Here is a 260874-nt window from a genome sequence, read left to right as displayed (position 1 = left end):
AAGCCAAGAGTCGAGGGTCTCGCGGTCCTTCGGGACATATGTATTCCTTGGAACATGTGTGATGTCTTTTGAGACACATACTTGATCATTTGTATTTGTATATGATTCTTAAGGAATTTTCTACGTGGTCCTTAGGGACATTTTATACGGTACTTCGGTGCAATTCTACGCAGCACTTCGGTGCATTTATACGAGCTGTGGTGACAGTATTAGTGCACAACCTCAATAGACTCACATATTTATAGTTCTAAAAAGTGTACATGGGCTAAACAAAGAGATAACCATAAAGATAGTACTATTGTTTTTGTGATATGAATTGTATTATATGATTGTTATAATTATGTTTGTATGGTTTGAATGATTCATATGTTGATGAAAAGTATGATTAAAGGATATAAATGATAATAATGTGGATAATATAATAAGATTAATGATGGAAATATGTGATGATGTGTATATTTGTACATATATTATAATTGATTGTGTACCTCATGAAGTAATATTCATACATGTTTAAGCATTTAGAGTTTCCTTTATAAATTTAATGCCTCACTAAGTCATAGACTTAGCGTGTGATTGTTTCACACGTAGGTTAAAGAAGCGAGAAGAGAAGCGAAGAAGAGCAAGATAGGTGTAACATCCCAAATTATGGATTAGTGACCAAATTGTAAAGTTTCAGAATTTGATGACTAAAGTAAAGAAGAAAATAGTTCAATGATTATTGGATATATATGATGAAGGTTATTTAGTAATTATTAAAGGAAATAAAGGGTAAAATGGTCATTTGATCATTTAAGGAAAAAAAAGGGAATTATATACACGTGGAAAGGGAGAGAATTCTCCAGAATTCTCTTCTCCTTTCTTCTTATTCTTCTTCACGTGAAAGCCAAGAGCAAAGGTAAGTTTGATTTAGCTTTTGATTTCTTGAAGTTTTAAGTTGGATTTGAGTCTTTGAGGTTATAAGCTTAAGGAAAGCTTATATAAGTTTAAAACACCAAAGAGATTAGAAAAGAATTTCTATTAAGGGTTTATAAATGAAACTTTTGTTATAGAAAGGTTTTTGAAGTTCTAAAGTTGGATTTGACTTGCCATCAGCTTAATTAAGAAGTATTAAGTGTTAGATTTGGATTTGAAACATGTGGAAATAGGGCATGATTCTTGAAATTCCTAAAGAGGAGGATATTAAGGTTAAAGATGAGATAAATGATATTAATGAGTTTAATTATGTATATGAAAGTTAGGAATATGAAAGGGTTGGAAATATGAAGGATTTAATCCAAAAAAAGGATTTTTCGGGTTCAAAAAGAGGTTCTGGGTAGAGTGCATCGATGCATATTCATAGTGCACCGATGCATCAATGTAAAACCCAAATTGTTTGAAGGTGCATCGATGCATTGGTAGTGCATCGATGCACTCTTTTAAATAAAATACATAGAATGCAATTTGTGCATCGATGCATATAGTGCATCGATGCATCCCATTAATAAGGAAAATCGAATGCAATTAGTGCATCGATGCATAAGGCATGCATCGATGCATCCCCGTAATAATACAACATCGAATACATTTTATGCACGATGCATCATAGTGCATCGATGCATACCTTCATTAAAAGAAAATTGACTTTTCCCTTGGTCTAAAGAGTGAACAATTAGAGTATATTAGTTATAATACTAATATAGATCTATGTATGTGTGATGTAGAACGTGATCCCGTTCCGGATCAATTGAAGGATTATAATCAAATCAAAGCAAAGCTAAGGTGAGTGCACATTCTCTAGTATATGAGGTTCAAGGGAAATAAGACTTGTGATAAGTCTATTTCCAATAGTGAAAAATATGAATTCATAGAAGTATGTATTTGTTATGATTTATATGTGTGCATGGGTATATGTGTTTGATATGAATATGGTAAGTAAAGGGATTAATGGTGATGATAATAATAATAAGGATAATGAAGTGATAGGTATATGTGAATATAGGTATTGATATGTTTTGTATGTATTGTAAGATGATATGTCTATGTGGTAACATGATAAGATGACAATGAGTTACATGTCATATGAACACATGAGAAATGTTATGAGCCATGAAAGAGAAAGTATATGTGATACATGAGGGTGAATCCTATGTGACATATGAATATGAATTCATATGAAAAGTGACATGAATTACATGAAAGAAACTACGCGATTACATGTATATTTGAATGAAATCATGAGCTTATATGAATATATGATATGGTTACATGAATATGTAAAGGATATAAAAGATAATGCCCATGTTATGTGTCATGAGCTAGGGGTATAGTTGGCATGCCAAGAGTCGAGGGTCTATGTGGTCCTTCGGATATATATGTATTCTTTTGGAACATGTGTAAAGTCTGGTGAGACACATACTTGATCCCTAGTATATGGATATGATTCTTAAGGAGTGATATGTGGTCCTTCGGGATATATGTATTCTTTGGAACATGTGTGAAGTCTGGTGAGACACATACTTGATCCCTAGTATATGTATATGATTCTAAGGATGATAGTGGTCCTTCGGGACATTATTATATGGCACTACGGTGCAATTCTACGCGGCACTCCGGTGCAATTCTACGTGGCACTTCGGTGCAATTATATGAGCTGTGGTGACAGCATTAGTGCACAACCTCTATGTACTCGCATATCTTTAGTTCTCACATGAGTATCATGGGCTATTAAATAGACTATTAATAAGTGATAGGATAATATGTTTGTTCCCTTGTGGAATTTCATGTGTGATATTGATTGTACAAATGGTAACTTATAAGACTATGATGAAAGGAATCAATGATGTGATAAAATAAGAAAGAAATGAAGATGATAATATAATTGATTGAGTGTACGTGTTTTATGATAATATATATATATGGTTTACATGACATGGTATGTGTATGTGCAATTGGTTATGGTATATGTTATATGATATGGACATAAGAGATCATAGGAACATGAGATAATATATATGAATGATAAGGACATATATGTATGCATATATTCGTTACATGTAAAAGTATGAGTGGTATGAAATGATAGTAAGAATTGTTTAGGTATGATTATTAGTACCGTTTACCTTATAAGTTTTTATGCCTCACTAAGTCTTCGACTTAGCGTGTGATTGTTTCACACGTAGGTTTCGAGAAGAGTAAAGAGTAATGCGGAGCAAGACAGGTCAGATCTCCTTACCAAATGTCAGATCAGAAAATATATGTACTGGTTATAGAGTGTAGTTGGCATGTAGTCTAAAGATATAATTGTATGAACTCTGATATATTTTGTAAACGTTTTAAATGAGTTAACTGTTATCAAAGTTTTTAAATTACTCACTATTTTATACGAATAAATGTTTGAAAAGTCAATGTGACACTTCAGACTCGTATCCGGGTCGGATACGCGGATACGGGTTGAGGGTGTTACATTTAATGGTATCAGAGCTACGGTTTAGCCGATTCTAGGCTTAAATCGAAGTCATAAGTGTTTTAAAAAGTGTACATGCCAACTCAAAGTGAAAATTCTGATCTGATAGTGTAAGGAGTATGCTGTCTTGCTAATAAAAAAAGAGATATGCGATAATAGAAGTATGATAATAAGAGCTTCGAAGAAGTGAAAGGTAATAAACTGAAGGTAATAGCATTCACCTGCCCTGGCCAGGCAGGGAGAAGAGCGAACACCTCAGGAAATGCCTGTATAAAATTTGGAAAATTATTCTTCATGATTGAAGAATGTTCTGATGTGTTTTCAATTTATACTTCTTTAACTCATAGAATGAATGTATCAATTAGTTGATAAAGTTGCGAGCACCCAAGTTCAAGGGGATTTGAGGAAGGTTCTATTGTTAGACCTTTGGTTGAATGATATGATAGAAGGTTTTCATTTCTTCAAAGTGGAGATGTTGAATGAGTATTTTTGTTACTACTTTGGTAAGTTAGAGTATGGTGGACAATTGTCACCATAAGAACGTTAAAAGATTAAATGTGATTAGAATTGTATAAGAGTTCAAGAATAAGTGCATTGATGACCAGTTTATAAAACAGATGAAACTGGAATACACGAGCTTGAAACAAGGGAATTACACCTTGTATGATGATTATAAGTTTATTAAGCTAAGCAGAATTGCTGCTAAGTTAATTCCGACTGAAAATGATACATGTGATATTTTGTTAGGACTTGCGCCTTAAATTAAAAGAGTGTTACTAGTTTGAATTTGTTATCGTTTCAAGAAATGTTTAATTGGTTAAAGCTTTAAAGGGAAAAGCTCAGAAAGAAAAGTTTGGAGAAAAAATCTTAGATGATTAAGAGAATTAGTGCTTCATAGAATTTTCGCACCGTCAAAGAAAGGTAGAGATTCTGGTTCAACTTTAAACCAGACATGAATTAGTTGTATTCTCCGTCAGAGAATCAAATCAGATGAGAGTTCGACAGACTCTAGTAGGGTTGATCTTGAAAGATTAAACAAAGAGTTAATTGAGGATAAGTCAGGGTTAAAGACAACCCTTGTGAATTGGGTTAAAAGCTCTTTAGAAGTTATGTAAATCGAAGCAGAAAAAGTATTGAAATTTGGTGATTTTTTTTAAACAAGTGGAGAAACATAATATAAGAATGGTAAAGAATAAGGTTTTGTGCGAGTAAGTTGACTATCAAAGTAATGAAAATGTGATAAGGAATGATGGTTATGGATAAATATATGTGATATAAAAGAGCATGGGATTATGAAGAACATGATATGGTTTAGTTATGTATAAGACAATGAGGATTATAAAAGGATAAATGGATAAAGATCAAGGAATGGATTAAGTGTTTTGCTAGAAATTAAATAATGTGAAGGATAAGAAGTATTTTAAATGTAAGTGAGGTAGATACTGTTTTTGTATTTAAGATGGAAAGAGTTAGCGTGGGCTAACAAGATTATGGGACGGAATGTATTAAATTACAAGATTTCAAGATATGGTAGGTTATGATAACCAAATATGAAGTGAATCTGGATACAGTTGTATACTGTGATTATAGTAAAGTGATAGAGTGAAGGAAGTGAGGATTCAAATGTTTGAGTAAAACTAAGGATTGATAAGAAGAGTTTAAGTATGGGTACATCAATGATCAGTTTATAAATAAAGGAAGTTAGAATGTTAAGCTTGAATAATGGAAGTGAAATGGTGTATGAGATTGAATGTTTATTTGATTAGTTGAGTAAACTAATGTTGAAATAATTCCGACTGCAAAGAATGTATATGAATGGTTCGATGAAGGTAATAAAGGAGACAAGGCATAATACTGTATATGAATGAGAGTATAGGTTCAATAAGTGAATTACACTGGGTTGTTTTTAACTGAAATAATGTGTAAGATTAATTTGATCAGGGCTTACGCCCTAGATTGAAAAGTTGCTATTAATTAGCTGTAATGGCATGGATGTTAGAATTATCCGATTTGAAGAAAACATAAAGTAAGTTAATCAAATGAGATACAAATCTGGATGTGGTTGTGTATTTTGATCATATAAATATGATATAGGCTAGGAGATAAATATTTATTTGTTTTAAAGAAAATTTTGAAGGAAGAAAATACAAGAAAGATATGATAAGGTTTTTTGTATAAGTGAAGTTGATTAGTAAAATTATAAGATATAATAAAGACTGGTAATCAGAGATAAGTTTAAGTGATAGGAAAAGAGTATGTGAACATGAAAAAGATATGATTGGCGTATAGAATATTTTGAGTTAGGAAGAAAATGAAAGGATGAAGTTTAAAGAATTAGATGTGATAAGATTATGTTGAGATATAGGTTATAAGTTTAACCAGAAGTAAGAAAGGTATGTCAGGTAATATGAGAAATTGTTTAGTTATGCAAAGTGTATGTTTAATCAGTTATGATGAAGATTTAAGGTTATGTTTCTTGGTCAAGTGGATGTAGTCAGAGAAATGAATAAAGATTTATATGTATTAAGAAAGTTTTGGAGTCAGTCAAGTAAGGATGAAATAAAAGTTTGGTGATTCTTGAAAGACAATTGAAGATTGGCAAGGAATTTGATTGATTTATGAGTTGTATTAAGAATTAATGTTATTGTCTATCTGATAAGTGACATGATAGGAGATATAAAGTAAAAAGATAGTCGAATAATTGAAAAGATAAGAACCAAGTTATTAAAGATGATACAAAAGATTAAGTTCAGAAAGCAGCATGAGAACGTTAGAAGATATGTCCTTTTCAGGATGTGCAGTGAAAATTCGAGGACGAATTTTTTTAAAAGGAGGGGAGATTTGTAACATCCCAAATTATGGATTAGTGACCAAATTGTAAAGTTTCAGAATTTGATGACTAAAGTAGAAGAATAAAATAGTTCAATGATTATTGGATATATGATGAAGGTTATTAGTAATTATTAAAGGAAATAAAGGGTAAAATGGTCATTTGATCATTTAAGGAAAAAAAAGGAATTATATACACGTGGAAAGGGAGATAATTCTCCAGAATTCTCTTCTCCTTTCTTCTTCTTCTTCTTCACGTGGAAGCCAAGAGCAAAGGTAAGTTTGATTTAGCTTTTGATTTCTTGAAAGTTTTAAGTTGGATTTGAGTCTTTGAGGGTTATATAAGCTTCAGGAAAGCTTATATAAGTTTAAAACACCAAAGAGATAGAATTAGAAAGGAATTTCTATTAAGGGTTTATAAATGAACTTTTGTTATAGAAAGGTTTTTGAAGTTCTAAAGTTGGATTTGACTTGCCATCAGCTTAATTAAGAAGTATTAAGTGTTAGAATTGGATTTGAAACATGTGGAAAATAGGGTATGATTCTTGAAATTCCTAAAGATGAGAGGATATTAAGGTTAAAGATGAGATAAATGAATATTAATGAGTTTAATTATGTATATAAAAGTTAGGAATATGAAAGGGGTGGAAATATGAAGGATTTAATCCAAAAAGAAGGATTTTTTGGGTTCAAAAAGAGGTTCTGGGTAGAGTGCATCGATGCATATTCATAGTGCACCGATGCATCAATGTTAAAACCCAGAAATTGTTTGAAGGTGCATCGATGCATTGGTAGTGCATCGATGCACTCTTTTAAAATAAATACATCGAATGCAATTTGTGCATCGATGCATAAGTAGTGCATCGATGCATCCCATTAATAAGGAAACATCGAATGCAATTAGTGCATCGATGCATAAGGCATGCATCGATGCATCCCAGTAATACAACATCGAATACATTTTATGCACCGATGCATCAGTAGTGCATCGATGCATACCTTCATTAAAAGATGAAATTGACTTTTCTCTTGGTCTAAAGAGTGAACCAGAGTATATTAGTTATAATACTAATATAGATCTATGTATGATGATGTAGATGTAGAACGTGATCCCATTCCGGATCAATTGAAGGATTATAATCGAATCAAAGCAAAGCTAAAGTGAGTGCACATTCTCTAGTATATGAGGTTCAAGGGAAAATAAGACTTGTGATAAGTCTATTTCTAATAGTGAAAAACATGAATTCATAGAAGTATGTATTTGTTATGATTATGTGTGCATGTGTATATGTTATGATATGAATATGGTAAGTAAAGGGGATTAATGGTGATGATAAGAATAATAATAAGGATAATGAAGTGATAGGTATATGTGAATATAGGTATTGATATGTTTTGTATGTATTGTAAGATGATATGTCTATGTGGTAACATGATAAGATGACAATGAGTTACATGTCATATGAACACATGAGAAATGTTATGAGCCATATGAAAGAGAAAGTATATGTGATACATGAGGGTGAATCCTATGTGACATATGAATATGAATTCATATGAAAGTGACATGAATTACATGAAAGAAACTACGTGATTACATGTATATTTGAATGAAACCATGAGCTTATATGAATATATGATATGGTTACATGAATATGTAAAAGGATATAAAAGATAATGCCCATGTTATGTGTCATGAGAGCTAGGGGTATAGTTGGCATGCCAAGAGTCGAGGGTCTATGTGGTCCTTCGGGATATATATGTATTCTTTGGAACATGTGTGAAGTCTGGTGAGACACATACTTGATCCCTAGTATATGTATATGATTCTTAAGGAGTGATATGTGGTCCTTCGGGATATATATGTATTCTTTGGAACATGTGTGAAGTCTGGTGAGACACATACTTGATCCCTAGTATATGTATATGATTCTTAAGGAGTGATATGTGGTCCTTCGGGACATTATTATATGGCACTATGGTGCAATTCTACGCGGCACTCCGGTGCAATTCTACGTGGCACTCCGGTGCAATTATATGAGCTGTGGTGACAGCATTAGTGCACAACCTCTATGTACTCGCATATATTTAGTTCTCACATGAGTATCATGGGCTATTAATAGATACTATTAATAAAGTGATAGGATAATATGTTTGTTCCCTTGTGGAATTTCATGTGTGATATTGATTGTACAAATGGTAACTTATAAGACTATATGATGAAAGGAATCAATGATAGTGATAAAATAAGAAAGAAATGAAGATGATAATATAATTGATTGAGTGTACGTGTTTATGATAATATATATATGGTTTACATGACATGGTATGTATGTGCAATTGGTTATGGTATATGTTATATGATATGGACATAAGAGATCATAGGAACATGAGATAAGATATATGAATGATAAGGACATATATGTATGCATATTCGTTACATGTAAAAGTATGAGTGGTATGAAATGATAGTAAGAATGTTTAGGTATGATTATTAGTACCGTTTACCTTATAAGTTTTTATGCCTCACTAAGTCTTCGACTTAGCGTGTGATTGTTTCACACGTAGGTTTCGAGAAGAGTAAAGAGTAATGCGGAGCAAGACAGGTCAGTTCTCCTTACCAAATGTCAGATCAGAAAATATGTACTGGTTATAGAGTGTAGTTGGCATGTAGTCTAAAGATATAAATTGTATGAACTCTGATATATTTTGTAAACGTTTTAAATGAGTTAACTGTTATCAAAGTTTTTAAATTACTCACTATTTTATACGAATAAATGTTTGAAAAGTCAATGTGACACTTCGGACTCGTATCCGGGTCTGATACGGGTTGGGGGTGTTACAATAGGTCAGCATCTCCCTTACAAAATTTCAGATCAGAAAATAAATGATTTAAATGTGTTTGGTTAATTTGAATATAGTTGACATGTACTAATTGATTGAGTTGAATATGCTCTAATCGATTTTGATTATTTTAGTCAATTTATGTAAATAAACCGCTTTTATTTTAATGAAAGTTTTAAATTTTCTTTGAATTTTGTCAAGAGTCAAAGTTTGAAAAATCAATGTGACACCTCAGACTCGTATTCGGGTCGGATACAGGTTAGTGGTGTTACAAATCACAAACGGGCAGAGGGGGCAAAAGAAAAGGCGAAAAATAAGGTTAAAACAATACGAATACCACGTAATCGGCTAATGCCCAACTTTGTTCCTTTTTCTCTCTCTCATCTTAGAGAGTTTGGAGTTTCCAACCGTCTCTATCACTTACCTAAATCCACGGTTACCTCTCCAAAAACAAGAGGAATGTTAATGCAACGTTGTAGAAGTTTAACAACCATGTACCCTTTTAACATAGGTGATATATATCCAATAATTATTATATCTATTATTGTTGTCAGATGGAATAATAAAAAATTCAACATATTTTTTATATAATCTAAGGTAGGTATATGATAATATATGTTCAAAATCTTTTTAATAATTTAAAATGTGTACACACTCTACATATGCAATTACTTGAACTCGAATTCCTCTAAAAATAACATCATTATGTTTTAATGTTGAGGCTACTCAATAAATTTTAAATATTTATATTATATAAATCAAAATGATCTCCATAAAGCTCATTAGCCATATGCACAAATAAATTTATGAGCCACCTGCATTCCAAGCAATACAAGTTCCAAGTTTAAACATTGTGAAATATCAACAACAAAAAAGTATTCAGAAATCTCCACATGGCTCTATTAAATCATACCATTTCCATGCAAATCAAAATTAAGATATCAATTCACCATCGAATTATATTTGTGATATTCTTACTATATATGAACGAATGGTGATGCAAGAGAGTGATTCTTCCATTCCTTAATTATAACCTCATATGACATAAAAATTAAACCCTTGTATGGACTATGGATAAGCTGAACTTAAATATGACATAAATGAAGATTACAATTATCAAAAATAAAATAAAATAGAGCCAATGGATGTTTAGGTCCACTGACACTACATTAAATCCCGTATGGATTATGGATAAGCTAGACTTAAATATTTCATTTGAAACTATCTGTGAATGTATTACAATTGGCAAGCAGTTTATCTGTGAAAAAAAACCTTGAAGAAAAACAACTCAGTACTACCTGGAATCTTGAATGCAGTGCCAAAACCGCCCGCTAATAACCGCACCTCTCAATCAAAAAGCATTTCTTTCGATTATTTTCAGTTTTCCTCCCCTTTTTGCAAGCGTTATATTTCAAACTTTACGACCGACTACATACATATACATGTCATGCTAGAGAGTACGGGCCAACCAGGGTTAGATACTTGCCAAATCCATGCTCAGATGCGTTAGCCCCACACCGCATTCAACACCGGCCCTCTCAACTCATTCATCCCCCTTTGTATATAAGTTCTATAAGTTGAAAATCTCCATATAAACGATCCCTTTTGCACCCTGATTTTCTTCCTCCCCCTTCCCCTACTCGTTTCATTCATTGCTTTACACAGCTTACAGCCATGGTTTCTCACCTACTCAACACTATCCGTAATGTAGTTGTGGTCACAGGTATGTTGGTTTACCATACAACGATGTTTCCTTAAAACCCGCCTGAAAAGTAAACTATTGTGGGTTTTGTTCTACTTCTTCACAGGGAACGTTATATCACTCTTCCTCTTCTTGTCTCCTGTGTAAGCTTCGCTTGACTTTTTTTTCCCTGTGTTTAGTTGATTCCATTATCTTTAATCTCTTTTTGATTGCAGGCCAACTTTTTCTCAAATTTGGAAGAAAAATTCAGTGGAGCAGTTCTCGCTAGCCCCGTATCTAGCAACCTTAATAAACTGCATGGTTTGGGTCATTTACGGGCTGCCTATGGTTCACCCCAACAGCACTCTGGTTGTTACCATTAATGGCACAGGAATCGCCATTGAACTCGAGTATCTAACTTTCTTCTTGATCTTTTGCAATGAGAAGAAAAAGAGACTCAGAGTGCTGTTAATCATGCTGGTTTTCATGGCCATTCTTACTGCACTGGTCCTCACCGTAGCTCACACCACAGGACGCCGGTCCATGGTCGTCGGAATTGTAGCAATTTTGTGCAATATCATGATGTATGCTTCGCCTTTATCCGTCATGGTTAGTATCATAAAAAAGAAAAATTATACCCTTATCTAACAGGAGAATGCAGCATTATAACGCGTAAGATGGTAGTGCAGAAACTGGTGATCTCGACGAAAAGTGTGGATTACATGCCATTTTTCCTCTCACTGGCTTCTTTTACCAACGGCGTTGCTTGGACTACTTACGCTTTCCTCCATTTTGATCCTTTCATTGCCGTAAGTTACATACTCAACACTTTTTTACCTTTTGATCACTTCATTTCAACTAAACGATGAATAGAAAAAGAAGAAAAAGAAAACAGATGTGGCGTCACTCTCAAGTAAGAAGTTAATTTGGCCTACGAAACCAACCACGTTGGTGGTATAAATCATATAATTAATGGAATGTTTTCATGCACTATTGGCAAATATGATTAAAGTGATTGATTTTCTCTGTTATATTTGTATAATTCAAATTAAGCAAAACAACAAAAACTGTGGACCGGGAGTTTTGTACCCTTTTGGTAGGTTAGTCTGTCACCTCTCTTTCCACGTGCATGCCTTTTATGGTTTGTATCATAGAAGGCAAGGAAGTAAGTACTTTTTCTATGGGTTTTGATTTTGCAATCAGGTTCCAAATGGACTGGGGACATTGTTTAGCTTAGCGCAGCTATTGTTGTACGCCGCATATTATGAGTCCACAAAGAGAATAATAGCTGCAAGGAAAGAAACGAAGATGGAGATGGATATGTCTGAGGTGGTCGTCAATGATCCCAAGAAGAACGCCAGAGCTTCATAAGCGACTTATCCATTTAACTATGTCTCTCTGTATATAAATATTAACGAGAGATTATGTTTGTTTTGATAATTGTCATCTACATGATACTAACTGCAGCAGCTTGTTACCAAGTAATTTGCCTTTTCAACCAATGTTTCCCCTTCTATGTATCGGGTTCTGAATTCAGATCAAAAGTTGATGATTTCCATTGGTGCAATTCATTGTTCATCATTCTGATATATGTGTTATCCAGTTGCATTAATGGAGGAGAGTGAAAAAGGAAAGGCTGAGGAAGTCTATTGGCAAATGGCAATTGTTATGTCAACTGTTTAATCAGTTCCATTATAGCAATCTTAAAGAGATCCGAACTCTAATTATATCTTCTCTATAAGCATCCTTAATGCTCACATTCTTCATTAGATACTTCGTGTCTATTTGTTCATAATCTTTCTAAACTATTGACAATATACATACACACTGCAGATGTATTTCCTCGACTTTAAAACTTAGATAAAAAAAATATTCCATCTTACCACTCAAACCACTAGATAAGTTTGAGATTGAAAATATTTGATATATTGCATATGATAAAAAAATAAACCAATGGGATGGATAACAAAAACCTGATAATAACCCAGTGAATAAGCACAAGCCCACCCAACCAAATACAGCGTAGGCGCGCACTGTCCCCTTCCTCATGATCCAAATCTCCTTATCTCTTTCCTTTTCTTCTCTCGGTTATCACTGAACCTCAGCATCGACAGAGCTCACATCAAAGAATAAGATGTAAACATTTACAACTCCCTAGCTTTTCAAAGGCTAAGCTAGAACGAATCCCCTTTTACAAAATATAAGATGTAAACAAGAAAACCCTCTCAAAAAGGTGTTTACAAAGATTTAAGCTCACAAGAAAACAATTAAAAGATTTGCAATGAGCTTAAAACAAAAATATGTACAAGAGAAAGGAAAGTAAGAATAAAAAAATATTTTCTTGTGTTTGATTGCTTGTATAGGTGTTGTGTTACCTTATTAAAGTGTCCTCAATTTATTTTTATATGTTGGAATGAGTTTGTGACCGTTTCTAGCCGTTGGAGATTAATTTTATGCAAAATAAAATTGTCCAGGACATGAAGTATCGGTACTCCTTTAATGAGTATCGATAATACCTTTGTAATATTTAGATAAACTAGCCGTTAAAGACCGTTGGGCTTGACCAATATCGATACTATGATTCATGGTATCGATACTACTATGTAAAGTAATATCGTTACCCTCTTGAGTATTGATACCTATTTTGCATTATGAAATTTGAGCAATTTGGAAAATAATTGGTAGCATCGATATTACCTAGAGAGTATTGATACTTCTCTTACCTTTGGTATCAGTACCACATGAACAATATCGATATTGTTCATGTAGTATCGATACTGTAAGAACAGTATCGGTACAACGTACTCAGAAAACAGTTTTGTGCTCAAATTATAGTTTAATGAACTTTGAATTATTTTTGAAAAATTTAAACAAATTCAATCAAGTCCAAAAACAATTTACCATAATTTATTATATCAAAACATTATAAAATATGGTTCAACAATTACTTCTTCAATTCATTTTTTTGTGGTTGAAAATGATTTGCATTTTTTAATGTTTTCTTTTTCCTATCTTGACCAGACAAAATCTTCATCCTCCTCACAATAATGACATAACAAATTATTTATTTATCAATTCATTTGGACAAAGAAAAAAATATAATATTTATTATTATTATTATTATATTTTTGTACATTTATAGTTTATACCCTCTTTGAATAAAAGAATTAAAGTCACTATTTTAGGACCGACACAAAATTAATTTTTTTATTTATATACAACTCTTTTAACACTTCACTATAATTATTTATTAAAAAAATATTTATAATATATTGTTTATATAAAATATTTTTTACTCATATTATAAGTATGGTATATAGGAAAAATAACTTCTCTTGGTGAATAGACTTTTTTATTTATAGTTTAACTTGCTTATATTTAATTATACCTATTAATTTTTCAACAATTATATTCATCAAAGGTCGAGTCTCTTCATCAAATGGTCTTAACCTTTCAATTCATTTTCTCTCCACTTTATAAAGGCTAGATGAGACAAAATTTATGCATCTTACTTTGCACTTCATTTTATTTTAGCCACCAATATTACTTGTGGTTTATTTATTTCCAGCATCTACTTTTTTTATTTATATTTTAAGCCTTCTTCATTTCGTTTTTTTTTTGTTTTTTTGTTTCATGCTTTAAATTCTTGTCATAAACTCGCAAAATGTTCATGTTAGTCCCTCATTTATACCATTAGAGAACAAAAATTGGATTTATATTTTAGTCATATTAAACATGTGTGTTCTCTCTAGAAAAATTAAACGCATATTATCTTGTACGGGAAATTTATGCAAACACACCTTAACTAACAAGGAATGTGTTTTCAAGAATTAACAACGCAAAATAACATTTTTTTCTACTCCATTGATTTCATTTCATTCACTCTTTTACATATATATTAAATATAATTAAAAAAAACATGCTAGGATCATAACTTAAATGTATATTCAAATTTGCCAATTTCAATATTCAGATGATGTATAATCGCTTAGATACCGATTTTGGGCGCTATGGGGGTGTTAATCCTTCCCCACGCGTAATCGAATCCTAAACCATTTTCAAAACGAGTTTATGGTTAAACACATATCACTTTTTATCTTTTAAAAATTATTTTTCTTAAAATTATTTTAAAAGATATATTTTTAGGTATTCAACCTACCTAACCCAAATGTCGATGGTGACTCTGAATATATTTATTTTTTCTTTATTTTAAAACCCAATATTTAAAAAAAATTAAGTTGGATCGTTCCCCGCTATAGCCCCAAAAAAGCTTAAGGAATGTTCCGACAGCTTGGCGACTCCGTTGGGGACATTAGAGAGTCAGACCGTAATCGATTATACGTCATCTTTGTAGTTGAGAATGGTAAATTTGAATGATATTTAAATTTTTATCCTTATATTTTGTTTGCATCACATCATGTCACACACCTTTTTTACTATTATTTGTATTAATGTGTGGTTTCCATTGTTTCAGATTCTAACATTTTTTTAGTTTGTTTGTTTTCAGATCGAGGCAAAGGATTGTGATTTTCCTCTCACACACACTAAAACCATGAACATTTAGAGCTTTCTAACTGTGCTCTATCACGTTAGGTAGGGGTGAACGCTACGCTTACGTGAGAAATATTATTTTTCTCCACATGGACTTTATCAAGTAGCCTCTAAGGTACATATGTCTTGTGTTTATGAGTGGAACATTGAGTTTCCTCTTATGGACATAGGGAAATGCATCATCTTGAATTGAACTTGACCCGTTTAAGCCTATAATGGGTGAGGATCAAGGGTCTGGCAGGCCCAATGAGGCACCAGCAAAGGATAATTCGAGGACCATTTTAGTAGTACTGAAACTCTACCCATTTTGTACTGAAATTTTGGTTGTGGTTCTTCAAAAATCACAAAGGGGAAACTCACTCTAACATTTCCTCAGATTTATTTATTTATTTTGTAAAAAGCATGAGAATTAGAAAGTATACGGTTAGGTTTTATATTTCTACACGAAGCCTGCGAAGTAGATATCATATGGTTAGGATTTTTTTTGTGAATAACAAAACATGTGGGTAGAAAGCATGTTTGGGTAGGATTCATCATACCATGTATAGGTAGTCAACCTGTGAGGGTAGATTGTATTAGATACTTACAATATTTACTATCTTATTGTTTATCTTATATGTACGGACCCATTTTGTTATGTGTTTATTTTATTTTGATTTTATTTTCTTGCATTTATATCTTCATGTCATCCAAAGGTGTTAATTCGTAAGTGATTGACTAAATAAGAATATTGTTCATAATGAGACAAGAAATTCTTAGTCATGTAGTCAAAATCAGGTGATCCCAAGATGTTCTATTAATCCATGAAGAAAGACATCTAATGAATGAAGAAATTTGAAGTTGATTGAAGACTTCCTTTGAAGGCGCAAAAGCCAAGATGTTTACCCAAAAGATAAATGTAGTCATACCAAGGACGAGAAGACCATTCACAAAGACATGAATACCAATTCGGATTGGAAGTAAAAATAGAGATCTCAAAATTCAACCATAAATAATTTAAAGATTTCAGGCGTCATCAAATGTGAAAAAGTACAATAATTGTTTACGCAATATTAGACTCTATGAAGAATATGGCTCAAGGAAATGAAGAAATGAAGAATCACAATTTTATTTTAACTACCTGGTGTAATGAAACCTTGTTGCTTGAATGAATGTTGTTCTATGGTGGTCACTTATGGAATTAACACCTGTTACATTTTAATTTGGCATCTACATTTGCATCTCATTTGTTTATTTAAGCATTTTTACATACATCAATCATGAAAACGTGAGAGTAACTTGTGAAGGATACTGTGACAGAAGTTCTGAAAGCAAATTGAAGTTACCCAGAGCGTATCTATAAAAAGATCGAAAGCGATGAATAAGATATTAACACGTGTTACTAAGATCGAGAGGATCCAGGAATAACTCGTAAGGATCCAACAAGAAATGATTGATGAAGCAAGGAAGTTCCAAGTTGAATTCAGATGTCAGATGTCCAAGTTGATAAGCATGATGGTTACAGTGATATATGGGGAGAAATCGTTAAAATACTCTATTATACAAGAAAAGATGAAGACTTCGAGTTAAAATCTGAATGTTGGTTGTGCAACCAATGTGATGACAACAGATGATCAAGAACCTGTTGGGGAGTATGGTAATCTAAGTCAACTTTAACAATCAGGTATGATTCCAGAAATTGTGATAGAGATTATGCTGGGAAAAGTGAAAATTGAGGTTGAAACTTCCAACACGAAGGTTGAGTCTCACCCAAAGAAGAGAGGCATAGAGGAAGTTCAAATGCCAATAAAGAAGGATAAAAATAATAAGAAGAAAAAGAATACGATACATCTCGTTCTGATTCCAGGGTCATATTCTGACTTGTTACCCTTTCTCTTCGAAAGTGGCCTTCTAGCATATATTCCTCCAAGGTCTAATACTTATTTACGTCTAGATTTGCATTGTGCCAAAAATTCATGCAGCTATAATTCTTGAGATTTTAGCCACTCTACGGAAAGTTGTGAGGTTATGAGAATGAAGGTTCAAAACCTCATCACGGAAAGGTTGTTATACTTTGAAGATAGAAAACCTAAGGTCCCCAGAAGCTCAGAACTTATCAATAAGGGGAGGTCTGCAAGCCAGTGTCTCCCACAAGATGTTAGCCAAGAGTTGAACCTTTAAAACAAATATCTTAATGATCATTCACTAGGTCTTCAAGATGATCAGAATAGCGGTAAAGAGAAAATGAAGTCAAAGGATTCTACTCAATTTTCCTTCATTTTCATACAGCAAATAAAGAGAAAATGAAGTCAGCCCCCATAATGGAGTTGATGGGGTCAAAACAAATAAAGTACATATGGAAAAAGACGTGAAGAAATAAAAGAGCAAAATCAAGAAAAGTGAGGTATGTAAGGCATAGTTAAAGGATTCAACTCTCGAGACTTCTCTGATGCTAAAAAAGGAAATGGGAAATGACAATAAGGAAATTAAAGGAGAAGTAATCCAAGAATGGTCGCAAAAGATGTCTTGGAAAAATATGACCCTCAAGGTTTTTTAAGTGCTCATTTCTGACTTGTTATCCCCTTTAATCAAGAGTCAATACCTCACCCCCAAGGCCCTTGAGAATGAGGACTAGCCCATCTACTTATGACTATGACCCGAATCGTGCTTGCGATTTTCATCTGGGGGCATTGGGTCAGCCCACTGACAAGTGCCTACCATTGATGGAAGAAATAGAAAAGCTCGTTGACGAGGGAGTACTAACGCGAGAAATGATCGAGAGATAGGGAGAAAATGAGGCTAAAGACCCTAAGCCAATTAGACGTCCAATATTCTAGGAGTAATTAGACATTCTATATGAACAAGTGGAGGACGTTATCCACCTCAGTTTCACCTTACGTTGAAAGCATCTTGTTTGAATTTGTTTTTTGTCATTTCTCAGCTTTCTTGTAAGGATATTTAAATGAACTTATGTTATTTTAAATATTGTGAGCATTGAATCAAATTTGTAATCTTGAATTCTTTAAATATCAATTGGATTAAGGGTTCTCTAAATAATTAGAGTTATAAAACTTTGACTAAGTGACAAGACTGAACCCGTATAAAACAAGAACCCTTGACCTTACCCCAGAAGATACACCAGTATACCATACCCTTCTTTTGTAGGGATCAAGCTAGGCTTCTCCTCACATGAAGAGACAATTAAAGGTTTGCATTCAGGTATGTATAGGAGTAGATGAAATAGGGCATATTATATATGAGGTTACAAAGTTGATTGGGTTCTACTTCTATTGATGGCGTTCTATGATGATTCTAATATATTTAGATGGAATAATCGAGTAGATAAATTTAGTTTAGGTCAGTTGTTTGGGAATTTAGCCCTAAAGATGAGATTTATTGACCTTCAACAACGCCTAGACTATAATAGGTTCTCCTCGACGTGAAACATCCCAAAAACCGGACTATTGACTAAAGAGTAAGATCTTAAAAACTTCGTGATCAAATTTGATAAATTAAAAAGTTCAAGGATTTATTTGGAATTTCTTGGTGCAAAATTGACTAGAAAAGATTGAAAGAGGAAAGGGTATAATGGCCATTAGACAATAAATGAATATAAAATTTCTTAGTAGAGTATTATATACACATAGAAAAGAAAATAAAGAGTTATAGAGAAATCTAGAATTATTTCTTCATTTTCTCTTTCTCAACGTAAGTCTATGGGCTAAGGTAAGAAATCTTTCAGTTGATTATTTCTTGTAATTTATGAGTGGTTTTGATTCCTGGGGTATTATAAAAGCTTAAAGATAATAGAAACTAAAAGATTTACAAGTTATGGGTGATTGAATAAAATGGGTTTTTGAGTGAATTGATGAAAAAAAAGTTAGTAAATGGATTTTGAAGTGAAATTTGACTTGTCATAAGTTGGAACAAGAAATATAAGGTATTGGAATAGGATTTGGGGCATGTTGATAAATCGGTATGATTTTTAGTTTCAAGTGATTATGTGGGATTTTGTATCTTTAAGTATATTAAAGTGATATAAGTTAGTCCTGATAAGTATATTTGAGTTTAATAGCATGAAAGAAGTTACAAGAGTGGGGTTTAAGTAAGTTTTGGTAAATTTTTGAATTGAAATAGGTAAATTATGGGTAAGTGTATTGGTACTGGATGAACAATATCCATACTTAAAAGCAAAAAATGGGTTTGGGTATCGATACTAGAAGAACAATATCGATACCATAAGGTAAAATTTTATGAATCCTTAAAACAATATCGATACCAAAAGAGTAGCATCGATACCAAGGGTATCGATACTAATAGACAAGTATCAGTACTATTTTTAGAAGTCGAATTCCAGAATGTAGATTGGGTATCGATACTGAAGTATAGTATCGATACCATAGTGAGGAAGTATCGGTACTGGTCCTAGGGTATCAATACTATTAAGACTGAAATTGTGATTAATTGTTTCGTTTAAGCTTAAGTTATTGAGGATTGATTAATAGTAATATAAACTCTGATATTCATTTTTGATTGTATTATTGTGTAGATATCGAACGAAGGCAAGTTCCGGACGATTCGAAGTTATAAGAGTGATCAAGAGTGACAAGTGTTTTGCTTTGACTAAGTGAGGCCAATGTGAGTGCATACTATTATATATATTGTTTTATGGAAAGAAGACTTGCGATGAATCTATTTCCAATTTTTTGATTGAAACAATGTTTTGAAAGTTTATTAAATGTTTTAGATATATGTTTACATGAGTACATAATATGATTTTGATTCCATTACTACATGAAAATGAACTGTTTATATTTCATAATATATGATATATTGAACTACGTGATTATATGAATATATGATATAAGCTATGTGAAATGCATAAATAGTAAAGCCCAAAAGTATGATATATGAGAGCTAAATGTATAATTGGCATGCCAAGAGTTAAGGGTTCTACGCAGTCCTTCGGGATAATTCTACATGGTCCTTCGGGACATTTCTACTCGGTCCTTCGGGACAATACTATGTGGTCCTTTGGGACATTTTTTGTGTGGCACTTCTGTAATACCCCAAATAGTAGGTCAGTGATTATTTTAAAAGGAATTAAAATTTTGAAAACTAAATTGAATAAATAGTAAAGTATAAGAAATGATTTAAGTAAGACCAATTAGTATGAAATGGAATAATAAAAGGGCATTTTGGTCTTTTAGAGTGAAATGAATTTAAAACCAATTTAAATTTAGGGATTTAAGAAAAGATGGAAAGTGAAAAACTATGTTAAGTTATTTTACTCTTCTTCTTCTTCTTCCTGTGGTTGAGTGTTCTCCTTCATAGCTGATAACTGTCGTTTTGCTATCAAAATAATTCTTGGCTTCTTAATAAATAAAAATGAAAATGTAGCATAGAGAAGCAGGGTCGATCCACAGGAACCGTGGTGTTTCTGATTTAATAAAACTCTTTCTTGATTTTAGGAAACGATAGAATTCCAGATGAAGTTGAAAAGATATATTAAAAAAATAAAATAAAATAAAATAATAATAAATATTAATAGTAATAAATATAAAAGGGGATTTTTTTTAAAAAGATATGGTTAAAATAAAAAATAAGAATTAAATAAAAGAAAAAATAATTAAATAAACAAGTTAAAGAGATTAAGATAAAGAGAAACTTATTGTGAAAGGAGCCTCAGACTTCAGCTTCGCCTCAAATTCTTCGGATCATCGAAACAAATTTTTACTTCAAGATTCATGTAAGCTTACAAGAACAATTCTTCGCTGCCAACTCAGATTGTGTCGTTTCAACAACTGATTCCGATCTCAGTTTCCTCTTAGCAAACAATTTTGCTAAGTGTGTTCTCGGGAAGTTGAATATGCTTCAATAAGCAAATCCTTCTTCAAACATTAACCATAACAATATCCGGACCAATGTCGAAATAGTTTTGATTTGAAAAGTAAGTTTCAGAAAACAGAGAGAAAATCCTAAGCAATTTAAGTATCTTACAATTCTCATGTTTGGAATTGAGCCTTCGCTTTAGTCTTCGGCTTGAAAGAAAATTAGCTAAGCATAACCAAAGTCATACTTAGCATAATAGAAAAGTATGTGAAAAATAGAGAGAAAGCTAGAGAGAAAAAGAAGATTTTATTCTCAAATGAGATATATATGTTTCTAGGCTCACCCTTAGAGGGTATTTATAGCCTTCAAAATCCTAAAAACAAGCTAAAACATCTTAAATCCTAATTAAAATACTTAAACTATTTAAACTAAAATACCTAAAAAATAATATAATATTCTAAATCCTAATTAAAATACTAAAACCTATTTAAACTAAAATACAAAGATAAAGATAAAATATAAAAATAATATCCTAAAACTTAATTAAAATACTAAAAACCTATTTAAACTAAAATACAAAGATAAAATATAATGTTTAAAATATTATCCTAAATTTGAGTTTAATCCAAATCCGAATTCCAGCCAGCTTTGATTCTGAAAATAAGAAATCTGTAGAATTGTGTCCTTTTTGTGCAATTTCCATAATCATACGTCCTGTACAGAAAATGAATTAAAATGAACAAATAAGCCACAAAAATCAATGATTAAAGAGGAATTTAAAAGTAAATATTAACTAAATTAAGCACTTATCAAATTCCCCCTCACTTATTCAATGGTTGTCCTCAAGCATTCTTCAATTAACATATCAAAATCATAAGTTGTCATCTTCAATTTCAATTTATTCCTCAAACTTCCAATCGAATTAAGTCCATGACATTTGTCGAATTCAAGTTACAATCAAGCAAAGACATAACCAAGAAAATTTAAAGTAGGCAATATATCTCAATTAATTGCCAACTTCAATGAAACATGACTCAATACCTCACAAAGATTCACACATATCCGCTCAAAGTGTTTGCGGGTAAATGGAACCGCTCAAACCGAAACTAACCAAAATATTACCATAGGCTTGGAATCCAATCAAGTCTCCACCACGAAAAATGAACAGAATGCAATAATCAAGGGGTTTTTAAACAAGGTGTAAAGGGGCTTAGGTTAGGGTAGGGAAAGGCCGAAAAGAAAGATTTAAAATACTGAAACAAGAGATCAAAATAATTAAGAACAATCCACGAATTAACATGAAGCGCAATGAAGAACAAAACAATGAAAAAGAATAGATGAAAGACAATTGAAGCGATCGATTTTTTTTCTTTCTTTTTTTTCGAACAAAGGGTCTTTTTTTGTTCGATATAGTGAACAACTTTTTTTTTAAACATTAAATTTTTTTTTCTGGAACAATAATGATACAAGATCTCAAGTCTCGGTAAGGGTGTGAAAAGAGAGGAAAAAAAGGCTTGGGGTTTAATTATGAGGTGTAAAAATAAAGAAAGGGAAATAGGCTCAAATGTGGTTCACTAGTGGATATATAAATGGGTAGGTTTTTTGGGAAAATTGGGTTTATCCTAGGTGCCCCTATCACATTAAAACATTACGTTCAACATGTAGTCTCGATATGCATTGTGATTACAAGTTCTAGAATATCCTAATTAGTTCGGCACACACAAGTCAAACAATGAGCAAGAAATAAAATGTATGCTCGTTAGGCTCAAATCTCACAAGAAAAGTTTATATGCATTGAGTCAAGTTCATCTCTATTGACAAAAGCATGAAATATCAACACTCAACAAAAAATTCACTAGTTATATCAATCCCCAATCATGCAAATTAAATTCGATAAAAAACATGGTCATAATCCAAAAGGAAGCAAGAGTATAAAGCGAAATTCAAGACTAGAAACCAACGATTACAATATATCAATATCAGAATAACTCAATTTCAAACGATTAAACAAGTCAAGAAAAATTTGACACATGCTTATCCTTACCCCCTCACTTATTCCGTTTTGTCCCAAAACGTATATCAAATTTAAAAACAAAGAGAGGAAAAAAAAAAGAATACTCCCCAATCTATTGGCGATCATGGCCACGTCGAGACGAGCTGTTGTAGAGTAGATTGTCCGATGATGCACTGTTCTGTTCGAACTTTTCTGCACAGTTCGAACCAAATATGTTTTTTTGCACTGCATTGTTTGAATCTACTGTTTATTTTTCTGCACTGTTCGAACAAAATCAGTTTTTTCTGCATTGTTCTGTTCGAATTTTTCTGCACAGATCGAACCAAGTCAGTTTTTCTACACTGTTTTTTTTCGTTAAATATTCTATCGAAATTCAGATTTGTTCAGAAAAAAATAAAATTAATCAAAATAAAATAAATAGAATGAAATAAAGTTCACTAAAAAATAAAAAAATAAAACGAAAATAAAAAAATAAAAAAATATAACGAAATGGGTTGCCTCCCTCAAGCGCTTTTGTTTAACGTTGTTAGCTCGACGACCTGATTTTTCAAAGGGTGGGTTCCTCTAAATTGATTTCTTCGATTAGATCAACCGGAGCATTTTCATAATATGGCTTCAATCTTTGACCATTAACTTTAAATCGTACTCCTGAGTTATCTTCAATTTCAACAGCACCGTGAGGAAATACTTGAGTAACTGTAAACGGTCCGAGCCATTTTGATTTGAGTTTTCCTGCAAAAAGTTTAAATTTTGAGTTAAATAATAAAACATTTTTACCGACAAAAAAAGTTTTAAAAGAGATTCTACTATCGTGAAATTCTTTTATTTTTTCTTTAAATATCCGAGCATTATCATAGCCATTTCTTCGGATTTCCTCAAGTTCTTGAATGTGTAATTTCCGAGCTTCACCAATTGCATCCATGTCCATGTTACATTGTTTAACGACCCAATAAGCCTGATGTTCTAACTCAATCGGTAAATGGCATGGTTTACCGAAAACAAGCCGGTATGGTGACATCCCAATGGGACCTTTATAAGCAGTTCGATATGCCCAAAGTGCATCGGTTAATTTTAAACTCCAATCCTTTCAGTCCGGTTTAACAATTTTCTCAAGAATTGTTTTAATTTCTTGATTTGATACTTCTGCCTGTCCATTTGTTTGTGGATGGTAAGCGGTAGCAATTCTTTGAGTTACTCCAAATTTCTTCATTAGCGACTCGATTACTCGGTTGATGAAATGTGTTCCTCCGTCTCTTATTATATCCCGTGGCGTGCCAAACCTGGAAAAAATATTTTTCAAAAAATTAACTGTAGTTTTAGCATCATTATTCTGAGTGGCTTTAGCTTTCACCCATTTAGAAACATAATCCACAGCTAAAATAATATAAGTATTTCCAAATGACGAAGTAAAAGGACCCATATAGTCGATTCCCCAAACATAAAAAATTTCACAAACTTGTATAGAATTAAGTGGCATTTCATTCCTACGGCTGAAATTACCTGTACATTGACATCTTTCACAAGTTTTACAAAATAGATAAGAATCCTGAAAGATGTTAGGCCAATAGAAACCGCATTCAAGAATTTTATGAGCTGTACGTTTTATCCTAAAATGATCACTGCAAGAGTAAGAATGACAAAATTGTAAAATTGAGTTTACCTCACTTTCGGCAATACATCGTCGAATTACCTGATCTGAGCAATGCTTCCATAGATAAGGATCGTCCCAAATATAGTATCAGGATTCTCGCTTAATTCGATTAATTTCAGCTCTCGTAAAATCTAATGGTAACTTACCTGTGGCCAAATAATTAACCATGTCTGCAAACCATGGAGTTATGCTTTGTGCCACCATCATTTCATTTTTTCTTCAGGAAATTCTTCTCTAATTGGTGGTTCAGATGTGGAAAGGGGAAATAGACTCAAGTGATCTGTTACCAGATTTTCGCATCCCTTTTTGTCTTTAATTTCCAAGTTAAATTCCTGTCAAAGCAGGATCCACCGGATAAGCCTTGGTTTTGCTTCCTTTTTTACTCATCAAATACCTTATAGCTGCATGATAAAAAAAACATTAATTTTAGTACTAAGAAAATATGATCTAAATTTTTCTAAAGCAAAAATTATAGCAAAATTATAGCAAAAAGTTCTTTTTCTGTTGTCGAATAATTTTTCTGAGCCGAGTCCAAAGTTCGGGACGCGTAGGCTATGACATGTGGCTCTTTCCCTATTTTTTGGCCGAGAACGACTCCAATGCTAGTGTCCGATGCGTCACACATAAGTTCAATGGGATGATTCCAATCTGGCAGCTGAACAATTGGAGTTGAAATAAGCTTTTCCTTTAATGAATTGAAAGACTCTTTGCATTTTGAATTAAAGTCAAAGTCTTGATCCTTTTGAAGTAGATTGTATAAAGGTTGTGTTATCTTCGAAAAGTCCTTAATAAACTTGCGGTAAAATCCTGCATGGCCAAGAAAATAACGATTTTTCCTCACAGTTGTGCGGTAAGGAAGTGAGCGTATAACATCTGTTTTAGCTTTATCAACCGCAATCCCTTTTGAGGAAATAATATAACCTAAAATTAACCCTTTATCAACCATTAAATAAAATTTTTCATAATTCAAAACAAGGTTATATTCTAAGTATCTTTTAAGAACATTAGTTAAATTATCAAGACATTCATTAAAAGAGTTACCATAAACCGTGAAGTCATCCATAAAGACTTCGATGCCCTTCTCCACATAGTCGGAAAATATACTTAGCATGCATCTTTGGAAGGTGGTTGGTGCGTTACAAAGACCAAAGGGCATTAGTCTATATGCAAATGTACCGAAGGGACAAGTAAAATTCATTTTTTCTTGATCCTCTGGCGCCACTGGGATTTGGAAAAAACCTGAAAAACCATCAATACAACAATAATGAGTTTTCCCAGCTAATCTTTCAATCATTTGATCTATAAAAGGAAGAGGAAAATGATCTTTTTGAGTAGGAGAGTTCAACTTCCTGTAATCAATACAAACTCACCATCTATTTTGAACTCTTGTTAGCACTAACTCCTCTTCTTGATTTTCGACCACTGTGACTCCCGTTTTCTTAGGAACCATATGAATCGGACTTACCCAATTACTATATGAAATTTGATAGATTACGTCAGCGTCAAGGAGTTTCTGAATTTCTTTCTTTACTACTTCCATCATCAGTGGATTTAATCGACGTTGTCCTTCACGTGATGGCTTTGCTTCTTCTTCGACTTTGATCTTATGCATGCAAGTCGAGGGACTTAATCCTTTAATGTCGGTAATGGTCCATCCTATGGCTTCTTTGTGAGAGCGCAATATCGCTACCAAAGCTTCCTCTTCTCCTTTGGATAATTTACTTGAGATGATCACTGGAAAAGTTTCATTTTCGCCCAAAAAGACATATTTCAAATGCTCCAGTAATTGCTTCAATTCTACCTCAGGTGCCTGCAAAACAGAAGGTAAAATTTTAGTTTTAGAGAAATATAAAGATAAATCAGAATTGATTGAATTAATATTTTCAAACTCCCTTTCTTCATCTTCGTGGCAAAGTTCAGGATCCTTAAAAAGATCATAAGAAAAATTAGATTCAATATATTCATCAATTAAAGGATCTATAATATCAACAAAATTAATTCTTTCAACATGATCAGGACATTTCATTGCTTTGTAAACATCAAATCCAACGATCTCACCATCAAATTCCATTGTTAGTATACCACTTCTAACATCGATCTTTGTATGTGTTGTGCTTAGGAAGGGTCGACCTAAGAGTACCTCAGAATAAGAATCCGACCTATCATGTTCCATTTCAATGACATAGAAATCTAAAAGAAAGAATAATACATCGACCTTTACCAAGATGTTTTCTGTTACTCCCACTGGATAGATCACAGATCGATCAGCCAACTGTGTGGTTATTCATGTTTCCTTCAAAGGCTCGTTCGTAATCATTTTATATAAAGAAAATGGCATAACATTAATTGAAGCTCCTAAGTCACACATTGCACGTTTAATTTTGAAATTACCTATTTTGCAAGATATAGCGAACATACCTTGATCATTCATCTTTGGTGGGAGTTTTCATTGAAAAATTGCAGAAACATGTTCTCTAAAATTTACTTTTTCGTGTCCCATTAATTTCCTCTTTGTAATGCAATGTTCTTTTAAAAATCGAACATACCTTGGTACTTATCGAATTACTTCAAGAAGAGGTATGTTGACTTGAACTTTTTGGAAAATCTCTAAGATCTCCCTTTCTTCAACTCTTTTATCACGCTTCATCAACCTTGATGAGAAGGGTGGTGGCGTGATTTCATGAGAAGAAAGAGAAGGATGTGAGTCAGATGTACCTTGTATTTCTGGAGGTGGCGTTTCCTCTTGTTCTTCCCGATGTGCATCTTTTTCTGCTGGAACTTCGGGTGATATAACTTTTCCACTTCTGAGTGTAATGGCACTAATATTCTCTCTCGGATTTAACTCCGTTTGAGAAGGTAGTTTTCATTGTGATTCTAATTTTCCCATAGTTTGAGCTAGTCGGCTTACTTGATTATCTAACTCTTGAAGATGTGTTTCGGTTCGGTTTTGGAATTTTTCTTGGGATGCAATGAACTTTTCTTGTGAAATTGCTAACTTTTCTATGAGTTCCTCCAATGATGAGTTTTGCGTTGGTTGTTGAGGAGGAGGCCTTTGTTGATAAGTTGGTCTCTGATTTGCCGCATAGTTGAAGTTTGGGTGGTCTCGCCATCCTGGATTGTAAGTATTGTTGTATGGGTTGTATTGATTTCTGTATTGCCTCTTTCTTGTATCAGCGGGCAACAATCCGTCAGATGGTCTAGCTTTGTGCATATCCCACATGCTCTTGTTGCTCCAGATTTTCCTGCAACAAGTGAATTGACTACTTTAGTTAATTTATCTAACTTATTTTCAAGGGAAAATGTACTTATCTCGTGAACCTGTCGGCTGGGTTCACTCGAAAACTGTTGAGAGTTGGCTGCCATGGTTGAAATCAATTCCCTTGCTGTTGTTGGGGTCATGTTAACTAATGCTCCTCCACTGGCGGCATCCACCATTTTCATCTCCATTGGTAAAAGACCTTTATAAAAGTATTGAAGTAACGTTTGCTCACTTAATCCGGGTTGCAGAAAATGTGCGCAAAGCTTTTTAAATTGTTCCCAATAGTCATAAAAACTTTCTTCACTCTTTTGCTGAATGGAAAGAATGCTCCTTTGCAACTCGCTTGCTTTAGCCGCTGGAAAGAACCTGTCAAGAAAAATTCGATTCATGTCATCCCATGAATTAACTAAATTTAGAGGTAAATAAAATAACCAATCTTTAGCCAAGTCAGATAAAGAGAAAGGGAAAGCTCTCAATTTAATTTGATCATCGGTAACTCCCTGTGGTTTCATGCTAGTGCAAACCATGTGGAATTTCAACAAGTATTTGTACGGATCTTCAGTGGGAAAGCCGTGGGAAGTGGGAAGAAGATGAATGAGTCTTGTCTTTAATTGAAACGGAGTCCCGCAACTAGGAAAATTAATGCATAATGTCGTCTGAGTGACAGGAGCTGTGGCTAGCTCTCGTATCATTTGTTCTTCTTCTGCCATCGGGATGTTGTATGCGTCTGCTTTAGAGTCTGTCTCTGGAATTGATTCTTCTTCTGAACTTTGCTCTTGTTCTTCTTATCTTTTTCTCTTTTCTCGAAGCGTTTGTGCGTGGATTCTTCGTGCTCGTGCTTCGATCTCTGGATCTAGATCTACTAATTCACCTATGTTACTTCTGGTCATAAATCAAAAACTAGAAAAATAAATCTGTATTTGCCGTTAGTCCCCGGTAACGGTGCCAATTTGATAACCGTCGTTTTGCTATCAAAATAATTCATGGCTTCTTAATAAATAAAAATGAAAATGTAGTATAGAGAAGCAGGGTCGATCCACAGGGACTGTGGTGTTTCTGATTTAATAAAACTCTTTCTTGATTTTAGAAAAAGATAGAATTCCAGATGAAGTTGAAAAGATATATTAAAATAAAAGAAAAGAAAAAGAAAAAAAATATAATAATAAATATTAATAGTAATAAATATAAAAGGGGGATTTTTTTAAAAAGTTGTTGTTAAAATAAAAAATAAGAATTAAATAAAAGAAAAAAATAATTAAATAAACAAATTAAAGAGATTAAGATAAAGAGAGTTATTGTGAAAGCACCCTCAGACTTCAGCTTCGCCTCAAATTCCTCGGGTCATCGAAACAAATTTTTACTTCAAGATTCACGTAATCTTACAAGAATAATTCTTCGCTGCCAACTCGGATTGTGTTGTTTCAACAACAGCTGATTCCGATCTCAGTTTCCTTTTAGCAAACAATTTTGTTAAATGTGTTCTTGGGAAGTTGAATATGCTTCAATAAGCAAATCCTTCTTCAAACATTAACCATAACAATATCCGGACCAATGTCAAAATAGTTTTGATTTGAAAAGTAAGTTTCAGAAAACAGAGAGAAAATCCTAAGCAATTTAAGTATCTTACAATTCTCATGTTTGGAATTGAGCCTTCGCTTTAGTCTTCGGCTTGAAAGAAAATTAGCTAAGCATAACCAAAGTCATACTTAGCATAATAGAAAAGTATGTGAAAAATAGAGAGAAAGCTAGAGAGAAAAAGAAGATTTTATTCTCAAATGAGATAGATATGTTTCTAGGCTCACCCTTAGAGGGTATTTATAGCCTTCAAAATCCTAAAAAACAAGCTAAAACATCTTAAATCCTAATTAAAATACTTAAACTATTTAAACTAAAATACCTAAAAAAATAATATAATATTCTAAATCCTAATTAAAATACTAAAACCTATTTAAACTAAAATATAAAGATAAAGATAAAATATAAAAATAATATCCTAAAACTTAATTAAAATACTAAAAACCTATTTAAACTAAAATACAAAGATAAAATATAATGTTTAAAATATTATCCTAAATTTGAGTTTAATCCAAATCCGAATTCCATCCAGCTTTGATTCCGAAAATAAAAAATCTGCAGAATTGTGTCCTTTTTGTGCAATTTCCATAATCATACGTCTTGTACAGAAAATGAATTAAAATGAACAAATAAGCCACAAAAATCAATGATTAAAGAGGAATTTAAAAGTAAATATTAACTAAATTAAGCACTTATCAAATTCCCCCTCACTTATTCAATGCTTGTCCTCAAGCATTCTTCAATTAACATATCAAAATCATAAGTTGTCATCTTCAATTTCAATTTATTCCTCAAACTTCCAATCGAATTAAGTCCATGACATTTGCCGAATTCAAGTTACAATCAAGCAAAGACATAACCAAGAAAATTTAAAGTAGGCAAGATATCTTAATTAATTGCCAACTTCAATGAAACATGACTCAATACCTCACAAAGATTCACACATATCCGCTCAAAGTGTTTGCGGGTAAATGGAACCCCTCAAACCGAAACTAACCAAAATATTACCATAGGCTTGGAATCCAATCAAGTCTCCACCATGAAAAATGAACAGAATGCAATAATCAAGGGGTTTTTAAACAAGGTGTAACGGGGCTTAGGTTAGAGTAGGGAAAGGCCAAAAAGAAAGATTTAAAATACCGAAACAAGAGATCAAAATAATTAAGAACAATCCACGAATTAACATGAAGCGCAATGAAGAACAAAACAATGAAAAATAATAGATGAAAGACAATTGAAGTGATCGATTTTTTTTCTTTCTTTTTTTTTCGAACAAAGGGTCTTTTTTTGTTCGATATAGTGAACAACTTTTTTTTTAAACATTGAATTTTTTTTTCTGGAACAATAATGATACAAGATCTCAAGTCTCGGTAAGGGTGTGAAAAGAGAGGAAAAAAAGGCTTGGGGTTTAATTATGAGGTGTAAAAATAAAGAAAGGGAAATATGCTCAAATGTGGTTCACTAGTGGATATATAAATGGGTAGGTTTTTTGGGAAAAGTGGGTTTATCCTAGGTGCCCCTATCACATTAAAACATTACGTTCAACATGTAGTCTCGATATGCATTGTGATTACAAGTTCTAGAATATCCTAATTAGTTCGGCACACACAAGTCAAACAATGAGCAAGAAATAAAATGTATGCTCGTTAGGCTCAAATCTCACAAGAAAAGTTTATATGCATTGAGTCAAGTTCATCTCTATTGACAAAAGCATGAAATATCAATACTCAACAAAAAATTCACTAGCTATATCAATCCCCAATCATGCAAATTAAATTCGATAAAAAACATGGTCATAATCCAAAAGGAAGCAAGAGTATAAAGCGAAATTCAAGACTAGAAACCAACGATTACAATATATCAATATCAGAATAACTCAATTTCAAACGATTAAACAAGTCAAGAAAAATTTGACACATGCTTATCCTTACCCCCTCACTTATTCCGTTTTGTCCCAAAACGTATATCAAATTTAAAAACAAAGAGAGGGAAAAAAAAAGAATACTCCCCAATCTATTGGCGATCATGGCCACGTCGAGACGAGCTGTTGTAGAGTAGATTGTCCGATGATGCACTGTTCTGTTCGAACTTTTCTGCACAGTTCGAACCAAATATGTTTTTTTGCACTGCATTGTTTGAATCTACTGTGTATTTTTCTGCACTGTTCGAACAAAATCAGTTTTTTCTGCATTGTTCTGTTTGAATTTTTCTGCACAGATCGAACCAAGTCAGTTTTTCTGCACTGTTTTTTTTTCGTTAAATATTCTATCAGAATTTAGATCTGTTCAGAAAAAAATAAAATTAATCAAAATAAAATAAATAGAATGAAATAAAGTTCACTAAAAAAATAAAAAAATAAAACGAAAATAAAAAAATAAAACCAAAAATATAACGAAATGGGTTGCCTCCCTCAAGCGCTTTTGTTTAACGTCGTTAGCTCGACGACCTGATTTTTCAAAGCGTGGGTTCATCTAAATTGATTTTTTCGATTAGATCAACCGGAGCATTTTCATAATATGGCTTCAATCTTTGACCATTAACTTTAAATCGTACTCCTGAGTTATCTTCAATTTCAACAGCACCGTGAGGAAATACTTGAGTAACTGTAAACGGTCCGAGCCATTTTGATTTGAGTTTTCCTGCAAAAAGTTTAAATTTTGAGTTAAATAATAAAACATTTTTACCGACAAAAAAAGTTTTAAAAGAGATTTTACTATCGTGAAATTCTTTTATTTTTTTCTTTAAATATCCGAGCATTATCATAGGCATTTCTTCGGATTTCCTCAAGTTCTTGAATGTGTAATTTCCGAACTTCACCAATTGCATCCATGTCCATGTTACTTTGTTTAACGACCCAATAAGCCTGATGTTCTAACTCAACCGGTAAATGGCATGGTTTACCGAAAACAAGCCGGTATTGTGAAAGCAGCCTCAGACTTCAGCTTCGCCTCAAATTCCTCGGATCATCGAAACAAATTTTTACTTCAAGATTCACGTAATCTTACAAGAATAATTCTTCGCTGCCAACTCGGATTGTGTTGTTTCAACAACAGCTGATTCCGATCTCAGTTTCCTTTTAGCAAACAATTTTGCTAAATGTGTTCTCGGGAAGTTGAATATACTTCAATAAGCAAATCCTTCTTCAAACATTAACCATAACAATATCCGGACCAATGTCAAAATAGTTTTGATTTGAAAAGTAAGCTTCAGAAAATAGAGAGAAAATCCGAAGCGATTTAAGTACCTTACAATTATCACGTTTGGAATTGAGCCTTCGCTTTAGTCTTCGGCTTGAAAGAAAATTTGCTAAGCATAACCAAAGTCATACTTAGTATAATAGAAAAGTATGCGAAAAATAGAGAGAAAGCTAGAGAGAAAAAGAAGATTTTATTCTCAAATGAGAGAGATATGTTTCTAGGCTCACCCTTAGAGGGTATTTATAGCCTTCAAAATCCTAAAAACAAGCTAAAACATCTTAAATCCTAATTAAAATACTTAAAACTATTTAAACTAAAATACCTAAAAAAATAATATAATATTTTAAATCCTAATTAAAATACTAAAACCTATTTAAACTAAAATACAAAGATAAAGATAAAATATAAAAATAATATCCTAAAACTTAATTAAAATACTAAAAACCTATTTAAACTAAAATACAAAGATAAAATATAATGTTTAAAATATTATCCTAAATTTGAGTTTAATCCAAATCCGAATTCCAGCCAGCTTTGATTCCGAAAATAAAAATCTGCAGAATTGTGTCCTTTTTGTGCAATTTCCATAATCTTACGTCCTGTATAGAAAATGAATTAAAATGAACAAATAAGCCACAAAAATCAATGATTAAAGAGTAATTTAAAAGTAAAATATTAACTAAATTAAGCACTTATCAATAGCTTAAGGTAAGCTTCATCTAGCTAGTGTTTCCTTTCGATTCTGGTTGGTTCTTGCAACCTTAAGTGATATGTAAGCTTAAGAAAATATTATATAAGATTAAAACTATGAGATGGAGGAAATATTAGATTATTAAGAAAATGGGTTTTGAAATGATATGTTAAGATATGAGTGTTTATTGATGTTTACTAGTATATTTAACTTGTCAAAGTAGTAAAGGAGAGGTTAGAAGCATTGGATGAGTTTAAAATCAAGTTAGAAAAAGTGGTGTGATTCTTAGATTTGAATGCTCTTAGGAGATTTTAGATGTTTTAAGAAGCTAAATTAATGAAAGTTAGTAGAGATAAGTAAAGAAGAGTTTAATAGTATTGCTGGGTGAAAACATAAGGAAATTTAACCAAATTTGGGTAAGAATCAGGCTGAAAAATAGAAAATATGGGTACCAGTATCGGTACTGATAGAACAGTACCAATACTATAGGCTTGAATTTGGAAGAATCAGCTGGGAAATATCGATACAGATGCAAGCAGTATCGATACTGAAAGGGGGGTATCGATACTATGAAGAAGGTATCGATACCATTGATAACATAATGCAAAAATGATATCGATATCGTAATAGAGTATCAGTACCATAGTATAGTAGTATCGATACCATGGTAGGGATATCAATATTATTGAGCCATAAATTTTAAGATAGGCTGATATTGTTATAGAAAATTAAATAATATGTACTCTTGAGTGATGTTTAAGTATAATTGTTAGGAATTATACTAACAATTGATATTGTATGTGTCTTTAATGGATTCTTGAGTAGATCGAAATCAAGCTCCTGAATCAAGCAAAACAAAAGGCAAAGGCAAAGTACTGGAGTAATCAGTTTTTCGTTGTAGATACAATAGTGAGGCAAGCAAGGTGAGTGCATTTATTAAGTACCTACATGTTACGATAGTCATAGATGTATGATTGATTGATATATGTATGGTGATTACCAAATGTCACTGAGTGTGAAAAATGTTAAGAAATTCATAATTAGTTTATGAATTTCTGTATGGCCACTTTGTGTGCAAAAAGTTAAGAAATTCATAATAAGTTTATGAATTTCCGTATGGGCACTTTGTGTGCAAAAAAGTTAAGAAATTCATAATAAGTTTATAAATTTCCGTATGGGCACTTTGTGTGCAAAAAGTTAAGAAATTCATAATAAGTTTATGAATTTCCGTATAGGCACTTTGTGTGCAAAAAGTTAAGAAATTCATAATAAGTTTATGAATTTCCGTATGGGCACTTTGTGTGCAAAAAGTTAAGAAATTCATAATAAGTTTATGAATTTCAGTATGGGCAATTTGTGTGCAAAAAGTTAAGAAATTCATAATTAGTTTATGAATTTCCGTATAGGTATTTTATGTGTAAAAACTAAGAAATTATATGAATTTCTGTATTGGTATTGTGTGTGCAAACCACATGAATTATAGGAATGGTTGAGAAATGAATGTATTGGTACTATAAGTGTGAACTATAGAGTGTTTAAAAAATTTGAAACAATTAATGAACATCAAAATGGACACGATATACTTGTGTTTAGAATTTTGCCTATGATTATTTATGTCTAACTAAGAAATTTATTAGTGTGTGTTATTTTCATGCGTAGGTTCTAATACAAGCAGAGTAAGGAGATTAGAGGATATCAAAGCTAGTGTCACCTCGTCAGTAACAGTATGACACCCATGTCTACTTTTGATGTATTTAGTTGGCATGTAATATATTTAGTAAAATCGCTCTGAAAATATTTGATTTACCGTGATGTCAAATGATGAAATGTTTGAACATTACTTTTTGGTTTATCTACTTAAGTTTAATGCATGTTTTATTTTTAGTAAATTAAAATGTTTATAAAAAGAAACAAAATTTTACGAATTTTCAAATGAGGAACTATTTTAAAAGTGATGTGACATATGTATCTCATGTACGTAAAGCTATACAGGAGATGGGTGTTACAACTTCAGTACATATTCTACGTGGCACTTCAGTGCAATTCTATGTGACAATTTCGACTGCAAACCAGTGCACAAACTCAATACACTCACATACCTTAAGTTCTCAGTAATGTATCATGGGTTATTAAAAGAGATAACATGAATGAACAATGCATGATGTTATATTTGGGACCTTTTCACTTAAGTTATTGACTGTCTTAAAGCCCATTTAGGATCATATAGATGCATTTAGGAGCATATAGTTGCATGTGGTGGAATTTTGTTTGCCGCGACATTTTATTTTATAATCAGTGCTGCTTTATGAGGAAGGTGTTTTGTTTGATGATGTACAGGATTTGGGAGCAAGGATAAGCAAAAGGGAATCGTCATGACATGATGAGACTACTGAGCAGAATGCGATTGCCGCGACAACTCGGACTACATTTCTGGGCAGAAAAAGTCAAAAAAGATATTTTTAGTAAGAGCCAGCTGTCATTGACTATGCGTGATTTCTACAATTAGCCATAAAGGAGGGGCCAATCACCATCTTTGCACCAACTCTCACATAAAAGGAATGAACTTTAGGGTACTAGTGTAATTTTAACACAAAACCCTAGGTTCATTCTCCCCTATAAATAAGAGATGAAGCCTGACTTTTTTAGGAGACATTGAACTTTTGACAAGCCTCCAAGAGCCTAAAAATTCAGAGAAAAGTTCTCCACCAATCCTATTTACCGCGGTATTCCTCCGTTGACAAGCTAGAGGGAGTGGCGTTCTAGGCGTCCGAGAGGAGTTAGTTCACTAGGACAGTTCGTGGTGGCCGAGGGAAGCTCTGGCAGTGCACCTCGAAGGCTTTTCCTCCTTCCCTTTGCTCTTTGCTTTCATATTTTATCATTTGTTTTGTAAGGAACAAATTAACTTGCTTTGTGCTTGCTTATTTTGAACCCCACCATGAACTAATCCTATTTGGTGGGAGTTTATTTTGGATATTTAAGATTTGTTTTAATGAATGGTTGTATTTCTATGTTATAATCTGTTTTGTTTATGGATCTTAATGCCTTAAGGTTCTAGGAGCTATGAGAGTAACCATTCCTTAGGTGATTACTTAGTGTTCGAGAGAATGCCTAAGTAACACATCCTTAGTGTTCGAAAGAAACTATGGAGGAACAACATAAGCAAAGGGTTCTAGATAGTAACTAGGCCTAATCCACCTTAGAGATAAGGCTAGAATTTCATTCGACTAAAAGAAGTTGTGCATGAGCGATAGGTTAGATGTTAATGCTGCCGTAAAAAGGTATTGCCGAGACATATCATATTATCTGGACCAATAGGATCATTGCAGGGGTTTACGCTAACCGGTTTTGCCAATTCATCTTTAATCTGTCGAGTCCCTTACTAGAGATAGCATAGGGCACCCTAGTAGACTCTGTCGGGCAGATAAGGCATAGAAGTAAGATCATTCTGAGAAGTAGACTTAGATTTTCTAAGTGACTCCTATCACTCATTCCCATAGTAGATTATCGTGTGAGGAGTTTGTTGAGTTAATCGATCGACGGAATTAGCCAAAAGGGGGGTGAATTGGCAAAAAATTCGGTGGAAGCTTTTGCAGAAAATTGAAAAGATTTGCACAGCGATTTAGAGTGGTTCGACTTTCTCAAACAAAGTCTACGTCCACTACCTTAGCTATCCACACTAAGGATTTTCCAACAAATTCACTAATTTGTTCTTTCTTTTGAGGACAAAGAGATAACCTTACAACAACCTCAAGAATATACCCCAATTCTTGAGAACACTCTTTTTCCCAAAGAGAAGATTACAAATTTGCAAACTTACAAGAAAACCTCACAAGGTAAGATGTTTGCACAATTCTAGAACAAGAAAAGAACACTCAAAGATAATTACAAATGAGCACAAATGGTGTTCTTGAAAGCAAAATGAATATTGAAAGGAAAATTGGCTTGATTTGCACAAACTTGGTGTTTGATACTTTCTTTCTTGTTTCTCTATGATTTCTTGTTGATCAAGGGCTTCAGAACTTGTTTAAATACACCTTGAATCACTTCTGAATGTTGGGGATGATTAGTGAAGTCAATAGAGCCGTTTAAGTGTGAAAACAATTAATTTTTCTAGGTGGAGCGTCTCATGCATCGATGCATGATCAATTATGCATCGGTGCATTCGTGTAAAATTCAAATATTTTGACCGTTGGAACACTTGATGCATCGGTGCACCAAGTGTGCATCAATGCATGAAATGCATTCGATGTTTGAAAAATAGCCTGGTGCATCGATGCATGGCTTGTGCATCGATGCATCAAATGCATTCGATGTTTTGAAAATATTCAGAGTGCATCGATGCATGGAATGCATTCGATGTTCAATTAATTCATCGATGCATGGACTGATGCATCGGTGCATGCCTTTGAATAATTGATTTAAGGCTTGTTTTTGGTTCAAAATACATTGTGAAAATTGTTTCAAAAATAGTTTAAGTACAAATCACAATTTTACACATTTAGTAAGGATTAAAATTGATCTTGAAAAACTTGGAGTAATAATTTGATATTCGGTTAATTGAATCGAATATAAATTTGTAAAATCATTTGTAAAATCTTAAAATTCATTTAACTTAATTTGTTATATCGAAATATCAAAAATGTTTTCAACAATCTCCCCCTTTTTGATATAACAAAACATTTGAATAATTTTAAGATTTGTTTAAGAAATTATTTTTGAAATCGATTTTGAAAAACTTACTCCCCCTTACTATAGCACATCTTAAATTTTCTCCCACTTTTTGTTAAATCAAAAAGACTCTATAAAAACGTTTTAAACAAGAATTTTGAAAAACATTAGCCAATTGATTTATTAATAATAGGCTGCTAAGATCACAATCAAAAGAGAGATTAGCCATTAGTTTTCATAAACAATATTCATAATAAAATGTGAAATGGCATAATTTGGTCATAAATTTCTAATGATGCAAAATTAATAAACAGAAAGCGTTAAAATGTCAAACCAAATATATATAATAAGTTCAAGCATCCTCAAACAAACATCCAACAACTAATCAAGTTCAAAGTATCAATCAAACCACAAAAATCAAATCCAAGTTTTAAGAACAAGAAAGCATGGCAAGTAAGTCTACTCCATCGGAGGATCGGGAGGAGGATGTTGAGGAACGGGGAGGACGGTTTTGGTGAGACCGACTAGAGGATGTCCTAGGGCGTTTAGGATTAGTCATGGTAAGGAAAATCGGAAAAGGAATATCACCTGCAATTTTAAAACACATGTATGCACAACAATTAATCCCAAAACTCAAATGAGTCCTCAATAATTCAAGGTTCTCTAACATAATCCTAATGGGCAAAGTTTTGAAAAATATTTTAAAATAATATCATAATATGTATAGTTTTCATGAAAACAACACAATTAAATCAAAACTATCACTTAATTTTAATTTTTTTTAATTCGAAATTTTAATTTTGAAAAATTATGTGTTTTTGATGAAATTCGTTGTAGAAACTAGTTTAAAATCATCATATAACCAATGCCCGATAATTATTTCAAACTAGAACTAATCTAAACGAGTCCTAAGTTCAAAAATTAATAAAAATAGAGTTTTTGAAAAATTACCTTGAAAAATTCGGATTGAGGGGAATGTGGAGATGTTTTGAGCGATTTAATGATTGTAGCAGGTTTGTAGGATAAAAATCTTGAAGAATCCGATGATTTCCCGAAAATTTTGAGCAAAAATAGAGATTTGAGGGAGAGGGGGATGAACGGCCTTGTGTTTAGTGTTTTAGGTTTTGAGAAAATGAAGAAGAACTAGGGTTTTTGACTTAAAACCCGACGGATGCATCGGTGCATGGCCTCATGCATCGATACACATTCAAAGGGATGCATCGATGCATTGTTAAATGCATCGGTGCATAAAGCACAAAAATGTCAAAAATCCATTTTAAACACTTAAAATGCTAAATAATTTGGCTCTAATGGTATTGGAAACTCATATATCACAAATTAATTATGTTCAATCAATCAAATTAATCTTCAAACTTTATTTGAACATAAAATTAATTTTAACAGAGAATCACTAACTCCCCCTAACTAATAGCAAGAATGCAATCAAAAATTATTATTATAAGCATTTTTCAATATTATTTAAAAGTGCTAAAATATTTTAAACACTAAGTGAAGATAGGTCAGTTAAACCTAATTCTCTCCTAAGTGTCCAAAATCTTTCTTTATCTAAGGGTTTTGTAAAAATATCCGCTAATTGGTGCAAAGTATCAACAAATTCTAGAACTACATCTTCCTTAGTGACATGGTCCCTAATGAAGTGATGTCTTATTTCATTATGCTTAGTTCTAGAGTGTTGGATGGGATTTTTAGTGAGACAAATAGCACTAGTATTGTCACATTTGATAGGAATAGCACTACCGGCTGAAATGTATTCCGCTTCAGTGGTAGATAATGCAACACAATTTTGTTTCTTTGAAAACCAAGAAATCAGCATATTTCCAAGGAATTGGCAAGTATCGGAGGTGCTTTTCCTATCTAATTTGCATCCTCCATAATCCGCATCAGAAAAGGCATGCAAGCTAAAGCTAGAGTCTCTAGGATACCAAAGTCCTAAACTAGGAGTGTCCTTAAGGTATCTAAAGATTCTCTTAACTGCTAGTAAATGTGATTCCTTAGGACATGATTGAAATCTAGCACATAAGCAAACACTAAACATAATGTCCGGTCTACTTGCAGTTAGATAAAGCAAAGAGCCAATCATTGACCTATATAATTTAACATCTACACATTTACCTCCTCCATCTAAGTCAAGCTTTGTTGAAGAGCTCATTGGAGTGTCATGAGGTTTCCCATTTTCCAGTCCAAACTTCTTGAGCATATCTTTGACGTACTTAGCTTGATTAATGAAGATGCCATCTTTTCTTTGCTTGATTTGGAGTCCCAAGAAAATGAGAGCTCCCCCATCATGCTCATCTCAAACTCACTTTGCATTAGCTTAGAAAATTCTTGGCAAAGAACATCATTAGTAGAACCAAATATTATATCATCAACATAAATTTGAACTACTAATAAATCTTTACCTTTATGCTTTTAAAAACAATGTAGTGTCAACCTTTCCTTTTGAAAAACCTTTTTCAATTAAAAAATTTGACAATCTTTCATACCAAGCTCTAGGAGCTTGTTTTAAACCATAAAGAGCTTTTGTCAATTTAAGAACATGATCTGGAAATTTTTGAATCTTCAAAACCTGGAGGTTGTTCCACATACACTTCTTCTTTTATAAAACCATTTAAAAAATGCACTTTTAACATCCATTTGATATAATTTAAATTCATTGAAACATGCAAATTCTAATAACATTCTAATTGCTTCCATCCTAGCTACGGGAGCGTATGTTTCATCATAGTCTATGCCCTCTTCTTGAGTATACCCTTGAGCAACAAGTCTAGCCTTGTTTCTCACTATATTACCACTCTCATCAAGCTTATTCCTAAATACCCATCTAGTACCTACAGTAGATTTATTACTAGGCTTTTCAACTAATGTCCATACTTTACTTCTCTCAAATTGATTTAACTCTTCTTGCATAGCCATAATCCAATGTTCATCATTTAATGCTTCTTTAATATTCTTAGGCTCTATGCATGAGATAAATGCAACATAATTACAAATATTTCTAAGAGAAGATCGAGTTGTTACCCCTTTTGATGGATCACCTATAATTTCACCATCCTTGACATAGTTGTACTCTCTTGGATAAGATACTTCTCTTTCTTCAATGGTTGGATTCTCAAGAGGATCATGAGTTTCCTCATTTTTTTTTCGTTTCTTCCTTTGATGATGGTTCTCCAACGTCATGTCTAACGTCATTTGTATTTATAACACCTACATCATCATTCACACAAGAATCCTTCCTCGAAAGCGGATTATCATCGAAAACAACATGTATAGACTCTTCTACAACTAAAGTTCTTTTATTAAATACACGACAGGCTTTAGAATTTAAGGAATAACCCAGAAAAATTCCTTCATCACTTTTAGCATCAAATTTGCCAAGGTTTGCTTTACCGTTGTTTAAAACAAAACATTTACATCCAAAAGGATGAAAATAGCTAATGTTAGGCTTTTTATTTTTGAAAATTTCATATGGAGTTTTATTTATAATTGGCCTAATCATTACTCGATTTACAACATAACAAGCGGTATTTGTGGCTTCCGCCCAAAAATATTTTGGCAAATTATTTTCACAAAGCATGGTTCTAGCCATTTCTTCTAAAGTTCGATTTTTCCTCTCAACAACTCCATTTTGTTGAGGGGTTCTAGGTGCTAAAAAATTATGGCTAATACCATTAGAATTATAAAACTCAATAAATCCAAGATTTTCAAATTCAGTACCATGATCACTTCTAACAATAGTGATAGAGTAACCATTTTCGTTTTGGATTATTTTTGAAAATGTGATGAAATGTTCTAATGCTTCATCTTTAGTACTTAAAAATAGAACCCAATTATATCTAGAATAGTCATCTACCAAGACAAATGCATATTGTTTTCCACCCAAGCTAGTAGTTCTAGTTGGCCCAAAAAGATCTAAATGGATCAATTGTAATACTCTACTAGTTGATACATCATTAATAGATTTAAAAGAAACTCGCTTTTGTTTTCCTTTAGCACAAGCATCACATATTTTATCATTATCAAATTTAAGCTTAGGCAACCCTCTTACTAGGTCTCCTTGAATTAACCGTTGCAAAACACTCATACTAGCATGTCCTAGTCTCGTATGCCATAACCAACTATCATGCTCATTCTTAGCAACTAGGCATAAATTAGTCATATCAATAGAGTCTAAATGCACCATGTAAATGTTTCCTATTTTATGACCAACAAGCATAATCCGATTAGATGCAATGCCAATGACTTTACAACCATTAATTTCAAACAAGACATTGAATCCCTTATCGCATAATTGACTAATACTCAATAGATTATGCTTTAATCCATTCACATATAAAACATTATGCAATGTTGATTATCAAAATTAAGAGCATATGCATAAAGTTTTACAAAGATGTTATGCATTAAAGATTGATATCGATTTAGAGAGATATCATTAAAACTTTGAAATTACTTGCATAAACATTAGAACAAAATTTAAGGTCAAAAATCAAATTGTTTGAAAATTGATATCAATGGTTTAAAATGAATATCAATTACGTTAAAATTTTGACCAAGTTTTATTATGATGAACTAAAATTCTAAAAAAAAATATAACTTTAAAATGTTCATCATAACCATATTTTCAACATACATGAGAATAAAACAATTATGCAAAATCAAAAATTATTCAACATTTAAAACCTTATGTATGCACAAACTAAATGAGCAACCAAATAAAATAATAACATTAAGTTTAGAGGTTACCCATTCCCTTTTCATGTGTGGCTAGAGCATCTTGAATATCATCATCTTCATCACCATTGCTCCCACACATCTACAAGAGACATTTAAGTGTATTTTGGTATCCAAATTGCTTTGGATCCTTGAACATTAGTTTCAATGCCTCTTGTTCCTTTTGGAATACTTGTCTAATTTTAAATCGTTTTCCTTTCTTTAAAGGAAAAGTATGTTCCTTATGACCATGATAATGACAATGTGAGCATATTGTCATTATTGAACTAGATGAATTATTTAAAATGATCTCTTTTTCTTTTGTTAAACATTCAAGCTTAACTTCTAAATCAAAAATTTCCTTTTCCATACTTTCAAATTTTATCTTTGAAAGCTCTAAATTCTTCTTCGAAATTTCATTTTGTTTTTCAAAATCCATTTTAGTTTCTAGAAGAAGTTTGTTTAATTTGAAAATTTCTTTTTCAAAGTTTTCCGATTTTATTTTTGAAAGCTCTAACTCATTTTTCAACATTTCATTTTTATTTTCCAAGTCCTTTTTAGCTTTCAAAATAAGATCATTTTTAATAATAAATTTAGAAATTAATTTATTGTATTTGGAGTTCATGGTCTCAAACTCCGAAAATAATTCATCATAAGCATCTTGTAACTCACTAAAAGATTTTGAATTTAATCTATTTGAGTTAGAAGATACCTTTGGCTCTGTGAGAGCTAATAGAGACATCACTTTTATTGGTTCTTCTTTTTCCTTGTCTCCATAGATCTCCTCAAGCTTATCCCACATTTCCTTAGCACTTTAACAAGAAGAAACTCCTTTATATACATTAGGATCAATTGCACAACACAACATATGCATAGCCTTTGTGTTTTGTTGAGCTTTCTTCCGTTCTTGATTACTCCACTTCTTTACCTTCTTCGTAGGAAAAGAATATCCGTTCTCGATTATCATCCAAGCTTCCATATCATGTGCTTGAATAAACATCATCATGAACCTCTTCCAATGACGATAATTTGTTCCATTGAAGTGTGGAGGCACGCCAATTGGTCTGGATTCTTCCATGGAGAATGAACCGGAAGTGGACGCCATCTTTATCGATTTAACTCTTCCCGGATATACTCAAGAGGTGATTAAACCTTCAAATAAGTGAGGCTCTGATACCAATTGTTGATTTAATCGATCGACGGAATTAGCCAAGAGGGGGGTGAATTGGCAAAAAATTCGGTGGAAGCTTTTGCAGAAAATTGAAAAGATTTGCACAGCGATTTAGAGTTGTTCGACTTTCTCAAACAAAGTCTACGTCTACTACCTTAGCTATCCACACTAAGGATTTTCCAAAAAATTCACTAATTTGTTCTTTCTTTTGAGGCCAAAGAGATAACCTTACAACAACCTCAAGAATATACCCCAATTCTTGAGAACACTCTTTTTCCCAAAGAGAAGATTACAAATTTGCAAACTTACAAGAAAACCTCACCAGGTAAGATGTTTTCACAATTCTAGAACAAGAAAAGAACACTCAAAGATAATTACAAATGAGCACAAATGGTGTTCTTGAAAGCAAAATGAATATTGAAAGGAAAATTGGCTTGATTTGCACAAACTTGGTGTTTGATGCTTTCTCTCTTGTTTCTCTATGATTTCTTGTTGATCAAGGGCTTCAGAACTTGTTTAAATACACCTTGAATCACTTCTGAATGTTGGGGATGATTAGTGAAGTCAATAGAGCCGTTTAAGTGTGAAAACAATTAATTTTTCTAGGTGGAGTGTCTCATGCATCGATGCATGATCAAGGATGCATCGGTGTATTCGTGTAAAATTCAAATATTTTGACCGTTGGAACACTTGATGCATCGGTGCACCAAGTGTGCATCGATGCATGAAATGCATTCGATGTTTGAAAAATAGCCTGGTGCATCGATGCATGGCTTGTGCATCGATGCATCAAATGCATTCAATGTTTTGAAAATATTCAGAGTGCATCGATGCATGGAGAGTGCATCGGTGCATGGAATGCATTCGATGTTCAATTAATTCATCGATGCATCGATGCATGGACTGATGCATCGGTGCATGCATTTGAATAATTGATTTAAGGCTTGTTTTTGGTTCAAAATACTTTGTGAAAATTGTTTCAAAAATAGTTTTAGTACAAATCACAATTTTACACATTTAGTAAGGATTAAAATTGATCTTGAAAAACTTGGAGTAATAATTTGATATTCGGTTAATTGAATCGAATATAAATTTGTAAAATCATTTGTAAAATCTTAAAATTCATTTAACTTAATTTGTTATATCGAAATTACAAAAATGTTTTCAACAGAGTTTAAAGTCCTGAAAATCAAATCCAATATTTACATTTTATTTTACCTTTACATTTTTAATTGATTTCACTACACTCAATTTACTTTTGCCAAGATATTTTTATCCATTTTGCCAAAACATCTCTATTTGTTGCCACATTACATTATACCATCATTCCATTCCCACCTACATCTATTTCATTTTTCCATAGCATTCTCATTTGTAAATATCATTAACTATACTTAGTTACTTTAGAATAGTGCATAAACTTTACTCAAGATCTCTCCAATCCCTTTGGATACAATACTCACTCATCACTGTATTACTTGTTTGATTGTATATACTTACACATATTCTACACCCATATATAGTAGTCACAAATCGCGGATAAGTTTTTGGCGCCGTTACCGAGGATTGGCAATTAAGGATGTTGAGTTTAGTTGGTGCACCAGTTTATTTCTTTTCTTTGTACATAGTTACTTGTTTTTGTGTTTACCTTTCTCAGGTGTTACATTGTCGCATTACTCGTAAAAGACCCAAAGAACCATTATTTCATATTAAACCTGAGGCTCATATTGTTCAAAATTAGGTGAAGGATCCTGTAGTTCTAAATGCCACGAAAATTCCAAATGCTGGGAATGCTGCTTGACCACGAACTATTAGAGATCACTTAGCTCCCACCTTGGATGACCTAAAACTTGCTATTGTAGCTCCCAAGATTCAGGCAACCCAATTTGAGCTCACACCGGTTATGTTCAACATGTTGGACTTGATTGGACAATTTGGTGGTGCTCCTCATGAGGATGCAAGGCAACATGTTCGGGCATATTTAGAGGTACGTGACTCCTTTCGACAACAAAGTGTGCATGAAGATGTGCTGAAATTGAAGTTATTTCCATATTCTTTGAAAGATCACGCCAGGGCATGGCTCAAAAGATTACCTTCTGGCTCGATAAGGTCCTGGACTGACTTGTGCAAAAAAAATTTGCTACGACATAATCAACCCAATATGAACAACAATCTTAGAAATGTCATAGCATCTTTTCACCAAGGCGATGAAGAGTCTATGTATGAGTGTTGGGATCGATACAAAAGTTTGCTTCGCAAGTGCCCCAATCATGGATTCCACTATTGGACTCAAGTTGTGATGTTCTACAATGGAGTCAATGCACCTACGAGGATTATGCTAGATGCCTTGACAAATGGGACATTGCTCGATAAATCACCTGAAGAGGCTTTTAAAATTCTTGATCGAATTGCTAACCATGATTACCAATTTCCCTATTCAAGGTCAATGAAGTAACATCCCAAACTATGGGTTAGTGACTTAATTATAAAGTTTCAGAATTTGATGATTAAAGTAGAAGAATGAATTAGTTCAATGATTTATCTGAAAAATAAATCCTAAAAGTTATTAGTAATTATTAAAGGATTTTAAGGGCAAAGTGGTCATTTGACTTGGAAAGGATAAGATAATGATATATATGGGATAAGATTGAGAGATTTCTCCAGAAACTCTCTTTTCTTATTCTTCGTCCCCTCCTCCCGTATCTCCAAGCTCAAAGGTGAGTCTTCTACTTAGTTAATTATTTGTTAAGTTTAAGATTGGGTTTTGATCATTAGATGATAACTAAGCTTATGGAAAGCTTATTTTGTTCTAAAATCAAAAGATAAAGGAGATAGAGAAGATTAAAGATTAGTGGTTCTTGAATGAAATCTTGAAATATAGTTTATAATAAGAATTGAAAGTTGGATTTGACTTGTCATCAATCTAAGTAAGAGATATGAAGTAATATAATTGGATTTGAAACATGTTGCAAAATTGATGTAATTATTGAATTACATATGGAATATAAGATTTTGAGGTTTAAGATGAAATAAATGAGTATAGATTGGTTTAAGTATGTGTACTAGAGTTAAGAATGAAAAAGGGGATGAAACATGAAGGATTTAAGTCAAAATGAATGATTTTCGGGTTCAAAAAGAGGATTCTGGGCAGAGTGCATCGATGCATATTCATTGTGCATCGATGCATCAAGCTTAAAACCCAGAAATTTGTTTGAAGGTGTATCGATGAATAGGTAGTGCATCGATGCACTCTTTTAAAATAGAAACATCAAATGCAATTAGTGCATCGATTCATAAGGCATGCATCGATGCATCCCAATAATAATATAACTTCGAATGTATTTTATGCACTGATGCATCAGTAGTGCATCGATGCATACCCTTATTGAAAGAAGAAATTGACATTTATCTTAATCTAAAGAGTGGACCATTAGAGTATATTAGTTATAATACTAATATAGATCTATGTATGATTATGTAGATATAGAACGTGATCCCGTTCTGAATCAATTGAAGGATTAGAATCGAATCAAAGCAAAGCTAAGGTGAGTGCACATTATTTAGTATATGATGTTAAATGGAAAATAAGACTTATGATAAGTCTATTTCTAATAGTAAAATGCATGAATTCATAGAGGTATGTGTTTGTTATGATTTATATGTGTGCATGAGTATATGTGTTATTGATATGATTCTATGATCATAGGATGTAAACTATGTGATAAGTGAAAAGTTACATATAGGTGATAAATGAATGATATGAAAAGTGAGATAAACAAAGTATGGTTGATATACGGTAATATAAGAATAGCTCATAGGTTATATGATAAAGATGGAACCATATAGGAACATTAGTTGAGTACTTGATAATAAGTCATAAGGTTATATGCATAGGTAATATAAGTTATAAGATGAGAATATATATGAATATCAAATAAGTTATGAGATAAGTTATATGAAATTGATATATAGGCTAAATGAAAGTATACACATGAATAAATATATAAGTTTATATGTTATTTTATATGCTATGGGATATAACCATGAACATATGTGATGTGATATATGTTATGAGAAATGACCCATGTGACTAAGTGTGAATTGATATAAGTATGTGATATGAAGTTATGGGTATATGTATCATATGTTATTATAGGTGATATAATATATATGAGTTTATGCGATATAAAAGTGTATATGTGAAATAACATGATAGGTGATAAAACCATGAGCCTATATGATTATGTGTTATATGTTACATGATATGACATGCAAGTTACATGAACAAATGAGAAATGATATAAGTCATATGAAACGATCTACGTGAATACATGCACTTGTGATACATGTGATATGATATGAGATATATGGTTACACATACATGTGGTATGTGACAGAAGAGAAATAACAAGTGATATGAAATGTTATAAATGATAATGCCCATATTTTGTGATATGAGAGCTAGGGGTATAGTTGGCATGCAAAGAGTCGAGGGTATACCTATGTTCTACGGAACATATGAACAGAATTACCTATGTCTTTCGAGACATATGGACAATATACCTATGTTCTAAGGAACATATAGACAGTTTACCTAGGTTCTTCGGAACCTATGGATAGTTGCCAAGGATCTTTATGACCTCTGGATAGTTACCGAGGATCTTTATGAACTCTGGATAGGTCCTTCGGGACATATATGTATTCTTTGGAACATGTTTGAAGTCTGGTGAGACACATACTTGATCCTTGGCATATGTATATGATTCTTAAGGAATGATATGTGGTTCTTCGGGACATTTATATGAGCTTTGGTGACAGCATATGTGTGCACAACCTCAATGTACTCACATACCTTAAGTTCTCACTAGTGTACATGGGCTAATAAAGAGATTAAACAAACATACTGAATGTGATATGTATACGATGGATTTATAAATGGTTATCAAAAGTAAGTGGTTTGAAATGTGTTACATGAACCATATGATGTTATATGTGTTTCTTAATGATAATGATAGATATTATGATAATGATGGTATATGTTTATGTATGATTTATGTTATATGAAATATTATATGTTTTATATGCCTCACTAAGTCATCGACTTAGCGTGTGATTGTTTCACACGTAGGTTTGGAAAGCAAAAAGAGAAGTAAAGAGGAACAAGACAAGTCAGTTCTCCTTACCTAATGTCAGATCAGAAGAGAGGTGAATAATATGTATATTTGTTTTTATATAAAGTTCTAGTTGGCATGTAATAAAAAGAATATATTGAATAAGCTCTTAATAGTTTTGTAAATGTTTTGAATAAGTTAAATGTTATAACAGTTTTTAAAATTACTCACTATTTTATACGAATAAAGGTTTGAAAAGTCAATGCGACACTTCGGACTCGTATCCGGGTTGGATACGGGTTGGGGTGTTACATTTAATGGTATCAGAGCTACGGTTTAGCCGATTCTAGGCTAAAAACGAAATCAAAAGTGTTTAAAAAATGTACATGCCAACACAATGTGAAAAAAAAATCTGATATGATAGGGTAAGGAGTGTGATATCTTGTTAATAGAGTTAAATTGTTATGTTATATAAGATAAGTGAATACTGAGAATGATTTATGAGATATATATATATATATATATGTTTATATGATATGATAGGTGATATGTGAACATATGCAAATGACATGTTATATGATATGAATTGGATGAACATATGCACACGTGATATGTGATAGAAGAAATGATATGAGAGTTTCTAAAGTGAAATACAAGACGATAGACCTGAAGGTAATAGCATTCACCTACCCTGGCCAGGCAGGGAGAAGAGCGAAAACCTCAGGGAATGTCTATATAAGATTAGAGAATGATTCAGGATGTTGAATGATATTCCGATGTGTTTTCAATTGTATACTTCGTTAACTCATAGAATGAATGTATCGAAATAGTTAAAAGAGTTATGAGCACCCGAGCTCAAGGGTGAATTTGAGGAAGGCTCTGTTGTTACAGACCTTTGGATAAATGATATGAAGATAATGCTAGAAGATGTTCATTTCTCCATAGTGGAGAAATTAAATTGAGAAGTTTGTTATTATGTGGATAAGATGGAATATGGTGAACGAGTGTCACCATAAGAACGTTAAAAGATTAAATGAATTAGTGAGAATTTGTAAAAGAGTTCAAGGATAAGTGCATCAGTGATAAGTGTATAAGGTATATGAAGCCAAAGCTTATGAGTTTGAAACGAAGGGATAATATTGGGTATAAGCAAGAGTGTGGATATGATTAAGAGAATTGGTGCTTCATAGAGTTCAGTACCATCAAAGAGAGTCAGACAGACTCAATTAGTATGGTCTGGTACTAAAAGATTAAACAATGATTTAATTGATAATAAACCAAGGTTAAAGACAACCTTTGTGAATTAGATTAAAAGTTCTGTTAGAGTTATGAAAATTGAAGCGGGAAAAATATTATAAAGGGGTGAGATGAGTATTGAGATTTGGTAATTGTTGAAATAATTCCAATTGCAAAGAATGTATATGAATGGTTAGATGAAGGTTTTTGCTTTAGATTAGAAGAATCGATGTTGATTAACAGAGTTATGAAGTTGGAGTATATTAAGTTAAAGGATTAGAAGTTGATGAAGGAAAATACAATTATAAGAGATAGTAAAGAATGAGGTTATGTATAAGTGAAGTTGGTTATTAACGTTATAAAGAGGTGATAAAGATATGATATGTATATAAGAAGATTTTGATAATAAAAGGATAAATGGATAAAGAAATGAAAAGATGGTGTTTAAATGATTAAATATGATAAAGGGTTATAAGGAAGTGCAGATTGTAAGTTTGATTAGAAGTAAGAAAAGTATGTAAGGTTATATGAAGAGATTATGTGTATCGTAATACAGACAAGGATGAAAGAATGAGTAAAAGTTTGGATTGTGGTGAATTAATTAGAAAATGAGGAAAGAAATCAATTGATTGATTTTTGATTTTGAGTGATAAGAATTGATGTTACTGTCTACAGGATAAGTAACATTATATGAATTTTAGAAAGGTCAAAGAAAAAATGCATAATCGAATGAGAGAAAAGACAACAATGGATTGATATTACTGGTTATTGTTTATATGATAAGCAACAAAAGATGAATGTATAACGAAAAAGATAGTTGGAAAACTAAAGGATTGAAAAGTAAGTGTCCGATGATGACAAGAAAGAATAAGTCAGGGAAGCAACATAAGAACATTAGAAGATATGTTCTTATCAAGATGTGCAGTGAAAATTCGAGGACGAATTTTCTTATAAGGAGGGGAGAGTTGTAACATCCCAAACTATGGGTTAGTGACTTAATTGTAAAGTTTCAGAATTTGATGATTAAAGTAGAAGAATGAATTAGTTCAATGATTTATCTGAAAATAAATACTAAAAGTTGTTAGTAATTATTAAAGGATTTTAAGGGCAAAGTGGTCATTTAACTTGGAAAGGATAAGATAATGATATATATGGGATAAGATTGAGATATTTCTCCATAAACTCTCTTTTCTTCTTCTTCTTCTTCCTCTCCTCCCATATCTCCAAGCTCAAAGGTGAGTCTTCTACTTAGTTAATTATTTGTTAAGTTTAAGATTGGGTTTTGATCATTAGATGATAACTAAGCTTATAGAAAGATTATGTTGTCCTAAAATCAAAAGATAAAGGAGATAGAGAATATTAAAGATTAGTGGTTCTTGAATGAAATCTTGAAATAGAGTTTATAATAAGAATTGAAAGTTGTATTTGACTTGTCATCAATCTAAGTAAGAGATATGAAGTAATATAATTGGATTTGAAACATGTTGCAAAATTGATGTAATTGTTGAATTACATATGGAATATAGGATTTTAAGGTTTAAGATGAAATAAATGAGTATAGATTGGTTTAAGTATGTGTACTAGAGTTAAGAATGAAAAAGGGGATGAAACATGAAGGATTTAAACCAAAATGAATGATTTTCGGGTTCAAAAAGAGGATTCTGGGCAGAGTGCATCGATGCATATTCATTGTGCATCGATGCATCAAGGTTAAAACCCAGAAATTTGTTTGAAGGTGCATCGATGCACAGGTAGTGCATCGATGCACTCTTTTAAAATAAAAACATCGAATGCAATTAGTGCATCGATGCATAAGGCATGCATCGATGCATCCCAATAATAATACAACTTCGAATGTATTTTATGCACCGATGCATCAGTAGTGCATCGATGCATACCCTTATTGAAAGAAGAAATTGACATTTATCTTAATCTAAAGAGTGGACCATTAGAGTATATTAGTTATAATACTAATATAGATCTATGTATGATTATGTAGATATAGAACGTGATCCCGTTCTGAATCAATTGAAGGATTAGAATCGAATCAAAGCAAAGCTAAGGTGAGTGCATATTATTTAGTATATGATGTTAAATGGAAAATAAGACTTATGATAAGTCTATTTCCAATAGTAAAATGCATGAATTCATAGAGGTATGTGTTTGTTATGATTTATATGTGTGCATGAGTATATGTGTTATTGATATGATTCTATGATCGTAGGATATAAACTATGTGATAAGTGAAAAGTGACATATAGGTGATAAATGAATGATATGAAAAGTGAGATAAACAAAGTATGGTTGATATAGGGTAATATAAGAATAGCTCATAGGTTATATGATAAAGATGGAACCATATAGGAACATTAGTTGAGTACTTGATAATAAGTCATAAGGTTATATGCATAGGTAATATAAGTTATAAGATGAGAATATATATGAATATCAAATAAGTTATGAGATAAGTTATATGAAATTGATATATAGGCTAAATGAAAGTATACACATGAATAAATATATAAGTTTATATGTTATTTATATGCTATGGGATATAACCATGAACATATGTGATGTGATATATGTTATGAGAAATGACCCATGTGACTAAGTGTGAATTGATATAAGTATGTGATATGAAGTTATGGGTATATGTATCATATGTTATTATAGGTGATATAATATATATGAGTTTATGCGATATAAAAGTGTATATGTGAAATAACATGATAGGTGATAAAACCGCGAGCCTATATGATTGTGTTATATGTTACATGATATGACATGCAAGTTACATGAACAAATGAGAAATGATATAAGTCATATGAAACAATCTACGTGAATACATGCACTTGTGATACATGTGATATGATATGAGATATATGGTTACACATACATGTGGTATGTGACAGAAGAGAAATAACAAGTGATATGAAATGTTATAAATGATAATGCCCATGTTATGTGATATGAGAGCTAGGGGTATAGTTGGCATGCCAAGAGTCGAGGGTATACCTATGTTCTACGGAACATATGGACATAATTACCTATGTCTTTCGAGACATATGGACAACATACCTATGTTCTAAGGAACATATGGACAGTTTACCTAGGTTCTTTGGAACCTATGGACAGTTGCCAAGGATCTTTATGACCTATGGATAGTTACCGAGGATCTTTATGACCTCTAGATAGGTCCTTCGGGACATATATGTATTCTTTGGAAAATGTGTGAAGTCTGGTGAGACACATACTTGATCCTTGGCATATGTATATGATTCTTAAGGAATGATATGTGGTCCTTCGGGACATTTATATGAGCTGTGGTGACAGCATATGTGTGCACAACCTCAATGTACTCACATACCTTAAGTTCTCACTATTGTACATGGGCTAATAAAGAGATTAAACAAACATTTATAAATGGTTATCAAAAGTAAGTGGTTTGAAATGTGTTACATGAACCATATGATGTTATATGTGTTTCTTAATGATAATGATAGAGATTATGATAATGATGGTATATGTTTATGTATGATTTATGTTATATGAAATATTATATGTTTTATATGCCTCACTAAGTCATCAACTTAGCGTGTGATTGTTTCACACGTAGGTTTGGAAAGTGAAAAAAGAAGTAAAGGGAAACAAGGCAGGTCAGTTCTCCTTACCGAATGTCAGATCAGAAGAGATGTGAATAATATGTATATTTTTTATATAAAGTTCTAGTTGGCATGTAATCAAAAGAATATATTGAATAAGCTCTGAATAGTTTTGTAAATGTTTTGAATAAGTTGAATGTTATAAAAGTTTTTAAAATTACTCACTATTTTATACGAATAAATGTTTGAAAAGTCAATGCGACACTTCGAACTCGTATCCGGGTTGGATACGGGTTGGGGGTGTTTCAAATGATGATGCTAGATGCCTCGACAAATGCATCCAACTCAGCATGTCTATTATGCCATGGAAATCACAATGAGAGCGAGTGTTCGACCAATCTAGAGTCCATCAACTATGTAGAGAACTATAATCTAGGCAACAACAATCTATATTCTAACAATCCTGGATGATGTCAGCGTCCAAACTTCTCTTGGGGAAATCAAGGAACCAGTAATGCTAGTCAGCAGAACTTTAGTGACTCCAAGGGTTTAAAAACGAATATGTCATGGCATAATTCTAACATGGGAGTGTCATCTTCATCCAACACATGTTCTTTGGAGGCCACAATACAAGATTTTATAGAAACCACGAAGACCATGCTACATATACGACCTCTATAAAAAGCCAAGAAGCTTTGCTTCAAAGTCGCTGCTCGTCTTTAAGGGCCTTGGAGGGTCAGGTTGGTCAAATTGTCACGACATTACAGTCTCGCCCACATGACAGTCTTCCTAGTGATACTGAAGTGACTAGGGCTCAAGACAGCGAGCATTATGGTATATTCACCTTAAGTAGTGGCATCAAAATCTACAAAGATGCTAAGTTTGGGGGGACACTCGAAGAGCCCGATCACGAGATTGTGTACGAAGATCAGAAGGTGCAAGAAGATTCTCATTCATTGGAAACCAAGGATGAGGGTTCTAAGAGTGCAACCAATGAAGATAAGAAAAATTTTGCCACGGCAAAAGAAAAGCCCCTATCAGTAGGAGTTGATGACCAAAGGAAAACTACAGAATTTTGCCTCAACAAATTTTTATGCACTGATAATCACTTAAAGCTTGATGAAGAAGACGAAGAGGAGCTCGATGATATTCAAAAGGAGATGAGTCAGTCTAGCTCACCCATAGCTAGACCAGGTATGAAATTTGAACCTTTGGATTCTATTGAATTTACTCATCCCAAACCCCAAGTAACTGCCCATCTGTCTAGACTAGAAATTATAAAAGAATTAAGGAATGGAATAGAGATTAAGGAAAAATTCCCTAATGAGAAATTATTATTTGCCGTGACAATATTGTGGTATGCTAACATTGTCAATTTTCTCATTAGTGTTGTTTTGCTTCCTTACTTGAATAGCATAGGAAAGAACAAGGGCATACATGATGGTGGTTACTGTCATAGGGATAACTTTGACCTCTTCAACAAATTTGCTTCCCAAATGATTACAAGTTGCCATGGGCAAAAAGGAACAAAAAGAGATCTCACTCTACTACCATTCAGCTTCAGGCAAAGAGCACTTTGAAGAAGAGATGACCACTGAAAAGGTCCTACAATTCAGATGTAAAAGACACAAAATGCCAGGGCAAAATACTTTGAAGGTGGAACTGTTATATATGTGGGGTATTTTGGTCTATACTGGTGCTCCGATCGAACGCGACAAATTTGCACTCCTCTTGCACGATATCGAGACTTGCCAAGCATCTTGAAGATGCTATTACATTTTGGATTTACTCCTGTGCATAAATAAATGTTTATTTTGTTACTGTTTTTATTCAGTTTCCTTTTAATTGAATATTTTATTTTTTTTTTTTGCAAGGTTAGGGTCCATCCAAATTTCAATCGTACCAGCATCAGATTCTGAACACTCCATCCCCACACAATTTCAAAAGCGCACACGTCGCATGACCGCCGCACCACCACAAGCATGAAGTCAATGTACCTTGCATTGCATTGAATTTCATAGCATGTAATTTAGATTTTCCTTAGTTTTTATTTAGCATTCAGGATAATGCTTCTCTCAAGTTTGGGGGAAGTAGGGTTCTTAAATCATTGGATGATAGTATTAGTAGAATGAATATGCCATGACATTAGTAAGTGGTTGAATTGGTTTTCTGGAATAAATTAAGGATGCCCGATGATGATGAATTCTTGATGGCTAGGATTGAATGTATGTGATTGTTGAGGATGATAGAACCAACTCTAGGAGTTGCTTCTTTGAAACCTTTGAATACACGATTGTGTGTTTTTCATGCTTAAGGAACTTAGAAATTTTTTATAAGAGCACTCTTGCATGTCTTGTCATAAACGATGAAAACCCACTTTGTAAAAAAAATAAAAAAAAAATGAAGTTGTAAATAAATGTTTCAGCATATCTGTACAGGGACACCCTGCTATGCCATGGCATTGCCTGGAAACTGCATTTAAATAAATGGAAACTATGGTATATGAGTGAATGAAAGTAGTCACAAGATGACTCTACTTGACTAGCTCGCGGTGGAAGGTATGCTCCCTTTCACCTAGAGTGTGAGATGGTAGGTGTGATGGGCTGAATCCCCTCGTAGCAGTGTTAAGAAAAAGGAAAAGAAAACAATGTGGGAATAAAAATTGTAAATGTTGTGGCAAAACAAGAAAATTTGCTTAGAAAATTTTTAGGTTTGTTAAGTATGGACTGGATACAAACACGCACACACCCACACAAAGAATCTTGCCCTAGGGGACAATACTTGATTTCTCAAACTAGTCTAGCATATTACAGCGAATTGTGCTGAGGGCTGAAATTTTATCCCATACAACTATTCTTCTTCTGAACTTGCCATGGTATTTTTATTTTGCTTAATGTTATCAATTGCTTGAGGACAAGCAATAGCTTAGTTTGGGGGTGTGATAACTCCGTAAAAAGGTCATATTTGAGACATTTTCACTTAAGTTATTAACTGTCTAAAAGCCCATTTATGATCATATAGATGCATTTAGGAGCATATAGTTGCATGTGGTGGAATGTTGTTTGCCGCAGTATTTTATTTTATAATCAATGTTGTTTTATGGGGAAGGTGTTTTGTTTAATGATATGCATGATTTGGGAGCAAGGATAAGCAAAAGGGAATTACCATGACATGATAAGACTACTGAGCAAAATGTGATTGCCGCGACAACTCAGATGGCATTTCTGGGAAGAAAAAGTCAAAGAATATATTTTTAGTAAGAGTCAACTGTCATTGACTATGCGTGATTTCTGCAATCAGCCATAAATGAGGGGCCAATTACCATCTTTGCACCGACTCTCACATAAAATGAATGAACTTTAGGGTACTAGTGTAATTTTAACACAAAACCCTAGGTTCATTCTCCCCTATAAATAAGAGATGAAGCCTGACTTTTTTAGGAGACTTTGAACTTTTGACAAGCCGCAAAGAGCCTAAAAATTTGGAGAAAAAGTTTTCCACCAATCCTATTTGTTGCGGAATTCCTCTTTCGACAATCTAGAGGGAGTGGCGTTCTAGGCGTTCGAGAGGAGCTGGTTCGCTGGCACAGTTCGTGGTGACCGAGGGAAGCTCTGGCAGTGCACGTCGAAGGTTTTTCCTCCTTCCCTTTGCTCTTTGCTTTTATATTTTATCATTTGGGTTGTAAGGAACACGTTAACTTGCTTTGTGCTTGCTTATTTTGAACCCCACCATGAACTAATCCTATTTGGTGGGAGTTTATTTTGGATATTTAAGATTTGCTTTAATGAATGGTTGTTTTTCTATGTTATAATCTGTTTTGTTTATGGATCTTAATGCCTTAAGGTTGTAGGAGCTATGAGAGTAGCCATTCCTTAGGTGATTACTTAGTGTTCGATAGAATGTCTAAGTAGCACATCCTTAGTGTTCAAGAGAAACTAGGGAGGAACCACATAAGCAAAGGGTTCTAGATAGTAACTAGGCCTAATCTACCTTAGAGATAAGGCTAGGATTTCATTCGACTAAAAAGAGTTATGCATGAGTGATAGGTTAGATGTTAATGCTGCCGTAAAAAAATATTGTCGAGATATATCATGTTATCTGGACCAATAAGATCATTGCAGGGGTTTACGCCAACTTATTTTGCCAAGGCATCTTTAATCTGTCGAGTCCCTTACTAGAGATAGCATAGGGCACCCTAGTAGACTTGTCGGGAAGATAAGGCATAGAAGTAAGATCATTCTGAGAAGTAGAATTAGATTTTCCTAAGTGACTCCTATCACTCAGTCCCATAGTAGCTTGTCGTGTGAGGAGTTTAAAGTCCTGAAAATCAAATCCAGTATTTACATTTTGTTTTGCCTTTACATTTTCAATTGATTTCACTACACTCAATCTACTTTTGCCAAGACATTTTTATCCATTTTGCCACAACGTCTCCATTTGCTGCCACATTACATTATACCATCATTTCATTCCCACCTACATCTATTTCATTTTGCCATAGCATTCTCATTTGTAAATATCATTAACTATACTTAGTTACTTTAGAATAGTGCATAAACTTTACTCAAGATCTCTCCAATCCATGTGGATACGATACTCACTCATCACTGTATTACTTGTTCGATTGTGTATACTTGCACATATTCTGACAACAATGCATGATGTTATATGTTTTTTCTTTGTGAAATATATTATGGTATTTGTATTTATATGATGTTTTACAAAAGTTAAGTGTAAGATTATATGTTTTAAATGGTTTAAATATTTTATTACGCACTTTATTGCCTCACTAAGTCAAAGACTAATTCAACATTTTTTATTACACGTTGGTTCAGAGAAGCTGGAAGAACACAGCTAGGACAAGTGAAGACAACATACCTCTACCAAAGATCATATCAGAAACGATTTAAGTTGTATGCTATTTTGTTGTATTGAATTTTTTTGGCATGTAATTAGATGTTTAAATCCCATATGCTCTGATTAGATTTTTTTAAAATACTTGATTGTATTTATGTAAATTATTAAGTTTTTTTAATTTGAGTTTGAATTTCTGTAACTATTTTTATTTAAGGGTCCACTATTTTGATATAAATAAATGATTAAATTTTCAACTACTTTTTAAAATATCAATGATTTGAAAAGTCAATGTGACACATTGGATTCGGATCCGGGTCAGATACGGGTTGGGGGTGTTACACGACAAGCTTAAGAAATTGAACTGACATACCCATGAACATAATTATAATATGTATCATTGAGTTGTTCCTCTAAATCAATTGGTTAAATGCCCCGGATTTATAAATAGATTTAGCTATCCAGTTAAAGGCAATTATAATATATATATACACACACACACACAATAAAGCTGAATTCAGCTAGCCAAACAATGACAAATTAAATCAAATTTATTAAATAAGGGGTTTTAATAAAATGGACTAAAAAAGTCGAGGAACACCTGTTATAGTCGACCTCACACAAGCACTCAAGAATTTTATAGTTAGATTGATATTTTCAACATTGCCTCTACTAAAGGAGTTTGCAAAACTTAAACAAATGATAGATTTCAGAGAACTGAAATGGGAAGTGTTCCAAAAAGTCTAGCAGTTGAGGGTACTAATTGCTTTATTTTTTCTGCTTCCAGTTAATATGTTAAGTCGAGAAACAGGGGCATGTCCCAAGATTCACATGGGAATATAAACAAATAAGGATATCTCGATAATTGAAACCTTAGAAAATATGAAGCCAACCTGAAGTTAACCCACCAATTCTGACACTTGTCAAAGGAGTATAATTGTGAAAATTTAAATAATGATTGCTTTTTTTTATATTATGTGAACTCATGTTTATGACTTGCTTCAATTGTGAGTCTGAATTAAGGGGTAATACTTTACAAAATTCTTTTATTCTTTTACTTCTAAAATAAAAGAAAGGAGAAAAATATTTTGAAACAGGACAATCACAAGTGAACAAGATCCTTGAAGCTAGTGAGTCTTATTCTGCCTCTATTGGAGAAAGAATAAATGATGCCAGAATAATGAAGCATTCCATAATCCATAGCAAATAGTCCGAGAAATCAAAAAGACTGAGGGATAGGACTTGTAACACTTCCTTGTGACATCATCAATAACCGAACAAGAAGCAGACGACCGCATTAATAAAAAGAGAGCAAGTATTGTTTTGAGATTTTTCAGTATCTCAAGTCATAAAAAATGTTCAGGGCATTCATGTACTAAATATATTGATCACTTGTTTGAGCAAGTTTAAAATAAGAAGTTTTGATAATGATGTCTCAAAAGCTTCATGAGTACCCATATTGGGGGCATAACCAAACACCTAGATAATTTTGAGATGATAATTTTCGATTCTAGAAGACATCTGAAGCTAAGGGAGGATTCAAGTTGAAAACCTGAAAGGGTAACTCAAATATTAAATTAAGCAACTACGACATAAGTGACGATCTTACGAATCTCTTGATGAAGTATCCCACATCCCCAAATGTGCTCCCAATAGTTTAGAACTGGTGAGTATCTCTAGAAAATGAACATAACAATCACTTCCTCAAGTCAGTGGTCACTAAAAAACCAGATGAGCTATAATAAAAGGTCAACCTAAGAGACCCTACCTTTCTAAAATCAACTCACACCTTAAATTTGTCACTAATATTGACACTTGTCAAAGGGTTATAATGCTTGAAGAGTCAAAAGAGCAATTGATTTGTTTGATACTCAAAGAAATCTTGTTTTATAATTTGTTTCAATTGCGAGTCATTGCATGGGGCACCAGTTTTCAAAAATTCTTCATCAAACGTTTTCATATTTTGAAAAATTGAAAGAGAAAGAAAAACTTTCTCAAACAGGACAATCTCTCGAGAATGAAGGAGATCTTTGAAGAAGTTGAGATTTGTTCTACCTCAAGAGCCAAGGCGAGAAAAATAAAAGGCATAGGAAAAATGAAGACATTCTTCGTTTTCTTTTGAAGCAATGAAGTTTGAAATTGTTGAAAACATTTTGATGTTTCGATATAACAAATTAAGTTTAAATGAATTTTAATATTTTACAAATGATTTTCTAAGTACATTCGCTTTAATTAATCGACTATCAGATTATTACTCAAAGTCTTTCAAGTTCAAATTCAAACCTTACTAAATGTGTAAAATTGTGTTTTATACTTAAACTATTTTTGAAACAATTTTCACAAAGTATTTTGAACCAAAATCAAGCCTAAAATCAAATTTCCAAAATGATGCACCGATGCACCAATCCATGCATCGATGCACCAATTAATTTTTCAAACATCAAATGCATTTTATACATCGATGCACATACCATGCATCGATGCACTTAGGCTTTTTCAAAACATCGAATGCATTTTATGCATCGATGCACTCTTAGTGCATCGATGCACTGAGAGTCCAACGGTCAAAATATTTGAATTTTACACTGATGCACCTAGGGTATGCATCGATGCACTGACGCTCCCAACTGCTTTAATTAATTGTTTTCACACTTAAACGGCTCTATTGACTCCACTAATCATCCCAACGTTTAGAATCATCCCCAACGTTCAGAATCATTTGAAGGTGTATTTAAACAAGCTTAGAAGCCATTGATCAATAACAAGAAACAACAAGCAACTAGAATCAAGAGAGAATCAAAGAGAAAGCATCAAACCTCAAGTTTGAGCATTTCAAGTCTATTTTTCATTCAATATTCATTTTGCTTTCAAGAACAGTACTTGTACTCAATTGTATTCATTTTTTAGTGTTCTTTATTTGTTCTAGAATTGTGCAAACAATCTACCTTGTGAGGATTTCCTTGTAAGTTTGCAAATTTGTAATCTTCTCTTTGAGAAAGAGTGTTCTCAAGAATTGGGGTATATTCTTGAGGGAGTTGTAAGGTTATCTCTTTGGCCTCAAAAGAAAGAACAAATTAGTGAATTTGTTGGAAAATCCTTAGTGTGGATAGCTAAGGTAGTGGACTTAGACTTTGGTTGATAAAGTCGAACCACTCTAAATCGTTGTGCAATTTCTTTCAATTTTCTGCAAAAGCTTTCACCAAAATTTTAATTGCTAATTCACCACCCTCTTGGCCGATTCCATCGATCGATTAACTCAAAAATTGGTATCAGAGCCTTACTCATTTGAAGGTTTAATCACCTCTTGAGTCGATTCAGGAAGAGTTACATCGATTATCAAGTCATCAATGGCCTCTACTTCAAATGTCGACTCCAGTCTCGATTCGATGCCCGTCAACAAGCCTCCTTTCTTCAATGGAGCTAACTATTCCTATTGGAAGAATAGGATAATGTATTTCATTCAAGCAAGTGACATGAGAGCATGGAATGTTGTAGAAGACAGATATATCAAGCCTCTCACTCATCCAAGATTGTGGAGTGAATGAGAGACAAGAATGTTCCAGCTCAACTTCAAAGCAATCCATATCATATTTTATGCTCTTAGACCAGATGAATATGGAAGAGTTTCATCTTGTACAACCGTCAAAGAAATATGGGATAAACTACAAGTCACTCATGAAGGCACCGACGAGGTAAAAAATCTAAAATTAGTCTTCTAACACATAGCTATGAAAATTTCAGGATGAAACCAAATGAAGATATCAAAGCTATGACGGATAGATTCTCAACAATTGTCAATGGTCTCAAATCATATGGAGAGATCATTCCAAACGAAAAGCTTGTGAGGAAGTTAGTTTACTCACTTCCAAAATCATGACAATCCAAGAAGACTACAATCATCGAGGCTAAGAACCTAAAGTCCTTAACTCTTGAAGAGCTAATCGGTTCCCTCCTCACTCATGAAATGATGCTTGAATATGAGGTGGACCTCGATAAGATTGACGAGACACCAAAGGATAAGGAGAAGAAGAAAAACATTGGTGTTGCTCTCAAATCCACAAAAGATGAGAGTGATTCGGATGAAGATGACGATGACGAGGAAATGGCATTGTTTGTCAAACGGTTCAGAAAAATGATGAGACCTTACCGAGGAAGAAAATTCAAACGAAATGAAGGCCTCAAAAATGAGCCAAAAGAGAAGGACCCTATCATTTACTATGAATGCAAAAAGCCAGGGCATGTCAAATATGATTGCCCACAATTAAAAAGAAAGGGTCAATCAAATAATAAGGCTCATGTGGCTATATGGAGCGATGAAGAGGGTTCCGATGAAGAGGAACAAGAAGTAGCAAACTTGTGCTTGATGGCATTTAGGGAAGATTCTAAGGTAACCTCTAACTCATCTGAATTTGATGATTTATCTTATGATGAGCTATTAGAGGAATATAATGGGTTGACTTCGGATTATGAGAAATTATTTTTAAAATATAAAAATGTTGTTTCAAAATTGAAAAATGAAAATAAACTCATATCCAAAACCAACAACGATCTTGAAAGTAAAATCAAAGATTTGCGAACAAAACGTTTTGAAAATGGAGAAAATTCAAAATCCAACTTTGTTATAAAAAGTTTTAAAAACTACAATCATAGAGGTCCCCGAAGAACCTCTAATGGAAAAATCATTAGAAGTATATGGGTTCCTAAAGGACTCATTACTACTAAAGATAAAGATATCATACACAAATGGATACCTAAGGGGACTAGGATTTTGGAAACTAACGAATATGGACCCAGAAGAATTTGGGTACCAAAAATTAGAAATTAATCTATGTTTGTAGGAAAATGAGCATTGCTACAAGGCACGGGAAACAAATTCAAATTCATGATACCTTGATAGTGGATGCTCAAGACACATGACCGGAGACAAAAATCGGTTCACAGAGCTTAACGCCAAAAATGGAGGAGAAGTGACTTTTGGTGATAATTAAAAAGGTCACATCGAAGGTATAGGTACTATAGGTAATACCTCTTCTATACAAATTAAAAATGTTTTATATGTGAATGGATTAAAGTATAATCTCTTAAGTATTAGTCAATTATGTGATAAAGGATTCAATGTCATATTTGAAACAAATAGTTGTAAAGTTATTGACATTGCATCTAATCGAATTATGCTTGTTGGTCATAGAATAGGAAACATATACATGGTGCATTTAGACTCTATTGATATGACTAATTTATTCCTAGTTGCTAAGGATGAGCATGATAGTTGGTTATGGCATAGAAGACTAGGACATGCTAGTATGAGTGTTTTGCAACGGCTAATTCAAGGTGATTTAGTTCGAGAGTTGCCTAAACTAAAATTTGATAATGATAAAATCTGTGATGCTTGTGCTAAAGGAAAACAAAAGCGAGTTTCTTTTAAATCTATTAATGATGTATCAACTAGTAGAGTATTACAATTGATCCATATAGATCTTTTTGGGCCAACTAGGACTATTAGCTTGGGTGGAAAACAATATGCATTTTTCTTGGTAGATGACTGTTCTAGATATACTTGGGTTCTATTCTTAAGTACTAAAGATGAAGCATTAGAAAAATTCATCACGTTTTCAAAAGTAATCCAAAACGAAAAATGTTACTCTATGACTAGTGTTTGGAGTGATCATGGAACTGAATTTGAAAATCTTGGATTTACTGAATTTTGTAATTCTAATGGTATTAGCCATAATTTTTCAGCACCTAGAACCCCTCAACAAAATGGAGTTGTTGAGAGGAAAAATCGAACTTTAGAAGAAATGGCTAGAACCATGCTTTGTGAAAACAATTTGCTAAAATATTTTTGGGCAGAAGTCACAAATATCGCTTGTTATGTTATTAATCGAGTAATGATTAGGCCTATTTTAAAGAAAACTCCATATGAACTTTTCAAAAATAAAAAGCCTAACATTAGCTATTTTCATCCTTTTGGATATACATGTTTTGTTTTAAACAACGGTAAGGATAATCTTGGCAAATTTGATGCTAAAAGTGATGAAGGAATTTTTCTGGGTTATTCCTTAAATTCTAAAGCTTATCGAGTATTTAATAAAAGAACTTTAGTTGTAGAAGAGTTTATACATGTTGTTTTCGATGATAACCTCCTTCCGAAGAAGGATTCTTGTGTGAATGATGATGTAGGTATTATAAATACAAATGACGTTAGACATGATGATGGAGAACCATAATCAAAGGAAGAAATGAAAAATGAGGAAACTCATGATCCTCTCGAGAATCCAACCATTGAAGAAAGAGAAGTCTCTTACCTAAGGGAATATAACTATGTCAAGGATGGTGAGATTATAGGTGATCCATCCAAAGGGGTAACAACTCGATCCTCACTTAGAAATATTTGTAATTATGTGGCATTTATCTCATGCATTGAACCTAAGAATATTAAAGAAGCATTAAAAGATGAACATTGGATTATGGCTATGCAAGAAGAGTTAAATCAATTTCAGAGAAGTAAAGTATGGACATTAGTTGAAAGGTCTAGTAATAAATCTACTGTAGGTACTAGATGGGTGTTTAGGAATAAGCTTGATGAAAGTGGTAATATAGTGAGAAACAAGGCTAGACTTGTTTCTCAAGGCTATACTCAAGAAGAGGGCATAGATTATGATGAAACATACACTCCCGTAGCTAGGATGGAAGCAATTAGAATGTTATTAGCATTTGCATGTTTTCATGAATTTAAATTATATCAAATGGATGTTAAAAGTGCATTTTTAAATGGTTTTATAAAGGAAGTGTATGTGGAACAACCTCCAGGTTTTGAAGATTTAAAATTTCCAAATCATATTCTTAAATTAAGAAAATCTCTTTATGGTTTAAAATAAGCTCCTAGAGCTTGGTATGAAAGATTGTCAAATTTTTAATTGAAAAAGGTTTTTCAAAAAGGAAGGTTGACACTACATTGTTTTTAAAGCATAAAGGTAAAGATTTATTAGTAGTTCAAATTTATGTTGATGATATAATATTTGGTTCTACTAATGATGTTCTTTGCCAAGAATTTTCTAAGCTAATGCAAAGTGAATTCGAGATGAGCATGATGGGGGAGCTCTCATTTTTCTTGGGACTCCAAATCAAGCAAAGAAAAGATGGCATCTTCATCAATCAAGCTAAGTACGTCAAAGATATGCTCAAGAAGTTTGGACTGGAAAATGGGAAGCCACATAACACTCCAATGAGCTCATCGACAAAGCTTGACATAGATGAACGAGGTAAATATGTGGATTTTAAATTATATAGGTCAATGATTAGTTCTTTGCTTTATCTAACTGCAAGTAGACCAGACATTATGTTTAGTGTTTGCTTATGTGCTAGATTTCAATCATGCCCCTAAGTAATCACATTTACTAGCTGTTAAGAGGATCTTTAGATACCTTAAGGACACTCCTAGTTTAGGACTTTGGTATCCTAGAGACTCTAGCTTTAGCTTGCATGCCTTCTCTGATACGGATTATGAATGATACTGTAACAACCCGATTTTCAAAATAAAATTTAATTAAAATTGGAGGGTTTAATTGTGAAAATTTGGCGAAAATTTGGGACTGAATTGAAAGATTTTAAAACTTGGAGCTTGTTTTAAAGTTAAAGAAAATTCAGGGACCAAGCCCTGAATTTAACCATGGAGTGTCGACAGACAATTGTTATATGCTTGATTTCTGTTTTGAAAAACAGAAATCAATTTCACAAATCCTTCCTCACGCACACAACTTCCAAACTCGATTCCGACGCCGTCTGAATTCCAATCGTTGTTTTGAAACCACCGTTGTGTTCATCATCGAGCGAGGAGCAAACCCTTCAAATTAATTGAAGCGAAACGCGGCCAAACGTCGGGAATTTCCAGTCAAAGTAGCGACGGTTTTGTTAGCTCTATCGCCGAGAAAATCTTAAATTCACCGCTGATCGTTGCTCTGTTTACGACACCTCCCGCACCATCGTGTTCCTTGTGCCGTTCCGAGTTCACCGGTGTCAATCTTGTCCGCCGTAGACGGCGGCGCGTGAGGAGGTGGTGCAGTCAAAGATTCGGCCGATTTGAAATCGAGCTCTCCGCCGTTCAAAAATTTGAACCGATCGTTGTAAGTATCTCGAAATCGCTCAAAATAATTTTTAGAAATTTATTCGGGATTTTTAGGGCCCCGGAGGACGCCTCACGCGCCACACGCGCCGCCGCAGGGCGAGTGGCTGCTGGAAACCGGTTTAACCGGTTCTGACCGGTTTGATCGGTCTGAACCGGTTTGACCGGTCTGAGCCGGTTTGACCGGTCTGACCCGACCCGACCGTTGACCCGACCCGACCCGACCGTTGACCCGACCCGACCGTTGATCGTTGACCGTTGACTTTCTTTGACCAAAACTTAAAATGGCTTTGACCGAGCATTAAACGACCGTTAATCTTTTCCGAGTATACCTATCCTGATAGTTTTCGACGTGCCAAATCCGTTTCCGTGGTCCGTTTTGTCAAATTCGAATCCGAAGGTCTCCAAATCTATGGTCAAAGTGGTTGACTTTGACTTTGACCAAGAATCTGAATTTTCAAAAAGTCATACTTTATGTTTTTCGACGTCCTGATTCCGATTCCGCAATCCGTTTGGCCAAATTCAGACTCGAAATACCCCAAAATGATAGTCAAACCCAAAAAATGCTTATATACTTAAGAATTCTAGCTTTGAACAATTAAGTAAGATTTGGGGCTGATTAATTATTATTGTTTGAAGGTACAAGAGACTCTCCGGATCGTTCGATAGCTCGACCCAACTCTTCTAGATCAGTTAAACCACGTATACCAGTATTCACTCGTAAGACTCGTAAATTTTATGATTTTAGAGATTTATTTATGTTACCCATTAGTAATATAGTGATATTATAAATTAGGTTCGAAAACTGTAGCAGAGCGTGGTGAAACCAGCAATCAGTAGATCCACGATTTGAACATATTATCGAGGTGTGTTCCCTATTTATTACTGAACTGTTTTATTTGTTTTAATATGTGGTACACTGAATTCTTTGGTTTTCGTATTGTTGATGCACCGATTGAATGTGATGATTTATGGATTATGACTGTTATCTGATAATTGTTTTGAAATGGTATATGATTACCATGTTTATGGATTTATGGAATTTATAACACGGTGCAATTGAATTTTTGGAATACGAATTTATAAAGTACAGCTCTGATCAAGCTGGAAAATTTTACAGACCTAATGTGACTCTTAGGTAGGCTCTGCGGCCCTGAGATTATTCTCGGGTAGGCCCTGCGGCCCTAAGATGTGTTCTTAGATAGGCCCCACGGCCCCGAAATCTATCTTGGGTAGGCTCTCAGGCCCTAAGATGTTCCCTTAGGGTAACGTTTTTTTTTAAAGAGATTTACTGCAGTATAATTTTATGAGACTTATTGGACTATGATTTGTTTAGTGTACCTATAGTGATTTTATGGTAATATTGGGACACACTGAGCCTAGCTCATTTTTCGAAAATATTTTTCCCCTTTCAGATACTGTTGGTTAGATACCCTGGATTGAGCACTTGGAGGATCAACATATCTCTTGAAGTATATCTGATTGTAATGTTTTTACCTTGCAAGTTGACTTTATTTTGTTGACATGGACCTTATTTTAAAGTATGGGATTTTAATATGATGACACTTTTGCTATTACTATTCGGGTTATCGTGATTTGATTTTTTTTTTTAAGATATGTTTTAAATTAATTTATTACTTATTGATATTATATTTACAAGTTGGGTTTTGATAGTATGATTTATTATAATTTCATGTCATTTATAATGTGATTTTACATTGATTTAATAACGGTTTCGGAAAAATGTCTTTAAGAATCATAATGTGATCCACTAGACTTAGTCGAACGCATAGGCCTGGTCTAGGGGGTTACATTTATTGGTATCAGAGCTTTTGGTTTTTAACCCTCGGACTGTGTATGAGTCCACATGGAAGATACGATTTTGAAATATTTTACAAAACAAGATACAAAGGTCATGTCACAAAGTTATTAAAATTTTTAACTGTGTTCGAGACTCCAAGTGCTTATCTAACCCTAAGTTTTATCTTCTGTAGTAAACTTGAGATCCATAAAAATGAGTGCTAGACGTGGTCGTCGAACTAGCCGTGGACGAGGTCGAGTGGCTAGATTTGCAGATCCGATCGATGAGATACGAGTAGATCCCCCACCTCCGATAGGTGATCCTGCTCCTACGACCCCAACGAATCTGCCTCCTACCGATGGTATTGGCATGACTACACCGATCATAGGAGCGAAAGATATTGAGTCAGAATCTACCGGAGTTGCTTTGGATGAGACTTTTGGTAGACAATTTCTGGAGTTGATACAGGGAGCAATCAGAGCTGCTGGTGTTGTATCTGAGGTTCCTATTTCACAGACTCTAATTGCTAATGGGGTCAGGACTTTTGGAGGACAGCTTGGAGGAATTCCTACTGAAGCAGAAGATTGGCTACAGGATACAGAAAGACGCATGGATCAGTTGGGTTTGGACTCAGCAAAGAGATATTTGGGGGCAGTAGCGATGTTAGATGGAAATGCCCACACATGGTGGGAGTCAGTGACCAGTAGTGTTTCTACTGATCGTTTGACATGGGATTTCTTCAAGGAGCGCTTTCGGAGCCGATTCTTGGGTGAGCGCTACTTAGTCTAGAGACGACAGCAGTTTCAGGACTTGGTTCAGGATGACATGACTGTTTCAGAGTATGAGATAGAGTTCTTGAAATTGTTAAAGTATGGAATCAGTCTGGTGTCTACCGAAAGAGATCGATGTCGTAAATTTGCCTTTGGACTCAGATACGAGCTACGTAGGCAGGTGGTAGCCCTTCAAGATGAGATTTTTGATGTGCTGGTAAGCAGAGCCAAGGATGCTGAGGAGATGGAGGCGTTAGCTTCTGGTAGAGAGCGTGTTGATCAGGAGCGATCTAGGAAATCTTTTGGCCCTACTGAATCATCCGCACATTCCGGTAAGAGGACTCGTACTTCAGCCCCTCAGAGGAGCAATACACGCTTCAGGCCTACTGTATCATCACCTTCAGCTGTTAGTAGAGGTGGTTCTTCGGTTCCGATTCTAGTGCCTCAGTGTGACTTTTGTGGGAAACGGCACACGGGAGAGTGTTATAGGAAGACCGGAGCATGTTTTCATTGTGAATCTAGTGGACATTTTCGGAGGGATTGTCCTCAGCTAGCTTTGTCTGAGCGGATCGCTACCCAGACTCCTGTGCGTTCTCAGACTACAGTACATACTCCAATTAGAGATCGTAGCTAAGTAAAGGCTCGTGGTTCAGCGTCCAGGACAGACAGTAGAGCTCGACCTCAGCAAAATAGAGGGCCAACAGTTTCTGAGGCTAGACAGCCAGCCTTGGTTTATGCCACTAGACGTCGGGATGACAGAGATGAGCCTGAGGTTATTGCAGGTACATTTACTATTTATTCTATCCCATACTTTGCATTACTGGACAATGGCTCCACTCACTCCTATGTATCGAGCTCAGTATCTCGAAACCTTCAGATTCCGATAGAGAACGCTGAAAATACTGTTACAGTTACGAGTCCAGTAGGACAAGCGGTATTAGTGAATAAAGTATTTCGGCGTTGCCCTCTCGAGGTTCAGGGAGAAATTTTTCTCGCTGATCTTATGGAGCTTCCTTTAGAGGAGTTCGATCTAATTCTTGGAATGGATTGGTTGAATAAACACAAGGTAAAGCTGGATTGTGAATACAAGCGGGCTACTCTGAAGACTTCAGATGGTTGGACTGTCGTGTTAATTGGTGAACGGCGTGGCTATCTCTCCAATATAGTTTCAGCGATGGAAATTGATCGTATGATCCGGAAGGGATATGAGACCTTCATTGCTTGTATTTTGAACACCAAAGGTGCATTGTCCACGATCGAGGAGATTCGTACAGTTAGCGAGTTTCCTGATGTTTTTCCGGAGGAGTTGCCTGGGTTACCTCCTGATAGAGAGGTAGAGTTCGAGATTGAGACTTATCTGGGATCTTCACCTATTTCTATGGCACCTTATCGTATGGCTCCAAAGGAACTTAAGGAGTTGAAAGTCCAATTGCAAGAATTATTCGATCGAGGATTTATCCGACATAGTACTTCACCATGGGGAGCTCCAGTTCTATTCGTGAAAAAGAAGGATGGGTCGCTAAGATTATGTATTGACTATCGGAAATTGAACAAGATGACGGTCAAGAATAAATACCCATTACCCAGGATTGATGACTTATTTGATCAATTGCGAGGAGCTACTGTATTCTCTAAGATTGATCTTCGTTCGGGGTATTATCAATTGAAAGTTAAAGGATCTGATGTTGCAAAAACGGGCATTCGCACTAGATATGGTCATTATGAATTTTTAGTGATGCCTTTTGGTTTGACGAACGCTCCTGCAGCTTTTATGGATTTGATGAATCGGGTGTTCCGACCATATTTGGATCAATTTGTGGTGGTCTTCATTGACGATATTCTGATCTATTCTCGTACTGAGGCAGAGCATGACGAGCATTTGAAGATCGTTCTGCGGACTTTGAGAGAGCATCGTCTATATGCCAAACTAAGCAAGTGTGAGTTTTGGCTTCAAGAAGTGTCATTTCTGGGGCATATTATTTCTGCGCGAGGTGTTCAGGTTGATCCCAGCAAGATAGAGGCTATTATGAATTGGAAACGACCTAAGAACGTATCTGAAATCCGTAGTTTCTTGGGCTTGGCTGGTTATAATCGACGTTTTGTTGAGGGCTTCTCGATCATTGCTTCTCCTTTGACAAAGTTGTTAAGGAAGAATGTGTTGTTTGACTGGGGCGAGGCACAACAGGAGAGCTTTGAGAAATTAAAGGCGGTTTTGACTCAAGCACCGGTGTTGATTCAACCGGAGTCCGGGAAGGATTTTACAGTGTATAGTGATGCTTCACATTCAGGACTTGTTGTGTTTTAATGCAGGAAAGTAAGGTGGTGGCTTATGCATCCCGTCAGCTGCGGCCGCATGAGAGTAATTATCCTACTCACGATTTAGAGTTGGCAGCAGTAATTTTTGCCTTGAAGATTTGGAGACACTATCTTTATGGAGAGAAGTGTTACATTTTCACAGATCATAAGAGCTTAAAGTATCTTCTGACCCAGAAGGAACTTAATTTGAGACAGCGTCGCTGGTTAGAGCTTCTAAAGGATTATGATTGCGTGATTGATTACCACCCTGGTAAAGCTAACATTGTAGCAGATGCTTTGAGTCGAAAGACGGTATCGGAGTTGAGGTCTTTAATGGCCAAGATGAATTTATATGACGATGGCACTTTGTTAGCAGAATTGCAAGTTAAGCCGACCTTGGTTGATGAGATCAAAGCTAAGCAGCCCCTTGATAGCTCCTTGCTTTCCATCTTTGAGCAAGTAGAGCAGGGGACAAACACAGATTACGCAATTGATCAGGATGAAGTTTTATGCTTTAAAGGTAGATATTGTGTGCCTGATGATGCTGAATTGAGGCAGACTATCCTTACTGAGGCTCATAGTAGTCCATATGCTATGCACCCCGGAGGAGATAAGATGTACCAGAATTTGAGAGAGAGGTATTATTGGATTGGTATGAAGAAAGACATATCTGACTTTGTGGCTAGGTGTTTGACTTGTCAGCAAGTTAAGGCAGAACATCAACATCCATCAGGTTTGTTACAGCCTATCAAGATTCCTGAATGGAAATGGGAGCGTATTACTATGGATTTTGTTACTGGCTTGCCTATGACTCCTTTGAAAAAAGATTCAGTTTGGGTGATTGTTGACAGACTTACAAAGTCAGCTCACTTCATTCCTGTGCGAGTAAATTATACTTTGGATAAGCTGGCAAGATTGTATATTTCAGAGATTGTCAGATTGCATGGTGTTCCATTGTCTATTATTTCTGATCGAGATCTGAGATTTACTTCGAGATTTTGGAAGGCGTTACATACGGCTTTGGGAACAAGATTGGATTATAGTACATCCTTTCATCCATAAACTGATGGTCAATCTGAGAGAGTAATTCAGATTCTATAGTATATGTTGCGGGGTTGCGTAATCGATTTTCATGGTAGTTGGGAGAACTTTTTGCCGTTGGCTGAATTTGCTTACAATAACAGTTATCAGACCAGTATTCGTATGGAACCCTATGAAGCGCTCTATGGGCGTAAATGTCGCACTCCGATCTGTTGGACTGAGTTGCGTGATAGGAAAACGTTGGGACTTGAGTTAGTGCGAGAGACGGAGGACACAGTCAGATTAATCCGTGACCGTCTGAAAGAGGCATTTGATAGGCAGAAATCATATGCAGATCAAAGAAGGAAGGATATACAGTTTGAAGTGGGAGATCGGGTCTTTTTGAAAGTTTCACCCTGGAAGAAAGTATTAAGATTCGGGCGTAAGGGTAAATTGAGTCCAAGATTTATTGGACCATTTCGTATCTTGAAGAGGGTAGGACCTGTTGCATATCAGCTTGAGTTGCCTTCTGAGCTAAGTCGTATTCATGATGTCTTTCATTTATCAATGTTGAGGAGATACCGTCCAGATCCAGGTCACACTATTCAGGTTGAAGAAGTAGAGCTGAGACCTGATTTGTCATATGAAGAGGAGCCCATTCAGATCTTGGAGAGAGATGAACGAGTTCTTCGGAATAGACGAATTCCAATGGTCAAAGTTCAGTGGAGGAATCAAGGCCCCTCAGAAGCTACTTGGGAGACATTGGAGTCAATGGAGGCTCAGTTTCCTCAACTATTCTCATAAGGTAAATTTCGAGGACGAAATTTCTTGTAGAGGGGGAGAATTGTAACAACCCGATTTTCAAAATAATATTTAATTAAAATTGGAGGGTTTAATTGTGAAAATTTGGCGAAAATTTGGGACTGAATTGAAAGATTTTAAAACTTGGAGCTTGTTTTAAAGTTAAAGAAAATTCAGGGACCAAGCCCTGAATTTAACCATGGAGTGTCGGCAGACAATTGTTATATGCGTGATTTCTGTTTTGAAAAACAGAAATCAATTTCACAAATCCTTCCTCACGCACACAACTTCCAAACTCGATTCCGACGCCGTCCGAATTTCGATCGTTGTTTTGAAACCACCGTTGTGTTCATCATCGAGCGAGGAGCAAACCCTTCAAATTAATTGAAGCGAAACGCGGCCAAACGTCGGGAATTTCCAGTCAAAGTAGCGACGGTTTTGTTAGCTCTATCGCCGAGAAAATCTTAAATTCATCGCTGATCGTTGCTCTGTTTACGACACCTCCCGCACCATCGTGTTCCTTGTGCCGTTCCGAGTTCACCGGTGTCAATCTTGTCCGCCGTAGACGGCGGCGCGTGAGGAGGTGGTGCAGTCAAAGATTCGACCGATTTGAAATCGAGCTCTCTGCCGTTCAAAAATTTGAACCGATCGTTGTAAGTATCTCGAAATCGCTCAAAATAATTTTTAGAAATTTTTTCGGGATTTTTAGGGCCCCGGAGGACGCCTCACGCGCCACACGCGCCTCCGCAGGGCGAGTGGCTGCTGGAAACCGGTTTAACCGGTTTTCAACCGGTTTGATCGGTTTCAACCGGTTCGAACCGGTTTGACCGGTCTGACCCGACCCGACCGTTGACCCGACCCGACCTGACCGTTGACCGTTGACTTTCTTTGACCAAAACTTAAAATGCTTTGACCGAGCATTAAACGACCGTTAATCTTTTCCGAGTATACCTATCCTGATAGTTTTCGACGTGCCAAATCCGTTTCCGTGGTCCGTTTTGTCAAATTCGAATCCGAAGGTCTCCAAATCTACAGTCAAAGTGGTTGACTTTGACTTTGACCAAGAATCTGAATTTTCAAAAAGTCATACTTTATGTTTTTCGACGTCCTGATTCCGATTCCGTAATCCGTTTGGCCAAATTCAGACTCGAAATACCCCAAAATGATAGTCAAACCCGAAAAATGCTTATATACTTAAGAATTCTAGCTTTGAACAATTAAGTAAGATTTGGGGCTGATTAATTATTATTGTTTGAAGGTACAAGAGACTCTTCGGATCGTTCGATAGCTTGACCCAACTCTTCTAGATCAGTTAAACCACGTATACCAGTATTCACTCGTAAGACTCGTAAATTTTATGATTTTAGAGATTTATTTATGTTACCCATTAGTAATATAGTGATATTATAAATTAGGTTCGAAAACTGTAGCAGAGCGTGGTGAAACCAGCAATCAGTAGATCCACGATTTGAACATATTATCGAGGTGTGTTCCCTATTTATTACTGAACTGTTTTATTTGTTTTAATATGTGGTACACTGAATTCTTTGGTTTTCGTATTGTTGATGCACCGATTTAATGTGATGATTTATGGATTATGACTGTTATCTGATAATTGTTTTGAAATGGTATATGATTACCATGTTTATGGATTTATGGAATTTATAACACGGTGCAATTGAATTTTTGGAATACGAATTTATAAAGTACAGCTCTGATCAAGCTGGAAAATTTTACAGACCTAATGTGACTCTTAGGTAGGCTCTGCGGCCCTGAGATTATTCTCGGGTAGGCCCTGCGGCCCTAAGATGTGTTCTTAGGTAGGCCCCACGGCCCCGAAATCTATCTTGGGTAGGCTCTCAGGCCCTAAGATGTTTCCTTAGGGTAACGTTTTTTTTAAAGAGATTTACTGCAGTATAATTTTATGAGACTTATTGGACTATGATTTGTTTAGTGTACCTATAGTGATTTTATGGTAATATTGGGACACACTGAGCCTAGCTCACTTTTCGAAAATATTTTTCCCCTTTCAGATATTGTTGGTTAGATACCCTGGATTGAGCACTTGGAGGATCAACATATCTCTTGAAGTATATCTGATTGTAATGTTTTTACCTTGCAAGTTGACTTTATTTTGTTGACATGGACCTTATTTTAAAGTATGGGATTTTAATATGATGACACTTTTGCTATTACTATTCGGGTTATCGTGATTTGATTTTTTTTTTTAAGATATGTTTTAAATTAATTTATTACTTATTGATATTATATTTACAAGTTGGGTTTTGATAGTATGATTTATTATAATTTCATGTCATTTATAATGTGATTTTACATTGATTTAATAACGGTTTCGGAAAAATGTCTTTAAGAATCATAATGTGATCCACTAGACTTAGTCGAACGCATAGGCCTGGTCTAGGGGGTTACAGATGCAAATTAGATAGGAAAAGCACCTCTGGTACTTTCCAATTTCTTGGAAATATGTTGATTTCTTGGTTTTCAAAGAAACAAAATTGTGTTGCATTATCTACCACAGAAGCAGAATATATTTCATCCGGTAGTTGTTGTGCACAAGTTTTATGGATGAAACAACAACTTTTTGATTATGGAATTGAAGTAGGTACCATTCCTATCAAGTACGACAATACTAGTGATATTTGTCTCACTAAAAATCCCATCCAACACTTTAGAACTAAGCATATTGAAATTAGACATCACTTCATTAGAGACCATGTCGCTAAGGAAGATGTAGTTCTAGAATTTGTTAATACTTTGCACCAATTAGCGGATATCTTTACAAAACCTTTAGACAAGGAAAGATTTTGGACACTTAGGAGGGAATTAGGTTTAACTGGCCTATCTTCACTTAGTGTTTAAAATAATTTTAGCACTTTTAAGTATAAATGAAAAATGCTTATAATAATAATTTTTTGTTGCATTCTTTGCTATTAGTTAGGGGGAGTTTATGTTGCTTGATGAAAATTAATTTTATGTTCAAATGAAATTTAAGGATTAATTTGATTGATTGAACATGATTAATTTTCATTATATTAGTTGCCAATACTACTAGAGCTAATTAATTTAGCATTTTAAGTGTTTGAAACAGATTTTTGACATTTTTGTGCTTCATGCATCGATACACTTAATAGTGCATCGAATGCATCCCTTTGAATGTGCATCGATTCATCATGTTGATGCACCGATGCACGCCTTGAATGTGCATCGATGCACGAGGTCATGCATTGATGCATCCGTCGGGTTCTGGGTTTAAAAGGCTTATTTTCTCATTTGTTTCAAACCCTAAAACTATATCCTCGTCAACCGTACGCCCCTCTCACTCTCTAAATCCTCCTTTTGCTCAAAATCAACATAATTTTTTCAGAATCTTCGAGCTTTTCAACTCCTAATCCTGCTTTAATCATCAAATCGTGCAAAACAACATCACATTCCTCTCAAATCCGAAATTTTCAAGGTAATATTTCAAAAACTTCTATTTTATTGATTTTTTGATCTTAGGACTAGTTTTAATTAGTTCTATGATGAACATTATATCGGGCATTGAATGTTTGATGATTACAAACTAGTTTTTACAACTAATTTCATCAAAAACTAACAAATTTTCAAAGATTTTTCTGAATTTTTCGAAATAAAAAAATTTATTATATCGAAAATCTGAATTTAATTTTTAAATTTGATGTTTTTTTATTTAATTATGTTGTTTTCATGAAAACTATACATATTAGGGTTATTTTCAAATAGTTTTCAAAAACCTTGCCCATTAGGATTTGATTTAGCGAACCTTGAATTATTGAGGACTCAATTGAGTTTTGGGATTGATTAAATTACATACATGTTTTCAAATTGCAGGTTATATTCCTTTTTCCGATTCTTAAACCATGTCTAATCCCAAATGCCCTAGGACTTCGTCGAGTCGTTCTCGTTCAAACCAACCTCCTAATACCGTTCATCCTCCACCTTCATCTCTATTAGGATCTTGTTTTAACATGCTTGAGCGTCGTAGAGACGAATTGTACTCTAGGTACAGAAATTCTTTTCAAACTTATAGAATCCGGGAAGAGTGTATTCCTTCTCTTCACGTTATGATAGATATTAACTTTGAATACCTTCCGATTCTTAAAGCTTGGAAGTTTGATAAATTGTTGCAGCTCAAACCTATCGTTTATCAGCAGTTAGTCCTCATTTTCTATTCCAAAGCGGTATGTATTCAAAACAAAACTCAATGTGGGACTATAGCCATTAGATCATATCTTTTAGGCCAATATATTAATATTGACCCCGAGACTATAGCTTTTCGTTTTGGGTTAGATGATAATGGGTCATATAATGAGACTGAAAATATGGAATATCCCTATGTTCCAAACTCTAGTGTTAGTACTCTACGATCTTACACGATCGTTTTCTCCATTTGATGATCTCTTGGTGGTTTAGACCATCCGGAGATAGGTACTCCACACTTCGTGCTAGGGATTTATGGTGGATGTATTGTATTAAAAATAAAAATCAAAATAAATCTGCCCCACATTATATTCAATCAACTAGTGGACATCATAAACATTGTTCCTTCAAAACATGTTGAAACATTGATTTATGGATATCTTCTTATTAACCTCTCTATCAAACTTGGTCTAGACGTCTCTCTCGACAATCCTATCCCACTCCAAAACCAAATCAATCTTACTTCCTTGAAGAAAGCGGATTGTAAACAAGACGAGGAAACCGATCTTTGGGTATTTTGACCCGGTAAGCAAACCCCGGGAGCTAGCTCTTCATGAGCTGCTCCTAACTCTTCTCGTTCTCCTCCTCCTCCTCCGGTACCGGCTGCTGACGATGATCCTGAGTTTCAACAACTTATGCAAGATATCGACAATCACGTTCCAAACGATAAGCCTGCACCGGAACTAGCTCCACAAAAGGATCAAATGCCTCCGTATTTTCGTTCGGTTTTGGAGACATTTGATCTACGGTATGCTTCCATCGAGTCCCACTTGACTGCTACTCACGAAGCAGTAAATCAACGCTTAGACACTTTGGAAGCTCGACAGATGGAATTTCAAAGAGAGATGCTTTCACGTATGGATATTCTCTCTCTTGATATGCAAGCCCGATTTTCTCCTCCGCCTCCCGATCCTTCTATGGACGAGTAGATCTTGTTTTGTTTTGGATCATCTTTGAACTTTTATTGTTAAAACATTTTGAATACTTTGGGGATTATTGTTTTCTTTGGATTGTTTGACTTTGTTTGGAGATATGATTTGGATGTTTTATGGATTTTAAACTTATTATATATTGGTTTGGTTTGAATTTTCATTTTAAGCTTAATGTTTATTAATTTTTGCATCATTTCCATATTAGTTGCATTATGACCAATTTACCATGTCACATTGATTATGAATATTGATTATGAAACTAATGGCTAATCTCTCTTTTGATCTTTTATCTTAATAGCTTAAGCTATATTTCAATGTTAATCAATTGGCTATGTTTTTTTTTTCAAAACCTTCTTTCACTTGGTCTTTGAGTCTTTTTGATTTAACAAAAAGGGGGAGAAGTGATCAGTGTTAAAATGTTTTTAAAAGGTGAGAAGTGTTATAGTAAGGGGGAGTAGTAATTTTAAAATTGATTTCAAAACTTATCTTCAAAGAAAATCTTAAAATTATTCAAGTTTTTTGTTATATAAAAAAGGGGGAGATTGTTGAAAACATTTTGATGTTTCGATATAACAAATTAAGTTTAAATGAATTTTAATATTTTACAAATGATTTTCTAAGTATATTCGATTTAATTAATCGAATATCAAATTATTACTCAAAGTCTTTCAAGTTCAAATTCAAACCTTACTAAATGTGTAAAATTGTGTTTTATACTTAAACTATTTTTGAAACAATTTTCACAAAGTATTTTGAACCAAAATCAAGCCTAAAATCAATTTTCCAAAGTAATGCACTGATGCACCAATCCATGCATCGATGCACCGATTAATTTTTCAAACATCGAATGCATTTTATGCATCGATGCACATACCATGCATCGATGCACTCAGTGCATTTGATGCATCGATGCACAAGACCATGCATCGATGCACTCAGTCTTTATCAAAACATCGAATGCATTTTATGCATCGATGCACTTTTAGTGCACCGATGCACTGAGAGTCCAACGGTCAAAATATTTGAATTTTACACTGATGTACCGATACACCTAGGGTATGCATCGATGCACTGACGCTCCCAACTGCTTTAATTAATTGTTTTCACACTTAAACGGCTCTATTGACTCCACTAATCATCCCCAACGTTCAGAATCATTTGAAGGTGTATTTAAACATGCTTAGAAGCCATTGATCAATAACAAGAAACAACAAGCAACTAGAATCAAGAGATAATCAAAGAGAAAGCATCAAACCTCAAGTTTGAGCATTTCAAGCCTATTTTTCATTCAATATTCATTTTGCTTTCAAGAACACTACTTGTACTCAATTGTATTCATTTTTAGTGTTCTTTTCTTTGTTCTAGAATTGTGCAAACAAACTACCTTATGAGAATTTCCTTGTAAGTTTGCAAATTTGTAATCTTCTCTTTGAGAAAGAGTGTTCTCAAGAATTGGGATATATTCTTGAGAGAGTTGTAAGGTTATCTCTTTGGCCTCAAAAGAAAGAAAAAATTAGTGAATTTGTTGGAAAATCCTTAGTATGGATAGCTAAGGTAGTGGACGTAGATTTTGGTTGAGAAAGTCGAACCACTCTAAATCGCTGTGCAATTTCTTTCAATTTTCTGCAAAAGCTTTCACTAAAATTTTAATTGTCAATTCACCCCCTCTTGGCCGATTCCATCGATCGATTAACTCAACAGAAATATCAAAATACTCAAGAACAAAACTCCTCATACTTTGATGGGCTGGTGATTTTTAATAAATAATGCGATAGTGAGATCAATCAAGGATGAAATTTCGGTACCCAAACAGGGATGAGTCATGGAAGTACCTACATTAGGGCATGACCAATGACCCATATCATGTTGAGATAACAAGGTTTGGACCAAAAAGACATTGAGAATGAGCCTCAAAACTTGGAGTGTCATGGACATGCCATGAATTTGAACATAGCTTACCTTGTGGAGAAAATCATTCAAGCATTAATTAGCTGTAGAGTCATGGAAAAATAACTCTGATAGCGCAATTAAGTTGAGGGAAAAAATGGGCATCAAGGTCATGTTCCTGAACACAGCAAGAATATGAGAAACGAAACATCTTTTATGATACATTAATGCAGATAAAAGAAAAAGTAAAAACAAAGATATAAGATGATCATATAGCTCTTCAGGGATACAAGCTTGAAATTTTAAGTTGCTACACTAATATCTGAGTAAACCTTAGAGAAGAGTGGTCAAGTAGAAGAAGACCAAGTTCTCCACTTTGGAGTCAAAGAAAAATTTAATCAACATTTATGCATTCATGAGAACATCATTTACATAAAAAAATGCATTACATTGATACATTTAATTGAATTCGTGTTTCACACATAAACACATGATTTTTATAGATCTTTCAGTGAAAAGGAAAGATCCATGATGTCAAAATCTCAGCTAATGAAAGCTAGAATTCAAACCTCAAATACAGGGAATCATGTTTAGAGAGGCAGAACCTGAAGAACAGGTGGCTCAATCCATAGAATAAGCATTACTTTGAAGTGGGGCATGTTGCCCGACCATTAAGTCGTTTTATAAATTTAAAAAATGAGAAAAGTTTCTCATTTAGTGTATTCAGAAAATGAAATTTTTGAAAAGTAAGAAAAGTTTATTACCTAGTAAACTATTCCCAAATTTGGTAAGTCCTTCGAGCTATCAGTAAGTCTCTCGAGCATGATGCTTAAATCATTCGGGTTATATGTAAGTCTTTCGAGCAAGAGATAAGTTTGTCGGGCGATCCATAAGACTTTCAGGTAGGATGTTTTCACATGTCTCTCAAAAAATGAGAAAAATTTCTCATTTAAATCTGAAAATTAAAATTTTTGAAAAGTAAGAAAAGTTTCTTACTTAGTAAATTGTTTCCAAAATTGGTAAGTCTTTCGGGTTATCAGTAAGTCTTTTGATCATGATGCTTAAATCCTTTAAGTCATCTATAAGTCTTTCAAGCAAGATAATAAGTCATTCGGGTCATCCACAAGACCTTTGGGCAGGATGTTTTTGCATGTCTCTTGAAAAATGAGAAAATTTTCTCATTTAAATCTGAAAATTGAAATTTTTGAAAAGTAAGAAAAGTTTCTTACCTAGTAAACTATTTCTAGGATTGGTAAGTCCTTTGGGCCATCAGTAAGTCTTTCGAGCATGATGAGTAAATCATTCGGGTCATCTATAAGCCTTTCGAGCAAGATGATAAGTCCTTTGGGCCATCCATAAGACCTTCGGGCAGGATGTTTTCGCATGATTTTCCAAAAAAATGAGAAAACAATTTCCAAAGTCTCTCATCAAAAATCTTTTCTGAAAAATTAAATTTTTAAAAAAATAACCAATTCAAAGTCCCAAAAAGAGAGAGGTTCAATTGACACTCAAGTCGAGGAAGATTCCCATATTTGGTGGTTGTGAGACAAATTTCCACAAGAAAAATCATTTTCTAAAGATTATCCTCCCAAGACTTTCAGGTATGATGTTTTCAAATTCTCAAACACATACTAACAGGGGTTAATGTTTAATATTTAGATTTTATATTCTTGAAGACAAGAAAAGTGAATCGAACTCGATTCAATCTTCCATGAGGAATAGTGGAATGAATCAACGTCCCCATATATGATATTCCCTTAAGAAGAAGCAGAACAAATCCCTCTCTTTCAAGATTTGATCTTCCTTGAGGAACAGTAGAACAAGTCTGCCTCGATTCAATCTTTCCTGAAGAACAGTGGAATGAATCAATGTCCCCATATTTGATTTTCCCTCAAGAAGAAGCGGAACAAATCCCTCATTTTTAAGATATGATCTTCCCTGAGTAACAGTGGAACAAGTCTGCCTTGATTCAATCTTCCCTGAAGAACAGTGGAATGAATCAACGTTTCTCAATCTGATCTACACTGAAGAAACAAGTGGAACATATCCCTTATCAGATTTTAAAGCGCGGAGATGGTACCGAACAAAAACGCATTGTCTTTTATCTTTGCCCTATTCTTGTTAACACAAGAATGGGCAAAGAGAGGCAGCTGTCAACACCTATTTTCATCCAGAAACCCTTTTTATTTATTAATATTATTAATATCATTATATTAATATTATTATTATTTATTTTCACATACCAGAATTACATGCCAAACCGAGCCCAAAACTACAACTGAAGTAGGCCTAAACTAGCAAAAGCCTAGAAAATTTAGGGTTTTAGAAACCCTAACTACATCAAGCATCCAAGCATCAGTCGTCGCCGCCAAGGCATTCCAAAAACATCCATGCGTGCTCCCAACGCTGTGACTCCACAGCTTCCAAGAGTTAGGCCTCCACGCGAGCATCACCGTACCACCACCAGCACCAAATTCGCTCCTCGTCAGATTCATGCAAAAAAAGGAAGAAAAATTGATGAGATGTAAAAGCACCTTCTTTTTTCTTCTCTTTCATTTTTAAGGAAAGATTTGTAACAAAGGAAAAAATAAAACTCTGGAAAGAAATCATAGAGATAATGCTTTTTTTACTCGAATTATAAAACCTACAAACAACATATAAGAGGGATTCGGTTCGAATATACAACAAAAAGTCCCATATTCAAAAAGGAATACAACCATCAAGGTATTTTTTTACCTTTTGTGTCAAGCTCTTCTTCTTTTATTTCTCTGGAAAACAGAAAAAATAAAGTCTAAAAATGAACAAACTATTTTTTTACCTTAGTGGTAAAGCCCTCGTCGGTAGAGAGTGGTCGTCAAAAAAGGGGAATGAGACTTCCTTTAGGAGTTTTTGGTTGCCGAAGGTCCTAAAGGTTGAACCTTTCGACCGTTTAGGGGCTCTTTTTTAGTTTAGAGGTGTTTTGGGTTTAGGTTTAAGGTTAAAGGTGAGAGATTTTTTAGGTAGGTTTAACATCAATGATGTCCAAGGGGTAAAACTCCGCTGATATACGACGGTGTTGGTTTTTTCCAGTTCGGTCGAGAGTTTTTTTAGAGGGGTTTGTTTTTTGGGGCTTTTGGGTTCCAATTGTGGCTAGGGTTGAAGAAGGGGAGGCCTTAGGAGGTTGTTGGAGCAAGGTTTGGCCATCGATGTACGGTGACCGATCGATTTTCTAAAATTTTTAGGTGTACCGGTGAGAGAGGAGGTAGAGAGGATTTAAGAAGAAATAAAATAATGAAAGAGAGGCTAAGGTTTCCTCTTTGCCCAAAATAACTAAAATGTGGTATTTATACGTCAAAAAATGGGAAAATCACGCATAACCCCTCCCTTTTTGCCGTGTTTTTACAAGCTAGTTAACAAACCTCTACGTTTTTTATTATTTTATTTTTGTCACTTTATTTTCATTACTTTTAATTTAGTCACTAATCTGTTATATTCCATTCTTGCTTGTTTTGATTTCAACCCTTTATTTTTGTTTCTTTTAATTTAACTAATAACATACTAACATTTTATTTTTATTGTTCATACTAACATTTTATTTTATTGTTCATACTAACATACTAACATTTTATTTTATCATTCGTACTAACATACTAATATTTTTATTTTATTGTTCATACTAACATTTTATTTTATTGTTCATACTAATATACTAACTTTTATTTTATTATTTATACTAACTTACTAACATTTTATTTATTTGTTCAAGCTAACCCGTTAACTCCCTAATATTCGAATATTCAACGACCTTGCGGTGACCCGCCCTAGGGTACAACCCACATTATTTATGGTCCAGGTTAAACTGTTATTTAAAATGAGCCCCCAACTTTTAAACTTAATATTAAATATTCATGTTTTTACTATTATTTTTTATCTTTTTGTTCATACACTTTAATTTTCGGTATTTTATTTTTTTTGTCTCTTTAATTTTCTGCATTTTATTTTAGTTCTTTAAAGATTCCATCACTTATTTTTCTATGTCCTCATTTTATGCATCTTACTTTGCACTTCATTTTATTTTAGCCACCAATATTGCTTGTGGTTTATTTATTTCCAGCATCTACGTTTTTTATTATTTATATTTTAAGACTTGTTCATTTCGTTTTTTTTTCATGCTTTAAATTTTGGCCATAAACTCACAAAATGTTCATGTTAGTCCCTCATTTATACAATTAGAGAACAAAAATTGGATTTATATTTTAGACATATTAAGAATATGTGTTCTCTCTAAAAAAATTAAACGAATATTATCTTGTACGGGAAACTTATGTAAACGCACCTTAACTAACAAAGAATGTGTTTTCAAGAATTGACCACACAAAATAATATTTTTTTCTACTCCAATGGTTTCTTTATTTATTTCATTCACTCTTTTACATATATATTAAATATAATTTAAGAATAACATGGTAACGATCTTTGGTATAGAAAATCCATAAAATACGCCTTAATTAGCAAGAAGTGTGTTTTTTAAGATGGTTCGTACGAAATAATACTTTTTTTGAAAATTTTTAATAGGATCATAATTTAAATGTATATTCAAATTTGTCAATTTCAATATTCAGATGATGTATATTCGCTTAGATACCGATTTTGGGCGTTGTGGGGTGTTAATCCTTTCCCACGCGTAATCGACTCTCGAACCCTTTTCAAAACAAGTTTCTGGTTAAACGCATATCCCTTTTTATCTTTTAAAAATTATTTTTCTTAAAATTATTTTAAAAGATATATTTTTTTGTTATTCGACGTACCTAATCCAAAGGTCGATGGCGACTCTGAATCTATTTATTTGTTCTTTATTTTAAAACCCAATATTTTTAAAAAAAATTAAGTTGGATCACATCCCGCCATAGCCCTAAAAAAGCTTAAGGACCTTTCCGACATTGCTACTATTAGATTATCCTTATTTCAACTTCATAATGTATTTTTATTATATGATATGATCTAATTATTCTTAAAATCATTAAATTTATCATGTGATACTAACTCATTTACGGAGAGGATATGAAAATTAAATTGCATAAACGAATTTAAAAGGTTCTAATAATAATTTTCTTTTTAAATTAGGTTGTATATATTTATTGAATTAATTTTGGAGTGATTATAAGGTAATATATGTCCAAAATCTTTCTTAATTATTGACAATGCACGTACATCCTAGAGAAACTATTGTTCATTTTCGTAACCTCTAAGAAGAAGAACATTCTCGTTTATCATGTAACCCTCTCAATGAATTTATTCATTTATACTTTGTTTAGAGTGAAAAAAAATGAGAATGAAAATATTGAAAATAAATTGATCAAATTACATGATAAAAAATCTCATAATTTGATTATCACTCATACTATGACAAATCGTACTATGACAAATCATATTATGACAAAGTTGATTAACTCAATATTAATATTATTAATATGGGATAAGTACAATACATTATTTGTTTAAAGATAACTCTCAACCTCTTGACATTGGACACTCGCATCCCTAGAATTTATGATGTTTGAATCTAGATCCTCAAGGAATAATAGCAATTCCTTTACCACAAAGACCACGTGGTTCGTGACAATATTAATGTTTAGATAGCATCATTTTGCTAATCAAAATCCTCAAAATCTTAAGCTCCAAAAATGTCAAGAGATAAATAGATGAAAAGGTCAAGTAGGAAAAAAATATGGGTTAATTAATACTTTTTAAATCAACAAAATGATGGTGATTCAATTTTGGGTTCAATTTTGAGAAAACTAAATCAACAAAATGAGGTGATTCTGATAAACAATAAGATGGTGGCTTCTGGGAAAGAATAACACAATGATTGTTGGAAATCTATTATATTTTTAAAATTTATTTTTTTTAAATTTCTTAGTGTAAGAGTTTCGAACTGATAAAATATGTAAAATTTGTGAACTAAATTTTTAAACCTAAGATCGAATTGAGATAACATGTAAAGATGAAAGATACAACTTATTATTATACAAAATTTAAGATCCATAATGGGATGATGAAAAATATAGTTTACCCTTAAAATTATTCACTCTTTTATTTAAGTCTTATTTGGCAGATGTTTCTGACAATTGTAAATTTATAGTATCCGTAGATACATCAATTGTACCAAAAAATAGAACCACCCAACGAATGGATGAATCTTAAAGCTAACCCTACCAAACTTTACGTACTCGGTCGTGCTTTGACCAAAGTATTAAAACAAGAAAAAAAATCCCATTTGATTTGCAAAGTCGAAATCAATGATTCAATATATCTTAAAATGGGTCACCCGGATCCATTGGCAGGCACAAAACCCTTCTCCCACGTGTAGAAAATGCCGACACACGTGTGAGTTGATCCCCATAAAGAGAACATCCTTGTTCTAGTTTTTCTTGGGTAAATGAAGTATGCAGTCATCTAATTATTCACACAATTATGTTTGGTCACCCATATATAGGTATAGGGATGGGATCCGAATCCGACGAGTTCTGATCTCACCCAACCCGATCGAATAGGATTTTTTATAAAAAAAAATTAGGTTCGGGTAGGGTCGGGTCGAGTCAGATTTTTTAGAAGTTACGTTCGGTTTGGGTTTACAGTGAAAAATACTCAAGCTGAATCAATAAGAATATATAATTTTACAGTTATATTTAGAGATAATTACAATAATGTCTCTCTATATATTAATTTTTTCAATTAGATCTTTATTTTTATTGAATAAAAATAATGTTTTTTTAATAAATATATTATTTCGGGTTGAGTTGGGTTTAGATTTTATCTTAAAAAGTCGAATTGGGTTAGGATTTTATCTCAAAAGGTCAAGTTGGGTTCGGGTCAGGTGGAAGATATATGATTTTCAGGTCGAGTCAAGTTGATCGAAAATCCTACCCTACACGACCCATGCTCATCTCTTCCCATATATATATTTTAAATCATATTTGATATTATTTTGATTATCTAGAGTTAAAAAATAAATAGATCTGCTGACATGATATTTTTTAATTCTTTTTAATAATGATGTGATATTATCTTGTGGTGACAGTATCATCACTAATTTTTTGAATGATGAATGAATAAATCAAAACTAACATATAATATTAGATATAATTTTAAAGAAACTAGTCTAATAACATAAAATGTAATCACACAAATAGGTTAATGATTAAATACAAAATTTACCCTTTTTTTCAAGACTTAACACCTAAGGAAAGTGTAAATTAAAAAATAAATGAAGGGGAAAGAGGAGCTACTAGAAGACTCAGCACCTCTTCTGCCACGTCAAACCGCGTTTTTTCCCTCATCGCTCGTTTTCTACCTACTTACCTTTGTAAAATGTAATTAATTAATTAATTAATTTCATTTTGGATTATGACAAGTTAACACCTAATCTTAAAATCACCCAGCCCAGCTTCCAGGAAATTTCTCAACTCTCATTTCCCTTTAATCTATTTAATCCCAACTTTTACCTTGTTGTCTCTGTCATTGTCTTGTTTCATAAGTTAATACAGATTGAACTCTCTGTTTTTGTCAACCAGTTTGTGAAATTATCTTCCATTGGAGATGGAGAACAACCAGCAATCCTTTTGGCAGTTCAGTGATCAACTAAGAGTCCAAAATTCAAACTTGGCTAATCTTTCACTCAATGATTCCATATGGAGCAACGCTTATCTTCCCAAGAGGCCTGATGAACGGAGGAATTTTGATATCAGAGTCGGCGGTGACGTTAATTCCCTCACCAACTTGAAGCCAAAGGTCTCCGATTTCAACTCTCTCAGTAACGATGGGTGGAAGATTGGAGCCACTAGCAACAACGGCATCGGGTTCGGTCCGGTTGGATCTCAGAAGAATTTAGGAATCAACGGAGGGTTCAATAAAGGGATTTATTCAAATCCAGTCAGCAACAATAATTTCAATGTTAATTTGAAGGCTAACAAGAATAAAGGAGAGGAGAATCATGGAAGCAAAAATGGGAAGAAGAAGAAGAACAATAGCGACAACAATAGCAACGAAAATAAGGATAAAGATGGGAAGACTTCTGCTGATAAGAGGTTTAAGACACTGCCACCATCTGAGTCTTTGCCGAGGAATGAAACTGTCGGCGGATATATCTTTGTCTGCAACAACGATACTATGGAAGATAATCTCAGGAGACAGCTCTTTGGTATGTCTTTGGTCATGTTCTTTTCCTCTGTAAAAGTGTTGTTTTTGAGATTCAGTTCTAATTTGTTGCTATGAATCATATGCAGGATTGCCTCCACGTTACCGAGATTCAGTCCGGGCAATAACTCCGGGCCTGCCTCTGTTCCTCTACAACTATTCCACCCACCAACTCCATGGAGTTTTTGAGGTGCCGACACTATTTCTTAACTCTGATTACTGTTTTTTTTTTTTTTGTCCTAACTGTGTTTGAAAATTATAATAATGGTCCGATGTTATTCTATTCAGGCTGCAAGCTTTGGTGGATCAAACATCGACCCAACTGCCTGGGAGGACAAGAAATGCGCCGGCGAATCAAGATTCCCTGCTCAGGTATTCATTTCATTATTACAATTTATATAACAGCAAATTATGTTATTTTTAGTATCTTTGGAGCAATACCAAGGGTTTTGATTCTCCTCCACAGGTTCGTGTTATTACAAGAAAGATCTGCCAGCCACTTGAAGAAGACTCATTTAGGCCAATTCTCCATCACTACGATGGTCCAAAGTTCCGGCTTGAACTCAACATTCCGGAGGTAAAATTTTCACTTTAATGCTAATCTAGAATTTTTCCTAGTTTTACCAACTTGGGTTAATTTTACTTATGCTGTTAAAATTTGCAGGCACTTTCCCTGTTGGATATATTTGCTGAGCAAGGTGCTAGCTTGGGTTCTGATTTTAATTTCTGAGCAAGATACTTGAGCAAACTTGATACTAGGAATACGTATACACGTACACGAAGATAAGAGAAAGAGTTGAAGAATAAGTAGAGAAAAATAGAGTAATGTATTTGTGAAACAAAGACAGTATTATGGATCCACAACCTGTTGGATGTAAAGCATTTTTTCAAACGGGCTAGTTATGTTTGTCCTGTTTTTTTAATATAGATACGGTTCGGTGTACTGTATTTGTATACATAAATAATATACTTGAAGCAAGTGATGAACATCAACTTAATTTGTGATATTATATGTGATGTATTTTGAGATATTGGTGTACACATTTGCATTGTAGTTCCAACAGGTTATTTGTTTGTTGTAGGAGCTCAAGAAATGATGTGAAAGTCAATGGAGGATTGCCTAATAATTTTCTCACCAAAAATGAAGCAATTGACTACAAACAATTAAGAAGCTCATTAAGGCTCTTTAATTTAAATTTAATATGCACAGCTAAACTGATTGATCCACGTAAACTGCTTATGAACATGCCTAACAACTCCGCTAATTCTTATGGGCTAAAATTAGAGTGAAATAGTGAGACAAAAATTTACTTGTCTAAATTAGGTGATTGGTTGAGTAATAGTAAAGTAGTTGAGGAAGATTTTAATATGATCGCAAAGTAGGAATTAAAATATTAATTTCTAAAATTTATTTTTTAAGTGAAATGGTTACTAAATAATTTGGTAAAATTATAAAATGATCTTCCGATTAAAGATGTTGTTTTGTTGAGTCTTGGATTATTAAAAGTTGTAAAATAATCATTCGACTATTCATTTACTCTAAACTCATCATTTTCTATTAAAAATTGATTGTTGTCTAAACTTGACTTAAACTTACTGACTGAGATATAATAAAATTTGATTTCAGAACTGTTTGAGTTATATTTTGTAAATTTATTCTTCATTTACATTATGTTGTCAATTCAATCCTTAAAAGTAACAACATTACTAGTAAATATAAAAAAATATGATTTTATCATATATCAGTCAACAAGTTAACTTTTAGCTTAAACAGACATTAATTTTTTAACGAAAAATAACAACTTTAGAACATATGAATAATTAGATTATTATTTTATAACTTTTAATAGTCGGGGACTTAGCAAATTTCGTTCTATAGTTAAATGATCATTTTATAAATTTTAATAATTGAGAAATTTCACAAAATAACGTTCTATAACCAAGAGATCATTTATATACTTTAATTAATTAAATTTTAATCTTCCACTACCCCAATTTGGGCCGTTGTTAAGTTTCTTTAGCAGTCCATCTAATGTTATTTAAAGAGCAGTTTGAATAAAATTTAGAAACCGGAAGCGGATAAACTTGTTTTTTAATGCAATGGGCGGTTGAGGCGTCAGCCACAGAAGGGTAAAAGTGGAAGTATGAAAGGCCATCTTTTCTCATAACATTAGACCACTCCTTCAATCAAGGCTCCTTTTTATGCCAAATTGTGGTTGGGAAAATCTCCACTATTGTAATACAATATCCCTTTTGTTTTTAATATATGGTTCAATATTTGATTGTTGGTCAGAAATTGAAGTTGCGTGCCTTGTATGTGAATTTATAAGTTTAATTAACTTTATATTTTTATTCCATATAATTATTTTGACAAATATGATTAATTATTTTTATTAATCTAATAATATATTTTTATTTTATAACAAAATAATTAATATATACTTTGAAGAAATAATCATAATATTTATCTATCCCAGGCGGTTCTGCGCCTAACCCTCTATTAAGAGAGCTAAGACTTGTGTCGTCACCTTATTGATTTATAAAAATTAATTAAAATTAATAAAAAAAATTAAAATTTACAACATTAACAATTCTATTAAGTATTTAACGGAAAATGATCAAAATAAAATCAAAACGTTAGATTTGATTTTGAAAAAAAAACATGATGACTAAAATGGAACAAAAATGATAGACAAGGTACTAAACTTGTAGTTTACCCAATTTATATTTATGTTAGGTAATTTTTTAAACAAAACAAATTCAATAACTCGATCATATCGATCCAAAATACTAAAAGAAAAAATAACGATTAAAATAAAATAAGTATTTGTATTTTATTTAAATTTTGACATATATTATCCATATGGGTGATCGAATTATTAAAATAAAAATTGCATAAAAAGTTGAAAAGAATATTTAGTTTTTACACTAATGTAACTGAATGTTCCCACGTCATGTTTGTTCACCAGGTCTGGCTTTTCTGATAGCAACAAAATCTTGGAGTTGCAGTTACATCTCATTCCAGGCATTGGTTATCTTTTGAACTTCCTTCGACCTTGCTTGTTCTTGCTGCAATGATGAATCACATTATGTCATAAAACCAGAATGCTGAAACAAAATGGGCAACAAAGTAAAGAGTTTGGTTGGGTTCAGTTCTTACTGTCAACTTAAAGTTAACAAAATATCAGTACAGAATGGTTGAATCAGTTTGAATCAACGACTAGAAATAACAAAAAGGGCTGAATCGATTATAACTATGTATCAGAAATATGGTCTGGCAATCACACTCATTGAAGGAGGATTTGGTCTGTATGGTGGCCGGTGAGGAAGGGTAGATCAATCTACTCAGAAATATGTATCAACTAACCTTTTCCCTACTTGGTTCAATCTACTTACGCGAGGCATTAATCTCGATGCAATGTGTAATTCATGCGGACAGGAGGTCGAGGATGGTACGCATATTTTCTGGAGCTGCAGTTGTGTGACAACGGTTTTTGCCAATCCATGCTTCAGCTTTTTAACCCATCAACATCACAAAATCTGTAAGGGTATTATCCGATATTTGATCTCCTACGGCACCATAGACATGCTTCAGGAACATTTGGTAATGTGTTGGAGAGTGTGGGGTATTCGAAATAGTTTTTATCAGACCGGAACAGCTCCTGATTTTTCCTTGGTACCCGATTGGTGTACCAAGTATATCCACCAGTTGAAAACAATAAATATACGACAGTTTACTGGGTTTGGAGAGTGCTTACTAGTAACTAAATGGGAAAGACCTCCCCATGGTTTTGCTAGCAGGACGAAACAAATGTGGTAAAACGACTGGGTTTGGGGCAGTCTTAAGAGACGCAAACGGCCCCTTTATTGCAGCAAGATATTGAAAGCAAGCTGGCCATGTGGACACACTTTTTGATGGAGGCAAATGTGATTTCGCTAGGAATCAAGTGCCTTGTGGAAATGCAGGTCAGGAAAGTAGAGATTGAAAGTGATTCTCTAGTTATGATTAGGTACCTTAAAGGCAATGATAATTTAGTATCAAGTCTGGGGCATATAGTAGATGATATTAAATCACTTAACGTGAGTTTCTGGGTAATTTTATTTAAACATGTTCTTAGGACCGGAAATCAAACCGCAAGTCACCTTGCTAAGTTAACTACAATTAGCAGTGGAAGTTGTTTACTTGGTGGCAACATCCACCTCCTTGTATTGGTCCTTGGTTATATACCAATAATAATATCTCTTTCTCATATAAAAAATTTACACGGTATGAACAGATCCTGTCTCTTATATATATATATGATCTGGCAAGTAAATAGTTCATCAGAAGCAAGAATAGATACTCAAACCAACACTACTTAATTTGAAGGTTTTGTTATGGTAATTGGTTTGACAATGCATGCACACGAGGTGTATGCAGTAAATAGGAAGGAAAACCCTTCCTTGGGTCCCAGTATACAAATTTTAAGACCTGGAATGCTTCCTCATATTCAACCAAACGAATTCAGCTAAACTAACAAAAAGGATTAGCAAATCCCAGACCAGAGTCATCAAATGAATACAATATCATCAGACATAAACTAGGAAAATGAAGTAATATGTACTTACCTTGACTCAACCTCATCAGCAGTTCCTACAGGACTCACTCTTCTCCCTCCTCCAGAGGCAACATCGTCCATGCTTTGACCACGCCGCGTATAGCGACCTCCGGATGCAACGAATGCAGGGCAAGGACGGTAAGCCTTTATAGGCCACCAACCAAACCCTGGGACTGTTGCAATCCCTCCTTGAATCCTCCCCTCACCATTGCATCCCCTCTCCAATTCATCTTTTCCGCAGGCCTTGCAACCCCTGTGAATGTGTCAGCCATCTTCTTAGGCGAAAAATACCAAAACAAAATACAAATACATCAAATCACAATTTTCTAAAACAAAGCGGTGCGATTGAAATGGATGGCCGGCAGTTCAAAATCGAATTTTAGATTGTACCCACCAAATAACGTGATGTACTGCAGCCATTAGTTAACAATAGATTAATCTAATTCATAGATTCAAGAAACTTAAAAGAAAAGTGCCTTTAACCGTGATTAGGAGCATTTAGCATCAAAATTCAGGCCATTGGTTAAACTTTCATATTAACTTACTAAATAACATCCAAGTTATACGAATATGGATGGTACCTGAAAGGAGGATCTTCAACTGCAACCATGGTGGAAGATTCTGATTCGACGGCAACGCCATCAGATGAAGCAGCAGATGAGAAAGGGATGGTAAGCCTAAATGGGTAGTTGACGGAAGTTATGGAGCGAAAAGAGATGGAGTAAGGGCGCTGAAAGGAGGAGGTTTTATGAGATAGTGGTGGGGGTGCTGAGAGAAGCGCCACTGCCATTCCCTCTTGTTGAGTTGCTCTGAGTGGAAATGGATAAACAGTCAGCCACGAGCTTCCAGTGTTGTATTTCAAAATATAAGGTCCACAATGAGACACGGCAGAATGGCAAAATATAAAAGCGTGAAGTTCAACCGAGATTTGAACTCGGGTTACTGGATTCAGAGTCCAATGTCCTGACCTCACAATCATGGAACCTAGTTGTCAAGGTTATTGGATTTCATTATTATTATTGTTAAGATTGAATTTCGTCGACGTTATGATTGAAAATTTAACTTTTGAAAATGCATAAACTCAAATCATTTAAATTAAAGTACGTGAATAATTCAATAACTTATGCATAGAATATATACTCTCGAGACATGAAGCTTTTGATTATCCCATATATATCCATACTATTACTGAACCATGATTACATTACCAATTAAATATATACAAATTTAATTAAATTTATTAAAAATATTTTTTTAAAACTAATAATTAATGACATCTAAATAATGAGTAGCTTTATTATAATGATATTTTTCTCTTTATACTCTTATATAATCTTAAATGAAATAACAAAAACCTAATTTAAAAATCAAACCCCCATTTGATATGATTTGTATATTTTAATAAATATTCTATATAATATTTTCTTTTATCCAAATCCATATTGTGCTCAATTTTGTGAATCCACCTTCAATTCACATGTTTACAACCATGTAAAGAATTGTTGAAAAAATATACTATGTACAGCCATAATTATGATATACTAAGAAGCAAACAAATAATAAAAAGACTAAAACGCAAAGGTTCCCTATTTATCAGAAAATACGCAAAACTCAGATGGCAAAGCCAAAAATATAAGAATCGTCGAACCATATGTATACAAATTTCAAGCAGCTTATTTTGGATAACTAACAAATTACTAGTACCGTGTTTTGATGTTCGAACCTGTGATCTTTAGAAACAATAAATATTTCTTTAATAATTGAGGTAATTTAGTTTGTGCAACTCTCTTTCGTCTGTTATCCATGAACAATAAATTATGATAAAATAAACATTAAAGCAGTGTAATGAAGCAAAGAAAACAAAATATAGACCTCTCGATTTTCCAGGCAACTACCCGCCAATTTATATAGCCCAATAAGCCTTTTCAGGTTGAAACAAAGTCAGCCCAATGACTTGACTGGCACCATTAATGGAATAAATAGTTGAAAGCTTTCCACCATTCTCCACTACTGAGTTGCTTGTAGTCGGCAATTCCATTTCGATGAAAACACTTAACCGCGAAAGAAGAACCAGATTCTGTCTAAAGTTGACTACATTTTCCAAACCCGAACATCAGGAATAAAGAATAACCCACGTTCATGCACGCTCATGGCGAATAAATGGAAATCTTCGGACAATAACCCACGCTCATGTCGAATAAATGGACGCTAGCACAACAAGGTCTCTATGTTACAGTAATTATATAACATCAACCAAATTAAGAAGAAAAAAAACAACATTTGATGGGCTGCGTTTGCACGAAGCATCTGGTTAAATATGAAGATCCATCCATTCTTGCTTCTCAAACATGCTGTAAGTGAGCTTGCTATATTTTCTTCTAGGGTTTGAGCTTCACTGATCTTTTTTTTTATATAACAATGTTGATGCAGTTAAAGAAACTGAAATTCAAGCTTTGCATGAGCTTTTCAGAAAACTAAGCACTTCTGTAGATGATGACAGCTATATAAGCAAGGTAACTTTTTTATATTTTTTAAGAAACACTCATGCAGGTATTGAGAGTGATTTTTAACATACAGGAAGAGTTTCGGATTGGCTTGTTCAGGAACAGAAACGAGCAAAGCCTCCTAGCAAACAGGGTAAACATTCTCTTTCACTGCTGGTTCCATTGCAGCCATTGTTTCACGGGATAACGATTGACAAATCCCTGGTTTGGTAATAGATGTTCCAGTTATTTGATGCCAACAGTGATGGGTTTATAGAATTCGGAGAGTTCGTTCGATCTCTAAGCATCTTTCACCCAGATGCTCCTCGCTTGCAAAAAGTTGCGTGTAAGAAACTTTCTTCCTTTCATGGTTCTGAATGTATATGTGTACTGTGTGCATGCAAGTGAGACAATTTATGACGCCTTATTCCGGTAAGCCATCTAACTTTTTTTAAAAGAAAAAAAAAAGAATTAATGTCATTTTTCCCACTTAATTTTTAACTACAAAATTTAATTAAATAATTTTTTGTCTAATATTAATCATTAAATTTATTGGTATGATATCAATAATCAGTTGGTCTAGTGAGATGAGATATTAGATCCTTTAATAAAGGTAAAAGATTTCAAACCCAAAGTTTACGAATAAAACAACTTGGGTTGATAGGGGTACCCTCTCTTGTGTAGATTAATAAATAATATTTTACCATGTTATTAAATTTTAGGTATTTTAAATAATTAAAAATAAAAGTGAATTTTTCTAGAAACCGAGAATAATTGAAAGAATATTTAAAAATACAAAAAACGAGAATAATTGAAAGAAGAAAAAGGGAAGAATATTTAAAAAGTGAATTTTACAGTTTATGAAATTTGCTAATAATGCTATACCATATCACTAACTCTTTTTCCTTTCATTTTCATTTGATATTTTATTTTCATTTTTTAGTTTTAATTTAATTATAGCTAAATGTTGGGGGGGGCCCGGGGGAGGATATTTGTTCCATCTCTATTTCAGGATTTTGATCTCTTCGTTGCCTTAGGTTTATCTCTTATTCTTTTTCCTCTCTTTTCTCCCTTCAAACTTTAAGGAATTTTAAAATTAGTATTGCTTCTTGAAAGTTTATCATTTTCATCTCTTGGTTTTTTCTAATACTTTGTAATAATTGTTATTATTTGAACTTTGAGCTATTTTATTACTTTTTTATCAAAATTAACTATGTTGTGATTTTTAATATTTATAATTATTTTAAATTTATAAACTTTTGAAAAATATATGAAATTTTCTTATTTTTTATACTTCTTAAAGTATTATTTTTAATTTCTTATTTAGAGAGATTGAATATTCACCGGACCGAACCTCCACCAACGACACAACAACTGTCATTAGCTATTCCGATTGCAGTCACCAAATACTAATATATATTAGGTAAAAGAAGAGGAGAGACGAGACAGAGGAGGCTGGAGGGCGGCTAAGAGAGAGATGGGAAAGGAACAGGGGGTCGGGTGGGAGGACGGGAGGGAGGGAAAGGGAGGGGATTGGGGGGAGGAGGGTCCGACGGGAAGAGGAATATTTTTTAATTTTATTTAAAAATAAAATCTTTAAAATTATCAGAATACAAAATGTGTTATTTAATGAAAATTTTTAATAACCGTTACGATCAGGATACTTAAAGTGGTAGTGTTTGTAACGTTAGTGACCTGAGTTAACCGAAAAATAGATTTAGGCAACTAAGTGATAAAAATAATATAGTTTCAACATTTATTTTTATATTAATTATTTTTTTTAAATACTTGAGAATGATTATGTTGCAGTCGCATTTCAATTGCATGATATATGGGAAACCGGGTACATCGAACCCGTGGAAGTAAAGGAGATGGTGGTGGCTCTTCTAAACGAATCGGACTTGGCTCTTTCTGATGATATTGTGGACGCCATTGTTGATAAGGCATTTGAAGATGCAGATTCAAATGGAGATGGAAAAATCGATCTGGAAGAATGGAATGAATTTGTTGCCCGTAATCCCACCTTGATAAAACACATGACCATCCCATATTTGAAGTAAGTCAATTCCTCTGTTTCGTTTCCAACTTTTGTTGTGTATTAACCACCGTTGGGGATTTCACATTGCAGGGACATAACTGCTTTTCCTAGTTTTAACAACACCACCAAATTACACTAATCTCCCATCATTAAAGCTGTCTGAAATTAGCAGCATCTTGGGAAATGCTCAATACAAATTTGGATGGAGATGTGGGACATGATCATCAGAAGATTAAGTTACCTTAAAAGTTATAAGCACTCTTCTTCTTCTGGAAAAAAAGAAGGAAAAAGAAGCACTTATGTTTCCATTTTAATGGTATTGCCTTTGCATGGACTCAGTTGTAATGGGAATCTCTTTAGGTGCATGTTCTAGACTAAATCCTTACACATGATGGCACCATCTCATCAGCTTTGCTGTCTCAAGGCAAAACTCCATGCCAAAATCAACGACTCTTCAATTAATTACAATTATAATATGATTTACGCCTCGTCTTTCCTACTTTGATCTAACTTATTGTATAGTGTCATTTCCCTTACTCAAAAAGCATTGGTGCCATTGATATAATGATAGTTTGATACTACACAGATAAATGTACTGTATCCTGTTTAGGGACGGGCATGGAACTTCAACCCGACAGGTTCTGACCCAGCTCGATTTGATCAGGTTGAATTTTTTTTATAAAAAAAAATTGAGTTCGAATTGGATCAAATTTTTTAGAGGTTGTATTCGGGTCGAGTCGGATCAGGTTTAGGGTGAAAAATACTCAATACGACCCAAAAAATATTATTTTACCTTATATTTAGGGATAATTACAATAATATCCCTCTATATATTATTTTTTTCAATTAAATCATTTTTATTGAATAAAACTAATATTTTTTAATAAATATATTATTTTGAGTCGAGTCAATTCGGTCGGGTGGATAGTTTACACTTTTCGGACCGGGTCAAATCGGATGGAGGGTGTATAATTTTTTGGTCGGTTTTAACCGGAAACTCGACCCAACTCGACTTATGCTCATCCTTAATTATGTTGCTTTAATTTTGAAAGATGGTAATCTATTAAGATTTTTTTAATAGCTTGATACCATTATAAGATAATATTTATGTAAATCTTATTGATGTCGATGCTCGAATTTAAGATCTGTAAGGAGATTAACATTCCTTTTTACTGGTGAGGCCACTTTATGGGTTAAAAAAACATATAACAACATTAAATTATGTTTTTGGAGTATTTCATTTTCACTTTTAGTGCAATAAATGATAACTTATTTTATTTGCTTTTTGACATTGTTTAATGATTTTTTTAATGATTTTGCCCCTTAATTATAGTGTTTTTTGAAAAGTTACATTCCCTGCATTATTTTTAATGATTTTTAATAAATATTAACGTGTTTGTACTTAATAATATTTATGATTTTTAATTTTTCGATATTTTTAAAAATAAAATAAATAAATAGAATATTTTTAATGATTTTTATTTTTTATATGTTTTTAAAATTTTAGATTTTAAATATTTTTTATTTTTAATAATTTTCACTATTTATTGATGTGGTAATCCAATTATAACCTATAACTCGTTGTCTTATTGATTCATTAGTTAATTAGCAATCAAAGTTGATCAACATTAACAAATAGATTAAATTATTATTTTTAAATTCGTAAGGGTACAATTGTATATTTTTTACATGAGGGCGCAATTGAGTTTTTATGCATTTCAGAAGGAGTTTTAGAGTATACGCTTTTATTTTACTAATAAATTAATGTACTTCTCTAATGATTTAAGTTCATATGTCTCTGGTTTCTCTTTTAATCAAAATGATAAGGAAAAGGAAGGAAGGAAAAAAATATATTTTTAATAAAATATGTCATTTAAATAAAATGAGATAAATTATATCATCAATCACCAATTTATTATCTTTTTTTTTATTTTAATCGTTTGTTTGTTTTTAATAAAATCATCATTAATATTGACCATTATCCTAAAGCCTTAAAACCAAATTAATTAGTTTACCAACGATGCAGTACAAGAACCCCTTTCCTAACTGACCAAATTGCATTCATCATTAACCCATAACCTTATAACAATGAGCATGGGTCGGATTTGTTATTTGGTTTCAACTAAATTTAAAAAAGTCTCATTAACTTAAATTCTAGCTAATTTCTAAAGTAAAAATCTATCTCGATTCTATCTAATTTAACATCAATCTTCGAAATCTAACCCAAATTTTTTTTTTTACAAAAGGACTATTTTTTTAGATTGAAAAAAAGGACATAATTTTGACTTAAATTCATGGATATCAAGATATTTTCTTATGAAACAAATATCGAATCTGAAATTAGGAGGTTTAAAAGGGATTGTTAGGGAATTTTAGAATCTAATGGTAACCGACGATGATGGTCGGTGAGTTATCAGTAATGATTTTAAGGTTTTAAAAAATTTGGATTACAAAAGTAAGAGAAATTATAAAACGAAAAAGAGTGAAGAAGGAAAAATGTGAACTAAACCTAAAAGAATATTTTTATAGTAAATTATTTTATGTTAGGTGATCAAATAATTTTTATCTTAAATTTGATTATTATTTTTCAAAATTTGATTCATTTCGTTCTGCACTTAATTTTTCTAAGAAAACCTTAATCTTATAATATTAAATATTCAGATCAATTAGAAGTCATTAAATGCGAATCTTATATATATATATATATCCTCACATATAATATAAAATAAGGGTAAAGTATAGTAATGATCACTGAACATTTCTGAAGCTTGCATTTAGGTCCCCCAACTTTTAAAACTTACAATACAGTCCCCTAACATTTATTCCGTTTGCAATATGGTCCCCAACTTAAATCACTGTTAGAAAATTAGGGTAAATTATATAAACGGTCATTGAATTTTTTCAGGCACTTGAATTTAGGTCCCCAACTTTTAAAACTTACAAAACAATCCCCCAATAATTTTATTTTCTTATTAAATATAGATGTATAGAAAATATAAATGATTCAATTTATATTTAAATGTATGAATCATTTATATTTTTGATATATTTTATTTTTCTTGTATAAACTAGTATTTAAAATATGTCTATATTTTAATCAAAATATTTCAATATACGAATAAAAATATATTTATATAAATGTATATTTATATTTAGATGTATAAATAAAAAAAAAATATTCATATATTAATGTATGAATCATTTATATTTTTTGAATATTTTATTTTTTAATAAGAAATTAAAATTATTAATTATATTAGAAATACTCAACTTAAGATTATATATATAATCATGAATTATAAATATGAAAAATATAATTATTAAATTTAGTTTAAAAATATATAAATCTTAAATTTATTATTTTAAAATATTGTATCAACTAATATTTAAAAAATATATTAAATATATCAAACAATTTATCAAATATAATATTTTTTTATTGTAAAAAATATAATATTTTCCCATCATTTATTGCTTTCAAATTTTTTGCTGAAGTTCAAATCTCATTATTTCCATTTTCTATTATATTCTTTTTTTTCTGGCATTGGTCATACTATTAGTATATGTATTATTGTATATCTCTTAACACAAACGATGGTGTTAGCTTAGTGGCTCCACCCTATATCTTTCATTTGCGTGACTCAGGTTTGAGTTTGCCCAAGACCCAAATTTTACTTCTTTGTAACTTAATTTTCTTCTAATTAGGTGGTGACATGTGTCACCAATAACATATATCATGATCATGTGTTAACACATGTCAGACCCTGGTTAAATGATTAATTTATTAAATTTTATTTAATTTAGGACCAAATTGATAGCATATATAAATAATTAGGTGGTGACATGTGTCACCAATGACACGTGTCATGATCATGTGCTAACACATGTCAGATCCTAATTAAATGATTAATTTATTAAATTCTATTTAATTTATGACCAAATTGATTATATAAATAATAAAGACTGAATGTATAATAATGTCAATTCCTTTTAACTGCCACTTCATCATTTGTATCAATTGGTAACGACTAGTGGCTTAGTTGAAACAGTTAAATAATTATGTTGTATGATTGATAAATTTAAAAGATCGATGACAAAAGTAAAAAGGGCTAGATAGTTAAGTTGTCAACCTAGTAGTTTACACTTTTATTTATACGTCAAAATAACATTTTATAAATTTAAAATTCGAATTATTTTCAACCTCTTCTATATCCTAACTACTTTTTTTAATTAAAAAATTTCTTCAACAGATAAGAATTATACTATTATATTTATATAAAAAAATACGTATCACATGAAATAAGATGAAATTAAATAATAATAAATCTGACATAATTGAATTTAATTGAATTATTTTGGAATTTAGGGTTTAGAATGAAATTGAATTACTTTAGAAATTGGGGTTTAGAATGAAATTGAGGATATTTTTGTAAGTTTTAAAAGTTGGGGGATCTAAATTCAAGTGTCTGAAAAGTTCAATAACCTTTTATATAATTTACCCTAATTTCTAACGGTAGTTTAAGTTGGGGGACCATATTGCAAATAGAATAAATGTTGGGAGACTGTATTGCAAGTTTTAAAAGTTGAGGGACCTAAATGCAAGCTTCAAATATGTTCAGTGACCATTACTATACTTTACCCATACAATAATTATCAATAATCTAAGATACAAATACATTGAACTGACATCGTTATTATTATTATTTTTAACAATTTATATCTCCTTTTACTTTTACGAAGGGGGATATCCAATTGAAACAAGAGAGAGGGATTGCTTTCAAAATGGGCAAACCAAGGGAGAGAGAGGGAGAGGAGAGATACTTCATTAGGAGACATAATGATGCATTAGACGACAAAGCCACTCGCTACTTTAATACATTGTAAGAATAATTTGGGGACCCTTCTCCAATGAACTTGGATCTTGCTATTAAAGAAAATATACTACTTGCTATTAAAGCCAATAAGCGACACAAAATAATAATAATTCTTTTGATTATTGGATAAACCTAGTTTACTCTTAGCTTTTAAATGCCACACACGTGTAGTTGTACCAATTAATAAATACGTATTTTTCATAACAATATTTATTTAATTATTATTTGATACATTGTCCAAATCCCAAACATTACTTCAGTTTCTTTTGGGCCCATATTAGTTTAATCTGAAAAGGGAAGAATAATCCTAATCCCCCCTTATATTATTAAATAGCCACGTCATTGGTTTGGTAATTTGGTCAGCTTTCACACTCTCAAATTAACTCTCCCCCATTCTCCCCCCCTTCCTTCCTTGAACTTACCCAAATGACCGTTACTGACACGTGGAGTTCTTAATTTAATTTTAAACGATTCCCCCGTCTGAATCGTTGGGTCAAAGCTTTTATATAAAGCCAACGGCTAGATTACCGTTTCTCCTCCTCCTCTCTCACTCATCGTCGACGATTTAATTTTGGCGAAAATATCGTGCAGATCGCAACAGAAACAAAAGAACCACCAAATTCGGAGGAGTAGTTTGTATCGTCAAAGCCACGGTTGTTCTGTTGTTTTTTTTTAATTTAAAAAGCTCCCTTTTTTTAACATTTGCTTTCGATTCTTTTTCCTCTGGTGAAGAATCCGCTATCCCTCGTTGTGCGATTTTTACCCTTTTTTACCTTAAAGGAAGTAAATTTATTACAGCTATGGTCCGATCTCTCTGACGTCAGTTCAGGGATTGTACTTTTTTGGGTCTCTTTCTTTGTTTCTTCAAATTCCTTATTGAAAAGTGAAAGGGGTACAACATTTGCAGAAACATGTCTGTTGCCGGCGTTGCTTGGTGTCCGGTTCGTCCAGACCCGATTCACTCCCGCGGTTATTGCAATAACCGACCGGGTGAGTCGATCTTGTTCTACGTTTCCGTTGCCGGTTCGGTGATTCGGATGCGAGTTTTGGAGTCGGAGTCGATAGCCTCCGTCAAGCTCAGGATCCAGACAAGCGAAGGGTTCGCGGTGAAGAACCAGAAGCTTGTTTGCGGCGGCAGGGAGTTGACTCGCAACGGTTCACTTCTCAAGGATTACGGCGTAAAAGGTGGGAACGTCTTGCATTTGGTTTTAAAGCTGTCCGATCTTTTGCTTATAACCGTACGGACAAGTTGTGGGAAAGAACTCGAATTGCATGTTAATAGGAATAGAAATATTGGGTATTTGAAACAAAGGATAGCTAGGAAAGGAAAGGGCATTGTGGCTGTCGATAAACAAGAAATATTCTTCAATGGGGAAAAAATCGACGACCAGAAACTAATAGATGATCTATGTACATATAATGATGCTGTGATTCATTTGGTTGTTCAGAAATCAGCCAATGTGCAAGCTAAGCATGTTGAGAAAGATTTGGAACTCTCGGTTGTCGCCGAGAGTGAGTGTAGGGGGAGAACAAAATCAAACCGAGGAGCATCATATTGGAGAAAATGAGCCAATTGTTAGAGATTTCTGGCTGGAGCCTGTTTTTGTTAATCCCAGGGTGAAATTGCCTTCTTTTATGTGGGATATGATTCACTCCACATTTGATGGTTTGGAGATAGGGAACCAGCCGATTCGATCATTGGAAGGGACCGGAGGGACTTATTTCATGCAATATAAATTGGGGCTTGACTATGTTTCCATTTTTAAGCCTATAGACGAGGAGCCCATGGCTGTGAACAATCCACAGGGGTTACCTCCATCGACGAATGGTAAAGGGCTGAAAAGGGGTACAAGGGTCGGAGAAGGAGCGGTGAGAGAAGTGGCTGCTTATATATTGGACCATCCGAAGAATGGACCACGATATTCGTCAGGTGATGAGATGATGGGGTTTGCTGGTGTGCCTCCTACCTGTATGGTTCAGTGCTTGCACAAAGGATTTAATCATCCAGATGGGTTTCAATCTGCACCTGAGAATGTTAAGGTTGGGTCATTGCAAATGTTTATGAAGAACACCGGGAGTTGCGAGGACGTCGGTCCTGGATGTTTTCCGGTGGCGGAAGTGCACAAGATCAGCGTGTTCGACATAAGAACAGCAAATGCTGATAGACATGCTGGGAATATCTTGATTGGCAAAGGAGAAGATGGTCAGACTGTGCTTATTCCCATTGATCATGGATATTGCCTCCCTGAGAATGTAAGTATACTAATATCATTCTAATAATGACATGCTTAATACATATCATATAGACATGCTTAATACATACTATACTAAGAAAAGAAGAAACAGATCGTTTATATCTTAGAACTAATCTCCATTTGCTTTGTTTACAGTTTGAGGATTGCACATTTGATTGGGTTTACTGGCCACAATCAAGGAAGCCCTACTCTCCAGACACCATTAACTATATAAAGTCACTGGATGCTGAGCAAGATATTGCACTTCTGAAATATTATGGGTGGGATGTTCCTGTTGAGTGTGCTCGCACGCTGCGGATCTCCACTTTGCTTTTGCAAAAAGGGGCGGAGCGAGGTCTCACGCCTTTTACCATAGGAAGCATCATGTGCAGAGAAACCGTGAACAAGGAATCCGTGATTGAGCAGATTGTTCGTGAAGCTCAGGATTCCTTGCTTCCCGGCATGAGTGAATCGGCATTTATGGAAAGTGTCTCTCAAGTCATGGATTCTTGGCTTGACAAACTCACAAACTGATGCCAACCTAGAATGCGATATTGTACGTAGTCACCTAATGATGAGTCCATTTCTGTATGGACCTCGAATTTACACGAAGCGTAGATGGCTCATCTTATTTTACACGAGCCTGAAGCTTTTCTGTGTTTATTTATTTATTTATTTATTTCTCTCTGCTGTGTTTCAATCTGTCAAGTTATTACCATGTATCAGTATATATTCAACAGTCGAAGATAATGAATAAGTATTCTAAGATTCTATATATAGATTGCAGTATCATAGCTCAAAAAGAGCTACAGAAACCTGAAGTTGACTGTAAATATTGTTCAAAAATTATTCAGGGAAATAAGGTTATTTGTCATTTACCTCCAGAAGCAAATGACATACTATATGTATATGTTGCACCTATTTCTGTATACGTACCATCATCTCATCTTTTTCATTTCTCATAAAGCATTATGCATTATGTTTAATCTACATTTAGATATCAAATCTGTACCGGAGTCGGAATAAGATCAAATCCAACCATTCGATCGCAGTCTATTACAGTTATAGCATGGTTCGAAATTTTAAACATTTAAAGGGTTTGGTGAGCTGCTGCAACTTATTTGGTGACCTCTTGGCTATGAGTGTTGCTCTATGATCAGTTGACATCTCAATTATTGCAAGTTTGGCAATGTGTTTCCCCACATCTGCTGCCCTCTGCCATGAAACAGTGTATTTTTCCCTGTGAAAAAAAGTTACAAATTTGTTTTCTTTCCTACCAGTTTCAACACCATCCTGGAACAAGTAGTAGACAAATAAGATCGTTGAGTGGTGACCTTGAGGAGAAAATGAATCTCTATCTCACCTAAAGATTTTATTTTGACTCGAATGGCAGGAGCAGTTCATTTGGATTTGCTTTATATAATTTTATTTGAGTAAATTATAAAAGAGAAAATAACATCAGTGACCAAAAATGCCTTATAATATACGAATTTAACCAATTTTTTTTGGATTTGCCAAAATGACCAACGAATTCGCAATGCGATCTCAAATTCGCAACGCGAATTCCAATTTCGCAACCCAGTTTCCAATTTCGCAACGCGAATATGTAAATCGCATTGCGATTTTCCAAATTCGCGTTGCGATATTCCAAATTCACAACGCGAAAGTCAAATTCGCAACTGAATTTCAAATTCGCAACGCAAATTTAATTTCGCAACAGGTTTTAGTTTCGCAATACAAATGTTTTGGGTATATAACAACGCTGCAACAGCTTCTCATAACCTAAATCCCTAAATCGCAACTTATTCCATCTCCATATATCATTCTCTCCGGCGACATCCGTTCTTATATCCAACGACATCCTTCTCCATCTCTATTTTTTTACATTATTTTATTTCTATATAATTTTTCAATGATTTCTCTCTCAAATTATCAACTATCAACTTAATAAATGTATGTTTTTCTCTAAGTTAGTGATGATATATAGTTTATAGCTCGTTTGTTTAGTAAATTAATTTACAATTTTGAGAATGAAATCATCTAATATTGATCATGTTTGGATAGATTTGTGTTTTGGAGGGTCATGGGAGAATGTTCATGGTGTCTTACAATATGTGTCTTTACCCATGAATCTTCAACTAAAACTGTCATTAAAAAGTTAACTTATAAAACTCTAATGTTACGTGTTGCAAAGAAATTGAATTTAGAGCCTCTAAGTAGATTTAGCCTATCTTATCTGAGAAAAGGTAAAGTTTATTCGTTAACCGACAATGAAGATGTTGAACGATTCATTGCTTACATTAGTGTTTCGCAAGAAGATGATGTTACATTATATGTTGTTGAACCTAGAAGTAGTGAAGTTGGGTCATTAGCGGGTAGTAATCAACTAAGTTCTTCAACCCAAAATTTAATGGTTCCACCACAATTTCATCACCAAGCAAATTTTGTTTCACCACATTTCCAATACCAAACACAATATCAAACACAATCTCAAAACCCACAACCTTTTCCTAATCCAAATCACAATCAACTTTCAGCACCAAATTCCAGTTTTCGTATTGACCAGTTAGACGATTATGAGCCAACAGAAAAAATTGTGAGTACTAGTCAGTATTCGAAATTTGATCTTGGTCAATACCCGGACTTTGATCTTGGTCAATACTCGAATTTTGATGATGTGATGGAAGAAGAAACAGACCCTGCATGTAATGATTTTGATATTGGTCAAAATCCAAATTTTGATGATGAAACAGCCGCTGCCGAGGAAGATGTTGTTGATGATAATGAGGAGGAAGTTACGACTGTGAATAAACATGTTGAACATCCATTCTGTAATTCATATAACCCTGAAGAAGAAAAAGAAGAATAATAATAAGTCCCCGAAGAAAGGAAAAAGAAGAAAATGCCACGGGAGTATAACTGGAATATGCCAGAATTACTTCAGATACCAGAAGAAGAGTTGGTAAAGATATCAGTTGATTGTTACACAAAAGTTATTCGTATCAAGAAAGATGATTGTTTTGATACAAAGGAAGACTTGAAGATAGCTTTATATACGAAATGTGTGGAAGATGGCTATCAACTAAGAGTTAACAAATCAAGCAAAGATCGTTTCGAAACAAGGTGTATGATTGACAAAAACTGTACTTGGCGTATGATTGCTAAGAGGATAAAAGATTGTAAAATGTTTCAAGTTAGGATTTTTATTGATAAACATACATGTTCAAGAACCCAAGTTTTTCCTCACCATAGACAGGCAAACAAAAAGGTGTTGGGTGGTTTTCTGGCTGAGTTAATGTTTTTGAATGGAATGGTATATCGGGGACATGAAATTATGACTGACATGAATACTCGGTTCAAGATTAGTATCTCATATTCTCAAGCTTGGAGAGCCAAATGTTATGCCTTGGAATTGTTGAGGGGTCGCCAGAAGCATCGTTTTCCCAACTGCCGGCTTATTGTCACAATTTAAAGCTGAAAAATCCTGGGTCGGTAACTCATATCAAAACAGATAGAGATGGACGCTTTGAGTTACTGTTTATCGCCATTGGTGCTGTGGTTAGTAAATAATTATAATATTGTTGACTCATTTTTGTTAGTTGCATGCATTTCACATTTAAATGATTATATTTCTTGTGTATATGATTTTGTAGATTCGTTCATTTATTACTTGCATGCGCCCAGTTATTATAGTTGATGGAGCACATTTGAAAGGTCGATACCTTGGAGTAAACTTATTAGCAGTAGCCATGGATGCTAACAATGGGATACTGCCAATAGCTTACGGGGTTAGCAAATCTGAAACCTCTGATTCATGGACATGGTTTATGGGGCATCTTAGGGATTGTATAGGTCCTATTAGCAATCTGACAATCATATCCGATAGGGCAAACTCAATTGACAACGCTGTTAGAAGGTGTTTCCCATATGCTTTTCATGGACTTTGTGGTGTTCATTTGTACAAAAATCTAAAATCAAGGTTTGCTGGTATAAAAAATCACAAATGGACATACTGGAATGCTGTAAAAGCTTATCGGGAAGTGGATTTTAATAAGCATATAAATTGTTTAAGACGTGTTTTGCCTCAATGTGCTCAAACACTAGAAGATGTCGGGTTTGAAAGATGGTCAAGAGTACATCAACTTGGAGCAAGATATGGTTTCATGACGTCTAATAGTGCAGAATCAATCAACGCTCTAAGTCGTCATTCCCGGAAATTACCCATTAATATGTTAATGGAGTTTTCGAGCCTCTATTCAACAGTGGTACTACAAGAAAAGAAACCATACAGGTATTATTTCTTTAAATTCGTAACTTATCATATATTTTACTAAGTATTATTTATTTAAATTTACAGGAACATTGGAACGTCGGGTTACACCATAGACTAAAAAAAAGATAACGACACGTATTGTGAAGTCAACGTCCTGGAGAGTTAAACCATGTTCAAACATTTTGTTTGATGTATTGGATAATAACTTAAACGGGCTTGTCGATCTAAATGCAAAGACGTGTAATTGTAAGAAATGGCAAACATCTGGTTATCCGTGTGGCCATGTTATAAAAGTTGCTCTTCATCTAAACCAAGATGATTCAAGCGCATACGCTATGGATTGCTACACTGCAGAAGTATATCGACAGACTTATGCCGAGATTGTCTACCCATGTCCACATCCTTCTGAGTGGACATACCATATGACTTACAAACAGTTTTGCCACCAGTCATGGACAGTAGGCTACCTGGCCGACCAAAAAATCACGATCGTATACCGTCTAAGGGTGAAGAGAAGAGGATATTGACATGTAGTCGGTGCAAGGAGAGTGGTCATACAAGGTTGACCTGTGGATCACCAGTGCCATCACAATCATCTTTTCCTCCACCAAAAAATGGATCCTCATCAAAATCCAAAGCTCATATGGTGCCAAGCAAAAGGAAATCAAAGTCGCAATCAAAATCAAAGTCGCAATCAAAATCAAAATCCCAATCACAACCGGCTTCACCTTTTGGGACTTATTAATTTAGGTGATTTTTAAATGCAAACGTTGTATTATGTGTATTTTATGTGTGAATGCATACATTTTCAGTTAGACATTCATTAGTAACTTGAGTTTGAACATTGATATGATCTGTTCAGTTGTTATCATGTTGGGATTTTCTCGTGTTTGATTGCTTGGATAGTTGTTCTCTTGATTCTTCAAGTGTCCTTAGCTTGTATTTATAGCTTGGAATGTGTTTGATGTTGTATATACCTTGATGTTGTATGTTGCGATCAACGCGAAAGTCAAATTCGCAACGCAAAATAAACGTTGCGATAGTCAAATTCGCAAACCGAAAATCACGTTGCGAATTTGACTATCGCAACGCTTTTTTCGCGTTGCGAATTTGTACCTCCAACAGGTCTTTTTTACCTTCAAACATAATCCAGATTGAATTTTTTAGAAACAACAAATCAACTTTTACAAATCAATTAAACAAGCAAAAAAATAATTCTTATTTACAAATCAAATTAAACAAATCAACTTTTACAAATCAATTAATCAAAAAATAAATCTTATTTCCTCATCAATTGTAACAAATCAACTTTCAATGTAAAATTCAATTAAACAAAGAAAAAAGTGTACCCCAGACTGTTGTTTATGCACGAATACATTTCACGCAGCTCACTTCAGGATTAACCTACAGAAACTAAACATTTGCTCAAACAACACTTTCTACACATCTAAAACCAACAAACAACAAATTACTGAATTCTAGGTACTTAACCAAATATTTTCAAACCAATTAAAGAGTATATATCTTAACAACACTTGCTCAAACTTACCAATTGTTTATGTACAACTTTCAGCATGCGGATGCAGGTAGGCAGCGTCTCGAATATATCGATCTGGCCATATAATGCCAAAACCACAAGCCTACTGCATCTCTATCTCTATCTGTGGGAGGTAGATATTGTATACTTCATGTCGTCAAATGTTCCAAGCACAAGCATACGAGAGGACCACAATCCCCCCTGGCTCCCTGCGTTTGTTTTGGCGCAGTCTCGTCTCTGATCATTATAATTTTGAACTGTTTGGCTTCTTGTTTCCAGATTTTGTCCAATAATCAATCGCATTCAAGAATTTAGCCAAATGATCGCTCCATCTCTTTGTAATAATATCTCTCAAATCAGACAATGGTATGTAATTCAAAATGCTGTCATATACCACTGTCTTCAGGGATGGGAGCTGAAGCTCGACGAGAAGCCAATGATGCTTTTCCAAAACAGGGATAAACACCTGCAATAATAAATAATTGGGCACATCAAATAAAATTTATGAAAACATTTAAAATATTCAAAAATAAATACTAACCTTATCGACCTCCCACCACGCAGGATAAAGTTTAGCTTTTCCATTAGCCAACTTATATGAAGCATCTCTCTGATCCTTCAAGTGAGCTGCGTGAAAAGACGTCGGCATAATAATCCATCGAATACCTCTTTTCTTCAATTTCCTTATTATTAGAAGACGTGACACCTATGCATCAATATGTTGTTTTATAAAAAATAAATATATTAGTGAATTTATTAATAATTTTAAAAAAAAAATTAATCAAAATGCAATATAAGAAGAATATAATACTTATCCCCCTTCGAGGTAGCCATTATCTTCAACCCCTAATAAAATACCCCACCAAGACTGATCAAAAAACAAATCAATAGCATCGTCGATTTGGCATAGGTCAGAATAACACCCCTTGCTCCGCTCAAGTAGATAAAAATCAACTGCGGTCTTAGCCCAAATGGTATTATCCGTAATTATGTTCGGTAGTGTTTCCATCTCCTACTGAGGAATGGTACTGGCCGGTAACTCATACGAAAGCCAATACGCATCCATCATATCAGGCACGAGAGGTGGTTTATCAATATGTCGACATATGACGCCAAATGAATCGGGCTCTTGAACGACGGGCAGGACCACTTAAACGATGACAGTGGCCTCTTGAACGGTGGGAGGGGCTTATTCGATGATGATAGGGGCCTCTTGAACGATAGGAGGTGCCTCTTGAATGATGATAGGTGTATCGGGCTTATTCTTACGGAGTCTTGGCACTAGTGGGTTGAACGGAGACGTAATGACACGTGTACGACGTCTGATGCGTGATCCCCGTGGTGCAAGAAAAACCCGATGTAAAGCATCTATCTTAACGGGCTGCTAAAAATAAATTAATATATAAATCAGTAAATAAATAAATAAATAATGTCGAAAAAAAGTTATTTGCATTTTTAGTATAGTATTAACCAAATTTACCTCATTGCGTAGAGTATTAACATAATTCTGCAACAATGAAACAATCTCGCGTAGAGCGGCAACCTCATCACGTAAGGTAGATACCTCACCACGTAGCGCACCATTGTCATCGCGTAAAAAATCCACCTCACCACGTAAAGATCGAACCTCATCACGCCATGCACCATTATCTTCACGTAAAGTACCGATCTCATGATGCAAAGCACTGACCTCATCACGTAATTCCCCTAACTCATCCCGTGGAGGTGGAGAACAGGGAGATGGAGATAGACGGAGCATCTTTGTCGGTCGCCTATCATGAGGTGATGGTGGAGAAGAGGCTCGATGATGTGATGGAATAGGTGATGGTAGAGGTGGAGAAGAGGCTCGACCAGGTGATGGCTCCGGGTGTCGAGCTATAGAATCGGCCGGATGGGGTGATGGCTCTCGAAGTGGGGGGTGTTCATCATCCGTCCCATCAAAAAATCGCTTACTAGCTTGCCACCAATCAGTGGCAAGCTCAGCATCTGAGGGTGTCAGCCTCTGTAATGGGTAGTTGGCCTCCTAACAATATAAAAGCTCAAACAAAATTAAACGTGTACTAGTAATAACTTGTTTATATATGGTAGTATTTGTGTGTTAATTTGCATAATTAATCGTCGTATATGGGAGTAAGTCTTCCCAATCCAACACGCGTTTCCTCTTCCAGGTAATAGCCCTAGGAATATCATTTGATCTTTTTATCGCATATGTCCGTATGCTGGGGAAAGCCTCAAATATATAAATCTACAAACAATATAATACACAAATATTAGTAATTGTTAAATAATTAATTATAATTTTGGAAACATTATATAGAAATTCTTACCTTAAAAGCCCAAGTAAAGCCTGTCAAAGTGTATTTAGAACCATCGCCCCGCAAACTTTTTCGGTCCTCGAAGGCAGACAACAACTTCTTCCAGGTAGCTTTCCATATATATGAACCCCACGGAAACAGGTTCCATGCATTTAGGTCATCTACCAATAATATTAGGTCATCGGAGATTGGTTGTCTGCCTTATTTGCCTAAAAAGACGGCATGCAAAAGTAGTAAATGGCATACTCGGACAACATCAAGGTTATCCATCCGAGTAAAACCATCTTTATCAAATAATCTCTTCAAGTCGTCGATATGTATACTCGGCTTCGACTTTGCAAGCTCAGGAAAAACCCGATATAACCATGATGGGCGGGCGATATGACTAGTGTACCGACCTATATCATCGTGTCCGAAGCGTAGACCGATGATTAAGCAAAACTCCTCCCGCCCAAAACAAGTATACGCCGGTGCCGGAGGAAAATGAAACCATATCTCTTCATCACCACGTTGTACCCCATCGGGTAGATCGTTAGTCATGGTCTGAAGAAACAAATGTGTCAACATAGCATCTCCACTCGGATATTGTACTTTCAGCCATGACCCGAAGCAAGTATCCTCAAACAAATTTCTTTGTAGAGGTGTAAGCATCGACGCAAATTTAGTTGTTATGCTTAATTTATTCCTTAAGGTCAATTGAGCCGAAAAAAATTTCTACAAAAACAATAAACATACGAAGTTAGATATACTAAAAACTACAAATTATACACTACAAACAGACATTATATTAAACAACGAAAATAAAGCCAAATATGTTTCAAACTAGCACGGTATTCACCCAAGTCTTTATTCCATCATAGTTCACAAAATGCATCAGATAACATTCAAGAAGTAAGCACTTATATAAACATTTAAAAGGACAACATATAGGTTTAGTGCAGGTTCAATGACAACATAAAGAGTAGTAGTTTATTCTTGAAACTTAAATTAGCAACACTGTGAAGTTAGTATTTGTCTTTGTTTTTTGGTTGAAGTAATACAATTCATTCAAGTTTCAATTTGGCGAATAAAAGAAGTTTTTGAAACTTAAATTCGCAACGCGATTTTAGTTTCGTGTTTCGCGTTACGATTTTTATTTTCGCGTTGTGAATTTGGTGTTGCGATTTAGGGTTTCTTCAACAAAAAGATAAAACAAAGACAAATACTAACTTCACAGGGTTAAAGACTAAACAGTGTAGCAGTATTGGCAGCAACCGAATGAATTTAGCAATCTTAGTGAAATGATTAATCTAATAATAATACAAAAAATTCAAAATAAAAATAAGAGATTAAAAAAACTAACCCTCGGTGGTTGATTTTATATTTCTGACCGTGAATGGTTGTGAGGGTTGATCTGAGAGATAGAGATAGACGGATTTCGTCGGAGATGGGGACGGATGTCGTCGTAGAGAGTGAGAGATGGAGATGGGACTGAGTTGTGCTTTAGGGTTTTAGGTTAGAGATGATTTGCGATAATACTGTTTACATTTGTGTTGCAAAATTAATATTATGTTTCGCGTAAAAACATTTGACTTTCGTGTTGCGAATTTGACTATCGCGTTGCGAATTTGGAATATCGCAACGCGAATTTGGAAAATCGAAATGCGATTTACATATTCGCGTTGCGAAATTGAAAACTGGGTTGCGAATTTGAGATCGCGTTGCGAATTTGTTGGTCATTTTAACAAATAAAAAAAATTAATGAAATTCATATATTATAATATATTTTTTATCACAGAGGTTATTTTCTTATTATAAAAATCTGAGCTGACATTTTAAATAATCGAATTATAAAAATATATAAAATTTGAAAAGCACTAAGAGGATCTAAACCAAAGACTTGCCGGAAACGCAGTAAATGCTAATTGCATAATAATTTTTTCTCTCTAATTTTTGTGAAGTAAATGCAGAAACAAATAGTTTCGTTTACAGTTAAGAACCCAAATCTGAATCTGGGCAAGAAAAAACATACCTGTAAGAGAAAAGATCAGACCCAATACTGTTAAAAAAATCAACTAAAGACAAACCTACAAACAATAATTAAACCCAGAAAGTCTTCACCTTTACTGTTTTACATCACTTATATCACTTTCCCTTCTTAAATACACTTTCCTGGCGTCCAAACATAATCCTCTTCTTCCATTTCCCGTCTTTCGAGCGAAGTAGTTAAATAGAAACTACATTATCAAAGAAAATGGTGAAGCCCCAAAGGCCCCCATCTGGCCGTACAAATCTAGCTTCGTGTATTGTGGCAACAATTTTCTTGATCTTTCTTGTAATAATAGTTCTCATCGTTTACTTCACCGTTTTTAAACCCAAAGATCCCAAGATCTCCGTCAACTCCGTCCAGCTGCCTTCCTTCTCCGTATCTAATAACTCCGTCAGCTTCACTTTCTCCCAATACATCTCCGTTAAAAACCCTAACCGAGCCGCTTTATCTCACTACGACAGCTCTATCCAGCTACTTTACTCGGGTTCTCAAGTCGGATTCATGTTCATACCCGCGGGGAAGATCGAGGCGGGTCGGGCCCAGTACATGGCCGCAACTTTCGCCGTTCAGTCTTTTCCCTTGGCTGCGGCGAATGAGGCGTCGGCCGCAACGATGCCTACAACTACGACGGAGCCCATTGGCTGGCTTGGCGGGAGTAACAATGGGTACCGAGTTGGACCCACGATGGAGATTGAGTCTCGGATGGAGATGGCGGGTCGGACTCGGGTTCTGAACTTCTTCACCCATCACGTGGATGCTAAATCTGAGTGCAGAGTGACCATTGCAGTGAGTGATGGTTCTGTCTTAGGTTTTCACTGCTAATTGTTAATTTCATCGTTCATGTAACATAAGAAGGGACTCATGAGCCATTTTCTTTAATATTTTTCAGTTTCGTGAGGATTTGAAGATTTGGGTATCAATTTTGGTATACCCGATTTGTTGTAAGAAATGTAAAAATGGTGTTTCTCTTATTGCAGTGTTAGAGAATCAAAGCATTTTGCTTAAAATTTACCAAATTATTCAGTGCTGAGAGAATTGGGTGGCAGAGTTTGGGATGATCGATCGACCGGAGAATGAATTGGCCTGGATTTTGGTAAAGTGCTGTTGATTTTATCATAAATAATTAATTGCGTGAAAGTGGTACACAGTGAGAGGAGATTAAGGAAATTATTTATAAAAATGTGCGCCCACATTAATACCTCATGAGGTTAAACCCCCTCCCGTCTCCTCTCCTGATAAATACTCTCCCTCTTCTTCATTAAAACACACACCAGACACAAATATCCAAACTCTCTCAAACCTCAAACATGCTCAAATTCTCACAAAATTCAAATTCTATTAAAAAGATAAAATATTTTATTATCTTATAATAAACTAATAGTATATTATCTTTTTTATTAATTTTTACAGTTATAAAATGGAAGCTTGTTTGCTACGTTTAGATGAACATCATATCTCGAGATATTTTGTTATTACGGTAATAATTTTAAATTTTATTTTAATTTTAATTATTGTTAATATTTAATTTATTTGATTTGTTTAGTCGTATGATCATCTGTGCTTTTTATGACGTGGTGTCAGTTCGGACGAAACCCTATAAAGACGCTGATGATGATCTGCGCCTTGTTAGAAATAGTGCTAGATCGATAAAATCAGGTGAAAATATATATGATAAGTCATTATTTTCTGTCAGGATAATATTTCGGTAAAATCGCCTCCAAATACAGCAGGCATTTCAAACCTTCATCCATTATTCTCAAAATTCAAGTATGTCTTAAAAGTGGGAAATGATCACATATAACAGTTTTAATATACAACTAAAAAAGGTATTATCGGTTTTGTTATTATTTAAATAATAAAATCAGTAAAAAATTATCTGAAACATTATTATTTATACTGGTTTTATTATTTTTTTCTATCAATTTTGTTATTGTTTGATACTTTACCGAAAATTTTATGTTTTAGGTAGAAATAATAATATTTTAGATAATTTTTATCTATTTTTTATTATTTAAATAATAAAATTAATAACACTTTTTTAATTGTATAATAAAAATATCACACTGTAGAATTTTCCCATAAAAGCATATCCTTTAAAAAAAAGAGTCTTGTCTAAAAAGCCTGAGATATATATATATATATAAAGGTAAAATACTGTTATTATTTTATAATAAATTAATTATTTAACCGTTAACGATTGTTATTATAATCACATAAATATAATGTGGCGCGTTGACAATTGAGTTAGTATCATTTATCATATTAACATCCTTTAAACAGTTACTTATCACATTTTTATTATTGCATATTCATCGACAATCTAATATAAGATTAATTTAAGATAATTTCAATCTAAAATGTTATCATGTTCAATTTATGCACCTGTTCAGTCATAATTATAGAATTATTTTTTGTTAAAATCATTTTAATCCGAAAAAATGAACCCAGAAAACCAGAAATAAAACCATGTGGGGGCGAGTTTTTAAAGGCTTTGGCTTCGGCTTACACCTTGCTGTGATTATAAATAAAAATATGTTATAACAATCAGAACGATTAATGATAAACGAATGTAATTAACTAAGAAAATGGAACGACATTACAATTTATGTGGAAAATCCAACGAAAAAACCACGGATAGAATCATAGGTGATGTTTGGTTGGCATGAATCCGTTGGAATTAGGGGGAATCAGAATCTAATTCTACCACTTTCTCATGTTTGGTTCAAGTTTTTCAAGGGAATTAAAATCCCTCATGGCTTCAACTTTCCATCAAATGAGGGAAAGTGAATTCCATCCAAGAATGAATGTAATTCAATTCCCTTGTTGGAGAGAATTGAAATTTGACCATACTACCCTCATCAATCTTTTGGTAACTTATTCATATATATTGAATAAAAATATTTTTTTTATTATTTCGGGTCGGGTCGGTTTTTTTAAGTGTGATATTCGGGTCGGGTCGAGTTCGGGATTAGGGTGAAAAATACCCGACCCGAAAAAATATATAATTTTACCTTATATATTTAGGAATAATTACAATAATACCCCTCTATATATATTTTTCAATTAAGTCATTGTTTTTATTGAATAAAAATAATTTTTTTATTATTTCGGGTCGGGTAAAACTTTATTTTGGTCGGGTCGGGTCTCGGATGGAGGTTACCTTGTACTCGGGTCGGGTCGGGTCGGGTGGACCAAAAACCCGACCCAACCCGACCCATGACCATCCCTAATTGGGATGATTTTAACTTATGATGTTTATTAGCATGATTTTTATAATTTATTGAAATGAATAATCAATCAATAAAATTAAAATTTAATTTTTTTAAAAATTTTATAATATATTGCTCCATGTAATTTATAAAACAAACTAAAATTAAGCAAAAAAACAAGAAGGGCAATCCTGTCATTTTATATTACTGAAATCAAATTCATCTGACATGTCTGCTGACCAAACAGAATATGGAATTGAATTTCAATTCAATTTCCTGCCAACCAAACAGAATATGGAATTAGATTCCAATTCCTGACAGATTTCAATTCCTTCACATATTCTAATTCCCTCATAAATATTCCAGCGAACCAAACGCCACCATAGAGGAGAAGAAAATTTCACTATGAAAAAATACAATATACAAAATACTTGTTACATCAAAATCCTAATTCCTACATTCTATTTATAAATTTTCGTCTGTCCTACAATCCTATACTTTTATCACTACTTTGATTGTAACTTTATTAACTGATTTAGAAAAAAATTAGATCATAACTCTAAAACATATACCCATCAACCTAAAGTTTTCGCTTTGAATCTCCTCTCGTATTAATGAATTATATAAAGATAAAAAATGATAAAAATAAATATACCAAAAGAGAGTTAATGAAGTATGAAGGAATTGGTGATAATTTCTTTTCCAAGTGTAGTAAAGAGGGATATGAAGTAAAAGACAAATCAAATTTTATCATTATAATATTGATAGATTATTTACAAATATTATTATTATAATTAACATTCCAAAATAACAATAAAAGATTAAATATCAATTGTAATTGATATTATTTGTATCTAGATTTTCTTACAGCTATTTAGTATCATTCTTTTATGATACTAAATAATATTTTTTTTAATTTTACATAATATTCAATATTATTATAAAATAATTTTTTTTAATTTTACATAATATTCAAAACAATATTAATAAAAATATATAATTTTACATAATATTATTTTACATAATATTTCAATGTCCGGATTTTATATAAAATAATTTTTTTTTAATTTTACATAATATTCAAAGCAATATTAATATATATGTAACATTTTTTTTAAGTTTACAATATTAAAAGGTATAAAAATATCACAAGTCATAACATATATAAATTAAAAACCATAAAATCAAGTGAAACAAAATGATTCAAATCAACTATAGCATAATATTTAAGTAAAACATATTAAATAATAAATATAATTATATAACTATAATAAAAAAAATTGAGGCTTAAAAAATCATAACAAATGATGTCATTTAGTTTAATTTTTAAAAAAAAATAATCTCACGTGACTAAGAAACATAGAAGAACATCACAAAAGTTTAAAGAGTAAAAATATGTGAACAAAACAATCTCACATAGTTAAGAAACATATAAGAGCATCCCAACTTACTTCTATAAATAATAGAGGTAATTTGACATTCAAAATCATGGAGCCTTTTGGTGAGCATAGAGTGAACTATTTTTTCGCTTCATTTGAGCTCAAATTTTAGGCTTCAGTCGAAATTCTAATTTTTTTTTTGAGTTCGAGCCTTTTCGAGTTCAAGTTTTAATATTATATTTCGAGTTCAAGTTGAACTTGATAATTTTTAGCTTGTGACTTTTTGAGTCGAGTCTTGACCGAGTTGATCTCGAATAGGTCGCAATCTGTCTCGTCTCATTTATAGCCCTAACCATAAGGGTTGATGAGGAAAGGACTGGGGTTTGTGGTAATCCGACTGCTATGAGATTATTTGAGGATTTCATCTCAAGGTGGGAGCTCGTAGATGTGCCATTATCGGGGAGAGTTTTTACGTGGTTTAGGGGAGGTGAAAATATGGCAGCGCGTAGGTTGGATAGAATTTTAATCTCGTCGGAGATTGCTTGTCAGTTTCCCCAACTTATGCAAATCACATTACCAAGAAGCATATCCGATCATAAGCCAGTAATTCTAAAAGAGGTGACATTAAAAACGCGCTACAGACCTTTCAAGTGGTTCAGTCACTGGGTAGAGGATGCTGAACTTTTCGGACTGGTCAAAAATTTATGTGAAAACAACCAGGGCAATGGTGTTGATCATGTACTGAGGATGGTTAAGTCTGTGACCAAGGAATGGGCGAAAGCAATTCAGGAGGAGGACCATGAATCTGTTCAAAAAATTGAAGAGAAGATAGATTCATTGGAAAATTTTTGTTTATCCAATGGGAATAATGGGGTAGTCCAATCTGAAATTTATGCGTTGAAGGCTAAATTGTGGGCGTCTTTGAGGCGGGAAGAACCGGAGTGGCTTCAAAAATCAAGATTAAGGTGGTTCAAAGACGGCGACAAAAATACCAATTTTTTTCATTTAACAGCTGCAACTGGAGGAAGAATGAACCAAAATTTCAGAACTCAAGGTAGAGAACTCGGTATTAAAGAAACAGAAAGACATTCAACGAGCCTTTGTCAATTTCTTCCGAAAAAGCTACAATGATGTGAAGATCGTACCTGTCAAGAAGTTTGACGTTACCCTAAAGAGACTAAGTACAGCGTAAAAAAGATTCATCGAAGGCCCTTTTACTGAGAGCGAAATTTGGCTTGCCATTAAGACGTCGGACAGATCGAGAGCGCCTCGGCCGGACGGTTTTAATTTGGACTTCTTTAAGAAGTTATGGGCGTTTGTTAAAGGAGACATAATGAAGTTCCTGGATGATTTCCACAACGGAAGGGTTGCTGATTTTTCGTTTAATCAATCATTTATCACTCTTATTCTGAAGAAGATTGGTGCCGAGCATCTTGAGGGTTTTAGACCGATCTCTCTTGTGGGAAGTCTGTACAAGATACTGACTCGTGTCCTTTCAAGAAGGATGGCTAACTGTCTCAATGAAGTCTTTGGCGAAAATCAGTTCGCCTTTATTTCCGGAAAGCAGATTGTAGATTGTGTTTTAATTGCGAACAAAGTTATTGATGATTTGCAAAGGAATAAAAAGGAAGCAATTGTGTTCGAGGCGGATTTTAGCAAAGCATACGATACTGTGGACTGACACGTTCTGAATCTGATTCTAAGGAAAATGGGATTTGGAAGCAGATGGAGGAAATGAATTAGCATGTGCACTTCGTCTCTTTCAATTGCAGTGCTGGTTAACGGTTGTCCATCGAATACTTTTTCCATTAAGAGGGGGCTAAGGCAAGGCTGTCCACTTTCACCGCTATTGTTTAATATCGTGGGGAGGCTTTAAGTGGGTTGCTGAAGAAAGAGGTTGAGGTTGGCATTTTTAATGGTGTCGGCGTGGGATCTGGAAGTATTGCTATGTCTCATATTCTATTCGCAAACGATTTGCTTATTTTTTCCGAAGCTAATCTTGTGATGATAAAAAATCTGAAAAGGATTCTCAAAGTTTTCGAAGTGGCCGCTGGGTTGAAGCTCAACGTAAAGAAGACTAAGCTTTTTGGTGTTAACGTGGAAGAAAATAGAATTATAAGATGGGCTGATGCGATTCACTGTGGATGGGACGTTTTCCCTATGACATACCTGGGACTCCCTCTTGGCCATAAACGGAATTCCATGGCATTATGGTAATCTATCGTGGATAAAGTTAAATCTAGGTTAGAAGGCTGGAAAGGAAAACTCCTATCCTTCGGGGTAGAATTACTTTGATTAGATCAGTACTGGTTAATTTATTGATTTATTATTTCTCTTACAAACTAAATAAGTGTATTGCAAATTTCGTCTGGGGTGCTAAGTCGAACAGAGTTAATCATTGGATTAAATGGGAAAATATTTGCAGGCCAATGGCACACGGGGGTTTGGGTATTGTTGATGTCAAAATTAGGAATCGTTTGTTGTTAAATAAATGGATATGGCGGTATGGTGAGGAAGATGGCAGCTTACGGAAAAAGGTAGTGGCTGCTAAATATGGCTACGATCCAAATTCTCTTTTACCAAAAGAAGTCAATGTTCGAAACTCCTCTTGGATTTAGCGCAATATTATTGCTCCGTTGTCCTCAAATGGTGATGCACCAGCTTCAAAGTTTAGGCGTGTGATGGGAAATGGTGGCAAAATCGAGTTTTGGGTTGACCATTGGACGAAAGTGATCGTTTTAAAAGATTCCTTTCCTAGAATTTAATGGGATTGCTATAAAAAAATCAGGTAAAGTCGGTGAATTCACAAGTTGGAATAATGGATTTTGGGAATGAAAGATTGAGACTCGGAGAGTTCTATTCAATTGGGAGGGGGCTTTGTGGAATGATTTCCTTCAGGTGCTTAATAGGGCTGTTTGTGTTGTCCCAGGGGTGGATAAATTAGAATGGCTTGGATCTTCCAATGGGGTTTATGTACCTAAAAGCTACTGTTTGCAGGAAATTAGTGCTGGTTCGGTGGATGATCCCATTTGAAAATTGGTGTGGTCAAAGTTTGCTCCACCCAAAGTTGTTGCCTTTGTTTGGAAGGCTGTACATCAAAGATTGCCGGTTATTCAAGAGCTTGCAAAGCGTAGAGTTCCATGTGGAGATAATTCCCTTTGTGTCATGTGTAAAAGGGAACTGGAATCGATAAACCATACCTTGTGTCATTGTGATGTTGTTTGGAATGTTTGGCAGCATTGGTGTAGAGTGTGGAAGCTTAATACTGTCTTTCCTGAGAATGAAAAATCGTTACTTGAGGTGTGGTGTAGTCAAAAGGTGAGCTGGAAGCTTCGTTCTCTATGGAATTTGGGGTTCTTTGGTCTCATCTGGAACTGTTGGATTTGTAGAAAACTAGAAATAATGCTCTGTTTAATAAACATTCGATGAGGGTGGAATTTTTTTTTGATCTAGCTTTGTTTAAGATGGGGTCTGGCTAACAGTATTTGGCCGGCACTATCTGTTCAAAGATTTTGTTAGGTGCCCGGAATCTGTTATTTTTGGTGTGAGCTGATCGTGGTGTTATTGTTGCGAGCAGGGGTGTTAAGTAGAGTGTGTGCTGGTGGCCCTCCCGTGTGCTTTTGGTTATGGTTTTGTTTTCTGATCTTTTTAGTCTGCTCCTTTGGTTGTTATGTTCCTTTGTGTTTGTTTATCTAATATGGGCAGCTGGTGAATTATTCCTTACTATGTTTTTTCATGAGTGCTGTTTTTTGGGGCGAGTTGTGGTAGGTGCTGTTCTGTCCTGCAGAATCTTGTTGCTGCAGATTGGTTGTTTTTCATGAGTATTGTTGTTCTGCTGTCCTTCCTCATTTATCTGGTGCTGTAGTTGGTTGTTTGGTATAAGACAGATGTTCTCGGCGGTTCTGTTTTGTTGCTACTGATTGGTTCCTTCGTTGGTATGTTTTGAGTTTTTGCCCCTTCCTCGGTCAGTATTGAGCCGGGCTGCTGGGGGAGTTTTTACTTCCGTGTGTTCGATCCAGGACGGGTGTAGTTGGTTGGGAGCTGCTGGTTTTTTTGTGGTGGGAGCTGGAGCTTTTTGTTCCTCGGGCTGTTTATGTTTTGTGATTGGTTGTGGTTGACTCTGTTGAGTGTATGTGCCTTTTCTTCCATGTGTATTCACCTGCGATTGATCGAACCTATTTCACTTCAAGGTGCACTCTTTTTCCTCCATTTAGGACTAGAGAGGTTTTTTAATGAGGCCCTTGGAGTGGTGTATTTGTATCCTTCTTAGTTAATACAAAGTGCATCCTTTTCAAAAAAAAAAAAAAATACAAAGCAAACCCTCTTACAGTAATACCGAGTCTGATTCTGCTTATAAATGAGATGAAACAATGAACAATGGCGCTTTCACCACTCTCTACTTGGACCAAGCAACCATGTCGATTTCTGCTTGTGCACTCCTGTATAATTCTAGCCTCTCGGCCAGAGCGCTACGTCGCTCCATGATTGCCGAATCTTCGTTCAACAATGCCGATAATCGGTTTTGCTAGCCAAAAGAAAGGGATCTCCAGGTATAAGAATTCACATTGTTTATCTGTAATACCAAAGACTAAATGGTTTATATATGGCGGTGCAGTCCATGAATACCAGTAGACTACAATTGGTTTAAGGCTTTTCTGCAACTTACCTACTGCTACCTTGGTAAGACCAGGAAGGTCAACCAGAGTCAAATTGACAACTGAAACAAAGAAGAAGAAGAGCTTGTTAATTCACAAACAATCGAATAATGTAGATAATAATTATAAATTGATTATACCATTGGGAGAATATATAGTAAGATGAATGGGAACACTGGAGATTTGTTTGGTTTGACCAGTTTTTGTATCCGTTTCATCTTGGATCTCCTTCCTAACCGCAGCTATAACACAAAAACATGCAAATCTTAGGTGCTGCTGATTAGTGATAAACGTGAAACTCAAGGGGCAAACAGATTACCAAAATCAGTGAATTTTTTTCTTTCTAGGTGAAGAAACTCAGCGTATTCTCTGCTTCCTTCTTCACTCTTATGAAGCTGTAACACCAAAGGTCGCCGAGTAACAATCCCTGCATTCATTTTTAATCCAAAAAAAAAATTTACTTCTCGGAAAGAAAGATTGAAAAGTGCAATTGATTCATTGTTTTACCTGATCCACGCGGTAAAAAATCCTTGCCGACAATGCTTTCCAGCACCGATGACTTCCCTGAACTATGTTGAAAATCGAAATTCAGTTTAGAACAAATGAATGACGAAGGAAAAAAAAAGAGAGTACCGACCTGACCGCCAACGACGACGATTGAAGGTAAAGAGTCCCAAAGAGTAGGCAATGCGCTTGCTTCTCCATGGTCACCAAGAGCCGTGCAAGCTCTTTCAATCTTGTTGACAAGGGAAATCAAATTGTCCATTTCTATTGAAATTCAGATGAACTGGATTTGTTTTTGAAATGGAAGGAGCTTGCCGTGGCTTTAAAGTTTGAAGTGAAGGTGAGTTGAGAGAATAGGACAATGAGAGGGAAAAATGCAGGTCGGAGAGTTAGTTTTATGAATAAAGCGGGGTTTTGTTTTTCCCTCTAATTTTCATGTTCGTCCGACCTGCATTTTTCAAAGTTTACAGATGACAGCACAAAAAATCTGAATATCCGAATATCCGAAAAAAATATCCGAAACCGGTTTTGGGAAAAACCGGTTTTTTTTAACCGGATTGGATTTTTTTAAACCGGTTATTTTAACCGGTTTGGAGAAAAAAACCTAGACCGGTTTTTTTACCGGATAAAAAACCGGTTTGAAAAAAACCGGTTAAAAAACCAGTTTTTATCCGAAAAAAAAAACCGGTCTGGGTTTAAAAAACTAGCCGTTAATATAGCCGTTTGTGGCCGTTTTTGACCGTTTTTTCTTTAAAAAATTACCATTTTACCACCCTAAACATGTATAAATAGGTTGGGGATGTATTTGGTTGATTACAACTTTCTCAAATCTTATTACACAACACTTAAACATCTCTCAAATCTTAGTTTTGTAATTTTTTATTCATCATGAGTAACACTGCTGAATCTTCCGTCGGGGGAAACCTTGAAGTCGTGAGAGTGATCGAACACACTCGAAACAAAGATATTTGGGATCACTACGATTTATGTGAGATGTCAAATGGCTCGAGGAGGGCGCGTTGTAAACTTTGTCTAAAGTTTCTTGCATCGGAAGGAAACACAACGTTGAAGAACCATTTGACAAAATCATGCAAGGCACTTCGCTCAAGATCGGATCCTAGTCAATCGAATCTTACACCGCAAGGTGGTGTTTTTGTTTACGACAACGAAAAATTACGAGAAGCGTTTACAAAGTTCGTGATTACAAAAGCATTGCCGTTCGACCACTTTGATGATGAAGATTTCACGACAACAATTCAACAACTAATGCAACCACGTTATACTCAAGTAAGTCGTACTACCCTTAGAAGAGATGCTATAAAAATGTGGCGTACGGCGAGGGAAAAAATGATTTTAGGATTCCAAGAACACCGTTATGGTGTGTCGCTTACATGTGACGTTTGGAGTTCCCCTCATAATACCGGAAATTCTTTTTTAGCCGTTACGTCACATTGGTTAGATCAAGATAATTGGCAAATGATGAAAAGAACAATCGCGTTTGAATTATTCGGTGAGCCGCATACCGGTGCTAATTTATTTACACTTTTAAAACGGGTAATTTGTCTTTATAAATTAGAAAATAAAGTTTTTTCTATATCTTTTGATAATGCATCGAATAATACAAACGCGATTCCAAGATTAAAAATATTACTTTCACCGATTTTAGACGGTGCGTTTTTTCATACCCGTTGCGTTGCACACATAATTAATTTATCCGTGCAAGCCGGTTTGGAGGTTATTGAGCCAATTAGATTAGAATTTAAAACAATGATAAAATCGATTCTTTGTAACAACAACAAAAGACTAAATGATTATAAACGATTTTGTAAGTCTGTTAATAAAAAAACTTTGGGTCCTAATTTGGATTGTCCAACTCGTTGGAACTCAACTTGGATGATGATGCATACTGCCTTAAGGCAAAGGGAAACATTGCAAACATTTCACGATCGGCTTTTCGAGAGGGGTCATGTCCCAGACATTTATCCGGATTCGAGTTGGGAAACTATAGCCAAAATAACCGATTTACTTGAGGTTTTTAAAAATGCAACAACTTTTTTATCCGGTGTTTATTACCCTACTAGCCCGTTGGTTCTTAATCAAATATTTTTGTTGGCTACCCGACTAAATGACTTTGAATTTGAAACCGAAGTTTTTCAAGAAATTGGCTTTGCAATGAAGGAAAAACTTTTAAAATATTTTAAGGAGATTCCCCCCATTTTTACTTGTGCCGCCGCTTTAAACCCAACGTTAAATGTTGGTGGGGTTGAAACACTAATTGAACAAATTGCGTTTGCTTTTAATCTAACGGATGATGAACCCAACTTTGTCCAAAACCAAATAAATTATTTTAACAAATGTTTTCGAGACATGTTTGCAATTTATTTAAATAAATACGGATTAAGTAGTGTAATACACGATCAAATGAGAATGAATGCGGAATCATCTAGTAGATGTCCAAGTAACATAAATTTGAATCTTTTTAACACTCTTGTAAATTCCCAATCCAAACGATCACGTACTACCACCCCAAGTAGCGAGTTGGGAAATTATATGTCATGCGATTTTCTATCAAAAATGACATTTGAAGAGTTTGAAAGTTTGGATATTTTGGCTTGGTGGAAAGAAAAGGAAGTACAATTTCCGATTCTAGCCGCCATGGCCCGTGATTTACTAACCGTCCAAGCTTCTACGGTAGCTTCGGAATCCGCTTTTTCTGTTAGTGGCAGGGTTATATCGCAACGGAGATCAAGACTAAGTCCCGAGTCGGTGGAAGTATGCATTTGTTTAAAGGATTATTTGGATGGAGCGGCTCGTAAGCAACATATCACCACCCTAGAAGATGCAATTGATGCCGATTTGGAAGCAAACTTACACATTGAAGAAGTCGAACTTGGAATATCCCCTCCAAACGAAGAAGGCGAAGATGATGAAGAAGAGATGGCAATGTAGTTTATTTTATAACTTTATTTCAATTATCGTAAACTTTGTTTCAATTATCGAACTTGAAGTTTTTAAGTATTTGAATTTATCGAACTTGGAAGTTTTTAAGTATTTGAATTTATCAAACTTGGAAGTATTTAAGTATTTCAATTATGTTGAGTTAATTAAGTATTTCAATTAAGTATTTGAATTTATCGAACTTGAGGTTTGATGCTTTCTCTTTGATTCTCTCTTGATTCTAGTTGCTTGATGTTTCTTGTCTTTGATCAATGACTTCTAAGCTTGCTTAAATACACCTTGAATCACTTCTGAACGTTAGTGATAATTAATGAAGATAATATAGCCGTTTAAGTGTGAAAACATTTAATAAAAATGCTTAGAGCGTGGGGGAATCGGTACCCTCTCATAGGGAATCGGTTCCCTAAGTGTAAAATTCAAATATTTCGACCGTTGAATAGGGGGGAATCGGTACCCCTATGGGGGAATCGGTTCCCTCCGAGCATTCTGGAAATCTCGGAGCCAAACCATTCAGTGAGGAATCGGTACCCCCTTGGGGGGAATCGGTTCCCTATGAGCAATCTGGAATATTAAAATCGGTTTTTTTATAACCGGTTTTTTAAAAAAACCGGTTTTTTTAAAACCGAAACCGGTTACACCGGTTAGGATATCCGGCCCTCCAAACCGGTTAGAAACCGAACCAGTTAGAAACCGAACCAGTTATTTTATAAACCGGTTTTTTTTCTATGGGAAAAAACCGGATCGGATAAAAACCGATCCGGATCGGATTGAAATCCGAATTATGTGCAACCCTAATGGCAGCGTTTGCCTATTCATCAATTTCTGCTCCTTTCTGTTTTTGATGGAGGGCTTTTTCCACCCAAACAAACAAAAACTAACAATTGCAATTTTAACATTTTAATTCCAAATATTCCTTTGCTTGGTGTTACAAACCAAAAGGACCATTTTTATTAAAAACAAAATAGGGTTGTGAAAAGAAACGGATCAAATCGAACTTACACTCATGTTTGGATTCATAATTTTAAAAATCGTAATCATCTAAATCGTAGTAATCCAATATGACCGATGTCCTTGCATGCGCATTTGTCGTTGTCACCGAAATACTTTATCAGTTCATATCATTGCATACAATTTGCTGCAAAAATATTACGAGTGCCAAAATGAATTCCATGAGTTCATTCATTACATGAGAAAAATGTAATTTAACATATAAACAGTAACTTGTGAACCAAGTTACCCAGCAAGTTGTTGGAGTAGCTCTTGGTAATGACACATACTGATGTTTTGTTGCCACCATCCTTCCTAAATCTGATCCAGTATTAGATTGCAATATGGTTCAAAGGGTACTCGGATCGTTGTCAGACATTGAATCTCCAATGTTGATTCCTCAACTTTTTTGGGAGAAAGTATATGATGATCCACCAGATTGATGCTGAACAATGTAAAGTGAGTGCTGCTTGAGTCAAATATTTACTGGCCCGAGATCTAGATCTGTTCGGTTGGTATGGATTGGGAACTAAGTAGTCTCTCTGCCTCGTCATTCGCTTCGGCTTGGAGTTTCCATTTCTGTAAAAAACAGGTAAGAAGACATATTAAAAGTCGAATGGCATGCCGGAAAACATAGCAGAAGGGGAAGAGTAAAAGGAACATTGTGTTGAGAGATAGGAACATGCCTCTTCAAGATTCTCAATCTCCATGATTTGTTGTATCTGCTCAGTAATCGTTTCCTAGAAAAATTCACTTAATTACATTAATACATAAGCTTGCCAAATGCAGAGAAGATATATAGAGACGGCTACTCACTGCACTGCTTGCTGCTTCAGCAGCTAGAACATCAGAGTCCATTTCTCCCTCAATTTCAATCATTGAAGAGATCTGGTGGATGAAAATATCACATGTATTAATCTGATACAGTCCATACAGAATAAACATAAATGAAGAGTAGTCAAGGTTTCGATAATAGAAAGACTTACTTTTGCATAACTATCAATGAGTTCAATCCTTCCCCTGAGCGAATTCTCCAAACCTTCTCGCACCCTTTTGATTCTACTTCTTCGGGCACTGAAAATAGGAAACGAAGGAAACATTGTTCCACCATTCTGAAATAACGCATAAAATCTTTGAGCCATGAGAAGAGACAATGACGGCTGATGGAAAAGATGTTTATCTTAAGATTAGAAGGCACAACATTTATTAAGACCACAGTAATTAAGTGTTTCACCGATAAGAAGGTTCTCCTACAGCAAAAATTTTGTTCTCCAGTTGACACATGCGAGCCAGCATCCACACCTACACCATGAAATGAACAAGCTTCTAGAATAAACATCAAGCCACCCTAGGGTGAACAGAGTTAGAAAAACACTATTTACTAATGATTGGTTGAGAACTGCTATTTATCTTCTTCTTTTTTTGAAAGAGGGTACTTTGTATTAAAATGCAAAGTACACCACCTCAAGGACCTTGTTAAAAAACCTCCCTAGTCCTAAATGGAGGAAAAAGAGTGAACCAAGAGGTGGTATAGGATTGGTACAAGGATATCACAATGCAACAAACATTACATACCCCAACCCACAACAAGTACACCAAACACCCAAACATACCAAACAGCGACACAGCGAAAAACCAATAAAAACAAAAATCAGGCAACCACAGCAGTAATGGACTGTCCGAAACCAGCAGCGTGAAACAGGAACACCAGGCCTGCTTGTCAATACATTGCAGCATGACTTAATTCATCTTAGGCGTCACTCTAAACCCGACAAACACAGCAAAACTCAAAGCAGATGTTATGACTGGAAAGCCTCAACGAACTTACTACCAAAACTTTACCTTAAAGAAAATGTTACTCCTTATCAAAATAAGCAGCCCACCTTTTCTTCAAATCCGAGTCTGATAGAGATCTACCAGAAAGTTCAGAGGAATTAAGATCAGATTTCAACAAATTAAATCTCTTCATCGCTCGATCTCTTTTTTTTCTCTCAGCTTTCGAAAGGACTTTGTCTTGAATGTCTAATAGCGTGCCAAATTTCTTCTGCTTCCTTTTAATCCTATTGGTCGACACCATTTCACTAGAATGAACAGAACTATCCGACTCTGTACTCGGACTGTCCAAAGGCCTTCTACTATTGAAAGATGATTTAGACTGCCAAAATTTTAATCCACTATTTGAATCCAAAACCCCAATACATGCTTCCACATCCTTGATCCAAAGCCCATGCAAAGGCGCAATCGTCCCAGCAAAACCATTGCCTAGTAAAGTAGCACCCAATTTCACGCCCAATTAATATTCTCAAAAGTATTATAAAAGCCATTCCATGGACAAGGAAAAACATGCGCCTTTGTCCCATACCGCCTTGTCTTGGGAGCAACAACCGAGCGCCCCATGCTTGTAACAAAGCACTTTTTCAACAACCCATCCAATGACACATTCGTAGCATGCGCAACATCTTCTATAGCAGCACACACCTCCGCCTCATCGCCCACGTTCTTCCTACAAACTGCCTCCAAAGCATTAAAAGAACCACTCTTCTGACAATGTGAAACATGCGCAGGAACCCCATAAAGCATTGTCTGGGGAATTATATCATGAGCCCATAACTCTTCAACACGAGGGCCTTCACCTGCTTTCTCCGCCACTGAACTCCACGATCCAACACCAACTAACGAGCCATCGCAGAGAACTCAAGTCTCTTCCTTTCCAACCTCCATATGCGTGGATTCAAGAGAAGGTTGAGAAATCATTCCAACACAAACCTCCTTCTCAAAAGCTTTACCTGGCGAAACATCAACAAACTCTTCCACCAAGGTTAACGGAGAAGCACTAGCCAAATCCAACGAGGACGAATCTACCCAAACAAAATCAGGGCTAAAACAAGGTTCAAACTCAGACACAAAGACAGTAACAATCCTTTCCCCAAATTTCAATTCGATTGATTCTTCCACACGAGCTTGACAGTTCGTAGTGATCTGAAACAGAGCCTTATCGAAAGAGCCTGGATTTAAGGTCCCTTCCTCAATGGAGATAAGTTCTCCCCATTTCTTAGCAATGTTTCTGAATGTGGAATGACTCCACACAAACGAAGGGATCCCCTTGCACGAAAGCCATGCCCGACGGCTGCTACACTGAAAATTCTCTGACCACACTTCCACTTTCTCAAAGCAGTTCTTCAACGCTCCAGACTGGTTAAATAGAGTAAAATCCCTACTCTCTTCATCCTCAAATATAATTAAAATTGCTAATCCTCTTAACCTCATAATTTTCGGACCTACTTTTCCTTCCTTGAGCATAATAGCGGAAAAATCTTTCATTTTCATAAATTTTCTACATCACCCTATCAGGCAATCTCTAAGAGTAATTAGCTTATCCTCATCAACAACACCGACAATGGGAGCCTGTAAAAGACTGTCAGCCTCTACTTTATTCTTGACCTCAGCTGGATTTGGACCCGAAAACTTCTTTCTCCAGAAAGCTTCTCGAGTTTGAAATCTCGCCATGAAGACTCTAATTTTATTTCCTTGAATCCAAGATCTATCCGCACATCTGATAGCCTTCCTCGCGTCCTCCAATATGGTATAGCGAATAAAGCCAAACTTGCTCCCTCCTTTGCTTCTTTTGCTCGGGATGAAAAAATCGACCACCTCACCGTATTTATCGAAATAAAACCAAATATTTTGATGATGAAGAAACTCTGGAATATTAAAGATGATCACCGTAACACAGTTTCTCACAAACGAACTACTCACCTTACTAACCTTATTCGCCATGATTTGAGATATGAAACGGGATGAAAAAGAAATTTTGTTTTCCTATTTATCTATCATATTTGGAAAAATATGTTTTTTCAGCTTATATCAAGAAGATCAACAGATAGTCCAATCAAGCTCATACTTAGTTCTACACTGCTACATTCACTACCAATATACAATACGAAGTTCATAACTGTCAAAAAGAAAGATCATATATCGTTATTCAATCTTAAGAGAATCAATAGTCACATACACATGTAGAACAAGAGATAAAATGAGTACATAATCTTCATATTGGATGTAATATAAGGCTTCACTTAGTGATGATCAAATTTCATGATTATCTTTGCAAATGCTCATTTCAAGTCGCTTAACCAGAAAAAAACACATGCACATTGACCCAGATTATTTCTTAATTAAGTTATTAGCTGCAATGTGAGTTTTCAAAACAATAATTTGAAGTTGATGAGATATTGCGTTAAGACTGCCAGGGTGGGAGAGATTATGAGTTCTAATACACCTTAGGGACAAAGTCGAAACTTCAAACGCTCAGGAGGCCCAAGGGGTAGATCTAACTAGAAAAATTGTCAACTATGTACAGTTTCCAGTTGCAAGACCATACCTCTTCTTCAGCAGCTTGTTTTAGATCCCTGATGCGAGACTGCAGTACATCATACTGAGATAACAGTTGCTGTTTGATGGCAGTTGTTTCCACTGATCTCTGAGGAAGCTGTCACCATCAATCACTAAATGAGCATACATTTATTCTCTCCAAAAAACAATAGTTTTTAACAGGTTCCATTGAAATTGTGGAATCAGATTCAGTGCTGAACTAAATTATCTTGATTGCCATGAACAGGAAATGATACCTTAAATCACTGAAGTGAAACCATCAAGCAGTAAATAGCATTTAAACCAGAAACATAGATTTAAATTATAGGTTTGAAAATGGTTGGGACCTCAATACAAACAGGCTTTTAAGGTTTTGCTCGCATAATGGTAGAACTAAAGCAAGTCCAGATCATGGCTTACCTGATTTAATTGGGGAAAAACCACAGAATTTAAAGTTGCTCCAACAGCAAGTGACCCTACAGCAGCCACAGAAAGCAATTGTGGTAAGCTTGGGTCTATTATCCCTAAGGCAGCATCTCCAGCAGCCAGAACAGTGAGAAGTGGAATGATAAACTGAGGCTTAAGTATGGAATTGTTTCCATCATTTGCAGGGGCTCGTAGTAATTGTGATTCCCGACCATCTTTATGGTTTGTCAGGCACATCGGTTCCCCAGGATAAAAGTTAGGTGCCTTAGGAGTAAACTTGAAGGGCCCTATCTCTCTATAAACATTTGAAGGAGCAGCACAAGCAATCGTTACCCTTTCTCCTTCTTGTGCAGGAAGCTCAACTGTTTCAGTAGCAAACCTGTGTGTACGGGCCATACCAGAAGGGGTTTGCACCTAAAATGTGGATGAAGGTGGAACTAATCAAAGAAGGCCCAACGGGGATATTGTACATTAACTGAGAATTGGCAGAGAGTCACTGAAAGTGGTAATTCATATAAAGAGGGTTTATATTTGTTTTCCGTAATAAGAAGATTGTGAAAAGAAAAATCCTTTCATCAATGAAGAAAAAAATTATATGAACAAATAGCAGACTGAATGATACAAAAACCAAGTTTTGAATCCAAAAGATCACATTGTCAAATCAGAAAAACTGAATGACTAAACAAGGTAGTAAATGCATACCAGAATAGAGTGAACAGCAGCAGGAACTCTTTCCTTCAGTATCTGCAGAGATTTTAGCCCCCTTTTCCATGCTGGAATCTCCATGCTGCGTTCGGCAGGAGGAGTTCCTTAGAAAAAGTGAATATCCCAGCATTAACACCATACATGAATATTGTGTGTTATCAACACTAAAACCGAAATGGAGAAAATAAAATTTGTTTCTTTATGGTCTATCAGTTCAATTTATAAATATAGTACATCCAAAATTGAGTGTGCGATGTCAGTCTCAGAAATTTAAAAGAAAGTGTGTCCAACAAAGGTATGCTTATTTTTTAAAAGTATTTCTACATATTTAAAGGATTGTATTTTCATACACATTTCGAACATGTGTTGGCATAGTTGTAGGACATGAGCACTTCAAAAAAATTGAAGGGTCTGAATCACATAGACCACAATTATCCACTAAAAACGCTTGAACTTTGTTCTTATATTATGAGATTCATTTTCTGAAGTATTCTGAGAATGCACTAAACTTTGATGACTGAGATATGAACACAAACGAAGCTTAAAGTAGAATGTCATGTCAGATCAAAACTTGATTCAGGAACATCAAATTTACTCCTGCTGGGAAAAGTCAAACATCCCAGAAAGTAAATATACAAAAACAAACCAACCTGATTTCTTCTGAATCAACACTAACTATGTTGCCAGAAACTAGCTCATACTTGTAGCGGCATTTGGCACAACATACAATCTGCAGAAATGCATAAATATAGAAAGCAAAATCTTGAGTAAACGATGCATAGATTTCAGCTCAAGCCTCAAGAACTTGAGCAAACAATTCCATAGAGGTACAGAAACAGAACTTATAGGAAAATTCAGACAACCTCCAGAGAAAAGTAGGTTCTTTTACAAGCACAAATTAGGAAGAATAACTTTCAGAAATATGAATAGTGCAAACATTACAAAGAGAGAAGAGCAAGTTAAGAACTAGCAATCAACTGTGCATGCAAAAATGTAGTTCTTTTTCTTTCTCTCGAGGTGATGATGACCTTGTATTGGCATTTGGCACAACATACAATCTGCAGAAATGTATAAATATAGAAAGCAAAATCTTGGGTAAATGGGGCATAGATTTCAGCTCAAGCCTCAAGAACTTGAGCAAACAATTCCATAGAGGTGCAGAAACAGAACTTACAAAAATTCAGACAACCTCCAGAGAAAAGTAGGTTCTTTTACAAGCACAAATTAGGAAGAATAACTTTCAGAAATATGAATAGTGCAAACATTACAAAGAGAGAAGAGCAATTTAAGAACTAGCAATCAACTGCGCATGCAAAAATGTAGTTCTTTTTCTTTCTCTCGAGGTGACAATGACCTTGTAGTTGGCATATTAAGGTTCAAAATCATGCAATTATATCCTAAACGTAGTGGTCGTGGTAGCTCTCTCAAGAAGCTTCAAATCCTACGAGTTACAAATAAAGAACAGGCGAAATACCAGAACCAAAAAAGCTAAAATGTGTTTTTACCTGAATTCCATGTTGTGGTTGAGCAACACCAACAGCAATGGAACAAATGGGGCATTTTACAACTTTCCCAAAAGGTACCTTTTATAAGTGAAACAAAAAGACTCAAAAGGCTTTCCCAATCAAAATGATCAAAAGGAACATTTTTTGTATGGTTAAAGAAGTTCAAAGAAAGGACTTAGTACATACCTCCTCACTAGGAGAAACTCCAACTCGGCAAATATCATCAATCATTCTAAGAGCATCAGAGACCCTTAAAAATGCTGCCAAGCCCTGAACTAATGTAGAGTAAATCCCAACATCGGGTCTTGACCATTTCCATCTTTCAACCAATGGCCCATTATCACTTACACCTATTAACAAAAACTTTCAATAAGTACAAAGAACCATTTTTCATGTTTTAAGGTTAACCAGAAGAGAAAAGAAACCTGTGTCGAAACTGGTACGCATGGCATAGAAAACAGACAAACCCAAGTCAGCATTCTTACGATCAAGCGCAGCGTTTATTAGCAAACGACAGTCAGAAACACTCACAACGCCGCCGTTTAGTTGATCATTACTTTCACGCTGGTTCTGAGCGATCATTTGGAGTGCTTCATCGGCATCTTTAGAAGCCGAGACTCTGCTCAATAAAGCCTCGTCGAAAACTGAGGTTTCCTCCACGACGCCGTTTGATTGGGTTTCTTTTAAGGAAGCTCTGAGTCTGAAAGATTTTTTGGTTTTGAGAGAAAAAAGGGGATTGGAGCGTAAAAGGAGAGACAGGAGAGTGAAGTTGCTGTTTGGAGAATAGTCGGGTAGTTTAGTGTTTGGAGGGGAAAAGCGTGACAGCCATGGTGAAGAAGCTAAGCTCAGACTCATTTTTCGAATTCTTAGCTCTCTCTCTAGAACGGGGAATCCAATATTTTATGCTTGCTTTTAGTTTAAAATTTTCTTTTCTGGCATCACTTCGGAGATGAGGAACGAGCGGTTCAGAAACCAGAGGGTATATGGGAGATGTTTTGTTTGTAGCGTGCATATTAATAATTTAAATTTTTTTCGGCTTCTATGCGAACCAACTTGTTGAAGTTTTTTTTTTCCGGGTAAATTACATTAGATACCAGTCAAACTTTAGATGTTGTGTCATTTATACCATTAAATTTTTTATTTTGTTTCAATTATTCCACTGAATCATTAAATCGTTAACGAAACGATGACATGATTGACACCTATCGATGTAGACACCTCACCAAAATGATATTGGTTTGATCTGAATGTTAACGATTTGTCGGCCTAATGGTATAATTGAAACTAAAATAAAAGTTTAGTGTTATAATTGATAAAATTAAAAGTCCAATAATATAAACGATACAATACCTAAAGTTTGGTAACATCTAGGGTAGTTTATCCTTTTTTTCTCCCTCTACGAAAATCATGTCTTGAAACTAGTGGGTGTAAACGAGCTGAATCGAACTCGACTATTGCTTAGCTCGACTAGACTCGAAAACTTTGAAATGGAGTTTGACTCGAAAACCGTGAACTTAAATTTTTTAAGCTCGACTCAAACTCGAAATTCTGAACTGAAGCTCATGAGCAACTTGAAAAGGCTCGAAATGAAAAAAAATCTTAAACTTAACTCGATTGAAGCCTCAAACTCAAACTCGAACCTAAATCTTATATACATGAAAAATCTTACTGTATTTAAAAAAATCAATACATAAATGTTATTATTATTAATAATTTATTTTAGAAAATAGAATCTTAATATATCATATTTTCGAGCTGCTCGCGAGCTTTTCAAGTCGAATATCAAATAACTCGAGTCGAGTCCATTCGATCCGAGTATTTATCGAGCATTGATCGAGTCGATCTCGAATAGCTCGCGATCTGTCTCGTCACATTTATAATCCTACTTAAAACTATATGTTTATACTTTTAAGTAACATTAAGAGAAAATATTAAATTTCAAAAAACATTAAGAGATTCATATCAAAATTTGAGAATTTAGGATTATTCGATTTTTCAAAATCAAGTTTTAAAATTTCCTTTTTTGTTGTTGTTGTTTTCATAAGACATCAAAAGGAAGAAGATGAGCGGATGCCATATATATATATATATATATATGTTCATCGAACTTTTTTAATACGACCTTTAAATAATTACCAAATAAAACACTAAACATCTATTTGATAAAAAAATACATAAAAGTATAATTTATAAACTTATTTTTCAATTAAATCTTTTTTTCTATACTGAGACTGATTTAATTCTCATTAAATCAAACGTAGGTTTGAACAGTTCCAATAATAACATTTTAAAATTATTTTATTAATATATTTGGTTTAATTGTTCGTGGGAATTGTTGAAAATTCAATGCACCTTTCGGTGCAAGTTGAAATTGGAGAAAAAATAATAAATTCACCGAAATATGGTAAGTCAAAAAAGGGGTTGTAGTTGTTGAAAATAAGAAAGGGCAAATTACAAAGTTTAGTCACTAAAGTTTAGGGTATTTACAAATTAGTCCTTAAAACTTCAACTATAAATACCCTGGCTCATTTAGTTTCAAAACCATCCCAAAGCATTCTAGCTTTCTTCCAATACTAGAGAGAATTTAGAGAGTTTCTTGAGAGTTGTTTTCTCCTTTTTATCAAGAGAGAATTATCATTGTTTTCTCCTTGTTAGATCGAGAGAGGTTGTAATTCCTATTTTCTCATAGTGAATTTCTTCTACCGTTGCTCGTGGTTTTTATCCTATATTATTTAGGGGTTTTCCACGTAAATTTTGTGTCTTCTTTATCTCTATTTTTTATTTTCTCAAATTATCAGTTGCGATTTTGCTCTATCCGATAGCCGTCTTCCGTAACAATTGGTATCAGAGGCAGATTTAAGTGTGTAATATCTGCTTATTGTCTTTGTGGTTGCCACCAAAAGGTAGATCCTCCAACATAAGAAAGTAAGAAGGTATTACCAATTCTTTGAAGGTTCCAGAGAACTATTCACGATAGTGAAATAGTGGGAGCCATCCGTAAAAGAAGCCATGACAACGAAATTTGATATTGAAAAATTCAATGAGAGAAATTTCTCATTGTGAAAATTGAAGATGAAGGCAATCCTGAGGAAAGACGGTTGTCTAGCAGCTATCAGTGAAAGGCCGGTAGATTTTACAGATGACAACAAATGGATCGAAATGGACGGGAATGCTATGGCAAACTTTCATCTTGCATTAGCAGATGAAGTATTGTCAAGCATCGAGGAAAAGAAGACAACTAAGGAGATATGGGATCATCTCACCAAATTGTACGAGGCCACATCGTTGCATAATAAAATTTTCCTTAAGAGAAAATTGTACACTCTCCGTATGCCAGAATCTACTTCAGTGACGGAGCACTTAAACACACTGAACACGTTATTTTCTTAGCTTGCATCCTTAAGATGTACAATAGGAGAACAAGAACGTGCTGAACTTCTGCTTCAAAATCTACCTGATTCGTATGATCAACTCATCATCAACTTGACAAACAGTAATGTCACCAGTCTAGTCATCGATGACATTGCAGCTGCTTTTCTCCAAGAAAAAAATCGGCGCAAGAACAAGGAAGACAGACAAGTAAATCTGCAACAAGCAGAAGCATTGACAACGATGAGAGGGAGATCAACAGAACGTGACCAAAGCAGTAGTCACAAACATGGTAGATCGAAGTCGAGGAGCAAGAAGAATTTAAAGTGCTACAACTGTGGAAAGAATGGTCACTTGAAGAATGATTGTTGGAGTCTAAATAAAAACTCCAATCCACAAGGTAATACCGCAAACACTTCAGATGATGGAGATGTTCTATGCTGTGAAGCGTCAACCACCGTGGAAGGAAGAAAAAAATATACAGACATATGGCTCATTGATTCAGGAGCAACATATCACATGACCTCAAGAAGATAATGGTTCCATCATTATGAACCTATCTCAGGAGGATCTGTGTATAGTTGCAATGATCATGCCTTAGAGATCGATGGCGTGGGAACCATCAAATTGAATATGTATGATGGAACAATTAAAGTTGTTCGAGATGTACGGCACGTGAAAGGTCTGAAGAAAAATTTATTATCCTACGGATTGTTGGATAATAATGCTAGCAAGATTGAAACACAGAAAGAAATCATGAAGGTGTTCCGTGGAGCGCTTGTGGTGCTGAAAGGTGAAAATATAGCTGCAAACTTGTACGTGCTGAAGGGAGAGACATTGCTAGAAGCAGAAGCCTCTGTTGCCTCATGTAGTTCAGATTCTACAATGCTATGGCATAAGAAACTTGGACACATGTCAGAACAAGGAATAAAAGTCCTTGTGGAGCAAAAGCTACTTCCAGGCTTAACAAATGTATCACTTACTTTGTGTGAGCATTGCATAACAAGTAAGCAGTACCGGTTAAAATTCAACACATCAAATTCTAGAGGAAAAAGTGTTCTAGAATTGGTTCACTCTGACGTATGGCAAGCACCAGTAACATCCCTAGGCGGAGCAAAATACTTTGTCTCATTTATTGATGACTACTCCAAGAGATGTTGGGTGTACCATATTAAGAAGAAGTCAGACGTGTTTTCAACTTTCAAAAACTTCAAAGCGCGGGTGGAACTTGATTCTGGAAATAAGATCAAGTGTTTCAGAACATATAATGGAGGAGAATACACAAGCGAATAATTTGATGACTTTTGCAGGAAAGAAGGCATCAAAAGACAGTTCACAGTGGCGAACACTCCTCAACAAAATGGAGTGGCAGAGCGGATGAACAGAACATTGTTAGAAAGAACAAGAGTAATGTTGAGGGATGCAGGCCTAGAAAAATCATTCTGGGCAGAAGCAGTCAATACCACCTGTTATTTGGTGAATCGAGCTCCATCAACTGCAATAGAGCTGAAGACACTAATGGAGATGTGGACTAGAAAACAAGCTGATTATTCAAACCTCCATGTATTTGGAAGTATAGTGTACATGATGTACAACTCCCAAGAAATTTCAAAGATGGATCCAAAATCCAGGAAATGCAAATTCTTGGGGTATGCTGATGGAGTAAAGGGGTATAGCTTGTGGGATCCCACTACCCACAAAGTGATCATCAGCAGGGATGTTATCTTTGTAGAAGATAAGCTACAAAGAAAGGAAGACGATAATAGCACTGAAAAGTCAGAGACTACACAGATACATGTGGAAAAAGAGTTTGAACAAGGAGATTCTTCTGAAGCAGAACCAGCACATGATGAATAAGAACCAGAGAGTTCTGAAGCTCCAAGAACTCGTCAATCATATCGTGTGAGAAGACGTCCCAATTGGCACTCAGATTATGTTATAGAAGGTAATATTGCATACTGCCTTTTAACAGAAGACGGTGAGCCATCAACATACCAGGAGGCAATAAACAGCTCATATGCTTCATTGTGGATGATGGCGATGCAAGAAGAAATCGAATCCCTTTATAAAAATAATACATGGGACCTTGTGCCACTACCACAAGGAAGGAAGCCAATTGGTAACAAATGAGTCTTCAAAATCAAGCGAAATGGTGACGATCAAGTTGAGAGGTATCGTGCAAGACTGGTGGTCAAGGGATATGCTCAAATAGAAGATATTGATTTCAATAAATCTTTTCTCCTGTGGTTCGACTAACAACAGTTCGAGTAGTTTTGGCAATGTGTGCTATATTGAACTTACATCTAAAGCAGCTAGATGTTAAAACAACTTTTCTTCATGGAAATCTTGAAGAAGAGATTTACATGCTCCAGCCTGAAGGTTTTGAAGGAAAAAAAAAGAAGAACTTGGTTTGCAGGTTGAACAAATCTCTGTATGGTCTAAAGTAGGCGTCGAGGTGTTGGTATAAGAGATTTGATTCATTCATTATGTGCCTTGGATACAATAGACTTAATGCAGACCCTTGTGCTTATTTCAAGAGGTCTGGTGATAACGATTTTGTTATATTGTTGTTCTATCTGGATGACATGTTGGTTGCAGGACCCAACAAAGATCATATTGAAGAATTGAATGCACAACTGGCTAGGGAATTTGAAATGAAGGACTTGGGATCAGCAAACAAGATTCTAGGGATGCAAATTCACCGAGACAGAAGTAATAGGAAGATTTGGCTTTCACAAAAGAATTACTTGAAGAAGATCTTGTCACGATTCAGCATGTAAGATTGTAAGCCAATTTCTACCCCTCTTCCTATTAACTTCAAATTATCCTCCAGTATGAGTCCTAGCAGTGAAAAAGAGACGATAGAGATGTCTTGAGTACCGTATGCATCAACAGTGGGAAGTTTAATATTCGTTATGATATGCACAAGACCAGACATTGCACAAGCAGTGGGAGTGGTTAGTAGGTACATGGCGAATCCAGGCAAAGAGCATTGGAATACAATGAAGAGGATCCTGAGATATATCAAAGGGACCTCAAATGTTGCATTATGTTACGGAGGATCAAACTTACTAATCAATGGGTATGTAGATTCTGACTATGTAGGGGATTTGGATAAAAGCAAATCTACTACAGGATATGTGTTTAAAGTTATTGGTGGAGCTGTAAGCTAGGTTTCAAAATTGCAGTCAGTTGTGGCTACATCCACAACAGAGGCAGAATATGTAGCATCAACACAAGCCAGTAAAGAAGCAATTTGGTTGAAGATGCTATTGAAGGAGCTTGGGAACAATCAAGAGTATGTCTCTTTGTTTTGTGACAGTCAAAGCACCTTGCATCTAGCAAGAAATCCAGCATTTCATTCAAGGACAAAACACATACGAGTTCAATACCATTTCATTCGTGAAAAGGTGGAAGAATGAACGGTAGATATGCAGAAAATCCATACCAAAGACAACATAACAGATTTCATGACAAAGGTGATCAACGCTGATAAATTTACTTGGTGTCGATCCTCTTGTGGCCTGTCAGAGACGTAAACAACATGAAGGTACTAGGTAGAAAGAATGGTATGAAGATATGATTGTTCTAATCAAATCTTCAAGTGGAAGATTATTGAAAATTCAATGCACCTTTCAGTGCAAGTTGAAATTGGAGAAAAAAAATAAATTAAATCCACCGAAATATGGTAAGTCAAAAAAGGGGTTGTAATTGTTGAAAATGAGAAAGGAAAAATTACAAAGTTTAGTCACTAAAGTTTAGGGTATTTACAAATTAGTCCTTAAAACTTCAACTATAAATACCCTAGCTCATTTAGCTTCAAAACCATCCCAAAGCATTATAGCTTTCTTCCAATACTAGAGAGAATTTAGAGAGTTTCTTGAGAGTTGTTTTCTCCTTTTTATCAAGAGAGAATTATCATTGTTTTCTCCTTGTTAGATCGAGAGAGGTTGTAATTCCTATTTTCTCATAGTGAATTTCTTCTACCGTTGCCAGTGGTTTTTACCCTATATTATTTAGGGGTTTTCCACGTAAATTTTGTGTCCTCTTTATCTCTATTTTTTATTTTCTCAAATTATCAGTTGCGATTTTGCTCTATCCGATAGCCATCTTCCGCAACAGGAATATCATTTAAAATGTTGGTAATGCTTAAAGGGTGTAATAATATGTAATTCCATACTAAAAAAAATATCTTTGGAAGGGTATTAAAATGTTATCGTTTTTCTTTTATGTTGAATGCGACAATATAATTCCTTTGTTAGTGCATATTGTCTTCAACTCCACTCGATTCGATTTATAATTATGATTGTGATTCAATTTAATTCATTCAATTATAATTAGCTGATTACGACTACTTAATTAACAAAACTTTTTGAAAATGCCTATAAATAGCATTATATTTTAGCTTTCAAAAATCATCCAAGCAATACACTTTGTTTAAAAAAAATTGTTTATTCTCTTAAGACTTTGAAAGCTTTTCATTACCTTCTTCTCTAGTGCTAAGTGAAAAACAATATTACCGTTTGTCCGCTCCAATTTTTAGGTATACGAATTCTAAGAGAGATTTATTAATTTTAGGAGACGAACGTCTATTACAATGATTACACACATTTAGATAAATTTGTTTCTAAGTTAGCAGTTCTAGCAAGATATAATTATTGATTTTTTCACTTATTTAATTATGTTATTATCATTTCAGTGCTAACAAATTTATTTTTCTGTATTTATGCAATATAAGATAGAAACAAAGAGACTTGATATTCAAACCAACACATGTTTATATATAGCAAACTTAAACTTTAATTGTTTGTGGTTTTGTGAGGCCTTCTATTGTATTATATGTGAGAGAGTTTTAAGATGTGTTTGGTTCTATGAGCTATTTTTATTTTTATAAAAAATAAAAAAAGTTGAATAAAACCAGTTTGGTTGTAAAATTAAAAAAAGATTATTAGAAAATGAAAAAAAAATAACTAGAAATTTGAAAACATAAAAAAACACATTTTCAGTATTTTCACTAAAATATTTTTGAAAATTCTAAAAATATAAAAACACAAGATTTAAGTTTTTTCTAGGCTTAATACCCAAATTTTCCTCGAATACATGCCTAAAGTATTTTTTGGCACATCTAAGTGCCTAACGTTACAAACATTACCACTTTAGGTGCCCAGACCGTCAACGACGTTAATTTCTTTCATTAAGTGACATGTGTCACAATCTAATAATTTTAAAAATTTTATATAAAACTAAAAAAAATAAAATTATATATTTTTAAAATAAAAACACATAAATTTTGAAATAACCCTAAAACTTTGAAAACCTTCATTTCAACTCCCAAACCAACGCTGACCGCCGTCCTTCGCTGTGGACGAAGCTCCACCCGACCTCACCTCCCCTTAGCGACCAAAACCCATATGAAATCGTTACGTATTGACGGTCGATCGACGACAAATCGACATTTTATACCCTGAGAACTCTAGGATGAAAATTGTGATCCCACACGATTCTGATCGCTAATCGGCGACAACTACATCAGCGTATAACTAGGATGATGGCAGGGACTACGTCGGTGATAGTGATCGTTGCTAGAAAGGGCGACGACAACGGGTTAGTCTTGGGATTTTAGAATTTTAGGGATTTCGAGGCTTTTTTATAATTTAAAAGAAATTATGTTTTTTTTATAAATATAATAATAATTTTAATACTCTTTAAGAAAAAATAAATTTTAAAATTATCATATTGTGACACGTGTCACTTAAAAGTGAAAACTAACGACCGTTGCGTCTTTGGACACCTAAAGTGGTCATGTTTGTAACGTTAGACACTTAGATGGGCCAAAAAATACTGTAGGCACCTATTCGGGGAAAAAATGTATAGTTTGGGCACTTGTTTTGGTATTAAACCTTTTTTTAATTATCGGTATCTAATTTATTGATCAACTAATAAAGATCGGGTACTGCAAAGGCGAGAGCAACCCTCACAACACAGTTTGCTTCATTTACAAATCTCAGGAATCGAACACCCAACCTTGCTTAAGGGATCTAGTGCCTCAACCCAGTAAAACAACTGGTTGTTTGTGAGATTTAAGTTTTTAAATTAACTTACACGAGTGAAAATCTTCTAACAATAATTTTTTATTTAATTGTATCCGAGTCCCTGAAACTTTAAAAAAATCAATGTGACCCACGAACCTTTTAATATTCAATATAGTCCTTAATCTGATGAAGAAAAAAAAACAATATGACTCATTTAACCAATAGATTCGAACATTGGCAGTTACGACGTTGACATGATGATCTACATCAACATTGTGGACTGCCACAAAAGTGTCGTAATTATCAATATTTACTTTTATTGGTTAAAGAGTCAAATTAGTATTTTTCTTGAGTTTAAGAGTCATCTGAGTGAGAAAAAAAATCAGGGACCATACTATTTGTAATAGTTTGAAGGCCTTGCATACATTAAACATATTTTTATTTAGAGAAAATAACCTCAGTGACCAAAAATGCCTTATAATATACGATTTTAACAAACTTTTTTTGGATTTGCCAAAATGACCAACTAAATCGCAATGCGATCGATAATTCGCAACGCGATTCTGACTATCGCATTGCGATTTCCCAAATTCGCGTTGCGATTTTCCTAAATCGCAATGCGAATACGTAAATCGCAATGCGATTACATAAATCGCAATGCGATTACGTATTCGCATTGCGATTTAGGTAATCGCATTGCGATTTACGTATTCGCATTGCGATTTACGTATTCGCATTGCGATTTACGTAATCGCAACGAGATTCTGACTATCGCAATACTGAATTTCAAATTCGCAACTCGATTTCTGAATTCGCACCAGGTTTTAATTTCGCAACACAAATGTTTTGGGTATATAACTACGCTGCAGCAACAACTCATAACCTAAATCCCTAAATCGCAACTCATTCCATCTCCATCTATCACTCTCTCTGGCGACATCCGTTCCTATATCCAACGACATCCTTCCCCATCCGGCAACAGGTTTTAGTTTCGCAGCTCGTTTGTTTAGTAAATTAATTTACAATAATGAAATCATCTAATGTTGATCATGTTTGGATAGATTTGTATTTTGGAGGGTCATGGGAGAATGTTCATGGTGTTTTACAATATATGCCTTTACCCATGAATCTTCAACTAAAACTGTCATTAAAAAAGTTAACTTATGAAACTCTAATGTTACGTGTTGCAAATAAATTGAATTAGAGCCCCTAAGTGGATTTAGGCTATCTTATCAGAGAAATGGTAAAGTTTATTTGTTAACCGACAATGAAGATGTTGAACGATTCATTGCTTACATTAGTGTTTCAAGTGATGATGTTACATTATATGTTGCTGAACCTAGAAGTAGTGAAGTTGGGTCAGTAGCGGGTAGTAATCAACTAAGTTTTTCAACCCCAGTTTATGGTGCTCAAAATTTAATGGTTCCACCACAATTTCCTCACCACGTTGTATACTGTCGGGTAGATCGCTAGTCGTGGTCTAAAGCCACAAATGGGTCAAATTAACATCTCCACCCGCATGTTGTACTCTCAGCCATGGCCCGAAGCAGGTTTTCTCAAACAATTTTCTTTGTGCAAGTGAAAGCTTCGAAGCAATTGTAGTGGCTAGGCTAACTTTATTCCTTAATGTCAATGAAACCGAAAAAAAATTCTACAAAAACAATAAACATACCAAGTTAGATATACCAAAAACTACACTGTGAAGATATACCAAAAATAATAAACATAAATAGTAGTTTATTTTTGAAACTAAAATTTGCAACACTGTTTTGTCTTTTGGTTGAAATGAAAATCGCAACGAGAGAATGAAAATCGCAATGCGGAAATGACTATCGCAACGCGAAATTAAAATCACAACGAGAGAATCGCAACGCGAAATTAAAATCACAACGAGATAGAAATGAAAATCGCAATGCGATTTTGGTTTCGCGTTGCGATTCTCTCGTTGCGATAGTCATTTTCGTGTTGCGATTTTTATTTTCATGTTGCGATTTTAAGTTTAGAAACTATTCTTCTTCTGCATTACTTCAACCAAAAGACAAAACAAAGACAAATATTAACTTCACAGGGTTAAAGACTAAACAGTTTAGTTGTATTGGCAGCAATCGAATGAATTTAATAAGAAATCTAAGTGAAATGGTTAATCTATTATTGAAATTACCAGTAAACTTATCATCAATTTCAATATGAAAAACCTAAAATAATGCAAAAATTTCTAAATAAAAATAATTAAAAAAACTAACATTCGGATGTTGATTTTCCATTTCTGAATGATTGTGAGGGATTTCTGACCGTGAATGGTTGTGAGGGATTTCGCCGGAGATGGGGACGGATTTCGCCGTAGAGAGTGAGAGATGGAGATGGGACTGAGTTGTGATTTTAGGTTTTAGGTTATGAGTTGCGATTACGGGATATACTGTGGACGGTTCAGTTTCCGATATATTAATATATTCGTGTTTGGAATTTGAAAAAAAAATACGAGTTAATACGAATGGCGCTATGTAAATCGCATTGCGATAGTCAGATTCGCATTGAGATTTACGTATTCGCATTGCGATTTTCCTAATTCGCATTGCGATTTACGTAATCGCATTGCTATTTTCCAAATTCGCGTTGCGATTTACGTATTCGCATTGCGAATTAGAAAAATCGCAACGCGAATTTGGGAAATCGCAATGCGATAGTCAGAATCGCGTTGCGAATCTGGAAACTGATTTGCGATACCGGAGATCGCGTTGCGAATTATCGATCGTATTACGATTTAGTTGGTCATTTTGGTAAATCCAAAAAAAGTTGGTTAAAATCGTATATTATAAGTCATTTTTGGTCACTGAGGTTATTTTATCTTTTATTTAAATGATAATTTTGTTTGTGCTGTTGCTTGCTCCCCTTCCCTACTGGTTTGAATGTCATGTTCAGTAAAGAGTTTCGCATATATTCCCTGTGAAATGCTACATCTCTGTCAGATATATTACCTATGTCAGTTTTTCCACTGTAGCATTAGCACAAACATTCTACAAATTTAGTGGGATGTCGAGAACAATTGCGCATGTGAGGAGGTACTTTAGAACAAACCAAAATGATGACCTGAGGATTATTTAGTGGAATTTCAAGAACCGCTATATTCCAGGCCTTATGCCTCCAATCAAATATCAATAAATCAGAACAACGCGTATTATATAGTTTATACCTTTAATCAAATCTTCACAGGTAGATTGTATTTCTAAATTTTAAAGAAGAATTCACCAACGCATCAGAGTGGCGCAGCGGAAACGTGGTGGGCCCATAACCCACATATCCCAAGATTGAAATTTGACTCTGATACTGTTATTGTTTTGTTTTTCATCCCACGATGAGGGCTTTATAGGCCAACGGTTATATGAGTCTTGGATTTTCAAATTTCATGGGCGTTTCCTTATATGATTTTGGGCCGACAGCTTCGTTTTGGATTTACTCAAATGATCAATATCGTTTAAAGCCTAGCAGAAACAGTAAATGTAAACAGAGGCAGGAAAAACAAAATCCATTTCCCTCGATCCAGCCGAAACCACCGCCACCAGAAGGAAAACCGAAGCAACACTCAGATCATGTTCCGGCAAGCGTCACGCCTCTTGGCTCGAACCACCACATCGAGGGGGAGTCGAGCTTTTTCCTCCGATGTACCGGCCACTCCCACTCAAGATTCCAACTTCATCGACTCATGGACCAAAGTGGTTCCCAACCTAGACCCTCCCAAGACTCCCTCGTCCTTCATGACCCCTCGCCCAGCTACCCCTACTTCTATCCCCTCTAAACTCGCCGTTAACTTCGTCCTTCCTTACGCATCTGAGCTCTCCGGAAAAGAGGTTTATTTCCTCCTTTTTTAAATAGAAAATGCTTTTTCCCCAATTCTTGCTTCGATCTTTAGCGTGTGATTTATGGGTGTAGGTTTGGCATCTGGATTTTGCTATGAATTGGATTTGGTGGGATTTTTTTTATTGATTTATGCTTTATTCTTTAAATTTGATTGGTCATTTTGACTTTTGAGGCTCTCTGTTCCTTGAATTAATAATGGTTATCAAAAAGGATTTAAGATTTGAATACAGTATCCGATTGTCTGTTTCAGCTTGGAACTTTGATTGTTTTTGCTGTTTTTTTTAAATCAATTTGTTGGTCACTTTTAAATTTTTTGAAGGGCGAGAAGTGATTACTTCTATGCATTCTGTATCTTCTTCAATTTGTTTTATCGGCTGTTTAATTTGATTATTTTAGTTTATTTTATGAAGTATATCTGATGGAAACAGTGAATCCATTATCTATCATGCATTCTTGACAGACCTAATAGTCTTATCAATTCTATGGGTGATAGAATTGCCCGTTATTTTGCTCGATGATTCTAATGTATCTTCTTTTGTGAGATATCACTGAATCATGGAATGTCTTTAGCATGGTGACCATTATCACTTCGATCATGTCTGGAAAATTACTAAATAAAAATTGGAGTCTTTTTACATTTTGGTCTGATAAATCGATTAATTTATCAAAATGTAGCCCGATCATCATCTATACTGGGGAATGTTTGTAAACCAAAGCATTTTTAAATCCTTTATGAATAGAATTTGGTGTTACAAAGCAATCTTATGCAGCTCCAATCTTCTTCTGTAATTTTGTAATTTGAGCCTTCTGATCCTTGAAAATGTTATTGCATTTTGTGTGCTTTCTCTTCCTTTTAACTTTGTTCATTGAAGATTGATAAATAAGCTATGGTCGGGAACCAAATAAACCATTCAGGCCTAGAATAATCTTCTCAACAATGATAAACCAGAATTAGGTTCTTGCATTTAATATAGAAATGTTTTGTATCTTTTGAGGTAAGGGAAAGGCTAGAAAGTGGGGTTTGAATAAAAATTTCATATTTCAGAGACATTATATTCTCAAGTTTCTGATTTTTAGTGCATCTAATATTTATCAGGTTGACATGGTAATAGTTCCAGCAACCACCGGACAGATGGGTGTATTGCCTGGACATGTCCCTACAATTGCTGAACTCAAACCTGGGATCTTGTCGGTGCATGAAGGAAATGATGTAACAAAGTATTTCCTCAGCAGCGGCTTTGCTCTTATCCATGCCAACTCTATTGCTGATATCATTGCCGTGGAAGCAGTGCCAGTCGACCGCCTTGATCCTGCCTTGGTCCAGAAGGGTCTGGCGGACTTTACCCAAAAGCTTAGTTCGGCTTCAACTGATCTGGAGAAAGCTGAAGCCCAAATAGGTGTCGACGTTCACAGTGCTATGAATTCTGCTATTACAGGTTAATTGTTTTCTTAATCAACTTTGTTTGATCCTTAGACTTCTTGTCAGATTGCTTCCTGTTTTGTATGTATTGATGATCATCAAATGACTGAGATCTCTGAAGATGCCTAATTTGTTGTTTTTCAGAGCTTGGAATAAAATTTTCTGAAACAAGAACCTTGTAATATCTCTTGGTGTTTATCCATTTGAGGTTGGTTTGGCTTTGATTATTTAACTTAAAAATGGAGTGCTCCATTATAGTGTTTACATAAACTAAAACATTAAAAGATGCTAACAGAAAGAAATCAAAGTAAAATTTACAATTAGTTCAGAAAGAGTAGGAATCATCTGCAGGCAAAGAACAGGTTAGAGAGTATGCAAAATTCACTCTATGGAGGAAGAAAGTGATAAAAGGCCTGATTTTGGTTTTATTTCCTTGGCCTCTTTCCTTGTACACCAATCCCATAAATCTCCATCATTGTGGGGTTTTTAGTTTCACATTGGCTCTAAATTAGATAAATTAAAGTAACACGAATTAACCGACCTCAATGGTTAAAGAGAAATTGTTATTCTTAGAGGCCTCAGGTTTGATCACGACGTTTGTAGGGGTATTTGAGCGTTTATTGCCAAATGAATGAGATTGTTATCCTTTGAGGTCTCGGGCTCGATCACAATGCTTATAGGGGTGTTTGAACATTCATCAAATAGATACAATCTAGTAATCATCTTATATTAATAAAATAAATAAATAAAAGTAGAAAGAAATCCAAAACAACCAATTCTGATTGTTCCCGATACAACCACAAGATTAAAGGAAACACAAAAAATTGAGAGAACTTCCTCAAGTTTTCTCATGATATAAATAATGAATACGTATGATCAATCTTTAAATATTTTAAAGATTTATGTATTATTTAAGTTTTGAACTTTATATCTTATTTTTATAAATTTAAGTTTTTATATTTTTTAATCTAAAAATCTTGATCCTTTCATGATTTATATATACTTAATTGTTAATTACTAGTATGATAATTATAAAAAAACGGATAGGATGATTTTTTAATCTCACGCATATTTTTTTTTATCAATTTAATCTTTATAAATAAATAAAAATATTATCATTAATTGAACAAAACAATTTTAAAATTTAATAGTATCTGAAATAGTTTTTCTTTAAATTTAACATATTAACTGATTTACCGTTGATTGATGCTGTTAGTGAGTCAATTAACCTATTAAATTATTAATCAATTTAATAGTTTCTTAATAATTGACTAATTTGTTAATTATTTATAAATTTATTAATGATTTCATAAATAATCTATTAACTAATAATAATTTTAAAATAAAATAAAGACCAAAATTGATAGAATTTCAAAATATTGAAGATTTATTAAAATATTTCGAATTATGTCTAATAGAATGTGTACATTTTAAAGATTAAAACGGTTATTATATCGTATAATATTATTTTTTTATTAAGTCAACGGTTAAGCACAATAAGAGTGTAAATTTCAGTTTACACCGTCTGTGTATCAAAAAGTATTCTGAATACAATAAACTTGTTATGAAAAACAGTATATCACAATGTTATTAGTTAATACTTGTGATTATAATTTATGAAAAATATTATTTTTTTACTTACTTAAAGTTTATTATAATTTTATTTATGTAAAGATAATAATAAAAAATTTATTTAATCAGATCATTTATTTTCCTTTCCTTTATGAGAGATCTTAAAGTTTATTTATTTTATATTTTTAACCATCTAAAAGAATATAAATGTATTATTTCTCTTTTTAAACATTCATTGGTCTTCCCGATCCAGCTGGGCGCAGGTGGTGTCAGGGGATTAGGATGACGAAGATCGTCGTCCTCCGTCTCAGTGGAGAAAACAGGTTTTCCGTTTTATAAATAGATATTCAGTCTTTTTGGATCTGAAGTTGTTATTCACTGTTTTATTCTTAAAGCCGGGAATTTTATTGATTTCGTAGGAACCGAGTCAACAGGATGACGAGGCCTGGGAGGTTTCGGGTTCAAGACCTTCCAGGAGACACCAAAAGGTAAATTTAAAATTTCTCATGGGTACGATTTTTAAAGCCGCTTATATTCATTAACTCTTTGTTTTTGTTGATGAATATTTGAGTTTTTTTTTATTGTTATCCTAAATCTAAATCTGTGCTTGTAATCAAATATCTATAAACCTCGAATGCAGACTGAGTATGAGGAATATGCAAAGGATGAGCGTGATGAGCGACATGCTTATAACCGAAATGAGTGGAACCGGAAGGTTGCCTCTTGCTTTTAATTTACTGTTGTATTTTATCTTTGTTTCAATTAAATTGTTTTTGTGTATGCTCTGGTTGACCCGATTAAATTTTGCGTAACGGATCAAGAAGAGGAGAATAATGATGGCTGGGAAAGTGTTGGCAGAAAGCCTCGAAGACGACCACAGAAGGTGCATTCACTACTCTTTCTCTATCTTTTGACATGTCAAATTGTCGTGTTATGAGTTTGTCCGCTACACAGGCATGATGCTGAGAATTATTAGGACCACTTTGTTATTATTTTATGGTTTTAGGACCAGTTTGTTATTAGTAGTCAATTATTAGTTTATTTGAACCAGTTTGTTACTATTTTATTGTGAGAATTATTAGGAACGAGTTTATTACTATCGGTAGATTCTATTTATTAGTATTTCATAGTCTTTGAAGCTTTTACTTTGTAGGTTTGCTTGCTTAGTAAGTCTTTTATTCTAACAATGTATGTACCTCTATTTAAAGAGCCTAATTTGCATCAACAAAAATAAAATTCAGAGTTTATTAAAAGTTTACGAGGTCTAAGATTCTCTCCAAACGAGTTCAAGGTCTGGAATTCCCTTCGACGAATTCTGTTTGATAATCATAGGTCATAATCCTTGGTAGCAATGTGAACTTGATCCTTTGTAACTGGAAGTTCATGGATTCGACTAGTGGAAAAGGCCAGGGGAAATGCTGCGTAAGATAAATGACTCTCCCCAAATCCTCACAAAGTGAGGAGCCCTGTGCACTGGGAATTCCCTCTTATCAACTATGGGATTCATTGATGGATCCTTTTTTTTTAGCCAGAGGGTTCTGTGATCATTCGCTTTTTTTATTTCGTTCTTTTTGAATCATTGTGTCTAATACCTAATGAATGAAACATTTGCAGATCATTATGATTAGTGGCAAGGGTATAAAAAGCTTCCTAGAGAGCAAGAATATGGTGATGAGGTTGGAACAGGTACTAGCATTGAACCCTCAGAAGAGGAACTTGCTGACTTGTCACAAGCTTGCAACAGGCTGTGGCAACTTGATTTTAACCGTCTGGAACCTGGAAAGGATTATCAGATTGACTGCGGTGAAGGGAAGAGGGTTCGCCAGAAGGAAGATATGGCAGAAGAAAGCCTATTTTATTCTCTGAGTGAAGACATATTTAGAAAACCTACATTCTCTCGTTTCTGTGCTCTCTTAGATAATTATAACCCAAATGCTGGGTGCAAAGAAGTTGTTACAACTGAGGAGAAACAAGAGCAGTCTGCTTTTATAGAAGAAATCAGTAGAACTGCACCTATTAAATATCTTCACAGGTGCCTTTCTTTGAAGGACATTGTGTCTGAAAACTATGAAGATTTCAAAAGAATGTTGACAAAACTATGGTTTGATCTTTATGGTCGAGGCAGAACATTTGGTTCCTTTTCTGCTTTTGAACATGTTTTTGTTAGGGAAATCAAGCAATGTGGTGAGGAGAAGTTACTGGCTTCCACAATTGGCTTCAGGTGTGTTAGTGTATTTTTTCCTTGTTTCTCAGTTAAAATAGGTTACTGCTAGCATTAGTTCACGGCCTTGCCTCTTTTATATCATCTACTTGTGTTGGAGGCAATACTGAAAAATAATACTTCTTTTAGAAAAATATTTGTGTAAATCCGTTCGAGCAAAAAGAAAAGGTTCATTAAAAATTTCAAGTGTTTGTTGCAATATATTGGTGATAATTATACCCTCATTATATTTGGAAGTATTTAAATATCAATTACTACCTACTAGTATTTTAATTCATTGTCAACCATTGTCTCAAGCATACCTTAATACATTTTTTCTTTTTCAAGAAGTTGGTCTTGAGGTGCCATGTAGATAGGCTTGCTTTTCAATTAAAAACAGCATTTCCTTCTCTATTGATGTTTATTCCTAATCCTATATTTCGTTTTCCAGTTTTACCTAGAAGAAGGAAAAGAGTTGATTATCAAGGTTATGTATTACCCCGAAGACGAGGGGAAACTGTAAGTCTCTTCATCTTCAATCTTTGCTCCAGTGCGATGCTCAGATTACAAAGAACTAGGGAAAGAAGTTCAAATTAGACTTTTTTTACTCCTGTTTCCTGTCTTTTAAGTTTTTTCTATGCATGCATGAAAAGAAGAGTCACTTTGATCAACTTTATAAAGAAATTGAAGCTGTTACCTGTGTCCTTTTGTAGCCAGACTCCGAAACACAGTTGCTTACAATTCAGTTCGTATGGAATGGGGTTCGTAAAGCTGTGTCAAGTACATTGGTTGGGGTGAGCCCTGGATTTGAATTTGCTCTCTATACTCTGTGCTTCTTTGTGGGTGGAGAGGATAACTATGTGCAGCTGGGTCCATACTCTGTTAACTAGGGATGGGCATGGGTCGGGTTTTTGGTCCACCCGACCTGACCCGAGAAAATGAAATCCTCCACTCGAAACTCGACCCGACCAAAACAAGATTTCACCCGACCCGATATATAATTTAAAAATCCGACCGACCCGACCCGAAATAATAATAAAAATATTATTTTTATTCAATAAAAACAATGACTTAATTGAAAAAAATAATATATAGAGGAGTATTATTGTAATTCTTCCTAAATATATAAGATAAAATTATATATATTTTTCGGGTCGGGTATTTTTCACCCTAAACTCGACTCGACCCGAACTCAATTTTTTTAAAAAAAAATCCGACCCGATCGGGTTGGGTCGAAACCTGTCGGGTTCGGGTCCAATGCCCATCCCTACTGTTAACATCAAGTGCTACCGGTTTGGAGATAAAATTGGTTTTGTGTTTCCAATAGCAGAATGTTGATTTCCAGCTCTTTGTATTATTATTATTATTATTATTATTATTATTATTATTACACAGAAACGATAAAAAGACTGAAGACATATGTTTCATGTTCCTAACATAAGTTTATGACATCATAACAGATGTTTCTTGGACCATGTACTAGCAAATTTGGTAATAAGATTTGTGTAAAATTATGCATTCCCCTATCGCTTAATCTTATGATGTTCAGGAGTCAGATTTTGTTTATAGTTTTGAACTTACGAGCTTCCATGTTTTGAGCATAATCTTACGAGGAAAACAAGCTTATGAATCCCAGTGAAATCTACTCAGAAATATGGCAATGGGGATGATACGCAGATAAGTAGCATGAGAGTGACGTTTTATACATTGTAATGCCAGAAACACAGTTCATAATTCATGAAGTCAAAGAGATTTGCATTAGTCTTACTGATATACCAAGTGCACTAAAAGGTGGGTACATTTTGTTGAGGAAACAATTAAAAGGGAATTGCAATGCTTCCCACACTCGGTCATATTTTAAGTGTTGCCATTGCAGCCCATCTTTCTTTTGAAAGGAAAATATCATAATCAGCCATGATCAGTTTTGGTAAAAATAAAATAAAATTTATCTTTCCAAGGTTGAACACATTTCTTGACCAAATTCTAATTGCTAACTCTCTACCCCTCTTTTCTGATCAATGGGAATATCTATCATGGCAGCTACTCTGTTCTTAGTATGGTGTTTCAAGGTAAATTGTCTGCTTATCATATTTTCACAGAATTTATCCACCTTTTTTTCTTTATATAACCAAGTCCATCTTACGGTACGAGCAGTGCGGATGCACATGGTATTTAGGGTGTGTCGGAACCGTCTGTCGTTTGGGCCCAGAAATTGGGCTTCGACGTGAATTGAATTGGGTTAGAGTCGCCACCGACCATTTTAAAACATTTAGGTAGGTCAGACACAATCTTACCTGATCTTTTGAAGGTTCTTGGCTCTAGTGAACGAAAATTGCCTTCTTCGAATGGAAAGGTCAGGTTTTTTACTTGGCTCTTTGTCTCCTTCTTTGTATTTGAGAAATGATTTCTGGTTTTCTCCAATGGATCTCCTCGAACGGTTCTCTCTTTTTAACTTCGAATGAATCTGGTACCCTTTTTTATTTTTTTCTAGTTTTCGTTCGAGTCTTCCTCTGTTCCTCCCGTGATTTTTCGTGTTTTTGTTTCTCTCGTTTCTTCTCTATATTTGTCTCGTAATATTTGCTTGTCCATCCTCCCCCTTGTGCTCGGTTTACATCAATTTATAAGTGAAAAAAAAAATCCTATTTTTAGGGTATATTGAGCGTTTGATTCTGAGTATAACACTGGTGCTTGTTGTTTGTTGGCTTGCCTTTCTTGCGCCGGACGTTGCGGAGATGAGAAACTTCGTCGTTGGGGTGTACTACCGTGAAAAGTGGCGCAGGGGGAGAGAAGGGAGCATGCGCCGTTTAAGAGATAGGGTTAGTGTTTCAACAACCCTAAACGATATGGGTCACTCCAGCAGGCCGGTTCTGGATGCTCCAGGTTGGCTTCGGGTTGAGGAATTGGATCCGGGCTGCGTGTGTTGTTGGGTCCACTGTTGGATTACGGGCGTGTTTTTATTTGTAATAGGCTTAGGGTCTGTTCCTGAAGACAAATCGAAAAAAAAATTAATATATGTTTATTATAATTATAGTATATAATATAGTATTCATATCATATGATACATATATTATATATTATAAAAAATACAGACGAAAATTAGTATCTACAGCTGCCCCTCTTTGTCCTTTTTCATGGAACGAAAAATAGGACAAAGATAAAAAGACACAAATTTTTGTTCGATGGAGTTGAGAATTGATTCTGAAAGTTAAATTAAGAATAACTCCATGTCGAATTGAGTAGCGGATGGCTCCTCCGTCACCCTGTCGAGTCCACCTTGAAATGATATGGAATTGAGGTCATAATTCAGAATTTAAATCGGAATGTGACTTCTTATTGCCAAATTGTAGTCAACTCCGGTCTTCTTCTCGGATAAAGACCTTGGTTAAAAATTCAACTGGAAAATAGTTTCTTGACTCCACCGTGTAGTTAATAGGCCCTCGAGCTGAATGAAATCGAACTCAAAGGTTTTGTGTTTCAAGAGAAACATTTTTCAAAGGTTTTTTTTATTTCAAGATAAATTGTCTCAAGTGAGACAAAATTTTGTTTCAAGAAAAACATATTCAAAGATTGGTGTTTCAAGAGAAACTGTCTCAAGAGAGACAAAAATTTGTTTCAAGGGAAACTGTCTCAAGGGAGACGAAATTTGTTTCAAGGGAAAATGTCTAAACAGAGACAAAATATGTTTCAAGGGAAACTGTCTCAAGAGAGACAAAATATGTTTAAAGGGAAACTATCTCAAGAGAGACAAAATTTGTTTCAAGGGAAACTGTCTCATGGGATACGAAATTTGTTTTAAGGGAAACTGTCTCAAGAGAGACAAAATTTGTTTAAAGAGAAATTGTCTCAAGAGAGACAAAATTTGTTTCAAGGAAACAATCTCAAATGTTTTTGTTGACAGATAACTCTTTTAGCCTTGAGTTATACTGTAAATGATGTGCCCTCAGAGCTGAGTGTAATCGAACTCGGGGGCTTTTGGCAGATAGCCCTTCTCGACTTAAGCTATGCTGCAAATGATGTGCCTTGGAGCTGGGCGTAGTCGAACTCCAAAGGTCTTTTGGTGACAGATAACCCTTCTAGCCTTGACATATGCTGTAAATGATGTGCCTTTGAGATGAGCGTAGTCGAACTCGAAGGTCTTTTAGTGACAGATAACCCTTTTAGCCTTGAGTTATGTTGTAAATGATGTGTCCTTGAAGTTGAGCGTAATCGAACTCGAGGGTCTTCGGCAGATAGCCCTTCTCGACTTAAACTATGCTGTAAATGATGTGCCTTGGAGCTGAGCGTAGTCGAACTCGAAGGTCTTTGGTTGGAAGATAACCATTCTCGACTTAAGTTATGTTGCAAATGATACGCCTTGGAGCTGAGCGTAGTCGAACTCGAAGGTCTTTTGGTGACAGATAACCCTTCTAGTCTTGAGTTATGCTGTAAATGATGTTCCCTCAAAGCTGAGCGTAGTCGAACTCGAAGGTCTTTTGGTGATAGATAACCCTTCTAGCCTTGAGTTATGCTGTAAATGATGTGCCCTCGAAGTTGAGCGTAATCAAACTCAAGGGTCTTCGGCAGATAGCCCTTCTCGACTTAAGCTATGATGCAAATGATGTTCCTTGGAGCTGAGCGTAGTCGAACTCGAAGGTCTTTGGTTGGCAGATAACCCTTCTAGACTTGAGTTATGCTGCAAAAAGTTTTTTAAAAATGGTTTCCCTTCACGGGTCTAAGCCAATCATGATTCTTCAGGTGGTTCCTCTGAACCAAATAAGATGATATTTGAATGATTCCCCTTTTAGGGAAAACCCACTGATAAATTCTGACAGTCGAATATCTTCCGTTGTGGAATTGAAATCTGGCTTGAATATATTAACTGGGAACATGCTGCTCATTGTTGAGTTGAGTTGAACTGGATTTGATCTGAATTTGTTCTCGAACCTATCTGAAATTAGTTATGAGATATGTAGATATGTCCAGTCGGTTGAGGTGTAGCTTCTCACTGCTGAGTTAAGCAACCACCATCGTCCTCTAACGACGCTTGCAAATCGAGTATCCTTCATCCTGAAGTTGAAACTTGACTCTAAAAGCTGCAAAAATCTTGTATGCTAAAATGATGAATGTAATGCACCTAGGTATGCCTAAGATGTATACAACATGAATGAATTATGTTTTATCTCTTGGACTGGAGCCTCGTGTTTTGTCTGCCAATCTGGTCCATGGAATCGATCATGCCCCATCCTTTTTTCAAGCTTGGGCTTTACAGACCTTTCATATCTGAGACTGTTCTGTTTGAAAAATGTTTTTCTCCTTTTTCTTGTTTTAGGAGGGAAAAATGATAAAAATATTGTAAAATATTGTTCGCAATTGAATCAAATTGTAAACGTGAGTTCAAAGAATATCAAAGGAATCAAGAGCTCTTTTAATGCTTTCAGAGTTACAACTCTTTGACAAATGTTCCAATGGATGAGTTGGCTTTAGGTTGGCCTTCTCTCCAAGGTTTTGGTAACCCAAAATGTCATTTTTTGAAATATCGCAACATGCTTTAGCATTTCTATTGGGTGCGGACAAAATGACGCAACTAGCATGATCAATTACTAGTCCTTTTATTTCGGTCCTCTGAAATCTTCCATTTGTTCAAGCTTTGTAGGCTCCTATAATAAAGGCAGTGCAAAAAATATCGGTCTAAAAATGAAATTCTTGAGTGCTCGTGTGTAGTTGACTATAACAGGTGTTTCTTAACTCTTTTAGTCCATCATTACCGAAAATTTCTTGCTTAGATAAATTTGATTTAATTTGCCGTTATCTGGCTAGCTGAATCCATAAAGCCAGGGCGTTTAAATAATTGCTTTAGAGGAACAACTTAACATTATAATCAGTTTTATCAAGTTCACTGAAGGGTTTATCTTATCACAAAGTCTTCGACCGGACAATAGCAGTGGAGCAAACACCTAATTGCCAAGTGTTCGAGCAATGTCATGGTTTGAATGTAATCTACTCATAAGGCCAGGGCTTTCAAGTTTCCTCTATAACCAATTGCCTTAGTGGAATAGCTCAGCTTTACGGATTTAATTTCTTAAGATTGTCAAGAAGAACTTGTTATAGTCTAGGTGTTTGTTTGAAGTCAAAAATTTCATCTTTAGAGTTCAATTTTCAAGCAACTGACCTAAACTAGATTCACTTACTTGACTATTCCATCTGTAAAGATCATGATCATCACTAAACATCTTAAATAAAAAACATAGTAATGTCATATGCAAAAGGATGCCCCATGGTGTCTGCACCTTATGAAAGAAAAAGGTTATATTGGTTTATTGCAAGAGCAGAGTATGGTGTTTGAGGGTATATTCTGGGTAAGGTCAAAAGCCCTTGTTCTAAATCATGTTACTTCGTCAAAGATCTGTAACTTTAAACCATTTACAGAGTTTCTTAATTCAAATGATATTCAAAGAACTGCAAGTTTGCAAATGTGATTCATTGCTCGTCATCATTAAAGTAACATAAATATATTCAAATGTCTTTACAAAAAACTTGAGAAAAAAAGAAAATTCAAACAGAATGCCTCAAATGATGAAATGATATTCCTCACTTGGATGCCCCCAAGTTGTTGAAGTCGATCTAGTTCTGGTTACGCGTCTTCTGTACGACTCTCTTGAATGCGTAACAATTCTCAATTGTGTGCCCCGGGACACCGCCGTGATATTTACAATGTGCATTCTTATCATACCACTTGAGGTATGGGGGCTTCATGGGTTCCACCGGGTATGGTAACACTACATGGTGTCAAGAAGTTGATGGTAAAGCTCTTTGTAGGTCATGGGAATAGGGTCGAAATGTTCCTTTTCCCTCATTGGTTCTTTGGAATCTTGTTTAGAAGTACCTGACGGTACAACTACAGTTGATTTCAGCTTGGAGATCATAACACCTTTACTGGCATGTTTGATGTTGTTAATCTCTCCATCCCGCTCTCGCATAGGAGGCTTCCTACTGGTCTCCCCATCCTTAATTTTGCCTTGCTTTATGGCCGACTCAATCATTTCTCCGGCCATAACCAAGTCTGAAAAGCTTCCTGATGTGATCGCAACCAGGTGCCCGAAGAATGGAGCCTTCAGGGTCTGTACGAAGAGCTTTCGGGTTTCCTTTTCATCCAACAGTGGATGAACTTGCACAACCAAATCCCTCCATTTTTGTATGTATTGCCTGAAACTCTCGTTATTCTTTTTTTCCATGCTTTGTAGCATAACTCGATCTGGCCTTATATCATTGATATGCTTGTATTGTTCCAGAAATGACTTGGCCAGGTCCTTCCAAGTCTTGATATTTGATCGGCTTAACTGGTTGTACCACCGGATGACCGAGCCCGACAGACTCTCCTAGAAGCAGTGGATCAGGAGTTGGTCGTTTCCTCCATATCCTGTCATCTTTCGGCAGAACATGGTGATGTGAACAGATGGACAACTGTTCCCGTCAAACTTCTCGAATTCCGGGGACTTAAATTTCGGAGGAAGAACTAAGTCCGGGACTAGATTAAGTTCCGCGGGATCGATTTCATGGTAGTCATGGTCTCCTTTGACTACCTTCATTTGGTCCTCCAATTGTTTGATTTTTTTCCTCCATCTTCTTTGCTTTGTCCTCTTCGTCATGGTAATAACCCGGATTGTTCTCAAGGTTAAATATAGAGGCTGAGGGCTTCGCTTTTGTAGCAGATGAGTTCCCTCGAAGTTTCGGTAAGATTTCAGGTGAGACAACTACTTGTGGGGTAGGTGGTATAGTTACCCCTTCCGGTGAACCTGCCCTAGGCGCACTAGTCTGTTGTAAGCCAACTAACTTGGCAACGATCTGATCAACCAAAGACTTATGGTTTTTCATGATTGCATTCAGAGTACTCAGACTACTCTGGTTTATCTTGTCTTCAAGTTCTTTCTACAATTTTGCCATGTTCTCCTCGATTTTCTCCATTCTTGCTTCCATCTTCTTCTTTTTCAGGCGGGTGTTATGCAGATGGGGTGTGTCCAATGCTTGAGGTGGGTTATCCAGTATGTGTTCCTTTTGATGAGACATGCATATGTTAGTTAATGCGAATGTAAATAAAAATAATAAAATCCAAAAATATGTCTAGATGTATAATGCATGCAATGTTCGAGGCATTGATCTTAAAAAATGTGCATGTTATTAGAAATAATCCTTATTGGGGGCAAACGTATTTTATCTTTTAAGAGACAAAAATATCCTGACAGCTTCTGATATGTAGATTAGTCTTCTGCCTTCGTATGTCGCCAGTTGAATTACCTGTCAAACCGCTCTGGCTTCTCTGGAATGACCATGCAAATGACGAGTTGTTTGCCCCAAAAAAGTCTCGAAGGACTGCACCTCCGACTTCCATTCTCTGCTGAGTTTGTTCCTAATGAATGCGCCAATGGGGCCCTCCATCCAAAGTTTATCGGCTTGTTTCTTGAATTTTTCAATAATGGTCTCTAGCTTAGCTAGGGTTTCACCATCATGTTCTCGTAGTTTTCGAAATAAGCATCCGGGTCTGTAACATTTTCCTCGTTTTGCTCTACAACTTTTTCTAGTCAGTTCTTCAAAGATAGACTTTCATTGTGCTTGATGTAGACTCGATTCGTCCTGAGTCCTTTATAATGCAACAGAGTGATATACTCTTCAATTATGGGCACCACGTCTTCTGGATTGAATGCGATACATAGTCGCCTTGTAGACTGTCCTCTGCATTTTCATCTCTTGTATTACAACCCCTTTGTCCATTAATACAGACTATTCATGTTTAACAAACACGTTTTTGGTGGATCAACACCTCGTTTTAAATGATATGAATGATGAAAATAGATTAAAGGAGAACAAAAAATAAAAAGAGTTAGTGAGGTAAATCAAAACAATAATAAAATAAAAAATCCTACCCCACATGATATCTGCCCCACATGCTTTAATTCCTACCCGGACATGATATATATCCCGCATGCCAATTTCAAACAAATCCTAACCGCATATTTGTCTAGTTCGCATGCTTTGAACAAAAAGTAAAGCAGGAAATAAAATCAAAGCAGTCTACGGTTTTTCAATGAGGTTTTGAGGTGGGCTCTAATTCTCTGTACTCTCTCGGTTTAGGTTCTAAAAAGGTACTCGAGTTCTCCTTACTGGTGCCCCCTTGGGCTTTCCAGACCCTTAGTCCTAAGCCCATTACAAGCTTGTGTGGACTAAGTTAAACTCGAGAGGATACATTCCCTTATGCCCATACGGAGAATAAATTCACACGAAGATATATGGTATATGAATCCCGAAGGTTACTTGCTAGGCCTATACGGAGAATAAATTCCCACGAATGTATCGCTTTCGCCCCCACTTAAAAGGGCTCGAAGCTCGGGTATAGAGCTAGAGATGACAATTTTGAAAAATCTGAAATCATTAAAAAACGTTAGTACAACTATTTATTTGAAAAAAATAATCAAAGATAAATAATTAGAATCGAATAAATAAATTAAAATTAAAATTTATAACTTTCGCTAAAAAAGACAACCGAAAATTAATTTCGGCCTGACTCACTTACCTGTCCCCAGCGGAGTCGCCAAGCTGTCAGAACCGTCTGTCGGTTGGGCCCAGGAATTGGGCTTCGACGTGAATTGAATTGGGTTAAAGTCGCCACCAACCATTTTAAAACATTTAGGTAAGTCGGAAACCATCTTACCTGATCTTTTAAAGGTTCTTAGCTCCGGTGAACGAAAATTGCCTTCTTCGAATGGAAAGGTCAGGTTTTTTACTTGGCTCTTTGTCTCCTTCTTTGTATTTGAGAAATGATTTCTGGTTTTCTCCAATGGATCCCCATGAACGTTTCTCTCTTTTTTAACTACGAATGAATCTGGTACACTTTTTTTCTGGTTCGAGTCTTCCTCTGTTCCTCCCGTGATTTTTTGTGTTTCTGTTTCTCTCGTTTCTTCTATGTATTTGTCTCGTAATATTTGTCTGTCCATCCTCCCCCTTGTGCTCGGTTTACATCAATTTATAAGTGAAAAAAATCCTATTTTTAGGCTATATTGAGCGTTTGATTCTGAGTATAACACTGATGCTTGTTGTTTGTTGGCTTGCCTTTCTTGCACCGGACGTTGTGAAGATGAGAAACCCGGTCGTTGGGGTGTACTGCCGTGAAAAGTGACGCAGGGGAGAGAATGGAGCATGTGCCGCTTAAGAGATAGGGTTAGTGTTTCAACAACCCTAACCGATATGGGTCACTCCAGTAGACCGCTTCTGGATGCTCCAGGTTGGCTTCGGGTTGAGGAATTGGATCCGGGTTGCGCGTGTTGTTGGGTCCACTGTTGGATTACGGGCGTGTTTTTTTATTTGTAATAAGCTTAGGGTTTGATCCTGAAGACAAAACGAAAAAAAATTAATATATGTTTATTATAATTATAGAATATAATATACACTACAACAATATATGTTTTTAGCGGCGTTTTTTAGCTTTATAGCGGCGTTTTCCAGCGTCGCTAAAAACTTTCCCAGCATATGTAAAAACGCCGCAATAAGCGCCGCTGAAACTAACGTCGCAAAAGGTAGCGGCGTTTGTGAACAAAAACGCCGCAAAAGGTCAAGCTTAATAGCGGTGTTTTTAATAAAAATGCCGCAAAAGGTCAAGCTCAATATAAAACGCCGTAAAAGGTCATGGTCTATAGCGGCGTTTTAACAAAAACGCCGCTATTTACCTTATATTTAGTGGCATTTGTTTTCTATTATCAATGTATATAGTGGCGTTTCCTTCACAAAACGTCGCAAAAGAACTTGACTTTTGGTGACTTTTATTTAAAAACACCGCTATAGTTAACTAGTTTTGCATATATCATTTTTTTACTTTATATTACGCAAATTTAATATTCTATAACATTATCTAATAACAATAAACTTAAAAAATTTAATTACGACACAAATTATGTAGAAAAATAAATCAAAATTTATAAAATTAAAATGTAACATAGTTCAACATAGCTCAACTACAGCCAAGACAAACAACATAGCTCATTTCCCCAATACGAGAGACCTTTCCCCAAGCCAATGTGTCAATGGTCCCCTGAAGATCATCCAAAACTTCAGCCTTAGCAGCTTTGACAAAGCAAACACTAGGATTCTGCCACAAATTGTATAAAGTTAAGTTGACTATAAAAAAGTCTTACTTAAGCATCAAAGTAGAGACAATGACATAATTAATCGAAAAACATCAAAGGAAAAAAGAAGATGGATATCACCAACTTGTAATCAACTAGTAATGCATATTTACAAAAACAATTTAGGAAAACCAAATTCATGTACATGTCCAGCAGATTCCTGGAATGAAGCACATACAAATTTATTAACTAAAAGATTTGTAGTTAAATCCTTCAATTCTAGATAAGCTTAAGTTCACTAAAAATTTATTAACTAACACATTTGGTAGTAAGGTAAGGGATAAGCTTAAGTTCTATTTACTTAAGAGTTTTTCCCCTGCTATTACTCAAAGATTAAAAGAGAAGATATACCACTTTAATTAACACATCTGATATTTACTTAAGATATACCATTGATCATTGATTCTGCGGGCAATTCCATGATCATCGTCTCTTTCTCCTTCATCCAACATGTACCAATTAAAACCCTAAAAGAACCCAAAATGTAAACAAAAAAATAATTGAGAAGAAGATATCAAAAGCTAGAGAGAGAACATGATGATAACCCAATTAAAACACTTAGCATCTACGTTTACTAGTGTGTAGAGTCTACATGTGGATATAATAGCACACATACCTGAATGAATCCACGTGCGCCTCCAAGAAAGAATCTGCTATTTACTCAAATATGGAAAAATGAGGGAGTACCATCATGGAATTCAAGGATATGAATTTCAGACATAATGACAAAAGATAAAAGAAATGCAGATAAAAATGGTGTCAGAGCATCTACCTCTTATATAGAACTGGTCACATATCTGCCTCAGTGAATAATGATCTCCAGCTCCAGTATCATAATTGTCTTAAAAAACAAGATGGTTAAAGCCAACTTTCAATGCCTGCTTTAACCTGTTCATTGAAGTGCATTCCACAAACATGAACATAATAAACTGAAAATCATAAAAGGCAACACCAAGAAAACATCCTTAAATCAGCTCTACTGAAACCTAAAGCTTTGAACTTGCTAAGGGAGAAGATCCACGGTACTTGGATGCATTAAGTACCTTTTCAATTCATTTTGAGAGTATATATACAAATTGTAGAAGTAAGCTATATGATACCAAAATCTCCTACTAACAAAAGTCAGGACATGTTCTCAAGTAAAAACAATTTCTCAAGGTTGATTTGCAGCATTTAAATTCTAAATTTTGGAATGGGATTTCAGAAGTACTGAAGATTGTTTAATAAAAACAAATGAAACAATATCACTTGCTATTATTTTTCAAACTTATGAATTAGTTAAATGTCAATTTAATGATAAGTTTAAAATATCTAAAGATGTGTGTGGATTAGAAATCCAGGCTTCATATCTTTTAAATATGCAATCATATTGATTTACAACTAATTTAAAGGCAATGCAATGTATGCATTTCATTATCACAATTTATACAGTAAATGAAATATGAATTCAGGGTTCTAAATACATGCCATAAATGTGTTTCACATATATGAGACGGTCAAATACATCATAGCCCTAAAATGAGGAACCTACACTACAATACCTGATATTCCACCAAAGTGAAGGCTTCTCCTTAACCTTGAAAGCAGAAAACACCAATCACAAACGGCAGAAGCCAGCAATAATACATGAAGTATTAACAATGAGAACAAAAGAACAAAATTCATCAGGAACTTACACGTGCAATGCATAACAATGCATACGAATGACCTGTCATATTCCATCGAAGTTTGTTGCTGAAGCAATGGCATCGAACTATAGTCTGCAATTAACAATCGACTTGGGTTTTCAGAAGGTAATACTAGAAGGCGATTCTCGAACGGTGACCATGAAACTTAAAGACCCAAGCCCAGATCTATCAGAAATCAGTGCACTTATCTGTGATGCCCAGCAACGAGCGAGAAGTTTTGAAGTATGTGAGTACCGATCAATCTCTCGATGTGGTAAAAAATTCGCCCATTTCCTAGCAATTGATTAGGCGACGAAGACGCGTTTTGGGTGGAAGAAATCCCAGGGCGAGCAGTGATTCAAGCGGAGGAAGATAGACGTTGTTTGGACCCTCCATAACTGCTCGTTTGAACGATGTAGCTTAAGGATCGCATTAGCTCCATCAAGTTTTTTCGCACGATCTTCAGAGTGCAAATGGAAGGGGAAAGCAAAGAGGAATAAAGGTCGGTTTTAGGGATTTAGCTATGGTTTTTTTGTTTAATTTTTTATCTTCTTTGTTTCGAATAGGGGTAGGTAAAGGACCATTTTAGCAGACAGCTGTCTTGGATAATAGCGATTCAAGCGGAGGAAGACAACTATCTTCAAATAAATTTAAGAAAGTATTCCATTGATATTATGTTATTGATAAATTGTGGCGTTTGTATAAAAACGCCGCTAAAATATTAATATCTTGCGGCGTTTATTGAAAAACATCACTATAGGTAAACACTATTGCGACATTTGTATAAAAACGCCGCTAAAGTTCTAATCTGTTGCGGCGTTTATTTAAAAAACGCCACAATAGGTGAACTCTATTACGGCATTTTTATAAAAACACCGCTAAAGTTCTAATTTGTTGCGACATTTATTAAAAAACGCCACTATAGAGTTCACCTATTGCGGCGTTTGTATTAAAACTCCGCTAAAATACTAATCTGTTGTGGCGTTTATTGAAAAATACCACTATAGATGGACCTATTGCGGCGTTTGTCGAAAACACGCCACTATATATAAACCCTATTGCGGCGTTTGTAAATAAATGCCGCTAAAGTTACCATTTTGTGGCGTTTGAAATGTAAACGCCGCTATATATTTAAAATTAGTGGCGTTTACTCTTAAAACGCCGCTAAAAACGCCGCTAAAGAACAGTTTTGCTGTAGTGATAGTATTCATATCATATGATATATATATATTATATATTATAAAAAATAGGAACGAAAATGAGTATCTACAGGGTGGTTACCTATCCTGAAAATTAATTTTCCTTTGATTAATTATTCATTTCATTGGTTGTGTCCACCCTGCATATAAAAAATTTATATTACTAATATATATATATGTTCATCTTAAAAATATTTATGAATCCATCCCTATTCAAAAGTAATCTTGTTAGACGGATGGTATTCGGATAAAACCATTTTATTTTAGAATGTTTGTGAAATAGGACATTTCAATTGAAGAAAGTTTATGCTATGACTTAATCTATATCTAACAAAACTGTCCTCTACAGGAAAAAGGGGGAATTAGGTAACCAAGCTTTGTTGCTTCATCATCCACCACCGATTAGGGATATAGATGGGTCGGGTCAGATTTTTAGTCCACACGACTAGATCTGATAACAAGGGATCCTCCACCTGTGACCCGATCCAACTAAAACAAAATTTGACCCGATTCGAACCCGACCCGATATATAACTTAAAAATTCGACCTGATCCGAAATAAAAAAAAATAAAAAAAAATATTATTTTTATTCAATAAAAACAATGAGTTAATTGAAAAAAATTATATATAGAGGGGTATTATTGTAATTATTCATAAATATATAAGATAAAATTATATTTTTTTCGTGTCAGGTCAAGTATTTTTCACCCTAAACTCGAACTCGACCCGAACTCAATTTTTTTAAAAAAAAACCTGACCCGATCGGTCCATGCCCATCCCTACCACCGATCCATTTAAAAGCAGAACAGGGTAATGTCTGTACTTAAAATCCAAGTGTGAAAACAGTAGGGAAAGGGGGACAATTTTTTCCACCTTGCTTTTTTGTCCTAAACACCATGTGTATAGAAATGAGAGGCAAGGAGATATATCTACCACGGAAAACTCATCCTTTTGAATGGAAAAAAATGTGCTTTTGGTGATGGAGAAAGAAAGACTAATGCCCACCAATACAAATTTATCATTCTTCCTTTCAGATTATGCATTTCAATTTGCCTGCAATGTTGGAAAGAGATACATTTTGTTTGTTTGCAAGTTGCCATGCATGCTTCATAATACACCCTTCTCTCATCTTTAATGTCCAAAAGCTTGGTGTTGATTTTCCCACTTGCATTCCATTTATTTGGTATCCAAAGTTGAAAGCCAAATGAACTCCCATACACGCGGATGCTAAATAATACTGATATTATGTGGGATTCGAGAAAGAAAAGCACATGCTATGCTATGCTTGGCTTCATCATAAATGCAACATTTGATATTCTTATTACCTTCTTCGCGTATGTATAAGATGGAACCTCGTAAATGGCGTCGGTCATTTTTTTTCAATGTTCAACTAGCCTACACGTATTACTGACGTGGACGATTTTGGTCTTATCCCTAAGATTATCTTAACTATTCTGACAGAACTGTGCAGGAGAAGCATTTGGCATAAAGCAATGGAAATTTGGAAAGAAAATTGCACATGCTTTTGCAAACCAAAATTCTCCAATGTTGTAATCCTTAGCCGATCAGAGCCATAAAATTGAAACCCTAGTAACTTGTGAGCCACAAATATTGTAATAATGAAAAATTAGAAGCTAGAGCTCTTGGTTTAGACCCCTTTTTTGACCGTGACTAGTTCAAAATATCTTTTTCCAAGATATTTCAACCTGGGGGCTTCACATTTTCATCTGCAATTCGGGATGTTGAATTTTGTTAAAGAATGGCCGCGTTTTAGATAACGTGACCTTGTGCTGACTAGGTTCATCTTATGCACTTTTTGAAAACTGAGCCCACCAATATTGTCTCCTTCTATAAATACATGTAAACCATCTTCATTCATTCCAATCTCTTCATTTCACCTAAACATGGCCTTAACATTACGTTCTTCTACTTCTTTCATCAAGCTAAAAGAAGCCAGAAGCTTCAAAACCCCCGATGACTTCTTAGCCACCATTCCCTTTGCTCAGATGAAGCCATCGTGCCGTCTCCGAGCAAAGAATTCCACGTCCATGTCGTTGCAGGGTAATATCTCCATCAAAGAAACGGAGAACTTACATGCTCCTACGGTTTCCCATACTGAAAACAACTCAAAGGTGCCTGTCTTCGTGATGTTGCCACTCGACACGGTAACTGTAGGAGGTAACTTGAACAAGCCACGGGCGATGACTGCCAGTTTGATGGCCTTAAAGAGCGCCGGCGTGGAAGGGGTTATGGTGGACGCTTGGTGGGGTTTAGTGGAGAAAGATGGACCTTTAGACTATAATTGGGAAGGGTATGCTGAGCTTGTGAAAATGGTCGAAAAGCATGGTCTGAAGCTCCAAGTTGTCATGTCTTTTCATCAGTGTGGTGGCAATGTTGGAGACTCTTGCAGGTATTTTACTTCACAGCATGTGTTTCTAATTCTCTTCTACTGACAAAAACTATGTACCTAAAAACCTGAAATGTTGTAATTGAATGTTTAGTATTCCATTGCCTCCATGGGTGCTTGAGGAAATCAGCAGAGACCCGGACCTTGTCTACACTGATAAATCGGGGAGGAGGAATCCCGAGTACTTATCCTTGGGATGTGACTCGGTTCCTGTTCTCAGAGGAAGAACACCAATTCAAGCTTACACAGATTACATGAGGAGCTTCCGTGAGAGGTTCAAAGATTACTTGGGACGAGTTATTGTGGTAAAATCTCATTCTACTAATTGAAACAGTAAAATCTTATGAAATTCTAGTTTACTGCTAGATCTAGGGTAGCTAGAAAAGAAAGTACTGATGAAACTGTAAAAATAAAGATAAAAAGTGAGCTTCTTAACTAAATGTCACTAGAAAGTAGATAACATTTATATCTGTATGAATGGATATAAGCAGATAGACTAAAAAAAGATACTACAAAGGTGTCAGTATCATTTCATAATCGTATTCATGCTGGTAAAATCCACCAAATGATGGACCACTGGCGCCTACCCAACATGTATATAATATCAAAAACATCAAATATCAACTTTTTTGCACTTTTATTCATTTTCTGGGGAACTCTAGAAATCTAAGTGTAATTTCTATTTCAGGAAATTCAAGTGGGGATGGGACCTTGTGGGGAACTGAGATACCCGTCTTATCCGGAAAGCAATGGAACATGGAAATTTCCTGGGATTGGAGAGTTTCAGTGCTATGATAAAGTAAATTTGATGAACTAAATGGAGTTTCTGTTTTATTTATGTTTTGAGTAATGTATCTAATTTAAACAAACTAATTAAATGTTGAACTTACAGTATATGAGAGCTTCACTTGAAGCAGCAGCCGAAGCCATGGGGAACAAAGACTGGGGAAAAGGTGGTCCACATGATTCAGGCCATTACAAGCAAGTTCCTGAAGAAACTGGGTTTTTCACAAGGGATGGAACATGGAACACCGAGTACGGACACTTCTTCCTACAATGGTACTCCAGAAAGCTACTGGAGCATGGAGACCGAATACTTGCAGCTGCAAAAGGAACATTCCATGGAACAGGAGCGAAACTATCAGCAAAAGTTGCTGGAATTCACTGGCATTACGGAACAAGGTCCCATGCTGCTGAACTCACAGCTGGGTACTATAATACTAGATACCATGATGGTTACCTCCCAATAGCTAAAATGTTCAGTAAACATGGAGTTGTTTTCAATTTCACTTGCATGGAAATGAGAGATGGGGAACAACCTGGATACGCAAACTGTTCACCTGAGGGATTAGTCCGGCAAGTAAAGATGGCAACGAATACGGCCGGAGTCGAACTCGCCGGAGAAAATGCACTGGAGAGGTATGATGCTGGTGGATATGCACAGGTTTTGGGAACCAGTAGATCGGATTCAGGCAACGGTTTGAGTGCATTTACATATTTAAGAATGAACAAAAGGTTGTTTGAAGGGGACAACTGGAGGCATTTGGTGGAATTTGTGAAGAACATGTCCGAAGGAGGAAGAAGGATTTCCGAGTGCGACAGCCGGGGAACAAATCTTTACATTGGGTTTCTCAAAGACGATAGTGTTGAGAAAAAGGAGGCTGCTTTTGTATAGAAAGTATGTACAGAGTCCATGTACTCCATTAATTTTTTGCATTATATAGCAAAGTAGCAGATGGGTCAAAACATAATAAAAAGATTACATCTCCATAAATTATATGGAGATTTCATTCTATCTAGGGCAACATTAGTTTTTAGTTTTTGTAATACAAAGTTGAGAGTTGGACGGATTTGAGTCGAGTATTAGTACCTAAATTATTAATTTTGATATGTTTTAGTATTTTAGTTTTTTTAAAATCATAACAAATGTTTAGTTTTTGTTTTGTTTTAATATTTTACCGTTAAAAACTTAAAGGGTGATTTGCATGCAACACCTTTTTTATAGGTAAAATACATCATTCATCACTCAACTATCTTCTCACTCCTATTTTGGTCACTAAAATTTATTTTTTTAATTTAATTACTTAACTTTCGAGTTATTCCTAATTTAATTATTCTAACTTTTAAATTTATTTTTTAAATTTTTAATTATATATTAATAACATAATAATAAAAAGTTTCATGTCACAAAAATTATTAATAAAATAAAAATAGAATGATTAAAATAGGAACAATTTGAAAGTTGAATAGTTAAATTGAAATTTTTTAAACTTTAGTATCAAAATAAGAGTAAGAAGATATTTGAGTGATGAATGGTGTAATTTACTCATAAAAAAATGCAGCGTTGTTAAACTTTTTAACGACAAAGTACTAAAATGAAACAAAAACTAAACATTAAATATGAATTTAAAAAAAATTTAAAGTTTAAGTATTAAAACGGATCAAAACTGATAATATAAATACTAAATACATAATTATCCCAAAATATTTTATCATATAACGTATCTTCAAGTATTAAACAAAATCTTTCGTTATAGAAACAAAACTACAGAATAACAATAATTTGAAGTTTTCCTTTTTTTTCATATATTCCTCAGTTTCTATTATTTTGAGTACTAATTCAAATATTTGATTTTTGTTGAAAATATTTGAGTAATCGATTTTTATTTATTTTACTGTATCTAATTTAATTATAAATTAAAATTAGAAGTTGGAGTGTGGCTTGAGAAACTACACTAAAGTAATAAACACATGAGGAATTCATTTATTTTTATTTAAAAATGAAAAATATCAGCAAACAATGCCTTTTTGTTTCCATTATTGTTTCTTTCAAAAGAAGGAATCCTTTTGGTCAACAAAGAAATTCAAGTGTCAATTTAATCCATAGAAACCTACAATGGCTGCTCTGATTTACAAGCATTCTTTCTGCTGAAAAGAAATTCGTCCTTCTCTGCACTGCCTCTTTCGATGGGATGGCCAACACCAAAAGTCTTACAAACATGAGTTGAATGCATCAATATATATATGGTTAGTCACTAGTATAGAAGCTTTATTGATTGGCTATCTGCTAAAGATCAGATCAGAAATGCGCTTATACCGAACCTTACTTCGATCTTCGTCGGCCGTTTCTCGTCGAGGACATAAGGGAAGCCTTGTCGACTGAAGAGCTTCCTTCTTCTGATTCTTGTATTGCTTGCTTCAAGCGCTCTACCACCTGACTCGTTGTTGGTCTTTCCTTGGCGTTTTTGTTCAGGCAGCTATCAGCCAACTTCCCAACCTTTGGAGCTGCTCTCAAAGTATAACTGTTTAGAAGTCGAGGGTCCAAGTTCCCATTTCATATCTGCCTAGGAAATCAGGACAAGGATACTATAATTTATAATTGCATGCAATATTTTCAACAGCATGGCGTGTACCTTTTCATCCGTTCTACACGGCTGACGCAACCAGGTCAACACGAAGATTCATGCAACTATGTATTTTTTATTGAAAATATTTTTTCACCCCTCATAAAATTTTATAAGTTCATCCCTCCATAAAATTTTAAAAGTTCGCCCTAATAACATAAAATACTATGTCCGTCTCGGTTGATACCTACTTTCTTTATTAATTTCCTAAATATTTTCTTACTTTATCGGACATGTTGACAATTACGGCTAAACAAACCCTTTCTGTCGATTCCCCCTGAAATTTGACCTTATTTCTTTTTCATGTTTAATTATGAACTGTTGAATTTGTGGTTGATTGTCTCGGAATCACGAACATGACTATGAAGAATTTTGACAAAACGGAAGCAAAAACGTTTTATTTTAGGGATGCTGTCAAATGTGACAATTCCTTCAGTCCTGACAGTTATTCGAGTCGGTAAATCAAAAAAATAACAGTTGGGATTTAGTCCATGGCAAGTTCTTCCGAACTCTTCATTGATTATTACTGTGACAACAGTTCTCTGCATTGACAACCACCAGGGTTATATGGCTATTTATGCTTCAAACTTCAATTCAAAGTGGCTGCGAATAATCTTGAAACATTTATCTGGTAGTTGGTTCATTCCAACTCTTCAATTAGGATACCGAAGCAACCGTCGGCTCATTGCAGGTGGTGCTAGTCCTGGAATATCCGGAATGTCCTTATTCTTTGGATTCACGAGCTGAGAAAATTTGTTAATCAAATGGTTAAGATTCATAGTCGTTTTCTTGTTTTGTAGCTTAACAAATTTTCCATCTTTCATATCAAAGCAAAGCCTTAGTTCAGTGATAAATGGTGTAACGAGACAGAGAAAAAGAGTAGTACCTTGACGACGATGATGACTATGACACCCATAACAAAGAGAAACAACATTGTCATAAAGCACTTATCAGTGACAACCTATACAGAAAAAGGGAATGAAATTTGTAAATAGAGTTGAATTCAAGACAGTATTTGACCATTGGAAGGAAGTGGATGTTTCAGAGATTGACCTGTCTACTAAATTCTTTGACCAATTTAGATGCTTTTTCATTGAGAAATTGATAGAATCCAGCTCATTAACTACCCTGCTCATTTGTTCAGTCTAAATATGAGGAAAATAAGCCTTCTTAGTTTGAATATCAAACTAGAGTAAACCAGTTAGCTGAACCTGAGATATAGGCCAAGTTGATAATTTTTAATGCTTTCAAGTTATGTACCTGAGCCTTGAGAGCTGCATTAGTGTCTGTTCCAACATCAACAGTGTCTTGGACAACCTATTAAAAACAAGGGACGAGTTGATGACATGGGAGGAATTGAATTAAGAGGTATTACATCCCAAGACCTCTTGCCTCTTTTTCTAAAAATAACATGAAATGAAATTTCAAAGAACCAAAGCTCTAAATGCAAGAAATCATTTCTCGGTTGAGGAAAATGCAGCATTTGTTTTCAAAATCTAATGCATCAAAAGTTTGTACCTTCTTAGCCCTGTCAATGGCTTGATCAGTCTCATCCATCATCTGGTTTCCTTTATCCATTAGCTGTTGATTTGTCATAGCTGCATAACAGCCAGAAAAACAGTCCAAAATTGAAGCAGAAATTCACATCTATAAATTATTTCCCGTGAAAATTCCAACATCAAGGCAACCATCAATGTGAAGGACTCAAGGACAACCTATGTTACCCATACTCGAGAGTATCAGATATGGGTATACTTAATCTTTTATGTGTTTTTTTTTACATATATTTAGAAGATCATACCTACACATGACATCTAGAAATTCACAGTGCTATACAGACTATGAAATACGTTTTAGCCATTGAATAAGCTCTAATTAATCTTTGTTATATTAATTATTTTTAGGTTCTGTTAAGTTAATTTAGGAAGCGTATATAGTTTTATGTTACTTTCATGCAATTGTATCGGTTCGATTATGTTAAAAGCCAGATTTTCTAACCATTTTTTGTTGCAATAAACAACTTCTTGGGTCCTAAAAGCTGAGATTTCAATTCAATTTTAGTACGCATTCCACTCAAAGGGCAAAAGATGAAGACCAGTTTTTACATCCAAAGTGGGCTCTCCCCTCTGGTTTTCATATCAGCACCGCACCAGTCACCACCATGAGTAGCCACTTCAATCCAACGCAAACCCTCCTTTGTCAGGGATGCCGAAAAGAGGAAGTGGGTTCATCATTGGTTGACATTAAGTACTTGGTTTGCGTGTTTAGTTACGGACTCTAGCCTTCCAACACTTCTACTTAACCTCAAATAAATGTGTTTCGCTGTCGCGTGACCACTCCCCACCCCACCGCACGATAGCCGCCACCGCACGCATCAGGCAACCAATCGACAGCTTCTCTCCCTCTTTAATCGCTTTCATATTAAACCCCTCTCTTTTTTAAGCCATTCAAAAACAACAAATGCTCCCTTCTTTTTTCCTTATCCCACACCGAACACCTCCTCCACCAGCTTCTTCTCCATCATTATGTCGACTACTACTTCTCATCCTCTTCTGCAATCCTCCTCCGCTACTGCCACACGGCGGGTCCCTCCTCCCTGCTGGACTAAAGGGGAAACACTGGTGTTGATCAAGGCTTACAAGGACAAATGGTTCGCTCTTCGACGTAGGAACCTGAAAGCGTTGGATTGGGACGCCGTGTCGGATGCCGTATCCTCCGCGTCCGATCCCGGGACTGTGAAATCGTCTGTTCAGTGCCGGCATAAGACCGAGAAGATGAGGAAGCGTTACCGTGCAGAGAAGAAGCAGAGAATACATCTCTTCATCTCCATCTTCATGAATCATTACCGGGCAAGGCATGATCGGCACTCCATCTCCGTGATGAGGAAGTGTTACCGTTCTCGTTTGGAGCGTTACCGTGATGAGGAATCATCTGTTCAGTGCCGGCATATTGATGGGAACTCTGGGTCTAGTCCCGGTGTTCATTATGAATATGGTGGTGGGTATGGTTCAAGTTTTAATTTTGATGACAGATTGGGAAGTGAGCATGGGGTGAAATGGCATGGAAATGGGGATTTTGTGGATAAAGGAACTAAAAATTTTAAGAGTAACGGTAGAATTGGCGATGGTTATGGTTCTATTGTTGATTTTGATCATAGTTTTGCTCAAGATGTCGATAGTCTTCAGAGTTTCCTCTTAAGACCTTAGGTGATCAGTGTTTTTTGAACGTGGGATTCAAACCAAAAAATTATTGTTGCCCCAATCTAAATTATAATTATGATAATGACTCAAATGATGAAGAAATGGCGTTTCGAGCAAGAGATTCAATGCCTCAAGCTTTTCAACAAAAGAAAAATGGTAGAGGTCAACAAAAGAAACGTGGTAGAGGTGATTGGAACTTTGAACCAGGTGGTGACTTTGGGGGTTTAAATGGAGTTGCTTCTTTTTCAAGGCAAGGGCTTGGGAGGAAGAACGCTAGTGCTGGGTTCAAGAGGGGTTTAAATGGAGTTGTTGGCCGAAGGGTTTCTGTGGATGGAGATGGTAAGGGAGATTGAGAAGATGAGAATGGAGATAGAGATGAAACACAACGAGATGATACTCGAGTCGCAGCAAAAGATCATGGATGCATTTTCTAATGCATTTTTGTCGAAAGAAACCGTCCTCCATGTTCCCTAATACGAAGTGAAATGGGGTTGAAGGATGGCAAGAAGATGTTTTCATTAAAAAAGAAAGGTAGATATTGTCACCTAGTGTTGGATAATTTTGTTTACTACTATGGTTTCATTTGCATTATCTTTTAAGCTCGCCAAATGTTCTTAGAAACAATTCAAACTTAGATCGAGTTTTTCGAATTCAAAATTAAGAGGAACTTAGATTGATTGCCTCTCATTACTAAATGCTTAAATAATAGAAAATGAGAGGAAAAGCTCGATTTTTCTAATTTTAATAGAGTTTAAATGTTAAACCTCTAGCTTAGTTAGTTGGATAGATGGGTTGGTACTTCATTAACAGCAACTTCCATCTCCATCTCTTCTGCTTCAAACGTTGAGTGAACTCCATATAATACATAGAACAAAGTTATCAAACATGCCCATACAGCAAACCTTTGGAATGAGAGCATCTTTAATGTGGTCATAAGGAAGACGTTGAGGAAAATGGATATTGAAGCCGGCCAAGGCATGAAAGGCACTGACCACTCACTTGGCTGCCCTTGGCAAGGCATCGTGTACTGGAAGAAGGTGATGAAGGCGACCGTGATCCCACCGAAAAGAGGCAAACCCCACCATTGCTGCTCAAGTTTCCAGGATATCGAGAAGCCTATCGCGCATGATGTAACGAGGAAGAGGAAGGAGAGTGTGATGGAAGGTGAATTTTTGCCTGTTGTCACATATTTTCGGTAGATAAGAGCATTGGCCACCAGGTAGAACACCAACAATGTGCCGATTGAGATCATTTCAATCACTATGTCCAAGTCAGTGAAGAGTGCTATTGATGCCGTGCAAATCCCTATACCATGTACACATCAAATTCTCTTTATTATTTCATACAATCACAATAGTATTTGATGTACAAAAAGAATTGCTCTGAAGAACATTATTTTGTTATGCAATCAGGAATGTCTGCCATTATTAGCCTCTTAATTGTGATTGAAAGTGACATCAGAGTAATCAAGAATTTGTGGTGAATAGCCCTTTCATCAAATTCCACACCAACCCCAAGGAAAAAGGAAATGGAAAAACCAAAGTAAGGGTCAAGGGGAAGTGGGAAACGAGGAGGGGATGGTTGAATATGAAGGAGAAATTAGGTTAGAAATATGTCATAAACCTAGCAACTGGCGAACACTTTCCAATTAAGAAATAGGTATTGTTTAAAATACAATCCGTTAATACAAGTATAAAAAGAGTTAAGATCATAATTTTTGAGTGAATATGATAATATTTTAGGTTGAAATTGAAAAATATTACGTTCTACATAATAAATCAAGTAAATTGCATAATTATTCCGGTTGCAACTTAAAAAGTTATCGTCAACTAATGCAATCGAAATTATTATCAATCATGTAATTGTTTAGAGTAGACATGTAACATTTTAGGTTAAAACTCACTCTAATGTACCATTATTGATTATAATTAAAATTATTGTCAGTTATATAACCTTTTAGATTATACATGATAACATTTTAAGTTAAAATTTACCAAAAATCAATGATAACATTTTTAAGTTAAAATTTACTGAAAATCAATGTTAGATTAGACCACCGTACAATATACAGCTAAAAAAACTGGGGGGGGGGGACTTCATATACCTAAAAAGAGAGTGGCATTTAATGGGGTGCCAGTGGAAGGATGCACCTTAGATAACCAAGATGGGACTAGCCTGGCCCTTCCAATAACACACAAGTACCTGGCTTGGCCTAACATGGCGACCAAAAGAGAAGCAACTATCCCCAAGCTTGCTCCTGCCCCTACAACATTCCCCGTCCACTTCCAACCAATACTTTGGAAAGCCTTTGAATATGATGCCTTTTCAGCAATCTATACCATCATGTGAAAACAAAACAGTTTAGTATATCAAGATTGTTCCCGTAAGAAAAGAACTTGACATCTATATTTCAGGAACAAGTTGTATATGTCGACTGACCTGATTGTAAGGAACCATCATACACAAAGCCAAGGCCATGAGGCAGTAAAGTCCCGAGACGATAAGAACCGAACCAATGATTCCCACCGGAAGGGTTACCGAAGGGTTTTGGATCTCTTCGGCCAAGGTTGAGACAGAGTCATAGCCTATATAGCTGAAGTAAACTATAGCTGCTCCATCAAGAACACCTCTAATACCATTAGGAGTTAACCCTCTTGGCTTCACCAAGTTATCCACACTTCCATTGCAGAAACTCATGATTATGATGAACCCGAAGAATAAACATGGAAGATTGTCATGATAAGGTTCAAGATTGAGCTTTCCTTTGTACTGTAAACCAAAAGAAGGAAACATCCATCAGTTCACCCTCTAAAAACTTGTTCATTTTGAACTACAAAACAAAAGGGAATGAGAAATCAAACCTATGACATAGGCAGAGAGTGAGAATAAGAACAAGAGCAACAGCTGAGAAATCCAACTTGTTATAACCTTCTAGCAATCCATGAACTTCCACTCTCCAGGAATTGGGATCACTTATTCCAAAGGTTGAGCATAAATACTCTGTAAAACTTCTTGCAACGGCGGCGTTCGACAATACATACTCCATTAGTATGTTCGCTCCAGCAAAATACCCCACAAATTCTCCTATGGAAGGTAATTGGATAAGTTGGTGACATGTATATTTCTATGTTATAATCATTTCAATTAATCAAGAAATGAAGAAAAAGGAAGGTTACATCTAACGTAATGATAATATACCAAAAGTCACTGTCAGGTAACTAAAGGCACCACCAGCAACAGGAATCTGGACTGAAAACTCGGTGTAACACAAAGAAGAGAGAAGTGCTGATATTCCAGCAATGATATAGGATATGAAGACTGATGGACCAGAGTCATAGCGAGCTACGGGGCCAGTGGTGACGAAAACACCAACACCAAGCATTCCACCAACGCCAAGAGCTACCAAGTCATACCATCTAAGTTTCCTCTTCATATCAGCACCAGACCTTACCTTTATTCGATTAAGCTCTTGGTCCGGGGTCCATGTTGCTAGCATTCTCTTTCTGAGCCTATGAGGGGTTTGGGAAAGAGACTGGAGATAGTTGAAGAAGAAGAAAGCTTTTTGGTTGGATCGAATGGTTGCCATATCTATGAAAGGACTCCTGTTCTTCTGTGGCTTTCCATGAGAAGTTTGAGCCTCGAGGTGAGGGTTTAAATATTCATTTAGGGGGGGAGAGAGAGAGAGCGAGAGAGGTGATATATTATTAATTTGATATTTGCTAGATTCCTTTTTATCTAAATTTTATTGGAGAACAAATTGGTAACCCTTAGCGTTATTGAAAATTCCTAGTTGTCATTTGGGGGTACTGTGTTCAGACCGACAATACTTTCCTTTAATCCCTTACACAACCAGTTACTTATAGACCGAATTCATGTTACAGAAGCATGCAAAGTAAAAGATGGAGAAAAAAAGTAAAAGATGGAGAAAAAAAAGTCTAACATTTTGAAAACTATACGTGAGGAGAGACATTGACCAAATCTTTTGGAATTTATACATTTGAAGCTTTGATTAAACCCATACATACACTTTTTTATAAGCAAATAAAGATTACACCCATCAGTCTGGCAAACCCATCTGTCTGGCGAATAAGTGGACTTATTCCTCAATAGAACATCATAGTTTGCAGTAGCAGAAACACCAGTGTAAAACTGGCTTCTTCCTAGAAATCTTGAAATTAATTCAAGGATGATTTTGAGTTTACAATAAAATCGTATATATTTCTAAACTATTCTTGGATTATAGCGAATAAGGCCGAAAGTTCTATGGTGTAATCACTTTATAGGTGGAATTAGCAGGTAGAAAGCCTATCTAACATCATGGTTATGATGACATTCACCATTTTTGTTTTGTTTTGAATAATTGACAAGCTTTATCATTAAGCTGTGCTTTAGCAGTAAATTCAATCACATGATTAGCAGGAAATAGAACAGATAAAATCTCACACACAAAAAAAAGGAAAAAATGAAGAAGAAAAAACACACAAGATGAGGAAGATAATACATGTGAAGTAGTGATATACAATACACGGCTTCCATCATCAATAGAACGTTGGTGCGTAAAGTGTGAGGTAAGTTTCCAACAAATGAATAGCACACATACAAAATATTTGAATAAAGAATAAGACTTTTAAGTTGTGTATGAAGTAGTAACATATTTAGAATTAAATATTAAGAGGTCTAAAAATTTAAGAATTTTTTTTTATCAATGTATGTACATGAATCTTCATTTTTTTTTAGAATCGCTTCTCTTCTGAAAGAATTCCCCACATATAACTCACTGTGGGATGACGCATCTGCAGTACCCTATTTTGAAGTGCATCAAAATTATTAGAGATGCTATTAAAATTGTATAAAAAAGCGAAGACGCCATTATTTATTTACCATTTCCAAGCAAACTTATCCAAGAGCTTTCTGCCTTTAATTTTCCTTTTTGTGTCCTCAAGAATCATTATCAAGTTAAAAGTCACCTATGAAGAGTATGCAGACAAAGTTATTGTCAGTAACAACAGATGTTATAAATCTTCATTTTCTTTGATAATTTGGTTACATTTTATATACCATTTCCAGCCATGTCTTTTTGTACAAGATTGAAATCTAATTAGATGGTTGAGATATCAGATATGGGTACTAAAATTTTAAAGCAGTAGTGAGCATATTCACAAAACTGAGAATAAGTAAAGCATCAAGGGATTAGACTTTAATTTTTGCAGTGCTTTTCAAAATGATTGGTACTTAAGTTGCACTCAGGAAACTAGTAGGAAGTTCTCGGATACTTGTGCTTCTAATTTTGTTAAGTGGGTCATCTGAAATTTTCCACTGATTTTCCCATTGAGTGTTGTCAAAGCACCTTTTAATTAAACATTAGTGTTTTTCTAACATGACATATAATATGAGTGAAAAGTCTATTGTTTTTATTATCACAAAAGACAATTTTACTAATGAAAAGGCTGGGGGAAAGTGGAATAGTGAGAGAGTCATTTCCAGAGAAACCAAGTGTTACTTCCTTTCATCCATTGATGGAACCAGAATAGATAATACTTATAATTTACAAGTGTGCTTTTAAACTATTCCTTAGTGAAACTAGATATTGTCAAGTATCCCACGTCGGAAAGAAAAAGAAAGGTTCTGGAGTTTATAATCTATGACATTACATATACCATGAGATTTTTTTTTCAAGAGGAGGGTAATGGCCCTTAATAGTATTAAAGTGACTATTTGACTGCCTAATTTCACGTCGTGCATGTGGGATAACCCGTGACTTCACGAGATTGAGTGAGAGAGAATGTTAGGCCTTGAAAAAGTGGGGGATATTATTAATCTATCCTATCAGACAATATTTTTTAAGAAGAGAATAATGATCTCGAGGTACCATCTATTAGTACCTATGTTATGGCTTAGTAATGACTTCATTATTTATACTAATTGACTTTTAACTTGCCAATGATCATTTTTTCTTCCATTAATTATATGAAGTTTCTATAGCTTTTTGAGGATATACATCAGACATTCTTTTAGAGCCCAGTGTGTTGAGGTTAGATGTAGATATTACATTATAGCAGCCAGTGATCAGTGTGCAAATGAAGCATGAAGAGACCTTCACGTGACTCATGTTGTTATACAATATTAAAGCATATTGCAAGGGGAATGATTTTATCTTCATTGTCCCATCCAATATTTTATTATCAAAAGCCAGAATTCAATGGTGGGAATGGATAGTTGAAGAACAAAGGTCTCACTGAACCCAATTCCTAAAACCAATAGAATACTTACCATGATTTCAGTGGAATGATGAAGAAAAGAGTTGCAGATGTTGAGGTTCGAATCAAAATCTAATGGCTTTCATCTCTTTATTTTAAGGGTGGCATCATATATGGACCACCTAGATTAAATCTGGGTTTAGTAGATGAAACGTATTATATGATAGCAATGAACAGCCGATCTAGTTAATGGATTTATTTCATCACTTTTGAGATCCAACAATCAGAAGAAATCAGTATTTTATGTAAACTTTACATGATGGAAGCTCTTTTTTGTAATCACCTGCACTGCATACTGACATAATTAGGTACGGATACGAGATTTTATAATAAAGACGAATTTATAAAATTTTAAGAGAAGAAAACAGATTATTAATAAAAAAATACAAAAGAAATCCAAACTGGAATTTCAAAATTTTTAAGAGAGACGACACCCCTACCAGCCCCTCGATCTATCCCTATACATAAACATACATAAACGAGTATGAAAAAACAAATAAAAGTGACAAGGAAAAAGTATATATACAGGGAATATGTAGCTCGAAAGTATTACTCAGGACAAAAAGAGAACTTACAGATGTAATAATCTAACAACCATCTCGGATATATTAAATTGAATTGGTATAACAAGAAGGTAAGATCTTGAGAATTTAATGTAATTAATTCTAGACGGTCTGCCATCACTGAAAAGAAACCTAATATTTCTACTAGCTGGACAAAAGGAAAATGGATGGAATAACTCTTCCATGGCCCCGCATGCATCTGATGTCAATATTTTTCTATTTTACATGCGCAGCCTCACCAATGGAAAGTGATATTCATGCCTGATTTGCATGGAAAATCCACAATAAAAAATTAAAACAGAGGTGGACTGATGTTTCATGCCTTGAGGAGCCATTGGTTTAGTGTAAAACCAAGAAAGAAAAATGCTCAGTGAAGTTCACATAAGACATTGCTTTCGGGTGTGGACACCATAAGGATTGAAAAGTACCTTTATTTTGTGTCTGCAGGGACTGGTTTCAGTATCCATTTACTTCAAATAAAGTTCAAACTCCATAGCCGTCAATGTAGTCTCCACTTCACTAATTAAATCAATATGGCTTAAAAATCTTTACATGCTTTCTTACATGTGTCCTTTCCATGAGCACCACAAAAGTAAAATATTTTATCCCTTATGGTCAAGTGCAAGACAGTATCAGCATTCCCCCGCCCCCCCCTTTTTTTCAAGTCTTCATGTCAAGAATTGACATTTATTATTATTCATAATCATAGCAAATAGAATTGACATCTGAACTTGCATTGAACTAGTGCTACCTAATTCGCGGTTCGTTTTGATTCGCAGACCGAGTACAAAATCCGTTGGGGAATAATTTGGTTATGATTGATTCATTATATAGATTAAAATTGGTCTTTTCCCTTTCCATTGCTTAATTGAAAGAAGAGTTGTACAACACTCGACTTAAATTATGTTCTTCCTTATGATTGATTCATTATATAGATTAAAATTGGTCTTTTCTCTTTCCATTGCTTAATTGAAAGAAGAGTTGTACAACACTCGACTTAAATTATGTTCTTCCCGATGCTAGTACATAGATTGTGGTGCTGAATCTAGGCGTTTCTTTTTCTTCCCTCAATATTAAATTTGTTTGCTTTTGTTGTTCTGGGTTTCGATATGCCAACTTACTCGTTCCAACACGCGTTTTACAACAAATTGGAATTCGAACGAATCCCAAATTAGAATGGATGAATTCAAACGAGACTCGTGGGAGTCGGGGCGAATTGAGTAACACTGCATCGAGATAACATCTAAAGTCGAAGTCCAATGCCACCTAGCATAATGTTCTCGCAAAAGAATATACACAAAAAGAAATAATAAACTGGTTTACATAGAACTCTATGTATGTTCAAATTGAAAAGCATAATGAATGGTTTAAATGATCTGATCCAAACATATCGTTATCCAACCATCAGTTGACTTTGTTTATGAAGGTGATTGGCTTCACAAAGCAAATTCTTCAGCTTTTCTAAACGTGAGTATTTTTTTGATCTTCCTGTTCTTCACAAAACAACAAGATTAAACATTAACAATATTGATAAAATCATTACACTTCATTTATCTTTGCTTTTCTTGGATAAGTGGAGTGGAAAATGAAGGCTAGGATAAGGGTAGAGCCACTATGAGGTCTTCTCCTTGCTTCATTTATTACTGAAAGCAGTTTCTTAAGACTATCCTGCACAATATTAATTAAGAAACACAACAATCATTTGTTTGCAAGTCACAATCTCAATGGAATTTAACATTAAACTCTCCAGAAATATGACATCAGTAAGGACAGCAATAAGCTACAAGCGACAAGCATTTGAATTCTGCATTGCTTGAGGGAGATGAGAATAAATGTCTTTACGTTCTATGTTAACGTAGAAGGCAGAGATAAAAAAAAAATTCAGCATGACAAAAGTTACATATATTCTGCAGAATCTTTGCTCACTCTTAATGGTTATTGGCCTTTGTCAACAAGAGCTTCTTTTTCTTGTTTAGGTCAAACGTTTCATTTTTTTCTATCTAAATTTCATCATAATAAAAGTTTCTTGTTGATATTCTGATTTCTCCCAAATTGTACAGGAAAATTTAACTCAAGAAAACATAGTTAACAACATTCTTCACATAGTGACTGCAATATGACTCACTGAAAGGCTAAATATTTCTGGCAGAGGCCAATGGATTTACATATCCAAGGCAGAAGCATTAACTATGGAGGATAGATGTAAAGAGACAGACAAATGGAAGATCTCTCTTAATAAAAGTTTGCAATGCTAGCTGAGCTAGGTTCAGGTGCAAAAGATTCTATTGGAAGGGAATTTCATGACCAAGAAAAAGCCATTTGAAATAAGAATTTTTGGCATATTAATACCACTAATGGTAACTTCAAGGACAAAGATGTTTTTAATGAAAGAGAAAGATAATAAACTTTTCTTCCAAAAAAGTAGATACTATATGTCATGATATTCAACATTTGATAAAAGCTTGGTTTGAGGCATCCCACCAAAGTGTGAGAATAAATGGGAGAAAGGAGTGGTGAAGGGGAAATGTAGGTGGCATTGTTTGTGAAGGTGATGGTGTTTTTTTTATTTGTGGGACTTGATCAATACTTTCACTCCCAAATCCAAGTAGTGATCTGTCATGAGCCATGTGGATGTTCTTGAACCAGCTAATATGTTCTTTCCATGGAATTGTTGATCTTCAAGCAAGGGTGTCTGTTGGCCTTTCAAAAGTTAAACACAGATGATGATACCTATATTCTCTTGCAATTTTAAAAAGAAAGTTGTATTTAAGTAAGTTTATATTTGACTGGCTATCTAAGCATAGATTTTGTCTTTAACTAGTTTTTTTAATCAGAAGGAATATGTTAAGCTTCACAAAGGTACAAGTAATTGGGTGATCTGATTGGCTGATTAACTGAAAGACTTTAGAGTTGAAGTGGTTTGAAAGGAACAAAACTTTCAGCATTTTATATATTTAGTGGAGATAAAATTGGGTTGATAATTATTTTGTTTTATAATTATCATGACATGTTGCATTAAATCAAACACTAAAAACTCATCAAACAAGAACTAGATCCCTCTGGAATTTGATCACACTAATAAATCCTAAATTAATATGTTTGTAGGGTCAATCTCTAAATTAGATATAATGACATGTTTGTGTTACAGTTTGCTACTGTTTTCCATGGTTGTCTTTCTCATCTACTTGGCTTATACAATCCCATAATCTACATGATGCTAACGGGGAGTTGCAAGTCTCACCTTTACTGTCCTCTCCATGTTCCCACAACTATCAGTTTCTGCTATGTTTCAATTGTCTACTATTTTATAGGAATTTAGCTTTGTTTTCTAGTAAATAATTATCCAATCTATTTATTTCAAATAACTAACAGTCTATGGCCACATTGAAATTTTCCTTGTCGATCGTACACAAAGATGATTTTTCTAAAATTTGAAGGTGACGACCTTCGAGGTTGGATTCTTAAAGTGGAAAAATATTTTTGCTACTATTAGACTGAATGGATTGAAAGTGGACAATGCTGCAATGCATTCTGAAGGTGATGCACTGGGTTTGTTTCCATGGCTAAAAAATAAACCAACTTTAGTTTTTTAAGAACGAGTTTGATAAGGCACTCCAAAAAATTACGACACCACTGAGTTTCAAAATCTAAATGAATACCTATGCGATATCCGCCAAATGAGAACCATTCAAGAGTGTAGGAAAGAATTTGCAAGAAGATCAACAAGAGTATCAAATTGGTCAGACCACACATAGTGTATCAAACTATGACTTTGACCATGAAATTTGAGTGTAAATTAGGCATAACCCATATGTCCAAGGGGTCTAATTGGTTTACTTCCTCGAGATGTACATGTTCTCTTCTTCCGCATAAAAAAAAATCTACATTAACAATTTCCCAACAGCCACACGTAGCCATCCATCATCGTCCCACCAAATCACCCACCCAAATACATCTAGTCTATGGGCTGTTGAGCGTCAAAATCAAATTTCTAAAGGCTTGTGTTCCCGTTGCAATGAGAAATTCGGCCCTGGTCACATGCAACACAAGTGCTTTCTCTTTGTCGGAGCTTACAAACGGTGACAAAGAAGCTGGAGAGGAGGACAACATTAATCCTGAAGATGAGTCCAATGATGCAACACGTGTTGATGTTGGGCTAAATATTACTTTAATACCAGTTTTCACACTTCACCAGGGACTACACCCTTCAAGATTGTATATGGGAAGACCCCCTCCACTCCATCCCTTTGTTCAAGAAGAAATACACCTTGCGGAGCTAAAAGAATAGCTTCTTCGTAGAGATGACATGCTATGACTGTTAGAAGCAAATCTCGAGAGGGCTCAATCACCCATGAAGGCACAAGCTGATTCCAAGCGTAGGGAAGTGAGTTTTAACGTTGGTGACCGTCTTCTTACATGTCTAGTCATATCATCAACACTCTCTTGCTACGGCATGAGAAACTTTCTTCTCGATTTTTCGAGCCCTACAAAGTTATACGACGAATCGAACCAGTTGCTTATGAATTGGAACTGCCGGCTTCTTCTAAAGTTCACCTGATTTTTCATGTTTCACTACTATGCCTAGCTCTTGGCCATACACCAGCTAGTCCCACCCCCCCTATTACCTCTGACTGGGAAATGATTTTGTCTCCTAAAATATTGTCTCATCATTGGATTAAGGCAGCAAGAGTTCCTACTCTATGACTATTAGTTGGATGCGATGAACTACTAGTGAAAACGATTTTCGCAGACAAGGTTAGACAAAATGACAATTTCACAAGCAAACATGTTCCAGAAGTTGGGTATCTAATCATGATACATAAGGATTAAATGAATGCTACAGTTAAATTTGTTTTCACAGGCCACGAATTGCCACTCTTATTCACTGCAAGTGTGCCTGTTATTTAAACCATCTCATCAAAGTTCTACCAGTGCACATATCATGCTGTTTGAAACTACAGTGGATTCCTATTTACATCTTTATACAGCAAATATCGTGACCGGGTTTTTCCAAGTGCAGCGTACCTGAAATGGTAGCAAAATGTATCAGTCTTCAGGTCTCAAATCTGCAGAAACTAAAGGAAGAGAACATTCTGACATCCTAGCAAGAAAATTTCAGAGGTTATGTTATTCTCACCATTGAGGCACAAAAGGTGCCATCCATATCACATCACCAGCTTGAACCGAATACCTGTTGACGGTAGAAAGAGAAAAGTTATGAAAATGGCCTTTTTGGCAGATATTTGTGTGAACAATAAGATGATAACACAAGATAGATAGCCTTGGGAAAGCTTTAGTATGTTACTTCTTTACTTTGTAAGGGCATGTCCTATATGGTCTATGCAAGCAAATTCCATGGAAGACGGCATATGACATCAACTAGAAGACACGCAAGAAAACACAACTGTTTGCAAAGAAAATAAAACACTAAAAAGGAGAATTTTCTTGTTCTCCCAGTGTAGAACTATGGAAACTGCATGTCAAAAGCTTTTATAGAAAATTTTATATTCCATGATAACCACGTATGGCTGGTAAACGTGATGATAGTCAGAACTATCAGTTTCCTTTCTAGAAATTACTCACAAAATGGCTCATGCACAATAAAGGCAATGTGTACACAATTTGTAGTATACTTCAACAAGGCTCCAACACTCATACCAGCTATCCCCCAGGCGATAAATGCCCTGTCCCTCTAAAAGCAGCAAACCATGTTGATTATAATGGACCTCCTGCAAAAAGGAAAAGGAAAACTCATCTCAAAAGATGGTCAACTATAGGGAGCACTGGGATATTCATGGTCATTGGAGTATAATAGAAATCACACCTGGATCAGAATGGTTAGAAAACGCTCATGTTTAAGCCTCTCAAAATGTGTCAAAAAAAGAACTAGTAAACTTTAGCCTAATCCGGAGTCTACACATGAATGTATTAGTCAATTTCATTTTCCTTCTACTTTTTAGTAATGGTAATATATTTCCTTTTCTCTTTGATGATTATCAATTCTACATAAGGAATCAAATTAAATTTGAATACCAGCAATTATCAAATGATATGTAAGTAGTGGATGGGGCTATTAGTTGTGTTGGGATGGTAGGAGGTATAGGTGGTATTCTTAGAGATTGGAATCACTCTACTCTCCTGTCTTTTCAGAAAATGTTGGTCCTAGCCCTCCCCCTCTAGCAGAATTGAAAGCTATAAAAAAAGCATCAACATCTTTATCCTTTCAGAATGGGTTTCGAAGGGTAGGCTGATTGTTGAAAGTGATTGCAAGGCAGCAGTGGATTGGATTAAATCTCCTTCTTCAGCTACTATTTTCTTCTTTAATTTAGTAAAGGACATTGTGTCTATTGTTTCAGTTAAGGGGATTATTCTTAGGTTGGTCCCTAGGGGTTGTAATTGTGAGGCTGATAAGCTAGCAAAGGAGGGGATTGGGTGTTTGTAAGTTTTTTATCAAGTTGTTCTGTGTGTCTTTAGATAACAGTTGTATTAGGTGATTTTTAAGTCTTATGTAATCTGTTTATCAATAATATACTGAGGTACTCTTTTCCTCCTTCCGTTAGTCGGTTCTTTCCTTAGGGTAAAGGACTACTATGAGGGAGGTTTTTAATGAGGCCTCCTACTTCTATAAAAAAAAAATGATATGTAAGTATCAATCATCAAGAAACAAAAGCTTACCTTAACATTAAGGAATTCTCCTGGTTGAAAATCCATAATCTATAATAAAGGAAAACCAAACATCAGTTATACAGTCAGTAAAGAAGGCTTACCAAAGCATATCATACCTAAGTATACAATGGAAATGATTCTAAGTTTTACATTTATTGAGTCGGAAACAACTTTCAAGTGGTGAGCCAAAGCAAGAATCTGAATGACAAAAAATAATAAGAAACCAGTACCTTCTCCCTTGGTAAGCAACTGGCAATCAAGCCTAATTAATTTATAATTAGCATTTACGGTGTAAACTGCATCACCTTACGGTGACAGAACTTGCTCGTCAAATATTTTTGGTTTTAACCTTGGAAAACCTAATATATGAAGGTTTGTCATGAATATATTTTTAAATTCTATCACTGATTGATTTGACAACCATTGAATGCTAGTTTAGCACCTAAAGGAAAGTTATATGAAGCACAAAAATGAAATGAAAATACAGAATTATCAATTAAGGTTTGCAGCATGCATACCTTATTACCATGAAGATTAATTTTCATCTTTTACGCAACATGAAATTGTTTTTTTATCCCAATTTTATCATCCAAAGTCCCCAGCAAAAGAAAATGTAGGCGCACACACACTAAAAAAACACCCGTAGTTTAACATGTCTTCTTCAGTCTTAAAGTCTCAAACCAAACAAAATTTGGATATTTGTATTGGAAAATAACAGTATTGGAAAATAACATAGTAAATAATCATAGAATAAACAAAGACAAGAAGTAAAATTCGGGAAGTAACTATAACTTACATGGATATTGAAGTCATAAGGCATTGATGCTGGAAGAAGCTTCCTAAGTTCAAACACCTGTAAAGTAAAGAAAGGTCATATAATAAACAAATTCAGAAATCATCATGTATATAAGTTCAGCATGGGCATTGTTTTTAGATTTTTGTACGGAAAAACAACTTCTTGATAAACATTCATCATCAATATAATGCAATGTAATTGAAACACTTTACATGTAGGAAAAATGGTATTGTTTTATATATACAAATCTGGAAACTACAATAAAATACTGACAGTAAAGGAACAAAGAAGATGAAGGAAAACCATTTTACCTCACCAGGTGTTTCAAGAAGTGGCAGCTTATCTGTTGAACCAACAATCCGCTCAGTGATGTGATTATCCAGACAGGCATATCTACAGAAGGGAAATTAGCACATACTAAGAGAATTAGATATTAATAACTAAGAACGTAGAAATAATACGTATCAATTAGCTCTTCCTTTTTACAATAATAAAAGATGAGAGAGCGTTAGAGAAGTAGAGAGAGAAAAGGCGAAAGGCAAGTTAGTTTCCGATGAGATTTGGACGGTGTTTGTGGATAATCTTAGTCGGTGAGTGTCACGACGTGCATTAAGGGAAATGTTCTTAGTTCATGGTCCTGTTCAGAGAGTTTTCATTCCCAAAGAAACAAGAAATCCAAAATACAAGTTCTCCACCTTTGCTTTTGTTCAGCTTGGGAGTGAGATTGGTTTGAAAACGGCAGTAGATAAACTAAATGGTTCATTAATAGATGGGAGGAGGATTACAGTTGGAGCTGCAAGATATAAGGAATCTCGTTCAAGGGTAGAGCGTAATAATAGCTCTTTGAAGAAAGCTTCATGTCCGATTACTGCAGAAACATCTAACTCAAAAGAGGTAGATAATACTAACAGAAGTGTAAGGGATGATAGAACTTATAAAGACGCTCTGTTGTCGAACAGGATGTCTAGAAGTGCACTGGGGAATAGGGAGTTATCACCTGTAGGTCATCAGAGGGGGAAAGATAAGAAAAATATTTTGGAAATGCACATTCCAACGGAGAGCTCGAGCTGGGCTAAAAGATCATTAACAGGGATCATTAAACATTCATTTGAGCTAGAGTTTGTTCAGAAGGCTTTAGTTAATGAAGGCTATGATGTCCAAATTGCTAGACGGGGATATGTCTGAAATTCTTGTGTAATAGTGATTAAATCATCTGAGGAGATGTCGTAGGTTTGGATGAAGAAGAAAGATGAACTTGATTTCTGGTTTGATCGTTTGGAACCATTACTGAATGAAGGAGTTCCAATGGCTTTTTGACTGGTTGAGCTATTTGGGAGTCCTCTTTTATGCTGAAATGCTCTTTTTCTGGAACGTATAGCAGGGAGTTGGGGAAGGGTGGTAGATATTCATGATGCCACTAAACACATGGAAGATCTTACAAAGGCGAGAATTTTAATTAGGGTGGCTAGCCTTTTTGACGTTCCAGAGGTGATTACTCTTGGAGCATATGGAAGATTTTTCAAAGTCAGCATTAAGATTGGTTCGGCGCATGAGTCTTCAAATTATTTTTCCAGCAAACCTCCAGTAGTTGGTTCCGATGAGGGACAGTTTGGAGTATTCTTGTCTGAGAAGAAAGAAGTCAAGGAGTGGTCAGAAAGTGAGGGAGGTTCAACGACATCAGTAGAAGAAAATCGTTAGAGGGTTGACAAGTGGATTGAACAGGGAACTGATCTTGGGTTTGGTGGAGTTGGTGGAGAACATCAGTTTCCAAGGTTTACCAAAGATGGGAAATGCATTAAAAGAGGGCTGTCAGAATTTCATAAGGTTGGGAGTATCAAAGTGGGGGAGTTTGTCGGTTTGGGGTTTAGAAATTCAAAAATTTCGGTTGATGGGTCACAAGCCCAATCAGAAGATGATGGGCATTCTGGGCCTAATGTTTCAAAAATAATTCTCGTTGGTCTAGCAATTAAAATTGACAAGTTTGGGAAAATGATTCATAAGCAAAATTCAGTTGAGTATGGAAATAATAATAAAGAAGAAGAGGGGAAGAGGTCAGATTCAGAGAAGTTTGATCAGGCTGGATTAGAGCTTCATGATTAGGAGTTAATGTTGTTAGAGCCAAGGATAAATATTGCAGGAAGTATTTCAAGGGGTAGAACTTTGTTTCGGACTAAAAGATCGTTGTCTACAAAAAGTGAACCGTTAGAGAGAAGAACAATGAGTAGCTTTAAAAGGGTGTATAAAAGATCTAGGGACAGAAAATACTGGTTTGGGAGCGTTTTGAATTTTATGCCTGAAAGAGAGGAAGAATTAGTCATTAAGGAAGGGAAAGATCAGACCTCAAGAGCTATTCAACAGGTTATTTTGACAGCAGACTTAGAAATTCATGGGTGTGAGGATCCTACTAATGGTAGATGTTCGGGTGATAAGAGTGTGGATAGGGAGGTTGAAGGGTGGTTGTCAATAGGAGAAAGCACAAGCTTCAATTCTGGTTTTGATAACAGAAGAGCTAAAAGACACCTGATAAGGGAAGTACTAGAACAAGTCAGCATTACAACAGTCTCCTCTTCAGCCTTTTCGTATTTATTGGAGGAAGCTATAGCTACGTGGGAAATAAGTAAACTCTTGGTGGTCTCTTTTAAGCAAGGGAAAGAGGCTTTTTTGGAAAAGATAATCAGTTTGGAGAAAGGTTTGAATATGGTCAATCAAGGTGAACTTGATGGGGGTTTAGATTGATGTTTAAATACTGATGAAGATTCAGTTAATCATTGTTTTATGGAATATTAGAGGCTTCAGTAGAAAAGAGAAGCAGAGGGTTGTTTAGAGGTTAGTTGCTAAATACTATCCTCATTTTCTTTGGCTGCAAGAAACTAAAACGACGAAGATTAAAAGATCTTTTCTTAGAAGAAATGGGTTAAATAATCTTCAAGGTGTTATTGAATCTCCATCAGTTGGTTCATCAGGGGGTTACTGAGTTGTTGGGATGATAAAATTTTTGAGTTGGAAAATCAGTATATTAGTAGAAGATTCATTGCTTTATCATGAAAATTTCGTGCTAATAATTTCATATGTAGATTCATCAATGTTTATGGCCCTTCAGTGGAGGAGGAGAAAGCTAGCTTTTTTGAAGAGTTAAGCATGTTCATAAGTGGACAGAGTGATCCTATTTGTGTAGGAGGGGATTTTAATGCTTATTTACATGAAGAAGAGAAGATTAGTAGAGCTCAAAACAGGAATTCAATGGGGATCTTCCGTCAATTTATTCTTCAAACAGGTTTAATTGATCTACCCTTGAATGGGGGTAGGTTTACTTGGTGTAACAACCAAGATACCCCTACTTATGTTAGACTGGACCAGTTTTTGGTTGATGGTCAATTTATGGCTACTTTTCCTGATATTGTTCAATCACTACTGCCAAGGTCTATATCAGATCAAAATGCATTACTGATTGAGAATGGAGGTGTTAATTAGGGTAAAAAAACCTTTTAAACTATCTAATTATGTAGGAATTATAGAGATGATTTGTTACCATTCCTATAGAGATATGATTTGTTATCATTCCTATAGAGATATGATTTTGTAAATAGATTTCTACAATCCCTTATTTTAAGGGATCATATCCTAGGATTATTATTTTTCTTTTCTTAGAGTTTCCTACTTTAGAGAGATATTTTGTATATAAATATGTAATCTGTCATATTAAAAACAATAAGAAATTACAGAGAATTACTCTGATTTCTACATGGTATCAGATCTTAGATTACGGTTTCTTTCCAACCTAAATGATGTCCACAACTTCTTCTCCTACTCCGGAGATCACTTCAAATCCAGAAAAATTTTCTGGTTCTGCTGTACAATCAGAAGGTAATCTGGTCATGAAAGAACCAGAAGGTAAACCTCATGCTACAGTTTTTTTCTCATCCCAGTCGTCCCCTAATTGGATCCTCGATTCTGGTGCTACGGATCATATGACTGGTAATAAGGATTTGTTTTGCAATTTTTTTCCAAACTTTGGTAAAGCTGTCAAAACGGCTGATGGTTCTTTGTGCAAAATAGAAGGACATGACACTGTTATTCTCAATGACCAGATTGTACTTAAAAATATCCTCTTCGTACCAAATCTGGCTTGCAATCTCGTTTCTGTTAGTAAACTTTCCATCGACTTGCACTGCTCTGCAATTTTTAATGATATTAATTGTACTTTGCAGGCACTGAACTCGAAGAAGATGATTGGTAAGGCCAGCTTGCAGAATAGTCTCTACATTCTTCCTGCCTCTACTAAAACCGAAATCTCGAAATCTTTCACCGCTTTAAAAAAAGTTGATAATGTTATGTTATGGCACTATCGTTTAGGTCATCCTAGTTTTCACTATCTTGCAAAAGTTTTTCCTGCTTTATTCATTCATAAAAGGCCAAATTCTTTTTCTTGCAAAGTTTGCTCTCTTGCCAATCATACTAAATCAACTTATTTTCCTTCTACATATAAGCCTTCTCACCCTTTTGCTTTGATCCACAGTGATATTTGGGGTCCTTCTCGGGTGAAGAATGCTGATAATTGTAAGTGGTTTATCACTTTCATTGATGATCACAGTAGGATAACTTGGACTTATTTGCTAAAAGATAAATCTGAAACTGCAGGTGTTTTTACCCAATTTTAGAACATGGTTCTCACTCAATTTGGGTCTAAAATTCAGCTCTTTAAATCTGATAATGGCAGTGAATTTTTTGCTAAGTCTTTGGGTGCGTTTTTCAGGAAAAAGGGCATAGTTCAGATTAGTTCTTGTGTTGACACCTCACAACAAAACGGTATTGCAGGAAAAAAAATAGACACCTCATTGAAGTTACTTGTTCTCTTCTATTTACCACTAATGTTCCAAAATATTTGTGGGGGGAAGCCTTATTAACTGCCACATATTAAATCAATTGAATGCCTAGTAAGGTTTTACAATTTCAAACACCTCAATCTATATTTTTGCAATAATTTCCCTATTTTAAACCTTTCTCCTCCATTCTTCCACTTAAAATATTTGGTTGTACTGTTTTTATCCAAAACATTGCTCCTAATAAGTCCAAGTTAGATCCTAAATCATTAAAGTGTGTACTTGTTGAGTATTCTTCACTTAAGAAGGGTTATAAATGCTATCATCCTCCTTCAAAACGATTTTTTACCACTATGGATATAACATTTTATGAGCATGATCCCTATTTCACTCAGGCTGAAATTCAAGGGGAGACATAGAAGGATTTTCAGCCACATCAGGTATCTCCTCCTACTATTCATTCTTAACCTTCAGAATTACCACCAATTTTGTCCTTACCTACAGATTTGTCACCTGTAACTACTCCCATTGATCCACCGGTAGTACCTATAACTACACCCATACCCACTTTAAATACCCTTCCTGAAAATACACCTACTCCCATTCAAAATATTCCACAAACAACACCAATCAAACAACTCCGTTTCTATACAAGGAAAAGAAAACATATTCCTGAGGCTGTTTTGCAATCTGATGCTTGCCGAGAATTGGATTTGGGTCCAGCTGCCGAAATAGAAGAAGAAATCAGTAAGTCCACTTCCCCTACTCTAGATGACTTCCCTATTGCTATTAGAAAAGGGGTTAGACAGTGCACCAAGCATCCTGTTGAAAAATTTGCCGGTTATAATTCATTGATGCCGTCTTTTCAAGCATTTACAGCAAACTTGGATAAAGAACAGGTTCCCACAAACATAGCTGAAGCTCTAAAGGATTCAAAATGGAGAAGGGCTGTTGAAAAGGAAATTTGTGCACTGGAGAAAAATGCTACTTGGACTGTTACGGACCTTCCTCAAGGAAAAAAGGTTGTTGGCTGTAAATGGATCTTTACTATAAAGTATAACTCAAATGGTAGCATCCAACGATACAAAGCGAGACTAGTGGTCAGAGGCTTTACACAAACATATGGGATAGATTTCACAAAAACTTTTGCACCTGTGGCGAAGCTAAATACTGTTCGAGTACTCCTAAGTTTGGCTGTAAATTGCGATTGGAAATTACACCAACTTGATGTAAAAAACGCTTTTCTTAATGGCAAGCTAGAAGAAGAAGTCTATATGAAGCTGCCACTTGGCTTAAAGTCTGTTGAAAGAAGTAATAAGGTGTGCAAGCTCAACAAGTCTCTATACGGGTTAAAACAATCACCCAGAGCTTGGTTCGAGAGGTTCACTAAAGTCATCCTAAAAAACGGCTACAAGCAATCCCTCGCCGATCACACTCTTTTCATCAAGGTAACTTCTACAAATAAGAAAGCTATCCTTATTGTGTACGTGGACGACATAATTCTTACCGGAGATGATGAAGAAGAGATTTGCAATTTGAAGAAGTTGTTAAATAAGGAATTCGAAACCAAGGACTTGGGAAAGCTAAGGTATTTCCTAGGAATGGAGGTGGCAAGGTCAAAAGAAGGACTTGTGATCAACCAAAGAAAATATGTACTTGATTTACTCAAAGAAACTGGTTTTCTTGGTTGTAAGCCGATTGATACACCAATGGAGGCAAGCTTGAAATTTAACAAAGAAGATGGGTCCTTGGTAGACAAAGAGAAATTTCAAAGATTAGTTGAGAAACTAATTTATTTATCCTTGACAAGGCTAGATATAGCATTTCCTGTAAATGTGATAAGTCAACACATGACTAATCCTACTGAAGAACATATGGCAGCAGCAAATAGAATTCTCAAGTACTTGAAGAAAACTCTAGGACACGGTTTAATGTTTAAGAAGACACAAGACAAAACTGTTAAGATCTTTACAGATTCTAGTTGGGCCGAAGATCTTACTGAAAGGAGATCAACTAGTGGCTACTGCACCTTTGTTTGGGGAAACCTTACAACTTGGAGAAGTAAGAAACAATCTGTCGTTTCAAGAAGTAGTGTTGAAACTGAATTTAGAGCACTAGCATTGGGAATATGCGAAGGAATTTGGCTACTTAAACTACTGAAAGAACTTGTCACTAATCAAGAGGATGACTTTGAAGTTTTGTATGATAATCAATCTGCTATTCAAATTGCCAAGAACCCAGTTCAACATGATCGGACAAAGCATGTTGAGATTGATAGGCATTTTATTGCTGATCAAGTTAACAAAAAGACAGCCACACTTTCATACATTCCTTCAGAAGAACAAGTTGCAACATTCTTACTAAGGCTTTGCCAAAGCCTGTGTTCAATAAATTCATATTCAAGCTGGGATTATACAATGTATATTCTCCAGCTTGAGGGGAAGTGTAGGAATTATAGATATGATTTGTTATCATTCCTATAGAGATATGATTTTGTAAATAGATTTCTACAATCCCTTATTTTAAGAGATCATATCCTAGGATTATTATTTTTCTTTTCTTAGAGTTTCCTACTTTAGAGAGATATTTTGTATATAAATATGTAATTTGTCATATTAAAAAGAATAAGAAATTACAGAGAATTACTCTGATTTCTACAAATTATATGATGGATGAAGTTGGTTTTGAGGATTTGGTTAGTTCTTCAATTCAAGAATGTAAGAAATATCAGAGGAAAACTGGAATTTATAGTATTCTAAAAAAACCAAAACAACTATAAAAAACTGTGCAGGGAAGAGAGATCAGTTTCCAGGGGCTCTAATTTCATATTTAAAAACGAAGATTCACAAGTTAGAAGTGGATGTCCAACAGCTGCAAGATGGTTTTAACTGTGAAAAAGCAACAGAGTTGAATTCATCAAGAACATAATTGTGGAGACTATATAAGATAGAGGAGCAGATTTGGTTCCAAAATTCCAGATCGAAGTGGGTAGAAGATGGGGATCGAAATACCAGATTTTTCCATACTTGTGCTTCAGTTAGGAGGAAGAGGAATGCTTTGAATGCTCTAAATATCAGGGCAAATGTTATCCAAGACCCGTCTGTTATTAAGGCTATTGTTAGAGATCACTTCTTTAAATCTTTTAATGATTTTTCGACCTTGGAAGTGGAAGACTTAAGGTTGAATTTTGCCAGTTTTTCATTGGAGCAGAGTCTGTGTTTAGAGAAGGAATTTACAAAGGAGGAAATTTGGGAAACTTTAAAGTCTTGTGATAGTAATAAAGCTCAGGGGCCGGATGATTTAAATATGGGATTTTTTAAAAGGTTTTGGCATGTCCTTAAGAAAGATATTATGTTCTTTCACAATTTCTACTTGGGGAAAGATTGGGAACATGTTATTAATCATACCTTTATTACTCTCATTCCAAAGGGCTCTAACATTGGCGGTCTAGATGATTATAGACCTATTAGCTTAGTAGGTGGATTGTATAAGATCCTCTCTAAGTGTCTTTCGAAGAGATTAAGGAGTTGTATTTCAGACATCATTAGTCCAACACAGTTTGCTTTCATCCTCAGTCGACAAATATTGGATTGTTCTCTAATTGCTAATGAAGGAGTAGACTTTTGGAGGAAAAATGGACTCAAGGGTTGTGTTTTCAAGGTTGATTTCAAAAAAGCATATGATTTAGTTGATTGGTCTATTTTGTTTAAAGTAATGGAGAAAATGGGATTTGGTTCCAGATGGAGTGGTTGGATTAGGAAGTGTGTAACCATAGCTTCTGTTTCTGTTTTAGTTAATGGAGTTCTTTCTGAGGAATTCTCAATGGCAAAGGGTCTTAGGCAGGGCTATTCTTTATCTCCATTGTTGTTTAATTTAGTAGGGGAACTCCTCAATTTATTGATCCTTAAGGTTGTTTCTCAGGGGTTATTTTCTGGAATGGTTATTGGCAGGGAATAGGGGTCCTTTAATTTATCTCATTTACAGTTTGTTGATGATCTGATCATCTTTTGTGGTGCTTCGAAAATGCAGATTTTGAAAGTGAAGAGGGTGCTTCGAGTGTTTCAAGTGATTTCTAGTTACAACTAAATTTGAGGAAGAGTAAATTGTTTGGTGTTAATTTAATGAAGAGGAACTTCATGAGTGGGCAACGACTATTGGATGTTCAGTTGGCAGATTTCCTTCAGAATATCTAGGGCTTCCTCTTGGTGCTAGTAGAAATTCTGTAGTTCTTTGGGATCCAGTGGTTAATAATTTTTTCAACAAACTAGCTGGGTGGAAGTCGACCTCTCTTTCATTAGTAAGGAGACTGGTATTGATTAAGGCGGTTCTATGTTCGCTTCCAACATATAATTTGTCATTGTTTAAAATTCCAGCTTCGGTTCTCAAAACCCTTAACTTAATTATGTCCAATTTCCTATGGGGAGGGGGAAATGACAATAACAAGATTCACTGGGTTAATTGGTCTAATGTTTGCAAATGAAAGAATGAAGGGGGTTTAGGAGTTCTGAATCTCAATTTGATGAATAGAGCACTTTTAGGGAAATGGTCTTGGTGGTTTGCCAATGATAGGGATTTTATTTGGAGGGAAGTTATTTGTGCTAAATATAAACTGGATTCCTCATTATTACTGTTTGACAGTAAGATCCCGCCTAAAGTTTCCTGGATTTGGAGATCAATGCTTAATAATCATTTCAAAGAAGACTCTTTTGGCACTAAGTTTATAAGCATGTGCAGTTCTCAAGTTGGTGATGGTAGAATTATTCGGTTTTGGCAAGATATTTGGGCTATGGATCATCCTCTTTCGGTCATTTTCCCCATATTGTTTTCTATTTCCTCAAATAAGAATGGCAAATTATTTGAATTTGGTGATTATTGGCAAACTATTTGAATTTGGTGATTATAGCTCTTTGGGATGGATTTGGGATGTGAAGTTTAGAAGGAATTTGAATGATTGGGAGTTTGAACAGTGGTCTAACTTAATGGTTGTCATTTCGAATTTTACCTTATCTATTGAAATTTCTGATGGGTTGATTTGGAAAGGCACTAGGGATGTGGTGTATACTGCAAGATCTTGTGTTAATCTCTATTCATCGGGTTCTTTAGGATCGGAGGAGGTCTATTTCTGGAAGAAGATAATTTGGAGGGGCATGTTGCCTCCAAGAGCGGAGTCATTTCTTTGGCAAGTTGTCCTTGAAAAGCTGGTTGTTAAGACATAATTAGTCAAAAGAGGAGTTCAGGGCATTGAAGATGTGTTATGTCCTCTTTGCAAGATGGTGGATGAGTCTGCCTCCCATTTATTCTTCTCTTGTTCGGTTGTGTGGTCATTCTGGAACAAATTTATGAATTTTTGGAGGATCAATTCTGTTTTTCATGCTAATGCTAAAAGTTTTCTCCTAGCTTGGGATGCTTTGAAGACTAATTCAGATATATGGTCATTTATTCCAGGGGTTGTTCTTTGGACCACTTGGAAAATTAGGAATTTTATTGTGTTTGAAGGGGAGAAGTTTGATCAGGCTGAATATTTCTTCTTAGCAAGGTTTAGGCTTGCTTCTTGGTTCTTAGCAAAGCATAAAGAGACTTCTATTCCTAAGGATTCTCTTATATCTAATCCTTCCTTAGGGGACTCTTGTTCTCTCTATTCCAATCCGATTGTATCTATGTTTCCTTGGTCTCCTCCTCCTAAGGGCTTTGTCAAATTAAACGTTGATGCTGCTACTACAAATGATTGGCAGAAAAGTGGGTTAGGAGGAATTCTAAAAGATTTCTCAGGATTGATCTTAGGCTCTTTCAAGGAGTCTGCTGGTCCAGGGCCTCCGACCTTGATGGAATTAAGAGCTATTCAAAAGGGGTTATTGTTTTTTGTCTCTTTTCGAGAGCAGATCAAGGACCGTTTGATAATTGAGAGTGACATCAAGGTGGCAGTGGACTGGATTAAAAAAGTTGAATTATGTCCAAATGTATATGGTTTTATTGTTAAAGATATTGTTCATAGGCTTAAAGTTTTTGAAGGTGTTGTTAGATGGGTTAATAGGACTGCTAACCTAGAGACAGATGCATTAGCTAAGGCTGGAATAGGTTGATGTATGTGATGTTGTTTTGGGATGTTTTTTTAGGTTTCTTTTCCCAATTAGGGAGTTTAAGGATGGTGTACTTACTATGTACTAATCATGTTTTTTAATGAAATTCCAAGGCACTCTTTTCCCCTTTCCGCTGATTAAGGAGCTTTTAACGAGCTCCATTAATCATGAAGGTGGTTTTTAACGAGGCCTCTATTCTTATAAAAAAACGTAGAAATAATACACCACCCTAATAATCCTTCTAAACGTAATTATTCCTAACTAGTTACCTTGGAGTCACAATATACCTCCATTTGGGACCCATATAGAAAACTTAAGAAAATTAGTTAAGATGGTAAATTGTGTACCTTCGTTCAAATATGGCAAGAGTAGTAGAGCCATCACACTTCAGAGAATGTTCAAAATTAGGAGGAAGATAAGCATATGAATCCACCTGGATGACAGAAGGAATGACATAAAGATTTATATTTCAAATGATGTACTCCCCTATTTTCCCCCCAAAATTTTGGTACGAGAAAACCTGAAATGGACATACATTTGTTTATTCTTGTACCAAAAACTTGAAAGGCTCTTTAGTACAAGAGATAAGCTATTACTGCGTTACAAAATAAAATAAAAACTAGGAAGATAAGCCATTAATCTTTCAAATATTGTTGGAGAAATGTATTGCCACTATCATGTGGATGAAATACGATGCCTCTACTTGAACAAAGTAAAGTGGATGATGCTTATAATTTTATTAGTACTATTGCATATCGAAACATTGGATAATAAACATAAATGAAGCATCATTTACCATCAATTTGTTGCTAATGCCAGATGAATTGGTGAGAGTGACAGCACCTTGAATCACAAATATCAACCTAAGAAAAATCAATGAATGAGCATTAAAACTCAAAGCAAAACATAAATGGGCATCTTAAATGCTGTATCTGAGTCGTATGTAATTCTAGTAAAACTACAGAACAAAATTCCACACCTCTCTACACCAGCAGGGGGAAGCCCCGACTTCGAGTTTTCTGCAAAAGGATATACAATAGTATAACCAATCGTGCGATTAGTTCTACTAAAATCTAGGACTCCAATAGGAACAGACCTTGCATTTTTGCCAGATACATCACGAAATGTGAACCCATTGCCGGTGTGATTAAATATGCTCCCAGTGTATTTTCCCTATCAAATAAATCAAATCAATACACCGGCTAACAACGCCAAAAGCATTTATAAAAAAAAAGTTGAAATGTAAACATTTGTGAATACCAATCAGGCAGAGGACTGAAAACATGACTTTCTGGTGTTATTAACGCATGGTCCCGTTTGTAAACACTACGAGTGAAACCGGGTAAGTCTGCAAAGAAACCAAATTTGATTTCAAAACTAAAAATTTATATTCACTTACAGTCTTCAGCTATCCAAAATCGATCAGTAGACACTAAAATATAAACTAACCTTGGAGATGAGAAGGAGAGAGAGTTGGGCTTGTGACTTTCCAATACAAAGGTTTAGAGGAAGTATCAGCTTGGTCCAATATGGAAGGAGCGGAACAGAATCCTTCATCACCCAATACTTGATTGAACACGCCTGAGAACGCAAAGGAAACAAAAACACAAAACCCAATAGAGATCTGGATGATTGAAGTTAACAGCAGAGAATAAATCAAAGGAAGAAAGTACTTAATAGAGTGAAGAAGGAAAGTAGAAGTCCAGGAAGAGAGGGATTCTCCATTTTCTTCAGCGGTATTTGGTTGTTGTCTGGTAATTCTGAAAGGAAAGGAACAAGACTGAACTGAGTATCGACTGTGTGTGGTAATGCCGGCTTTGGAACTCGGGCATTAACGTTAATTGTTTACTGGGAATTCTGAAACTGACAAAGATGTACAAGTTGGGATTGAGTTGGAATCCCACCAGGATTTTTCTCTTTTTTCTTTGTTCCTTTTCCCCCTTTTTACATGTTAAATTGTGTTGTTAGTCCCTTAATTATGAGTAAATTGAATATTTAGCTCCTATACTCTAATTTAGTCAATTGTAGTTCTTATATATATTTTTTGAATTTTGAAATTTCAATCTTAACTCAAACGATGGAGGGAATATATAACTAAATTACATGAGTTACAAATGAAAAAATTAGAGAACAAAAATTAAATCTATAATTTACAAAATAACATAATTTAACTCGGCATGTTTAACAGTTACAATTTAAGTTATGACTAAAATTCTAAAATTTGAAAAATTATAAGGACTTAAAATGATTAAATTAAATCCAAAATTTAGACGTATTATAAGGATTGGTAAAAGAATTCGACCTTTTTATATAATTTTAATTACTAAATGGATCAATTTAACCCATGTAGCAGTAAAAAGATTAAAAAAATGTTAAGTTTTTCAAAATTGAAATGTTAAAATTATTTTTTTTCATAACAAAACATAACTATAAAAATGTTAATTCTGTTAAATAATCATTGATATTTTCTAAATAGTATATGTCTGCTTTGTAAACAAAACATAATCCGACGACTGAAGTTCTGTCATTTGAGCAAATAGAGTGTTGGTTTGCAAAAGTGAATAAGAAAAGGGTAAAATAATGCAATTCATTGATGTTTAAATAATGCTCATCAAGTTCCGAACCCTGCAAACAGAGGAAAACTACAACTAAAAGGACTAATAACTCCAATCGAACTAGCTATTACGGGAACCATTGTTGTCGTCCTGCCATGTCGCTTGCCATTGCTTGTCGTAAAAGGTTGTTTCTTCTATCAGTTTCTTGATGTTATCTAAATCCTCTTTCTTCCTGATTGAAAGCACACCCACGACTGCTACAAACAATAGAGTTTTGCAAAAGAAGTTGCCCATTTGATCAACCAGACCTACTCTAATCAAGCTATCAACTAGATATGCCATGAAGAACCCTATCATCGCTGCCCGGCCTGCACGATACTCACAACAACAAATTATGGTTTAAAACAATATAGATTTTCACAGCATATCAGAAAGAGAAAAGGAAATACAGATTTTCACAAACCATTAAGCAATTCAGCTTCAGGTAGATGGAATCTCTTCATCCATGCCCACCAAGGTATAATAGATGTATCAAACACTACTGGTGGTTTCTGGATTTTCCTGGAGCCATTTTCTCCACCTCACCTCTAATTTCAAGGAAATTTGTCATCAACAAAATGATTATCACAGATAAATTAGAAAGCAGCAATGGAGGTTTAAAACGTAAAAATCTTACCAGCATCAATAACAGCATCCCAGTCAATGGTACCATATTTCTGAAACTGTTTCAAGTCCCACGTTCCTCCAATCCACCTAGAGTCCTCAAACTTGCTCAAAACCTCTACTTCTGCAGCAGAGGTCATACTCACTGCCGCTCCGTTCGACCCGGCGGGGCCTTCGACGACGTTTTCGAGTAGAGGGTCTTTTTGCTTGGATGTTGGGTCTTGGACGGCGGCAACTGAAGCTGAAACCCCGGCGCCATTGTCAGGTAAAGACTTGGGCGTGGATAGTAGAAGAAAGGGTCTCTTGAGAGGGAGAAAAAGAGTTGAACTGTGGGTTGAATGTGGTCTGACAGAGAAAAATAGTGGCGGAGGAGGGGAAAGGGAAGCCACGGATATGGACATTGATTTTTTTTTTTTTGGGTTTTGATGGGGTGATGAGTTTTTTTTTTTAGTTTCAATTCTCAGTTCATGGCTGAGTTTGATTTGTCAGGATTTGAGGCTGTCACTTGTCAGTTATCCCATATTTGGGTAGCCAATAAATGAAGTCGGATAATACAGTCTAGCTAGATTAAAGACCCTGTTATCCCTGTACTTACAAAAAATATCACGTGGGAAAGTCTCAGGAACAGGTTAAAAACAATGATTTTTTAGTATAATAAAAAAATATAATAAAAATTATAATATTTTAGATTAAGTGTAACATAAAATATAACTTTTTATAATATTTTCGGTAAAAATTTAAAATATTATATTTTTATAATATTTTTTTATTATTAATTAAAAATATTATATTCTTCTTAATATTTTAAATTTAATTAAAAATATTAATAAAAAAATAACATTTTATGTTACACTCAATTTAAAATCTAAAATGTTGTGTTTTTTATAACATTTTTTATTACGTCCTAAGATAATTATTTTTTAACCTTAAATTAGACTACCGCATAATTAAACTATTTATATCCACGTGATATTGTATTTTTTATTATTAAGAAGATATATTTTTTAAAACTTTCTTTTTGTTTTTCGCTATTGTTGAACTGCTTTGCTACACTCCTTTCCGGCCTTCGTGTGGTCGTTTGGCTTTGACCAACGATCATCTTATTGTTTTTATTTATGTTTTTTTAGTCTTATTGTAAATAAATAACCACTCCTCTTGTATTTTCAGGGAGACGAAGTTTTCATACGGGTATTAATTATTCTCTCAGTCCCTTCTCGGTCAAGGTTATTGTTGCTTTCTGGATTGGTTCCGGGACATGGCACATGTTTATGTTCTTGGTCGTTTTAATGGTTATCCTTGGTTCTGTGCAATTATTTGTTTGGTGTTAAGTCTGTATTTTGGGTCAATTTTTTTATTAATGCCGGCGCTTATCCGTTTTTTGAGTTTATGCAGCAATGTGCGTTGGTCTGTATGCTTGACCATGATCCATATTATCCTATTCCAGATTGATTGTGCTGCCTTTTTTTTATCTGTCTTGACACGGTGGTCGGAGTCTGCGACTTTTTCTTGTTTGGGGACTATCACCTTTGACACATGTGCATGTGCGCTTTGCAGTTCTTTGTTGGTTCTTGCGAATGATGATAGTTTCTTTGACACGTTGTTTGTTGTCTCTCCACGTCATCATACGAGTTTGATATATCCCTCGTACTACCAATGCGGGCTTCCGTTTGTGTTTCATTGTTGTATTTTTCCTATAATTATCTTAATTTACTGATGCCATTTTCGGTTAAAACAAATAAATTATTTATTTTTTAAAAAATATATATATTTTTCAAAGTGGATGTTAAGATTCAAATCTACATAAAATGAAATAACATAAATATATATTTTTCGATGACTCGCTAATTACTTTAAAATATGATAAATTATACTATATAATAATTATTATAGAGAAATTATCAATTTCGATATGCTAACATTTTATTATGAACACATTCGTTGATTATGTTGAAAAGTGTCATTAAAGTTTGGGTTTAGAATAAATATTAAGTTTATTCAATAAAAATGATTAAAATGTTAAAACATGATATATTATGATACACGGAAAATATTATTCATTTAACAATTAACATATTAATTATAAAATTAAATTATATAAATTATCGTTGATATTTGAATAAATTTTTATTTTATTTTTTAAAGTTTTAAAAATAATAAATTTATCACTAATATTATCGATTAATAATTAATAACTGTTGTTACAGTAATAAAATGCTAGTGACACATTACACAGCTGACATGGCATGCGACGAGACCAGCGTTTGACTCCCTTAGACTGTTCCTTCTTTCTTTTACTTTTACTTCTGCTTTTTCTTCCTTCCTTCTTTTCATGTCCAACAATGACTTCTTCGTTCTCTTTTTTCAACTTCAACAATGGTTTCTTTTTTTCTTCTTAATTTCTGAAGATTATGAGAAAATAAAACAATTCCGGGTTTGGAAGATTATCATAATTTCAGAAAATCCTAATCGGTCACCACAGTCAACTAATTCTAAAGGGAGTATGACACAAAGTTAATAGATTAATGAATACAAACAGGAAAGAAGATGTTATAGATACAAATCGTTTTACCATCAAGAAATGGCACATTCTGCGTATTAAGACAAGCAGTTGGCACCTTGTGGCGCAATAAGAAGAGGATTATTCGAAAGTATTAGCTCTGACCTGATGTTCAGACCCCAGCACTGCAAACGCAACAATAAAATCTTAAGCAAGAGCAACAACGAAACTGTACCATTGTTAAACATTATTAACAAAAGAGGGGACCCGGCGGTAGCTTAAACCTTAGCCGTTGGTAAAGCTTGTACGCTAGGAAGACGACGAAGATTGAGAAAAGCTCGGGGCAGAACTGCAATAACACAACGATGCACATTATTCGGTACTCATTTCGTTGCAACATATATGTTTATTAGCTTCTGTGAACATAGCGGACTGCTTGATGGGTCGGTCAGCGAAGTGAGGTGAGGTTATGATTTCTCGAACAGTTCAAAGAAAATACAGCAACAGTTACCAGTTTCTGACAATTGCGTGGCGGCTGAACCAGTAGCATCATCGGAACCGGCTACTTCCATGGGTTGGTCTGAATTCGTGCGCAGAAGATTATTCTAAAGGTGGTATTGTCGTTATTTACAACGACAAAACCTGTGAATCGAAGGAGAGTGAGAGATCAAAGTCAAAGAACTGATGGTTTACTGTGTTTTACCGCTTTGACTGTTTATTCTGTTTCATGTGATCAGAAGGCTGTGAGTTGTAAACTCAGTGGCCATTTCTAGTGTTTATATGTTCTGCTGATTAGTTTCCATGGCGTTGCTTTCTTCTTCTTCTTGATAATAGGGTCATCAAGCTTGTTTTGCTTTCTCCGTCACCCATTGCGTTGTTGCAATCTCTAAGGTAACAGAGGAAGACCCGGCTGAGATTTCCGATACCCAAATGAAATGGTGAATGAGCTTGAGGTGACGGAGGTGGAGATTTCCATCGGAAGAGAGATTGGTGATTACTTTAATGGTAGAGAAAATAAAATAAAAAAGGAGAGTCAAACGGCCGGTCAAAAGATATTATATAGTCAAACGGTACTAGATCAACTGGTCGTCACGTCATTTTTTTTCTGAGAATAAGGATGCTATTCATTTCATAAACCAATAGCGTCAAGGACAAGGTTTTTAATACATTCCGGCTAGTCATAATAAAACCAATGAGGGTTGACTCGGGACACAACCCATTTGGCAAGTGAGTGTGCAACTCTATTGGCATCTCTATTCACATAAGCAATTTTTATAGTTGGGTGTTGTCTCGAGGCTTCACGAGCTTCCTTGAACTTCAAGCCGATAATTGATAAATCTTCTGATCACTTTTCAGTCTGTTGGCAATCGGTATCACGTCGCCTTATACACATGTTTCATTCCATCCGTTTTCCAGGGCGAGATTGATGCCATGATTAAAGGCTTCAGCTTCCACAGATTCGAGGGAATTGCATCCGTTGGTCATGCGAGCGACTCCTCCGATGACCAGTCCATGGCGGTCCCTTGCAACAGCCCCGATCGCACCAATGCCAGTATCCGGGAACCAGGCGCCATCCACATTGATTTTAACACTGTTCCACTGGTTTTTCCCAACGGCAGGGCTGTCTGTCGTTTAGTGTGTTATTTGCATTAAAAAGTTGATCGTTGGCATTCTTAAAGGAAGAGTCCAGGATCCATGCAGCGTGAACAGCATCCCTTGCATCTTGCCATTCTTCATCGTGAATCCACCTATTTCGTCTGTTCCAGATGTTCCATAGAAGGATGAGGAGCTTTTTAAAACCTTCACGATCCATCAGACTAACCGCGTCCTCAAGCCACTCATTGCAGGAAGCTGATCGAGAATTGCGGATTGAAGGGAGAAGACCCGAGGTGGTAAGAATGTCGCTGGTCCAGGGGCAGTCTTTGAAAGCGTGCAGCGTCGTTTCGATGTCTCGGTTGCATGGTGGGCACATCCCGTTTCCTATTCCAATCTGTGCTAGTCTCTCATTCTTGGGTAGGGTATAGGATGGCAAACGGGTACAATTTCGTGGATTTCGTACGGTACCTACTCTAATTGGGGTAGGGATGTGTATAATTTTAGTGGGTAGTGGGCGGGTGTGGATTTAGAAAATGATATCCATTGCAGGTAGTGGGTGGGTGATGGGTTTGAGACCTTACCAACCCTGCATTCGCCCGCCCACTAAATACCCATTAAATTTTGGACCATTATGAATTTAGGAATTTTAGAGACTAATTTATAAATCATAATATTGTATAAGAGTAATTGGTCTTTATTGTAATCAACTACTTTCGGAGACGATTGAAACATTAATGTGTGCTCAGAATTGGCTTTGGACTGATATTAAAGGTAATATTATTATTTAGTCTATGTTAGTTGTCAAATTGTGTTTAATTATCTTATTAAAGTTTAGTTACCAACTTATATTGGTTTTGCTTGTAGTTAGTAGTGAATTTAAATTGGAGCTCTCTCAATTGGAGGAAATAGAAAATGATGATTGTAATACTGGAGTAACAGATGTCACAAGTATTGCCTGAAATTTGAAAATATTGTGCCAAAGAACAAAAATATTATGTGTTTATCATTTATGTTTCTAGGCTTTAATTATGTATTTTATTATGGTGTTTTATGTACTTTAAGATCTATGTTAACACTTAACTCAGATAATCATTGGTTTATTTTATTATGCTTCTTAATGGACGTGTTTGTTTTTGTTTGTTTCTTATTTATAACTTAAGGTTGTTGTCAGAAGGGTCTAGCCGAGTACGTCTCTAGTTGGTAGTGGGTGTGGGGATGAATTTGAGAATGTACCCGCGTGGGACGGGTATGGATTTAAAAAATTGTACCCATCATGGGTGATGGGCGGGTAGTGGATTTAAAAATATTAGGTGGATATGAGAATAGGGGAGGGGATATCCACAACCGACCCGCTCGTTTGTCATCCCTAGAACGGTATCGTGACCAAGCCTCAAGCCGAAGATTTTTTAGGAAGGGTGGCCAGCTCAGATTAAACAATCATCTTGGTGAGGAAATATCATGACTTCCATAATTCTTTTGGCATCATGTTCATGGTACACCTGTTGCCTTTACCAGCTCAGTATTCCAGCGTAGGGTGTTCGGAATCATGAGGTCACAACATCGGAGTGGTTGATCAACGTTATCCAGCAGGTCAAGTTGAACAGCTTTCGCGCCTCCCCACCTATCAAAATGCACTCTTGCGTTTCCTTCAAAGCCTACCCTCCAAAAGAAACCACCCTTTAAAGCCTCCTTTGCTTTGTAAATACTACTCCATGCGAAGGAGGGTCGATTTCTTATATTAGCTTCAAGAAAAGAATTATGTGCAAAATATTTCGCTTTGAAGACGCGAAACAGCAGTGACCCAGGAGCGTGGATGAATTACCATAACTGTTTACCAATGAGAGAGATTAAAAAGCTTTAGGTCCCGAAAGTCTATTCTGCCATCATTTTTGCCCTGCAAACTTTGTTCCACGCTACGAATGCCCAAACTTTGTGTTGCCACCTCCTTTCGGGTAGGCTCAGAATTTGACTTCGACTTGAAATAAAATATTAGGAGTCGTCATCGATTATTTAAAAATATTTTTAGGTTGATCGGATACCATCTTACTAAAAATATGTCGGGTTCGGGAGTCAGTTACAGTTAAGGAATGATTAACACCCTTGAACTGCCATTTCGGTACCATTTAATTTGTCGGTGGTCTTAATTATGAAAATTTAAATTAAAATTAAAATTTAGAGATTTCGATTCAAATTACTTACCTTTGATTGATTAAAATTATCCTAAAAATCATAAATAAAGTTTACAAAAAAATAAAACTAACAAAAACAAAAAAAAAGTTAGTATTAAGATCGAAATAAAAAAAAGTAAATAAATAAATAAAAGAAATGAAAGAAAATTCAAAAAAAAATAAAAAAAATGGAAATAATTAAAATTCATAAATCAAATTAATTATAGAAATGAGATGCAAGAGAAAAGTCAGAAACTTAAGGGATTAAATAGCAAAAGGAAAAAAATTAAAGTACTAAAATAGCACAAATAGAAAATTAAAGGATTAAAATAGTATTAATAGAAACTAGAAAGACCTAATAAATATGAACAAATAATATCTTAAACAATCAATTTAAAATAAATACAATGGCTTAAATTATAATAAAATCTAATTATATGGATTAAAATACAATAAAACAAAAGACAATAACTAAATAAAAATAAACAGTGACTAAATTTGAAAATTATTAAAATCAATATGCATATTCGAAACACATAACAAACTATATGACTAGAGTGCAAAAGACATTAAAATAAGGGAGTATAAAGGTGATTTTACCCTGATAGGACCAAAGCACAAAACACGTTGAAAACGAGGACCTTATGTGATTTAACCATTAAGATGTGTGAAAAAAACATAAAGCTCCTAAAAATTAGTGGTCTGACAAGTAATTTAACCAAAAAAAATTAAGCTTATATTTCTTCTCTCCCTTCTTCACGTGAACCAGATCCCATTTCTTTCATTTCCTTCAACGTCACTATCTCCTCAAATGCTCCAAACGCCGACCGCAGCGATGGGATCTCCGGTCAACCGGAGTTAATAACGCCTCGGCCACCCTATGGGTGGCCATACTACTCCGTCTGAGGTAAATTTTGAACCCCGATCTATTTATTTTCTTTAGGCAATCGTAATATTTTTATGAAAACTAAAAACGAAATTATAATTTAAAATGTTAGCACATAAACAAAGCATAAAATCTATTAGAATACCTTGGAATTTTTGCTTTTGCTTTTGGATTCGAATTGCTGAAAAATTCCTTTTTTTGTTGTATTTTTATTGATCAAAACCTATGCCCCCTGTATTACATTTTCATTCGGCTTTTTATAGACATTTTCTTTCATAGCTTTTACATAAAAAAATAGCAATTTGCAATGTGATCATACTTTGGATATATCTCACATGCATCTGTAGGCATTGGTAGGAAACAAGCATTAATGCTCTGGGACAACGGCACTTTGAATGCAAGTTGTTCAAGTTTAGATGAGCTGGGTCACTGGGATGAGGACAAAAATCTGGGGTCTACAGCTGCCCCTCTTTGCACATTCTTGTGTTAACAAGAATAGGGCAAAGACGAAAAAGACAACCATTTTTTGTCCGGTCTTTTTTTTTGTTTTGAAACTTGATATATTTTTTGGGAAGTAACTATAATTGGGCTTCAAGCTGAGCCTGAAATTGGGTCTTGGTCTTCTTCTCGATTAAAAACATCGACTTGAAAATTCTTCTAGAAGGTAGTTCCTCGTTGCTACCATGCGGTTGATATGCCCCTGAGCTGAATGAAATCAAACTCGAAGGTCTTTGATGACAGATAACCCTTCTCGCATTGAGCTATGCTGTAAATTTGATGTGCCTTTGAGCTGAGTGTAATCAAACTCGAGGTCTTTGTTGACAGATAATCCTTCTAGCTTTGAGTTATGCTGCAATTGATATGCCTTTGAGCTGAGTGTAATCAAACTCGAAGGACTTTTGTCGGTAGATAACCCTTATTGCCTTGAGCTATGTTGCAAATGATGTGCCTTTGAGCTGAGTGAAATCGAACTCGAAGGTGTTTTTTGACAGATAACCCTTCTAGCCTTGAGTTATGCTATAAATGATGTGCCTTTGAGCTGAGTGTAATCGAACTTGAAGGTCTTTGTTGACAGATAACCCTTCTAACCTTGAGTTATGTTGTAAATGATGTGCCCTCGAAGCTGAGTGTAATCGAACTCGAAGGTCTTTGGTTGACAGATAGCCCTTCTTGACTTAAGCTATGCTGCAAATGATGTGCCTTTGAGCTGAGTGTAATCGAACTCGAAGGTCTTTGCCAGATACCCCTTCTTTGAGTTAGAAATCCTTCGTCGTGAAGTTGAAATCCAATATAGAGATGGATGCTGCTTGTGTGTACGATTCTCTTCGTCGTGAAGTTGAAACCGTGGTTGTGTGGGCACGATATCCTCCATCGTGGAGTTGAAATCGTGGATCCGTTGGTACGATATCCTCTGTCGTGGAGTTTAAATAGTAGATGTGTGGGCATGATATCCTCCGTCGTGGAGTTGAAATCGTGGATCTGTTGGTACGATATCCTCCGTCATGGAGTTGAAATCATGGATGGCCCATTCGTCGTAAAGTTGAGCCTTGACTTGAATATCCTTCGTCGTGAAGTTGAAATCCAAGTATTGTATGTTGCGGGTGGACACGATTCCCTTCGTCGTGAAGTTGAAACCATGGATGACCCCTTCGTTGTAAAGTTTGTCTTCGAGTTAGATATCCTTCGTCATGAAGTTGAAATCTACTCTCGAGCAAATTGTGTCGTTTCGAGTTCAATATCCTTCGCTGTGAAGTTGAAATTGACTCTGAATGAAATTTGGAAAATTGTTTGTTGAGTAAAATATCCTTTGCTGTGAAGTTGAAGTTGACTCTTAATGAAATTGGAAAGTTATTTGTTGACAGAAGCTCATTCGCTGTGTAGTTGAGTATCCACCATCAATTTCTGAATGTGCTTTTGAATCGAGTATCTTTCTTCTTGAAGTTGAAACTTGACTCTAAAAGCTGCAAAAAATATGTATAAAAAATGATGAATGTGATGATCTTAAGTATGTCTAAGATGCATGCAACATGAATTAGTTTTATCTCTTTGTACTTTGTCTGCTTGTTCCTACATATAGAGGAAATGCCTTCAGAAGATCTGATCGTTTGCATCAGGATGTTGAATCCCCAAATATGCCCCAATATTCAATGTTGAATCTCCAAATATGCCCCAATATTTACTATTGAATCTTTAAAGATACCCCATTGTTCCTCATTGCTTGCTTCAGCACTGATTCTAAACATGAGCTTTGTGTCTGAGAGCCACATATCAAATACCAAGATCCACTCTAGAGAGATTGTCTTGTTTGAAAAATGTTTTTTCTTCTTCTTTTATTTTCAAAAGTTCTGAAAGTATCAATTAGAAGAGTTTTGAAAAATGTTTAATCAAAAGTTTTGAAAATATTACCCTTTTCTCGGTTTCATAATTGAGATGAATCATAAAACTAGAGTTCATTGGACATCAAAGAATTAATTATATTGTTAATCCTTCAATAAATTATAGCTATTTGACAAGGTCAAGATCAAAGCTATCTTTGGGAAATGGTTAAGGAAAGGATAAAAAAAAGTCTCAGGTTATTGTGTTTAGTCAAAGGTTTGACATTGATGCTCAAAGGTTTGATGGAGTAGCTTGTATGCTCCTCTACTGGAAGTGTTTTCCGACTCCCTACCTTCATGGTAACTCTCGGATTGTGCGATGTCTTATCAAAGAATTTGTGTGATCGCCTCAACTGTACTATTTTTATATTCGAGCTGTCTTTTTAGGTTTTCAACACGAACCCTCATTTGGTTTCAAGACGTTATTCAGAATTTACGTCCTGAACCCGCTTTGATATTTTCTCTATCATGCATTAAATATTTTAGAAAACCTTTGCAAATAAAGATTAATTCTGATGTGCGGGATGAAATCTGAAGATAGTCTCTTCTGTTCAGAAATCCATGTATGATTAGAAGGGACTTTTAAGGCACGTAACGTAGGTCATGGTTCATGGTTATGAAAGAAAAGGATAAATAGGCTCAAACAAGTGTTTCAGGGTATTAAACCAATGATCAATTTATTCTGATGCCTTCATTCCTGTCTTGCTCAGTTTGAATCTGCTCGTATATGTCTCTCCTGATGCTCTATGATCTTCGAGTGAAGTAATTCTGGAATAATTTTGCTTGATCAATCTCATAATTTGATGCTTGATGTGTCATTTGAGTCGATTCTTGTCCCTTTTATTTGTTTTTTATTGGATATTCGCACTTGACATTTGGTTCACCTTTTGGTATCTCCTTTAGATTGACGTCTTTACTCATGTAAGCAGATTTCTTCCACCTTGCCCCCTAGTGTGGAGGGTGATCCTTGGTTAGGGTTGAATCAGAAAAAATATTATAGGCTAAAAAAGGGTCAACAAGGGATATATATATATATATATATATATATGGATAAATGAAACAAAGCCGTTCATCATCTTATACACAAAATTCCTCGCAGAAGAGATATCCCCAGGGGATAGATTTTCAGGATTAAGTTTTATTCACATGAAAACAATGTAATTAATGCATGATAGAATTATTTCGAGGTAATTCTCCTTTCTGCTTCTTTCTCCCAACATGCCTCAATTGCTCAGGCTTGTCCTCAGAAGATTGCTTCGAGATGCCCCATATTATTTATTTTGGTATGAAGGTTCATGTTCAAGTGAACATTTCAACGTCTGCAGGTTTTATTGGTATAAGGATGTCATTATTGCGTCTAAAAAGACGATAGTGTGACTTTATTGACTCAAATATATCGATATGACTTTCCATGGATTATTCTAGGTAAAGAATCGAGGGATTTTTTTATTTGTTTTTTAACAGGATAAGAAAGGTTTGATCTTGCCATATGTCAAAAATATATAATTCTTGAAGAGTTAAAATAATCCTTAATTCATTTAATATTCGAAGAACTAAATATTAAAATTTGCTCAATTATTTCACCTTAGAAGGTAGCATAAATTCAGTCGTTTAGAAGATTAAACAAATATGAAAGATCAAAAACGTGTTCAAACAAAACCTCTCAGTGCAAATGGTAGATGCAATGTCCTTTTGTTCGATTATCCATGCTCCTGAATCCATCAAGTTTTGAATCCTGCGCTTCAGTGCTTTACAGTTATTAGAGGAATGTCTGGAGCTTCCTATGTGGTAACTATACACAGCTTCAACATCGTAGCCCTTAGAATATAGAGACTCTTTTCTCAGATCATCCTGGAAGGCTTGGCTATACAATCAGTTGATAAGGCTCCCAATGTACTGATTTCAATTTTAATTGTTAAAATCTTTCTTCCATGTGGTGTCACGTGATTAAGAATACTGCATCGAATCCTCCATGAAGAAATTTAATGTTTATGAAAATGCTTAAAAATGAAATGTAGATGCAAAATGCATGAAATGCTCAAGGCATTGATCCGAAAACATGTTTGTTATTATAAATAATCCTTATTGGGGACAAAAGTGTTTTATCTTTTAATAGACAAAAATATCCTGACAACTTCAGACATGTTGACTAGTCTTCTGCCTTCTTTTGTCACCGATTGAATAATCTGTCGACCCGCTCCGACTTCTCTGGATGGACTGTGCAAATGTTGAGTTGCTTTTTGTATTGGTCCAAGAAGTCTCGAATGACTACATCTCTAGCATTTGTCTTTTGTTGAACATGTTCCCAACGAATACGTCATTGGAGCCCTCAATTGATAGGACTTATGTGAAGTTCATTTGTATGTTTCTTGAATTCTTCAGCAATGGTCTCCAATTTCAGCTATCGTTTTTCCATTGTTGTCTTTGAAAGGACTCCCAAGATCAGTAACCTTCATCTTGCCCCTGTAATTTCTACCAGTCAGTTCTTCAAATATAGACTTTCATTGTGCTTAATGTAGACCCGGTTCATTCTGAGTCATTTATAATGCACATAGTGATATACTCTTCAATTGTGGGCATCACGTCTTCTGGATTGAATGTGGCATATAGTCACCTTGTAGACTGTCTTCTACATTTTCATCTCTTGTATTATAACCCCTTTGTCCATTAATGCAAACTATTTACGTTTAACGAACACGTTTTTGTAGATCAACACCTCTTTTAAATGATGCAAATGATGAAAATAAAATAAAAGAGAACAAAAATAAAAAGAGTTAGTAAGATAAAGATAATAATCAAAACAATTATGAAAATAAAAGTCCTACCCCATATGTTATCTACCCTACATGCTTATTATTCCTACCCGGATATGATCTATCCTGCATGCTAATTTCAAACAAATCCTAACCACATATTTGTCTAATTCGCATGCTTTGAACATAAAGTAAAACAGGAAAGAAAGTAGCCTAGGATTTGGAATGAGGTTTTGGGGTAGGCTCTAATTCTCCATAGTCTCCCGGTTTAGGTTCTAAAAAGGTACCCGAGTTCTCCTTGTCGGTTCCCCTTGGGCTTGCCAGACCCTTAGTCCTAAGCCCATTACAAGCTTGTGTGGACTAAGTTAAACTCGAGAGAACACATTCCCTTATGCCCGCATGGCGAATAAATTCACACGAAGACATAAGATATATGAATCTCGAAGGTTACTTGCTAAGCCCGCACGGAGAACAAATTCTCACGAATGCGTCGCTTTCACCTCCACTTAAATAGGGTTCGGAGCTCGGGTATAGAGCTTGAGATAAAATTTTGATAATCTTAAATCATTGAGAAAAATGTCAGTACAACTATTTATTTAAAAAATAACCAAAGATAAATAATTAGAAGCGAATAGATAAATTAAAACTTAAATTTTTATGTTCGCTTAAAAAGATAACCGAAAATTAATTATGGCCTGACTCACTTACTTGTCCCCAGCGGAGTCGCCAAGTTGTCGCCACCTCCTTTCGGGTGGGCCCAGAATTTGGCTTCAACTTGAAATAAAATATTAAGAGTTGCCACCGATCATTTAAAAATATTTTTAGGTTGATCGGATACAATCTTACCTGATTTGCGTTTTACCAAAAATATATCGGGTTAGGGAGTTGGTTACAATCAAGGAAGGATTAGCACCCTTGAACTGCCCTTTCGGTACCATTTAATTTATCGGTTGTCTTAATTACGAAAATTAAATTAAAATTAAAATTTAGAGATTTCGATTCAAATTACTTACCTTTGATTGATTAAAATTATCCTAAAAAATCATAAATAAAGTTTACAAAAAAATAAAACTAACAAAAACAAAAAAAGTTAGAATTAAGATCGAAATAAAAAAAGTAAATAAATAAATAAAAGGAATGAAAGAAAATTAAAAAAAAATAAAAAATAAAATGGAAATAATTAAAATTCATAAATCAAATTAATTATAGAAATGAGATGAAAGAGAAAAGTCAGAAACTTAAGGGATTAAATAGTAAAAGGAAAAAAATTAAAGTACTAAAATAACACAAATAAAAAATTAAAGGATTAAAATAGTATTAATAAAAACTAAAAAGACCTAATAAATATGAACAAATAAGATCTTAAACAATCAATTTTAAATAAATACAGTGGCTTAAATTATAATAAAATCTAATTATATGAATTAAAATACAATAAAACAAAAGACAATAACTAAATAAAAATAAACAGTGACTAAATTTGAAAATTTTTAAAATTAATATGCATATTCGAAACACATAACAAACTATATGACCAGAGTGCAAAAGACATTACAATAAGAGAGCATAAAGATAATTTTACCCTGATAGGACCAAAGCACAAAATACGTTGAAAACGAGGACCTTATACGTGATTTAACCATTAAAATGTGCGAACAATACATAATGCTTATAAAAATTAGTGGCCTGACAAGTAGTTTAACCAAAACAATTTAAGCTTAATATCTTTCTTGTCTCTCTTCTTCATGTGAACCAGATTCCATTTCTTTCATTTCTTCAATGCTGATATCTCCTCAAATGCTCCAAACTCTGGCTGCGGCGAGCGGATCTCCGGTCAACCGGAGTTAATAACGTCTCGACCACCCTATGGGTGGCCATACTACTCCGTTTGAGGTAAATTTCGAATCCCGATCTATTTATTTTCTTTAGGTAATCGTAATATTTATAAGAAAACTAAAAACGAAATTATAATTTAAAATGTTAGCACATAAACAAAGCGTAAAATCTACTAGAATACCTTGGAATTTTTGCTTTTGGTTTTGGATTCGAATTGCTGAAAATTTTTTTTACTATATTTTTATTGATTAAAACCTCTGCCCCTGTATTACATTTTCATTCGGCTTTTTATAGCCATTTTCTTACATAGTTTTACATAAAAAAATAGCAATTTGTAATGTGATCATACTTTGGATTATATCTCACATGCATCTGTAGGCATTGGTAGGAAACAAGCATTAATGCTCTGGGGCAGCGACACTTTGAATGCAAGTTGTTCAAGCTTAGATGAGATGGTCACTGGGATGAGGATAAAAATTTGGGGTCTACATTTTGTTAATGTATTAACTATGGTTAACGGTGAATTACCGATTTACTTTATTGAAATAAAAATTATTCAAATATTAGTTATTATAATTTACTTATTTAATTTATTTTTAAATTTTAATAGTAAAAATATTATACGAAACATTAGTGATTTTAGATGTAATTTACCCAAAAAAACCTTTCGGGCTAATCCAAATTCCAAACCATCACTAGAGACTTATCGGATTTGTTCCGAGTTATCAGTTCCTCCCATCTATATTTCAAGTTTTCAACTAGGCCCTCGCCCTCGACTCTCATTTTCTGAAACCCTGCTCTCTCGAAGCACTATAGCCATCAATGGAGGTCGCAACTGCAGCCGCATCAAGCTTCGCCGTCCACGCGCCCATGCTATCACCACCAACTACCGCTCGAATTGCAAACCCTAACCGCACCCTAACGTCTTCTCCGTCTACTTCCCTCCGAGCTTCTCTCTCCACCAACTTCCTCTCTCCCTTTCGCGCCGTTGGAAGCGTCGCTGGAGATTTATCCGGATTCAAGCTACGACCCGACTCTCTCAACCCAGCTACTCTCTCCCGCTCCAAGCCCAAACGTGGGGTCGTCACCATGGTACTTTCAAATTTTTTAATTTCATCTAAACTACCTTACTTAACTTATCTAGGGTTTTCAACCGTTTATTAGTCGTAAAGTAGGCATCTTTTTTTTAATAATAATGCTGAATTATCGTTAATTCTAATCTTAGTTCTTAATCGAAACTAGAGAATTATATGCCAGTTGAGTTCCCCATCTTAGACTGAGTTCGATAAACTATGAGAATAGATAAGGGAACAATTGGATATTTTTTGTGTTTGCCTGGAATTTTCGTGGATAGGTTATTATCACTAATTCTAATCTTAGTTTTTAGTGATGTAGGCAGCTTTTATTTTAAATTGGAGTATCATATGATAGTTAAGTTGCCTTATCTAAGATTAAGTTTGATCAATTATGAGATCAGACAAGGGTGCAATTAAGTAAATTAATTTGTTATGTGCTCGCCTGGAATTTTGTGGATAGGTTATTCCGTTTTCAAGGGGAAGTGCATGGGAGCAACCTCCACCGGACTTGGCATCATATTTATACAAGAATCGGATAGTTTACTTGGGAATGTCGCTTGTTCCTTCTGTCACAGAGTTGATACTGGCTGAGTTTCTTTACCTTCAGTATGAAGATGAGCAGAAGCCTATTTATTTGTACATAAACTCCACTGGAACAACCAAGGTATCATTTTCTTACTGGAAATTGGCCGCATTCTGGAGCCATAAATGTAGTATTTTCTGTGATTATTGGCATCATAATTGACATTGGATGCTAAATGAATGCCAAGAAATGAAAACTTATGTTTAGATTTTCTTTTGCTTTATTAAGATACTAAATTGTTGCATTTATTTGCTCCCCTTTTCTATCGTTACTAATAGGATTTTCACTTTTTTCAGGGTGGTGAGAAGCTGGGTTATGAGACTGAGGCTCTTGCAATCTATGATGTTATGGGGTAATCATACTTTTCAGTTTTCACTTTTTAACTCATAATCTATTTCAGAATTGGCTTGTTTTATGAGCTGCACAATATATGCGTTCATCAAGTGTTGGAATGATCTGAATTCTCTTCCTGTATTCAATGTGGTGGTTTCAATGTCAAACACCAGCTGCATCAACTATTGATAAATAGTGAATGCATTATTCTTTGTGAATGATGATAGGGCCTTTAAACCTTACACATTTCTATAGCAGTATTTTTGTTCTGCATGATGAGGCCTAGCTACTTGCAGATTTTCTTCTTCCTAGACCCTAAGTAGATACTACCTGCTGTAAGCTTGGAAACATTTCTGAATGTGTTCCACAGACCTCTGTACATCCTCGTCTTTCCTAGCTTTATCTTTTTGTGGTTCTGAATACTTTCTTTTCCTGCAGTTATGTTAAGCCTCCTATTTTTACTCTGTGTGTCGGTAATGCTTGGGGAGAAGCTGCATTACTTTTAGCTGCTGGTGCAACAGGAAATCGTTCTGCTCTTCCTTCATCTACAATAATGATAAGGCAGGTTAGTTGTTGGACAGTGGATCTCTTGTGCTCTAAACTATCAATTTTTTCAACTATGTTGGATGCATTTGACATAAATGTTTATTATTTTCTTTTCCCTCTATCGCTTTGCAGCCAATTGCTAGATTTCAAGGTCAAGCAACAGATGTTGACCTTGCAAGAAAGGAAGTTAAGAATGTGAAAACAGAGTTGGTAAGAAAATAATTTACTTGGTTAAGGATTCTGATAATTCACCGAACTTACATTTGAAAACTCCATGGTTCTGTCTAAAACAGCTTTGGGTTGGCTTGCTAAACTGTAGACTGTATATTGGTTATAAATTTACTCATTAAAACTGACTTTACAAATTTTGCTATTGGATTTGTCTTCCAAATTTGGGCTAATAGAACTGCATGCTTTTATATATATACTCAAGGTTAAACTCTACGCAAAACACATGGGAAAATCAACCGAGCAGATCGAGGAAGATATAAGGCGTCCAAAATATTTTAGCCCCAGTGAAGCAGTTGAATATGGCATCATAGATAAGGTACTTTTACTTGGAAGTAGTTATTGTTCTGTACTAGTTGTCATGCATTTCTGAACTACATGTTCCCAATTATATTCTGCAGGTATTATACAATGAAAGGGGTACTGAAGACCGTGGTGTTGTGTCCGACCTTAAAAAGGCACAACTTATCTGACCATAAATTTGCTCAGGTAGAAATTATGTTTTTGCTTGAATTGTTTGATTCATTACATTGCGTGTTTTGTGTTCTAGACATCCAAAGATACCATGATGTAGCTGTGCTATTTTGTGTGATATTGTAACTCGCGAATGAAATGATTTATTTTATAAAGGTTTTTATTGGAAAACTATGGATGACAAAAGAATTATCGTTCCCCCTTTTTTGTAATAGCTTCCTTAATATGTTTACTGCAGAAGTATAGGCTGCATTTAAAGGGTGACAATAGAAGCTGAGAACTGTGTGTGCTTTGTCGGGGAGAAATAGCAAACGAAATGGGAGTCATAGTCGGCATGGATATGTTGTCGCATCCTTTTGTAGCATAAATTAAAATCAACAAATTGTACTTTTAGTTTGTTTATCACAAATATAATTGCAATTGAATTTTTGTGTTTTTCCCTTCACTTTCTCATGAAGAGCTTGCTGCATTTGATTCTTATTACTTAAGATTATAAGGTGTAATCTTAGATTTTTATGATAAAATTATAATGTTTGATTCACCAATATTATGGGCAATTCTTATCAGTCAACTGATAAATTAAATAATGACAAAGTAACCTTCATTTTATATAATGATAATTATAGGGAAAAAACTATTCAATATTCCAATGCAATCTGGGGATTGCGTTCTTGCCTGATACTCGAGGCTTACAGCTTTGCCAGCTCAAATATAAAAATATAATTGTTTATGTAATAAAAAAAACCTAACATAATTAGTAATATGTGAGAATTAATAAAAACTAGAACAAATTCTTGTACCAAATTGCAGTCCATCAGAGTTCATAAGTAAATTTATGATTTTTCATTATCAATTTTTGTATTCCACTTTTTTTTTTCAGATTACTCTGTACAGCTACATCAAAATCACTAAATTGCATCATCAAAAACTACAATTAGCTCCTTCACATGCATCCTAGAAGCATTCTGCCAAAAATTTGCATTCTAAGACCGCCTGTGAATAACAAAATCACCAAACCATTTTGAGAAAATTAATCCAAACCAGCGAGGGATGCCATTGATCTAATCTTCAGAAGCATGAAGAATACCAGCATGAAGCGTATGTTGCAATGCCTGCAAAAATAAGAAGCAGAAATATTAGCTACTGGTAACATGAGCTGCAGATTAAGCTTTATGCCGGAACCTATCCAGGTAAAATCGTCAGGAGCCAAATCCACATCAATGTGGTGCACAAATGAAGCAAACTAAAATAGTTTATGCATGATAATGCTTTAAATCCAATAGAATCCTTGGGAGTTCAATTTACACAAAAAAAGAGGACTTGCCATGGATTAGAACAACTCTGAATTAGCATTAACGGACAATGACATGAAGGCGATAGTGCTACCATGATTATTGTGTAATGTTTGTGCCCAAAAGCTGACATATGATCTGAGTATTGATCAGAGTTTGTGGACAATGCACATTCATAAACAATATGTTTACAAAAGATGATCACGAGCAGCAAAATCAAAACCAAAAACAACAGTAATTTCATGTACACGTACAAAAAGACTTAGCATATTCATATTTAGCTATTACTATGAGAATAAATACCTCAAAACTTTTACAAGTTGCGAGGGGGAAAGATACATACACTTCAAAAGGTCATCTCTTCATTAGGTATCCAAAGAGTTCATAGAGGCCTGCATTAATACAGCCTACCAGTGCACTTTGAAGAGCCACAATAGCAATTTTTCCTTTTTATATCACCATTCTCATCATGAACCTGATCTACCATATAATTGTAATGGTAAGTCAACTCTTGCAAGGCAGGAATATTCTCAGAAGCAAAGAGCATTATGTGTGGGATTCTCTTGTCAATTGTCATCATGATCATAAAGAACATTTTGTGCATACAATTTAGGTGAACAACTATGGTTTAAGAATCTCCCCATATTGCCAAACCGTGCTGCATCAATCGTGAAACCACTGTCTGGAACAACTTGTTGAAAATTGAATGTCCATCATGCATTAGTGTTGAAAGATAATTCCAGAGCGAACTGTCACTGTAATTATTTCCTATATCAAATAGATACTCATCATGCCCTATTCTTTTTTCAGCTTCCTTATCCTCGATGAGCTCTCCAGTATACTCACAGATAAAACTTCCAGAAGGGATTGAATTCAGGGATCTAACACCCCAGCCCTTTGATTTTGTTTTAAAGATTTCAAACTGAAATCTTATGCCATGTTGACTGACTCTATTGTAGCAAGAAGCAGGACACTTGCAACTAGGACCACATTCATAGACAAGGGGCTTAGGCAGAACAATGGCACCATTATGGTTATATGGGATATCTCCTCCATTTTTCATCACACATGAACATTTTGCAGATTGTGAACACCCATTGATACAATTGCAGCCTTTGGAAGGAGTACGGTGGCACCAATCAGGATATATCATGCGGGGTACATACACAAATGTAGGAGTTTTTTCAGCGTCTATGGTGTTTATAGCAGAAATGGGAATTATCTCCTTTCCATTTGAGATATCATGGACACAAAACCCTTCCCGCACTTTAGATTTCCCTACAATTCTCCAGGCAATTTCTGGTTGACCTGGAATTCTAACCAGCTTAAATTTATAACCAGCTTACCATGTGGTCCTGGTTCCTGCTTAAACTCCACCACCAAATAGAGTCCATCATAAACATATGCCTTACCTCTACCTTGAATCAGCCTCACTGGATTTTTCACAAACTTACTATTTGCCAAAGCTAGGTTTCCTCTCTGAAGCTTCTGGTCTTCAGGTTGCTTACCTTTTGCATCACATTTCCACCGTGACCCATGTACCACAAGACATCAGAGTTATGCAAGTCATCTTCATAGCTCCCCAATGCTATAATACTAGTAGCAAGAATCCTTTCACCTTGCTTTACATAATCTATACCAGCTTGAGATGGGCGATGAAGGCCAACAATATTGAGCTCAACAAAGTACTGAAATTCATCACCAACTTCAACTCCAGGAACTGTTCCAATAATTGATTTGCCAGTGTTGACGTAGCTCATTTTCTCTTTGAAAATCTTTACAGCAGGGTAATCCACCCTCCTATGACTCTTTCCTTCTCCCTTCAACTTTGATTCTTCTTCCTGTAAGAGCATCTGACAGATGGCTTGGAATAGGCGTAATGCCTCTCTCACTTTGGTCCTACTAGTCATTGCATCATTACGATGACCTGTACTGATCTGGCAAGGAAGAAAACTCATATCGTTACTACATGATCTCCAAGCAAAATTATCATTTGTGTATTGCCCATCCCGATGGAATGAGTCCTCATCCCAAATAACCACTTGGTTGAGTCCTTGGTGAGCCCCTTTTGTGGAAGAATTTTTCTTGGTTTTAGCTCGTTGAAGCAATGTGAAGCTCTTATTTCTTTTTCTTTTAGATGAACCACCAGGCAGATCAGGATTCAAGGTGACTTTCCCAGGCAACCGAGGTCATGAGGCCAGGAACAATCCACCGGTCAGATAAAACTTCTTGACTCTCACGATCCTTCTCCGTCACTTGCTTCTCCACAGCAGATGAATCAGAAAGCTTTGTCTGAAAATCCTTGTCCTCTGCTTCCTTTGACTTGCTATCAAATTCATTTGGAGAAGATCCAAAAGGAGATTTGCTGCTGTTTTCAAACATATTGTCCATTCCAACGGTCTTATCATTCCTAGAAGAAGCTTCATATGCACCTTGCTTCTTTGTTTTTCCAGATGCTGGCTCCTCTGGTTTAGATCGAACGTCTTCTGTGGGGAGCATAGAAGCACAGCTTTCTGATGCAGTTTCATCCTGAACAGCTTCTATCACTTGTTTCACATCAGTAAATATGGTCTTTTCCAAGGGCTTTTCTTTGTTTACTAACGTCACAGAATTGATATCCTTGTTCTTTACAGAGGCAAGCCATTTCATGCGCTCCTCCTTACTGAGTGGTGGAACATTGTCTCCACAAAATGGAGGGAAGTCTCTCACAACAGTGGCTCCTCCCTGTGGATAATGCTTTCTTCCTAGAGTCTTTCTCAAGCTGCTCTTATCAGGATAGAATTTCACACCACCTGTTGGAAAAATTTCCTTTTCTGAATTAGCAATATTCGCCTGAGGAAAATCCTTCTGCAAACCAGAAATTTCATTTACTGGGTTTTCTGACAAAAAAACTACCTTCCTTATTACTGCTTGCTCACCTCGTGCAGCCAACCACCCACACCCTGGTGGAAAATCACGAATTGCATGAACTATACCATGCTTATACTTGGATGTAGGGGCAGAGTGACCATTTTCAGTTCGCCTACTTTCCAAGAATCCCGCAGGCTGACTACCACTTTCAACCATTGACGTTTTTATGCAGCAGGGAATTGGAAACAACCACCTCAACTCAGGTCATAAAATGCACAAAAATAAACCTAGATAAAACAACATAAATAACGTTATACCGCAATTAAGTCAAGATTTAACAAAAACTTTATGTAATTTCCTAACCATGAACATCGTAAAACAGAAAAAAAAAACGTAAATGGAACTCATGGACGTGAAACCTTTAGTTTCCAAAATAAACAGAAAGGCTATTATCAACAATCAAATATCCAAGCCAAGAAAGAAGCTAAAGCAATGCCCCGATACTAAAGATTATGTCAACTGATATGGAGGAGCAAAGGAAAACTCGAACTCCGTATTCAACCAAACAGTGTAATGATGCGTTCATAAATCTATTTTCTTCTAAGTTCTTCAGCAACTGAGTACAATAATAAAATATTTCTATATTTAAAGCTTTCAGTAAACCAAACGGGACAAATAAACTCATATTCAGCATGCATCAAGACTGGGAAAATAAATGACAATCAGCGGGAAAGGCTACTATAGAATGCAAAAAAAAAAAAAAAATCACAACATTAATATTAAAAAACCGCTAAAGGATTCTTAAATTTGGATCGAAATGATAGAAACCTAAAATAGAGAGGAAAGTTTAGTCAGAAATCTTTGAGGAAGACTAAAGAGAAAAATGAAACGGACGGTTACTGTGGGAATAAGCTTGCATTAGAATGAAATCGACAGTGAAGATCGTGTGAAGTTGAAACCTGAAAATGGAAGTTATTTTTTAGTAAGTAGTGGAGAAGGGAAGGGAGTCATGGGAGATGTGTGTTTCTCTACCGTTTTGCATATGGGTAGGCCAATATAAGAAAAGCTCGCGTATGCGTAAGGACTGATCAACTCCCGAGTTTATCCTTGTTTAACACACTTAATGCTACTGATTTGTTTTTTTTAGGGTAAAGCCTGAAAATGATCGTTCTATTATTAAAAATTATAAAATGATCTTTTATTTATAAAATATTATTTTGTTGAATCTCGATTATTAAAAGTTATAAAAAAATCCCTCGATTATTCATATATTTCAAATTTATAAATTTTGATAAAAAAATAATGGTCATTTGAGCAGGTGATATAATAAAATTATATTTTAATGATGTCTATTGGCACTATCATCACTTTTAAGCATCAGCTTGACGACATAATATTTCAAGTATTGGCTCGATAACATAATGTAAACGGAGATTCGATATAAATACATCTCATGTGATTCTAGGATCATATTTTATTATATTTCAATCAACATATTAACGTCCAACTCAAAAGACAATCAATTTTTTAATGAAAAATGATAAATTTAGAATATATGAATAGTCGGTGATTATTTTATAACTTTTAATAGTTAGGAGACAAAACAAAACAAACAGTAACTTTAAATAATTGTGAAACTCAACAAAATAATACTTTATAATCGGGATCATTTATATACTTTATCTTTTTAATATAAAAATAGACTGAAATTAGTATGTTAATTACTCTTATAAGTCTGTAAAAAGAATCATAGATATATTTATGTAAATAGCTGTTTTAAGAAATAAATAATTGATTTTGATTGTACAGTCAACCTTCTTATTAACAAGACAAGCCTTGTTACAGAAGTTAACCCTACAAGTCGCTGGTTTATAATTGGATATATACATTTATCTTTGTTATTGGTATTAAAATCACAGTGAAAAAAAGCTTTTCTACCTAAATTTAAAATTAAATATTGTAACTTTTTTAGTTGAAAAATTAGATTGGAAATTAAATTATACTTTTATTTTGATTATTTAATTTTAAATAATTGTTAAACTAATACTTATATATAAAATTATATATTAAATTTTTTTTTGGTTTGTTAATTAGGCTTTGGAGGTATTTAAGTCTTCTAACTCACCAAATAATAATAAGTCGGATCATTTACATATTGAGTCAATTATAGGTTAGGTTAATAACATGTTGAATAATATAAGTTATTTACCAGATTAATTTCAAGTTTGGATTCATATCAGATTGGATGCAGGTCAGGTTCAATTCATGTTCAGGTCGTTCTTAGGTTGGGTGCCGGTCGGGTTCAAATCCAAAATTACCATGTCCAACTCGGGTTCAGGTCAACACAAATTCAGATTCGAATATCATCACCACCTCATGTCACAAATAGTTTTAACTCAATTCAGTTTCAATCAGTTTTGTAGGTCGGGTCAGTTTTTTAGATCCCTAAATACCTCTTATCTCTATATTTTTTTAATTAGGTCCTTAATTACTTTATACATGATCGGGTCAGATCATATCATATTTATATCCTAAAATTTGAGGTTGGATCGAGTTCGGATAAAGAAATGTGATTTTCAAGTTGAGTTAGTCTGGTGGAGTATATGTTGATATTTTGATAATTTATCCCTCTCAAGGATATTTTATTCCTTTAGTGCATTTTAGACATCTCTTCAGTCTTAATCTCTCATCACTGATCACTCATCATTCTCTTAAATTATTTAGAAATCAAACTTTGACTTTTACATTGTGGGTACGAATTAATACCAAAGATAGGGTATCGATACTCAATCCTAAAGTATCAATACTTTTAGATAGTATCAATATCAAAATGGCATGTTGAAATCTCAACCTTAATGTCAATATCAGTACTCTATGAACAATACACATACTGTAAGCATTGGTATCAATACTTCTTAAGTAATTAGCCGAAATTTCTACTCACATTCATACAATATCAGTATCTGAAGAACAATATCGATATCAAAGTATATAAGTATCCATTTTTAAGGTCATGAATCACTCTAAACAGGGCCGTGGCTGGGGGCGCAAACTGCGCGACCGCGCAGGGCCCCCCAAAAAATGGGGCCTCCAAAAAAAATATATAGTGGCGTTTTACCAATAAACGCCACTATAGATAGACCTATTGCGATGTTTTTTCAAAAAAACACCACTATTATTGCGGCTTTACTGATAAAACGTCATTATAGATGGATTTATTGCGGCGTTTGTCAAGAAAACGTCACTATTAATGCCCCGAAATCGAATATATCTAGAAAATAGGGGCCCCTTTATACGAATTTGTACAGGGCCCTCGAAAACCCTGCCACGACCCTGACTCTAAAGACCCATTTCAATACTCTACTTTAGTCCTTATTCGGTCTCCAAGGCATTTAACATTAATCTTACTCATTTCTAACAACAAAGCATCATATTAAATCAAAAAAATATGAATTAACACTCAAACACTGAATATGCATACAGAAAAGACAAAACAACACAGCTATGAAGCTCAATAAACATTTCAAAGTTGGAAATGTACAACATTGATATCCAAAATTCGAAATGAAGTTCTTTGCTCAGCTCTCACCAAACTTTTATTTTCCTCTGATACAAATAGGTTCTCTAACCTCTTTCTCTAATCAAATATACAAGACAAAAAGTTTCTAATTAAACACACAGTTATAGGAAGGCATAAGAACGCATCCATACTTAATGAATACTGTGAACGCATCCATACAAGAAGAAAGGTGAAAAATCTTTCATCTTTACCCCCTTATTTTTCTCTAATGACATAAGCACAATTAAGAGATCTCAACCTTATTTTCCTTCAATGGAATAATTATTCATTTGGTCCCTTCTCAATTGATCTCAAATCAAAAGTTTTCTTTTTATGGCCACTCGAGCTCAAATCTCATAAGATTAGGCTCACATTTTACCTAACAGTTTCAACAACACTCTCACATTAGTCCATAGACCCCTCGAATCAATCCTCATACGTTGACTTAGAAATTTAGATCATTACACATAATACATAGATAACTTTTACTTGACAATTTGTAATTTATAAAAAAATATAAAAATATTGCAGCACAATCTTTAAAGTGTAGTTAAATAATAATTTTATCAAAATGATAAGGATGATGTGTGTAATTTTAAAAAATGAATTACAAACAATCATCTAAGTGAAACCTAGTAGCGTATTCAAGCACAATATTACATATGTGCAAGCTTTTTCAATTTTTTGTGGTGATTAATTACGCTTAACTAGATGGACTTGGTAAACAACTAGGAATGGGGACCCTAACTCTATCCCTTTCAAGGTTCAAACTCAAGGCCTTATGAGTGTACAACTGTTTCATATTTGATCTTTGATCATGAACTAATTTCACTAAGCTTCTCTTCGCATTTGACCTAAAAGGGCAATTAGATGACAAAAACCCGTCAACCAAGTGTAGATATGCCTCTAAATCGTGACAACATGCCACGTCCGCATCCGGTTTTAGATAGGGCGACATCTTAGTGTCGACCCTTAATTCAGTTCCGACATGAGAGTATGCCCATGGATTATTATCATCAATCACATCAAAAACTCTTTCGAAACTATCATTTTTTCGTTTCTCTTTTTGATGCTGTTTTGATCCATCTCCAATGAATGCACCGGGAACCCTAGTGATTAAATCTTGATCGTTCACAATTCGTAGTACTTTAACATTTTTTTCGTTGAGCCGATTGACAAAACCTTTGTTACCAACTCGAGGACCTCCGAAAGAAAATACCGCGACAGGGGGCACTTGAGACACACATGAACTGATTTCATCTGCGACTAAAAGAGAAAGTGCAGCACCGAGGCTATGCCCTGTGATTGTTATGCTAAGGGTTTCACCTTTGTATGCTTGGATCAACCTTTTCATTTCTTCAACCACAGATTCAGCCAAACTCGGGACGTGAATGCCACGCGTTTTATGCAAGCTCAAGAATCCACATTCCACCTTTTGGGTCGAATCATCCGATTCAGGGATCGAAACCAATTGGGCTCTTAAATTTTCAGCCCATTCCATGCACGTAGCGGTCCCGCGTAGAGCAATAACAATATCTCTTCTTCCCATACGTTGAATCTCCCTGTTGTCGTCACAAACCGCAACGAACCCGATCCAACTAGACCGTTGGGTCATCCACCCAAGATTCGGAGCCACGTCGTCCACCCATTCCGGCAACCCGATAGAGGAGGTGGCGTAAAGACTCTTGGTCACCTTATAACACCTATCAGGCAATGCCACGTGCCTCGGCAGCGGAGCTTCGTCGGTCGACATAGCGGGGTTACAATGGAAACCATGGTAAGCAGCTTGAACGAATTCCCCGTATCTCACCACTTCCCGCCTTAGATTTTCATCGAGCGGGTCAAGCAATCCGGACCAATCATTGCATCCATGGTATTCCCTCCAACGACAACCGAGGTTGTTCCTGGGCGAATACTCCATGGTCTTCGATAAAAGCCGTTTAAGCCTATTCAAATGACGCGGGGACATCTCTTCGGCGGCTTTCGTTTCAGGCCAAATCCTCGAAAGATTAAGCCCTTCGAGTAAACCCCTACCTCTGTTCTCGATGGCGTGCTTGGTAACTTGTTTAGGCTCGGGTTGGTTTTTTTTCTGGAGCAGGTTTTCGAGGTTGGAAAGGTGTTGCTGAGTCAACTCAGTGGAAGATGCAGGCTTTTGAGACGAGGGATTGGGTTTGGTTAAAGGGTTTAGAAGTGATGGCTGCCGGCACTTGAAACTTGCCCGCCCAGCTTGGAAGACGTGCAAGTTTTTAGCGGGAAGAGTGGTGCTTATGCCGATCTGCATGGAACACATGAGAAAGAGCAAAGGACGAATAGAATTCAAGAGAGAATAAAGAGAGCTTAAACAGCAAAGCCAAGATTGAGTGGGATCCAATAAAACAGAAGGGTTATGTATTTATAGGCCAAAGTTTTCAACGAAGAGCCACATTTGATTTGTCAAACAATGGCAATACTGAAAATATTTGATCTTTTCAAGGATTAAAAAAAGAGGGATAGAAGTAGGAACTGGGAAAATATTGAAACCCCATTGAGCTCGGTTCAAGGAAAGTATGACAAGAATTAAAATTTTTGTTTTGGGTAAACTAAGTATTTAGTCACCATCTATTTTTGTGATTTTGTTTTAATCTTTCAACTATTTTTTTCTTCAAAATCATGTTTAATGTTATGTTTTGGTCACCTTCGTTTAAAAATTATTGATGATGTTAACATGTCACATAAGATAATGCCATATTATCATTGAAAAAATTAAAAAAATTATCACATCAGTAGTTTTGTATATTCTTTAACGGTGGGTAACCAAAACGTAATGTTAGGTTTGATTTTTTTTAAAATTAGTTAAAAGATCAAAATAGAATATGAGATAAATAGGTGACTAAATAAAAAATTTAACCTTTGTTTTTTTTTTAAAAAAGTTGAATTAACTGAAATGGCCTTTTTAATTGTGTGAATGGTTTTTTTTTCATTGTTTATTTCTACCATGGTTGGGTTGACTCTAACTATAAATCATAATGGTGTAGTACTAACTTCTGTGTACGGGTACAGGAATTTACCCTTTTTAGTGGAATTGACTGAAAGGGCCCTTGGATTCTGCCCCCTTTTAATTACGTGTGTGTGTGTTTTTTTTAATTATGTTGCTCTTCAGCTTAATTTAATATTAACAAATGATTACTTTGAGGTGCAATAGAAAATATGATAAAAGTTATAATATTTTAGATTAAGTGTAACTGAAAATGTTAATTTTTTACTAATATTTTTGTTGAACTTTAAATGTTACAAAGAATATAACATTTTGAAGAATGTAACATTTTCAATTTAAACGAAAATATTAGTAAAAATGTAACATTTCAGGTTGCGTTCAACTTAAAATATTATAATTTTTATCAAATTTTTAATTGCATCCCAAAGTCGTCGTTTTTAATCTTAAATTAAACTGTCACTCATTAGACTTCCCAAATTTTGGTTGTTGGATTGATTTTCACATCATATTTTAGTTTATTGAGTACTCAACAATATACTAAAAACCATGTGCGAGTTAGAACACCGTGTTATTTCATCAAGGGTCTTATTTTATTTCATTTTTCTAATAGTTTAAGTGATTATAAAATAGTATTTGTTTTAAAAAAAATTCTAATAATTAATAATGCACATACATACATAAGTATTTAAATTTGATTTTTTTTAACAATAACTTTTTTTAGTATTAAGTTTGGATTTCTTATTCTTATTTAAATTAACGTAAACATGTTAGCTATCTGCCAAATGATCAAGCTAAAAGTTGCCAGTCTTCCACGGTTGATGGCTTTTGATTCCCAAATGTGGATAATTTTCGGATTAATTATATACATCCTATTTTTTTTTTGTTTTTTTCAGCATAACTATGATATGTAGTTAACGATTGAATACAAATTATAATGTTAATATATTACAGTTAGGCAAATCATGTCGGCTTTATCAGTTTGAACTTTCATTGGCAATGGTGTAAAACGTTTAAAATTATGAAGGTTCCTTCTCAATACCAAAAAGATATTAATGCAAAGAACAAAGTCATCAATTTTGAATCATTTTTTGTGGTGAAAAAATATAATCTTTTTGTTTCCTTTTTCTAATTAATCTTTTTGAATTGAACCATGGAAAAATTAGGGTTTATTCGTGGGAGGGGGACCATAAAATACTGACATTATCATCCTTGGCACACAATCTATGAATTTCAGAAAGAATGCTTTTCTTTCTTCCTTTCTTTTTTGAATAGAGAAGGAATGCTTTTTAAATGTTGAAAATGTAGGTTTTAAGAAGAAATTTCTCCGGCTGAATCCATTGTGATGAATAGGTTTCCAGACCTAGATTGCATGCATGTCGAGCCACATTTTAAATCCTCTCTTTTTGCAGTAGTTGACAAGTTGGTATGTATGGTGTTACTTAATGGGGAGGTGTGGTGTTTATCTTTACATCCATCATGTCCTATATAGTTGATGCAAAGCACTAGAAAGGCATAATGATAAAATTATTTCAACCATGTGATCACTTTTCTTCATATACTTTTTAAAGCGTTTAACCTCTAACCTTTTAATTTTTAGTCAAAACAGACTTGTTTAAATGAAAATCGTTAGTTAACTAACGATCAACACATGTTATTGACGTAACATTTTCACATATATTCAATTGCTGACATGACACATGCTACGTCATCACTTTCGTGATGTGACACATACCATGTCATCATTTTGGGTGATATGGCACGTACCACGTCAGCAATTGAATACATGTAAAAATATCACGTCAACAACATGTGTTAATTATTAATCAACTAATAATTTTCATCCAATAATATCTATTTTGACTAAAAATTGATACGTTAAGAACTAAAAAGCTAAAAAGAATAAGAGCAAATTAACTATATATGTAAAAGTTGGAGGTGATTTTAACATTATGCCCACTAAAAATGTATTGAGATTTGAGTGCTTTTCCTTGTTCGTTTCCATTTACCTAAGTGTGTAAAGCATGCACTTTAGCACTTATGAAAAGTTGTAATATATATGATTTTTATTAGTTAAATTGGATTTTTTTTACGTGTAAGCGGAATTAAAACTGTTTTTTTAATTAAATAATTATATATGTATACAAACAAAATTTATTTATACTAGTGTAAAATTAAATAAAATTTATATATTTGTATAATTTTTTACTAGTAATATTTTAACAATCTAATCATATATATATATATATATATATACACACGCTATTTTTTTATAATACATGCCTTAACTTTTTATACTTTCATAAATTAGAGATATAACTAATAAATTTAAGAAGTTAAAAATTAAATTTTAGTACTTATAATCATAAAACCGATCAGTATTTTCTGTCAAAATTTATTATTAATATATTTATTTATTTTATCAATCATATACCTCCTCATATGTGAGAAAATAACCTAATCAATATGTAAAATTGGCAAAAATATTTTTATAAATACTTAAAACTATCCATTATCTTAATTGAATGTTTGAACATGCTGTGGAGTCTATATCTTTCAAATTGTTACAGTAGTCATGATATAAATTAAATTAAGACGTAATAATATTAATAAAATTTACAAGAAAATATTAAATATTTTTATAAGAATTAATATTTTAAAATTAAAATAATATTTAAAATTAAAATCTCGAACTTTGACAAATTTTTGAAAAAAGGTTGTCAACATATTTCAACATAGATATTCTAATTCTACTATCAAAATTTTAAATTCGTCACATATATCATTTTTTTTAGAAAACATATATTAATTCTTTTGTAATTAGTTGTTTTACTTTTTAATATACATCTCGTAACGTGTTTATAAATGAATGAAAAGCCTTGGCGGTAGGTATCATATATAATATGATAAAATAATGATTATTGACACGTTAAAAACGAAATCTAACATCTAAAATTTCCTTCTTATCTATCATACTCGGTACTTTTCAAGACCTACCGTGTTGCATACGTACATATAATTTTGGAAGTATTTATGGAAGTATTACAGTCAAATAGAGATTTTCAAGTCATTGAATCACAGCTCTCTCGAGTTCTCGTATCTTCTAGTTCACATGCAACCATGTGTTTTTTGCATACATATTTTATAAGTCTTTAAATGAATTATTTTCACCTTAGTTTTTAATTGTTGCATAATAATATAATAAATACTTATTAATTTAACCTTTATTTGTTTTTAAATTAAATTTGAATAATAACATTTCGGTTCTAATTAAATTAATTTGATTTTAACATAAATAATAATTACATCATTAAAGACTGGACTATATCGAATCAAATTACTTGGATTGAATCACAAATTTTAGTGTATCAAGGGAACTGATTATTTTGAGCAAAGTACAAAGGGTTTTGGTCAACTAAAAGGGAATATTTAATTCCAAAATTTCGTCAGACTCAACGGCCAGTAACAACTAGTTTTATTTAAATATTACAAAGGTAGTACCGATACTCCCTATAGGAGTACCAATACCCTCTGTCCTAGGCAGTTTTATTTTGCATGAAATTTCATCCCCAACGGCTCTAAATCACACCCAACGGCTAGAAACGACCACAAACACATTCCAACATATAAATACAAGTTCAAGACACTTGAAGAAGGGTTAGAACACATATCCAAGCAATCAAACACAAGATAAGAGTTTTTCATTCCTATTTTACTTTCTCTTGTAAATATTTTATTCTTGTGAGCTTAATTTTTGTAAACACATACCTTTTAGAGGTTTCTTTGTTTACTTTCTTATTCCTTTTGTAAAAGGGGTTGTGGTTCTAGCTGAGCCTTTGAAAAGATAGGGAGTTTGTAAAGGTTATCTCTTTGTCCTTGAAAAAGAAAGAACAAATTAGTGGATTTTGTTGGAAAATCCTAAGTGAGGAACTTAAGTAGTAGATGTAGACTTGGTTGATAAGTCGAACCACTATAATTGATGTGCAAATTTCCTTATATTTTTTCTCCTTACTCCCTAAACTTTAAATTGCCAATTCACCCCCTCTTGGTACATTTTCGGTTGTCAATTGAGCTTCATCACAAATCCTAACAATTAGTATTAGAGCTTCACTCTTTAGAAGGCTACACATCCTTGAGACGATCCTTGAATAAGCTCAACCGATTTCCAACACAACCGACAAGAAGATGGCTTCGACCTCCGGCTCTTACTACATTGAAGACTCTTAACTGGTTTACAAGCCACCATATTTCAATGGAGCAAATTATGTCTATTGGAAGAATATGATAAAGCTCTTCATTCAAGCCAACGATCTAGGATCTTGGAACTTTATCATGAGAGGATACTCCATTCCAATCAGTGAGATGGATGATTGGAGTGATGGAGAGAAGAAGAAGTTCCAATTCAATACTAAGGCTATGCACATCCTCTTTTGTGCATTAGGCCCGGATGAATATGGAAGAGTCTCTTCTTGGTCTAATGCCAATGAGATTTGGGACAAGCTCTAAGCCACTTATGAAGGAACTAATGAAGTGAGGGAAACCAAAATCAGTTTTCTCAACCATAGCTATGAAAATTTCAAGATGAAACCGGATGAGACCATGAATTCTAAATATAAGAAATTAATTTCAAAATTTAAAGTTGAAAATGATTTGATTTTGAAAAACAAAATGAATCTTTGAAAAATGATTTAGAGCTTTCAAAGGTCAAAATCAATGATTTAGAAAAAGAAAATTTTGATTTTAAAGTTAAGCTTGAGAGCTTAACAAAAGAAAAAGAATTAATTTCTAAAAACAATTCATTATGTTTAAAAATAGCAAAATGTTCATGGTGCCATTTTCATGGTAATTTGGAACATACTTGTATCATAAAGAAAAGAAAATATTTTCAAATTAGACAAGTATGAGTTCCTAAGGGAACAAGGGGCATTAAAACTAATTTTCAAGGATCCAAAGCAATTTGGTTGCTTATTTGTTTTATGCATGCATGAGTTTTGAACTTAAATGATTTTGTGTTGATTTTCTATCTCATGTATGTTAAAAAAAATCGTGATAAACATTTTCTAAAGTTTAATATTTTTTTTATGTTTGTTCATCATAATGAATTTTGGTCCAAATTGGTTTTAAATGCAAATGATATCTCTCTAACAATTGATATCAATTTTTCAAATGCTTTGATTTCATAAATTTTAATTTTTGACCTAAACTTAAATATTTATGCATGTGATTTATTGCAAATGGCATCTCTCTAACAATTGTTATCATTTTTTTTAAATGCATAACATTTTTTTTGATAGCTTTATGCACATGCACTTAAATTCAACAATTGATATTTCATAAAGTATTTTAGACTTGGATATATTGAATTTCATTTGCTACTAACATTTTGTTCATCTTTGTTGAAATTCAATTTTTTAAGTGTCAAGCTCTTAAAGTTTAAGTTATGTTTGGAATGCTTTTATTGAGGGGGAGCTTTGAATTTTCAAATGATTTTAATGTCAAATTTACCACTTACTCTCCATTGTTATTTTTGAACTTAAAGTTTAATTATTTTTTATATAACAAAAAGGGGCAGAAGTATGTGTTTGAAAAATTCAATTTCTGAATGAAAAAGGGTGAGCTTTAACTTTTTCCAAAATATTTCTCTTTTTCATTAAATGTTTTATTAAGGGGGAGTTTTGCCAAAAATAATTTTCAAATGTTTTGTTATATCAAAAAGGGGAAGATTGTTGAATCATGTTTTATAAAATTTTGATATAACAAATTAAGGCAAAATGTTTTTGAACTTAGTTGAATTTGTTCAAAGTTTTCAAAAATAATTCAAAGTCCAACAATCTAGAATTTGAGCACAAAATTGTTTTCAAGTATGTAGTACCGATACTGTTCTTACATTATCAATACCTAAGGTAAGAGACACGCTCAAGGTAGTATCGATACTACCAGCTTGCTCAAATTCCAGAATGCAAAATAGGTATCGATACCCAAAGGGGTACCGATACTACTTTACATAGTAGTATCGATACCATGAAGGATAATATCGATACCGTCAGGCTCAACGGCTAGTAACAGCTAGTTTTATTTCAATATTACAAAGGTAGTACCGATACTCCCTATAGGAGTACTGATACCCTATGTCTTGGGCAGTTTTATTTTGCACAAAATTTCATCCTCAACGGCTCCAAATCACTCCCAACGGCTAGAAACGGTGACAAACACATTTCAACATATAAATACAAGTTCAAGACACTTGAAAAAGGGTTATAACACCTATCCAAGCAATCAAACACAACAGAAGAGTTTTTCATTCCTATTTTACTTTCTCTTGTAAATATTGTGTTCTTGTGAGCTTAATTTTTGTAAACATATACCTTTTAGAGGGTTCTTTGTTTACTTTCTTATTCCTTTTGTAAAAGGGTTGTGGTTCTAGCTAAGCCTTTGAAAAGCTAGGGTATTTGTAAAGGTTATCTCTTTGTCCTTGAAAAAGAAAGAACAAATTAGAGGATTTGTTAGAAAATCCTAAGTGAGGAGCTTAGGTAGTGGATGTAGACTTGGTTGATAAGTCGAACTACTATAAATTTCTATGCAAATTTCCTTATCCTTTTTCTTCTTACTCCCTAAACTTTAAATTGTCAATTCACCCCCTATTGGTACATTTTTAGTTGTCAATTGAGCTTCATCATAAATCCTAACATAATTTAATTAAAATATAATATTTATAAAATATTAGTTTTTAGGGTAAACTATACCATTGACCATCTAACTATTTATCCCTTTCACTTTAACCATCGATTTTTCAATTTTGTCAATCGGGTCACCTAACTATTTAAATATTATTAATCAAGCCACCTGTCGTTAAATATTAATGGAGAAGATGACGTGACAGTTAATAAAATTTATATAATTACACATTTACTCCTCATTACTTACACATTCTATTAATTTGGTCCTAACTTTTATTTAATTCAATAAATTTGATCCTCTATATGATGGTGACATGTGCTACTGTGTGATTGGATTTTTTAAAATATTTTTTATTTAATAAGTTTTCCATCTAATCAAATAGTGCCACGTGACACCAATTGAATGGATGGAAAATATATTAAATCAATAACTGTCTGCTATTTGTGAGTACTATATATGTGTGCGAAAATATGTGTAAGTATACACAATCAAACAAGTAATACAGTGATGAGTGAGTATCGTCTCCACAGGGATTGGAGGAAATTGATAAGTTCAATCAAAGCGCTTTACTATGTCACCTAAGTAAAGTTAGTGATGTTATTTGCAAATGAAAATGATGTGGCAAAATGAATGGATGTTGTGGAAATTGTCTGATGGTAATATGGTAGCAAATTAAGATGTTATGGAAAATTGAATTGTGCTGAGTGCAAACAAATAAAAATGTAAAGACAAAATAAACTGTAAATACTGAATTTGCTTATAAGGACTTTAGACTCCTCACACGACAAGCTACTATTGGAATGAGTGATAGGAGTTACTTAGGAAATTTAAGTCTACTTCACAGAATGGTCTTACTTCTATGCCTTCTCTGCCCGACAAAATTTACTAAGGGTGCCCTATGCTATCTCTAGTAAGGAACTCGACAGATTGAAGATGCCTTGGAAAAACCGATTGGTGTTAGCTACTACAGGGATCCTATTGGTCCAGATAACATGATATGTCTCGGCAATACCTTTTTGCAGCAACATTAACATCTAACCTATCCCTCATACACAACTTCTTTTAGTCGAATAAAATCCTAGCCTTATCTCTAAGGTGGATTAGGCCTAGTTATTATCTAGAACCCCTTTCTTATGTGGTTCCTCCCTAGTTTCTCTCGAACACTAAGGACGTGCTACCTAGACATTCTCTCGAAGATGGCCCACCCTTGTTGGAATTATGCCATGACATATTTGATTGAAATCCCTGGGAGTCATTGAAATTCTACTGCCGAGCTGGTTGATGAGCATTGCTGGTTCCTTGGTTTCCCCATGAAAAGGTTGGATGTTGACGCCATCCAGGATTATATGTGTTAGAATAGGGGTTGTTGTTACCTCAGTTGAAGTTGCATACATAATTGATGGATTATTGATTGGTCGGGCAGTCACTCTCATTGTGATTGTCGTGGCATAATAAACATGCTGAATGGGCTACTTTCACTTCTCTCACCTCACTTGGCCTTTACAATATCTTCAACATGTTGGTGATATCAGCAAGTTGGGCGGACACGTTATCCTTAGAGTCTAGCTCGAAAGCTCCATGTGATTTGCGCCCAAGTCCAACCCTTGTAGATGGGAACTGATAATCGTTAGTGGTAATCCTGTCCAGAATGTCAAATGCTTCTGCTGGTGATTTGTCAAGTAACGTCCCATTTTTCGAGGCATCTAGCATCATCCTCGTGGGTGCATTAACTCCATTGTAGAACATCACCACTTGCGTCCAAACTTCAAAACCATGATTTGAACATTTACGAAGCAATGCTTTGTATCGATCCCATTACTCATACATCGACTCATCATCATCTTGACGAAAAGAAGCAATGTCATTCCTCAGTTGGGTGTTCATGTTCGGAGGATTATACCGCAATAAATTTTTTTTGCATAGATCAGTCCACGACTCCATTAAACCCGCTGGAACGCCACTCAACCAAGCCCTTGCTCGATCATGCAGGGAATATGGAAATAACTTTAATTTTAGAACATCTTCGTGCACTCCTTGTTGTCAAAAAGAATCGCACACCTCCAAGAAGTTACACATGTGCTGCCTGGCATCTTCATTTGGCATGCCCCCAAATTGCCCTATGGAGTTCAGCATATTAAACATGACATGTTTGAGCTTGAAGTGGGCTGCCTGAATTTCTGGTGCCACAATTTTATGATTTAAGTCATCTAAGATCGAGTTTAAGTGATCACGAATGGCACGAGGTCAAGCTGCATTCCTAGCATTTAGATTTGCCTCGGCATTCTGATCATCCTCATGACCAATGCCTTGATTTCCGATTTGATACATATTTGCACGTTGAGCATGTCTTCTTTGCTTAAAAAGCCTCTCGATCTCAGGTTCAACCGGTTCTAATGGCTCGTCCGAATGTCTTCTGGTCATACACTGGGAAAAACCTGAAAAAGATAAGGAAAATAAAAAATAAACAAGTAAAATAATAATGCTATGACAAAACAAATTAACTTCCAGTTGCCAATCCCCGACAACGGTGCCAAAAACTTGTCCGCTATTTGTGAGTACTATATATGGGTGCAGAAATATGTGCAAGTATACACAATCGAACAAGTAATACAATGATGAGTGAGTATCGTCTCCATAGGGATCGGAGAAAATTGATAAGCTCAATCAAAGTGCTTTACTATGTAATCTAAGTAAAGTTAGTGATGTTATTTGCAAATGAAAATGTTGTGGCAAAATGAATGGTGTCAACACACCTTTTCGTCCTACTAGGATTCAAACTCCTAAAAATAGGATATAATTTTGCTAGGATTCAAACTCCTTAAAATAGGATAGAGTTCTACTATGATTTAAACTCCTAAAGATAGGATCCACAAGCACTATAAATAGTCATTGTAACTCACTATTGTAAGGGACGATTTACAGACAAAATACAGAAGAAAACACGGAAAATACAAAGGCAAAGCTATTGTAAACGATTCGAAAAGGAAATAAAAGGTAGCATTTTTTTGATTCGTTCATTTCTCGCATGTGCACGTTATTTTTTTGAGATTTGGTTCGAATAACCCAAAATGTGGGTTGCGCCGATGACAAAAAATGGGTGGGGTTTCGAAGTTTCGAACCTAGATCTACCCCGAGGCGTGTTCATTTTTTATCCCCCTAATGCGTAATATCAACGTTAATTGTCTTTAAAATTTGGCCCCAATCTTTATTTTTCTTTATATTAGTCCTTTTATTTATTGTATAGATATTTTTATTTATTTATTATTTACATTATTGTCATTATATAAATATATATACGTATGTTCTTTTAAATGATTTTCAATTGATTTTTTTACACTATATATTATTATTATCTATACATATATTTATTATTTATTTATATTCATTTGGTTATTTTTTAATACTATATTTATTATTTATATATATATATATACTTTTTTTAAAAATATTTTACTTATAAGCGTATTATTACTATATATATGTATATATATTGTAATTATTTTTATTTTTTTTTACTTTATCATTATATATGTATGTTTTAAATAGTTTATTTATAAGCCAATTATCATTATATGTATACTTTTATATTTGGTTTATATATTTATTTATTTTTGATTTTGGTTTTTTTATATTATATTATATTTTCATATTACTATTATTATTGTTATGATTATTAATTTTCTATTTTACTTCATTTATATATATATATATATATATATATATATATTAATATTTCATTTATTTATTTATTTATTTTTCCTTTTATTTATTTTACTTATTTTTATTCTTTATTTTTTCATTTATTCATTTTTTCCTCTAACACATCTTATGACTTTTTAAGGGTATTTTCGTCAATTAATTAGAGGTAAGTAATTCATTATCAAATTTTACCTTTTAATTTAAAATTATAATTTTCTTAATTATGACAACGGGAAATTACGTAGTACCGAAAGGGCGGTTCAAGGGTACTAATCCTTCTTTGACCGTAACCGACTCCCGAGCCCGACATATTTTTGGTAAGACACAGATCAGGTAATAGGGTATCCGATCAACCCATTTATTTTTAAATAAATGATCGGTGGCGACTCCCAATCCACATTTTTCAAGTCGAAGCCCAATCCCGGGGCCCAACCGAAATACGGTTGCGACAGCTTGGCGACTCCGCTGGGGACACAGGTAAGTGAGTCAGGCTAAGGTAATTTCCAGTTGTCTTTTTAATGAAAAGGGTAAGTTTAAATTGTAAGGTAACATTTCGATCCTTATTACTTACTTTTGATTATATTTTCGAGTAAATAGTTGTACTGACCGTTTTTTAATGATTTCAGCCCTTAAAGATTTTTCATCCTAAGGCTCTATACCCGAGCTCCGAACCCATTTTAAGTGGGGGTGAAAGTGACGCCTTCGTGTGAATTTATTCATCGTATGGGCCTAGCAAGTAACCTTCGGGATTCATATACCTTATGCCTTCGTGTGAATTTATTTTTCGTATGGGCATAAGGGAATGTTTCCTCTCAAGTTTAACTTAGTCCACACAAGCCTGTGATGGGTTTAGGACTAAGGGTCTGGTAAGCCCAAGGGGGCACCGACAAGGAGAAATCGAGTACCTTTTTTTAGAACCTAAACTCGGAGACTACAAGGAGTTAGGGCCCACCCCAAAACCTCGTTTTAAACCCTAGGATGCCGAAATTATTTTCTGCTTTACTTTCTGTTCAAAACATGTGAACTAGAAATTTATACGGTTAGGACTTGTTCAAAATCAACTTGCGGGATAGAGATCATGTCCGGGTAGGAATAATAAGCATGTAGGGTAGATATCATGTGGGGTAGGACTTTTATTTTCATGATTGCTTTGATTATTATCTTTACCTTACTAACTCTTTTCATTTTTTCCTCTCTTTTATTTTATTTCCATCATCTGCATCATTCAAAAGAGGTGTTGATCCACCAAAAAACGTGTTCGTTAACCATAAATAATCTGCATTAATGGACAAAGGTGTTGTAATACAGGAGATTAAAAACCCCGAGGTACGACTATGGTCCGAGAAGACTCAGAAAGAAAAGGGAGACAGTCTTCAAGGAAGTTATGTGTCAGAGCTTGTTAGCTATGCCTCTATCAGCCTAAAATAGAACAATGTGCAAGAACTTCGAGACATCTGGGACAGTTGGAAGAATGATCGAAAATAGAAGTTCAGTTCAGTCACCGGTGAGCCCTTAATTAGAGCCTTGGTTCAATTCTGGAACCCGGTATACAGTTGCTTCACTTTTAACTAAGAGGACATGGTACCTACCATCGAGGAGTATACTACACTACTGCACTGTGAAAGCATTAAACTGGAGCGAGCCTACATCAAACACATCAAGAGTCAGCCTTTCAAGAACAGACTGGCTAAGATTGTAGGAGTTGATGAAAAGTGGGTGACTGACCGACTCTGAAACAAAGGTAATGTGCAAGGAATTCATTGGATCCATATAAGGAAACTAATGAATGACCACCCTGATGAATGGAAGACTATAGACCTTTTTTGCACTAGGTCTGTATGGCTTGATCATCTTTCCGAATATTTTGGGATGCATTGACGCAGCCGTGGTGGAACTATTTGAGCAACTTCCGAAATGAGTCAACCCAGCACCAACCATCTTAGCCGAGACCTTTCGGTCTCTCAACCATTGCCGAAGAGCTGGTGGAGGTAGATTCATTGGATGTGTTCAGCTCTTTCAAGTCTGGATTCACAACCACTTCTGGAAGACTAATTGGGTTGCCTACCGCCGATTTAGCACTACGTATTCACATTTGAGAGAGTTCATCACCATGAAATAGCATGAAGGAACTTCAAAAGAGAAGTGGATGAAAGTCTTCACTCATCTATCAAGACCGAGATATTACTTGGAGAGCCCCCTGGTTGTTCCTCAGTGACATTATTTTCCAATGTGGGGACTCTGACACTATGACCTTACCTGAACTTTGGGATGCTGTTGGGTATGCTCCATTGTTAGCACTTAGACATTATGGGGCACGTCAATTTGTCCCAGCAATATGCGGACTAGCTAAATCAGAGTTTGAGTATCACGATGACAACTATTAGAAGATGATCAAGGAAGCAGTCGATTCATGAAAGAAAGTATTCCGGATGGATGTTGTAGCTGCCAGAAACATGCTTACTCCGGACTATGTGGAGTGGCGAAGATTGAGAAAAAATGACAATATCCCGGTGCCAGATTGTGAGGACACCTGAACCCTAGAAGAACATCTCAGGCCCGTCTTTTTTGAACTTGAGATAGCCAAGATAGAGTTTGAAGCTGTGAATAACGAGCTGAAGCAGAGGGTAAAGGAACTTGAAGCTGAGCGCTATCAATGGAAGCTAGATGTCGACTCTCAGAAAGATCGAGCAGATAAACTTGAAAAAGAACAGAAAAAAGTCTGTTTTGAGCTCGAATACTTGAGAAATGGGTATCAAGATAAAGTCAATGATAACTCTAAGTTGAAAGTGGCTTCTGAATACTGGAAAGACGAAGCTCATAACCTGAAAAGAAAGTTTGAAGGGCCTAATGAGAGAGCTTGGAAGGAACAGATGACGACTGCCCAGAGGCGCTTAGCAGACAGTCAGCATCAAAACCAATGCTTGAGAATCCAGATGGCTAATCTGGAGAAACAACATGAGAGAGATGACAAAACAATAGCTGAGTTAGACGCTATTGTAGATGGGTTCAAGAAAAAAGTGAGCGAGCTTCAGATAGTGCTCTTCGACAGAGGTTTACAGTGGTGTTTCCGTTGGGAGCAAGCACAACAAAGGGTGAAGGCTAGAAACGCAGTCATCCGAGACTTCCTGGATCAAGTACAGAAGGCAGCTCGTCATCTACACGGCCTGGCAAGGGAAGCTGGAATGGTCCGACAAGGCATACAACCGGTGACAGATGAAGACAGAAGATTTGTTAATCTACTAGAAGCTGTTCGGGGTCTAGAGGGTTTAGTCCGAATGTACCTTTGATCGTTTTTATGTCTCTTACAAGATAAAACATTTTTGTCTAAGTAAAGATTATTTATAATAATGGACACTTTTCTGGATCAATGCCTAGAACATTTCATGCATTCTTGCATTTTGCATTTTTGCCTTTTTGCATCTTCATCTACATTTTCAAGCATTTTCACAAACATGAAATTAAGTCATGAAGGACTCGATGAAGTAGATTTAACCACATGGAAGCAAGATTGTAACATTAAAGAGCCTGATCAACTGATGGTAGGACAAAGCCGGTCAGGATGATCTAAGAAAAGAATCCCCATGTCTTAAGGACTACGATGTTGAAGCTGTTAGGTGTTACCACATAAGAAGCCCCAAACATTCCTCTGAGAACTATAAGGCGCTGAAGCGCAAGATCCAAAACCTGATGGATTCAGGGGCATAAACGGCCGAAGAAGGGGGCATTGCATATACCATTTGCACTTAGAGGATTGTTTTGTTTAAACACGTCTCTAATCTTTCATCGTTTGCTTAATCTTTTAAAGGATTGAATTTATGCTACTTTCTAAGGTGAAACAATTGAACAAATTCTAATCTTTAGTTCTTCGAATATTAAATGAATTAATGATTCTTTTAATTCTTCAAGAATTATAGATTTTTGACATATGGCAATGTTAGACTTTTCTTATCCTGTCTCAAACCCCAAAACAAAATACCTTGATTCTTTACCCAAAATAACTCATGGTCATTACCAAAAAGACCAAATTTTGACATTACCTCCCTTTAAAATTCTTGAACATTACCTTTATCTTTTTGATACACCCACACCTTTCTTTGAGTCAATAAGATCACACCACTGTCTTTTTTAGACTCAAAAATAGCCTTTCTTACCATTAAAACCCAAGGCATTGAGTTGTTCATTTTAACATGAGCATTCTTCTAAAGAACCAACTTAGGGTATCTCGCGGGGAGCCTGAACATTGAGACATCTGGAAAAAAAAGAAGAAAAATTCATTCGAAATAATTCTATCATGCATTAATTACACTGTTTTCATGTGAATAGAATTAATCTTGAAAATCTATCCCCCTGGGGATACCTCTTTTGTGAAGATTTACATGTATGAAATGATGAACGACTTTCTTTCTTTATCCCTTCACAACAGGAGAAAAAAATATACCCCTTGTGTCCCCTTTTGAGCCTGTAGTATTTTTCTTCTGATTCAACCCTAACCAAGGATCACCCACCACACTGGGGGGCAAGGTGGAAGAAATATGCTCACATGAGCGAAGACATTGATTCAGATGAGATACCAAAAGGTGGACCAAATGGCAAGTGCGAAGATCCAATCAAGAACAAAAAAGAAAAGAAGCAAAAAAATAAAGAAAAAAGAGAAACAAGAACAAAAATCAAAAAGAAAAAGGGACAAAAAACACATGCAAAGAATCCCTAAAAAAATGGCACATCAAGCTTCAAACTATGAGATTGATCAAGCACAATCATTCCCGAATCACTGAATCACTTCACTCGAAGATCATAGAGCATCAAGAGAGAGAAACATTTTGAGCAGGATTGAAGACATCATAATGAATTGATCATTGGTTCAACACTCTGAAACACTTGTTTGAAATGGCACATCAAGCTTCAAACTATGAGATTGATCAAGCACAATCATTCCCAAATCACTGAATCACTTCACTCGAAGATCATAGAGCATCAAGAGAGAGACATTTTGAGCAGGACATGATTGAAGGCATCAGAATGAATTGATCCTAGGTTCAACACCCTGAAACACTTGTTTGGGCCTATTTATCATTTTCTTTCATAACCATATACCATGACCTACATTACATGCCTTAAAAGTCCCTTCTAATCATACATGGATTTTTAAACATAAGATATTATCTTCAGATTTCATCCCGCCCATCAGGATTAATCTTTGTTTGCAAAAAACAATGTAATTAATGCATGGTAGAGAAAAATAACAAAGGGGGTTCAAGACGTAAATCCTGAATAACGTCTTGAAACCAAAGGAGGGTTCGAGTTGAAAACCTGAAAAGGTGGCTCAAATATAAAAATTGTGCAACTGAGGCGATCACACAAATTCCTTGATACGGCATCACACAACCCGAGTGTGACCACGAAGGTTGGGAGTCAAAGAACACTTCCAGTAGAGGAGCATGCAAGCTACCCCATCAAACCGTTGAGCATCAAATGCCAAACCTATGAGCATCAAATGCCAAACCTTTGAGCATCAAATACCAAACCTTTAAGCATCAAATGCCAAACCTTTGAGCATCAAATGCCAAACCTTTGACCAAACATAATAACCTGAGATTTTTTTATCCTTTCCTTACTTAACCACTTCCCAAAAATAGCTTTGATCTTGGCACTTGTCAAATATCTATAATTCATTGAAGGATTAACAATATAATTAATTCTTTGATATCTGATGAACTCTAGTTTATGATTCGTCTCAATTGTAAAATCGTGAAAGTGACAATATTTTCAAAACTTTGGATCAAACATTTTTCAAAACTCTTTTAATTGCTATTTTCATAACTTTGAAAATAAAAGAGAAAGAAAACATTTTTTTCAAACAAGACAGTCTCTCTAGAGTGGATCTTGGTAAAAGACATGTGACTTTTAGACACAAAACTCATGCTCAGAATCAATACTGAAGCAAGAAATGAGGAACATTTGGGGCATCTTTGAAGATTCAACATCAAATATTGGGGCATTTTTGGATTCAACATCCTAATGCAAATTATCAGACCTTTTTCAGGAGATAAAATATAACCAATTCATGTTACATGCATCTTATGCATACATTTTAGAGCATCATATTTATCATTTTCCACATACATAATTTTTTGCAGCATTTAGAGTCAAGTTTCGACTTCAAGACGAAGGATACTCGATTCAAAAGCACCTTTAAAGATTCATGTTGGTTGCTTAACTCAGCAGCAAGAAGCTACACTTCGACCAACTCGACAGATTGAAAGTTTCTCTTGAACTAAAAATTTGCTCGAGAGTAGATTTTAACTTCACAACGAAGGATATCTAGCTCGAAGCCAAACAACCATGATTTCAAATCCACGACGGATGATATCGTGCCACTCAAGACAACACAAGTTCAACTTCACAATGAAGGGACCGCTGGTTGTCAACAAACAACTTCTCAATTTCAGAGCCAATTTCAACTTCATAACGAAGGATATTGGACTCCAGACAATGCAAGTTCAACTTCACGACGAAGGGACCGCTGGTTGTCAATAAACAATTTCTCAATTTTAGAGCCAATTTCAACTTCACAGCGAATGATATTGGACTCCAGACAACGTAAGTTCAACTTCACAACGAAGAGACCGCTGGTTGTCAACAAACGACTTCTCAATTTCAGAGCCAATTTCAACTTCACAACGAAGGATATTAGACTCCAGACAACGCAAGTTCAACTTCACGACGAAGGGACCGCTGGTTGTCAATAAACAATTTCCCAATTTCAGAGCCAATTTCAAATTCACAGCGAAGGATATTGGACTCAAGGCAACGCAAGTTCAACTTCACGACGAAGGGACCGCTGGTTGTCAATAAACAACTTCCCAATTTCAGAGCCAATTTCAACTTCACAGCGAAGGATATTGGACTCCAGACAACGCAAGTTCAACTTCACGACGAAGGGACCGCTGGTTGTCAACAAACAACTTCTCAATTTCAGAGCCAATTTCAACTTTACAACGAAGGATATTGGACTCCAGACAACGTAAGTTCAACTTCACGACGAAGGGACCGCTGGTTGTCAATAAACAATTTCCCAATTTCAGAGCCAATTTCAACTTCACAGCGTAGGATATTGGACTCAAGACAACGCAAGTCAACTTCACGACGAAGGGATCGCTAGTTGTCAATAAATAACTTCCCAATTTCAGAGCCAATTTCAACTTCATAGTGAAGGATATTGGACTCCAGACAACGCAAGTTCAACTTCACGACGAAGGGACCGCTGGTTGTCAACAAACAACTTCTTAATTTCAGAGCCAATTTCAACTTCACAACGAAGGATATTGGACTCCAGACAACACAAGTTCAACTTCACGACGAAGGGACCGCTGGTTATCAACAAACAATTTCCCAATTTCAGAGCCAATTTCAACTTCACAGCGAAGGATATTGTAATCAAGACAACGCAAGTTCAACTTCATGACGAAGGGACCGCTGGTTGTCAATAAACAACTTCCCAATTTCAGAGTCAATTTTAACTTCACAGCGAAGGATATTGGACTCCAGACAACGCAAGTTCAACTTCACGATGAAGGGACCGCTGGTTGTCAACAAACAACTTCTCAATTTTAGATCCAATTTCAACTTCACAATGAAGGATATTGGACTCCAGATAACGCAAGTTCAACTTCACGACGAAGGGACCACTGGTTATCAATAAATAATTTCCCAATCTCAGAGCCAATTTCAACTTCACAGCGTAGGATATTGGACTCAAGATAACGCAAGTTCAACTTCACGACGAAGGGACCGTTGGTTGTCAATAAACAACTTCCCAATTTCAGAGCCAATTTCAACTTCTCAGTGAAGGATCTTGGACCCAAGACAACACAAGCTCAACTTCACGACGAAGGGGCGGCTGATTGTCAACAAAATTTCATTCAGAGTCAATTTCAACTTCACAGCGAAGGATATTGGACTCGAGACAACACAAGTTCAACTTCACAACGAAGGGACGGCTGGTTGTCAACAAATAATTTCTCGGTTCCAGAGCTAATTTCAACTTCACGACGGAGGATATTGGACTCAGAACAATGCTACTTACTTGGACTTCAATTTCACGACAAAGGATATCCAATTTCAGGCTCAACTTCACGACGAAGGGGCCACCCGCGGTTTCAACTTCACGACGAAGGGAATCGTACACACAAGCATCATCCATCATTAGATTGGATTTTAACTTCACGACGAAGGATATCCAACTCAAAGAAGGAGTATCTGTCAACAAAAACCTTCGAGTTCGACTACGCTCAGCTCCAAGGCACATCATTTACAGCATAACTCAAGGCTAGAAGGGTTATCTGCCATCAAAATTGTCGAGTTTGATTTCATTCAGCTCGATGACACATCAATCGCACTACTTTCCAGTTGCAGTCGAGGTTTTCAAGTCGAGAAGAGGACCTGGGTTAACCGTGCTTTAGTGACAAGCAACCATTTTTAAGCAAAAACTATCTGTCAATAAGGATTTCTCAGTTTGATTCCGATCCAAGGTCTTTAAACCGAGAAGAAGATCGAAGAGCAACGAGAAGCCACGTGCTGATTCAAATTTCGAACTACGACTTCAATTTCATATCATTTCAAGATGAACTCGGCTTCACGACGGAGGAGTCATCCGTAACTCAATTCGACAGGGAGTTATTGAAACATCAGAGTCAATTTTCAACTCCACCGAATGAAAAGTGTGTCTTTTAATCTTTGCCCTATCCCCGTTACACGACTATGGGAAAAGAAGGGCAGCTGTCAACACACCTTTTCGTCCTACTAGGATTCAAACTCCTAAAAATAGGATAGAATTTTGCTAGGATTCAAACTCCTTAAAATATGATAGAGTTCTACTATGATTTAAACTCCTAAAGATAGGATCCACAAGCACTATAAATAGTCATTGTAACTCACTATTGTAAGGGACGATTTACAGACAAAATACAGAAGAAAACACGGAAAATACAAAGGAAAAGCTATTGTAAACGATTCGAAAAGGAAATAAAATATAGCATTTTTTTGATTCGTTCATTTCTTGTATGTGCACGTTATTTTTTTGAGATTTGGTTCGAATAACCCAAAACGTGGGTTCCGCCAATGACCAAAAATGGGTGGGGTTTCGAAGTTTCGAACCTAGATCTACCCCGAGGCGTGTTCATTTTTTATCCCCCTAATGCGTAATATCAACGTTAATTGCCTTTCAAATTTGGCCCCAATCTTTATTTTTCTTTATATTAGTCCTTTTATTTATTGTATAGATATTTTATTTATTTATTATTTATATTATTGTCATTATATAAATATATATATACATATGTTCTTTTAAATGATTTTCAATTGATTTTTTACACTATATATTATTATTATCTATACATATATATATTTTTTATTTATTTATATTCATTTGGTCATTTTTAATACTATATTTATTATTTATATATATATATATATACTTTTTTTAAAAATATTTTACTTATAAGCGTATTATTACTATATATATGTATATATATTGTAATTATTTTTATTTAGTTTTTTTTACTTTATCATTATATATATATATATGTATGTTTTAAATAGTTTATTTATAAGCCAATTATCATTATATGTATACTTTTATATTTGGTTTATATATTTATTTATTTTTGTTTTTGGTTTTTTTATATTATATTATATTTTCATATTACTATTATTATTGTTATGATTATTATTTTTCTATTTTATTCATTTATATATATATATATATATATATATTAATATTTCATTTATTTATTTATTTTTCCTTTTATTTATTTTACTTATTTTTATTCTTCATTTTTTCATTTTTTCATTTATTCATCATTTTTTCTCTCTAACACATCTTATGACTTTTTAAGGGTATTTTCGTCAATTAATCAGAGGTAAGTAATTCATTATCAAATTTTACCTTTTAATTTAAAATTACAATTTTCTTAATTAAGACAACAGGAAATTACGTAGTACCGAAAGGGCGGTTCAAGGGTGCTAATCCTTCTTTGACCGTAACCGACTCCCGAGCCCGACATATTTCTGGTAAGACGCAGATCAGGTAAGAAATAGGGTATCCGATCAACCCATTTATTTTTAAATAAATGATCGGTGGCGACTCCCAATCCACATTTTTCAAGTCGAAGCCCAATCCCGGGGCTCAACCGAAATATGGTTGCGACAAATGGATATTGTGAAAATTGTCTGATGGTAATATGGTAGCAGATTAAGATGTTATGGCAAATTGAATTGTGCTGAGTGCAAACAAATAAAAATGTAAAGACAAAATAAACTGTAAATACTGGATTTGCTTATAAGGACTTTAGACTCCTCACACGACAAGCTACTATGAGAATGAGTGATAGGAGTTACTTAGGAAATTTAAGCCTACTTCTCAGAATGGTCTTACTTCTATGCCTTCTCTGCCCGACAGAGTTTACTAGGGGTGCCCTATGCTATCTCTAGTAAGGGACTCGACAGATTGAAGATGCCTTGGCAAAACCGATTGGCGTTAGCTACTGCAGGGATCCTATTGGTCCAGATAACAGGATATGTCTCGGCAATACCTTTTTACGACAGCATTAACATCTAACCTATCGTTCATACACAAATCTTTTTAGTCGAATGAAATCCTAGCCTTATCTCTAAGGTGGATTAGGCCTAGTTACTATCTAGAACCCCTTGCTTATGTGGTTCCTCCCTAGTTTCTCTCGAACACTAAGGACGTGCTACCTAGACATTCTCTCGAACACTAAGTAATCTCCTAAGGAACGGCTACTCTCGTAGCTCCTACAACCTTAAGGCGCTAAGCTTCATAAACAAAACAGAATATAACATAGAAAAACAATCATTCATTAAAGCAAAACTTAAATATCCAAAATAAACACCCACCAAATAGGATTAGTTCATGGTGGGGTTCGAAATAAGCAAGCACAAAGCAAGTTAATCCATTCCTTACAACCCAAATAATAAATAACGAAAGCAAAGATCAAATGGAAGGAGGAAAAGCCTTCGACGTGCACTGTCAGAGCTTCCCTAAGCTACCACGAACAATCCCAGCGATCTAGCTCCTCTCGGACGCCTAGTTCGCCACTCCCTATAGCATGTCAACAGAGGAATGCCACGGCAAAAATGATTGACGGAAAAAGAGAGAACTTTTTCTTTGAATTTTTAGGCTCTTGGCGGTTGTCTAAAAATCTCCAAGTCTCCTTTCAAAAAGTCAGGCTTCATCTTCTATTTATAGGGGAGAATGAACCTAGGGTTTTGTGTTAAAATTACACTAGCACCCTAAAGTTCATTCCTTTTATGTGAGAGTCGGTGCAAAGATGGTAACTGACCCCTCCATTATGGCTGATTGCAGAAAGCACTTTTCATTGCATGACAGGTGGCTCTTACTAAAAATATTATTCTTTCGTTTTGATCGCTCTCGAAATGCCATCTGGTTCAACATTTGCATTCTACTCAACAGTCTCCTTATGTCATAGCATTTCCTTGCTCCCAAATCCTGCACATCACCAGACAAACACCTTCCCCATAAAACAACACTTATTACAAAATAAAATGTCGCGGAAAACAGAATTTACCACAGGCATCTATATGCTCCTAAATGCATCTATATGATCCTATATGAGCTCTAAGAAAATCAATAACTTAAGTGAAAAGGTCCCAAATATGACATTTTTACGGAGTTATCAATAACCGCTGTTGGTGGGGTCTGAACCTAGGATGCAAGCCGAAAAACTAAGCACTCTAACCACTAAGCTGGCCCACTAAATTTGTTTAGTATACAAAACATAATCTATATATTTTATAATATAGTTAGTGGTAATAAATGACCTTATAAGGACTCAAACATGAAATAATTGAATAGTATGAAAATATAAAAAATATATATAAAATTATAATTGATTAATAAATGAATATGCTTTATTTATATTTTAAATCACATTTAATGCACAAATTAAATAAAAGTGAATTTAATATGTTATAATTGAAATGTATAATTTTACATAATTTAAATTAATAAATTATCTTCATTATTCTAATTTTATTGAACTAAAATGTATCATATATTATATTTTAAAATATTATAACGTCAATCAAATTCTAATCTTATTTAACAACTCTATATTAAAAATAGACTAATTCAATAAAATCAAGTTTCCCCTTAAATTTTCTTTAAATATATAATGAATAAATAATAAAATAAAAAATTCTTACTCTAACCAGGATATAAACAAGTCAATGCATAAGTTAAAATGCTTATTATCATAAGCCCTCAACTATAAGAAAAATTCTAAGTTAATTAAGCTCTTTGTTATATTTCAATTATAATATATTAAAATTATTTTTATTTTTATTTTTTATTGAAATACAACAACAACAATAAAACCCTATTCTCATATGCAATGGGACAAGGGGGAGGTAGGTTAGTAGACTGCCCCCAACGCCAGGTTGAGAGCAGCTTTCGTGGAAGACCTCCGGCAGTCAGAAAATTACAAAATAAAGATAAAATGCAATGCATGTATAAATAAATAAATAAATACATAGTTGAACAATCTTCATATGCAGTCTTCATATGCGCATCTGTAATGGGAAGTATTCCCTGCAAGTAAATCCCTGCGAAAAAATCTCTGCATATAAACAGAAATGTAAGATCCGACTAAATTTAAAAAGAGGAAACATGAAGAGAATGATACACAGAAGACAACGATAGCAAGCTACGAGAAGGAATAAAGTCAAATGGGTTAAAACCTAAACTAAGGCAATACTTCTCCGCTACCCTAGTTCTATGCCTTCATAAATTCCAATGATAGAAACGTATAAAAAGTAAAAGTCATGGAAATTACTACAAAAGCATTAAAAGAAGACAGAGATGATACACTCTATGGATGTGACCCGTACTACTCAGCTACCCTGGTCTTTAGTCTCCATACTTTCCTATCATAGGTCATGTCCTCGGTAAGGGCTAAATCCTTTAAATCAGATCTCAAGCAGTCTTCCCACTTCCGCCTTGGTCGTCCTCTCCTTCTGGCATCGTCAACTGTAATTAACTTTACCCTCCTGACCACATCCGATGGTTGTCGCCTAAGGACATGCCCAAACCACTGTAGTCTTCCCTCTCTTAATTTTTCGGATACATGCACCTCCCCTAAGGACATCCAAATAGCTGAGTTTGGTGTCATGTCCCACAGAGTCTACTTCATACCCATCGAAGCATTCTCATTTCTGCAGCCTCCATCCTCCTTACATGATCCTTCTTGATTGTCCAACATTCTGATCCATACAACAGCTCTGGTTTTATTGCCATTCTATAAAATTTTCCCTTAAGTTTTAGAGGCACATTCTTGTCACACAAAATTCCAGTAGCAGCCCTCCACTTTAGTTATCCGACCTTTATACGGTGTGTAACGTCATCATCTACGTCCCTATCTTTATGTATCATAGACCCTAGGTACTTGAAACAATCATTTGAGGGGAGAGCGTGTCCTTCTATGCATACTTCTACATCTTTATCGTTTTGGTTCCCACTGAAGTTTGAACATAAATACTCTGTCTTTTCAATATTGGTCCTTAGACCTTTTTCTTCCAAAACAGTCTTCCAGGTAACCAGTCTACTATTCAACTCAGTTTTTGTTTCAGCAACTATGACAATGTCGTCTGCGAAAAGCATACACCATGGAACACCATCTAGTGTCGCACAATAGATGTCGTCCATAATTAAGGCGAAGATGTAAGGGCTAAGACCTGACCCCTGGTGGAGTTCGATTTCCACCGGAAATGTCTCAATGTCGCCAACTGTAGTCCTAACATATGCAGTATATCTACAACACATATCACGGATCGCCCGGATATAAGCAGATATGATCCGTCTTGTTTCCATGGTCTTCCAGATCGTATCGCGTGGAACGCTATCATATGCCTTCTCCAGGTCGATGAACGCCATGTGAAGATCTCTATTTTTTCCCTATATTTCTCCATAAGCCGTCGAAGTAGATGAATCACCTCCATAGTAGACCTGCTTGGTATAAAGCCAAATTGGTTTTTCGAAACCCTAGTAACCTGTCTTAACCTAGCCTCTATCACCCTTTCCCATAGCTTCATGGTACGACTGAGTAGTTTAATACCTCTTTAGTTTCCACAACGTTGGGGATCTCCTTTATTCTTATAAATTGATATCACCGTAGACTCTCTCAAATCCTCTGGTATCTTGGCATTCTCTAAAATAATATTAAAGATGTTGGTCAACCACTTAACTCCCTCTTCTCCTAGGGCCAACCATACAATGATAGGAATTTGATCTGGACCGACAACTTTGTCCCTCCCCATCTTTCTAAGAGCCATTTTGACTTCCTCAAACCCAATCCTACTTGTAGTGCAGTCATTGGTCGTAGTATGATGGTTGGTTGGCCCATCAACAGTAATATCTCTACAGGGAGAGGCACCGTCATTAAATAAGCCAAAAAAGTAACTACCCCAAACCCTCTTAATATCATAATCTTTTACTAAAAGAATACCATTGTTGTCCTTAATAAACCTAATGCTACCTAGATCCTTTTCCTATTCTCCCTGGATTTTGCAAGCCTGAAGATGTTGTTTTGTCCTTCCTTGGTATCTAATCTCTTATAAATTTCCTCGTATGGCTTATCATTTGCTTTAGCCACCATTTTCTTGGCTTCCCGCTTTGCCTCCTTGTATCTTTGTTTAGCTCTCAATCTTTCTTCGTTGTCATTGCATTGTAGAAACTCCTTGAAGCAAGTTTGCTTTGTCTTCACCTTATTTTGGACCTCGTCGTTCCACCACCATGATTCTTTATGTTCCTTGACCTTCCCTGTCGACAACCCAAGGGTGTTTTTTCCCACCTCTCTGATGGAATTTGCCATATTTTTCCATAACATATCTGCATTATTTGAGTTTGTAGTTCCAGGTACTTGAGTAAATCCCTTAGCCACTAACCGGGCTTTGTATCGGTGAATGGAACCATCGTGGTTGTGTTTAACCTTAAATAACCACTTACAGTCGACTGCAGTCCTTCTAGGTGGAAGCTTAACAAGGGACCATGTCTTATTATTTTGCAAAGCTTCAACTTCTGCTTGAACTACATTCTTCCACTCTGGAGACTGTATTGCCTCCTGAACACTTGTGGGAACAACATCATCAAAGTGACTGGAGAACGTTTTTGGCTTAAAAATTCTGCATTTACTCTTTGTTATCATGGGATAGAAATTTTGGACATTTTACATCTATCGTGGTTCAGTGTGTTCACTAAGTTCCTGTGTTACTTCTTGCTCACAGCCATTGATGTCACCACGTACTTCCAAGTCTCCAGCAGTGCCTGACTCATCAACATGTACCTCTTCACTGTTTGATTGTTCTAAGTAATGATCAGGTTGTTTCGAGTGTTGGATATTATGACCACTGCTACTAGTCTGCTGGTCAGTACTGCTTCCCATATGTTGACCAGGGTTGTTTCCCACATGCTGGTCGGGGTTATTTCCCACATGTGAATCAGGCTGTCTATGTATGATGTTGCCTCCCTCATACATATGTGATTCACCCCGTATGGACTCATGTAAGCTTTGACTGCTGTCACCCTGCATGGTAACAAGCTGTTTAATATTGGAGACAATTTCTAGTTCCTAAGAGTAGTATAAATCTTTGTCAGGAGAACCCGAGTCACAATCGCTTTCTTTAAAGGGAAAATGCCACTCATTAAACACCACGTGTCTTGATACATAAATTTGCCCATCCCGAGATAAGCATTGAAACCCTTGGTGTCATGGGCTGACACCCAAGTATGTGTAGGGTTGAGATCTAAAATCCAGTTTGTGCCTCTAGAATGGTCGAAGATGTGGGAAACAAAGACATCCAAAGAATCTAAGTGCTTTATAGTCTAGTTGCTTACCATGTAACTTCTCAAAAGGAGAAATTCCTTGTAGAACCTTTGTGGGTAGCTTGTTGATGAGACCAACTGCAGTGGTAATAGAATAAGACCAGAACTTTACGGGCATCAAAGCTTGAGACAAAAGAACCAGTGCCAATTCAACTAAATGGTGATGCCTTCTCTCAACCTTACTATTTTGTTCAGATGTATGTGAGCATGTTAACCTATGAACAATGCCAGCTTTGGTCAAAATGTTAGTGAATGATCGAAACTCACCACCCTAATCACTTTGGAATGCTTTGATGGTCATTTCAAATTGTGTGTGCACCATTTTCTGGAAGAGTTGAAAGGCTACAATAGCTTGTGATTTTGAGCGAAGCAAGTACAACCATGTGTATCAGGTGAAAACATCAACAAAATATATATAGTATCGAAAACCGTTTGAAGCAACAAATGGTAGTTTATGGCTCTTGTCTACATGCAGGCAGAGCATTCTTTGTTAACATCAAGAGAAATCTTTACACCAACTAGCTTTGGTATTTTATTCAAGGTGTCAAGGGAGGGATGACCCAACCGCCTATGTCATAGCTCATCATCTGGTAACGATTTCGAAGCTACATTAACTTCTTCCTTTACTGCTGTACATATC

The 260874-nt window shown here is 34.9% G+C and overlaps 15 protein-coding genes, 2 long non-coding RNA genes, 1 other non-coding gene and 5 pseudogenes across 19 annotated transcripts; 11 read left to right on the top strand and 12 right to left on the bottom strand.

Moving 5' to 3' along the window:
- Nucleotides 1-10792: 10792 nt before the first annotated feature.
- Nucleotides 10793-12185, top strand: LOC120120408 (bidirectional sugar transporter SWEET7-like). Its single transcript, XM_039140062.1, has 5 exons — nt 10793-10841; nt 10927-10963; nt 11036-11408; nt 11489-11608; nt 12003-12185. The coding sequence occupies exons 1-5, from the start codon at nt 10793-10795 to the stop codon at nt 12168-12170; spliced, it is 747 nt and encodes a 248-aa protein (XP_038995993.1). The 3' UTR covers nt 12171-12185.
- Nucleotides 12186-46288: 34103 nt separating this feature from the next.
- LOC120120444 lies at nt 46289-46395 on the bottom strand. Its single transcript, XR_005515903.1, has one exon. It is a non-coding gene; the product is annotated as a small nucleolar RNA R71 (small nucleolar RNA).
- Nucleotides 46396-64003: 17608 nt separating this feature from the next.
- LOC120120306 (B2 protein-like) lies at nt 64004-89758 on the top strand. Its single transcript, XM_039139962.1, has 8 exons — nt 64004-64012; nt 69643-69652; nt 85144-85163; nt 88363-88967; nt 89053-89153; nt 89252-89335; nt 89430-89540; nt 89628-89758. The coding sequence occupies exons 4-8, from the start codon at nt 88367-88369 to the stop codon at nt 89691-89693; spliced, it is 963 nt and encodes a 320-aa protein (XP_038995893.1). The 5' UTR covers nt 64004-64012; nt 69643-69652; nt 85144-85163; nt 88363-88366; the 3' UTR covers nt 89694-89758.
- Nucleotides 89759-91775: 2017 nt separating this feature from the next.
- On the bottom strand, nt 91776-94451 carry LOC120120308. Its single transcript, XM_039139964.1, has 4 exons — nt 94143-94451; nt 93572-93814; nt 91977-92032; nt 91776-91932 (listed from the first exon to the last, which is right to left on the bottom strand). The coding sequence occupies exons 1-3, from the start codon at nt 94349-94351 to the stop codon at nt 91996-91998; spliced, it is 489 nt and encodes a 162-aa protein (XP_038995895.1). The 5' UTR covers nt 94352-94451; the 3' UTR covers nt 91776-91932; nt 91977-91995.
- A 1322-nt stretch (nt 94452-95773) lies between these two features.
- LOC120120307 (calcineurin B-like protein 7) lies at nt 95774-98552 on the top strand. The gene is made up of 6 exons (XM_039139963.1): nt 95774-95914; nt 95992-96074; nt 96139-96198; nt 96282-96390; nt 97854-98100; nt 98173-98552. The coding sequence occupies exons 1-6, from the start codon at nt 95845-95847 to the stop codon at nt 98219-98221; spliced, it is 618 nt and encodes a 205-aa protein (XP_038995894.1). The 5' UTR covers nt 95774-95844; the 3' UTR covers nt 98222-98552.
- Nucleotides 98553-103497: 4945 nt separating this feature from the next.
- LOC120120305 lies at nt 103498-105860 on the top strand (annotated as a pseudogene).
- A 9608-nt stretch (nt 105861-115468) lies between these two features.
- On the top strand, nt 115469-116342 carry LOC120120304. Of its 2 annotated transcripts, XM_039139961.1 has the most exons (2): nt 115469-116130; nt 116322-116342. In XM_039139961.1, exons 1-2 carry the CDS (start codon nt 115549-115551, stop codon nt 116325-116327), a joined length of 588 nt encoding a protein of 195 aa, XP_038995892.1. In that variant the 5' UTR covers nt 115469-115548; the 3' UTR covers nt 116328-116342. The 2 variants fall into 2 exon arrangements, with proteins under 2 accessions (XP_038995892.1, XP_038995891.1); XM_039139960.1 differs by lacking the exon at nt 116322-116342 and having other exon boundaries at nt 115469-116223.
- Nucleotides 116343-120334: 3992 nt separating this feature from the next.
- LOC120120406 lies at nt 120335-121063 on the top strand. The gene has a single exon (XM_039140061.1). It carries the CDS (start codon nt 120335-120337, stop codon nt 121061-121063), a length of 729 nt encoding a protein of 242 aa, XP_038995992.1.
- A 3265-nt stretch (nt 121064-124328) lies between these two features.
- Nucleotides 124329-125353, bottom strand: LOC120120405 (dynamin-related protein 12A-like). Its single transcript, XM_039140060.1, has 6 exons — nt 125225-125353; nt 125095-125151; nt 124945-125014; nt 124728-124829; nt 124570-124649; nt 124329-124457 (listed from the first exon to the last, which is right to left on the bottom strand). The coding sequence occupies exons 1-6, from the start codon at nt 125351-125353 to the stop codon at nt 124329-124331; spliced, it is 567 nt and encodes a 188-aa protein (XP_038995991.1).
- Nucleotides 125354-129412: 4059 nt separating this feature from the next.
- LOC120120303 lies at nt 129413-137006 on the bottom strand. Its single transcript, XM_039139959.1, has 12 exons — nt 136469-137006; nt 136230-136393; nt 136044-136121; nt 135189-135268; nt 134536-134620; nt 133828-134247; nt 133418-133525; nt 130271-130338; nt 130023-130110; nt 129853-129924; nt 129723-129776; nt 129413-129615 (listed from the first exon to the last, which is right to left on the bottom strand). The coding sequence occupies exons 1-12, from the start codon at nt 136896-136898 to the stop codon at nt 129535-129537; spliced, it is 1728 nt and encodes a 575-aa protein (XP_038995890.1). The 5' UTR covers nt 136899-137006; the 3' UTR covers nt 129413-129534.
- An 11947-nt stretch (nt 137007-148953) lies between these two features.
- Nucleotides 148954-150917, top strand: LOC120120302 (ATP synthase subunit delta', mitochondrial-like). Its single transcript, XM_039139958.1, has 2 exons — nt 148954-149289; nt 150396-150917. Exons 1-2 carry the CDS (start codon nt 149032-149034, stop codon nt 150738-150740), a joined length of 603 nt encoding a protein of 200 aa, XP_038995889.1. The 5' UTR covers nt 148954-149031; the 3' UTR covers nt 150741-150917.
- A 3002-nt stretch (nt 150918-153919) lies between these two features.
- LOC120120301 (poly(U)-specific endoribonuclease-B-like) lies at nt 153920-155396 on the top strand (the record flags this gene model as incomplete). Its single annotated transcript, XM_039139957.1, has 3 exons — nt 153920-154512; nt 154943-155010; nt 155205-155396. Coding segments are annotated over 2 exons (603 nt in total), but the record flags the coding sequence as incomplete, so codon positions are not given.
- Nucleotides 155397-157698: 2302 nt separating this feature from the next.
- Nucleotides 157699-171920, bottom strand: LOC120120300. The gene is made up of 3 exons (XR_005515894.1): nt 171785-171920; nt 164547-164551; nt 157699-157711 (listed from the first exon to the last, which is right to left on the bottom strand). It is a non-coding gene; the product is annotated as an uncharacterized LOC120120300 (long non-coding RNA).
- LOC120120299 lies at nt 165472-167884 on the bottom strand. The gene is made up of 6 exons (XR_005515893.1): nt 167318-167884; nt 167183-167217; nt 166414-166529; nt 166258-166291; nt 166032-166108; nt 165472-165604 (listed from the first exon to the last, which is right to left on the bottom strand). It is a non-coding gene; the product is annotated as an uncharacterized LOC120120299 (long non-coding RNA).
- On the top strand, nt 170401-172617 carry LOC120120297 (beta-amylase 3, chloroplastic-like). The gene is made up of 4 exons (XM_039139954.1): nt 170401-170917; nt 171009-171219; nt 171603-171713; nt 171807-172617. Exons 1-4 carry the CDS (start codon nt 170412-170414, stop codon nt 172587-172589), a joined length of 1611 nt encoding a protein of 536 aa, XP_038995885.1. The 5' UTR covers nt 170401-170411; the 3' UTR covers nt 172590-172617.
- A 1400-nt stretch (nt 172618-174017) lies between these two features.
- On the bottom strand, nt 174018-176839 carry LOC120120404 (annotated as a pseudogene).
- LOC120120298 lies at nt 176006-177968 on the top strand. Its single transcript, XM_039139955.1, has 3 exons — nt 176006-176013; nt 176537-176539; nt 176697-177968. The coding sequence occupies exon 3, from the start codon at nt 176844-176846 to the stop codon at nt 177522-177524; it is 681 nt and encodes a 226-aa protein (XP_038995886.1). The 5' UTR covers nt 176006-176013; nt 176537-176539; nt 176697-176843; the 3' UTR covers nt 177525-177968.
- A 263-nt stretch (nt 177969-178231) lies between these two features.
- LOC120120295 lies at nt 178232-181374 on the bottom strand (annotated as a pseudogene).
- Nucleotides 181375-189094: 7720 nt separating this feature from the next.
- LOC120120380 ((S)-ureidoglycine aminohydrolase-like) lies at nt 189095-204569 on the bottom strand. The gene is made up of 13 exons (XM_039140044.1): nt 204371-204569; nt 204147-204278; nt 203958-204045; nt 203794-203870; nt 203677-203716; nt 203494-203560; nt 203045-203130; nt 192112-192193; nt 191801-191857; nt 191014-191052; nt 189997-190067; nt 189476-189529; nt 189095-189363 (listed from the first exon to the last, which is right to left on the bottom strand). Exons 1-13 carry the CDS (start codon nt 204420-204422, stop codon nt 189294-189296), a joined length of 915 nt encoding a protein of 304 aa, XP_038995975.1. The 5' UTR covers nt 204423-204569; the 3' UTR covers nt 189095-189293.
- Nucleotides 204570-205259: 690 nt separating this feature from the next.
- On the bottom strand, nt 205260-206362 carry LOC120120294 (annotated as a pseudogene).
- A 14397-nt stretch (nt 206363-220759) lies between these two features.
- On the top strand, nt 220760-223594 carry LOC120120293 (ATP-dependent Clp protease proteolytic subunit-related protein 4, chloroplastic-like). Its single transcript, XM_039139953.1, has 8 exons — nt 220760-221118; nt 221563-221766; nt 221982-222037; nt 222457-222583; nt 222697-222774; nt 222998-223111; nt 223194-223281; nt 223505-223594. Exons 1-7 carry the CDS (start codon nt 220849-220851, stop codon nt 223263-223265), a joined length of 921 nt encoding a protein of 306 aa, XP_038995884.1. The 5' UTR covers nt 220760-220848; the 3' UTR covers nt 223266-223281; nt 223505-223594.
- A 1343-nt stretch (nt 223595-224937) lies between these two features.
- LOC120120291 lies at nt 224938-227758 on the bottom strand (annotated as a pseudogene).
- Nucleotides 227759-231670: 3912 nt separating this feature from the next.
- On the bottom strand, nt 231671-233294 carry LOC120120292 (phospholipase A1-Ibeta2, chloroplastic-like). The gene has a single exon (XM_039139952.1). The coding sequence runs from the start codon at nt 233255-233257 to the stop codon at nt 231671-231673; it is 1587 nt and encodes a 528-aa protein (XP_038995883.1). The 5' UTR covers nt 233258-233294.
- Nucleotides 233295-260874: the final 27580 nt, after the last annotated feature.

The sequence above is a fragment of the Hibiscus syriacus genome, unplaced genomic scaffold (assembly GCF_006381635.1).
Source record: "Hibiscus syriacus cultivar Baekdansim isolate YM2019G1 unplaced genomic scaffold, ASM638163v2 tig00110338_pilon, whole genome shotgun sequence".
Classification (NCBI taxonomy): domain Eukaryota; kingdom Viridiplantae; phylum Streptophyta; class Magnoliopsida; order Malvales; family Malvaceae; genus Hibiscus; species Hibiscus syriacus.
The sequence above is the reverse complement of the archived record's forward strand: the minus strand, read 5'-3'. Positions and strand labels throughout refer to the sequence as shown.

Bases quoted from the DNA above. Each gene is read 5' to 3' on its own strand.
- LOC120120408 (XM_039140062.1), top strand. From the start codon at position 10,793: ATGGTTTCTCACCTACTCAACACTATCCGTAATGTAGTTGTGGTCACA. The intron at 10,842-10,926 runs GTATGTTGGTTT...ACTTCTTCACAG, and splicing joins TAATGTAGTTGTGGTCACAG to GGAACGTTATATCACTCTTC. The intron at 11,409-11,488 runs GTTAGTATCATA...ATGGTAGTGCAG, and splicing joins CTTCGCCTTTATCCGTCATG to AAACTGGTGATCTCGACGAA.
- LOC120120306 (XM_039139962.1), top strand. From the start codon at position 88,367: ATGGAGAACAACCAGCAATCCTTTTGGCAGTTCAGTGATCAACTAAGA. The intron at 89,336-89,429 runs GTATTCATTTCA...TCTCCTCCACAG, and splicing joins AATCAAGATTCCCTGCTCAG to GTTCGTGTTATTACAAGAAA. The intron at 89,541-89,627 runs GTAAAATTTTCA...TAAAATTTGCAG, and splicing joins TTGAACTCAACATTCCGGAG to GCACTTTCCCTGTTGGATAT.
- LOC120120308 (XM_039139964.1), bottom strand. From the start codon at position 94,351: ATGGCAGTGGCGCTTCTCTCAGCACCCCCACCACTATCTCATAAAACC. The intron at 93,815-94,142 runs GTACCATCCATA...ACACATTCACAG, and splicing joins GTTGAAGATCCTCCTTTCAG to GGGTTGCAAGGCCTGCGGAA. The intron at 92,033-93,571 runs GTAAGTACATAT...TCATCATTGCAG, and splicing joins GCTGATGAGGTTGAGTCAAG to CAAGAACAAGCAAGGTCGAA.
- LOC120120307 (XM_039139963.1), top strand. From the start codon at position 95,845: ATGGGCTGCGTTTGCACGAAGCATCTGGTTAAATATGAAGATCCATCC. The intron at 95,915-95,991 runs GTAAGTGAGCTT...ATGTTGATGCAG, and splicing joins TCTTGCTTCTCAAACATGCT to TTAAAGAAACTGAAATTCAA. The intron at 96,199-96,281 runs GTAAACATTCTC...GTTTGGTAATAG, and splicing joins AAAGCCTCCTAGCAAACAGG to ATGTTCCAGTTATTTGATGC.
- LOC120120304 (XM_039139960.1), top strand. From the start codon at position 115,549: ATGGTGAAGCCCCAAAGGCCCCCATCTGGCCGTACAAATCTAGCTTCG.
- LOC120120406 (XM_039140061.1), top strand. From the start codon at position 120,335: ATGAGATTATTTGAGGATTTCATCTCAAGGTGGGAGCTCGTAGATGTG.
- LOC120120405 (XM_039140060.1), bottom strand. From the start codon at position 125,353: ATGGACAATTTGATTTCCCTTGTCAACAAGATTGAAAGAGCTTGCACG. The intron at 124,830-124,944 runs GTTTCTTCACCT...TTTGTGTTATAG, and splicing joins GGAAGCAGAGAATACGCTGA to CTGCGGTTAGGAAGGAGATC. The intron at 124,458-124,569 runs GTAGTCTACTGG...TCTTTTGGCTAG, and splicing joins AGAAAAGCCTTAAACCAATT to CAAAACCGATTATCGGCATT.
- LOC120120303 (XM_039139959.1), bottom strand. From the start codon at position 136,898: ATGAGTCTGAGCTTAGCTTCTTCACCATGGCTGTCACGCTTTTCCCCT. The intron at 136,394-136,468 runs GTTTCTTTTCTC...TTTTGTTAATAG, and splicing joins GCGTACCAGTTTCGACACAG to GTGTAAGTGATAATGGGCCA. The intron at 134,621-135,188 runs GTTGGTTTGTTT...TGCCGAACGCAG, and splicing joins GTTGATTCAGAAGAAATCAG to CATGGAGATTCCAGCATGGA.
- LOC120120302 (XM_039139958.1), top strand. From the start codon at position 149,032: ATGTTCCGGCAAGCGTCACGCCTCTTGGCTCGAACCACCACATCGAGG. The intron at 149,290-150,395 runs GTTTATTTCCTC...AATATTTATCAG, and splicing joins CTGAGCTCTCCGGAAAAGAG to GTTGACATGGTAATAGTTCC.
- LOC120120297 (XM_039139954.1), top strand. From the start codon at position 170,412: ATGGCCTTAACATTACGTTCTTCTACTTCTTTCATCAAGCTAAAAGAA. The intron at 170,918-171,008 runs GTATTTTACTTC...TTGAATGTTTAG, and splicing joins AATGTTGGAGACTCTTGCAG to TATTCCATTGCCTCCATGGG. The intron at 171,220-171,602 runs GTAAAATCTCAT...TTTCTATTTCAG, and splicing joins ACTTGGGACGAGTTATTGTG to GAAATTCAAGTGGGGATGGG.
- LOC120120298 (XM_039139955.1), top strand. From the start codon at position 176,844: ATGTCGACTACTACTTCTCATCCTCTTCTGCAATCCTCCTCCGCTACT.
- LOC120120380 (XM_039140044.1), bottom strand. From the start codon at position 204,422: ATGGAGAATCCCTCTCTTCCTGGACTTCTACTTTCCTTCTTCACTCTA. The intron at 191,858-192,111 runs GTAAAATGGTTT...TTTACTTTACAG, and splicing joins TTCTTGAAACACCTGGTGAG to GTGTTTGAACTTAGGAAGCT. The intron at 189,364-189,475 runs GTGAGAATAACA...CTACCATTTCAG, and splicing joins GCACCTTTTGTGCCTCAATG to GTACGCTGCACTTGGAAAAA.
- LOC120120293 (XM_039139953.1), top strand. From the start codon at position 220,849: ATGGAGGTCGCAACTGCAGCCGCATCAAGCTTCGCCGTCCACGCGCCC. The intron at 222,038-222,456 runs GTAATCATACTT...CTTTTCCTGCAG, and splicing joins GCAATCTATGATGTTATGGG to TTATGTTAAGCCTCCTATTT. The intron at 222,775-222,997 runs GTAAGAAAATAA...TATATACTCAAG, and splicing joins AGAATGTGAAAACAGAGTTG to GTTAAACTCTACGCAAAACA.
- LOC120120292 (XM_039139952.1), bottom strand. From the start codon at position 233,257: ATGTGTTCCATGCAGATCGGCATAAGCACCACTCTTCCCGCTAAAAAC.